This window comes from Heterodontus francisci, chromosome 12 (assembly GCF_036365525.1).
Source record: "Heterodontus francisci isolate sHetFra1 chromosome 12, sHetFra1.hap1, whole genome shotgun sequence".
Lineage (NCBI taxonomy): Eukaryota > Metazoa > Chordata > Chondrichthyes > Heterodontiformes > Heterodontidae > Heterodontus > Heterodontus francisci.
Genome location: NC_090382.1, coordinates 32,418,150 through 32,706,507, shown reverse-complemented (window position 1 = coordinate 32,706,507; position 288,358 = coordinate 32,418,150). Strand labels below are relative to the sequence as shown.

General features: G+C 43.4%; 2 protein-coding genes across 6 annotated transcripts; both read left to right on the top strand.

Annotated features, from left to right (window-relative positions):
* Positions 1-114,952: 114,952 nt before the first annotated feature.
* LOC137375802 (C-terminal-binding protein 1-like) lies at positions 114,953-223,555 on the top strand. 5 transcript variants are annotated; one of them, XM_068043272.1, is made up of 12 exons: positions 115,235-115,330; positions 115,495-115,575; positions 117,721-117,913; positions 133,244-133,430; positions 198,799-198,953; positions 206,750-206,894; positions 208,831-209,037; positions 209,828-210,042; positions 211,377-211,507; positions 217,167-217,294; positions 218,465-218,582; positions 221,923-223,555. In XM_068043272.1, the coding sequence occupies exons 4-12, from the start codon at positions 133,367-133,369 to the stop codon at positions 222,104-222,106; spliced, it is 1,347 nt and encodes a 448-aa protein (XP_067899373.1). In that variant the 5' UTR covers positions 115,235-115,330; positions 115,495-115,575; positions 117,721-117,913; positions 133,244-133,366; the 3' UTR covers positions 222,107-223,555. The 5 variants fall into 5 exon arrangements, with proteins under 5 accessions (XP_067899374.1, XP_067899373.1, XP_067899372.1 ...); XM_068043273.1 differs by lacking the exons at positions 115,235-115,330; positions 117,721-117,913 and adding an exon at positions 114,953-115,058; XM_068043271.1 differs by lacking the exon at positions 117,721-117,913.
* A 13,373-nt stretch (positions 223,556-236,928) lies between these two features.
* Positions 236,929-287,415, top strand: LOC137375689 (uncharacterized). Its single transcript, XM_068043077.1, has 11 exons — positions 236,929-237,163; positions 238,090-238,210; positions 242,040-242,289; positions 249,217-249,329; positions 250,650-250,771; positions 267,577-267,662; positions 273,976-274,264; positions 276,474-276,697; positions 277,541-277,732; positions 281,095-281,269; positions 287,234-287,415. Exons 1-11 carry the CDS (start codon positions 236,929-236,931, stop codon positions 287,413-287,415), a joined length of 1,989 nt encoding a protein of 662 aa, XP_067899178.1.
* Positions 287,416-288,358: the final 943 nt, after the last annotated feature.

Below are 288,358 nucleotides of genomic sequence, written 5' to 3'. Positions count from 1 at the left end.
ATGTCCTTTCGGATTCGGCCAGCTTGGTCAGTAGTGGTGCTACTGAGCCATTCTTGGTGATGGACAGTGAAGTACCCCACCCAGAGTACATTTTGTGCCCTTGCCACCTCAGTGCTTCCTCCAAGTGCTGTTCAACATGGTGGAGTACTGAGTCATCAGCTGAGGGAGGGCGGTAGGTGGTAATCAGTAGGAGGTTACCTTGCCCATGTTTGACCTGATGCCATGAGACTTCATAGGATCCGGAGTTGATGTTGAGGACTCCAAGGGCAACTCCCTCCCTACTGTATGCCACCTCTGCTAGTTCTGTCCTGCCGGTGGGACAGGACATACCCGGGGATGGTGATGGCATTGTCTGTAAGATATGATTCGTTGAGTATGACTATGTCAGGCTGTTGCGTGACTAGTCTGTGGGACAGCTCTCCCAACTTTGGCACAAGCCCCCAGATGTTAGTAAGGAGGACCTTGCAGGGTCGACAGGGCTGGGTTTGCCGTTGTCGTTTCCGGTCCCTAGGTCGATGCCGGGTGGTCCGTCTGGTTTCATTCTTTTTGATTGACGTCGTAGCGGTTAGGTACAACTGAGTGGCTTGCTAGGCCATTTCAGAGGGCATGGAAGAGTTAACCACATTGCTGTGGGTCTGGAGTCACATGTAGGCCAGACCAGGTAAGGACAGCAGATATCCTTCCCTAAAGGACATTAGTGAACCAGATGGGTTTTTACAACAATCGACAATGGTTTCATGGCCATCATTAGACTAGCTTTTAATTCCAGATTTATTAATTAAATTCAAATTCCACCTTCTGCTGTGGTGGGAGTCAAGCCCATGTCCCCAGAGAAATACCCTGGGTCTCTGGGTTACTAGTCCAGTGATAATATCACTACGCCACCGCCTACCCATGATATGGCTGTCATGGTTGAATAACTGGCAGTATGTGCAAGCTGTGAGATGTCAGTGTGAGGTTTGCAGCAGTGTGAAGTGTACGAGGGTGAAGTGTAGTTATACATGTTATGTATCAGTCTTGATTGATAGAGATTGTTGGTAGGTGAGTGATTTGGTGTGGTGCATTGAACAGTGTCTGAAGCTAATGGTGCAGTCGGTGAGATATGACAGTTTAAGATACTTACAGTAACCTTGACCAGTTGTGTGAGGTCATTGAACTTCTTGCGGCACTGCATCCAAGTCCTCAGGGCTTGACTCCTGGCATTGACCGCCACACCTATCTGGTCCCACTGCCTTCAGACCATTTGTCTGGAGTGCTTCCTGGTCTCCTGTGGATACAGCACTTCTCTGCTCCTTTGCATTTCCTCCATCAAGGCTTCCAGTGTAGTGTTCAAGAACCTTGGAGTATGCTCTCTCCCCTGTTGTGCCATTATTCAGTCTTTTTCCATGTCTTGAACAAGGACTTCCACCACCTGCTCCAGCCACAATGCACCTCCTCTTTAAGAGGTGTAGGCTGGCTTTAAGTAGAGCAGGCTAGCTTTAACATGTGCTAGCCTCCCAAAATTTTGGAACTCCTGTGGAGGTGTACAGCATGGTTCATGCTGGTTGCACGCTATGATTATGGTAATGAGCAAGGAGCACGAAGTTGGCATGCTGCATGTGTGACATTGAATGGATGCAGGATAATCGCGTATCATGAGCCCCATGCCCATTTTCAGGGACTGTCCAATTTAGCCCCCTATCAATCTCAGTTTTAAAATTTTCAATTGACAGATCCTCAGCAGCTTTTTAGGGGAGTGTTTTCTAGATTTCCATAACCCTTTGTGTGAAAAAGAGCTTCCTGACATCACCCCTGAACAGCTGACTCTAATTTTAAGTGTTTGCCCTCTTGTTCTGGATTCCCCTACCAGAGGAAATAGTTTCTCTCTATCTACCCTATCATATCCTTTAATCATCCTAAATAATCCATTTAGATCAACTCTTACTCTTCTATATGCAAATATGAGCCTGGTCTATGCAACCTGTCCTCATAATTTTAAAGTCTAAGTCCCAGGATCTTTTTGGTGAATGTGCATTGCACGTCTCCGAAGCCACTATATCCTTCCTGAGTTGCAGTGCCCAGAAGTGGAAGCAGTACTCCAGATGGGATCTAACCAGAGTTTTATACGACTGTGGTATAACTTCTACCCCTTTGTAGTCCAGCCATCTTTAGACAAAGGCTAACATTCCATTTGTCCTTTGAATTATTTTTTGCACTTGTCCACTAGCTTTTAGTGGTTTCTGTGCATGGACCCCTAAATTTCTCTGCTCCAAGGAAACTTGGATATACAGCTCTCTATTCCTTCATTTAAGTCATTGATATATAAAGTGAAAAGCTGAGGCCCCAGTACAGATCCCTGGGGGACACCATTCATCACATCCTGCCAATTGGAGTACATACCTATTACTCTTACTCTTTGTCTCCGACTATTAAATCAGTTTCCTAAGGTTACCTCAAATTCATATGTGCTTTCATTTATGCTGACAGTTTCTTGTGTTACTGACTGTATCTCTCTACGAATGTTAATCCAGCTCCTTCACACTGTCAGGCTCAGTGATTCTTCTTAACCAGCACCCTGTGTTACTAATTGTATATCCATTGATGTTAATTCAGGTTCCTCATAAAATCTTGCTCTGTTACTGCACCCAGCCAATGAAATTCACCAGAACTCCTCTTAAAAAACCCAGAAAAAGCAATAGAAATACAAAATAAGGTTGAAGTTTTCTTTTTGCAACAGTTTGATTTTTCAAAGTGGTCCCAATGGTAAGGTTAGCTGTAAGCTCTTTGAGTAGCACAGAGCTACGTTTGTCCTCCTATACTCATTATACTGCTGTAACTTTCCATCTTGCACCAGATTGTAGAGAAAGGCCGGCTGGAGGAGAGGTCAGACTGCACCGACTGTACATCATTGCTTTCTTTATTAATCTTTTGACAGTTGGCAAACATTGAAAAAAAAGTCTTGGAGTTTTTTTTTCTTTCCAAGCTGGAGAACTGGAGGAGGGTTTGAAATGCTGGAGACTCTTCCTGGAGATTGGCAAGTAGAGGCCATACCATTGAGCTGACTCTATCTGTACAGGCAGAATAACTTAGAAAGCAGCCGCACACTGTGGAAACTGTAGCATTAACCTTCTCCACACTGACCCAACCAACTATTCACAGAATCCTCACATACAACAACTTTATGGCTAATAGCAAATGACTGAAAGAAAGCTTAGATGTCATTTGTTTTGTTTTCAGTTTTCTCTCCTTCTCCATGACTGAAGCTGTTGGCTCTTGATCAGGGACAGTTCTATCTACCCTGACAGTCCATCAATACTTTGTCCAAATAGCCATTCCTTTTATGTGATCCTGAACAGTGAGCCTAGGTTATTCAATGATGGAGCTGGAGTTCAGACATTACAACTCAACCGGATAACATTGTCTGACACCCATCCCCTGCCCAGTTTCATCAGAGGTTACTGAATGCCAACCAGAAGCTGCCCCTAGGCTTCTTAGCATAGGAGTACCCAGGCTAATAGTTGCACCCTTACCATTGCCGGGGCAGAGAGGAGCTAATTCAAGGCAGTCTGTGGGTGAAACCTGGTAAATGTACATTAGACATAGACATAAGAAGCAAGATATGACAATGTAGCTTGATGCAGAACCACGAAGACATGGGTGGCTGATTAATCAATGTGTGGTGCAGTAAGCTGGCAACTCTGTGAATGGCGAGTTCTCCATCTTGGACATGTTTGGAGGACTAAAGCTGACTTCCATTTCATATCTTTCTAGCAGTCAAATAAAGAGAGACATTGACAGAAGCAGAACAGCAGGAGACTTGCCACCTTTGTACACAGGATGATCCAAATGTTTGGAGTGCGGGGTTATATACAAAGCAACTAAATTAAAGTTCAGACTCAAATCATAAATTTCAGAATTCCTAATTGCCACATTCAGATTTTATTTATTCTTTTCTACCTAGGATACTGTGAAGAACCATTTGTATACAATATTTAGCTGATGAATGCCCCCATATCCTCTCCATCACAAAGACCAAACTACTTCCACTTCTATAGCATCGTCCACCTATGTCCCAGCCTCAGTCTATTTGCCATCATCACCTCCAGCTTTGTGTATTCCCAGCAGCCTCCTATCCTTCACCCTCCACCAATCCCCTTCACTCATCACCCCTGTCCATGCTTACACCTACATTGGCTCCCAGACCCCAAATTTATAATTCACATCGTGTCTCAATCCATTCATGGCCTCACATCTCCATATCTCTGTGACCTCCTCTAGCCCTAGAATGCACCCCACCCCTTCCCACCGAAATCACCATTCCTCTGACTTTGGCCTCTTGTGTATCTCCTCTCCCTTTGCCCCGCCATTAGCAGCAGCACCTTCAGCTGTTTAAGCTCCACGTTCTGGAATTACCTCCATAAACCTCTCAGCCTCTTCACCTCCAACTCCTTCTTTAAGGCCCTCCTTAATGCCCAGCTCTTTGTTGAAGTTATTGGTCACCCTCCTAATTCTGGCTTCTTTCTCTCAGCATCCAGTTTTGTCCTATCATCTCTGTGAAGCAACTTTTTCAATGTTAAAGTTGTTATATAAATGAAAGTTGTTGTTGATTAAACAGGTACAGTACTCTGACAACTCTGTCAGATATTTCTTTACCATCACAGACTTCCTGCAATGTTATTTGTTTTTACCCTTTATATATTTCTTAATTTTCCAGGTATTTTTCCCTGTATGAGCACATGTGCAAAGACACTAGGAAAAACTTTGCTTTTTGATATCTTACTTTTGCTAATCTGTGTTTCTTTACTTTTTCAATGTGAATTTCTCATTTTCCATCTATGCTCATCCCCTCCCCACTGTTTTACCCTACTTCCTTACTCCTCTCAAGGTCTCACAGTCCTAGGCCCCAGGGTGAATGTAACACAACTGTATTTACCGTCAGAAGCCTTGAATAATTTCAGTGGGGCATGTTCTAGGTTTCCTGTACCCTGGAAAAATCTATAAGTTGTGCAGGCTCAGGAATTTCCAACCCTTGTCCTATTCCTATTGGGAATCCCATGAGTTGTGGAATCCTAATATAGGTACGAGTATCAACTGTATGGTGAACATAGGAACACAGGGACAGGAGTGGGATATTTAGCCTCTCGAACCTGTTCCGCTATTCAGTGAGATCATGACTGATCTGCAACCTAACTTCATATACCTGCCTTTTCCCCATATCCCTTAATACCTTTAGTTAACAAAATTCTATCAATCTCTGATTTAAAATTGACCATTGACCCAGCAACAGCTGTCGTTTGCCGAAGAGAGTTTCAAACATCTATCACTCTTTGTGAAGTGTTTCCTAACCAGCCCGGACAATAAGTTTTAATAGAGTAAAAACAGAAAGTGCTGGAAAAACTCAGCAGGTCTGGCAGCATCTTTGGAGAGTGAAGCAGAGTTAACGTTTCAGGTCAGTGACCCTTCTTCAGAACTGGCAGATATAAGAAATGTAAAAGATTTTAAACAAGTAAAGTGGGGCAAGAGATAACAAACGAGAAGGTGTTGATAGGACAAGGTCACAGAATAGCTGACCAGAAGGTCATGGAGCAAAGGCAAAACAATATGTTAATAGTGTGCTGAAAGACAAAGCGCTAGTACAGATAGAGTGTCAATGGATTGAAAACTGAACAGCCACAAGCACAAACATGGAAAAAAAACAGTGAGTAGGCACAGTAGAAACAAACTGAACAAAATAAAATAAAATTAACACAAAAAATAAAAGAAAAAATAACTAAAGATAAAAGTAAAATGGGGGGCCCGTCATGCTCTGAAATTATTGAACTCAATGTTCAGTCTGGCAGGCTGTAGCATGCCTAATTGGTAAATGAGATGCTGTTCCTCGAGCTTGCGTTGATGTTCACAGGAACACTGCAGCAATCCCAGGACAGAGATGTGAGCATGAAAGCAGGGGGGTGTGTTGAAATGGCCAGCAACCGGAAGCTCGGGGTCATGCTTGCAGACTGAGCAGAGGTGTTCCGCAAAGCGGTCACCCAGTCTCTGTTTGGTCTCCCCAATGTAGAGGAGACCACATTGTGAGCAGCGAATACAGTATACTACATTGAAAGAAGTACAAGTCACCTGAAAGGAGTGTTTGGGGCCTTGGATAGTGAGGAGAGAGGAGGTAAATGGGCAGGTATTACACCTCCTGCGCTTGCAGGGGAAGGTGCCGTGGGAAGGGGACGAGGTGGTGGGGGTAATGGAGGAGTGGACCAGGGTGTTGCGGAGGGAACGATCCCTTCGGAATGCTGACAGGGGAAGGGAGGGGAAGATGCCTTTGGTAGTGGCATCACGCTGGAGGTGGTGGAAATGGCGGAGGATAATCCTTTGGATATGGAGGCTGATGGGGTGGAAAGTGAGGACAAGGGGAACCCTATCACGGTTCTGGGAGGGAGGGGAAGGGGTGAGGGTAGAGGTGCAGAAAATGGGCCAGACATGGTTGAGGGGCCTGTCAACCACAGTGGGGGGGAATCCTCGGTTGAGGAAAAAGGAAGACATTTCAGAAGCACTGTCATGGAAGGTAGCATCATCAGAGCAGATGCGTCAGAGACGGAGAAACTGGGAGAATGGAATGGAGTCTTTACAGGAGGCAGGGTGTGAAGAAGTGTAGTCGAGGTAGCTGTTAACATATTGTTTGCCTTTGCTCCATGACCTTCTGGTCAGCTATTCTGTGACCTTGTCCTATCACTACCTTCTCTTTTGTTATCTCTTGCCCCATCCCCGCTTTACTTGCTTAAAATCTTTTCTTATATCTGCCAGTTCTGAAGAAGGGTCACTGACCTGAAACGTTAACTCTGCTTCTCTCTCCACTGATGCTGCCAGACCTGCTGAGTTTTCCAGCACTTTCTGTTTTTATTTCGGAATTCCAGCATCCGCAGTATTTTGCTTTTATTTATGTTTTACTGGAGGCTGGATATGCTTGTGTCTATGTCTTTCTTGCTTTATATTGTATTTATTTTTATTTTAACCACTTTTTTCCAACATCTGGTAGTTTACCCAAGTGACTACTAATGCGTTCCTTGATTTGTCCACTGACATTTGATGTTAGACGTTGTTCTGCTCCGTGTTTTGTAACTGACATTTGATATTGGGCATTGCTCCACTCCATGTTTTGTGGCTGCCATTTGATTTTGTGTATTGATCCACTCCGCGTTTTGTGACTGACATCAGCACAATTTGATCAAGGGCTCCAGTGGTAGGGCACTTACAGCAGGAGAGGGAAAGTTAATGTCAGAGATGAAGTGTCATTAAATCTACCAGACCAGCAAGAACTGTGCCAGCCAGGCTGTGAAGGTGGTTGGAACTGTTTTCAGACATGAATATAGGGAAACTAATAGTCCCTGGGAGTCAACTCAATCTAGCACATCACACAGAGCAGTCCTTCCCATGCAAACAAAATATCAGCTGCTCTGAGTCTCTATTCACTGCAATAACATTTCGTCATGTGTGAGCTGAGACAAAGAGTGTTAATGGGTCATTTGAATGTGGGCCATCTTTACCCAATATGTACATACACACAATTTCCAATAGGGGTCACTGGTAGTGATAAAGAGTAAGAAGCTTGGCTGATTTTCCCCTCCCTAGGCCAGGGATCTGCTAACTCAGCAGCTAGTCTATACTGTTTAACTGCTTAGTGCCTTTAATAACTGAACCATTGAGGAAGCAACAGTTTTCAGTACTTTTAAACTAAGTATTAGGTTTGCATCTGGTAGAATTTGTGATCCAGGAATGTGCTTCTCTGAATGTTATTTTGTTTGCATGGGAAGGATTTGTTCTGTGCGATGTGCTAGATTGGGTTGACTCACAGGGACTATTAGTTTCCCTGTCAGGTGCTTTATTTTATTCACACGCCCTTACACAGATTGGAACAATGCTGGCAATTGTCAGAGCCCACTGGTGTTAGCCAGAAAGCTGATTCACAATGTAAACACACAAGATACATTGCTGTTTTTACACAAATGGGTAATTTTTTTGCATTTCTTTTAAAAAGGGATGAACAGTGAGAGCTACCCATATTTCCATGCTATTTTGAATGAATTCATAAATGCCTTCGCTGGCAGCATTCGTAGCAGTTCATTAAAACTAACAGATGAGGGAAAGTTACATGTTTTTAATGCCTGACTTTCATGAGAAATCGATTTTGGGCAAATATGCCAAAAAGGATTGATGGGGGTGGTCGGGTGGGTGCAAGTTAAAGAGACCCTCCCTGTTGTTGCAAACCCCTCCAGTCATCAGCTGTCTCAGAATTCTGCGTTCCTCCAATACTAGCCTTTTGTACCAACCCCAGTCCCTTTTCCCCACCATTGGTGGCCATGTCTTCAGCTGCCTAGGTCCTGACCTCTGGAAATCCCTTCCTAAACCTTGCCGCCTCTCTATCTCCCTCTCCTCTTTTGAACACCTGTCCTAATGTCTCCTTCTGGGGATCAGTGGCGATTTTATTTGACTGACAATGCTCCTGTGAACCTCCTAGGGATATTTCACAATGTTTAGGTACTATATAAATGCCAATTGCTGTTGTTGTGAAACGTGAATTATAAAAGCAATAGCCCTCACTAGAATACCTCAGTGGGAAGAGGGAGGCGTATGGAGGACAGTTGAATGTGTTTTGCTACTTGTCAGGTTTGGACAGACCTGTCTGTAGAAGTCATACCTTCTTAGAGAATACAGGATGGCCATAGGTGCTACCTGCTACAACACCTGTCACCTACAGTAGCTCTGATACCCAGTGTTTGAATTTATTTGTACTGAGATGGAGGGAAGAGGAATCTCAATAGTTGAAGTCAAAAGCACTAAAAGCAGCTGATTCTTAACTGTGACCATTTATTTCAGGGGAGGGGGAAGGAAGCTGTTATTTTACAGGATGCCTCTATAAGGGACTGTGACTGCCTCTCGCTCTTTAGCGAAGAGTGGAAGGGCCACTAGTTAGCTGTCTGTGTCTGTCTACCTCATAGCTATAAGACTTAGACCAGTTCCATGAAGCTATTTGCTGCACAAGTTCCCTTTTTTTTTGTAAAACTGTTGTTAAACTTTGGCAAATTCATCCGCAGCATCAAGTATAAATGGAGGCCGCTACCAGAAAGGATTTTCCTAATCGGTCCCCTGGATACCTAGTGGTTAAAGACACAATCAAGTGATGCAGATCATAAATCACGCAGATCAGAGTTTGACCCTGGGATGCCCTGAGCCAGTTGGTCTATTAAATCTCATGATGCTCTTGGACTATACTGAATGCAAGTCCAAGAGCTCAAACAGTATGCCTGGTACCAGTGGGATAAAAATCCACAGCACTGGGTGATAATAAATGTTGATGCCTTGCGCTCTGAAACCCCTAGAACCTATATCACCCCAATATCAGCAGTGAAGATAGCAACTTTGCTCAGAGTGCAGCTTCAACTGTAGTATTTTAGCTTCTTTGGATGTGGACTGTCTATGGGCAGGAGTTGTCATAGAAATTGCCCCAACTCAGCATCCTGACTGAAGAATGACCTGCCTTGACATGTCAGGGGCATGATGCAGATTGCAAATGCTCAGAAAGCCAAAAGATGACATTTTGGTAAACCAACCTGAGTGGTAAAGCAGAGTGTTCATATCCAAGCAGATGAACAATGAGCACTGAATGGCTTGAATTATTTGTGGGGAAGCAGTCTTGGAAGGTTGTCTCCAGTGGCTGTTGTGGGCAGCAGGTGGTAAATATGCTTGGCATTTTAATGGAAAGTACACTAGATATTTGTGTGCAACAGGCCAATGGAGGAATCTCTAATGGACTCAGTAAACACACAGCAAGTCAAATGTGAGATTGATAATTTAATTGATTTCCCCTCCCTGTAACCTCCTGCAACCCTACAGCCTTCCCAGGACTCTGCTTCCCTCCATTTCTGATCTCCTGTGCATCCCCCACTTCTTTTATCCCACCATTGGCAGTCGTGCCTTCAGCTATCTAGGCCCCATATGTTGAAATTCCTTCCCTAAACCTCTCCACCTCTTCACTTCCTTAAAACCTACCTCTTTGATTAAGCTTTTGGTCACCTGGTCTAATGTCTCCTTATTTGACTTGGTAGCAATTTTTTGTCTCTGATTCCTCTCCTGTGAAGCGCCTTGGGATGTTTTACTATGACAAAGACACAACATAAATGCAAGTTATGTTGTTCGTTAAAATATTGGCAGCTTAGACTTCTGCTCTCTGTGCTCCCTGAGGCTTAATTTTTCTGTTGACTTCGATTTCCTCCCTCGTTGAAGCATCAACTCCTGACTGGGATACAGTTCAAGAGGCAGTGGGTGTCTATTATAGCGCAATTCAATTGTGAGTCTTCAGCCCATGACCTTGGGAATCCTTATAGCTGAGCCCAATCCTGTCCTCAACCGAGTATCCACAAGCACACAATTCTATCTTGGACCACTGGATGATGAGCAGGATTGGGAAAGCTGAGAGGTTTTCTCCTGATTAGAGCTGCTGAGGTCTGCTGTCATGACAGCTCTGTTGCCTTTGCTTAGATCAGATCGGGAATTGAGCTGAGGACTTTCCTGGCTCAGATATGCACTGGATAAACAGTGGGAGGAGCTCCAAGGAGACTTTGAATAAACATATCACTGTACCTGGCACAGTGAAGTGCCTGAATCCTGGACAGAGTTTCCAGTGTTCCCACTCAATTCCCAGTCACTCTTGTTTAATGTGTTTCAGAACTCAATGTGGAATGTATCATTTATGGGTTAAATAATCACCACCAATACATGGCAGTCTGTTCCCAGGCCCCTCGATGGTTATGAAAGGCAACAGTTTCACCCTTAGCATTCCCAACATGCTGATGGGATTGCATAGCAGCTAATACATTCCCTCTTTGCTTATTTTTTCTCTTAAAGCAGAAGAGACGTCCAGAAGGGACACACTGATTTCAAATGATTCCTATTCTTCAGTGAAAAAAGATATTTTCATAAAAGAACCTGCTAATGTTTTTAACAGGAGGTGTACCTGGTAAATACTTTCTCTTTTTTAAACATCAATCAGTATTATTGTTTACATGCTATTTCACAATATAAAATGGAAGAGTTGTTTGAGTATGGGCGCCACAGTGACGCAGTGGTTAGCACCGCAGCCTCACAGCTCCAGCGATCCGGGTTCAATTCTGGGTACTGCCTGTGTGGAGTTTGCAAGTTCTCCCTGTGTCTGCGTGGGTTTTCGCCAGGTGCTCCGGTTTCCTCCCACAGCCAAAGACTTGCAGGTTGATAGGTAAATTGGCCATTATAAATTGCCCCTAGTATAGGTAGGTGGTAGGGGAATATAGGGACAGGTGGGGATGTGGTAGGAATATGGGATTAGTATAAATGGGTGGTTGATGGTCGGCACAGACTCGGTGGGCCGAAGGGCCTGTTTCAGTGCTGTATCAATAAATAAAACATACCCCCACGGAGTGAGGGGCGCATGGAGTGGAGACGTAGTCAGAATGTGAAGGTGGGGATTTGGTTTACGTGATAAGTTCTGGTAAGTTTTTCTCATGGTCAATTTGAATTAAGAGTCAGGCTTTGATATAGAACTTTCAAACTTCAAGTTAGTTAAGTTGCCTTGTTAAACAGGGAGCTGCCTGGCAGTGGCAGTTACCTGTGAATCAGCTGAAAGTAGTTGGTTCAATGGGTGTTAATTACTGTAGCACGAAGCTTAGCAAGTGACTCATCAGAGGCTCTATAAAAGCAGACAGGATTTCAAACTGCACAATGTGGAGACTTTGCTGGAGTGAAATTTAGTCCATATGGGAATCTTGTGCAGAGGGGAAAAGAGGAAGTGATGTGTGATATTTCAGCATAGAAGGTAAGTGATTGGTTGGGGAACATTTCCTCTTTTCCTCTGGTCTAAACTAAAGAATTTTAATTGGGGTTGCATTAATTGGAATAGTAACATAAGAATCTTCTGAGACTCTAGTATTATTGTTGTTGTTTATCAGCAGTAGTAAAACTTACTAAAAGTGGGGCTTATTAATTATAAATTAAGAAAAATAAACTATTTAACACACTAAAGATGGCAGGGTGGTTGATGTGTTGCATCATGTGGGAGCTGGTGGATGCTAGTGTGATCCAGGGCAAATACGTCTGCAGTAAGTATTTATGACGGAGCTTTGGCTCAGTCAGTGAGCTGGAGGCTGAGCTACAGACCCTGCAATGGGAGGGGGAAGGTTACCTGGACACTTTGTTCCAGAAGGCAGTTATGCCTTTTAGAATAAAGCCATCTGATATGGTCAGTGGTTAGGGACAAGAGGGTGTGACTGTCAGTGAGGCAGGAAAGGAGATTGAGAAGGTGGGTGTGAAGGAGCCTTTGCAATTGAACAACAAGTTTGAGATCCTTGTAGTTTGTGGGTAAGAGCAAGGGCTATAGTGTGGATGAGCAGACAGTCCATGGCACCATGGTACAGGAAGCCATTCAAATGGAAGTTGAAAGGCATGTAGTGGGGACAGTATAGTCAGGGGGATAGACACTTCTCAGCTGACAGTGAGAATCCAGCTGTGTTGCCTGCCCTATGCCAGGATTTGGTACATCTGATCAGGACTGGAGAGGAACTTGCAGTGGGGGGTGGGGGGGGGAACTTTCCAGTTGTCATGTCCATGTAGGTACCAATAGCATAGTTAGGACTAGGAAAGAGGTTCTGCATTTTTTTTTTTAAATCATTCATGGGATGTGGATGTCACTGGCTAGGCCAGCATTTATAGCCCATCCCTAATTGCCCTTGAGAAGGTGTTGGTGAGCTGCCTTCTTGAACTGCTGCAGTCCATTTGGGGTAGATATCCTCAGTAGCATTAGGAAGGGAGTTCCAGGATTTTGATCCAGTGACAGTGAAGGAATGGTGATCTAGTTCCAAGTCAGGATGGTGTGTGACTTGGAGGGGAACTTGCAGGTGGTGGTGGGCCCATGCATTTGCTGCCCTTGTCCTTCTAGTTGGTAGAGGTCGTGGGTTTGGAAGGTGCTGTCTAAGGAGCCTTGGTGCGTTGCTGCAGTGCACCTTGTAGATAGTACACACTACTGCCACTGTGCATTGGTGGTGGAGGGAGTGAATGGCACACCATCCACAAACAATCAAGTGGGCTGCTTTGTCCTGGATGGTGTTGAGCTTCTTGAGTGTTGTTGGAGCTGCACCCATCCAGGCAAGTGGAGAGTATTCCATCACACTCCTGACTTGTGTCTTGGAGATGTTGGACAGGCTTTGGGGAGTCGGGAGGTGAGTTACTCGCTGCAGGATTCCTAGCCTCTGACCTGCTGTTATAGCCACGGTATTTATATGGCTACTCCAGTTCCATTTCTGGTCAATGGTAGCCCCTAGGATGTTGATAGTGGGGGATTCCCATTAGTGAGGGAGTATGATGAGCTATGTACTAAATTAAGAAGCAGAACCTCAAAGGAGGTAATCTCTAGATTATTACCTGAACCATGTGCAAATTGGCATAGGGTGAAGAAGATTAGAGATGAATGTGTGGCTCAAAGACTAGTGTGGGAGAAGTAGGTTCTAGTTTGTGGGACACTGGCCCCAGTACTGGGAAAAGTGGGGGCTGTACCAATAGGATGGACTTCATCTAAACTGTGATGGGACCAGTGTTCTAGAAAGTCATCTAACTAGAAGTAGAGGGTTTTAAACTAAATAGTGGGAAGGGGGTCATGTAGGGGAAGATTGAGTAAATTAAAAGGAAATGACAAGGCAGTAGATCAAGGTAAAAGTAATGAGTATGGCAGGAAGGGACAGTGATTGCGAACTTAAGAGTGTGCTAGCAGATGGGGCCAAAGTTTACAAAAAGTTTAAAAATGAAGCTGAATTAAGAACTCTGTAACTGAATGCGTATGTAGGACCTGAGCCATTAGAGATGTGGCTACAAGGAAACCAAAGCTGAGACCTGAATATCCAAGTGTGATATTCAGGAAGCTGGGAAAAGTTGGTGGGGTAGCTCTCTTAAATAAAGAGGGTATTAGTTCTAACGATCAAGATGTAGAATCAGTTTGGGTGGAACTAAAACAGCAAGGGGCAGAAAACATTGGGAATTGTTTATAGATCACCAAACAGTAGCAATGTAAGTCACAGTATAAATCTGGAAACTAGAGATGCATGTAACGAGGATAATGGAGTAATCATGTAGATTTCAATCTACATATAGATGGAGTAAACCTAATTAGTACTAATGTGGCAGATGAATTCTTGGAAAGTATGCAAGATAGTTTTCTAGAGCAATATGTTGTGGAACCAACTAGGGAACAGGCTATTTAGATCTAATATTGTGCAATGAAAAAGCTAATCTTGTATTGGAGCATTTAGGAAATAGTGACCATAGTGTGATAGAATTTTGCATTAAATTTGAAAGTGATCTAGTTCAATCAGAAACTAGGATCTTCAATCTAAGCAAAGGAAACTATAAAGGCATGAGTGGCAAATTGGCTATGGTGGGTTGGGAAACTACATTAAAAGGTAAGGCAGTAGACAGGCAATGGCTAACAGTTAAAGAACTCATGCATAGTTTACAACAAAAATGCATTCCTTTTATGAACAAACACCTAGCATAGCTAACAAAAGAAATCAAGGATTATTAGATCCGAGGAAGAGTGTTAAAGTAAACTAGCAAGAAATATAAAAATAGATTGTAAAAGCTATAGTTGTGTAAAAAGGAAAATATTAGCAAAAACAAATGAGTCCATTACAAGCGGAGTCAGGAGAAGTTATAATGGGAATAAGGAAATGACGGAAACTAAACAAATACCTTGTGTCTGTCTTCATGGAGCAAAATATTCACAAACTACCCAGAAATAATGGAGAATCAAGGGACTAATGTGAATGAGGAACTGCAAGATATTAATAGTTTTAAAAAGTAGTTTGAGAAATTAATGGGACTTAAAGCAGATAAATGCCCTGGACCTGATCTACGTCCCAGAGTGTTGAAAGAGTTGGCTGTAGAAATAATAGATGCATTGGTGGTCATCTTTGAAAATTCTATTGATTCTGGAATGGTTCCTGCAGATTGGAAGGTGGCAATTTTAACTCTACTATTTAGGAAAGGAGGGAGAGAGAAACTGGGGAACAGACCTGTTTGTCTAACATCTGTTGTAAGGAAAATGCTAGAATCTATAATAAAGGATGCGACACTTAGAAAATAATGGTAGGATTGAGCAGAGTCAAAATGGATTTATGAAAGGCCAAGCCTGTTGGAGTTTGAGGATGTAACTCTCAATAGATGAGGGGGTAACTGGTGGATGTAGTATTTAGATTTTCACAAAGCTTTTGATGAGGTCCCACACAAGGCAGTAAACAAAATTTTAAAGCACCTGGGATTGGGGGGGAATATACTGGCATGGATTGAGAACTGGTTAACGGACAGAAAACAGTAGGAATAAATCAGTCACTTTCAGGTTGGCAGGCTGTGACTAGTGGGGTACTGCAAGAATCGGTGCTTAGGCCCCAGTTGTTCACAATCTATCAATGATTTGGATGTGGGGATTAAATGTAATATTTCCAAGCTTGCAGGTGACACTAAACTGGGTGGAAGTATAAATTGTGAGGAGGATGCAAAGATGTTTCAAGGGGATTTGGAAAAGTTAAGCAAGTGGTCAAAAATTTGTAGATGGAATACAATATGGAGAAATTAGGTTATCCACTTTGGTAGGAAAAACAGAAATAGAGTATTTCTTAAATGGTGAAGCTGAGAAGTGTTGAATTTCAAAGGGACTTGGGTACCCTTGTTCATGAGTCACAAAGCTAACATGTAGGTACAGCAAGCAATTAAGAAGGCAAATGATATGTTGGCCTATATTGCAAGAGGATTTGAGTGTAGGAGTAAAGATGTCTTTCTGCAATTGTATAGAGCCTTGGTGAGACTGCACATGGAGTATTGTGTGCAGTTTTGGTCTCCTTACCTAAAGAAACATATACTTGTCATTGAGGGAGTGCAACGAAGGTTCACCAGACTAATTCCTGTGATGGAGGGATTGTCATGAGGGAAGATTAAACAGACTGGGCCTTTATTCTCTGGAGTTTAGAAGAATGAGAGGTGATCTCATTCTTGCAGGGCTTGACAGGATAAATGTGGGAAGGATAGTCCCCTGGCTGGGGAGTCTAGAATCAAGGGACACTGTCTCAGAATAAGGGCCAGGCCATCTAGGACTGAGATGAGCAGGAATTTCTTCACTCTGATGAATTTTTGGAATTCTCTGCCCCAGAGGGCTGTGGAGGCTCAGTCATTGATTATGTTCAAGACTGCGATTGATGGGTTTCTACATATTAAAAACATTAAGGGATATGGGGGTAGTGCAGGAAAATGGTGTTGAAGTAGATCAGCCATGATCTCGTTGAATGGTGGAGTGGGCTCGAAGGGCTGAATGGCCAACTCCTGCTCCTATTTCTTACGCTCTCTTACTTTCCATTTTTTATCTAAGTAGAGAACATGGAATATTTTGCCACAGGGAGTAGTTGAAGCAGAGATCATGAATTTTTTTTAAAAAGAAATTGAATAAATATTGAAGAGGGTGACAGCGGACTGTGGGGAGCTCCTTGCTGCCCCTATCCACAATTAGTTTCCAGCATTTTTTATTTCAGATTTCCTGCATCTGCAGTATTTTGCTTTTATTTTAGTGCTTAATTCACTGCCACTTCTATTCCAGGAATGCTTACCTTGAAGTTCTGCTCTTCTCTCTGACAGGATTTTCATTTCTCTTTTTTTTTTTTACCTTGTTCACCTTCATTGCTCTTGTTATCTCTTGCCCCAGCCCCTGCTTTACTTGCTTAAAACTTTACATTTCTAACATTTGTCACTGGCCTGAAATTTTAACTGTTTCTCTCTCCCAAGATGCTGCCAGACCTGAGTATTTCCAACATTTCTTGTTTTTATTTCAGATTTCCAGCACCTGCAGTATTGTTCCAGTTTCTTAATTTGGAAGATATTGTTTCCAGAGTCTCCTGTTTGGCTTATCTGTTGCTGAAGATCTGTTTGAGCAGCACATGGACAGAATTCTGGAAAACGTGCCTGGCTGTATATGCATTGCAGTAATGGGCAAAACCAAGGATGAGCATGACTGAAATCTTCATTCACTGGCAGTAGCTCGTCACAGAAGGCTTTTTTTTCCTAATGGCAAGAAGTGCCAGGTGAATGTAAATCATATCAATTTCTTTGGCTCCATCTATTCAAGTTGCAGAATCTGTCCTGACCCAGGTAAAATTGAAGATGTAAAGCAAATGCCTACTCCAAGACAAAGACCAGAGATGTCTTGGATTTTAAGTTCTTGGCACCATATATTCCAAATTTTTCTAACCAAGCATCACTGAGAGCTCTTTAAAGAAAGATATACCATTTGTATGGCAGGAAGACCATCAGCATGTGTTTGAGTCTCCAAGGAGCATTGTCAGCAGAAACCTGTACCCTGCAGTACTACGGTCCAAATAAGATGACAATCCTGGAAGTCAATGACTCAAGACTAGGAGCATGCATCCTGCAGGATGGCAAACCAATTTAATTTGGGCCCAAACATTTATCCTGAGCACAGTCCAATTACGCAAACATAGAGCATGAAACACTTGCTCTGGTGTTTGGATCACAAGATTCCACACCTACCTGTTTGGTAAGCAGTTCAGTGGAAACCAACCATAAACCACTGGATGATCTGGTGCAAACCATTGACAAGTGCACCACCTTGACTACAGCGACTCTTGGTGAAAGTGCCACCTGAATCTACAAGTAGACAGCATGGACATCAAAGTGGAAGATGTGCTCAAAATAAATTTCATTGCATTTTAGTCAGTACAAATGTGACCAACCACAATCAAACAGCCAATAACTCGCAGCTGAAGGCACTGTGGTGAATCATAGATGTTTGACCTGATGGTTTCTGGGACCTCTGACCCTCTCGGGTGCTTTTGGCCTTGGAGATGAACTCTTGTCTCGAGGCATCACCTTCAAAGGGAAACCAGTGATTGTGCCCAAAGCTCTCCAACAGGACATCTTGTCACAACCCCCAAGGCATATAGGCATAAAGTGAACAAGATGACACTGTTTATAGGCCAGGGATCGACCGTGACATTGAAAGGTTAGTGAGGATGTGTGAGGCATGCCAGAGCCACCAGCCACAATGCAAAGAACTTCGATTCTGAAGGTCCCTTGGTCCAAAATCGCCACTGACCTAGTTTCCATCAATGGAGACAACTTTCTCGGTCACTGATTATTTCTCCAAATTTCCAATTGTCAGACATGTAAAAGACACTTCAAGTGCAGTCATTGCAGATGCATTCAGTCTCTTCAGTGCACCTGAAGAAATCATTTGACAATGGGCCACAGTATATGGACAAACCTTTTCAGGATATGTGTGCCAAATGGGGTGTAAACCATGTAATGTCCTCACCACTTTACCCTAGATACAATGGTCTTGCTGAGCAAATGGTTCAGTCAAAGCACTTATCCTGAAGTGTAGGACAACAAAACAATTTTCATGTTGCCCTGCTACACCTATCAATGAGCTTACTGTCACCAATAGAGATCCTGTTTGGCAGACAAGTACAGATGACTCTGCCAAGTCATTATCTGTCCAAATTCTTAGTTTGAGCAGTGTCTCCTGTATCTGAGAATGAAGATTGTGCATGACTGACATGCAGGGGCAGAACTACTGTCAGCTAAACATTAGACAAAAGTCAGGGTCATACACCCCACAATGAGAACATCGTTACCCACAGAGGTATCCAAAGTATGCAGTGACCCTAGGTCCTACAAGATTACAACATCTCAGCATATTAAGAAACTGAAGCCAACTAAGTGCGCAATACTCCAATTTCGCACAGCAGACTCCAATGAGGGTGTGACAGAACAAGGCCAACAGCCAACATATTAACGACCTATCTGCAAACCTAAAACAGCCAAGGCTGAAATCCACATCCCCAGAAGGTTATGCTATAACCAGCTGTGAATGTGTTGTCAAACCACCAAAAATAGACTTTTAAGCCTCTGCATTTGTAAATTTCACAATCTCCAGATGCACAAAATTATCATCCATGTGTAAATTTTGATCCTTTTCATTCCAAAAGGAAAGTAAAAATGTGTGATTACCTGATGTCCCTTTAAGATCGTAGTGTGCTGTCATGTGACTCAAAGCCAGTCACGCTGCAACTGTAACAGCTGAAAGAAGGTTCTGTAAATAGCTTGCTCTGAACTGTATACAATAGTTTAGCTGTAATAAACCTGTTTGAGATCTTCAGCATAACTGGACTCCATGCATCTCAATGTTGCATCAGACAAACAACTCATTGCTGTATCTAGATTCTACTCATATTTCCCATTCATCATGCACACAGTATCACCCCAGCCCTGTGGTTAGCTCTGTGGGCACCTCTGGTGATGGCTGTCAATACAGTCTTTTGACTGGTTTTCAAGAAGTATGGGGTCTTCCTCTCCTGAAGACACTAATTCATTTTCCAAGCATCCCAGTGACACATGTCAGTAGAACATTAGACTGTGGAGGAGATCATAGCTTAGCCCAATCCTGACATCTAACACTGATGGACTCTCCAGTAAGGATTGCTGAATGGAAATCAGGAGCAGGAATCTCATGCATAGAGGCATTGGGGACAAATGTAGAACTTGAACTGCTGCTCCAGTTTGGATAGCAAATCCAACAAGACCAGGGATTACACTTATGACAATCTATGAAATGCTGCAGTCCATGCAATGTAGGTACACTGTCCCTGGGTCAATATCTTTGAACTTCCTCCCTAACAGCACTATGAAGGAGTAGTGATGTATTTCGAAGTCTGGATGGTGTGTGACTTGGTGGTGGTCTTTGCAGTAGAGGCCACAGGTTTGGAAGGGGCTGTCAAACATGCCTTGCCAGGTTGTTATAGTGCATCTTGTAGATGGTACACATTTCAGCCACTGACAGTTGTGGAGGAGTGAATGTTGAAGGTGATGAATGGTGTGCCAATCAAGTGGGCTGCTTTGTCCTGAATGCTGTTCAGCTTCTTGAGTGTTGTTGGAGCTGCACCCATCCAGGCAAGTGGAGAGTATTCCATCACATTCCTGACTTGTGCCTTGCAGATGGTGGAAAGGCTTTGAGATGTCAGGATGTGAGTTACTTGTTGCAGAATTCCCAGTCTCTGACCTACTCTTTTTTTTTTAATAATAGCCACAGTATTTATGTGGCTGCTCCAGTTAAGTTTCTGGTCAATGGTAACCCCTCAAGATATTGATAGTGAGATTCAGCAATGGAAATGCCATTTGAATGTCAAAGGGAGAGAGTTAGATTCTCTCCTGTTGGAGATGGTCACTTCCTGCTACTTGTGTGGCACGAATGTTACTTGCCACTTATCAGCTCGAGCCTTTAATGTTGTCCAGGTCTTGCTGCATATGGGTACGGACTGTTTCAGTACCTGAGGCATTCAGAATGGAACTGGGCACTGTACAGTCATCAGCAAACATCCCAATTTATGACTTTTTTTATGGGGGGAGATCATTGAAGCAGGTGAAGATGGTTGGGCTGAGGACACTACCCTGAGGAATTCCTGCCCTGGGGCTGAAATAATTGACTTCCAATAGCCATACCATTTTAATAAAAGCAAAATACTGCAGATGCTGGAAATCTGAAATAAAAACAGGAAATGCTGGAATCACTCAGCAAGTCTGGCAGCATCTGTGGAAAGAGAAGCAGAGTTAACGTTTCGGGTCAGTGACCCTTCTTCAGTTCCGAAGAAGGGTCACTGACCCGAAACGTTAACTCTGCTTCTCTTTCCAGATGCTGCCAGACTTGCTGAGTGATTCCAGCATTTCCTGTTTTTATTTAAGCCATACCATTTTTCCTTTTTTGTGCTAGCTATGACTAGTCAGTGACCTTTTTCCCCCCCCGATTCTCATTGATTTCAATTTTACTAGGGCTCCTTGATGCCACACTGTTAAATGTGGCCGTGATGTCCAGTGCAGTCACGCGCTCTTGCCCCTCTGGATTTCGGCTACTTTGTCCATGTTTGAACCAAGGCTGTAATATGCTGACATGTTTAGTACAACTCACTACTCCTGATACTGCAACAGACTGTGCCTACGTGTATCAAGATACGGACAACATTCAGGCTTGGGCTATTAAGTGCCAAGTTACATTTGTGCCACACAAGTGTCAGGCAATGACCACTCAAACAAGAGCAAATCTAACCATGTCCCCCTGACATTTAGCAGCATTACCATTACAGAATTCCCCACCAACATCCTGGGGGTCACCATTGACCAGAAACTTAACTGGACCAGCCATTTAAGTACTGTGCCTAGAAGAGCAGGTCAGAGGCTGGGAACTCTGGCAAATAAATCACCTAACTCCCCAAAGTCTGTCCTCCATCTACAAGGCAGAATTCAGGAGAGTAATGCAATGCTCCTCCACTTGACTGGATGAGTGCAGCTCCAACAATGCTCAGGAAGCTTGACACCATCCAGGCACTCCCTTCCTAAGTGTACAGTTGGTCTAACTACACCAGGTGGACTGTAGTGGTTCAAGAAGACAGCTCAGCACTGATTTTTCTCAAGGGCAATTTGAGATGGACAACAAATGCTGGTCTTGCCAGCAATGCTCATATCCCATGAAAGAATAAAAATAAATTGGAAGAGCTTGGCTTAGGATGCAGCTTGTTCTGGAACAGTGGTCTTAGTACTACAGCCAGGATGTTGTCGGGGCCCAAAGCCTTTGTGTATCCAGTACCTTCAGCCATTTCTTTATCACACGATGTGAGTCTAATTGGCTGAAGACTGGCATCTGTGATGATGGGGACCTCAGGCAAAGGTCAAATGGATCAACTACTTGGCATTGCTGGCTGAAGATGGTTGTGAACACTTTTACGCTAACATGCTGGGCTCTGCCATCAGTGAGGCAGGGCATATTCATGGTGCCTACTCTTCCATTAGTTGTTTAATTGTTCACCATTCATGACTTAATATAGCAGGACTGCAGAGCTTTGGTTATGGGATTACTTAGTTCTGCCTACCACATGCATGTAGCCTTGTGTTGTAGCTTCACCAGGTTGCACCTCATTTTAGGTAGGCCTGTTGCTACTCTTGACATGCTGTCCTATACTCATCATTGAATCAGGGTTGGTCCCCTGGCTTGATGGTAGTGTGAGGGATATGCTGGGCCTTGAGATTACAGATTGTGGTTGAGTACAATTCTGCTGATCATCCACAGTGCCTCATGGATGCCCAGTTTTGAGCTGCTAGACCTGTTTTTGAATTTATTCCATTTTGCACAGGGTATCCTCTGTGAAGACAGGACTTTGTTTTCACAAGAGTTGTGCAGTGGTCACTCCTACCAATACAGTCATGAACAGATGCATCTGTGACCAGTAGATTGGTAAGGACAAGGTCAAGTATGTTTTTTCCCTCTTGATTCTCTCACCACCTGCCACAGTCCCTGTCTCCTTCAGCACTCAGCAAGTTTAGTCAGCAGTGGTGCTGCTGAGCCACTTTTGGTGGGAGACATTGAAATCCCCAACCCAGAGTACGTCCTATGCCCTTGCTACCCTCAGTATTTTCAACCTGGAGAAGTGTTAATCATCAGCTGGCAGTGCGGGCGGGTGGTGGTGGGGGGGGGGTGGGTGCACACGGTAGGTGATAATCGGGGTTTCCTTGCCCATCTTTAACATAATGCAATGGGGTCTGGAGTCAATGTTAAAATCCCAGGGCCACTCCCTTCTGAACATATACCACTGTGCTGCCTCCTGGTGGGTCTGTCCTGCTTGTGGGACAGGACATACCCAGGGATGATGGAGGAGTCTGGGGCATTGGCTGTAAGGTATGATTCTGAGTATGATTACATCAGGCTGCTGCTGAATTGGGACAGCCCTCCCAATTTTGGCATAAGTCTCCAGATGTTAATGAAGAGGACTTTGCAAGGTCGACAGGAAGGGTGTGCCTTTGTCGTTTCTGGTGCATGGATCAATGCCGGGTGGTTTTAGTCTTGGACATTTTCATAGAGGTTTAATTCAACTGAATGAAATGGCCCAGCAAGCCAGAGGGCAGTTAAGAGTTAACCACATTGCTGTGGGTCTGGAGGCACATAAAGGACAGCAGGTTTCCTTCCATAAAGGAAACATTAGTAAACCAGATGGGTTTTTTTTTTTTACACCAGTCCAGCGATTACATGGTCACTAATGCTAGCTTTTTATTCCAGATTTAATTATTTAACTGAATTTAAATTCCCAGCTGCTGTGGTGGGATTTGAATTAATGTCTTTAGATCATTATTCCAGGCCTCTGGATTACTCCAGTAACATAACCACTATGCTACTGTTCCTGGAGCATTGATCACCTTGATGTCCCCCTGATTGGAATAAGCACTTTGGAGCAGTTAGACTTCAGAGCATCTCTTGAATTGTTTTGATTATTCTGATGAAAGATTCTAGAGGGTCTGGAAGTAGTAATACCATGTCAATACAAGTGTTTATTTGGATATAACAGTGACAATAAGCTTCAAAAGGGAGCTGGACTAGTTCTTGGTTGGAGTAGAGATCACATCATTACAAATGGTAAGTGGTTAACACATGCATAGTCAATATGATGGGCTGGATGGGTTTTAACTGCTTGTGGGGCATTGGAGAAGAATTTTCCTCTTTTTTTTTGGCTGTTTGTGTTCTGTCTTCTTTATCTCTCCTAGGAGATTATATAGTGGATGGGGGGAGGCGATGTCAGATGTGTAGGCAGGAAGTGTTATGGACATCATATGTGTGGGGTAGGCTTGATGAACCAGCAGACTGTCATTTTCATCTTTGTAAAGATAAAGGGCACTGCATTGTTAAAATGATTGAATATTGGGCATTTTTGTTACTCGGGTTGTGGACTAAACTTGACGCTAAATTTTCTCTATCATGTTAGTATTAGTTGAGAAAAATCAGAGTATTGAAGGTCGAGCTGGAATGAGTATGTAGAAGGACTTCATATTTATTTTAAGACAAGTGATCTTGCTAAAAAGAGAGCAGGTGTGCTGACTATCTGCAACCTGCAATATATACTTTGCTTCCTACTGATCACTCCTGCCCAGGCTAAAGCAAAAGTGTATGAAGAGTTGGTCAAAGAACTTCTGAGCCCGAAACCATTTGTTATTATGGAATGGTTTGTGGCGACAAAGGGATGATACAAATGTCTTGTGTTTAAAGTGGTTTCCTCATTTTATGCCATAAAGTACATGACTTTGGGTCTGTCAATGATGCAACAAAAAATGATCTCCATACCATCCTGTTCAGGTTTTACCACTGGCACAATTGGGCTTGCCCAGTAACTGAGGTCAATTTTCTCAATTATGCTATCGTTTTTTTTTATTCATTCATGGGTTGTGGGCGACGATAACCAGGCCAGCATTTATTGCCCATCCCTAATTGCCCTTTAGGAGGTGGTGGTGGTGAGCTGCCTTCTTGAACCACTGCAGTACATTTGGGGTAGGTATACCCACAGTGCTGTTAGGAAGGGAGTTCCAGAATTTTGACCCAGCGACAGTGAAGGAACGGCGATATAGTTCCAACTCAGGATGATGTGTGACTTGGAGGGGAACTTGCAGGTGATGGTGTTCCCATGTATTTGCTGCCCTTGTCCTTCTAGTTGGTAGAGGTTGCTGGTTTGGAAGGTGCTGTCTAAGGAGCCTTGGTGCATTGCTGCACTACATCTTGTAAATGGCACACATTGCTGCCACTGTGCGTCAGTGGTGGAGGGAGTGAATGTTTGTAGATGGGGTGCCAATCAAGCGGGCTGCTTTTGTCCTGGATGGTGTTGAGCTTCTTGAATGTTTTTGGAGCTGTACCCATCCAGGCAAGTGGAGAGTATTCCATCACACTCCTGACTTGTGCCTTGTAGATGGTGGACAGGCTTTGGGGAGTCAGGAGGTGAGTTACTCGTCTCAGGATTCCTAGCCTCTGACCTGCTCTTGTAGCCACAGTATTTATATGGCTACTCCAGTTCAGTTTCTGGTCAATGGTAGCCCCTAGGATGTTGATAGTGGAGGATTCAGCGATGGTAATGCTGTTGAATGTCAAGGAGTGATGGTTAGATTCTCTTGTTGGAGATGGTCATTGCCTGGCACTTGTGTGGCGTGAATGTTACTTGCCACTTACAAGCCCAAGCCTGAATATTGTCCAGATCTTGCAGCATTTTCTACATGGACTGCTTCAGTATCTGAGTAGTCACGAATGGTGCTGAACATTGTGCAATCATCAGCGAACATCCCCACTTCTGACCTTTTTATGATTGAAGGAAGGTCATTGATGAAGCAGCTGAAGATGGTTGGGCCTAGGACACTACCCTGAGGAACTCCTACAGTGATGTCCTGGAGCTCAGATGATTGACCTCCAACCACAACCATCTTCCTTTGCACTAGATATGACTCCACCCAGTGGAGGGTTTTCCCCCTGATTCCCATTGACCGTTTTGCTAGGGCTCCTTGATGCCATACTCGGTCAAATGCTGCCTTGATGTCAAGGGCAGTCACTCTCACTTCACCTCTGGAGTTCAGCTCTTTTGTCTACGTTTGGACCAAGGCTGTAATGAGGTCAGGAGCTGAGTGGCCCTGGCGGAACCCAAACTGAGCGTCACTGAGCAGGTTATTACTAAGCAGGTACCGCTTGATGGCACTATTGATGACCCCTTCCATCACTTTACTGATGATTTGAGAGTAGGCTGATGGGGCGGTAATTGGCCGGGTTGGACTTGTCCTGCTTTTTGTGTACAGGACATACCTGGGCAATTTTCCACATTGCAGGGTAGATGCCAGTGTTGTAGCTGTACTGGAACAGCTTGGCTAGGGGCGCGGCAAGTTCTGGAACATAGGTCTTCAGTACTATTGCTGGGATATTGTCAGGGCCCATAGCTTTTGCAGTATCCAGTCCCTTTAGTCATTTCTTGATATCATGCGGAGTGAATTAAATTGGCTGATGTCTGGCATCTGTGATGCTGGGGACTTCAGGAGGAGGCCGAGATGGCTCATCAACTCGGCACTTTTGGCTGAAGATTGTTGCAAATGCTTCAGCCTTATCTTTCGCACTGATGTGCTGGGCTCCCCCATCATTTGAGGATGGGGATATTTGTGGAGCCACCTCCTCCAGTTAGTTGTTTAATTGTCCACCACCATTTACGGCTGGATATGGCAGGACTGCAGAGCTTCGATCTGATCCGTTGGTTATGGGATCGCTTAGCTCTATTGCATGCTGCTTGCGCAGTTTGGCATGCAGATAGTATTGTGTTGTAGCTTCACCAGGTTGACATCTCATTTTGAGGTATGCCTGGTGCTGCTCCTGGTATGCCCTCCTGCTCTCTTCATTGAACAAGGGTTGGTCTCCTGGCTTGATGGTAATGGTAGAGTGGGGGATATGCTGGGCCATGAGGTTACAGATTGTGGTTGAGTACAATTCTGCTGCTGATGGCCCACAGCAACTCATGGATGCCCAATTTTGCATTGCTAGATCTGTTCGAAATCTATCCCATTTAGCACTGTGATAATGCCACACAACACGACTGACGGTATCCTCAATGTGAATGCTGATAGACATTCCAGGCCGAAAGGGTAGAAAGATCACAAAGGGCAGGATGCAAATACTGCGGAGCACATCACGCACAGAAAAAGAAGACATGTCCAATGTGGGGAAAGCAATGTTCTCGCTGCAAGAAGCTGAATCATTTTGCACACAAATGTTCGGCTAGAAGGAAGCACAACAAGCAGGTACAGATGGCCACTGGAGAGATATCAGACGAAGATTCTGACATCACTATGCACTATACAACAAGTTGGTTCAGACAGGTCAATTGGTGATAAATGGTTCGTGACTGTTGGAATGATGACTGCAGAAGGAGAACATCAAATCAACAAACTGCCAGAGACACCGGTGCATCATGCAACATCATGACCTTCACAGATCTGTGTGAAGTGGCTCAACATGGCGATCCAAAAATGAAGCCCTCGAAAGTAAGGTTGAGGCTGTATGATGGCACCATACTAGTGCCAAGAGGACAAGTTACTCCGAGAGACCATTGCAATGACCAGAACGAAGATCTGGAGTTCCAGATCATAGACGACCAGCAAAAGTCACTCATCTCAGCAGGAGCGAGTCTAAAGCTTGGACTGGTAACCCTCAATGTGCAAAAAGAGAAAATCCAGGAGATGGCATACAGGAGCAGGTGCCAGTACTGGAACGAGAACACCTTTGCCAGTCGCAAGGTGATGCGAGTCGTACAGGTGGCGAGGAAGATCTGGCAGTCTGCTCAGACACTCGGGAAGATCTGGTAGTCACCTGCTCAGGCGCCCGAAGTGGAGGCTGTGGGGAAGGAGCGCTCTGATTCCGCAGAGCAGGCAGACAAAATCAAGGTGAAATGGCAAAGTTAAATTTCGTTTTGATAAAACTGCCAAACCATTGCCAGAATTGAGCATTGGAGAGCCAGGACAAACCTTCAACACGCTCAATAGTCTGGCCAGGTGGCAACTTGGGACCTGCATATAGAGCATTTGTCACCTCTATTGTATGTGGTGGCAGTGCCAGAGATACTGTCACAACCGCAGGCGCACACGCACAATTGGAGAAGCTGGCTGTTCCGTCATAGCAGGCAATCAGGAAGATAAGAACTCGCCAACTGCACAGACCACAGAACAACCATCAGCCCCAGAGGTCCACAGCACCCCAACAACGGAAATGGAACAACACTTGCCAGAGAAGGAAAATCAACCAATGACTGTGCGCACGGGCATCATTAAGGGACCGGTAAGATTTATTGACTATGTATGCAGAGACTGACCAGAATGATGAACTACTAATGCATGAGAACAGCTGTGTGCCTAGAGGGTAACTTGGGCCATCCAGTGTCAATAAGGCATGCAAATAGTTTTTTTTTGTATGAAAAGGGTGATGTTTGGGATAGAAATGCAATACTGTACCAATGTGTCTCCTGGCTTGCTGCAGTCATGTGACCTCTACCATGAGGCACTCTGCCTGGGGCAACCAATACAGTCAGTTTCATTAAAGACTCCGTATACAGCAGACTGGTGTCCTTAACAATTATGGTGCTACCCTACAGCTGGGACAGGGGTGTTACTGGACCCCTCAGTAAGGACTGAACCAGCATCCTGCTGATGGACTAGATTTTGACTGTACTGTCTGCCAATATCCAAAAAATAAAAAGGCTGTTTATAAACAAAAAAAGCCCATTCTTTTCCACTTTGGTGTGGTATGATATGGGGGCGTGAATTATCAAGTTTATTAAAGTTTTTCCTCCAGCAAAGCAAACATCAGAAAGAACACATGATTCTATTGATATCTTCTCCAACCATCGCCCTCACCCTTATCCTCCCTCTCCTGCTGTGGATTTGGTTTTTGCTGTGCCAGAGAAACTCTGCTCTTCAGTTAACTGATTGAGGGGCGATTATGGAAGCAGACATATGGCAAGAGCATGTGTTGCCCTCTTGTGATCAAACATTGAGGATAACAAACTTGTGTGGGGTCCCTTGGAGGAGTGACCATAACATGATAGAATTCTTCATTAAGATGGAGAGTGAAGTAGTTGAATCCGAATCTAGGGTCCTGAATCTAAATCAAGGAAACCGTGAAGGTATGAGGCGCGAGTTGGCTATGGTAGATTGGGGAACTTTACTAAAAGGGTTGACGGTGGACAGGCAATGGATAATATTTAAAGAACGTGCATGAATTACAACAATTATTCATACCTGTCTGGCGCAAAAATAAAACCGGAAAGATGGCTCAATCGTGGCTTACAAAAAAAATTAGGGATAGTATTGGATCCAAAGAGGAGGCATATAAAATTGCCAGAAAAAGCAGCAAGTCTGAGGATTGGGAGCAGTTTAGAATTCAGCGAAGTAGGACAGAGGTTGATTTAAGCAGGGGAAAGTAGAGTATGAGAGTAAATTTGCGGGGAACATAAAAACTGACTATAAAAGCTTCTATAAATATGTGAAGAGAAACAGATTAGTGAAGACAAATGTAGGTCCCTTACGGTCAGAAACGGGGGAAATTATAATGGGGAAACAAAGAAATAGCAGACCAATTAAATACATACTTGGGTTCTGTCTTCACAAAGGAGGACACAAATAACCTCCCAGAAATGTTAGGGAACCAAGGGTCTAATGAGAGGGAGGAACTGAAGGAAATCTCTATTAGTATTAAAAAAAAAGTACTAGGGAAATTAATGGGGTTAAAGGCTGACAAATCCCCAGAACCTGATAATCTACACCCCAGAATACTAAAGGAAGTGGCCCTGGAAATAGTAGAGGCATTGGTGGTCATCTTCCAAAATTCTATAGACTCTGGAGCAATTCCTACAGATTGGAGGGTGGCAAATGTAACCCCACTATTTAAAAAAGGAGGGAGAGAAAAAACGGGAAACTACAGACTAGTTAGCCTTGCATCAGTAGTGGGGAAAATGCTGGAGTCTATTATAAAGGATGTCATAGCAGAACACCTGAAAAGCATGAATGGGATTGGGCAAAGTCAGCATGGGTTTATGAAAGGGAAATCATGCTTAACAAATCTACTGGAATTTTGAGGATGTAACTAGTAGAATAGTTAAAGGAGAACCAGTGGATGTGGTGTATTTGGATTTTCAAAGCTTTTGATAAGGTCCCACATTAGAGGTTAGTGTTCAAAATTAAAGCACATGGGGGTAACATATACTGGCATGGATTGAGAATTGGTTGACAGACAGGAAGTAGGAATAGACGGGTCTTTTTCTGGGTGGCAGGCTCTTGTGGGGTACTGCAGGGATCAGTGCTTGGGCCCCAGCTATTCACTATCTAGGCCACATCTGGAGTATTGTGTGCAGTTTTGGTCTCCTTATCTGGGGAAGGATGTTCTTGCCATGGAGGAAGTGCAAAGAAGATTTTACTAGGCTGATTCCTGGGATGACCGGATTGACGCATGAGGTGAGATTGGGTTGACTGGGTCTATATTCACTAGAGTTTAGAAGAATGAGAGGGGATCTCATAGAAACCTATAAAATTCTAACAGGACTAGACAGGCTAGATGCAGGGAGGATGTTCCCGATGGCTGGGGAGTTCAGAACCAGGGGTCACAGTCTCAGGATAACAGGATAAGCCATTTAGAACCGAGATGTGGAGAAATGTCTTCACTCAGAAGGCAGTGGCGGTCAAATCAATAAATATATTCAAGAAGGAGATGGATATATTAATGCCAAAGGGATCAAGGGATATGGGAGGAAAAAAGAGGAACAGGGTATGAATTAGACGATCAGCCATGATCTTTTTTGAATGGTGGAGTAGGCCCAAAGGGCCAAATGGCCTACTCCTGTTCCTATTTTCTGTTTTATGTGCTGGAATAAATGAGCACAAAGTCCAATAATTAGCAAGTCTCTTATTCCATTGTTCTTTTCACTCCTGTCCAAGCTGACCCCTGTTCGGATGGGATTTCTCATCGGTGCCAGGACCTGAAACCTCCCTCAGAGCCTCAGCCCCACAAGCTGAGCCATCTCTTGGAAATCCCTTCTGTGCCATTCTGTTCTGTGGGCAGGGGTTTCCTGTACAGGCTGCTCTTGCATATCCTCCACTTCCTCGCTTTCGCTAGCTGTCAGGACAGAGCGCCATGGCATGTCCGATCAGCCAAAGGAGGCGGAGACCCCAGAAGGAGGCACTCCATACATGAATCTTCCCATTGTCCATTGGGGAATTGGCATGGAGGGTGCTGTGTGCAGCAATCCTGTGCAATAGAGTGTTGAGTGGATTCACAGACTCCCAGGCCGCCTGTAATTTCTGTAGCCCAGAGGCGTCTCTGATTCACGTTTATACTGAATGTGTGAGGTTGCAGCCTGGTTTGACTTTGAGGGGGCTGCTCCTCTAGTTCTGGCTGAACTTCAGTCCCATGCTCCTAATTTTGATGACCCAGTGCAGAGGGGAGCAGGCAGATCGGGGGACCTCCTCGTGGTATTGCTCCTGGGCCTGACCAAGAAGGCCATCAACAGGTCCAGGCAGCGGGTGGTCAAGGGGGTTGTTTGGCCTGACTGCCTGCCTCTCTTCCGCGACTTTGTCTACACTCGGGTGTCCCTGGAGAAAGAGCACATGGTATCTGCCAGTGCGCTTGAGGCCTTTCCCAAATGATGGGTGGGGAGAGGGGAGAAATGGAGTACGTCACCCCTGGAAATGTTGTTTTAATTTGAATTGTTCAGTTTCCTTTTAAAGTTTTTGTTAACTGAAAATTAGTGATGCCTCTCCATTAGTGGCATTTAGCCTCTCCCTTCTAAGCCAATCAAAAAGTTGTTATTGTTTTAAAAAGAGGTTTCCAGTGTTACTTGTTGATGTAAATATTTAGATGATTTGGGATATTTATTTCAGGATATTGTTACGACCAGGTGAGAAATGTGTCTAGGGGTCTTTTGCTGTCTTTACCTAGTCTTATTGTAACAGTGTTTTATTTTTGAACACTGTTTTGAGCTCCCCCCTTTTTTGTCCATCCTTGTTCACAGCTTTCCAATTATAAGGCAAAGAAATGAGCACACCAGGTTTTCTGAAGTTTAAAGAAGAAAGATGAAATTTATTAAACCTTAAATTTAAACTCTAATACGGTTAATGAATACGGATATACTACGCGCCCACGCTAGCATGCACATGCAATATACACATGCAAATAGGAACAGAAAGGAGGAGAGGAAAATATAGTAGAGGGGTTTAAGGCAATATCAGAAGAGTTTCTTGTTTACCATACTTCGAGCTCACTTGATTGTAGGTAGTCTTGCTGTTCATCAGGGCCCAGTGTTCTTCTTAAACCTTGTTCACGTAGGAGACTTTTGTCTCTGAGGTTCAGGTGTTTTCACAAAATTTCTGATGCTGCTCATAGTCAGAGTTATACAGCACAGAAACGGGTCCTTCGGCCCACCCTGTCCGTGCTGGCCATCAAGCACCTATCTATTCTAATCCCATTTTCCAGCACTTGGCCCGTAGTCTTGTATGCTGTGGCATTTCAAGTGCTCATCTAAATACTTCTTGCATGTTGTGAGGGTTCTTGCCTCTACCACCCTTCAGGCAGTGTGTTCCACATTCCAAACACCCTCTGGGTGAATTTTTTTTCCCTCAAATCCCCTCTAAACCTCCTGTCCCTTGCCTTTAAATCTATGCCCCCAGTTATTGACACCCCTGCTAAGGGAAAAAGTTTCTTCCTATCTACCCTATCTATGACCTCATAATTTTGTATACCTGCCATTTTTTTTCTTGCATAAGTAGTCAATATCTGTCTGCACACTTCTTGAAGCAATTCCGGATAGATGTCATTCTGTCAGGAGTGATCTTGGTCTCTCTGTCTCTACCCACCCCCCACCCCCCTTCTCTCTCTACCCCTCTCTCTCTCTTTTTTTTTTTCTCTGGTATGAGTGAGATGAGAGCAGACAGGAGAGAGGTCTTCTCAAACCAGGAGCTGGGAACTTTCTGATTTCAAACACTCTGTTGGAAGTTCAAATTCCAACTGCCAGCTAGTCATTTAACTAAAATTGGTCTGATCGCTACTTCTGTGTTTTTGGATTCTGCTATCTTAGCAGTCAACCTGGAATGCTAGCTCCCCCACCTTCAATGTCTGGTAATCAAAAGTCCATTGTTGGTTGAATGGGTCAGGGCATGGTCCTTTGTCCCTTTGTTCCAACACTCTCTGTTACCATGCAAATGTCTTTCCAGTTGGGGGCTTGCAATTTTAAGTTTTGATGTTCACGTGGTGAAATAATGTGTGCCTCAGTCTTGGCAGGTGGGGGGCTTGCCTGACAATATTGTACAGTGATTTTTTTTTTCAATTGCACATCGTTCCAGGTGCTAGAGGCACTTTAATAGGTGTGATTAGTGTCTACCCAATAGCAAAGATTTCAATACAAAAAATGTTCTCAGTACTTTTATTATTTTTTTTTTCTCTCCTCTATTGAAGGCATTGCCTCATGTTGAGTACACACAACTGTTGACTGCCCTCTAGTACCTTGTCTAAATGTGTGAGCCTAGGCAGTGACTTTGACTTGAGGGAGCAGCTTTTCACTATAACGATAATGAAGGAATAAAGAGCCATATATCTGAATTTTCTAATGACACCAAGTTCGGTGGTTCAGTAAATGAGAGATGGAAGCAGAAAGTTGCATGGGGGCATTGATGGATTAAGTGAGTGGGCAAAACTGTAGCAGATGGAGTTCAATGTGGGAAAGTTTGAGGTCTCCATTTTGGGTGTAAGAAAGAATGATCAGAGTAATTTCTAAATTGCGAGAAGTAAGAACGGTGAATCAGCAGAGTTTGAGGTCCAACTATAGAAATAACTATAAAAGTTAGTGGACAGGTACAAAAATGAATTAAAAAGGCTCATGAAATGCTGGCCTTTATCACAGTCTAGAATACAAGGGGTGGATGTTAGGTTACAGCTGTACAGAGCTCTGGTTAGATGCCATCTGGAGTAGTGCGCTCAGTTCTGGGCATTGCATCTCAGGGACGATATATTGGCTTTGGAGGGGGTACAGCGCGGATTCACCAGAATGTTGCTGAAGCTAAGCGACTTGCATTATGAGGAAAGATTGCATAAAGTTTAGATTCAAGGGAATACAGAAGATTAAGGGGTGATCTAATTGAGGTATTCAAAGTAATTAAAGGATTTGATAGGGTAGGTGGAGAAAAATTATTTCCACAACAAAGTGGCATAAATCATAAAATTAGAACTGAGCCATTCAGGAGTGTATATCAGAAAGCACTTCTTCATACTTCCACATTTTCACTATCCTTTGTATCTCTCCAAAAAGCTGTTAAGACTAGGTCAATTGAAGGGTTCAAGACTAAGAGTAATATATTTTTGTTAGACAAAGGTATTAAGGATTTTAGAACCAAGGAGGGTAATTGGAATTATGATATAGATCAGTCATAATCTAATTGAATGGTGGAATGAAACAGGACGGACCATCCAGCATCAACCTAGGCTCCAGAAATGATAACGGCAAACCCGGCCCTGTCACCCCTGCAAAGTCTTCCTTGCTATCAGCATGCGGCTTGTGCCAAAGTTGGGAGAGCTGTCCCATAGATTAGTCAACAACAGCCTGACATAGTCATACTCACAGAATCACACCTTCCAAACAATGTCCCAGACACCACCATCGCCATCCCCAGGTATGTCCTGTCCCACTGGCAGGATAGACCCAGCAGAGGTGGCAGCACAGTGGTATACAGTCGGGAGGGAGTTGCCCTGGGAGTCCTCAACATCAACTCCAGAACCTATGAAGTCACATGGCATTAGGTCAAACATGAGCAAGGAAACCTCCTGCTGATTACACCTACCGCCCTCCCTCAGCTGATGAATCAATACTCCTGCATGTTGAACAGCACTTGGAGGAAGCATTGAGGGTGGCAACGGCGCAGAATGTACTCTGGGTGGGGGACTTCAATGTCCATCACCAAGAGTGGCTCGGTAGCACCACTACGGACAGAGCTGGCCGAGTCCTAAAGGACATAGCTGCTAGACCTAGTCTGCGGCAGGTGGTGAGGGAACCAAAAAGAGAGAAAAATATACTTGATCTCGTCTTCGCCAATCTGCCTGCTGCAGATGCATCTGTCCATGACAGTATTGGTAGGATTGACCACTGCACAGTCCTTGTGGAAACTAAGTCCTGTCTTCACATTGAGGATGCCCTCAATCGTGTTGTATGGCACTACTGTCCTGCTAAATGGGATAGATTTCAAACAGATCTAGCAATGCAAAACTGAGCATCCGTGAGATGATGTGGGCCATCAGCAGCAGCAGAATTGTACTCCACCACAATCGATAACCTCATGGTCCGGCATATCCCCCACTTTAACATAACCATCAAGCCGGGGGACCAACCCTGGTTCAATGAAGAGTGCAGGAGGTATGCCAGGAGCAGCACCAGGCATACCTCAAAAATGAGGTGTCAACGTGGTGAAGCAACAACCCAAGACTACTTGCGTGACAAACAGCGTAAGCAGCATGTGATAGACAGAGCTAAGTGATCCCATAACCAATGGATCAGATCTAAGCTCTGCAGTCCTGCCACATCCACTCATGAATGGTGGGGGACAATTAAGCAACTAACAGGAGGAGGTAGGCTCCACAAATATCCCCATCCTCACTGCAAAAAATAAGGCTGAAGCATTAGCAACAATCTTCAGCCAGAAGTGCTGAGTGGATGATCCACCTCTGCTTCCTCCTGAAGTCCCCAGCATCCCAAATGCCAGTCTTCAGGCAATTCGATTCACTGTGATATTGAAGAAATGACTGAAGGCACTGGATACTGCAAAGGCTATGGGCCCTGACAACACTCCGGCAATAATACCGAAGACCTGTGCTCTAGAACTAGCTGCGCCCCTAGCCAAGCTGTTCCAGTACAGCTACAACACTGGCATCTACCTGGCAATGTGGAAAATTGCCCAGGTATGTTCTGTACACAAAAAGCAGGACAAGTCCAACCTAGCCAATTACCGCCCCATCAGTCAACTCTCAATCATCAGTAAAGTGATGGAAGGTGTCATCGACTCTGCTATCAAGCAGCACTTGCTTTGCAATAACCTGCTCAGTGACACTCAGTTTGGGTTCCGTCCGGGCCACTCAGCTCCTGACCTCATTACAGCCTTGGTTCAAACATGGACAAAAGAGCTGAACTCCAGAGGTGAGGTCAGAGTGACTGCCCTTGAATTCGAGGCAGCATTTGCCCGAGTATGGCATCAAGGAGCCTGAGCGAAACTGGAGTCAATGGGAATTAGGGGGAAAATTCTCCGCTGGTTGGAGTCATACCTAGCGCAAAGGAAGATGGTTTGGTTGTTGGAGGTCAATCATCTGAGCTCCAGGACATCACTGCAGGAGTTCCTCAGGGTAGTGTCCTCGGCCCAACCATCTTCAGCTGCTTCAGCAATGACCTTCCTTCAAATCATAAAAGGTCAGAAGTGGGGATGTTCGCTGATGATTGCACAATGTTCAGCACCATTCGTGACTCCTCAGATACTGAAGCAGTTTCTTTGCAATAGGAATGCAGCAAGGCTTGGGCTGATAAGTGGCAAGTAACATTTGCACCAAACAAGTGCCAGGCAATGACCATGTCTAACCATCTCCCCTTGAAATTCAATGGCAACACGATAGTTGAATCCCCCACTATCAACATCCTGGGGGTTACCATTGACCAGAAACTGAACTGGAGTAGCCATATAAATACCATGGCTACAAGAGCAGGTCAGAGGCTAGGGATCTTGTGGCGAGTGACTCACCACCTGACTCCCCACTGCCTGTCCATCATCTGCAAGGCACAAGTTAGGAGTGTGATGGGATACTCTCCACTTGACTGGATGGGTGGAGCTCCAGCAACACTCAAGAAGCTTGACACCATCCAGGACAAAGCAGCCCGCTCGATTGGCACCCCATCCACAAACATTCACTCCCTCCATCACTAATGCACTGTGGTAGCAATGTGTACCATCTACACGATGTTCTGCAGCAACGCACCAAGGCTCCTTAGACAGCACCTTCCAAACCCACTACCTCTACCACCTAGAAGGACAAGGGCAAGAAATGCATGGGACCACCACCACCTGCAAGTTTCCCTCCAAGCCACACACCATCCTGACTTGGAACCATATCGCCGTTCCTTCACTGTCACTGGGTCAAAATCCTGGAACCCCCTTCCTAATAGCACTGTGGTATATCTACTCCACGTGGACTACAGCAGTTCAAGAAGGCAGCTCACCACCACCTTCTCAAGGGCAATTGGGGATGGGCAATAAATGCTGGCCTAGCCAGCGACATCCACATCCCATGAATGAATTAAAAAAAAATACACAAGGAGAGGAATGGCCTACTCCTGTTCCTTATTTCAAGGTTTACTATCAACGTTCCCTCTAAGCTGCGTGCGTGAGCGATCATGCAGCAATCAGGAATGTGTCAGACAGAGAACAAACAGGCTGCGCACACGCAACATTCCCTTTAAGATGTGCAGCCGAGCATCAATCTTAAAGGGACCGTGCAGTGCAACAAGCTGGCCGGGTGCGCACAAACAGATGTTACAGGGAACATTGTTTACAATAGTATAATTTTAAATCGGATTATTTTGTTACAGGGTTCCTGGTAAAGGGAGCTGGCAAGTGCCTGCAATTGGCAATCGTCTCTACATGTGGAAGCAGTCATCAGCAACCAAGGTCCTCAGTCACCATGGTTTCCTGGACCTTGTTTAATTACGTTTGAGGATGAAAGGACAACCTCCTGTTGTTTTTTTCCAAAATTGGTCTACGCTGTTTTGGAGATTGCGGGGCTGCATGAGGAAGGGAGGGTGCGGAATAGGGATCTTAGAAATTACATCTAGATTGGGGCAAGCTTCATGCACCAGCTGCTCCTTTCCTTTCCTATTTTGTAGGTGTGTATCTTTGAATGTCGTAGGTATGACGTACCCCACCCATCTGCCCCCACTTAGCTATCCATGCAGAAGATGGTTAGTGATTGAGATTTTCTAATTTTCCCTGATAGTTCATACCTTTAACACTTTGGATCAGTCTCCCTGCTGTGCCAGTACCCTCTCCAATGCCTAGGTATGTTTTTTAATGACATGGTGAAAAGCTGCAGTAAATTCCCTGTACATTTGTACACAGGTGACAGAAAGTGTCATAGACAGGAGTTTTAAAGAAGTGGTTACACCCAAGGTGCAGGCAGATAGATGGGTGACCGCTAGAAGGGGCAGGCAGTCAGTGCAGGAATCCCCTGTGGCTATCCTCCTCTCGAACAAGTATACCGTTTTGAATACTGTTGGGGATGGCCTATCAGGGGAAAACAGCAGCAGCCAGAGCAGTGGCAGCACAGTTGGCACTGTTGTTCAGCAGGGAGGGACAAAGCGCAGAAGAGCAATAGTTATAGGGGACTCGATAGTCAGGGGCACAGATAGGCGCTTCTGTGGACGTGAAAGAGACTCCAGGATGGTATGTTGCCTCCCTGGTGCCAGGGTCAAGGATGTCTCTGAACGGACAGGGGGCATTCTGAAGGGGGAGGGTGAACAGCCAGAGGTTGTGGTACACATCGGTACCAACGACATAGGCAGGAAGAGTGATGAGGTCCTGCAGGGGGAGTTTGGGGAGTTAGGTAGAAAGTTAAAAGACAGGACCTCTAGGGTTGTAATTTCGGGATTACTCCCTGTGCCACGTGCCAGTGAGGCTAGAAATAGGAAGATAGTGCAGCTAAATACATGGCTGAACAGCTGGTGTAGAAGAGAGGGTTTCAGATATCTGGACCATTGGGATCTCTTCAGGGACAGATGGGACCTGTACAAGAAGGACGGGTTGCATCTAAACTGGAGGGGCACAAATATCCTGGCTGCGAGGTTTGCTAGCGTCACTCGGGAGGGTTTAAACTGGTGTGGCAGGGGGGTGGGAACCAGAGCAGTAGGACAGCAAGTGAAATAAATGAGGGGGAACTAGTGAATAAGGCCAGTAAGACGAAGAGCAGGCAGGGAGATGTTGCGGAGCACAGCGGGATTGGTGGTCTAAAGTGCATTTGTTTCAATGCGAGAAGTATAACAGATAAGGCAGATGAACTTAGAGCTTGGATTAGTACTTGGAACTATGATGTTGCTATTACAGAGACTTGGTTGAGGGAAGGACAGGACTGGCAGCTAAATGTTCGAGGATTTAGAAGCTTCAGGCGGGATAGAGGGGGATGTAAAAGGGGTGGGGGAGTTGCATTACTTGTTAAGGAGAATATCACAGCTGTACTGCGGGAGGACACCTCGGAGGGGTCATGCAGCGAGGAAATATGGGTGGAGCTCAGGAATAGGAAGGGTGCAGTCACGATGTTGGGGGTTTACTACAGGCCTCCCAACAGCCAGCGGGAGGTGGAGGAGCAGATATGTAGACTGATTTTGGAAAGATGTAAAGGTAACAGGGTTGTAGTGGTGGGTGATTTTAACTTTCCCTATATTGACTGGGACTCACTTAGTGCTAGGGGCTTGGATGGGGCAGAATTTGTAAGGTGCATCCAGGAGGGCTTCTTGAAACAATATGTAGATAGTCCAACTAGGGATGGGGCCGTACTGGACCTGGTATTGGGGAATGAGCCCGGCCAGGTGGTCGAAGTTTCAGTAGGGGAGCATTTCGGGAACAGTGACCATAATTCCATAAGTTTTAAGGTACTTGTGGATAAGGATAAGAGTAGTCCTCGCGTGAAGGTGCTAAATTGGGGGAAGGCTAATTATAACCATATTAGGCATGAACTGAAGAATTTAGATTGGGGGCGGCTGTTTGAGGGTAAATCAACATCTGACATGTGGGAGTCTTTCAAATGTCAGTTGATTAGAATCCAGGACCAGCATGTTCCTGTGAGGAAGAAGGATAAGTTTGGCAAGTTTCAGGAACCTTGGATAACGCGGGATATTGTGAGCCTAGTCAAAAAGAAAAAGGAAGCATTCGTAAGGGCTGGAAGGCTAAGAACAGACGAAACCCTTGAGGAATATAAAGACAGTAGGAAGGAACTTAAGCAACGAGTCAGGAGGACCTAAAGGTCATGAGAATCATTGGCAAACAGGATTAAGGAAAATCCCAAGGCTTTTTATACATATATAAAGAGCAAGAGGGTAACCAGGGAAAGGATTGGCCCACTCAAGGACAGAGAAGGGAATCTATGTGTGGAGCCAGAGGAAATGGGCGAGGTACTAAATGAGTACTCTGCATCAGTATTCACCAAGGAGAAGGACTTGGTGGAAGATGAACCTAGGGAAGGGAGTGCAGATAGTCTCAGTCATCTCATTATCAAAAAGGAGGAGGTGTTGGGTGTCTTGCAAAGCATTAAGGTAGATAAGTCCCCAGGGCCTGATGGGATCTACCCCAGAATATTGAGGGAGGCAAGGGAAGAAATTGCTGGGGCCTTGACAGAAATCTTTGCATCCTCATTGGCTACAGGTGAGGTTCCAGAGAACTGGAGAATAGCCAATGTTGTTCCTTTGTTTAAGAAGGGTAGCAAGGATAATCCAGGAAATTATAGGCTGGTGAGCCTTACGTCAGTGGTAGGGAAATTATTAGAGAGGATTCTTCGGGACAGGATTTACTCCCATTTGGAAACAAATGGACTTATTAGCGAGAGGCAGCATGGTTTTGTGAAGGGGAGGTCGTGTCTCACTAATTTGATTGAGTTTTTTGAGGAAGTGACGAAGATGATTGATAAAGGAAGGGCAGGGGATGTTATCTATATGTACTTCAGTAAAGCCTTTGACAAGGTCCCTCATGGCAGACTGATGCAAAAGGTGAAGTCACATGGGATCAGAGGGGAGCTGGCAAGATGGATACAGAACTGGCTCTGTCATAGAAGACAGAGGGTCGCAGTGGAAGAGTGCTTTTTTGAATGGAGGGATGTGACTAGTGGTGTTCCGCAGGGATCAGTGCTGGGACCTTTGCTGTTTGTAGTATATATAAAGGATTTGGAGGAAAATGTAGCTGGTCTGATTAGTAAGTTTGCGGACGACACAAAGGTTGGTGGAGTTGCGGACAGTGATGAGGATTGTCAGAGGATACAGCAGGATATAGATCGGTTGGAGACTTGGGCGGAGAAATGGCAGATGGAGTTTAATCCGGACAAATGTGAGGTAATGCATTTTGGAAGGTCTAATGCACGTGGGAGGTATACAGTAAATGGCAGAACCCTTAGGCGTATTGACAGGCAGAGAGATCTGGGTGGACAGGTCCACAGGTCACTGAAAGTGGCTACGCAGGTGGATAAGGTAGTCAAGAAGGCATACGGCATGCTTGCCTTCGTCGGTCAGGGCATAGAGTATAAAAATTGGCAAGTCATGCTGCAGCTGTACAGAACTTCAGTTAGGCCACACTTAGAATATTGCGTGCAATTCTAGTCGCCACACTACCAGAAGGACATGGAGGCTTTGGAGAGGGGACAGAAGAGGTTTACCAGGATGTTGCCTGGTCTGGAGGGCATTAGCTATGAGGAGAGGTTGGATAAACTCGGATTGTTTTCACTGGAACGACGGAGGTGGAGGGGCGACATGATAGAGGTTTACAAAGTTATAAGCGGCATGAGCAGAGTGGATAGTCAGAAGCTTTTTCCCAGGGTGGAAGAGTCCGTTATTAGGGGACATAGCTTTAAGGTGAGAGGGGCAAAGTTTAGAGGGATGTGCGAGGCAAGTTCTTAACACAGAGGGTGGTGAGTGCCTGGAACTTGTTGCTGGGGGAGATGGTGGAAGCAGGTACGATAATGACGTTTAAGAGGCATCTTGACAAATACATGAATGGGATGGGAATAGAGGGATACTGACCCCGGAAGTGCAGAAGGTTTTAGTTTAGGCAGGCATCAAGATCGACGCAGGCTTGGAGGGCCGAATGGCCTGCTCCTGTGCTGTACTGTTCATTGTTCTTCTTTGTTCCTGCTCTGGTGATATATCCCAGTAATTGATTTTTTTTTAAAATTATTGATTTGCTACATTGTCTAGACATTGAAAGTGATGAATCTACTCCTGGGTCCATTCGTAAATTGCTGAGAAATTATACAGGTGGTCTTCCAGGTCTCCCTATGTTAATTGGGTTTCATTTCATTTTATACTTGCAATATGTTTTGACCAACCTACATTATTCTACATTTATATTGGTGTTAAACTTCATTTGCTCTTCATCTGCACAATGGCATAGCAAATGTAATTATTTGCTACATCATATGTCTCTACTGTTCTATGTTAGTGTCAACAGGAGTTTTTACAACATTAAGTTGGTTTCAAATGCACATTATTAATGTTTGTTAGAAACAACAGGAATCCAAGCATCGACTCTTTCAGCATCTAACAACACCAAGGTATATGTGAGTTAAGACATGGGCAACACATTTTGGGTGACCTCATGTTTATGGAGAGTAGAATGTGGGAGACCAGCCAGGAGTGCATTGGAATAGTCCAGTCTGGAGGTTATGAAGGCACGAAGGAGAGTTGCAGCAGCAGATGAGCTGAGATTGGGCCAAGTCAGGCGATGTTATGGAGGTGGAAATAGGCGGTCTTAGTGATGGTGCAAGTATGTGGTCAGAAGCTTATCTCTGGTCAAGCACCAAGATTGCGAACAGATTGGCTTAATCTCAGTTTGTTGCCAGTTAGAAGGATGGAGTAATAGCTAGGGAATGGAGTTTGGTGCGGGGACTGAAAACAATGACTTCAGCCTTCCCAATATTTATTTGGAGGAAATTTCTTCTCCTCCAGTACTCGATGTTGGATAAGTAGTCTGATAGTTTAACAGTGAAGGAGTCAAAAGAGGCAGTGGTGAGGTAGAACTGAGTATCATCAGTGTACATGTGAAAACTAACACTGTGCTTTCAGATGATGTCACCGAGAGGCAGCATATAGATGAGAAATAGGAGGGGGCCAAGGATCGATCCTTAGGTAATAGTGCAGGAGCAAGAAGAGAAGCCATTGCAAGTGACTCTGGATACAATTAGAGACATAAGAATGGAACCAGATGAGAGTCCCACCCAACTGGATGACAATGGAGAGGCATTGGAGGAGGATGGTGTGGTCAACCATGCCAAAGGCTGCAGACAGGTCAAGAAGGACGAGGAGGGAAAGTTTACCTTTGTCACAGTCACATAGGATGTCATTTGTGACTTTGATAAGAGCTGTTTCAGTAATGTGGTAGGGGTAGAAACCTGATTGGAGGGATTCATGATGGCGTTGCAGGAAAGTTGGGAATGGATTTCGGAGGCGACAACATGTTCAAGGATGTTGGAGAGGAAAGGGAGGTTGGAGATGGAATGGTAGTTTTCAAGAGTGGTGGGGTCAAGGGTTGGTTTTTTTGAGGAGAGAGGTGATAGCAGATTTAAAGGATAGAGGGACAACAGCTGAAGAGAGAACTGTTTATAATATCAGCTAACATGGGGACTAGGAGGGGAATAGGATTGAGGAAGCAGGAGGTGGGTCTCATGGACAAGAAAAGCTCAGAGGGCAAGAGGGGAGATAGAGGAGAAAGATGCGAGTTCAGGGCTAGGGTGGGGGTGGGGGGAGCTTTAGAGTAAGATTTTCCAGGCTGGCTAGTGGATTGGAGGGACATAGCACAGGCAATTGATTGGATGGTCTCGATCATCGTGACAGAGGTCCATGAGCTCTTTGCACTTATTGTTGAAGGTGAGGGTGGATGGGACAGGAGAGAGACTTTTAAAAAGACAGTTTGCAGTGGAGAAAAGATTATCTTTGCATTTCAGGATGATCCTGGAATAGTGAACAGTTTTAGCAGACGAGAGCAGGACCCGATAATGTTTTATGCTGTCCAGCCAGATGTGGCAGTTGATGGCTAAACCAGTTGTCCGCCATATCCTTTCAAGTCTGCAACCTATGGACTTGAGGCTTCAGAGAGGAGGGCCGTACTTGGTGGCGGGGGTGGGGGGCGGACAGTGAGGGTAAGAGAGTAATCGTTTTATTCACCGGTAGAGGTGAAGGTATGATTGAGTAAATCAGTAGCTGCAGAAATGTTGTGGTAAATGAAGGGCCAGAGGTGAGACATTTGGGATTCTGAAAGTGCAGTTGTGAGTGAATTGGCGGATAGTTTTTTTTCCAGGGACGGATACAGAATGAGGGAGGGTTGGGGCGTGGAAGGGGGATGTGGGTGGAGAGTGATTCAAGGACGTGATCAGAAATGGCCTTCTCTGTAATTGATACAATGGGACTAGCAAGACCATGTGAGATGGCAAGGTCCAGGGGGTGGCTGTGAATATGGGTTGGGGAGTTTACATGGAGGGAGAGATTTAGGGAGGATAAGAAAGCAGTGAGCTCAGAGGAGAGAGAGCATGATTAGTTGAGATGGAGGTTGAATGCCTAACAACATTACTCTCCCAGTCTAATATTACACACAAGTATTATATGTCCTATAATTTAACCAACTTCCTATTCTCACCCAGGTTTTATCCTAACTTCCTGTGCTTTTTAGTTCATTTTGAAGTTTTTCATAGACAGTTGGAAGTAGCAGTGAGGGAGAAGGACTGAGCAGTGATCATCAACTACTCCCTCAAAGTTTTAATGTGAGGAGGCCACAACCATGACAAACAAGGTCCTGCACTGCATTACAAAACTAGGACCATAATGAAAGAGACTTAAGTCTTTTGGTATGACATCCTTTGGATTATTATGTCTAGTTGTGATCACTCTATTTCAGGAAGGACATTGCAGCTGGGCAACAAGGATGACATGTAGCCTGAAATCATTGAGCTGTGAAGATAAATTTGATACCTTGCATTTCTACTCCTTGGAGAAACAGAAACCTAGAGGGGATATGATATACATAATTAAGATTATTAAAGGCATGGACATAAAAGGATAAAAAGAAAGACTTGCATTTATATGGTGCTTTTCACAAAAGGGTGATGATGACTTCAAGGCAGTATTTGACTGTGTGGCATCAAGGAGCCCTAGTAAAATTAAAGTCAATGGGAATTGGAAAAAACTCTCCACTGGTTGGTGTCATACCTAGCACAAAGGAAGGTGCTTGTAGTCATTGCAGGTGAATCATCTCAGCTTCAGGCCATTGCTGCAGGAGTTCTACAAGGCAGTATCCTAGGCCCAACCACCTTCAGCTGCTTCATCAATGACCTTCCCTCCAACATAAGGTCAGAAGTAACATTCGTGCCAGACAAGTGCTAGACAATGACCATCTCCAACAAGTGAAAATCTAACAACCCTCCCTTGACATTCAACGGCACTACCATTGCCAAATTCCCTGCCATCAATATTCTGGGGTCACCATGACCAGAAACTTAATTGGACCAGCCACATAAGTACTGTAGCTAGAAGAAAAGGTCAGAGGCTAGGAATTCTGTAGCAAGTAACTCACCTCCTGACTCTTCAAATTCTTTCCACCATCTACAGTCAGGAGTGCGATGGAATGCTGTCCTCTTGTCTGAAGAGTGCAGCTTCGACAATATTTAGGAAGCTCGACACCATCCAGGGCAAGCAGCCTGCTTGATCCGCACCCCATCCGCCACCTTAAATTTTTATTCCCTCCCTCACTGGCACACAGTGGCAGCAGTGTGTACCATGTACAAGATGCACTATGGAAATTCACCAAGGCTCCTTCGACAGCACCGTCCCAACCCGCAACCTCGTCCACCGAGAAGAATAAAGGTAGCAGGTGTATTGGAACACCACCACCTGCAAGTTCCCCTCCAAGTCACACACCATCCTGACTTGGAAATATGTCACTGTTCCTTCACTGTTTCTGGGTTAAATGCCAAGAACTCCCTCCCTAACAACACAGTAGGTGTCCCTGCAGCACACAGACTGTCGTGGCTCAAGAAGGCGGCTTACCACTATGTTCTCAAGGACAATAAATACTGGTCTTGTTAGCAATGCCCAATGAACAAACAAAAAAAGTAGGGAGGTTCGCTGATGATTGCACAGGGTTGAGTTCCATTCACAACTCCTCCAATATGAGGCAGTCCGTGCCGGCATACAGCAAGACCTGGACGACATTCAGGCTTGGGCTGATAAGTGGCAAGTAACATTCACACCACACAACTGCAAGGCAATGACAATCTCAACAAGTGAGAATCCACCATCTCCCCACCCCCCCCCTTGACATTCAATGGCATTACCATCACTAAATCCCCCACTATCAACATCCTAGCGGTTACCATTGATCAGATTCTTTACTGGAGCAGCCACATAAATACTGTGCCAACAAGAGCAGGTCAGAGGCTGCGAATTCTGCAGTGAGTAATGACAATGTTGGAAATGCTGGTCCCTTTAATTAACCAGGACTTACTTCAGAGTTAATAGAGAGCAGGTGATGCTCTTTGCAGCTTGTATATAAGGGCTGGGTTATTCCACTGTCGGAAGGTATTTTTGGATAGGAGTCAGTCCAGAAGGGAAGAGTAGAAACCGGTATTTGTACTGAACTGTGGTTGAGAATATAATGGTTGTGTTTCTGGTTTCCTGATTTTGGTGAATGGATATCTGCCAATTGAACAAGTAACTCACCTTCTGACTATTTAAAGCTTGTTCACCATTGACAAGGCACAAGTCAAAGTGTGATGGAATATTCTCCACTTGCCTGGATGAGAGTGGCTTCGCCAACTCCAGAAGTTTGACATCATCCAGGACAAAACAGCCTGCTTGATTGGCACTCCATTTGCCACCCTAAACATTAAATTCTTTTGCCGCTGGCGCACCATGAATGATGTGTGTACCAAATACAAGATGCACTGCAGCTACTCGCCAAGGCTTCCTCAACAGCACCTTCCAAACCCGCAACCTTGACCACCTAATAGGATGATGGTATCAGGCCCAAGGGAGCAATTCACATGCCATCCTGATTTGGAAATATATTGCCATTCATTCATGGTTGCTGCGTCAAATTCCTGGAACTCCTTTCCTGACAGCACCACATGATCTGCAGTGATTCCAAGTCCGCAGCTCATCGCCAGCTTCTCAAGGGCAATAGTGGATGGGAAATAAATGCTGTCCTTGTTAATGACACCCACATCCTGTGAATTAATCCCCAAAAAAAGCAGGGAATGAGGTGGAAGTCTAGAAAGTTTACTTTTGCTAAGGCAGATAGTTGTGGAACAGAATTCCAGAGAGGCAATAGACAGACTTCTGGAAGAATATATAATCTCAGCATATGGTAGGTAATACATTTTGGGCAATAATTCATGGGTTTGGGGTTTTGCCTGTGAACTCTCATGAGGGTTAGGAGAGGGCCTTTTGATGAGAAAATTCTGAATTGGTTCCAGATCTTTATTTTGCCTTTCCCAGGAAGGGTTGATGTATGGGGATGAAATCAGCCAGATATGGGAATCAGCATTTATGGTGCTCAAGGCCCTTTCTCAGCCTCGATGCATAAACATCATCAAAAGGTTTTTGAAAGTCTAAGTAAACTATTATCACAGGGAATAGCACCATCCTTCAGATGACACTATCCTATTCATTTTTGGCATATAGAATGTTTCCAGGTTTATAACTTCTGTCAACAAATCACTGTATGGATTAGTCCACTACCAGTCTATTAAAGGAATGAAATATTCTGAAACTTTAGTTCTGCCTCAATAACCAAAGCAGCAGGCCAGATCAAAAGGCCTTTTTATTTATTAACTGCTTGCTGTCCTTCTGTACCTTCTTTATTTTCCCAAGTGTTTTATATTTTTTGTTCTTTTAAACACATTGCTTTTGTGTAATTAAAGTAAATGTTTGTGTTTGGCTTGACAGCTGGTAATTATTAGTACTGACTGTCGTGGACTATGAATAAATCATGCATAATTAAACTGTGCAAAGGATTTTTAAAAAATTAGACACAATTGTTTATCCATAAGACACATACAGAAGTAGTTAATCTCAATACTCTTAACCTCTTACTAAAAGAGTACTTGTGAGGGCAGTAATGTCAGACTAAGGCAGGGGAAGGTGGGGTGGGGGTTGTTGAATTGAGTCCTGCAGGAATCAATGCTTGGATCTCTGCTGTTTCTTGTCTGTATTAATGACCTGGATATCAAAACCACATGTAAGGTGGTCAAATAATGGATAGCAGCAACAAAATAGGGGGACCGGTAGAAATAGGACAAATCAAAAGGTTCATAAAGAGGGAAAGGTCCCTGAATTCTTCCCTCCACCACAATGGCGGGGGAGTTTCAGCGGGATAGAACTCCCACCCGCCTGTTATTTGCACCCCAACACAGGTCAGGCCATTTCCATATTTTGCTACTTACATTGTGACTGGGCAGCCTTGTTGGCTGGGATGGTGGAAAATCGGGTAGCACCATCTCAATCAAGTTCTTGGAGGCTGCAAGCCCGGATCAAATAATTACCCATAATTCAGCAGCAAATTGACAATCTCACTTAGAGAAAGCATAAAGATGGCTTATCTGGAGAAATTCATAATGGTACATAAGGGGATACTGGACAGTGCAGAAGGAGCTTTGTTATACATCAAGCTCTTCCATAGCTAATCTGGGAGTTGCAGATGCTAAAATTGGTGATAAAAATGGAAAGTATTCCATTCAAGAAAGGACAGCTTCACCCAAATGACATGAAATTAAATATTAAAGATACAAATGAAAGCATAAGAGTGTGGGAAGACAGCAGAAATGGAAACAAAGCAGAGGAGGGTGAAACAAAATATCTTCTGCACTAATGGTCCTCCTGTGCTCAGAGTATGTTGGAGGATCTGCTACAGGAACATTATACACGTTACATAAAATGTGTCATTGTGCTGTCAGGTAGAGATATGTTTAACTGCCGGTTCTGTCCAGACCACAAACTATTCACTGCATATCATGTTGGAGTAGCAGTTAATTCTGTTGGGACATTTGTATATTGGTATATGCATGTAAATTACTGGCTCCAGGTCAAATTAAATTAACAGGAAATGTTTGTTTTAAAATTCTCACCTCCATGTTCAAATCCCTCCTTGGCGTAGCCCCTTCCCATCTCTGTTAGCTTCTCCAGCAAAACAACCCTGGGAGATCTGAAATAAAAACAGAAGGTGCTGGAAATACGCAACAGATCAGGCAGCATCTGTGGCGAGAGGAGCAGAGTTAACGTTTCAGGTCAGTGACCCTTCATCAGAACTGGCCCAGATTTCCAGCATCCACAGTATGCTGCTTTTATTTTATTATTTAACCTGGGAGATCTCTGTATTCCTCCAACTCAGATTTCTAGTGCGTTCCCCACATCCTCTACCATTGATAGCAGGGACAAAAGCCAGAAGAAGTTTTGGCATGTTGGAATGCCCGACTTCAACATGGATACCTAATTATCAGTTTACTTCCAGGCTTCGTGTCTTCAATGCACATCAGCAGGCATGGTGCACACCCGCAAGATGCGACCTCAACTCAACAATATAAGCAGTCAATTCAACTTGGAGGAGTTGGGAGGATTTGCAAAGAGATGGCAAATGTACAAGATAGACTTCGGACATCCAAAGGCTGCACCTATCTTTAATGACACCTCACATGATGTATTTCTGGGGATAGTAAGGAGTTGGAAGGAGATAATCTTCCTCAACAATGGGAAGAAGAAACCTGCTGCTGTCACCAAGAAAATGTGGCTCATGGTGGCTGAGGAGGTCAGCAGTAGGAGTATTGTGTCCTGAAGCTGGGTCCAGGAAACCCTTTAAAGACCAAGCAGGTCAGGAAAGCGGAGTCCAGTTGCAGATTCACTGACATGCGATAGCACATGAACCTTCTCACTCTGTCTTGTCAGGAGTATGCCATCACATCACTTCTTACATCCACAGGGTGAACACATGACTTACAGACACTCATAGGTCTGTCGTTTCCCCATTGCAGGAGAATGGAGCAGAAGACTGAGGGAGAGATCGGAGGTGGGTCACCACAAATAGTGCAGCTGACATCACCAGAGGAAGAAACTAGTGGAACAGTGTCATATCTGCATTCCTGAGCATTGGAGATAGAGACTGGGACTTCTCAACTACCTGGCGACAGAATTAAATTGACCCACATCTCATACAAGACTCAGTCATATTGACTTGACTTCAACAACGATGAAATGTGATCATCTTAATTATGCCCAGTAGCAACATTTTGGCATTCTCGGTGCTACTTCATATCTGTCTCTTCTCTCCTCCAGGGCTTTCATGCGTACAACTGCAGTCTGTGGACATTTCGGAATATGATTCCTCAGACAAGTTGATTCTTCTGAGGTTGCACCGTCAAAGGATATCGCTGCACTGGTACCTGATAAGCATATATGCACTACATTGAGTCCTGTTTGAGTTATATGGGATCTCACCTGGTGACTCACAGTTCACAAGTGAGAATAACCAGAGAGCGGTTGTAGGGATAGCTGTGTAAATTCCGCTTTGGAGGGCACAATCCTGTCCAAGCTCTGCTCGGCTAGATACAGATGCTGAACCCCGGGACCCATCGGTGAAAAGGATGATGATAATAGGGAAACAGCAGCAAATCTGCAAGGTACTGGCAGTCCTGCCATACACATTGTCCACAATAGCAGAGAGGATGGAGGAGTTCTTCTCCAGCATGAGTGGATTGATGTCACAGGTCATTGCAAGGATGTTTTCTTCAATGGATAAACGCCTCCTCGGTAGAACTTCAATCATGGCAATCGAATGAGTCCATTCAGGTCATGGCCGTGGCCATTGTTACGACCAGGTGAGAGAGGGGTCTAGGGGTTCCCTCTCAGCCTTTGACTGGTTTAACCGTAACAGGGTTTAATTTTAAAAACACTGTTTTTAGCTCCCCATCATCCCTCTCAGTGAATTCTTGTTCACTGCTTTCCAATTGCAAGGCAAAGAAATCAAATCAGACAGGTTTTCTTAGCTTTAAACAAGAAAGGTGGAAGTTTATTAATCTTACACTCTAATTCAGTTAATGACCACGAATATGCGACGCGACACCGCTAGCATGCATACATGATAAACACACACGCAGATAGAGACAGAAAGCAGAAAGAATAAAGGGGAAAAGTTTGAGGCAATATCTGGTAATTATTTAGAGTCCTTTAAGTTCAATGTAGAATCTTTGGTTGCCGGTAAGTCTTGCTGTTCGTTGGGGCCCAGTGCACGCTTCAACTTGTTTCAACGTAGGTGTCTTTTCTCTCTTGAGGTTTACGTGTCTTCAGTGCGTCCGGAAGCTTCTGAGAAAATGAGAGAGAACCAGCCAGGAGAGAGGCTGTCTTGTTCTAACTGGCCTGCAGTTGCTAGGACTGTCCTTACATTCTTTCTTGAATAAGGGTTTCACATTTGCTACTCTGCAACCTTCTGGCACTTCCCCGTATCCAAGGAGGATTATGGCAAACCCTTCCACTATCTCCATCCCCACTTCCTTTAGCAACCTGGGATACAAGCCATCTGGACCAGGTGACTTATCTACCCTAAGCATAGCCAGTCTTTTTAGTACCTTCCCCTTCTCAATTTTTTATCCTATCCATTGCCTCTACTTTCTCTGCTAGTTTTATCAGCCTCTATTTCCTTAGTGAACATGATACAAAGTACTCATTAAGTATATTAACCTTGCCCTGCACCTCTAAGCATATATTACTGTCTTTGTCTCTAATAGGCCCCAGTCCTCCTTTTACTACTTGCTTACTATTTACATGTGCTCTTGCAACAGTAATAATTGACCAGCAGTCAAGAATAGAAACCGTGATTTGTTTGCTCCCTTTTCTAGTTCAAGGTCACTGAGACATGTTATAGAACTCTTACTCTATCCTCTAGCTGAAAGCAGCTAACTCCGTCACTGGGATGTGCCCTGGGACCTCCCTGGTCTGTATGTCTTAGAACCAGTATCACGTGTTGCTATTGCCCACAAAACTATTGGCAGATCTACCAATGCCATGTTCCAGTAATATGCCCAATCAGTGGGTTTGCCTTTGTACAGTCGTAGCTCTTTTTGTGCACCATGTTACAATCTTTTCCTTACAGCATGTTATAAATCCATAAAGTCAAATTCAGGCAGTTCTTCAGTGTCACCAGAAAATGTTGGTGTGATAACAAAGACAATGCCAACAGGGAGGGATTAGTTAGAAACAATGCAAGTATAAAGCAAAGCATTCGAGATAGAACCATAGTAAAATTACGGCACAGAAGGAGGCCATTCAGCCCATCTTGTCTGTGCCAGCCGAAATGAATGATAATTGAGAAAAGAATGACTCATGCCCTATATTGTAACCTATAAAGAATTGGATAATGTCCAGTAGCTTAAGAACCTGAGGATATGCTTTGTTGTGAACTGTAAAGCCACAGTTAACAGAACTGTAATGGAGGCCGACTGTTCAACCTCTCTTTTTTCAGACCTCTCATTGAGGAGTACAGCTTATACAAATACCATGTGCTCCTCTGAATGTTACAATAGGCCTTGATGCTCATGAGTTAGTGGGGTGGACCTTTGATGAAAGTGAGCATGTTTGGGCATTGGGTAAGGGCTGGATCAGTTTCATATGTCATACCTCCCATGGTGGAATAAGCTGCCATTATTCATATCTAAGCTTTGACAGGCTACTTGAATCCAGCGGCTAGTTATATTCTCACATGCACATACCTAGCAGGAGATGGAAACGCTGGCTGATTTTCTGCTCCCTAAATTGGAGGGTGGGGTGGGGTGGTACTGGGGGGTGGAGTCGGTGGGTAAAGGTCAATTGTAGCAGTTCTACCATTGGGCCTGCGACATCATCAACCTAGGGCTTAGAGCCAAGGCCTTTCTGGTCTGTGTGGTTCAGCTACTCATTTCATAAACCAGCTCATCCAAAACACTCATATCCTAATTTGCACCAAGTTCCAGTCACCTATCAATCCTATATTCACTGATTTACATTGGTTCCTGGCCCCCAAATGCCTCCATTTTAAAATTCTCATACTTACATAAAATACCTCCATAGCCTTGCCCCTCACTATCTCTAACATCCTCGAGCTCTAAAACCCTCTGAGAACTCTGCGTTCCTCCAAATCTAGCCATTTGTCCATCCCATCACCCCCTCCCCCACCCACACCATCCTTCACAACACCATTGGTAACTGTGCCTTCAGTTGCCCAGGCCCTAAACCCTGGAATTTCTTCCCTAAACCTTTCCACCTATCTCGGCTCTTTTAAGATCCTCCTTAAAACCACCTCTTCTATCCATTTTTTGTCTCCTTCTTTGGCTCGGTTTCAATCTTGTCTGATTACTCTCCTGTGAAGTGCCTTGGGACATTTACTATGTTAAATGTGCTGTATGAATGCAAGTTGTTGTGCTATCAGGGAAAAAACACTGTTTATTTGAGGGAGTGGTGCACATGCAACTGAATGACTGTCATTCCTAATGAATGACATTTCACTACACTGGCCCAATCCTCTCACTTTCCATGACATGAGCATCTTTAATACCATGTTCTTGTGAGCAAAATATTTGCCAAACTATTTTTTTATGAAAACTGCCAATTTAAATGACAAAGTGAATTCTGACAGATATGTTATTTTACCCAATTGTACGATGGCAGGTGGGAGCTAGAATTTTGTGACAGCAAAACAATGGGCTTACCAAGCTGAGAGACCAAGCGAAGGCCCAACCAAATGAAAATACAGGCACAAGAAATACCAACCCACTTTATTTGAGCAACTCTTGCTTAAGAATCTGAAGTTGATGATCTACACTACACGCACCAGATACAGTTCTAATATTACTGAAGCTTAGAAATACTGATACAGCTTTCCAAAGGGACTGGTCAGTGTCACACAGTACAATACCACATAGACCAAGGTTGATCCCTGAATCATGCTGAATTCAGTTGGGGTTCTAAAGTTAGCCAAGTTTCTCCTGGGTCTGAGGTGAGAAAAAATAAGGAATTTCCCATTCCTGATTGCTATCCAGTACTTCTGCTGAAAAGTGTGTTTTGTGTGGATGTTGTGTGTGAAGTGAATCACTGTTAACTCTCACTATTTCATGATCGTGAAACACGACAGCCAATTTGCACAGAGCAAGGTCCCACAAACGGCAATGGGATAATAACCAGTTCATCTGTTTTAATGATATTTGTTGAGGGATAAGTATTGTCCAGGACACCGGGAGAACACACGGCTCTTCTTTTGAAATAGTGCCATGTGATCTTTCATGTCCACCTGAGAGGGCAAATAGGGCCTCAGTTTCATCCTAAAGATGGTACATCCAACAGTGCAGCATTTCCTCAGTACTGCACTGAAATGTCAAGTCCTTGGAGAGGGCTTGAATGCACAGCCTGACAGAATCGAGAGTGCTACCACTGAGCTATGGCGACTATCATTTGTCCCTGCTTTTTTACTGTTAACAAAGTGAGAATGTAGAAGTAATCTACATTTGAAATACACAGGACCTTAATGCTTTGAATATAAATTGATTACTAATGTGAGTGGTATCATTTAGCCAATAAGATATTGAGCAATATAGAAAAAGTAAACCTGGAACACTACTTCAAGGTAAACCTCACTGTTGATTTAAGTGAACATAGGCGTAAACTGTTGAAAGGCAAATTTGGGACCAATCATGGGGCGTTCTTAACTCAAAGAATGATGAACACTGGAATGATCTTACAGGTAGAGCAGAAAAGGCAAAGCCTTAGAATCATTTAAGGGACAGTTGGATTGAATCTTAGCAAGAGTTTCCAAGTGTGAATTTCTCAGCTGTATTCTTATATAAAAGCAAAATACTGCAGATGCTGGGAAGGTGAAAGTGCTGGAAAAATGCAGGTCTGGCGACATCTGTGGAGAGAGAAATAGAGTTAATGTTTCAAGTTGGATATGACTTCTTTAGAACTTTTTTTTATTTCAGCTGTATTCTTTGTGTTTTTCTCCATTTTAAATGAGACCTTGCAGGTTGTATGCCTTTAAGAATGATATCCATTTAATGAGCTAAGTGTCAGGACATAGTCATGTGATGCAAAGCCAGAGTCACTCTAACTATAACACCTATAGGCAAGCCTTGTAAATAGTTAGCTCTGTACTGTAAATAAACCTGTTTGAGATCTTCGACCAGCTGGACTCTACGCATCTCATTTATGTTGCATCAGACAACATAAAAATAACTCATTACATAGGTTACCTGTTAAACCATTGACCATGGTCAGAATAGGAAAGCCAGGGAAAAACCCATATCAAATGCTCTTCAAAGAGATGCTGAACCCCAAAACATTCTTGTACTTTCTGTTTAAGCTGTCCAATAAATTCTTAAACTTGTGAACTGGTCATGGCAGGCCCGCAGTCAGTTGATATACAAGAAGCCCTTCTATATACAAGAAGGCAATGAGTGTTAGAACTTGGAATGCATTTCCTGATTGGGTGGTGGGAACAGATTCAATAATAGCTTTCAAAAGGGAATTGGATAAATACATGAAGGAGAAAAAAAATTGCAAGCATTGGGGAAGGAGCAGGGGAGTGGGACTAACTGGATTGCTCTTCAAATGATCTCCTGTGCTACACTATTCTATGGATTCCAAGCCAACAGGTGAGACTTCAGAAACTAACTCCACTGTGCCATCCAGTGGCCAGATCCTGTAACTATATTGTGAAAACTGATCATTTAAAATTGAATGGGAAATGTTGACATAGTTGGCTTAAAAATGTTTAACAGGAATTAATATTTGTGGATAAGATGTTTGGCTGCTATACAAGATTTTTAATCATATACTTCATAACCATAATTTATAATAATCCACTGGTCAGAATATTTTGCTAATTTTCTGTTAGTAATAAATGGGGAACAGAGACCAGGAGCTGAAATGAAATACAATATAGTAACTTGGGGAAAAAAACATGTTTTCTCTTTTTATTTCCCCCAAGATTGACCCAAAATGGCATCCAAAGGAATCCTTTGATGACAAATGATCTATGTCACTGTCCAGGAATGTCGCCGATTTGAGTTAGTTGATCTGAGTTGTGGGAGTTGTATGGACTCCGTGATCAGCCTCACTGTTCCTGTGATAACAGTGAGAGGGCAGGGGGAAATTAAATAGGCTTCCCACTTCTGATCGCTACAGTTACTGTTGCTGGAAAACATGTCTGTGTAGATGTCCCAGCAATCTCATTCACCCATTGAGTCACTGAGGAGATTTATTTATTTATTTATTTAGAGATACAGCACTGAAACAGGCCCTTCAGCCCACCGAGTCTGTACCGACCGTCAACCACCCATTTATACTAATCCTACATTAATCCCATTACCCTCTCACATCCCTACCTTCCCTCAATTTCCCTACCACCTACCTATACTAGGGGCAATTTATAATGGCCAATTTACCTATCAACCTGCAAGTCTTTGTCTGTGGGAGGAAACCAGAGCACCCGGCGAAAACCCACACGGTCACAGGGAGAACTTGCAAACTCCGCACAGGCAGTACCCAGAATCGAACCCGGGTCGTTGGAGCTGTGAGGCGGCTATCCACTGCGCCACTGTACCTAATACGTTCCAATTAATCTACAATAAAGGTCTAAAGATACAATTCTTTTCAACGGAGTCCATTTCTTTTATCCCAACTTGTGATTTTCAGCTCGTACCTTTTTTTAATCTGTTCCTACTGGCTAGGCCAGCATTTACTGCCATTGAGAAGGTGGTGGTGAGCTGCCTTCTTGAACCGCTGCAGTTTGTGAGGTAGATACACCTACAGTGCTGTTAGGAAGGGAGTTCCAGGATTTTGACCCAGTGACAGTGAAGGAACGGCGATATAGTTCCAAGTTAGGATGGTGTGTGGCTTGGAGGGGAACTTGCAGGTGGTGGTGTTCCCATGCATCTGCTGCCCTTGTCCTTCTAGTTGGTAGAGGTCGCGGGTTTAGAAGCTGTTGTCTAAGGAGCCTTGGTGCATTGCCACAGTGCATCTTGTAGATGGCATACACGGCTGCCACTGTGCATCGGTGGCAGAGGGAGAGAATGTTTGTGGATCGGGTGCCAATCAAGTGGGCTGCTTTGTCCTGGATGGTGTCGAGCTTCTTGAGTGTTGTTGGAGCTGCACCCATCCAGGCAAGTGGAGAGTATTCCATCACACTCCTAACTTGTGCTTTGTAGATGGTGGACAGGCTTTGGGGAGACAGGAGGTGTTACTCACCGCAGGATTCCTAGCCTCTGACCTGCTCTAGTAGCCACGGTATTTATATAGCTCGTCCAGTTCAGTTTCTGGTCAATGGTAACCCCCAGAATGTTCGTAGGGGATTCCACAATCGTAATGCCATTGAATGTCAAGAGGAGATGGTTAGATTCTCTCTTGTTGGAGGTGGTCGTTGCCTGGCACATGTGTGGTGGAAATGTTACTTGCCACTTATCAGCCCAAGCCTGAATATTGTCCAGGTCTTGCTGCATTTCTACAAGGACTGCCTCAGTATCTGAGAAGTGGCGAATGGTACTGAACATAGTGCAATCATCAGTGAATATCTTCACTTCTGACCTTATGATTGGAGGAAGGTAACTGAAAGCAGCTGAAGATGGTTGGGCCTAGTACACTACCCTGAGGAACGCCTGCAGTGATATCCTGGAGCTGAGATGATTGACCTGCAACAACCACAACCATCTTCCTGTGCACTAGGTAAAACTCCAACCAGCGGAGAGCTTTCACCCTGATTCCCAGTGACTTCAGTTTTGTTAGGGCTCCTTGGTGCCATACTCAGTCAAATGCTGCCTTGATATCAAGGGGAGTCACTCCCACCTCACCTGTTGAGTTCAGCTGTTTTGTTCATGTTTGAACTAAGGCTGTAATGAGGTCAGGAGCTGAATGGCCCTGGCGGAACCCTAACAGAGTGTCACTAAGCAGGTTATTACTAGGCAGGTGCCGCTTGATCGCACTATCAACGACACCTTCCATCACCTTACTGATCAAGAGTAGACTAATGGGGCGGTAATTGGCCGGGTTGGACTTTTCCTGCTATTTGTGGACAGGACATACCTGGGCAATTTTCCACATTGCCAGGTAGATGCCAGTGTTGTAGCTGTACTGTAACAGCTTGGCTAGGGGCGTGGCAGGTTCCGGAGCACAGGTCTTCAGTACTATTGCTGGAATGTTGTCAGGGCCCATAGCCTTTGCAGTATACAGTGCCTTCAGTCATTTCTTGATAGCACACAGAGTGAATCGAATTGGCTGAAGACCGGCATCTATGATGCTGGGGACTTCAGGAGGATGCCGAGATGGATTATCGACCCGGCACATCTGGCTGAAGATTGTTGAAAATGTTTAAGCCTTATCTTTTTGCAGTGATGTGCTGGGCTCTCCCATCATTGAGGATGGGGATATTTGTGGAGCCAACACCTCCAGTTAGTTGTTTAATTGTCCACCACCATTCACGGCTGGATGTGGCAGGACTGCAGAGCTTTGATCTGATCTGTCGGTTATGGGATCACTTAGCTTTGTATATCGCATGCTGTTTGGCACGCAAGTAGTCCTAAGTTGTAGCTTCACCAGGTTGACACCTCATTTTGAGGTATGCCTGGTGCTGCTCCTGGCATGCCCTCCTGCACTCTTCGTTGAACCAGGGTCAGTCTCCTGGCTTGATGGTAATGGTAGAGTGGGGGATATGCTGGGCCATGAGGTTACAGATTGTGGTTGAGTACAATTCTGCTGCTGCTGATGGCCCACAGTGCCTCATGGATGCCCAGTTTTGCATTGCTAGATCTGTTCGAAATCTATCCCATGTGGCGCGGTGGTAGTGCCACACAAAACAATGGAGGGTATGCTCAATATGAAGAAGGGACTTTGTCTCCACAAGGACTGCGCGGTGGTCACTCTTACCAATACTGTTATGGACAGTTGCATGTGCGGCAGGTAGATTGGTGAGGACGAGGTCAAGTATGTTTTTCCCTCTTGTTGGTTCCCTCACCACCTGCAGCAGACCTAGTCTAGCAGCTATGTCCTTTAGGACTCAGCCAGCTTGGTCAGTAGTGGTGCTACCGAGCCACTTTTGGTGATGGACATTTGAAGTCCCCCAGCCAGAGTACATTCTGCACACTTGACACCCTCAGTGCTTCCTCCAAGTGGTGTTCAACATGGAGGAGTATTGATTCATCAGCTGTGGTGGGGGGGTGCGATAGGTGGTAATCAGCAGGAGATTTCTTTGCCCATGTTTGACCTGATTCCACGAGACTTTGTGGGGTCTGGAGTTGATGTTGCGGACTCCCAGGGCAACTCCCCCATGACTGTATACCACTGTGCCGCCACGTCTGTTGGGTCTGTCAACAAAGAACAAAGAACAGTACAGCACAGGGACAGGCCATTCGGCCCTTCAAGCCTGCGCCGATCTTGATGCCTGCCTAAACTAAAACCTTCTGCACTTCCCGGGACCGTATCCGTCTATTCCCATCCTATTCATGTATTTGTCAAGATGCCTTTTAAACGTCGCTATCGTACCTGCTTCCACCACCTCCCCCGGCAGCAAATTCCAGGCACTCACCACCCTCTGTGTAAAGAACTTGCCTCGCACATCCCCTCTAAACTTTGCCCCTCTCACCTTAAACCTATGTCCCCTAGTAACGGACTCTTCCACCCTGGGAAAAAGCTTCTGACTATCCACTCTGTCCATGCCACTCATAACTTTGTAAACCTCTCTCATGTCGCCCCTCCACCTCCGTCGTTCCAGTGAAAACAATCTGGGTTTATCCAACCTCTCCTCATAGCTAATGCCCTCCAGACCAGGCAACATCCTGGTAAACCTCTTCTGTACCCTCTCCAAAGCCTCCACGTCCTTCTGGTAGTGTGGTGACCAGAATTGCACGCAATATTCTAAGTGTGGCCTAACTAAGGTTCTGTACAGCTGCAGCATGACTTGCCAATTTTTATACTCTATGCCCCGACCAATGAAGGCAAGCATGCCGTATGCCTTCTTGACTACCTTATCCATCTGCGTTGCCACTTTCAGTGACTTGTGGACCTATACACCCAGATCTCTCTGCCTGTCAATACTCCTAAGGGTTCTGCCATTTACTGTATACCTCCCACCTGCATTAGACCTACCAAAATGCCATTGGGACAGGACATAGCTGGGGATGGTGATGGTGGTGTCCGGGACATTGTCTGTAAGGTATGATTCAGTGAATATGACTATTTCAGGCTGTTTCTTGACTAGTCTGTGGGACAGCTCTGCCAACTTTGGCACAAGCCCCCAGATGTTAGTAAGGAGGACTTTGCAGGGTCGACAGGGCTGGGTTTACTGTTGTCATTTCCGGTGCCTAGCTCATCATCCATTTATTACATGATCAGATCGCTTCAAAATTTTGCATTCTTTCACTAAAATAAAAGCAAAATACTGCGGATGCTGGAAATCTGAAACAAAAACAAGAAATGCTGGATTCACTCAGCAGGTCTGGCAGCATCTGTGGAAAGAGAAGCAGAGTTAACGTTTCGGGTCAGTGACCCTTCTTCGGAACTGACAAATATTAGAAAAGTCACAGATTATAAACAAGTGAGGTGGGGGTTGGGCTTGCGCCCGCTTGCTCACTGCCCCATTTTGCCACTCCCGATTGGTTGCCACTCCATACCGCCTTGCCGTTAGCACCCCGCTTGCCTTCCCCCAACCAACTACTCTGGGTGTCAAAGCAGGAGGCAACCAGTTGGGTGTGAGATAGAACAGCGGGATGGAGCAGCAAGCAGTTGTGGCGAGCAGTGTGAAGCAACAGGTGGGAGTGGCGAAAAGGAGGGAGCGGGAAACTGAATGCGGTGATTGAGGCAGGGAACAAAAGTGGTGATCACGAGAGGTTACTGTTGTGGAGGCGGGTGGAGACAGCGATCGCGGCCATTGAGGGGTGGGGGGGGCGGTGCGGGGTGGTTTGGGTTCAATTTTTTTTCTTAAATTGAGCAACGCCATCTTTATTGGCAACTGCCTGTGATGTCGCAGATAATGAAATTTCTGTCTGAGGTTGCATTTGCGCATGTGCCAGTACTGGGCCACCTAGTGGTTGCACTGTCAGCAGATGCAGCCTTTGTTTTAACAAAGTGATTATTGACAAAGCAGCTGGCAGCTGACATCATCAGACTGCGCCAACCTGTGCACATGCGCAGATTGGTTCCAATTATCTGCGCATGCGCTGCGTTCTGAATTGCCAGGACTGGTTGGCGTATGTGCAGATTACATCATCGAGTAATGTGTGCAGAGAGCCAGGGATGGGGCAAGCGGGGAGAGAACCGGTCTCTCCTACATCTACATTGCATATAGTTAGAGATGTACGACCTGAGTTGGTCCTTAAACATCCTCAAATTCCCTTAGCAGTGTTGCTTGGTCTTTTCTCAGATGGTCAAATATGTGCCGAAATTTTTCGATGGGCTGGGGGACCCTGTGCACTGGCCAAAAGGTCGGTGGCGAGCCTACCTCCGCCAGGCCTGGGTTTTACACTCCCCCGGCCCTTAATTGGTCTTGGGTGGGATTTCCGCCTCCTTGAGGCAGGAAGTCCCGCCTAATGGAGCTGCCAACCAATCAGCGAGTCTGCAGCTCTTGGTCTCAGGAGGGCCACCAGGAGTGGTGGATTGCACCCAGCCATCGGAAGCTGAAGGACGGCCCCAGGAAACATAGGTTTTTTAGGGTCTCGCTGGGTACAATCAGTCAGGCCCTGGCAAGGCAAGGGTATACCGTTAGGGGGCAGGGGAGTGTTGTGCATGGGGGGCGGTCCTCCATGAGACACAGGGTGCCCGATCAGGAGGGCGCCTGCCCAGCCTGCAAGAAGGCCTCCTGCTTTCATCAGGCGGGCTTTTTCAGGCCTTGGCTGCCCACCAGCCATGGGTAAAATACCCTTAAGTGCCAGCTAATTGGCCACTTAGGAGCCTTGATTGGCCTGGGGTGGGCAGGCCGTTTATCAACACCGCCCAGTGTAAATTGGCAACGGGGCGGAAGGGGGTCGGGAACAGCCCACCTCCCACTCAATTTTACATTTCCCCCCCCACTTCATTTGGGAGGGGTCGTAAAATTCAGGCCATGGTATCTAGTTTCCTTGAAATATCAGTGCTTTCCAATTTTACAGAAAGGGGTTCAATTTTTGAATTTTCTGGGTTCTCTTCCTCCTAGTTAGTCTTCACTAGTGTTGTCCTTGTACACTGTTCTCACTGTCAGACATAAACTTACTGGTCTATCTGGTTCCTGACTGGTACTTTTTCAGCATACTTATGTGGCACAATCTTTGCTTTTTCCTCTGGTCTGATGTTTTAATTAGGTTGTTCACTTCACTGACTTTTTTCCCTACACTGTTGGGGCCAGTGAATCTGGCTTTTAGGGGTTCACCCTGTGATGGTAGCTGTCCTAGAACCTGGTCCCTGGTTTAAATTCTCAGGCTGCAGCCTTTTTATCTGCCAACCTTTTCATGTTTTGCTGAGATGCTTTCAGGTGTTCTTTTGCTACAGCACAGGCTTTTAAAAAGTCTTTCCTGAAAAGTGGATACGAAATTTAGCAATGAGGTTTTCTCCCTTTGATCCTGGACTTTTTCCTTAATCAATTTCAGGGGGCTTCTCGCCTCATGTCCAAAGACCAATTCAAATAGGCCTGTTTGGTCATTTGGTGAATCTCTGGTAGAGAACAAAAAGCTGCACCATTATCCCAATCATAGTTATCACAGCAATAGGCCCTGATCATTGTTTTCATGGTTTGATGGTATTGTTCTAGAGCCAAGTGTGACTGGGTGATAAGCTGGTTAATGCCAAGGCTGTGTATGACTTCTTAGAACATTTGGGATATAAAATTAGTTCCTTGATTGGACTGAATTTCTTTGGGCAGTCCATATTGAGTGAAAAGCTGGGTCAGTCCCTCAAGCAAGGCTTTAGCTGTAAATTTTCCTCAAGGGTATGGCTTCTGGGAATCAGCTGGCCACATCCATGGCATTTAGGTTTTACGTTAGAGTCCGACGCAATTGACTAGAACTCTGCTGAAGGGTTCCTTGAAAGCAGGGGTGGGGATTAGTGGGGCAGGTTTGATTGTTGGTTCTGGTTTCCCAACAAACTGGCAGGTCCTGCAAAATTTAATCATCTGATGGATTTGAGGCCAGTAAAAAAAAGTGTCGGCTTATCTGAGCCTGGGTCTTTCTGATACATACATACCTAGCCATAGGGATTTCATGGGCAATCCTCAATATCTCCCTACTATATTTAGGGGGACTATAATTTGGTGGACCACTATCCACTCCTCCTCTGCAGAGGTCTCCATTTTCTCAATATTACTCAATTTTTAAAGTAATAACATTCAGGGATTTTCTCTGCTTCAGAACAGGCAGTTGGATCTATTCTTTTCAACTCCGGGTCTGCCTACTGGGCTTCAATTAAAGAGTATTTACTATACACCTTCTTCTCCCCTAAATCTCCAAAATAAATGCTTGTCAGTCAGACTTGGGGTCATCTGGCTGAATTACTGGCTCAGCTTGCTTAGTCATGGACCTAGCTACCACAGTCAGCGAATATTCCAGGGACTTCCTCCCATATTTGTTCTGTCTCCTTGGCCTTATTTGGCTGGTCTAAAACTACTGGGGCTGTTACCACCCTACCTCCAACCAGGAACAGGCAGACTAGGAACAATCGCTACTGTAACTGGTCCAGAGACTAGGTCACACTGCAGGTGTACAGACATGTACTCACCTTCAATGCCTTTAACCAGAAGCTTTGCCTTTAGTGAGCTCTCTGGTGGAAAGGATTATCCAGCATTAAAATTTGAGTGGCCCCTGTATCTGAGGGCAATAGATATGCCTGTCTGATGGTACTGGGGCACCTTTACATTTCAAAGGAAATCCTAGTAACCCTCAGGAATTTTTTCTGTTTCTGCCACATCATTGTTTTTTTTTGAGGGATCCATTATTATATGGCTCCAAGCCAAACAGTGAAGAATGAAACTAGATGCAGATCCTTTTCTTGTTGATCAGTTTATTCCAAGTGCAACATTACACATCACTACCTTATGTTCACCCACTCTCCTGTCCAGCAGGCTCTTTATATTCACTTAATATCCTTAATTGAACAATGCCCTTCAGCTGTTCACCTTCAACATGATGGTTAATTATGCTTAAAGGTAAATGGTTAATTAACAGATTCCCCTTTCTTTAAAGGGGTCTTAATTACAAAGCAAAAGAGAAAAGAGAAAGAGTTCCATATTTTGTACAACTCTTTTTATAAGGTGTCCCTCTTCTGGGACCTCCAACAATTTCTTGGAACAAGCATTCCTTTTAGTAAAACAGACTGATAATTGTGACTTGTGTCAACCCATTTAATCTTAAAAATTATGTTGGAGAGATAAATCTTTATATATTATATATATATATATATATATATATATATATATAATATATATATGAATGTTTTCCCAAAGTGAATGGGTATCCACACAGCATTCAATGGGCAAACTTTTCCCAGAATGCCCCTTAAATAGGATTTCTTTCAAAATAAAATCCCATATCCATTGCTTCTACTAATTCCAGTGTTTCTGCAGCTAGAATTCTCTTAACTGCTCTCTTTTTATGGCTTCCCAAGCCAATGGACAACACTTTTCATGTTTTCCCACCAAGAATATGATAAATCCAGCTGTACTCGAATATCCATCCGGAAGATTGCCGCGAGAAGGGTTACTAAAAAAAGTGCCTAATTTCATGTCTTTTGGATTACCCAATGCTGGAAACTTGAGTATGCATTTCTAAGTTTAATTTCTTTAATGTTTTATTTACCCTCAAAGCTTCCTCAATTGTAGTGTGTTCCATCATTGCACTAAGTTCCAATGCCATAACTGGTATCAGGGCTTGTCTGAGTACACAACAAGCTTAACTGTCCAATCAGGCTTCTTAGCTGCTCTGTGTCTTCTTTGGAAGTAGGATTATCTTCCTGTGATGACCTGGTCTGATTTATCATGATCCAATTAACACTTTCTAGATGTGATTATTGATTCAAGGTTATTCCTGACCTATTCTGATCAATATCTAACCTTATATATTTAAAGGCAACCGAAGCCCAACTTCCAATCTTAAATTCCCCTTTTAATTTATATATAACCAATTGCTCAAATTCCGCAGAACCTCCCCATAGAAAATCAATCAATATGCATCATAAAGATGTCTGCGAATTTCTCTTACGATGCCAGTAGAACAATGCCTGATCTGCTTTCAGCTGAATACAACCTACTTTCAGCAAGACCGACCTAACTGAGAAATACCACATTCACAAGGCATCATTCAATCCATAAACACATTTGTTTAATTTCCACAGCTTCCCTTCTACATCACCCGCTTCTTTAGGTGGTTTTAAAAACAGAAATTTTTCACCCTGCAGAAAATGTGGCTTTTATAATCGATCAACCAACATTCCCATGAGTATGTGGCTGAAAGAGCTAAGAAAACTTAAGATCACTTTTCCTGCCATGGGGGAGTCCACTCTCACATCTTGATCATAGTCTCTTGAAATGCCCTACATGCAGGGCGATTAGTCTCACTTTTGCCTTATGTCCCATTTGGGAGTACTTTTTCTGTACATATCCATCTGTGTGATAAGGCTGGTGACCCCCTATCTTGCACTTCAGAATAGACACCAAATTCCTTCCAACTCTTTGTTTTGCCTCTCATCAATTTTTCTTCTAATTTATTTGCAGTCACCGTAACTTCCCAATCATAAAGGGCTTCTACTTCTAGTAGTGATCCTAGATTTTTCTGCAGTTCTTGTTCTAGTCAAGTTACAGCCTCTACTTGCCCTCTTATGTCTTTCTGTACTACTATTAAAAGATCCCTCCCTCACATGATCAGAGCTTTGGTCACCAGTACGTGATCCTTTCCTAGTGCTCTAGTCACTTCCCAATCCACTATGGGGATTCGCACTGCATTTTGTTGCTTTCCACCATTTCACCTTCAATTGCCAGTCCATAGATCTTGCCTCTTGTCCATCATCTTGAACGTTTAGCCAATGTTTGAATTTGCTGGTAGCTTTCCCTACAACGGTTGCATCCCTTCAGTCAGTGGATCCCTTTGGTATGTGCATTACCCTAGCACTGATTTTAGACAGTTGTTCTTTGGGAAAAATAGCCCTATCTTGTGCACTGGTATCACTTTGTCCATTATCCAGCCCCTAACCTACTGTATTCTGTTCCTCATAACTGTCACATATGACTGAGGTACAGGGTGCCTCATCACCTTCCAATTGTTCAGATTCTGCAAGTTTATTAATCCATCCTGATTTAACCTAGATGAATGGACCCTAATAGTTTGATGACCGTGTTGGAGAATCACAGTCTGCCCATCACACCCTATCACTTTTACCTGGACCTTTCCACTCTTTCGGATGCTCTTTTATAGTATACTAAATCCTGAGGATTAAAGTTTATCTGATGGTCTTACGCGATGCCGTAAGGCTTGCTGAGTTTTCTGAGACTTCTGCCTTGATGAATGCCCTTCTCCTTGCATGTAGGGCATTCAAGTGCTCAGAAAAGGTGTGACTAAATGCAGTCCCTTCTAAGGTCAGGGGATAATCACAGCACAGAAGGTATTTTAGGATTCCGCCCAAATACCAACTGATATGGACTATAGCCCCCAACCGTTTGGAGTGAATTCTTTGTATGGACTGCCCATGCGAGGGCAGACATTAGCTGACCAACCAAATTGCAAGCTAAGATAATATGGAGCATCTCACTCACTGCATGATTTCTTTCATGAAGTCTGTTACTGAAAGGACTTTCAGCTGTGGTGTTCATCGCTACAATGTTCATATTTTCACACATGTCTCTAAACTAGTCATTGGCAAATTCCCCACCATTGTCAGTCAGAAATTTTGTTGGTGCAGTCCAGTCCAGTCCCTATCCATTTTTCCATGATTTTATCTACAATCACTCTTTTGTCTTTACCATGTATTAGAGTAAAAAGACATGGCAACAAGAAAATGTTTGTCCTTGTTCCATGCCTTGAAATGCATAGCTACTACTTCATTAAAGTCTCTCGCTAATGGAAAACTTACAATAGGCCATGATGGCATCCTCTGATACATTTTGCACATTTTTCACCTAATTACTTCAATATGCTTTGTTCTCATCAGCCACACCTGCATCCTTTAGTAGGATTTTTAAAATTGGTGACGAGGGATGAGCAAATTGTCAATGCAACTTCAAGACAATTTGCTTCTTGTCTCAAACTCCTATCACCTAATGCCAATAACACCTCTACCATTCTTAGAGATGCTAGTTTCTATTAACGGGGTACAATAATGTCCTGATTGGGTAAATTGCAAATCTAACTTTCCAATCAAAATTGCTTTATCATGTTCCATGTCCAATCTCATTGTGCGTTTTTCATAGAAGGCTTGCTCAGGAGCAAGGGTATCTCACTAGATACCACATCTGTACTAATAAAGTGGCTTACTCCAGCTAATCACCACCCTCTTCAGTGACTTTAATGTGTTGTCATCCCCAAACCTGAAGTAGAACTTTCATACTATGACCTTACTTCGATCCATACTACTTAGTGAATTTAAACAACATTTCAACCAATCCGTTCCACATACTGTGGATGTGCAACCACTGTCCAACACAGCACAATTAAATGAATCCACAACTAGTGCACTCATTGCTGGACTGAAGCTTGTGACCAGTACAATTCCCTCAGACTGATCAATATTATCATCCACTTCTGAACCTTTCACGTCATGCATCACTTTGAAAACCCTGTTTCATTTTGGACAATTTAGCACATAATGATATTTTGAATCACATCTGAAACACCTGTTAATTTCCTGGGGTTCATTCATCTATTGTTACTCCGTTCCTGCCGTCTGCCAGATCTACCAAAAATATCTCTATTCTCATTTCTCTTGTCCATGATTCTTCTGCCATATTGATGCCTGCACCCCATGTCCAAACAATCCCAAAATGCCACAGTCATCCTGTTACATTACCAAATGTCCCGCTTGTGCCATGAAGGCTGCAGGGAATGACTGCTTTCCCAGGAATTTTTTTTTTAAACCAGCCATCTGATCCAAAAGCATATCCCTTTCTGAGAATCTAACTTCACTTAAGACCAGGAGCCTACCTACATGCAACACTTTAGCACAATCCAACAGTTTGAAAGCAAGCACTGAACAAGAAATTTCCAAATAGAATTTCTGCAGTCTGTTATATAGTATGTTAAATTGCATAATATATTCCTCCATGGAATGATTAGCAGTGTTTCTAAATTTAATAAAAAGTCTGGTATGCATTTAATAGATCATCTTTCTTATCAATTTTATCCATAAAGCTTAATAGAAGCTCCAAACCTTTCTCAGGTGTCCAACTGACAGGCCTCCAGTTCACAAAATACTTTGCACCTGATATTGCTTTTGCTCGGAAGTGACAGCGTCAAGGCCATACCTTGTTTTTTTTCTTCAGTAAGGCCATAACCTATGTTCACATATCCACTTCATTTTCCATTAGTCATAAGGTTCAGACTCACCCTGACACTTTACACTTAATTTTAGAAATTCTTCTCCTAAGTAATTCAGGTTAAAAACTTCTGTCTGAAAAATAATTTCTTAGTTTCCAATGCTTTACCTTTAGGCAACAATCCTCTGCTACCATGTTATATGGTCCAAGCCAAACAGTGAAGAATGAAAACAGAAAGATCCTTTCCCTGTTGGTCAGTGTTACAAGTTCACAGGACACCAGTCTGGTGTGTACTGAGCCTTTAATGAAACTGACTGTAATGGTTGCCTGCAGAGTGCTCATGGTAGAGGTCACATGACTACAGCAAGCCAGGAGATACATTGGTACAATATTACATTTCTATCCCAAACATCCCCCTTTCATACAAAAAAACCAAATTTGCATGCATCATTTACATTGAGTTGCCCAAGTTACCCACGATGCATACAACTATTCTCATGCATTAGTATTTCGTCATTCCTGTTAGTCTCTGCATATGCATGGCACACAGTCATTAAATCATGCCAGTCTCAATGGTGCACGTGCGCATTGTCGTTGGTTGTTCATCTGGTTGATTTTCATTCTCCGGCGAGTGTCGTTCCCGTGTCACTTGTTGCTGCGGTAATTGTTGTTGTTTCATTTCCGTTGTTGGGGTGCTGTGGACCTCTGGGGTTGATCACTGTTCTATGCAGTTGGTGAGTTCTTTCTGATTGGCCACCTGCTGTGATGGAACAGCTTCTCCAGTTGTGTGTTTGTGTCTGCGGTTGCGACGGTATATCTGGTCATTCATTTCCACTGCATATGATCGAGGTGACAACTACTCTATGCAGGTCCCAAGTTGCTACTTGGGCTGACTCTTGTTGAGAGCGTTGAAGGTTTGTACCCTTACTGGCTCTCCAATGCTCAATTCTGTCAATGGTTCGGCAGTTTTGTCAAAGTGAATTTTGGCTTTCTGCCGTTTCACCTTGATTTTGTCACTGACGCCTGTTACTACTTCTGGCTTCAGTAGTTTTTTTTCTATTGGAAGAGTAGGTTGGGTACAGCGTGACATTAGTCTTTGTACTGGACTACTTTCCATGCCTTTGGCAGGTGTGTTTCTCCACAAGGATTGCCTTGTATACATCTGTGCCAGATTTGCTCGATTTCTTTATGATTCCTTTGGCGATTTTCACTGCTGCCTCTGCCTTTCCATTGGACTGGGGATAGTGCGGAGATTATGTATGGTGTTGAATTTCCCAATCCTTTATGGAGCAGCTGAATTCTTAGCTCTTAGTGAACTGTGGGCCATTGTTGGTTATCACAATGTCTGGAAAGCCATAACGACCGAAGTTTGCTTTCAGGCATTCTACAATCTCACTGGTAGTCGTTGAAGTCAGCTGGTCTACCTCCTAGTAGTCTACAGTGACTAGATAATCAGTTCCTGTGAGAGTGAAGAGGTCTACTTCCAGCTTCATCCAAGGTCTGTCTGGGATGTCATGTGTCATCAGTGGCTCTTTTGCTTGCTTAGCTTGGTACTCATCGCACACACTGCACTGGCTAATGTCGTCCTTGATGTCATTGCTCATGTTTGGCCGGTAGAGCACTTCTCTTGCCTTCCTCAGACCCGACTCAATTCCTTGATTGCTTGCATGGATGCGCTTTAGCATCTCTCCTTTCAACTCCTTAGGGATAATGACTATTTCCTCAGTACACGATGCCATCTTGGGCTGTCAATTCATCTCTGTAAGCCCAATACGCTCTTGTGACCACAGGAGTGTCCTTGATGTTGTCAGGCCATCCTTTCATCACTACTTCTTGCAACACTTGTAGAGTTGGATCTTGTTGGGTAGTTCACTTGATTTGAGCAAGGTGCTTGTCTGTCAAATTCAATGTCTCTGAGTTGATTATTTCCAGAGCATGTCGAGCTGCAACTTCACGTTGGATCTGGAAGATTTCACACTCTGTAGCATCCTCAATTTTCTTCGTAGGCAGTGCTGATCTCGACAGCATGTCAGCGATGTACACCTGTTTCCCTTGCTTGTATGTCACATATCTCTGTAACCGGAGTAACATTCTTTGCAGATGCTTTGGAGCAGATAGTAGCAGCTTGAGGAAAATGCTTTGGAGTGGCTTATGGTCAGACTTGACTGTCACTTTGTCTCTTCCAAGTAGGTAATGAAGAAAATGTTCATAAGCAAAGACAATGGCCAGGCACTCTTTCTCGATCTGAGTGTAGCGTTGTTCTGTTTGCATTAATGCCCTGGATGCAAATGCAACCGGTTGTTCTTGCTGCATTAGGTTTGCTCCAAGTCCTGTCTTGCTGGCGTCACACTGAAGGGTAACTTCATCATTTACATCATAGTATTTCAGCACTGGTGTTGCCGTCACTAGTTACTTGCATTTAGTTCACGTTGCTTCTTGTTCTGTGCCCCAATAACACTGCACGTCCTTGGCGGTGAATTTAATTAATGATTCACACTCAGATGACAAATTGGGCAAGAATTTTGCTAAATAGTTTACTAATCCAACAAATCGTTGCACTGCTTTTAAATCCTTTGGTTGCTGCTTCGCTGCTACTGCTCTCAACTTTTCGGGATCTGGACGAAGACCTTTTGCTGTCAGTACATGACCTATTTACTTGACTTCGGGCATCTTTAATTGCAATTTTTTCTTGTTCAGCTTCAGGTTCATCTGGCGAGCTCTGTCCAGCAGTTGCACCAGATTTTGATCGTGGTCAGCAATGGCTTCTTCCATTGTGTATCTACATCCATAAACTAACAGATCATCCACTATAGCTTCCACTCCGGGAAGATCACTAACTATCTTATGCTGTCTGCATTGATACTCTTCTGGAGCCCTGGAAATGCCAAACGGCATGCGCAACCATCTGTATCTCCTGAACGGCATCCAGAATGTGATTATAAAGCTGCTGCTTTTATCCAGCTTCACTTGCCAGTAACCATCCTTCGCTTCTAGGGTAGTGAAGATTTTTGCCTTTGCAAGTTGTGGCGAAATTCCTTCGATGGTTGTCATGGTGTATTGTGATCTCTTCAGAGCTTTATTTAGATCCTTTGGGTCAATGCATACTCTCAGCTTTCCAGGTTGTTTCACTGCTACCATGCTATTCTGTAGGGGTTATCACTTTCTTGATTAATCCCTTTTTCAGCTCTTCTATCTTGTCTTTCAGGCTGGCCTTGAGGGCAGCTGGAACTTTCCTCGGCAGATGCTGAATTGGTCTTACCCTCTCATCTACTTAGAGATGATATTCTCCAGGAAGACATCCTAAATTGTAAATGCATCTATGTACAACAGAGTGTTCCACAGTTAATCGTTTAGTGCGCTGCGATACACTGCAAATCTCTTTTTGCACATTGAGGATTACCAGTCCAAGCTTTAGACTTGCTTCGGCTGCGATGAATGAGTGGCTCTTGCTTGCTGTCTGTGATATGGAACTCCAGATCTTTGATCTTGTCGTTGCATTGGGCTCTCAGAGTAATTTGTCCTCTTGGCACTAGTATGGTGCCATCATATAGCCTCAGTCTTACTTTTGAGGGCTTCATTTTTGGTTCGCCATGTTGAGCCACTTTGCACAGGTCTGTGAAGGTCATGATGTTGCATGACACACCGGTGTCTATCTGACACTATGTTGACTTGATGTTCTCCTTCTGCAGTCATCATTCCAACAGTCACAACCCATTTATCACCTATCGACCTGACTGAACCAACCTGTTGTATGGTATATAGTGATTCGTCAGAATATTCAGCTGACATCTTTCCAGTGGCCATTCGTATTTGCTTGTGCTTCCTTCCAGCCAAATGCTTGTGTGCAAAATGATTCAGCTTCTTGCAGTGAGAACACTGCTTTCCCCACGCTGGACATGCTTTCTTCTCCTGTGCATGATGACCTCTGCAGTATTTGCATCCTGCCCTTTGTGATCTTTCTGCCCTTTCAGCCAGGAATGTCTATCAGCATAATGCAAGGCCTGGTCTGTTCTGCCATGAATATGTTGTAGCTGCTGACTTACAACCTCAGCACTTCTGCACATGTCAATCGCTTTCCTGAGTTTCTCCTGTCCCAGTAGACTTGTGCTCCCTGTGGGATGGATAATACAATCCTGTCTTTAATTAGATCATCTTTTAGTTGAGCAAATTCACAGGATTCTACGAGCTGTGTTAATGCAGTCACATATTGATCAATGGACTCTTTTTCAGCTTGGGCCCCAATATTGAACACATACCGTTCATAGGTTACATTCGCTTAGGATTCAAAGTGTGGCTTCAAGGTTTTCAAAATTTCTGCTGTCTGTTTTTTTTCTTCTTCAGAGAGATTTAGGGCGGAATACACTTTGTAACAGTCTCTCCCCAACAGTGTTAAAAGTGTAGCTACTCGTAGCTGCTCTGGTTTATTAAATAAATCTGTCACAATTTTGTAATTTTGACATTGCGACTAGAAAAACTGCCAGTTCTCTTTCATATCACCTTTCATTTCAATTGGCACAGGCAGAGGAAAATTTACAGCCACTGCCTTACCCTGTGCTTTCAACTGTTTTTGTTCCTGGGCTTCCTGGGGCTTTTAGCAGTTGTGACCATTCCTGTGGTCTTTGTTCCATAGCTGTGCTTCTTCACTCAATCTCAGCTCCACTCTGACACCATGTTAGGAGCTCACAGGACACCAGTCAGGTGTGTACGGAGTCTTTAATGAAACTGACAGTAATGGTTGCCTGCAGTCAGAGTGCCTCATGGTAGAGGTCACATGAGTACAGCAAGCCAGGAGGCACATTGGTACAGTATTGCATTTCTATCCCAAACAGTCAGTTTCTACAGAGTGTAGCATTACATATGTCGATATTCTGTTCACCCACTGTCACAAAAACTATGACAAAGGGGGAATTTTTTTAATTAATCGATTGGAAACATCAAACATTTAATGCAACAGAAAGAGCTGGAATTCTACAGTTAACCTTTTTTTTAAAAAGCTGGCAGTCAAGATGATCACCACAATCTGCATTTGAACACCTTACACATTCCAAGACCTCAAAGAGGAGACACATTTCTGATGAACCTGTACCCAAGGCCATGGATTACTCTATTGCATGAACTACAAGAGATTGCGTTCATTAGCAGGACATTCAAAGCCATTGTGGCACATTCACCTTGAAAGGGCCAACTCTTCCAGGTGTAAACATTAACATCCTGAGGCCTGAGGAACTGAAATTCCTAAACTTGAATCTCATTAGAAGGTTCCAGGCAATACACTGAGGCAGTCATGTGATTGTCTGCCATCTCTGAAAGCTGGGAGTTTTCTCTTGGACAAAAGACACAAGCCAGTAACTGTTTCTAGGCAGAAGCCAGAAGCTCTTTCTCTGTCCAGAAAACCTTGTGGAAAAACTGGCTGTTGGTTGCTGGATCCCTGACAAAGACACCAGGGGAAGAAAGCCACGTACAAATTCTGCCTATATGAAAAGCCTGAACCAGGTGGGCCAGCCACAAACTGCACATTTACCAGCCAAAGATTTCAGGAACACAACTTCAGTGAGAAGAGGACAGAATCATCCAACCTCCACAGACTGTTTATTAATTTTTTAATTTGTTCGGGTCTCTAATCCAACCACAAATCTACCCCTCATCACTCTAATCTATTTGCATGTGATTCTCACGTGAGTGTGTGCATAATTATGTAGCATAATTTTATTATTTTAGATTAAGTATAATAAACTCACCTCATTGTATAAACTCAAGAAAACCTGTCCAATTGGTTCCTTTACAATCACAACAAAGGTAAAAGGTAAAACACTCACTGAACATCTACTGTTTAAAAAAGGAATAAACCCTGCTACAGTCAAATAAGAGGAAGGCCAAGAGGGGAGCCTTGTGACCCCTCGTCACCTGATCATAACACCGCCCTCTTGCATTAGTTTTAATTTTCCTAGATTAGGGAATGTTCCGCTAGACTGGAAAATAGTGAATGTAACTCCTTCATTCAAAAAGGGAGGGAGACAGAAAGCCGGAAACTACAGGCCAGTTAGCTTAATGTTAGAAGCTATTATTAAAGATGTTATAGCAGGGCATTTAGAAAATTTTAAGGTAATCAGGCAGAGTCAACATGGTTTTGTTAATGAGAAATCATGTTTAACCAATTTATTGCCGTTCTTTGAGGGAGTTACATGTGCTGTGGATAAAGGGGAACCGGTGGATTCAACTGCTGCCTCCTTTTGTATTTGCATCTCCATCTCCTCTCTTTTCAACTGCATCTCTTTCCTCTTTCCTTTTGAAACTGCAATTCTCTTTCCTCTTTTTCTTTTAGTAATTCCAATTTTTGCATTTCAAATAGAACTTTAGATAGAACTATCTTTTTGGTTTCAGATTCCATGCTTGCTTCTTCTGGTTCTGGGGGTAAGATTAAAATGGATAGCTAGATTCTTAGTATTTCAGGTTTCTTTGTTTTTTTTTGCTTGAAAGTAACTCCCATCTATGTAGATATAGCTTTTAAATACTCAATAGTTAATTTATTTCATGTATTGTAGGATACTTCTCCCTGCTTTACAAACACTTTAGCATTGAATGTGTCTGTCTTTTGATTTTTAGCACCATAGAGGGAAAAAAAGCATGAAAACCTGCTTGTTTTATTTTTTCCAATTTTAGGAATCAATTTCCAAATTTCTTGTATAATCTGATGTTTCAAAAAATCCCCGCTTCGAGCCCCCAATCTGTTACGGACAGGCGAGAAGTGGTGTGGGTGACTTCTACATTTCACCTCTCAACTGACTGCAAATGGTGTTTTAGAAACAGTGTTTTAATCCTTGAGAGTTTTTAAGGGTCAAATAAAAAGACAAATGACAGGTTTTCTCATTGGTTTAAAAAATAAATGTTTATTTTTACACAGTAACCAAAAAATATTCGCAACCTCTCCCACTCACGTATTCACACACACACACACACCACACACAAGAAAAGATAGACAGTAGAGTGGTAGCATGCAGTTACAGTCCAATTGTGGTAAAAGAGTTTGTTGTTTTAAAAAACCTTTAGAAGCTTTTTGGGAGAATCTTTCATTGGTGCAGGCCTGAATGTTCATTGTCTTGAAAAGGATAAACTGTTGCAGGTGCCTTGTGGTTAAGCCTCGAACTGAAGGTGATAGGGAAATTCATGGTTCACTTTCACAGATGGGCAGTACCAAAATCTCCTAGCAAATTCTTTGCTGCAGTAGTGAGAAAATGTAGTCAGCAGGGCACCTGCTAAGCTGGAACAGTCTCACAGCTGTCCTGCTGGAAAGAGATCTTCTGTGGCTGTTCTGCTGTTCTGTTCTTCTATCTCTCTCCAGAGAAATTCTTTTTTAAGGTAGAAACTTGTCAGGTTGAGGTGTCGGTCAGATGACTAAGGGCTCTCTCTTCTGGGGTGATTCATACAATGTTCCAGGATATGGGAACCATTGTTCCATGATAACATCTGAATGTGGTCCATTCTGATAGATAGGTGGTACTTCACACCCATTGGACTCGATTTTGTTCTCCCCTAGGCATGGGGTTCTGTGCGGGGGTGGGGGGGAGGTTCTGTGGTGGGGGTGCCCTGAAGATGTCTTCAGATGATGCCCACCACGGACCTTGATGCGGGGAGGGCCCGGCCCAATCCTGCTGGTGGTGATGAGGCTCCATAGCAGCCCCCGTGCCACTGGGCAAAGAGACCACAATTTAAATATTCAAATTAATAAATTTACATAGGCCTACCTGTAATCTTGCGGGCCTGCCACGATCTTCAGCGCGGCAGCCAGCACTCCTGCACCTTCAGATCCCTGTCCAGGGAAACGTGGTGCTACACGAGGGGGGAGGAGGGAGGAGATAAGTTTGCCAGTGTGGGTGGACGGAACAGGGTCAAATAAACATAATGGGTGTAGGGGATGGTGGGAAGTGTTGAACCTTAAACTTTGTGCTGTTAGGGGGGGAAAGGTCAGATATAAAAGGTAAGTGTTTTGGGGGGGAAGGGCACATAGTTATTGTAATTGTTATTGGGTGGTGGGAAAGGGACATTAGAAATTTATTTATTTAATTTTGGGGATAGGACTTTAAAAATTAAAATTGGGCAGCAGTTTGGCTGTCCTTTAAAAATGGAGCCAGCGCCTGTGCACAGGCAGCTGATGCCATTGCCGGGAGTGGACAGCCCGTCCCCTCCACGAGATTGGGGGTGGAGGGTCAGGTGGAAGCGGCTATTTACATGAACCGCCATGCTTGAGATTGCGGTGGATCCTTGGTGTGCGGGCCGTGCGGATGTGCCGCCATTTCTTGAGCTCGCTGCCAAAATCAGCGGCGGGCTCCTAAAATCCAGCCCATTATTATAGTCTTGGCTGCAGAGGCACTCTGTTTACAACAGTCTTTGTTAACTCCATTCCTGAAGCTAGGAGTTGTTTGCATGGAATTGCATAGAATACATTTTCTATGCGTTTTCCCCAAAGCTAATACAGATGTGGAAAATGGGTTTTGTCTTCAACTGACAGATATGTTTTTTGACAGTACAGGAGGGGGGGGAGGGGTCACCTGATGTCTACTCTATTTTGTGGCATATATGTGTTCATCTGTAATTCAGTTCAACAGTTGACTTTTATTTCATAATTCTTCCAGTTCATTTCATATTTCATCACTGTTCCCTTCATGAGCGTGACATATATCAAGAAATGTGAATGATTTTGAACTAGGGTTAAAATTTAAATAGCTTTCCTCATTTGACCACGAGCTGAGAATGGGGGACAGTCTGTCCACAAGAAAGGAGACTAGATTCTTTGATCTGCTAATTAATTAAGTGGGGGAAAGATGATGTATTGTTTCCTCCTAGGTACATGAAGCCTGAATAAAGTATGAAAATATGCTATGCAACCGCCGCGATGCTGCTATTGTGTCTTTGAGTTACATTGAATGACAGTGCCTTGATATAGAACTGTCAGACTGAGGCAATAGTTTACTCAGGCCAACGGTATTTCCAGGTCTGCCAAGCAAGAAAGAATTTCATGAGAGTAAAGAAGCTCGCCTAAAAAATTCAAGTAAAGGACTCTTGAGAAAAGAACTGTAAGAAACTTGAAACACTTGTAGTGTGGACTTAGAAAACGGTTTAATGTACCAGTAAAAGTTATGCACAATTTTATTTGTTGATTTAATTTGGTTCTGTGCATGTTTCTTCGAATAGCAATTTATAGTTTAGTCTGAGATGTAAGCTCCAGATTATACAAAACTCCGCTTGTACAGCAGAACCTACTGGTGGTAGACGCAGCTCACTAGATCCAATGCTCAACCTCACAAATCCAAGGCATAGTATACCGAGTTTTTCCACATGCAATTTTTCTGGGCCAAAGGAGGCAATACTTTTAGTGGAACACTAGTTTTAATTGGACTTATCATTTAATTAAAGTACTACGCTGAATTTCATGCGCTTTGGCAAAGCTCTAGCTCCTTCCATTCTGATGCTGTTCTGATGCTGCCGGCTCACTCGAGGCGACCTGCTGGCAGCAGGCCAGGGGGCAATCGGGGCCGGAGGCCCTAGCCTCAGTGATGGGACCACAGGGATAGAAGGCCGCAGCCTCATCCATAAATAGACCTGTGGAGGGGTTTCTCCTCTAACCCAATGGCTGTACTGACTTTGAGCCTTTTAATTTATAACTTCGCAGGCAGCCGAGCTTCTGTTCACCTGCCTGCATCAGCAGCGCCCACCTCTCCTGGTGGGGTTGCCAGACTGACACTGCTGCAGACCCTCTGATTTGGCCTGCCAGTTCTCTTGTCTGCCTGTCATCCTAAATTGGACAGGGCTCCCAGAGGCTACTTTTTAATTGGTTGTCGCCAGGAAGATCGCAGCCAATGCCATCACAGCCACTTCCAGCTTCCCGAACTGGAATTGAGCCCGGCATAGGGGTCCCGCCAATCTCTGCAAAATTCAGCCCACTGATACCTCAGGGCAATGTGTTAGCATTTATCAGTACCTGAATAATTGTAATTATTGGCCATGGCAATGCTCCCTGGGTTTATCAAAGCAGGCCTTCCTTGCCATCTCTGCTTCATTATAGAGACAGTGACCAAGCTAGTCATCTGTTGTGGATTGAACATACGAATTAGGAGCAGGAGTAAGCCACTCGACCCCTCGAGCCTGTTCCGCCATTCAATAAGTTCATGGCTGAACTGATTACTCCACATTTCCACCATCCCCTTGCTTATCAAGAATCTATCTACCTCTGCCTTAAAAATATTCAAAGACACTGCTTCCGCCACCTTTTGAGGAAGAGAATTCCAAAGACTCATGACCCTCTAAGAGAAAAAGTTTCTCCTCATCTCTGTCTTAAATGGGTGACCCATTTTTACATGACCACAGTCAGTTTGGTATCTGCCATGTGGGTTCAGCCCCCCACCCCCCCAACTGTTAAATTCAACAGTGACAGACTGGTCTAACTGAATGCCCAAGGTCTTGGTGTTCACAGAATCACAGGATAATACAGTGCAGAAGAGGCCCTTCGGCCCATTGAGTCTGCACCAATGCATTAAAACACCTGACCTGTCAACCTAAGTCCATTTGCCAGCCTTGAATGTTATGACGTACCAAGTGCTCATCCAGGTACTTTTTAAAGGATGTGAGGCAACCTGCCTCTACCACCCTCCCAGGCAGGGCATTCCAGACCGTCACCACCCTCTGGGTAAAAAAGTTCTTCCTCAAATCCCCCTTAAACCTCCCGCCCCTCACCTTAAACTTGTTCATCAGAGAAAGTTGGTTTGTGTTGGTTGCTTCTGAGGTTTGGGCTTTCGCTGCAGATGGCTGTGAAGATGTCGCTTACTTGATGGTACCCTGCATTCTAGTAAATCTCTTACACACCTGACAGCAGTAACATTGGTGGTGAACTATAGACACATGGAAATAAATGATGGACAGGGAAAAGACCAGTTTGTCCATTGAGCATGTCCCATACAGCTATGGTGCAACTTAAGCCTTGCGCATTCAACGGAGAAAAAAAGCCTTTCAGCTTTTAACACACTCTGTCAAGTTATCTTGAGATCTCTGGCCTCTTGCCACCCACCCTTGGGAAGAGTGTTGATGAAGTGAGTGACAATGGAGGAAGGGGAGGTGAGGATACAGAGAGTAAGTGGATTGTTCAAAATATTTTTTTTGAGCCAGGAACATGTTCCTGTGCTAAGTACTGCAAACAGTGGAATGTATCTATGCAGTGGTTGGGATGAACATGTTTACATCAGAGCAACAGTGTATCAAAGTGATTATTGACAACGCAGCTGGCAGCTGACATCATCAGACTGCGCCAACCTGTGCACATGCGCAGATTGGTTCCAACTATCTGCGCATGCGCTGCGTTCCGAATTGCCAGGACTGGTTGGCGTATGTGCAGATTACGTCATCGAGTAATGTGTATTTGCACAATTTTAAGGCTTCAGCTGGTTTTCAGTCACTTTCCTCCTCCTCACATTCTTCCTCCTATGCAGTTTCTAATCATAAGATCATAAGAACTAGGAGCAGGAGTAGGCCGTCCGGCCCCTCGAGCCTGCTCCGTCATTCGATAAGATCATGGCTGATCTTTTCGTGGACTCAGATCCACTTACACGCGCTCTCACCGTATCCCTTAATTCCTTTATTGTTCAAAAAGATATCTACCTTAGCTTTAAAAACGTTTACTGAAGAAGCGTCAACTACTTCACTGGGCAAGGAATTCCATAGATTAACAACCCTCTGGGTGAAGAAGTTCCTTCTTAATTCAGTCCTAAATCTGCTCCCTCTAATCTTGAGGCTATGCCCTCTTGTCCTAGCTTCACTTGCCAGTGGAAACATCCTCTCTACTTGTATCTTATCTATTCCCTTCATAATTTTATATGTTTCTATAAGATCCCCCCTCATTCTTCTGAATTCCAATGAATATAATCCCAATCTACTCAGTTTCTCCTCATAAGCTAACCCCCTCAACTCCGGAATCAACCTAGTGAACCTCCTCTGCACCCTCTCCAGTGCCAGTACATCCTTTCTCAAGTAAGGAGACCAAACCTGCACACAGTACTCCAGGTGCGGCCTCACCAGTACCTTATACAGCTGCAACATAACCTCTCTGCTTTTAAACTCAATCCCTTTAGCAATGAAGGACAAAATTCCATTTGCCTTCCTAATTACTTGCTGTACCTGCAGACCAACCTTCTGCGATTCATGCACAAGGCCACCCAGGTCCCTTTGCATAGCAGCATGCTGCAACTTTTTACCATTCAAGTAATAATCCTTTTTACTGTTACTCCTACCGAAATGAATGACTTCACATTTATTAACATTGTATTCCATCTGCCAGACCTTTGCCCACTCACTCAATGTATCTATGTTCCTCTGCAAAGTTTCACAGTCATCTGCACACTTTGTTCTGCCACTCATCTTAGTGTCATCTGCAAACTTTGACACCCTACACGTGGTCCCCAACTCCAAATCATCTATATAAATTGTAAATAATTGCGGTCCCAACACCGATCCCTGAGGCACACCACTAGTGACTGATTGCCAACCAGAATAGCACTCATTTATCCCCACTCTCTGCTTCCTGTTAGTCAACCAATCCTCTATCCATGCTAATACTTTACCCCTAACGCCGTGCATCCTTATCTTATGCAGCAGCCTCTTGTGCGGCACCTTGTCGAAGGCCTTTTGGAAATCTAGGTACACCACATCCACTGGGTCCCCATTGTCCACCTTGCTCGTAATGTCATCATAGAATTCCAAAAGATTTGTCAAGCATGACCTGCCCTTCATGAACCCATGCTGCGTCTGCCCAACGGGACAATTTCTATCGAGATGCCCTGCTATTTCTTCCTTGATAATGGATGAAACATCAGAGTATTTTAAAACATAATACTTTTATTTATAAGGATTTATGGAGGTAACATCTGAAAATATTCGACATTACATATGATACAGTAATAAGGTCATTATGCCTCCCACTCACGAGCAGCTCAGTTAGCTCCAGCAGATTCTCCATCAGCTACTTCAGGTGGGCACAAAAATATGGTAATGGCCTTTTGCTGCAGCATGAACTGCAGTCTGAAGGGAGGCCCTATATCATAATGCATGAACTTGCATTTATTTCGCAGCTTTCATGGCAATCCAAAGTGCTTCACAATCAATAAATGAGGTTTGAAGTGGAGCCATGATTATTATGTGCACAAACATGGTGCATAGTAAAGTCCCACTGATAGCAATGAGATCAATGACTGGATCATTTATTTTGGTTGAGGCATTAATGTTGGCTAAGACACGAGGAGAACTCTTTTGCCTTCTTTCAAATAATACCATGTGACCTGTCTTATCAGGCCTCTGATTAATGTCAAATCTGAAAGTCAGCACCTTCAAGATTCCGCCAGTACTGCACTGAATTATCAGCCTAGATTAGGTGCTTAATATTTGAGTTGGACTTGAACATGCAATCTTCTGATTCAGAGAAAAGAATGCTACCACTGAGCTAAGCTAACACAACCAACACGGTCCTTTGTACATACAGCTGATATATATACATTGTCAACTTTGTCTGCCCTTTGGTGTTGTCTCCTACCAGCTCCACTTTCTCCCTTTCACTTGAGAGTTTGTAAATAATACTACTTCCATTAGTTCACTACCTACGTTCTCCATGGTAATAGGATTTGTGTTGATACTTAAAACGGTGAATTAATGCATGAGACTATGGAGATCATGCCCAGGGTCCCCCAGTAATACTCACCATAATGCAGAATAAATGTATATAACTGTTGGATCAAAAAATCAAACCATTAAAAATACTTTCAGAAGGGGGTGGGGGGGTGGTGCAAGGCAGAGTCAGCACAATATAAATGCTGACAGTTGTGTGTAAATGTCCTGCAGGCCTATTGCTTCATACATTTATGGTTTAATGGATGGAGGTGCTGTTGAGGGGGATGTTGGTGAGGTGGAAATTGTGTGTGGGATGCTGAGGGTCCCTGAATGTTTTTAGTGCCCAAGGTCCCAAGAATTCTCAATCTGTCACACGCACAAGAAGTGCGATGAACAAAAATTATGGACTAAAACTGAAGGGTTATAAAAATTGACTTCGTCTTTTTCAAATGGACCTTTCTTTTAAAAAGTGAACAATGTGCCCCAAAATGGCCACTGAAGCTAAAAGACTTGGCCTTTATATATTCAATCTGTCTGACAGGGACAAAGGAATACCTTCAAAGCTAAGAGATGGCAATTGCACCCATCCAACACCCATCCTGAAATATTCCCGAATTGAATGGGTTCTCCTGAAACAAAGAAGGTTGAAGTAGCTACATCCTAGGCCATTGTTGATCACTATAGGGAAGAAAATAGCTGTTGCCCAGAACAGGCAGGATGTAACACATTTTTACCTTTAAAAGGCAGCCCGAGAGAGAGAAAAAGAGAAACCTAGAAAGAAGCATCCAAGAAGCTTTTCCAGCTAAGGGGCTGGGAGAAATCCAGCAAGCCAGAAGGGACACACCCTGCTGTATAATTTTACATCTACACTTATACAGCAGTGAATTAGAAGGGATGCACTGTCTTCAACTGAGCTTTCAACCAAGAGAGAAACCTACAAACACATCAGGCCTGTAACCAACAAGAACTTGACTTCTGAGAGAATTCAACAGGTTTACTGTGATCCCCGAAACCTACCCCGCACTTACCATCACTTATCCCTTTTCCTCTCTATCTGTCACGTATGTGTGTGTGTGTGTGTGTGCGCGCGCGCGCGCGCGAATGGGTGAGTGGATGTGGTTGTGACAATTTTGGGTTAAGGCATATTGATCAATAAACAATTGATTTTCTATTTTAAACCTACAAGAACACCTGTCGCTGTCTGTATTTTGACAAATAAAACACAAAAGGGTTAAACCCTAATAACAAAATGCACTTGCTGCAGTCAGGTGGGAGTTGAACAGTGGGAACCACCCAAACCCCTCACCATGTGGCCACAACTGACTCTCAGTTTGGCTGTCTCAGCACAGAGGTTGGGCTGAATGACTCGGTGCCATTATTAAGCCAAGGCAACTGCTCACTGAACCATCAATGGAGCTTCTGTTTGCAGTTCATCAGAACTCCGTAAATGTATAAACTCCGTCAGTCTGCAAAGGTCATAAACTCACTGGGTTTGATTGATTTCAACAAAAAGAATTTTACCAGCAGCAGCGTGTTATCCAGTTTCTCACCAAATAGCATTCACTCAGTTTTTCTGAAGGAGTTCCAGGATGAATTTATGGATTGGTTAGGGTTTGTGTTCTGCTGAAGGGTATGTGGAAAAAGTACCTGGTATTTTCCAGTCCTGACACTGTCTGGAAAAAGCTGCAGCTTGACAAAATGTGCTTTTAATTGATGAATACATTTCACACACGTACATCATGATCGTATGCAGGGGCAACTGGTTGGATTTAACTAGCTTGTGATAATTGACAAATTAAATGCTTCTTGCAGTGACTCCTCAAGCATTTCATGCTAAAATACCTTTTATCAATAAAATCAGTGATTGGGAAGTAAAGCCAGAAAGCTTTTTAGCAGGACAAGTTGTGAAATATTTTCAAATCCAGCATAGATTGGTGAGAAGAAAGTCTTCTCTCCCGATGGCTGCAAGGGTCCGAAGTGAAATTAGTTTTGACTAGTCTTGAGTTAGTTCTTTGTACAAAATTGCTCATAATTTGGCACTGGATGCTCCTAAACAGTCAGGCTTATTCATAGGTCAAAAGTCTGTAGTCAGTCTTCATTCATAGGTCATAGCTCTGAAGTAGGGGAGTTCTTCAATTGTTGGGGTTTGACAAGGATTTTTGCCTGGCATCTAACCTGTGCTATACCTACCTCAGGAATGGTTCCTGCATCTAAGCCCTGCTGCATGTTACCTGAAACTGCCCAATACAGCAATGTAGAAGGAGCTTTAGTCTGTACTGTACCTGGCCTGGGAACATTTGATGAAACAGTAGGGGGAGCTTGATTCTACAACTATGTTGGAAATGAACTGAGTGCTTGGTGGTAATGATGAGGTTCAAAAGCGATAACGTGTATGATTTCCCAACATTGATATCTTTATACTTGAAAAAAGAAACTGAGGAAAATAGTTTAATTTAAATTCATCCAACTTTGCTCCAGCAAGTCATTCAATTGTATCAAACAATTGCAGAAAAGTTGAAAAAGAATAAAACCGGACAGATCATTTGGCATTGACCTGGGCACCGGAAACAACAAAAACACACCCTGCCCAGTCGACCCTGCAAAGTCCTCCTTACGATCATCGGGGAACTTGTGCCAAAATTGGGAAAGCTGTCCCACAGACTAGTTAAGCAACAGACTGGCATAGTCATACTCACTGAATCAATATCCCAGACTCCTCCATCACCATCCCTGGGTATATCCTGTCCCACCAGCAGAACAGAACCACCAGAGGTGGCAACACAGTTGGGAGGGAGTGACTCTGCTAGTCCTTTAACATTGAGTCCGAACACCATGATGTCTCATGGCATCAGATCAAACATGGGCAAGGAAACTTCCTGCTGATTACCACTTACTGCTCTCCCTCAGCTGATGAATAAGTGTTCCTCCATGTTGAGCACCACTTGGAGAATACACTGAAGGTAGCAAGGGCACAGAATGTATGTTGGGTGAGGGACTTCAATGTCCATCGCCGAGTGGCTTAGTAGCACCATTACTGACCGAGCTGGCAGTGTCCTGAAGGACATATCTGCCAGACAGGGCCTGTGGCAGGTGATAAGAGAACCAACAAGAGGGAAAAACCTACTTGATCTTGCCTTCACCAATCTACCTGTCACAGATGCATCTCTTCATTACAGTATTGATAGGAGTGACCACTACACAGTCCTTGTGGAGACAAAGTCCAATCCACACTGAGGATAACTTTTAACATCTGGTGTGGCACTGCCACTGTGCTAAATGGGATTGATTCAGTACAGATCTAGCACCTCAAAACTGGGCATCCATGAAGCAATGTGGGCCATCAGCAGCAGCAGAATTGTATTCAACCACAATCTGTAACCTCATGGCCCAGCATATCCCTCACTCTACCATTACCGTCAAGCCAAAGGAGCAAACCTGGTTCAATGAAGAGTGCATGAGAGCATGCCAGGAGCAGCTCTAGATATACCTAAAAAATGAGGTGCTAACCTGGTGAAGCTACAACACAGGACTACATGCTAAGCAACAGGTGATAAACACAGTAAGGTGATCCCACAACCAATGGATCAGATCAAAGCTCTGTAGTCCTGCAACATCTAGTTGTGAATGGCAATGGACAATTAAACAATTAACCAGAGGAGGAGTCTCCATAAATATCCCAATCCTCAATGATGGGGGAGGACAGTACGTCAGTGCAAAGGACAAGGCTGAAACGTTTGTAACCATATTCATCCAAAAGTGTTGAGTGGATGATCCATTTTGGTCTCCTCCTGAGGTCCCCAGCATCATCGATGCCAGTCTTCAGCCAATTTGATTCACTTCACATGAATCAAGAAATGGCTGAGAGATGATGCAGACATTGTAGTTTTTTTTTAGAGATACAGCACTGAAACAGGCCCTTCGGCCCACCAAGTCTGTGCCGACCATCAACCATTTATACTAATCCTACACTAATTCCATATTCCTACCACATCCCCACCTGTCCCTATATTTCCCTACCACCTACCTATACTAGGGGGAATTGTTAATGGCCAATTTACCTATCAACCTGCAAGTCTTTGGCATGTGGGAGGAAACTGGAGCACCCGGAGGAAACCCACGCAGACACAGGGAGTACTTGCAAACTCCACACTGGCAGTACCCAGAATTGAACCCGGGTCACTGGAGCTGAGAGGCTGTGGTGCTAACCACTGCGCCACTGTGCCGCCCCAAGGTTAAAGGGGAGGAGTGTGAAATATTAGATACGCTAAGCATAATGAGAGAGGAAGTACTAGGAGGGTCTGGCATCCTTGAAAGTGGATAAATTGCCAGGGCTGCATGGATTGCATCCCAGGTTGTTAAAGGAAGCCAGGGAGGAAATAGCAGATGCGCTGAGGATCATCTTCAAATCCTCACTGGAAATGGGTGAGATGCTAGAGGATTTGAGATCTGCGAACGTTATACCATTGTTTAAAAAGGGTGCGAGGGATAGGCAAAATAATTATAGGCCGGTCAGTGTGACCTCGATGGAGGGTAAATTATTAGAATCAATTCAGAGGGACAGGATAATCTGCCACTTAGAAATGCAAGGATTAATCATGGATAGTCAGCATGGATTTGTTAAGGGAAGGTCATGTCTTACTAACTTGATTGAGTTTTTTGAGGAAATAACAAGGAGCATTGATGAGAGGAGTGCAGAGGATGTGGTCTACATGGATTTTAGTAAGGCATGTGACAAGGTCTTGCATGGCAGACTTGTCAGAAAAATGAAAGCCCATGGGATACAGGGGAATGTGGCAGGTTGGATCCAAAATTGGCTCAGTGAAAGGAAGCAAAGGGTAGTAGTCAACAGATGTTTTTGCAAATGGAAAGCGGTTTCCACTGGTGTTCCACGGGGCTCAGTGTTGGGTCCCTTGCTGTTTGTGGTATATATTAATGATTTGGACTTCAATGTGGGAGGCATGATTGGGAAATTTGCTGATGACACAAAAATTGGCCGTGATAGTGAATAGGATAGCTGTAGACTCCAGAATGATATCAATGGTTTGGTTGAGTGGGCGGAAAAGTGGCAAATGGAATTCAATCCAGAGATGTGTGAGGTAATGCATTTGGGGAGGGCAAACAAAGCAAGGGACTACACAATAAACAGGAGGATATTGAGAGGGGTAGAAGAAGTGAGAGACCTTGGAATGCCTGTCCACAGGTCCCGAAGGTGGCACAACAGGTAGATAGAGTGGTGAAGAAGGCACTTTATTGGCCAAGGTATGGAATTCAAAAGCAGGGATATAATGCTGGAACTGTAAAAAAATGCTGGTTAGGCCACAGCTGGAGTATTGCGTACAGTTCTAGTCACCACATTACAGGAAGGATATAACTGCTCTGGAAAGAGTATAGAGGAGATTTACAAGAATGCTGCCAGCGCTTGAAAGTTGCAGCTATGAGGAAAGATTGGATCGGCTAGGGTTGTTTTCCTTAGAACAGAAGAGGCTGAGGGGTGACTTAATTGGGGGGCTTAGATAGAGTAGACAGGAAGGACCAGTTTCCCCTAGCGGAGAGGTCAATTAACAGGGGGCACAGATTTAAGATGATTGGTAGAAGGATTAGCGGGGACATGAGGAAAAACGTTTTCACCCAGAAGGTGGTGGGTGTCAGGAATTCACTGCCAGGAATGGTGGTGGAGGCAGAAACCCTCAATTCTTTTAAAATGTACCTGGACCTGCACCTGAAGTGCTGTAACCTGCAAGGCTACGGAAGGTGGGATCAGATAGGGTGGATAGATTTTACTGCTGGCGCAGACACAATGGGCTGTATGGCCTCCTTCTGTGCCGTAATTTTTCTCTGGTACTATGGTACAACATCTCGCCTGTAGGACTGAAGACTTGTGCACCAGAACTAGCTGCGCCTCTAGTCGAGCTGATCCAGTACAGCTATAACACTGGCATCTATCTACCTGACAATGTGGAAAATTGCCCAGGTGTGTCCTGTTTGCAAAAAGCAGGACAAGTCCAATCCAGAAAATTACCTTTCCGTCAATCTACTCTCAATCAGCAGAAAAGTGATGGGAGGTGTCATTGGCAGCGCTATCAAGCGGCATCTACTCAGCAATAACCTGCTCGCAGCTGCTCAGTTTGGGTTCCACCAGGGCCACTCAGCTACGGATCTCATTACAGTCTTGGTCCAAACGTGGACAAAAGAGCTGAATTTCAAAGCTGAGGTGAGAATGACTGCTCCTGACATCAAGGCAGTGTTTGACCCAGTGTGGCATCAAGGAGCCCTAGCAAAATTGAAGTCAATGGGAATCGGGGGGCAAACTCTCCACTGGTTGGAGTCATACCTAGCACAAAGAAAGATGGTTGTGGTTGTTGGAAGCTAATCATCTCAGCCCCTGGACATCACTGCAGGAGTTCCTCAGGGTAGTGTCCTAGACCAAACCATCTTCAGCTCCCTCATCAATGACATTCCCTCTATCATAAGGTCAGAAGTGGGGATGTTTGCTGATTGCTCAGTGTTCAGTACCATTCAAGTCTCCTCATACTGAAGCAGTCCATGCCTGCATGCAGCAAGACCTGGACAATATTGAGGCTTGGGCTGTTAAGTGCCAAGTAATATTTGTGCCGCACAAGTGCCAGGCAATGACCATCTCCAACAAGAGAGAATCTAACCAAATCCCCTTGATGTTCAACAGTACCATTACCATTGCTGAGGTTCCCCACCCCCCACCCCATCCACCGCCCTCAAAATTCACTCCCTCCACCACTGACACACAATGGCAGCAGTGTGTACCATCTTCAAGATGGACTGCAACAACTTGCCAAGCCGCCTTCAACAGCACCTTCCAAACCTGTTACCTCTACCACCTGGAAGGGCAAGGGCAACAGATGCATGGGAACACCACCACCTGCAGGTTCCTCTCCAAGCCACACACCATCCTGACTTGGAACTATATCTCTATTTCTTCACTGTCACTGGTTGAAAAACCTGGAACTTGCCCTGTAACAGTACTGTTGGTGTACCTAAACCACAAGGACTACAGCGATTCAAGAAGGCAGCTCACCACCACTTTTCTCAAGGGCAATTAGGGATGGACTTTCCAGCAAAGCTCACATCCCAGAAAATAATTTTTTTTAAATTGGCAGAGAATAGCCTTGGCCAAATAGTTCACCAAAAGTTAGCATTCAGTTGGGGCTAGGTGAATTGAAAATTTCAAAACTGAGATTGATAGATTATTGTTAAGCAAGGGCAATAATGGTTATGGAACAAAGGCAGGCAGATGGAGTTAAGATATCGATCCACCATGATCTAATTTAATGGTGGGACAGGCTTGAGGGGTTAGATGGCATGGCCTACTCCTGTTCCTATGCTTGATATCTGGATCTTCTGATATTTGAAATTATCCAATCAATTGACTCATTGAAGTTGATCAGCTGTGCAATTTTCAAAAGTTCATTTTATTTTTAAAATATCGGACAGTGGAGCATCATACAAACAAATTAAGTTGTTTGCACACTAACACTGTAAACACCAATTTCTAAGTTCTAAAGCATGAGGGGAAGATTTCATTTCTGTCTGGTTCTTGTACATCCAGTGTTAGATTTATTATGAAAGTAGATAGTGTTATGTGACTCATAACTCTATCCCACTCAGTATTACTCATAGTGATCACAGATATTCAAACGAGTTGTCACTTATTCAAGACAATTCCACCATTCATTGACTGGTACCCATTTTAAAAGTTTAATATATTCCTATTGATCTAGTGGATAAATGCATCACCTGGTGAAGCTCTAAGAAGTTATGAGGCCCACTGTTTCCAGTGGCAGAAGGGTTGGTAACCAAAGGATGTGGGTAGGAACTTGAATATGTGCAAGATTCAATGAGGGAAGACGAGGATGTGCCAGAGGAAAGGGAGCAAGAGCAATTAAGGTGGAAATTGAAATCACTGAGGATAAGAAGTCATTCACTGCAGAGGCTGAAGGAAGAAAGAAGGAAAGAGATCTCCGTAAGGAAAACACATTAGGCTTTGAAGTACAATAGATAACAAGGGCTTAAAAGGGGTAGTAGTAGAGATGGAAAACATTTTGATGCTTGACTGAGGAAATCTTGCCAGAGGAGTACAGGAAGAAGCTGATATGGGTCCTGGTAATGATCCATACCACCTTAGAAAGGAAAGAAGACATGCATTTATATAGCATCTTTCACAACAACTAGATGTTTCAAAGTGCTTTATAGCCAATTAAATACCTTTTGAAGTGTAATCACTGTTGTAATGTAGAAAATGTGATAGCCAGTTTGCACCCAGCAAACTCCCAAAAACAGCAATGTGACAATGACCAGAAAATCTGTTTCTGTGATGTTGATTGAGGGGTAAATATTGGGCAGGACACTGGGGATAATTACCCTGCTGTTCTTCGAAATAGTGCCATGGGATCTTTTACGTCCACCCGAGAGGGCAGATAGGACCTCGATTTAATGTCTCATCCAAAAGACAGCACTTCCAGCAGTGCAGCACTTGTTCTGTACTGCACTGGAGTGCCAGCCGAGATTTTTCATGCTCAGGCCCTGGAGTGGGAACTGGAATTCACAACCTTCTGACTCAGAGAGGTGAGAGTGCTACCAATTGAGTCACTTAGCCATGGCTTGTGTGGAGAATACACTGAAACATACAACCAGATGGGACATTTAATAAGAGAAAAGAGTCACTCCCCATAAGTCAGGTTTTTTTTCAAGCCCCGGATGACAATAGGCTCATCCAAAATGTTGAATGGGATAGAATCAGATGAAATAGAGAAGAATCTACCGGACTTCACTTAAAAACAAATATGGGCCCCTATATTAATTTTTCATTTATAGAAGATAAGATGGGACTCTTTCAATCAATTTCATAGTGCAAATAATATATTTACAGAACTGACTGTAATAACATGAATGATATTAGTAGCTTAATATAGATTCAGTGTTCTGAATTTTCAAATAGATGCTCTTCTTTCCTCCTTTATTTTAATGTACAATTTAATTTCTGATTGAAACATGCTCTTCTCATTTCAGTTTTGACATTCATTTGCTGACAAATTTCCTCCATGTAGAAAGGTCTACGTGTAGGTTCAAATATCAATACTGCCTTCAAAGGAATCCACTACAACATTTCCATGGATTGCAACCCTTCAAAAAGCATAGGAGTCATTCATAAAAAGTACAATTCATTGGATATTGTAATCATATGGTACAAAAAAACACCAACTACCAGTGTTCCCTTTTATCAAAATGCTACTTCAGAGCAGCCTGGATTTGGTTTCAATTAATATGATTCTGTTTCTGAAATGGTTGTTGAGAGCTAAAAGTAATGATTTAATAAAAGCAAAATACTGCGGATGCTGGAAATCTGAAATAAAACAAGAAATGCTGGAACCACTCAGCAGGTCTGGCAGCATCTGTGGAAAGAGAAGCAGAGTTAACGTTTCGGGTCAGTGACCCTTCTTCGGAAGTTTTGCTGAGTTACACAGATCAGGGAAAATTTGTGCTTTCTGTACTCTGTTAAAATTTGTTCTTGCCGGAAAGTAAAAGGTCTATGACTCTAGAATGCAAATCTAGAATCTATCCATTAATCACAAGAAATAGTTAGAAACATCTTGTGGCAAATGTGCATTTGGCTACCAGGATACAAGATTGTTCCTGATGTACACCTTCCACACAGTGTTCCATCTCATTCTATTAACTATTCTTCCAGACAACCAGGAATGATATCCAAGTGGATTAAATCTCTAAAAATGCACAATATTGGCAATGCCACAAGATCAGCTTGCAGATGCTTCCAAGTCAATTTAAACCTTTAATTTTATCAGAAAATTAGTGTCCCTTCTATGAAGTGTCATGTACCAATATCACTGTTGACAAATGTACTGCCACAAGTTACATTTATGTCCTGCAGTAATCTTATTGGAGTTTAATGGAATTTTCCAGCAATTGATCACGTTATAGGGAGAAAAGAGCAAGTTAATTTCTAATAAAACAGAAAATAATGTAGGTAATTATACCAACTTTACTGGTACTACTGGTGGAAAAGAGTTGTGATTAGTGCTGGTGATCATTACTTTTGGATCTACCAAAGCAGACTTTCCAGAAAATGAATTAACCTAGCAATAGGCCAAGCAATAACCAGCAGTATAGTGTAGTGGCAGATACATTTGTTGAGTACTTTTATATTAATTTTGTCTTCTTTTGCAAAAGTCATCTACAGACTGAAAGGTTTTTTTTGCAGCTGTCTTATGTCATGCTCGGCCCCCACCTGCCAAGAACAGGACACATTGATTTTGTCATGAACATTGATTTTAAATTGTCACTGGAGTGAAGAAAGGACTTGTAAAACAGATCAGCCATGGCTGGAAAAGACATTTGCATATTAACAGACAGAGTTTGGAAGGACAAAGCATCCATTCCCTGACATTCAACCCACAATGGACTTTTGATCACCAGATGTTGAAGGTGGGAGAGCTTGCATTTCAGGTTGCCCGCTAAGATGGCTGAATACACAAACTGACATGGTCAAACCAGCTAGTCACATGACTAACCTGCTGGGCAACCTGAGTTTTTTTTGAATTTATACAAACAGTTTGGGCAGAGTGTCTATTTGCTCCTGGACTGAGAAGATCTCTCTCCTGTCTGCTCCCATCTCTTTCTCACAAGCCTCTGAATCCACTGAAGCCACCTGAACCCCAAGAGAGAAAAGTCTCCTACAGCGAACAAGGTTTAAGAAGAATACTGGCTCCAACGAAAAGCAAGATCTACCTACCATCAAGGACTCTAGTGAACTCGAAGAACCGTAACAACAACTCTTCAGATATTGCCTCAAATCTTTCCACTTTATTTTTCTTCTGTTCTTTTGTCTCTATTTGCATGTGTGTATCGCGTATGCATGCTAGCGTGGGGTGCAGTGTGTATCCGTAAGTGTTAACTAAATTAGAGTTTAAGTTTAATAAATTTCAACTTTTCTTTAAACCTAAGAAAGCATGTTTGTGCTGGTTTCTTTGCCTTATAATTGGAAAGTGGTGAACAAGGATTCACCAAAGGAGGAGCTAAAAAAAAGTGTTTAAAAATAAAACCCTGTTACAGTAAGATCAGGTGAAGGCTGAAAGGGAAACCTAGACCTCTTTCTCACCTGGTCAAAGCACTTATAATAAAAAATTGCAAAGTACATTTAATACTCAAAAATTTGACTTGTCTTTTATTCGAATGGGGTTGGTGCTGGCATGGCCAGATTAGTTGCCAGTGCTTCGTTGTCCATTGCAGTGTGGAATATTTGCATACCGTTTTCATTGTAAATGCAGACATAGGAATTTACAGTGGATAATTTGGCAGGAAGTGCATGTAGACATGAGATTTATTTCTCCTACAAGAGAAATAAATTGAAATGGTAAGCAACTGGAACCTTGGGGTCATGCTTGTGGACCGAGCCGAGGTGTTCCGCGAAGCACTCACCCAAATCTGCATTCGGTCTCCCAAAGGTTTTATTAGGAATAAACAGCTGCTCAGTTCAAATATGGCTGCCAAAGGTTGTGAATTTGCAGTCTGCATCTCAGATCTGGGCCTTAAATCCCCACCACCCACCTTAAATGGCCACACGCAGGTGGCAGGTCTTATATGGATGCAAGACCCAGGGGCACATCATAACTGAAGTGTTATGTAGCCTGCCCTCACAATGAGAACCATAACAACACAGAAACTGCAGGGCTATATAAAACACAGCAAAATGATACAAACTGTGCACTTGTGTCTGCGAAAGCAGCGAGGAAAGTGGTAAAGCCAAGTGCATTAAAAACATCCGAATCTTTGAAGATCACCTATTTGAAAGAAATCCGAAACAACCAAACAAAATCTCATTTCAATCAGTGGACTGTGGAATGAGTACTAAAATGGACATCAAAATAGATTTATTCACAGCTGTCCTTTGAAGCGATTTCTGAGAAAAGTGAAAATTCTCAGCAGAATATATCAAATACAATCCATCATGTAGAGGAGGGGATCATTTTAATTGAAGACCATGAGTGACAGAGAGCCATGCACTTAGAGCTTCTGAAAATTTACTTGCAGAAACTCAACATCAGTAATGGTACATCTGGAAATATTGTGGGGACTCTAATTGGATGACTGATGCTGTGCTGTGCCGACAGTTTGCTTCCTGTGCAACAGATGGCCCTGGACTCCATGTACACCACCCTGTCCATTCAGTTATTATATGAAGGCGCTGATCTGGATCAGCAACAGGAGCAGCTAGCGGATCTGAATGCACTCAGAACAGTTAGACAACGATGGATGACGTTTCAGTCCTCTTGCAAACATGCTATCGTGGAGGAGTCGGTGGCATGGTTGTAATGTCACTAAATTAGTAATCCAGAGCCCAGGCTAATGCTCTGGGGACATGGGTTCAAATCCCACCACAGCAGATGGTGAAATTTGAATTCAACTAATCTGGAATTAAAAGAAAAGCTAGACTAATGGTGACCATGAAACCATTGTCGATTGTTGCAAAAACCCATATGGTTCACTAATATCCTTTAGGAAGGAAATCTGCTGTCCTTACCTGGTCTGGCCTACACGTGACTCCAGACCCACAGCAATGTGGTCGACTCTTAATTGCCCTCTGAAATGGTCTAGCAAGCCATTCAGTTCAAGGGCAATTAGGGATGGGCAATAAACGCTGGCCTAGCGAGTGACACCCACATCCCACAAACGAATAACAAAAAAACGCATTTCTATATAACACACAGATATAAATACATCTAGAATAATAATACTCTTTTTTTTCTGTCCAGATTATTTTGATTGGTCAGCTTAAGGGGGGTTTCTGGTGGTGGGTGGTGCCTATCACACACACAGGCACATTGGGCACGCAGAGGATTGGAGTGCGTGATGCACGTAGGATGTCAACTGTTGGTGGCTGCAGTGACAGGCTGGGGTTTGGGGAGAATAAAAACAGTGGAAGGTAAGGGGAGCACAACAACAAACGCTGGAGAGACTTTCTATATGGGATGGGATGGGATTGATGGGAGGGATGGCATGAGAGGGATGGAAGGAATGGAATGAAGTAGGAAGAGTGCTAAATTGGGGGAAGGCCAACTATACCAAAATTCGGCAGGAGCTGGGGAATGTAGATTGGGAGCAGCTGTTTGAAGGTAAATCCACATGTGATATGTGGGAGGCTTTTAAAGAGAGGTTGATTAGCGTGCAGGAGAGACATGTTCCTGCGAAAATGAGGGATAGAAATGGCAAGATTAGGGAACCATGGATGACAGGTGAAATTGTGAAACTAGCTAACAGGAAAAAGGAAGCATACATAAGGTCTAGGTGGCTGAAAAAAGACGAAGCTTTGAAAGTATATCGGGAATGTAGGACCAATCTGAAACAAGGAATTAAGAGGGCTAAAAGGGGTCATGAAATATCTTTAGCAAACAGGGTTAAGGAAAATCCCAAAGCCTTTTATTCATATATAAGGAGCAAGAGGGTAACTAGAGAAAGGATTGGCCCACTCAAGGACAAAGGAGGAAAGTTATGCGTGGAGACAGAGAAAATAGGTGAGATTCTAAACGAGTACTTTGCATCGGTATTCACCGAGGAGAGGGACATGAAGGATGTTGAGGTTAGGAACAGATGTTTGATTACTCTAGGTCAAGTCGGCATAAGGAGGGAGGAAGTGTTGGGTATTCTAAAAGGCATTAAGGTGGACAAGTCCCCAGGTCCGGATGGGATCTATCCCAGGTTACTGTGGGGAGCGAGAGAGGAAATAGCTGGGGCCTTAACAGATATCTCTGCAGCATCCTTAAACACGGGTGAGGTCCCGGAGGACTGGAGAATTGCTAATGTTGTCCCCTTGTTTAAGAAGGGTAGCAGGGATAATCCAGGTAATTATAGACCGGTGAGCCTGATGTCAGTGGTAGGGAAGCTGCTGGAGAAGTTACTGAGGGATAGGATCTATTCCCATTTGGAAGAAAATGGGCTTATCAGTGATAGACAACATGGTTTTGTGCAGGGAAGGTCATGTCTTACCAACTTAATAGAATTCTTTGAGGAAGTGACAAAGTTGATTGATGAGGGAAGGGCTGTAGATGTCATATACATGGACTTCAGTAAGGCGTTTGATAAGGTAGGCTGATGGAGAAAGTGAAGGCGCATGGGGTCCAAGGTGTACTAGCTAGATGGATAAAGAACTGGCTGGGCAACAGGAGACAGAGAGTAGCAGTGGAAGGGAGTTTCTCAAAATGGAGATGTGTGACCAGTGGTGTTCCACAGGGATCCGTGCTGGGACCACTGTTGTTTGTGATATACATAAATGATTTGGAGGAAAGTATAGGTGATCTGATTAGCAAATTTGCAGACGACACTAAGATTGATGGAGTAGCAGATAGTGAAGGGGACTGTCAGAGAATACAGCAGAATATAGATAGACTGGAGAGTTGGGCAGAGAAATGGCAGATGGAGTTCAATCAGGGCAAATGCGAGGTGATGCATTTTGGAAGATCCAATTCAAGAGTGAACTATACAGTAAATGGAAAAGTCCTGGGGAAAATTGATGTGCAGAGAGATTTGGGTGTTCAGGTCCATTGTTCCCTGAAGGTGGCAACGCAGGTCAATAGAGTGGTCAAGAAGGCATACGGCATGCTTTCCTTCATCGGATGGGGTATTGAGTTACAAGAGTTGGCAGGTCATGTTACAGCTGTATAGGACTTTGGTTCGGCCACATTTGGAATACTGCGTGCAGTTCTGGTCGCCACATTACCAAAAGGATGTGGATGCTTTGGAGAGGGTGCAGAGGAGGTTCACCAGGATGTTGCCTGGTATGGAGGGCGCTAGCTATGAAGAGAGGTTGAGTAGATTAGGATTATTTTCATTAGAAAGACGGAGGTTGAGGGGGGACCTGATTGAGGTGTACAAAATCATGAGAGGTATAGACGGGTTGGATAGCAAGAAGCTTTTTCCCAGAGTGGGGGATTCAATTACTAGGGGTCACGAGTTCAAAGTGAAAGGGGAAAAGTTTAGGGGGGATATGCGTGGAAAGTTCTTTATGCAGAGGGTGGTGGGTGCCTGGAACGCGTTGCCAGCGGAGGTGGTAGACGCGGGCACGATAGTGTCTTTTAAGATGTATCTAGACAGATACATGAATGGGCAGGAAGTAAAGAGATACAGACCCTTAAAAAATAGGCGTAATGTTTAGATAGAGGATCTGGATCAGCGCAGGCTTTGAGGGCCGAAGGGCCTGTTCCTGTGTTGTAATTTTCTTTGTTCTTTGTTCTTCTTTGTTCTTTGTTCTTTGAATGAGGGCGGTATGGGATGGGGATAGCATGGGAGGCATGGAAGGAGTGGGATGGGGATAGACATGGGAAGGATGAAATGGTATGGGATGGGGATGGCATGAGATGGAGGGAATGGCATGGGGGTGTGGCTGAGATGATGGAATTGGATAAGAATAGCAAAATGGAAAGGAATAATTATTATTCAAAAGCTTTTCTTTGTGCTAAAATTGAAGATTCACTCAATTTGAATGAAAAAGATTTGGAAAAGCTGTGATGATTTGGAAACCAAGTTGGATTATCCACTCAGCTCTTCTGGCTGAAGATGGTTGCAATTGCTTCAGTCATCTTCAGCCTTTTCTTTTGCACTCTTATGCTAGTCTGCCATCATTCAGGATGCGAATGTTCTCTGAGCCTCCATCTCCCGTTGTTTAATTGTCAACCACCATTCACGACTGAATTCATTGTGCGATCGCTTTGCTGTCTATAGCATGCTGCTCCCACTGTTCAGCACAGACGTAGTCCTGTGTTATAGCTTCACAAGTTACAATTCATTTTCAGGTACACCTGGTGCTACTCCTGGCATACTCTTCCACACTCCTCATTGAACCAGGTTCAGTTTCCTGGCTTGATGGTAAAGGTAGAGGGAGGGATATGCTGGGTCGTGAGGTTACAGATTGTGCTGTTGGCCCTTAGCACTTCATGGATGCCCAGTTTTATTCTGAATAGATCCCATTTAGCACATTGATAGTACTACATAACAATGGAGGCTGTCGTCAGTGAAAAGATGGGACTTCGATTCCACAAGGACTGTGTGCTGGTCACTCCTACCAATGCTGTTATGGACAGATGCAACTGTGACAGGTAGATTGATGAGGACAAAGTCAAGTAGGCTTTTGCCTCACAGTGTTTTCATCACCTGCCAAAAGCCGAGGTTTGCAGTTATATCCTTTAGAACTCAACCAGTAATGCTGCTAACAAGCCAATCTTTTGGCAATGGTACTTTTCCCTGATTAAGATTGGAGGATTCAGTTTCCTAAATAGATAGTGCTATGGGATATTTAACACTGACCCTTCTGTTCAATCTCTAAGATGCAAGTTGATGTTGTCATCAGCACCTGCTTTTAAAAATTAGGCCTGTTGCCCAGTGCTATTTGCCCACTTCTTTGCTGCTGTCTCCTCCCACTAAGGCCTACCTGAACTTTGGGCCTTGAAGTTCTCGGCTTTACAATCCAAGAAACTGCATTCACGGAAATCAGTTTAAGCACGCTTCAAGTGATTGTTCTGTATCTTCACACTTTTCATTTGCAAGTAGTGTGTGGTAGTATTACACTTTACAGACCAATTAATAAGGCTGCAACAGGAACATTTGTTCTACAGCCTTAACCATCTTTACACCAGTTGATAGGGTGGTTAGTCCTATATGGCAGGAGGGTTAGTCCTATATAGATGAAGGGGGAGATACAGGTGCTAGCCACACTCAGCTGACATGAGAAACCTTCTGAATAATCAACCCAGAGCCTGAGCTTTGATCTCCATTCATGGATACAGTCCACAGTGCTGAGGGGAGTGAGGGTGGAAATCGCAGAGGCACTGGCCACAATTTTTCAGTCTTCCTTAGACTCTGGGGTGGTGCCAGAGGCCTGGAGAATTGCAAACATTACACCCTTATTCATAAAAAGGTGTAAAGATAAGCCCAGCAACTACAGGCCAATCAGTTTAACTTCAGTGGTGGGGAAACTTCTAGAAAAAATTTGGGACGGAATTAATAGTCACGTGGGCAAATGTGGGTTAATTAAACCAGCATGGATTTCTTAAGGGAAAATTATGTTTAACTAACTTGCTGGAGTTTTTTCAGGCAGTAACAGAAAGGGTTCATGAGGGCAATGCAGTTGATGTGGTGTACATGGACTTTCAAATGGCGTTTGATACAGTGCCACACAACAGACTAGTAAGCAAAATTATAGCTCATGGAATAAAAGGGATGGTAGCAACATGGCTACGGAATTGGCTGAGTGACAGGAAACAAAGAGTTGTGGTTAATGGATGTTTTTCGTGCTGGAGGAAGGTTTGTAGTGGAGTTCCCCAGGTGTCAGTGTTGGGACTGTTGCTTTTCCTGATATATATTAATGACCTAGATCTTGGTGTACAGGGCACAATTTCAAATGGATGATACGAAACTTGGAAGCATTGTGTACTGTGAGCAGGATAATGTGGAACTCCAAAAGGACAAAGACCAGTTGGTAGAATGGACGGACAGGTGGCAGATGAAATTCAATGAAGAGAAATGTGAAGTAATTTGTTTTGGTAGGAAGAACATGGTGTTACGACCAGGTGAGGCAGGGATCTAGGGCCCCCCCTCTCAGCCTTTGCCTCGTTTGGCCATAACAGGGTTTAATTTTTAAAACACCCATGTTTTAAGCTTCCCCTCAGTGAATCCTTGTTCACCACTTTCTAATTGTAATGACAAAGAAATCAACCAGACAGGTTTTCTTCGATTTAAACAAGAAAGGTTCAAGTTTATTAACCTTAAAACTCTAATTCGGTTACAACTATTAGAAATACGCGCGATCACGCTAGCACGCATATGCGATAAACACAAATATAAATAGAGACAGAGGAGGAGAAAGAAGGGGAAAAGTTTTAAATAATAGCTGGAGTTCAGTTACTGGCTTTTGAGTTCGATGTAAAGCCTTTGATTGCAGTTGTCTTGCAGTTCCTGTTGGGGCCCAGTGCACGCTTTCAAACTTGTTTAGCTGCAGGATTCTTCTCTCGAGGTTTGAGTGGCTTCCGTGGATACTCCTGGAACGTCGTGAGAGGGAGAGACCTATCTTCTTTGTTGTCTTCAAATTGCAGTCTGTTTTCAAACTGTTCTATAAGCAAAATTCAAAACTCCAAGTTGGCCAGCAAATTAATCATGTGACCAACTTCCTATCTGGAACATCCTTTCCTGTGGTTTGTGGATTTCAAAACTCTCATTGGAGGGGGGGGAAGGAGGGGGGCTAGTGTGGTGTTGTCTCTTACACAGACAAGATGTGAATCACTGTTGCCCAGACCAATCTCTGTTAGTTGAATCAGTGAGCAGTTCCCATTGTCTTTTTTTTTCAACTGTCTTTTAGAATGCAAATATGTGCAGCCATGTTTTCCAGCCATTGCTGTGGTCTCTCTAAAGTTATTTTTTTAGTCCAATACCAGTTTAAAAATTAATGTTCCATATGACAAAATTAATATGTCTCATTTTGGCAGGTGTGGTTTTCATGACAATGGAGAGACAATATAAAATAAAGGGTACAATTCTAAAGTGGGTGCAGGAGCAGAGGGACCTGGGTGTATATCTGCATGTCATTGAAGGTGGAAGGACAGGTTGAGAGAGCGGTTAATAAAGCATACAGTATCCCGGGCTTTATTAAAAGGGCATAGAGTACAAGAGCAAGGAAGTAATGTCGAACTTATATAAAACACTAGTTCGGCCTCAGCTGGAGTATTGCATCCCGTTCTGTGCACCACACTTTTGGAAAGACGTGAGGGCATTGGAGAGAGTACAGGAAAGATTCACGAGAATGGTTCCAGGGATGAGGAACTTCAATTATGAAGATAAATTGGAGAGGTTCAGAGTGTTTTCCTTGGAGAAGAGAAGTCTGAGAGATTTGGCAGAGGTATTCAAAATCATGAGGAGTCTGGACAGAGTAGGTAGGCAGAAACTGTTCCCACTCATGAAAGGATCGAGAACGAAAGGAAACAGATTTAAAGCAATTGGGAAGAGAAGAAAAAGCAACATGAAAATCTTTTTCATGCAGCAAGCGGTTAAGGTCTGGAATGCACTGTCTGAGAGTGTGGTGGAGGCAGGTTCAATTGAAGCATTTAACAGGGAATTAGACTGTTATATGAAAAGGAAGAATGTGCAGGGTTACGGGGAAAAGGTGGGGGAATGGCACTAAGTGAACTGCTCTTTCGGAGAGCCGGTGCGGACACGATGGGCCAAATGGCCTCCTGCGCTGTAACAATTCTGTCCTGTCAAGGGTGGGCCTTATTCTTGAACTGCTGCAATCCTTCTGGTGATGGTGCTCCCATACTGGTGTTTGATAGGGAATTCCAAGACCTTGACACAGTGGAAATCAAAAAAAGACATTTTGGTCTCACCAATGCTCTGTACAGTTCTTGCAAAATTCCTGATTTTTATACTCTAACCCCTAGCAATAAAGGCGAACATGCCATTTGCCTTCCTAATTACTTGCTGTACCTGCTTGCTAACTTTTTGTGACTCATGTACAAGGACACCCAGATCCACCTGAACCACAACATGCAGTAGTCTCTCTCCATTTAAATAATATTCTGCTTTTCTATTCTTCCTACCAAAATACAGAACCTCACATTTTCCCACATTACACTCCATCTGCCAGATTTTTACCCACTCACTTAATCCATCTATATTCCTTTGCAGACTCTTTGTATCCTCTTCACAATGTGATTTCCTACCTATCTTTATATCATCAGCAAATTTTGCTACAATATAGTCTGTCCCTTCATTCAAGTCAATATAGATTGTAAATAGTTGAGGCCCCAGCACTGATCCCTGTGGCATCCCACTAGTTACAGATTGCCATCCTGAAAATGACCCATTTATCCTGACTTTCTGTTTCCTGTTAGTTATCCAATCCTCTATCAGTGTTAATATATTATAGAAAAACAAACTGAATTGTGGCATGTGATGTCGAACACACAAAAAATCCTGAAATCTAATTTAATAAAAAGGATTTGAATTTCACTAACCTAGTTGAAGCAAATGGCCTTGGTAATTTGCCTTTATTCAGTGTTGTTTTTCAATTGCACCATGTTATTCAAGCTGGGGGAGGGGGAAGAGGGATGGGTGGGAGCTGCATCAGCTTCTCCCAATTTTGCAAATGAGGGCTGTGAGAATAAATCTTTTGGGTTTACCTTGACTAGTAGCAAAATTTTATTTCAAGCATAACTAAGGGAAGGTATTATAACCCACTGAACTGTATCAGGCTGGGCCAGCTTTCAGTGAGTGTGTGTGATCACATTCTGTCAAAGGAGGGAATGAAGCAAAAAAGTGATTGTTTAAATCAGGCGTATCAAACTCATTTTCTATGGTCTTCCCTGATCCAATATCCTAGTACTAGGCTTGGGCCACATTCATCTAAAGATAGAAATAGATAAATATAAACTATATAGGTACTTACTTACATTTAGATCTTATTTACAGCCACTGTTGCTCCCTGATACCTGGGATGTCTTAGCTTGAATCATTACCTTAAAATTTGGAGTAAATGACTGGGCTGAGGCCTGTCTTGGATAAAAATATGAGAACCACTTGACACTATGGAACTTGTCCCCCAACCACTAACCCTGGAAGTGAATTCTACAGCCTGACAACTTTCTATGTAAAGAAGCTGCTCTTGATCACTGTTGTAAATCTCTTACACTTGGTCTTGTATCTATGGATCCATGTCTTGACCTCCTCAACCACTGGAAAGACCCTGCTTCTATCTATTCCTGCACATTTTTCATAATTTGAAATATTTTTATCATATCACTGTGGAATGTGTGTTAAATATGAGAAGGGTGGGTCCGAACAGAAAGGACTCAAAGAATGGGCCTAAGTCTGAGCCTACCTTTCTGGTCACAGGACTGTTTCACCTGTCTTGTTTCACTTCCTGTACTCCTGATCCATTACACAACTCTAACTGGCTGCCTTTGTGATTAATAGTATAAGCCATAAGCACAGACTATTTCTGCTATGCACACCTTGCAAGCATTATCTCTGAGTTCTTTACAATGGGAAAGAAAACTGCAAGACAGAAACATAAGATTGCCCTCCCATGGCAATCTGTGTGCTTCACTCTGTAATCTTGACTATTTAAATAAAGTAACTCTCTTCTGGCTTCATTTGAGTTTCTTTCAATGTCCTGGACTCCCTGCTTGGACTGACAAATGACTTGAATGATTCATGACATCACAATGATTATTAACACAATACGCCCCTTGTCGTGCTATTGACATGGCACGATTTAGCGTTAGTGGCCTTTAGTTAGGATTGAGGCCAATGTTTAGGGTGTTAGGCATATTGGCAATGGCATTGTCACTAACTGTATCCCTTTTCATTTCATGCTTTACCTCCTGCAGATGAGTCAAAAAACAGTTTTCTGATTTGATCATTCAAAGGAACCTTATGGCCAGAGCCTGATTTCCTCTCTTTTTTAACATTCCATATTTCTCACAGAAAAAGACATTACAATTTGGGACTTTGGAACAGGAACATGCGGGTACGGATGCCATGTTGGTAACTGATCATCAGGCTGCCTGCAGAGGGCTTCTAACAATAACATGTCACCAGGCTCCATCTGTTATCACCGATTCCACCATGAGGTCTTCATTCGTTTCCCACTTTTCACCTTCACTCCAGCTGGTTTCACAATCATGTTTATTGCTGTGTTGAGGCACAGATTCCCATTTTAAAGTCCCTGGACTTGGTCTCCGAGATGAAGGTCGCTCTCCCATTCTGGAAACCTGAGCACATATTCTAGACTGACACTCCACTGCAATGCTGAAGCAGGTGCCATCTTTTGTATGAGATGTTAAACGGAGGTCCCATCTGCCCCCTCAGGTAGATGCAAGAGATCTATTTTGAAGAGAAAGTGGAGTTCTTTGTTTCCCGGCCTAAAGCCAGGCTTGGGTATAAAATTAAAACCTGACCCGGGACCCGAACCCGACCCGAGCCCTTTAATTTTTTTTCACGCTCGACCCAATCCGACATGAATCTCCTTCATCTGTTCCAGCAGCAGGCTTTCATTGCAGCTGGAGTTGTGGGGAATCGTGGGTAAGCCTGATCCGTGACTTCTTGGAAGAAGTGTCCAGCCCAACCCAACCTGAGCCTGAATGCTGGACTCAGAATCTTGACCCGACCCAACCTGAACCCGACACATGTAGTCGGGTCTAGTCAGGTTCGGGTCAGGTAGCCAGGCTTTATCCTGGCCAATATTTATCATCAACCAAGATTCATAAAAAATGGTCTGGTCATTGCTATTTATGGAAGCATTGGTGGGGGGGGGGGGTAAGTAGACTGTGTCATGAATGTATGTGTGGGCTTGAATATTAGAAACTATACAGTACTTGGAAGTGAAACTGAAAGTAGCTTTGTGCTATGGGGAGAACACCTGCCCTGGGGGTTGTTATAAGGTCAGAAAGGCTTTGTAGCCACAGTGAGCAGCAGTAAGCAAGAACTCTACAGAAGTCTTTTTATTAAAGCTTGTTAAATCTTTGTTAAAGTTAAATCTGTGACCTTAAGTTTGATTCTTCAGCCTGAGATGTGACATTGGCATCTAGGTTATAAAGACAAACAATTGTTATGAAAACTCCACGTGCCAAATGGGAAATATTAATTTAATCAATTGGAAGTTTGCCTGAGACCTTTGCTGGAAATTTTTACAAATAACTTATTTTAAAAAGAGTAACCTGGCAGCCAAGATGGCCACGGAAATTTGCATTTGAAACACCAAAGGATTAGACGGGAGACAACATAACTGATTCAACCTAGCCAGAACAATGGGGTGCTCTCTGATTAAATTACCTGAAATGGCTTTGTCAACACATTTGTTAAGAGCAGTTGACACCCCCTGACTTTGAAAGAGCCAATCCCCTCCAGGTGTGACTGAACAGCTTAAGGTGTGGCGTCTGGAATCTCAAAAAAGATTCTAGAAGGACCTCATTTTGGGAATATCATGTGATGGCTGTGCAGCTTTGGAGAGGCTAAGTTTGGTCAGTCAGAAAGCAGAACAGTAACTGTAAGCCATCAAGGGTGGGGGGGGGGGGGGGTGTCGGAAGGCACTTCTCTCTCTCCCTCTCTCCAGTAAAGATCCAGAGGAGCCTCAGCTGCAGCTGGTAAAGCTAAGTCTACAGAACACCACAACCAACAACAGGGATATAAGGGTCAAAACCCCCTCTTCTGCCTTCCAGAGCCTGAGAAGCAAACCCGAACCGTTCACACGGCCCTGCAAGGACTTCAGGACTACAATTTCAACTAGAACTCTGGGCCTGCTGAACTGCATTTGAATTCCATTTATTTCAGGCTCTACTCCAACCACCGAACTCTGCTTCCCTCTGAAATCTATTTGTGTGCATGCGTGTGTCTCTCTTGTGTAAATGTGAGCGTGGATGTGTAGGATATTTTAGTAATATTAACCAGTTTAGAGTGTTAAGGATAATAAACTTGCATCTTTCTTGTTTAAATCCAAGAAAACATGTCTGGCTCTTTGGCAATTATAGCAGAGGAACAGGAGCAAGTGCTCACTGAAGAGGTAAGTTCAATCACTGTATTAAAAAGGGATAAACCCTCTTGCAGTCAGAGAAGGGACGAAAGCGGAACCTGAGACCCCCTCCTCATCTGGTTGTAACAGAAATTTGGGGGCTCTAGTCCGTGATTGTAACCCGCAGATAACCGAGAAATTGGAAGGGGGAAACCAAATTGATCCCTATCAAAAAAAAAATACTTCAATACAGGCTTTCTTGTGGTTTGCTGCTGGCATACTACATTGTCCACATCTGAGGCCAGTACCTTCCCAAGCCAGGTTCCGCTTTCGTCCCTTCTCTGACTGCAAGCCAGGGTGAAGTAACCTGGGATAAGTTGAAGGCCCTATCTGTAGAAGAGTTAAGAAATGTAGGTGGGCAGTGTGGGATTACGTTCCATACAAAAGCTAAAAAAATCTGAAATCCTAAGACTTGTGGCCAACCATTTTTCACTTGAACCTGAAGATTCGGAGACAGATTTGGAGTCAGACTCAGACAGGGTAATGTTAGCAAAAATAAAATTAGAACAGAGGAAACTTGAATTGGAAGACAGGGAAAGAGAGAAAGGAGAGGGAAAGAGAGAGAATTTTCCAGAAGGAGCAGGAGGAAAGGGAGCTCAGGCAGCTTGAATTAACTAGGGGGCAACATGGTAACCCCAGTGCAAAGCATGGCTAGTATGGAAGCTACTCTTAACTCAGGACTGTGTGCTGAGCTCTTAAGGTTCTCCCAATTGATCACAAAGTTCAATGAGGGAGATGGGGAAGCATTTTTTAAATCACTTCTAAAAAGCTTGCTAGGCAGTTAAAATGGCTGGCCGACAGCTGGACCCTACTGCTACAAAGCAAGCTAACAGGAAAAGTCATGAGGCTTAATTAACGTTGCCTGATGAAAGTTCATTAAATTATGAATTGACTAATAGTGCTATCCTTGGGGCATATGAGCTAGTACCGGAAGCATACCACTGTAAATTCCGAACCCTCCGGAAACAGCCTGATCAAACTTACCTTGAGTTTGAAAGAAGTGACCAGTGGATAAGGGCCCTTAAAGTTCAGCCCCCATATGAAAACCTCAGAGAGATGATTCTTCTCAAGGAATTTAAAAACTCTCTTCCCCTTTCTATAAAAACCCATGTGAAGGAACAGAAAGTTCAAAGGATGAGGCACGCCGTAGTTTTGGATGATGAGTTCGCTCTCATATACAGGTTCATAGCCCAAGGAAGACCCTTCCCATTGTCACCCCCACAAATCCGAAAAGGATAAAAGGTGGGAGGGCTATAGGGGCCCAACCAGTCTTGGAAGAGAGAGGAAAGCTGGACACACAGGGGGCCCTCCTCAAGCCAAAAAAGACAGTGTTGAGACCCAGAGATCTGTGTGTTTCCACTGTAACAACACAGGTAACTTCCGAGTTGACTACTGGAAACTACGGGGAATGCCTGTAGGGTTAATCAGGGAACACCCGACCAGTGCAGGAGAAGGGACCCTGATGGAAAGCACAGCAGAGCAGGTTGTAGCTTGAACTGCAACAGCAGTAAGACCCAGGAAACATACTGCTGTGGGTGCAGGAAAATTGAACAAGATCCCTGAAGGTTATCAGGATTTTGTGTCCAAAGGGAGAGTAACCCCATATCCCTAAAGTGGGGAAAGCAAGCTCATCGTCATACTCAGGGATACAGGGGCCACCAGATCCCTTTTGCTGAGAAAAGGCATGACCTTTCCCCAAGAGAGTGCAGTTAATACGAGAATGATAGTGAATGGTATTGGAGGGCGGTGTATGCCCGCACCTTTATATCAGGTGCACTTGGAGCGCAACCTAGTTTCGGGACCGGTGATTGTAGGGATTGTCTCTAGTTTGCCTGTGGACGGGGTCGACCTGCTCCTCGGTAACGACCTGGTGGAGTTGAAGGTGGTAGCTTCCCCAGTAGTGCTAGAGAGACCGAAGGAGGTCAGAGAGACAGAGCAGTTGCAGGACACAGTCCCCTGCAGTTCCCCTGCATGTATAGTGACTTCGGCCATGGCCAAACCAGCTCCCTCAGAGGAGACTGAATTGGCACTACAGATGGCTGACCATGCTGTCAGGTTGTCTCAGACTTTCTTTGGGAAATTAGAGGACCCAAGGAATGGGTTAAATGAATCTCCCCTATTTGATGCGCAACAAGCCGACCCAGTACTAAGGAAGTTAGCACAGGCTGCCCAAACTGAAGTAGAGGGAGTCCCTGATTGCTACTATGCAATAAGGTGCTAATGAGGAAGTGGAGCTCTCCTTACAGACCTGGGGACAAAGAGTGGACAGTGGTTCACCACTTAGTAGTGCCGCCGAGATACTGGAGAGAAATATTAAGAATGGCCCATGAGTTTACAATGGCTGCATATGTCGGTGTACGAAAAACCAAAGCCCGCATAAGATAGCAGTTTGACTGGCCAAAGTTCCACAAAAGATGCAGTGGAGTACTGTAAAACTTGCCATATGTGTCAGGTTGTGAGGAAGCTCCAACCTACAGTAAAATCTGCACCCCTAATTCCTGTACTGGCTTTTGGGGAACCCTCCAGCAGAGGGCTGGTGAATTGTGAGTGACCTCTGCCAAGGCGGATAGGCAAGCACAGGTCTGTCAGATAGAGAGGAAGGGGACGTAAAGGACAGTGAAGACAGGTTAAATGTGGGCTGGGAGGATTCCCAAATGGAACCCCCTACTGTCTGTCAGCCAACCTTGAAATGTTGGGAAAATTAGACCCCACACCCTTCTACACAAATGCAGGCCAAAGAAACACCTTACCAAGACTGCTAACAGCATTTACAGAAAACTGCAGGGACAAGAAAAGTTCCCAGAAAGGCTGATAAACCGAGAGGGTAATGCCTCACCCAGTTGAAGTGCCACAGGTGCGTGCAGTGGAAGCTGGACAGATGCCTGTGAGCAGGGATGTTCCAGAGGACATGGGGGAGATTAGCAAAGAGACCCTCCCGACAGTCATGAGAAAAGGGAAACAGAAATGTCCTAAAGTGTGCAGCACTTGTATGACTCACCAGAACACTCTAAGTGAGGACAGGATGCATCAATCCACTGCAGAATCCAATGAGCAGGGCTCGAGCCTAGAGCTAATCAAATCTCTCAATATTACTTCAAACTCCAGACAGAACAAGAGCCCAGAGGGAATCTCAGACACCTCACAGGGGTTTAAAACTGATTTATTACCCAATGCTACCACAGGGAGAGAAATTAGCAAGCTATTGGAACCTGAAGGATTAGAACTACATGTTGCAGAAACAGCAGCTGAGGGGTTGAAGCTTGTGCGTAAAGGAGAACTTGCCCTAGACAATCATAGAAATTTGCAGGCACCAAGCTTCCCCAACAACCACATGCTTATTAAGATGCTCATCCCCAGCTTATTACAAACAGATACGAAGGAAAATTTAAACACCTAACCATCCCAGACCAACCTCAAGGGCAAAGGGCAGTTAAATCAGCCTTGCTGCTGCAGAGGAAATAAGCAAGCTGCAACCATTGTAAAATTCCTGAGTGAATGAGAGTAATGAAAAATGGGTGTGTTTTCTTTTTAACTCCTTTAATGAAATGCTCCCATGGTCACATTTCATTCTGCGTGGTATGGAGGTGTTAGGAAAACCCCACATGCCAAATTGGAAATATTAATTTAATCGATTGGAACTTTGCCTGACACTTTTGCTGGAAATTCTTACAAATAACTTATTTTAAAAAGAGTAATCTCGCAGCCAAGATGGCCATGGAAATTTGCATTTGAAACACCAAAGGAAGTGTAGAAAGCACAGTGTCAGGCTATTCAATGCGGGTGTGTTGGTAAGGGAGACTTTCAAGATGTTGTCTGACACGGGAGAAAAGGTGGATTATGAACCTGCAGTGAAAGCTTCAAAGGACCATTATGTGGTGAGGACAAACGTCACATTCCAAAGGCCCCATGTTTTCCATCATGAGACAGAAAGAAGGGGAAACAGTAGCCCAATTTGTGACTCATTTGAGCTAGGTGTCAGATGGATGAAATTATGTTGTGATGGATCTGAATAACCAGATAATGGATGGAAGTGGTCCAACGTTGCAAGTCGGATAAGTTGAGATGTAGGCTGCTGGAAAGAGGAGGTGACTTAACGTTGGATGACACTTTGAAGATAGTGGCTGCATTAGAATCAGTGAATGGACAAGTTCTCAGCATGAAACTTCGTCCCATTTTTGCCATCAGCCCGACAAAATCTGAGGTTAATCGAGTGACACAATGGAATCGAGGTATGCGTAAATGTAAACAGCAAAAGTCTGAGAGTGTTTCAGATATGGCAGCTTGGGGCACTATGGAAGAGAAGGCTGCTGCACTGCCAAGGGACAGATATGCAGAAAATGTGGGGGCAGAGACCATTTTGCCAAGAAGTGCAGAAGCAAAGCTGAGCAGAGTGGCAAGCCTGGCAAACCATGTAAAGTAAGGTGTACAATTATGAGATGAGTTGAAGAAGATGCAGTGAGTGAGGGCACAAATAGCAATCGTGGATACATGTTTTCTGTCAATGGAAGCAACCATGAGAAAGTTCTAGTGATTGTTTGGGGTGTTGAAGTGAGCATCATTGTTGATTCAGACAGTGACAGTAATGTCATCAGCAGAGCACTGTGGAAGGAACTGAAGACAAAGGGATTCAAGTGCACACCTTGAAAACGTGTCAAAAACCTTTATCCTTGCACATCAAAAACCCCACTTCAAACTGTTGGACGTTTCACTGCAAGTGTAAGAGCTTGAGATTGGAGTGTGGAGACAGAATTTGCAGTGATTGATGAGGATGGTGAGCCTCTTCTGATTAGAGAAACTGGCCAAGCCTTGCGGGTGCTACACATAGGATTTCACAGAATTCACTTTCAATCCAATGCGGAGCTTTGAGAGGAGTTTGGACCAGTGTTTCAAGGAAATGGGAAGTTGCACAACCACCAAGTGAGATTAACAATTTACGAGAACGTGAAGCCTGTAGCTCAGTCTGTATGCAGAACACCTTTTGGTCTGAGAGGGAAAGTTGAGGCAAAGATTAATGAATTGGACATCACAGAGCCAGTTGAAGGACAAACACACAAATCTTCACTAGAGAAGGAAGCTCAATTATTCGTGCGGTTTGTGGCAGTTCATGCTACACACAGAGCAATGACAACTAGACAGATTGGAAGAGAGTCAGACAAAGATCCAGAATTGAATGACATCAGACAGAGAATCCAAGCAGGAAATTGGGAGAATTGTCCGTTCAAGACATATATCGTTATGTGAGATGAACTGTGCACAATTGTGAAGCATGTTCTCAGAGGTATCACTTATAGTGCCACAAAAGCTTAGGCCTAGACTGGTGATGCTAGCTCATGAGGGTCACTTGGGAGTGGTTGGTACTAGGCAAAACTTACAAACCAAAGTATGGTGGCCAGGGATGGAGAAAGATGTGGAGCAGTTTGTCAAAACATGTTATAAAAAAACAAAATGCCGGAAATACTCAGCAGGTCTGGCAGCATCTGTGGAGAGAGGAGCAGAGTTAAAGTTTCAGGTCTGTGACCTGCTGAGTATTTCCAGCACATTCTGTTTTTTATTTCAGATTTCCATCTGCAGTATTTTGCTTTTATTATCAAAACATGTCATGGATGTCAACCTGTAAGTAGATCCAATCCACCAAAACCAATACGCAGTACACTTACCGGCTAGACCAAGGGAGGATGTAGCAGTTGACTTCTTAGGTCCATTTCCATCAGGAGAGTCCATAATAGTGGTGATTGATTATTACAGCCATTATTATGAGTATGTGGTAATGAAGTCTACAACGGCAGAGAAAACTGTGTTTGCATTGATTGAAATATTTGCAAGGCACGGTCTACCAGTCACTTTGTATTCAGACAATGGGCCACAATTAATTTCACAGACCTTTGCAGATTACATGCAAGCCACAGGTATTCACCATCAAACAGTAACACCTAAATGGCCACAGGCAAATGGGGAAGTGGAAAGACAAAACCAATCCTTAGAGAAACGGATGAGGATTTCTCAGGCTGAGTGTAAAGATTGGAAGGGGGTGTTGTTGTCATATGGGGCCATGTATAGAGCAACTACATACACAATGGGAAAGAGCCCAGCTCAGTTGTTATTTGGATGCAAAATACACAAGATACCAGAGCTGAGGAACATTAGAGTTGATCAGGAGGTTCAAGATCATGATGCTGAGAAAAAGTGTGCTGCAAAGTTTTATGCAGACCACAGAAGGAAAGCTAGGCAGTCTGATGTGATGCCAGGTGATGAAGTACTGCTGAAATGGGAGAGTCCGTGTAAGATGGATAAACCATATTATCCCAAGTCGTACACTGTTTTTGCCAAGAAGGGATAAAGCGTGACTCTTCAGTTGCCAGAAGGAGTATTGTGTGACACAAATTCTTCATGCATTAAAAAGTATCATGATGACCAAGACAGCAGATGAACCAAATGTAGGAGCTGAGCCGAAGCCGACATTCTGCAATTCAGAAGTCCCAGTTAGTCATGCTGGTGGCAAGCAGACAGCTTGCTATCCAGAGGGAGAAACATCAGTACCAGAAGGGCTGAATTTCCTAATCCTGATGTGGTGACCAGAGTTCCTGAGACGACAGGAAGACCACAGATTTTGTGTTGTGATTATGTTTAAAACAAAAAGGGTGTACACTGAACACTGCCCTTGAAAGCAAATGTAATTGAAGAAATTCATTTCTTCAGTGAGTTAGGAAAACAATGACTTGATAAGTTTGTTTACAAAATTTGTTACAATATGTTTGGTAAGAGATGGGATTTAAATTACATAGAAACATAGAAAATAGGAGCAGGAGTAAGCCATTTGGCCCTTGGAGTCTGCTCTGCCATTCATTATGATCATGGCCGATCATCCAACTCAGTAACCTGTTCCAGCTTTTGCCCCATACCTTTTGATCCCTTTAGACCCAAGAGCTATATCGAACTCCTTTTTGAAAACATTCAATGTTTTCGCCTCAACTGCTTCCTATAGTAGCGAATTCCACAGGCTCACCACTCTCTGGGTGAAGAAATTTCTCCTCATCTCAGTCCTGAAAGGTTTACCCCGTATCCTTAGACTATGACCCCTGGTTCTGGACTCCCCCACCATCGGGCACATCCTTCCTGCATCTACCCTGTCAAGTCCTGTTAGAATTTTATAGCTTTCTATGAGATCCCCCCTCACTCTTCTGAACTCCAGCAAATATAATCCTAACCGACTCAATCTCTCCTCATATGTCAGTCCCGCCATCCCAGGAATCAGTATGGTAAACCTTCGCTGCACTCCCTCTATAGCAAGAACATCCTTCCTCAGATAAGGAGACCAAAACTGCATGTAATATTCCAAGTGTGGACTCACCAAGGCCCTGTATAATTGCAGCAAGACATCCCTGCTCCTATACTCGAATCCTCTCGCTATGAAGACCAACATACCATTTGCCTTTTTTACCGCCTGTTGCACCTGCATGCTTACCTACGGCGACTGGTGTACGAGAACACCCAGGTCCTGCTGCATAGTCCCCTCTCTCAATTTATAGCCATTCAGATAATAATCTGCCTTCCTATTTTTGGTACCAAAATGGATAACCTCACATTTATCCACATTATACTGCATCTGCCATGCATTAGCCCACTCACTCAAATTGTCCAAATCACCCTGAAGCCTCTCTGCATCCTCCTCACAACTTACCCTCCCACCCATTTTTGTCATCTGCAAATTTGGAGATATTACATTTAGTTCCCTCATCTAAATCATTAATATATATTGTGAATAGCTGGGGTCCTAGTACCGATACTTGCGGTACCCCAATAGTCACTGCCTGCCATTCGGAAAAAGACCCATTTATCTCTACTCTTTGTTTCCTGTCCGCCAACCAATTTTCTATCCATCGCAATACACTACCCCCAATCCCTTGCGCTTTAATTTTACATGCTAATCTCTTATGTGGGACTTTGTTGAAAGCCTTCTGAAAGTCCAAATAAACCACATCCACTGGCTCCCCCTCATCAACTCTACTAGTTACATCCTCGAAGAATTCTAGTAGATTTGTCAAGCATGATTTCCCTTTCGTAAACCCATGCTGACTCTGTCTGATTCTACCACTGTTCTCCAAGTGCTCTGCTATAAAATCTTTGATAATGGACTCAAGAATTTTCCCCACTACCGACGTCAGGCTGACTGGTCTATAATCCCCGGCTTTCTCTCTACCTCCCTTTTTAAATAGTGGGGTTATCTGTAGGAACTGTTCCAGAGTCTATAGAATCTTGGAAGATGACCACCAATGCATCCACTATTTCTAGGGCCACTTCCTTAAGTACTCTGGGATGCATACCATCAGGCCCTGGGGATTTATTGGCCTTCAATCCCATCAATTTCCCCAACACCATTTCTCTACTAATACTGATTTCTTTCAGTTCCTCTCTCTCACTAAGCCCTGTGTTCCCCAACATTTCTGGTATATTTATGTCCTCCTTTGTGAAGACAGAACCAAAGTATGCATTTAGTTGGTCAGCCATTTCTTTATTCCCCATAATAAATTCCCCTGTTTCTGACAGTAAGGGACCTAAATGTGTCTTCACCAATCTTTTTCTCTTCACATACCTATAGAAACCTTTATAGTCAGTTTTTGTGTTCCCCGCAAGCTTGCTCTTGTACTCTATTTTCCCCTTCTTAATCAATCCCTTGGTCCTCCCTTGTTGTTTTTCTTGGCAAATTTATATGTCTCTTCCTTGGATCTAATGCTATCTCTAATTTCCCTTGTAAGCCATGGTTTGGCTACCTTTCCCGTTTTACTTTTGCGCCAGACAGGGATAAACAATTGTTGCAGTTCATCCATGCGCTCTTTAACTGTTTTTGCCTATCCACCGTCATCCCTTTAAGTAACGTTTCCCAATCCGTCATGGCCAACTCGCGCCTCATACCTTCGTAGTTTCCTTGACTAAGATTCAGGACCCTTGTCTCAGACTCAGCTACGTCACTCTCCATCTTGATGAAGAATTCTATCATATTATGGTCGCTTGTCCCCATGGGGTCTCGCACCACTAGACTGTCAATTATTCCTCTCTCATTACACAATACCCAGTCTAGGATGGCCTGTTCTCTAGTTGGTTCCTCAACGTATTGGTCCAGAAAACCATCCCGTATACACTCCAAGAAATCCTCCTCTACAGTATTGTGACTAATTTGATTTGCCCTATGTATATGCAGATTAAAGTCACCCATAATTACAGATGTTACATACACCAAGCAGGAAAAATCATGGACATGTTTTAGTCTGATAGGGAAGAATGTCATGATGTGTGGGCTTGAGTATTAGAGACCATACAGTACTTGGAAGTGAAACTTAAAGTAGCTTTGTCCTTTGGGAAATCATCTGACCTGGGCGTTGTTGTAAGGTCAGATAGGCTTAATGGCCACATTCAGCAACAGTAAGCAAGAACGCTATAGAAATTTGTTTAATCTTTGTTAAAGCTAAATCTGTGACTTCAGCCTGAGCTTTGACAGCCTTTCCTACGTTACAACTGAGCTTGCACTGCAAAAATATTTGATAGGCTGTATAATTGGGATGTTCTGTAAGCTGCCATAGAAATCCAGGTTCTTCCTTTTCCTCATCCAAGTCAACTTGCTTTCCGTCCTTTTCCCAGTTTTTTTCTGCCTTCGTGTTTTGCTTTGTTTTGTAAACGCAGGGGCGGAACAGGCCCTTTCTCCTCATCGAACAACATCTCCGCTTTTCTACTTTCCTGCTCCGCTTTTTTTAATTATCAAGATATAGCTAAGTTAAAAGAGCATAAAAGGGCAGGGCAAAGAAGCAACCCAGTGTGAAAACGGCTACAGCATCGACGCCAATAACGCCCTCGCACCCAACGGCAGAAGCGCGTGCAGCTGGAGGTCAGGTGAGGTGGGAGGGGCTCGGAGGGAGAAAGTGAAGCTGTGATTGGAGGATCAGCCAGAGCGAGTGCGGGAGAGGTGTGTCCGGAACACAGAAGCACGTGGGTAGGCGAGGAGCTGGCAAAGTGCCTTCGTGTCCCGGGGAACACTGGCTTTAGAAAGTTCGAGAGATTTTGCTGCCAGCGTTTGAGCTGCTGCGGAGGGCGGGGGAGAGATATTCAGGAAAATTTCCACACAGCCATGCGGGACGGATCCGGTCAATGACCGGTATGTTTGACACCTCTAATTCAAACCGTTAGAAAAAAATGACGGCGGGAACATTCAAACAATATTTTGCCCGACCCCACGGGAAGCCGCGTGTGGCATCAAGAAGACGCAACGGAGGGCTGGCCTGATGTGCCGGCGGAGGGAGGCGGGGCATGACGTCAGGAGGTGGAGAGACGTCAACGCGCTCTGGTGCGTTGCCGTCACGCGCGGGGTTTCTTGGATGTGCGGAGCGGCAACATTGTAGGGAGAGAGTGGAGGGTGGTGTTTTTAATGTGAGTGTAAAGCGCACTGTGAAATTGATGGTGCTTGCGGCAAGCAGTGCGCAAACTTTGAATCTGTCTGAGTGCACGTTAATGAACTTAGTAGCTGCAAGCACACGTTTTTATTATTTATTTGTAATCCTTTTTTCCCCTTCCTCTCTTTGTATTTCCGGTAGGATCAGCCTCGCTGTGGGAACCAACAGGAAGCAGCATGGTTTAAGGAGCTAGAGCACTTTTGTGGAAGAGAAAGGATTAAGGTAACGAATAAATGTTGCATGAAAAGGGGATTTTCCTTATTTTAAGGGAGGAGGGATGAGCTCTAACGTCTCTTCAATCCATTTTCGCTTGTTGTAGTTACTCAGCGTTGTTGCGATTCTAAACTTTCCAAGGCCCACTTTCAGTAGGATCAAGGAAAAGTTATAACTACTTTGGATCTTGCAAGCTAGTTTTTAGTCTTAAATTCAGCATAAGTTACTTGACATCAATAAAACCAGCCAGCTTTTCCTGCTGTTCCTTTTCTAACACTCTAGGAATGTGAATTGAATTGAAAATACACATTTTCCTGTTTTTACTAATTAAATTGCTGCATTTAAAAAGAAACGACTTTTCACTTGCAAATTGATAAATTAGTACTTGCATAATGTTTTGTGTTGAAATCTGCACATGTTCCTCTTACAGGTCCATTTACCCTATTGTTTTAGTTGCTGCACTGGTTTTTGTCCTTTTACGCCAATTCAAAAGTTGTAGTATAAATCTTGAATTTGGTCTGATAGAATAATTACAGCACTGAAAGAGGCACTTTGGCCTGAAGTGTCCTTGCTGGCTCTCTGCAAGACCACCTCACCTGGTCCTGCTTCCCCATTCCCTGTAGCCATGCAAATGTTTTCTCTTTGGATTCTCCTCTAAAAGCCATGATGGAATCTGCCTCCATCACTATCAAGCAGTGTATTCCAGATCCTAACCACTCACTGTAAAAAAAAAAGTTTTTCCTCATGTCGCCTTTGGTTCTTTTGCCAATCACCTTGAATTGGTGTCTTGTTCTCGATCCTTCTGTCAATGGAAACAGTTTCTTTCTACTCTGTCCAGACCCCTCATGATTTTGAACACCTCTATCAAATCTCCTCTTAATCTTCTCCTCTCAGGAAATTAACCCCAGCTTCTCCAATCTATCCATGCAACTGAAGTTCCTCATTCCTGGAACCATTTTTGTGAATCTTTTCTGCACCCTCTCTAATGCCTTAGCGTCCTTCCTAAGATGTGGTGACCAGAATTGGACGCACTGCTCCAGTTGAGGCCAAACCAGCGTGTTATGCAAGTTCTTCATGGCTTCCTTGTGTTTGTACTCTATACTTCTATTAATAAAGCCCAAGATCCCATATGCCTTATTAACTGTTTCCTCAATTTGCCCTGCTGCTTTTACTGCTTTGTGAACATATTCCCCCAGGTCCCTCTGCTCCTGCACCCCCATTAGAATTGCCGCCTTGTTCTTCATACCAAAGTGAATCACTTCCCATTTCTCTGATTGAGTCTCATCTGCCACTTATTCATCCATTCCACCAGCCTGTCCATGTCATTTTGTAATTTATCATTATTCTCCTCTCATCACAATACTTCCAAGTTTGGTGTCATCTGCAAATTTTGAAATTGTGTCCTGTACATTCAAATCATTTAATATGTATCAAGAAAAGCTGTGGTCCTAACACCAACCCCTAGGGAACCCTACTATATACACCTTCCAGTCTGGAAGACTACCATTCAGCAAGATTATTTCCTGTCACTCAGCCAATTTTGTATCCATGCTGCTACTGTTCCTTTTATTCCATTGGATTTATTTATTTATTCATTCATTCATTCATTTTGACTCATGAACTGGTGTATGACTTCCTGGGTTGGTAGACTTGCATCTTGTTGGTTTGACAATGCTTGGAATGTAATTCCAGTGCGGTATCAACTGGTTTCAAAGCCTGTGACTCTCCTGAACAGTTTTTAACATTTTCCTACATTTAATTTAAGTACTTGGGTCTAGAAGGACAAGTTGCATGGAAATGTCATCAGCTCCAGATTCCTCTCCAAACTGTGCACCATTCTGACTTGGATGTATATCGCTGTCGTTCCTTCATCGCTGGGTAAAATTCCTGGAAATTCCTATCTAACAGCATTGTGGGATCAGTTCAATTTCTTGGACTGCAGTCCTTCAAGAAGGTGGTTTAGTATCGCCACCTTGAAGGTATCTTGGGATCAGGTAACAAATGCCAGCCTTGCCAGCAATGCCTACATCCCAAGAATCTATATATTTAAAACAAAAGAGGAGGGAGAAATGATCTGATTCAATGCCTACAGAGAGTGCAAAAATTGAGGGTAAGAGTTGCTGCATGATCATGCTAAAAGCCACTGATTTGTAGTTTTTCACAGAAAAATGGATGGAATCACTGAACAAGATCCCTTGAAGCACATACATCTGATTAAATTTGATCTGTTTAACCATCATCAACTAATCTTGAGCATGATTCTGCTGAACTCAAGCGATTCAATCATTCTCTCTTCTTCAGCCCACTGTTTGAGAAAGATTAATATCCCAGCTGTAGAGCGAGGAAAGTGAGTACCAACATCTTCCCAGTGTTCTCGAGAGCTGCGAGTGGGACAAGTGATTCATTATTACTGAGCTCTGTTTAAAAACAGGCATTTGCTCTACCCTGGGAACCTGAGCAGAACCCTGGTATTCTGTCAGCAAAGCACATGATGCAGAAGTGAAGAAAGTCAGAGGGTGTTTTGCTGCGTCAGATTGCTATCCCTGCTTGAATGTTTCATATTCAGGAAAAAATATATTGTTGAGGGCCAGTAACTGGTATGTCATTATGCGGAAGTATTAATGGTTGGCGTTGATGGTATTTGGGGTATGGGAATTTATCTTCCTCCTTCACCTTCCTCAGTATACAAGTATGCAGGCCTAGTACAGAACACTTTTTATTTCACTCAACTGTTAGAATTCTTCTGACAGTAGTGTCTGTTGATGGTTGTATTTCATATGTGTCTTTTAATAAATATCCCCTCAATCCCAAGTTTTTCCATTTCTCATGATGTTGGTGATCGTTTGGGTACAAGCATAGGCATCCTGTGGCCATTCTTTATATACGATTCTTGGTGCTATATGTTGGACCTGTATTCAACTGAGCCTGGTCCTCTCTTTGGCAGACAGAATAGCGAAGGAGGAGGGGTAGCACTGATGATCAAGGATGACAAGGGCATTCGTGAGAGGATCTGGCCTTAGAAGATCAAAAAGTAAAATCAGTATGGGTGGAAATAAGGAATGACCAGAATCAGAAAACACTGGTGGGAGTAGTTTATAGGTCCCCTAAGAGTAGTTATACAGTTGGACAGAGCATTAAACAAGAAATTATTGGAACTTGTAACAAAGGCAATGTAATAATTGTGGGGGACTTTAATCTTCATATAGACTGGGACAATGAAATTGGCAGGAGTGGTCTAGAAGATGAGTTTGTGGAATGTTTTCAGGACAGTTTCTTGGAGCAATATGTTGTGGAGTCAACTAGGGATAAAGCTATCTTAGATCTAGTATTGAAGCAGGGTTAATTAGCAATGTCATAGTAATGGATCCACTGGGAAATAGTGATCATAATACCAGTAAATTCCATGTTAAGTTTGAAAGTGACATGCTCCAATCACAAACAAGAATCTTAAACTTAAAAAGCCAATTACGTAGGTATGAGGGGAGAACTGGCTAAGGTAAATTGGGTAAATGGACTAAAAGATATGGTGGTAAATGAACAGTGGGAAACCTTTTAAAGAAACAATTCAAAATGTTCAACAAAAATATATTCCTTTGAAAAACAAAAATTCAACAAGAAAGTCTCATCTGTGGCTCACTCAGGAAGTTAAGGATAGTATTAGATTAAAAGAAAAGGCTTACAATGTTGCAAAAAAAGAGTAGCAAGTATGAGGATTGGGAGTGTTTTAGAAACCAGCAAAGGGCCACCAAAAAGTTGATGGGGAGGGAAAAAATAGTGTCAGAGTAAACTAGCCAGTAATATAAAAACAGATCGTAAGCAAGAGAGTAGCGAAACGCTGGTCCCTTGAACGCAGAGACAGGAGAAATTATCATGGGGAATGAGGAAATGGCAGAGGCATTGAACAAATATTTTGTCTGTTCACAAGTTCCATACCAGAATTAGACAGTAACTTAGGGGCTAAAAAGAGTGAGGAAATTAATATCAGCAGAGAGAAAATATTGGAGAATCTTAAGGGACTAAAATCTGACAAATCTCCCAGACCTGATGGCCTACATCCTAGGGTTCTAAAAGAGATAGCTGCAGATATATTGGATGCACTAGCTATGACTTTCCAAAATTCCTTAAATTCGGGAACGGTCCCAAGAGATTGGAAGTTGTCAAATGTTATACAGCTTTTCAAGAAAGGAGGGAGAGAGAAAATGGGAACTACAGGCCAGTTAGCCTGACATCAGTCGTTGGGAAAATGCTGGCATCTATTATTAAGGAAGTCTTAACAATGCACTTAAAAAAGCACAATATGATTAGAACAAGTCCACGTAGTTTTAATAAAGGGAAATCCTGTTTGACATATTTGTAGTATAATGTAGTATACCTGGATTTCCAAAAAGGCATTTGATAAGTTGGTTAATAGGCAAGATAAGGGCTCATGGAGTCGGGGGCAATATATTAGCATGGATAGATGATTGATTAACAGACTGGAAGCAGCGAGTGGGCATAAATAGTGCACTTTCAAGTTGGCAGGCAGTAAATAGTGGAGTGTCGCAAGGATCAGTGCTGGGGCCTCAGCTATTTACACTCTATATTAATGACTTAAATGACGAGACAGAGAGTAATGTATCTACGTTTGATACAAAGATAGATAGAAATGTAAGCTGTGGGAGGTCACAGAGGCTGCAAAGAGATGTATACAGGTTAAGTGAGTGGGCAACAAGATGGCAGGGTATAATGTAGGGAACTGTGAAGTTATGCACTTTGACCTTAAGAATAGAAATCAGAATTCTTTTGAAAAGGTGTGCAACTTGTAAGTGTCGATGTTCAAAGAGACTTGGGTGTGCTTTTACAAGGAATGCCGAAAGTTAGCATGTAGGTATAACAAGCAATTCGGAAGGCAAATGGCATGTTGGCCTTTTATTGCAAGGGGATTGGAGTACAGGAATAAGCAAGTATTGCTACAATTGCACAGGCTTTTGGTGAGACCACATCTGGAATACTATGTGCAGTTTTGGTCTCCACATTTAAGTGGATATACTTGTATTGGAGGCAGTGCACATAAGGTTCACTAGATTGGTCCCTGGAATGAGGGGGTTGTCCTATGATGAACTAAGTAAATTGGGCCTGTATTCTTTGGAGTTTAGAAGAATGAGAGGTGATCTCATTGAAACAAAAAAGCTTCTAAAGGGGCTTGATAGGGTAGACACAGATTATTTCTGCTGGTTGGGGAATCTAAAACACGGGGCAGTCTCAGGATTAGGGGCTGATCATTTGGAACTGAGATGAGAAGAAATTACACTCAAAGGGTTGTGAATCTTTGGAATTCTCTACCCCAGAATGTAGTGGATGCTCCATTGTTGAATACATTTAAGGCTGGGATAGACAGATTTTTGGTGTCTCAGGGAATCCAGGGGTATGGCGAGCGGGTGGGAAAGTGGAGTTGAATCCCAGAGCAGCCATGATCATTTTGAATGGCAGAGCAGGCTTGATGGGCCATATGGTCTGCTCCTGCTCCTGTTTCTTGTGTGCTGTACTTCTCTACATATTCTCTTTTCAACAAGAACCTTGGATGCTAAAGTGCAGGTACCCTGCCTAATCTTTTCCCCTTTGACTCCCTCTGTATGATTGGAGGCACTGAAGCCATTTGTAGTTCCTTTTATTGCTGATATTTTTACTTCATGAAACTATTAAAGGTTAATTTTAGTACTGGATCGCAAGTATTTTCAGTGCATGTGCTAACTCCTGATATTGCTGCTGTATTGGTTGCAAGACTGGTGATTTTGCATATAAAGGCATTGTGAAGTGTACTGAGTTGTTCGATGTGTAAAGCCATATACCTGGTCTATGCTAAATTGGCTGGTCTCAATCGAACTGGAAGCAGAAGAGGGAAAAAACAACTATGCAGTGATTCGCACTGGAAGCTGGGTGTGCGTGAACCTCTGGCAAGAGCAAGATCAACGTTTGTTTTCATCAGTTGTATTTGGTAATGAATTGTGTCTTGTTTCCGCAAATTGTCAGGTGCGTACACCATCTCTGTCACAGGTCAGGCAGTTCCATCTCCAATATAAATAAAAGCAAAATACTGCAGATGCTGGAAATCTGAAATAAAAACAAGGAATGCTGGAAATACTTAGCAGCTCTGGCAGCACCTGTAGAGCGAGAAGCAGAGTTAACGTTTCAGGCCATTTCCAGTGTGTGCTGAGTTAGATGATCTCAGATGGGGTGCAGTTGCTTCATCCTGTTAAGGGAGGGAAAATCAGTGGGTTCGAAATCTCTGTTCTTTGCCCTCCATCTGTAGTCTTAGAACATCAACTTGTATTTATATTGTGCAGCTAAAGTTTGTAGACTTTCCGTGGTGTTTCACTGACGTGTTACCAGACAGAAAACTGCATCAAAGAAAGATATTAGGAAGGTAAAGGTTTTAAGAAGGCTCTTAAAGGATGAGACTGTGGTAGAGAAATTGAGTCAGTTAGGGAGGGGATTCCAGACCATAGAGCTTGAACAGCTGAAGGCGCGGTTGCTAATCCCAAGACAAAATGAAGGGTGCAGGACAGACGAGAGTTAGGGGAGCGGCAATTAATAAGGGTGGTGGGGGTGGCAGGTGGTGGTTAGCTTGTTGGGCTGAAAGACTTGCCTCTCCCTATCTCTAGTCTCCATGAAGAGATTTAAACACGAGGATGTGAATTCTAAATTTAAGGCATTGGGGGAACTGGGAGCCAATATGGATCAGTGAGGAAAAGTTGATAGTGAATGGGACTTGGTGCTGGATAGGATACGGACATCAGGGATTTGGATAATTTGAGGTTTACGTAGGTTTGCATTTGAGGCTGCAAGGCGGTATAGACAGGTTAAGTGAGTGAACAACAAGATAGCCGTTGGAGTATAATGTAGGGAAGTGTTAAGTTATTCACTTTGGTCGTAAGAATAGAAAAATAGAATATTTTTAAAAGGTGTGAAACTTGTAAGTGTTGATTTTCAACAGAACTTGGGTGTGCTTGTACAAGGAATGCAAAAAGTTAGCATGCGGGTTTAACAAGCAATTAGGAAGGCAAATGGCATGTTGGCCTTTATTGCAAGGGGATTGGAGTACAGCCTTGCTACAATTGCACAAGGTTTTGGTGAGACCACATCTGGCGTACTATGTGCAGTTTTGGTCTCCACATTTGAGAGGATTCTGAAGAGGCTGGATAGCGTAGACACTGAGAGGTTATTTCCCATGGTCGAGGAATCTGAAGCGTGGAGGCAAAATCTCAGGATAAGGGGCTGATCATTTGCCTCACTCAAAGGGTTGTGAATCTTTGGAATTCTTTACCCCAGAGGGTTGCGAATGTTCCATTGTTTAATACATTTAAGGCTGGGTTAGGCAGATTTTTGGTCTCCGGGAATCACAGGATAGGCGAGCAGATGGTTAAGTGGAGTTGAAGCCCAAGATCAGCCATGATTGTATTGAATGGCGGAGGAGACTCGCTGGGCCATATGGTCTACTGCTGCTCCTATTTCTTGTGTTTTTGTGACACATTTAAGATTGGCAAAAAAAAAACAGCAGTGACTTGAAAAGGATTTTATCCAACAAGTTGTTGTGGTCTAGAATAAAGGCCTGCTCGGGTCTGCAAAAAAAAATCCCTAACCTGAGCCCGACAGAACCACATCCGACCCGGCCCGAGTCCTTCTATTTTTTTTCCCGCGCCCGACCCGACCATCAGTTAACTTACCTTCCGTTTTTCACTTTGTTGCTGATCTGCACAAGCTTAAAATAACTAACAAAACCCTTTCTAGTCCAAAAATTAAATTAACATTTGAGCCACATACCTGTGATGGAGCGTGTCTGACTCGGCCCGACCCGACCCCAAATGCCAGACCTGGAATTGCAACCCGACCCGAACCCGACATGTGTCGTCTGGTCCTGTTGGGTTCTGATCGGGTAGCAGGCCTTTAATCTCGACTGGACTGCCTGAAAGGGAGATTCTGTAACTTTTCAAATGGGAATTGGATAAATACTTCGAAGGAAAAAAATTAGAGCTATGGGGAAAGAGTAGGGATTAATTGGACAGTTCTACTGGAATTGACAGGTTTGATGGACTGTTGAGCAGGTTGGGCCTATACTCACTGGAGTTTGGAAGAATGGGAGCTGATCTTTTTGAAAGCATACAAGTTTCTGAGGAGTATTAAGGGGGTAGATGCTGAGAGGATGTTTCTCCTTGTGGAGGAATGTAGAACTACAGGGCACAGTTTAAAAATAAGGGGTGTCCCTTTTAAGACAGATGAGGAATTTCTTTTCTTGGAGGGTCATTAATCTTTGGAATTCTCTTCCCCAGAATGCAATGGAGGCTGGGGCATTGAATATATTAAAGGCTGAGCTAGACAAATTTTTAAGGGATCTATAAGGGAGTCGAGGGGTATCGGGCCGGCAGGAAAGTGTAGTTAAGGCCACAATCAGATCAGCCATGATCTTATTGCATGCAGAGCAGGCTTGAGCGGCCAAATAGTCTACTCCAGCTCCTGTTTCTTAAGATTTTATGAAATGGCCTACCAAGCTACTCGGTTGTATTTTAAACCCCTACAGAAAAGTTGAAAAAGAATAAAACTTGCATCGGCCTAAGCATCGTAAACGACAAAGGCGCATCTTGCCCAGTCAACCCTGCAAAGTCGTCGTCATAACATCTTGTCCCAGCCTCCATCAGTTTTCTTGGGTATGTCCTGTTAGGACAGACTCTGTCAGAGGTGGCGGCACAGTGGTATACAGTTGGGAGAGAGTGGCCCTGGGAGTCCTTAATGTTGAGTCTGGACCCCATGAAGTTTAATGGCATCAGGTCAAACATGGGCAAGGATTGTCACCTACCAACTCCCCTCAACTGAAGGATGAGTACGCCACAATGTTGAACACTGCTTGGAAGATGCACTGAGGGTAGCAAGGGCACAGAATATACTCTGAATGGGGGACTTCTGTGTTCATTGCAAAGAGTGGTTCAGAAGCACCTCTACTGACTGAGCTGGCTGAATCCATATCTGCCAGAAAGGGCCTGTAGCAGGTGGTAAGAGAATCAACAAGAGGCAAAAACCTGCTAGACCTCACCAATCTACCTGTCGCCGATGCAACTGTCCATGAGTGTATTGGTAGATGGACCACAGCACAGTCCTTGTGTAGACGAAGTCCTGTCTTCCCTCTGAGGATACCCTCCATCCTGTTGGACACTCAACGTGCTAAATGAGAAAGATTCAGAACAGATCTAGCAACTCAAAACTGGGCATCCATGAGGCACTATGGGCCATTAGCAGAATTGTATTCCACCACAATCTGTAATCTTGTGACCCGGCATATACCTCACTCTACCTTTTACCATCAAGCCAGGGGTTCAGCCCTGCTTCAATGAAGAGTGTAGCACCAAGCATACCTTAAAAAAAAATGAGGTGCCAAACTGGTGATGTTACAACACAGGACAACATGCATGCTAAGCAGCAGAGGCAGCATGTGGTAGACAGAGCTAAGTGATCCCACAACCAGTGGATCAGATCAAAGCTCTGCAGTCCTGCCACATCCAGTCGTGAATGGTGTCCTGGGCCCAACCATCTTCAGCTGCTTCATCAATGACCTTCCCTCCATCATAAGGTTAGAAGTGGGGATGTTTGCTGATGATTATACAGTGTTCAGTACTATTCGCAACTCCTCCAGATACTGAAGCAATCCATGCCCGTATGCACCAAAAACGCTACAACATTCAGGTTTGGGCTGTGGCAAGTCACATTTGTGCCAAACAAGTGTCAGGCAATGACCATCTCCAACAAGACAGAATTTAACCATCTTCCCTTGATGTTAAACAGTGACATTAGCTTTGCTGAATCCCCCACCATCAACATCCTGGGGGTTACCATTGACCAGAAACTTAACTGGACCAGCCATGTAAATACTGTGGCTACAAGAGCATGTCAGTGGCTGGGAATTCTGTGGTGAGTAATTTGCCTTGCCAAAGCCTGTCCACCATCTACAAGGCACAGGTAAAGGAGTATGATGAAATACTCTTAACTTGCCTGGATGTGTGCAGCTCCAAAAACACTCAAGAAGCTTGACACCATCCAGGATAAAGTAGCCCATTTGATCGGTACCCACTCCACCACCTTAAAGCATTCACTCCCTCCATCACCAGCAGACAATGGCAACAGTGTGTGCCATCTACAAGATGCACTGCAGCAATTCACCAAGCCTTCTTTGTCAGCACATTCCAAACCCACAACCTCTACCACCTAGAACAAGGGCAGTAAATGCATGGGCACGCCACCACTTTGACTTGGAACTACATTGGTGTTCCTTCATTGTAGCTCGGTCAAAAACCTGTAATTCCCTTTCTGACTGTAAGTGTACACACTGTACTCTGCATGGACTGCAGCGGTTCAAGAAGGTGGCTCACCATGACCACCTCCAGGGCAATTAAGGATGGGCAATAAATGCTGGCCTTGCCAGCGACACTCCCATTCCATGAATGAATAGAAGAAAATTGCCTGCTGACTGTGTTTGAATTGCACTTGGTAGACTATGCAGAAGGTTGCAGACTACAATCACAGTTTTTTGCACCCTAGGTTATACTTTGCGCGTGTTCTTCATGATTTGAAAACCTGTCATAAAGTACTTGCATTTCAGCTGTTGGTGTTGAACTGATTTGTTCACCCTGTGAAATAATACAAAGATGAAATGTCTCTCCTCTGTGTGCCCTACTGGGATTATTTCGGAAACAGGCCTGTTTTTTATAATTACCCTACACTTGCTCTGCCCCTGTGTAGAGTTGAGCTGCACTGCTGAAATCAGGTGTTGAGCTGATGTCAGACCCATGAGATGGAATGCTGTGTTCTTATGCACGTCAGAGCTGTGTTATTAGAAATATAATAAAAGTTACTGGCGCATTTTCTCTGCTTGATCCCTCTACAGACTTTGACATCATGAGCCGCACCATCCTCTTCCGTTGCCTTTTCTCAATTCCGTATTTCCCAGTACCTCAGCTGGTGTTGAGACCTTCTGCGTTTGATGCTAGTTTTTAGTCCGTTTGCTTCTTCTCTTTCTTACCAATCCCAACCACCCACCCTGCAAAAAGCAAGAGCCTACACATTTCACTTCATTTCCTGCATTGTTTTACCTGCCAGATCCTTTGCATCTGTGGTTCTATGCTGCTTCATACAGTTACTGACACATATCTTCGCATCTTATTCCCTACACATTTATATTGTTTGGAACCTGTTTTGAGCAGACCCTTGGTGCTTTGCTTATTAGGGACAGCAGGGAAGGGAACCTATAGGAGTGTAGGTTGTTTTTAGCCTGTCTTCAAGCAACTAGGTCAGAAACAGTACTGCTAAAAGCTGGTGAGTGAGTTACTGACCTTATCTTTTGGGGTGGGTTGGGGAGGGGCAGAAATTAAAAGGTAAAGAAAATTTAGTCTCTGCACTTCTAGTTCCTTTTGGGTTTGGCTTCTGCTGAGACACTAGCCCACTCCACTACTTCACCCAGCGGCCTTATTTCTTGTGTGAACCCGAATGGTGAGTGTTTGCAGGCAGTTTAACTACAACACTCACCCAACATTCACACATTTCACATTTTTCGGCGGGAATCACTGGATAGTGGTTGTATTGGGGTCTCTGGCTGTTTTATTTTAAGATTTCTTTTTTCTAGTGCAGGAATCCTACAACAGTCTGCTGCCATCAAGGGTGCGATCAGCTAACTCATCACAGATTGGGAATTGAACCTGGGACCTGCCTTGTTTCGTAGAATCATAGAATGGTTACAGCACAGAAGGAGGTCATTCAGCCCATCATGTCTGTAAAAGCATCTCAGCTAGCCCCACTACCCTGCCCTTTCCCCATGGCCCTGCAAATCTTTTCTCTTTTGAAAGCCACAATTGAATCTGCCTCCACCACACACTCAGGCAGTGCATTCCAGATCCTAACTGCTCACTGCATAAAAAGGTTTTTCCTTATGCCGCCTCTGGCTCTTTTGCCAATCGCTTCAAATCGAATCCTCTGGTTCTTAATCCACCAATGGGAACAGTTTCTCCTCATTTACTCTCTCTAGATTTTGAACACCTCTATCAAATTTCCTCTACCTTCTCTGAAGAGAACACCTCCAGCTTCTCTAATCTAGCCTTGTAACTGAAATCCCTCATCCCTGGAACCATTCTCATGAATCTTCTCTGCATCCTCTCTCATGTCTTAACATCCTCCTAAACAGCACCATCTGCTGTCAGCTTCCAGAATCGCCTCTTGGTGGCGCATCATGGAAATCTGCCACAGGTGCTGTGCCTGTGGCGATCATCGGGAGGTGTTATTTGTAGGGTGTGATGATGACTTTTTCCATCCCCTGCCCACCCTCCTAGTCAATCTGCTTGACCAAGTTACCTCTGCTACTAATGGAGTGGCAGATATTCTGTTTCTAGAGCATTACCAGTTTATGGATACAATTACCCTTAAGCTGGCTACCAAGTGGCATCAAGGGCAGTCAGGTTCTTGCATCCAATTCATCTATCTTCTTGGGGAAAGCCTGCTTGGTGCCTTGTCATTCAGCATGGCTGAAATCAGGAACTGAGCAAAGGAGGAATTGGAAGTGCATCGGATCTTTAATGATAGGTGCCATCATAGAACACACAGATTTTCTCTCCCACTTATGATGGCCCTTGATTTGAGGTCCACTGCCTCATTGCTGCTCTGACTGCAGTAAGTTATTTAATCACAGCCAGTTACCCAAACCTGGGACTTTTCCTGTCTGTTTTGCCTGTGTGCTAAAGGCTGCTCAGGTATGAATTTGAAACCCGACCTGGGCCCAACCAGACTACCGTAATAAAGCTAATTATATCAAACAGGTTATTGTGCTCTACCTTGTCCAAATGTTGTGATCCTCCATTCTGGCAGCATATTTCCCGCCGTGATGTCCTGGCTGAATATTCAAATTTTGAAGATTACTTCCCTCCCTGAGCAAGGCAGCACTGCGCCCACGCCCAGCCCGACCCGAGTCCGAATACCGGACCTGGAAGAGACTCGACCCAAACCCGGCACACCATCTGGTCTGGTTGGGTTGGGATCTTGTAGCCATGCTTTACTGTGTGCTACACTATGTTGCAAGCAGAACCATTGTGAAAGCAATTACTGTCCAGTGGTTCTTCAGGTTTAATTTGGAATCTCATTACTTCTAAGTCTGCAGAGGCAAGCAAGTTTCCCTGATGACTTGGAATAAAGGGAGCATCTTTGAGCCATACAGGTTTGGATGAGTTACTTGACTCCTGCCAGAGCAGCAGTAGGTATATGATAGTCGGTTTCAGGGAGAAGGGAAATCAGCCAGAATCCCAGCTGCTGATTCCTACATGGCACCCTTTCCTGGAAAGGCATGTGTGGATGTCAGATGAGGACAGGTTAGGGTGCAACTGTGATATCCTCCACAGTTGCAGAGCTCCCCACTGTTGAGGTCTACACGTGAAGAGCAACCACTCGGGCATGGTGCTAGATGATTGGGTTACATTTCCACAGGAGGCAATCAGCAGCTTTGGAAGGAGAAGGGATAAATTTATTGAGGATAAAAATGTGCAGTGGCCTGGGTGTTTTCTTGTCCAGGCCCAGACAAGTCAAAGATTCTTTCTAGTGGAGCCTTTTCTTCCTCTGAGGTTCCCTATTGAGGAAATGCATTTTTAAACTTTAGGCCAGTTGCCACATTCAAAAGGTTCAACAGGAAGTGCTGCCTACCTACTGAAGTTTGCAATGAACTACAGGTTATTGCTCTGATTTGCAGTGATGACATCAAGGTCATTAAATGTTTCACTTGTGCATGTTATGCATCACGCTTGGGGAGTTTCCTGATTAACTGTCCACCACTGGACCCACTGTGCTGCCAATTCCACAGGGTTCATTACAAAAATTCGTTGCTTCACTGTCGCTGGGTCAAAATTCTGGAACTCCCTAACAGCACTGTGGGTGTACCTACTCCTCATGGTTCAAGAAGGTGGCTCACCACCACATTCTCAAGGGCAATTAGGGCTGGGCAATAAATGCTGTCCTAGCCAGCGACGCCCACATGCAATGAACGAATTAAAAAAAAATCGAAAGGAATGCATTGGAGTCATTGTGAGGCAGTGACCTTGTGTCTAGATTCAAATCCTTCCATCTTCTTCCCTTCATAAACTTGACCTCATCCGATGCTCTGCTGCCTGTTTCCTAACCCTTACTAAGTCCCGTTCACCCATCACCCCTGTGCTTGCACCTTGTATGGGCTCATCAGTGCAGCAATACCTTGATTTTAAAATTCCCATTCTCCTGCTCAAATCAATCCATGGCCTTGCCGCTCAAGCTTTGCTCCTGTGTTTTATGCAGCAACAACTACTTGCATTTTTATAGTGTAGTAAGATATCCCAAAGTGCTTCAGGGGAGCATTATCAGACAGAATTTGACACGAGCCATGCAAGGAACTATTAGAAAAGTTGACCAGATGCTTGGACAAAGGTAGATTTTAAAGAGCATCTTGAGGTGGAGAGATTTAGGACCTAGATCTCGATTGTAGGACTGGAAGAGGTTACAGAGATGTGAGCAGCATGGCCATGGATTGATTTGAGCAAAAGGATGGGAATTTTAAAGTTGAGGCATTCTTGGACCAGAGAGCCAAGGTAGATCAGCAAGCACAGGGGTGATGGGTGAACAGGACTTGGTGTGAGCTAGGATACAAGCAGGAGAATTTTGGATATGTTCAGGTTGATGGAAAATGGAAGGACAGCTAGAAGAGAATATTATCTGAACCATTTCAGAATTACAACTGTCATGCCAGCTTTTATTGAAAATTTCTCTTTAATCCACTGACTGGAGTTCTGAATTTATATTTTTTAAAGAAATTTGAGAGAACAGATGAAGGATGACTTTGCTGGCAGCTTAGGATGGCCACCTAATTTGCAACACTATATCTTACATTGCAAGGCCTGTGAGGAGGGATATGAAATGTCTGCTCATCCCCAGCAAGAACGAAGACCCAGGAAGTTTAAGGGAACTATTCTTTTTTTTCTTTTAGCAAGAAGAAATACTGCTAACTACTATAATAAAAGCAAAATACTGCGGATGCTGGAAATCTGAAATAAAAACAAGAAATGCTGGAACCACTCAGCAGGTCTGGCAGCATCTGTGAAAAGAGATCTCTTTTCACAGATGCTGCCAGACCTGCTGAGTGGTTCCAGCATTTCTTGTTTTTATTACTGCTAACTACTATGCTTGAATGACAGTGTCATGTGACAAACCCCTCCCCATCTGTGGTTTTAAGCTTGTGTTTTTTTCTACAGCAGCAAGGGGAGGCTTCTGGACACTGGCATGTGCAGACCCAAGTGGGAGTCCTGCTCTCTCTTTCTTTCTCTCTCTCTCTCTCTCTCTCTCTCTCTCCATTTGAGCTTACAAACTTTGAACTCTGCTTGTTGACTGGTAGCCGAAGTATGCAAAGGTGGTCAATCAGAAACCCGTTGGTGAAAATCATCTGCACCACTGTCTCCAAGAGACCCACGGAACCAGTCATCTACCACTTCAAAGCCTCAGGACCACTGAATTCAGCTAGAAGCCAGCCGAATCACCAAACGCCACAGACTGTATACCCCTTTTTTGCTATGGACTCTAACTCAACCAATCTACCTTTCCCTACTCTAACCTATTTGTGTGTGTGTGCGCAAGTGAAAGATGGCGTGTAGTTTATTGTTTTCATGAGTTCGGTTTAGGTACAATAAAATTAACCTCTTTGTTAAACTCACGGAAGCCTGTCCAGTTGATTCTTGTTATGATCATAGCAAGTAAGTAATCAAGCACCTACTGATCTGGCCAGTACATTCACTTTAAAAAAGAATTAAATCTGTTGTGGTCAATCAAGGGGAGGGAAAAGAGGGAAGCCCTTCCACCCCTCCTCACTTGACTGTAACCCAACAGCGTAGCTTGGCAATATAATCTGTAGCTACTTCAGATTGCACTAAAATAAAAACAAGAAATGCTGGAAATACTCAGCAGGTCTGGCAGCATCTGTGGAGAGAGAAGCAGAGTCAACGTTTCAGGTCAGTGACCCTTCATCAGAACTGGCAAATGTTAGAAATGTAATAGGTTTTAAGCAAATAATGCGGGGGGTGGGGAAAGAGATAACAAAAGGCTAGGTGCTGATAGGACATGGCGAATAACTGACCAGAGGCAAACTGTAATATTAGTGGTGTGCTGAAAGACAAAGCGTTAGTGTAGAGAGGGTGTTAATTGACAGAAAAATGAACAGCCCTGGCCCAAAGCGCAAACATGAGAAAAACTGTGGGTAGGCACATGGTTAAAAAAAAAAATTGAATGACGAAACAAACTAAAATAAAAAGTGGGGCCCATCATGCTCTGAAATTATTGAACACAATGTTCAGTCCAGCAGGCTGTACTGTGCCTAATCAGTAAATGAGATGCTGTTCCTCGAGCTTGGGTTGATGTTCACTGGAACACTGCAGCAAGCCCAGGACAGATACGTGGGCATGAGAGCAGGTAGTGGAGGGGGGTGGTGTGTGTTGAAATGGCAAGCAACCGGAAGTTCCGAGTCAAGCTTTCGGACTGAGTGGAGATGTTCCGCGAAGCAGTCACCCAATTTCATTTTGGTCTCTCTGGTGTGGAGGAGACCACATGGTGAGCAGCGGTATAACAAGCAGTATACTAAATTGAAAAATACAAGTAAATTGCTGCTTCACCTGAAAGGAGTGTTTGGGGCCTGGGATGACTCCAAGCTTCTGGTTCCTTGCCATTTCAACACACCCCTCTGCTCTCATGCCCACATATCTGTCCTGGGCTTTCTACAGTGCTCCAGTGAACACCAATGCAAGCTCGTGGAACAGCATCTCATTTACTGACTAGGCATGCTACAGCCTGCCGGACTGAACATTGATATAATTTAAAACATAATTTCACAGCATTTTGGGGCCCTCCATTTTTAATTTTAATTTTTTGTTTTATTTGTTTTAGTTCGTTTCATTTTTTTTTACCATGTGCCTACACACTTTCATGTTTGTGCTTTGGGCTAGGGCTGTTCATTTTTCTGTCAATTAACACCCTCTCTGCACTAACGCTTTGTCTTTCAGCACACCATTAACATACCGTTTACCTTTGTTCGATGACCTTCAGGTCAGTTATTCTCCGTGACCCTCTGTCCTATCAACACCTTGCCTTTTGTTATCTCTTTCCCCACCCCCGCTTTTATTTGCTTAAAACGTATTACATTAATAGCATTTGCCAGTTCTGATGAAGGGTCACTGACCTGAAACGTTAACTCTGCTTCTCTCCACAGATGCTGCCAGACCTGCTGAGTATTTCTAGCATTTCTTGTTTTTATTTCAGATTTCCAGCATTTGCTTTTATTCCGATTGCACTACGTGCGCAAGTAGGTAACCAGGGATGTGGGTTGTACTTATGAAATTATGCTGTAAAAAGACGGACATTAAATTAACATTCAAATGTCACTTGCTATTGCATTTTGTGTGGGAGTCAAATGAACATACAACATTGATACAGGATAAGTGAGTGGTGCAGCATGATGGTGGGGAATTGCCATCTTTCTGCACTAACTTCTTCTCATCTGCAGTTTTGAAAATACTTTTTGGCTGAACATGTGGGAATTAATTAGGGGAAAAGGGAAATCCTACCTGTACCTAACTGGAGATTATTTAAATTTATCTTTTTCAAAAAACAGGCTAACAGGAGCTTTTGGAAATATTGAAACCTGTGAATTTTGATGTCTGTCTCCGGTTTTTGCTGTGGCTAAAAACTAATCCACCTTCGGTCATCATCGTGCCGATCTCTGACTGTAGCCCTCATGTCCGTGCCTGTCATGGACAAACACAAAGTAAAGCGAGCACGTCTCGATCGCATTTGCGAAGGTAAGAGGTTGAAGTTGAAAAGGATGTCATGTGAAGTTGTGCTTCGGTGTTATATTAAGTGATTTGAAGAAGAATATACTTGGCCATATTGCATATAATTATTTCCAAGCTTATTTTGTTTTGGGCTGGAGAATTACTGCGTCTCATCTGTTGGTGCATACCTTGTACTTAGCTACCATGTATAAGTTCTGAAACTTGCCATGTGGGAAGTCAATGACGTACATCCAGGCCTGAGGTAAAAAAGTGTTCACAAATTACTACCTATTGGGACGGCCATGAGGATGCTGTTATAAAATGCCATTGAAATTCATCGCGATGATTTTGAAAGAAGTCTGAACTCTGCATTGAAGGCTCCCATGTCATCCTGCATTCTTTTGAAGGGCTACCCCTTTCTGAAATCAAAGAGACAGCTCCGGTGTCCCAAATGCCCAGCGCTAATTGAAGTGTTGGAGTTTAAATATTAATCTTTTGAGTATAATTTTCCCTTGTGTATAGTTGTGGAACCCTGCCAACTGAGGCTGTTGAATTTTTGGATAAGAATATTTGTCTGATACATGCTCCTACTAGCACCTCACGCATTCAGACTGTTGAAAACTGTTAAATAATGGCACCGTGCATCCTTCTGCAAATGCTGTAGTGCAGCAGAGAAGGTTAGGAATGTCTAGTGTGCCAGTGCATGTGGCAATAGAGCGTCTCAGCATTCGTTCCAGGTAAAAATGCAAATCCGTGGCTTTGATACCGCAATAAAAATCGCTACAGAACATCATCCAAGGCGGAGTGCGCAGAGTCAGATCCTTTCCTGAGTTTGAGTGAAGATTGTCCACGTGGTTTATTGAGAGAAGGCCAGAAGGATTTGAGGATCTCTAACAGTAATTGGTGTTAAAGCGACACATCAGTAAAAGGAAGGGCATGCTTGTAGTTTTGGTTTGTTTTGTGTGAGGGAAATTGTTCTGATTTTTCTAGCTATCCTGTACTAAATGAGGGGACAGCTTGCAAAAATGACTTGAGGGTGCCTCCTGTAGTATTCCTTCAAAATAATGTTTTGATACTCCCTTTTGGGAAACTTTTGAGTTCTTCCAAATAATGTCCTTGGAATCTGTGTTGACCAGAAGCAAAAATAACAGATGACATTTTTGAGACAGCGTGCACTCTTTCAAGCAATAACACTTGTGCCATTCACCAAAGTCAATAAATACAAAATAGGGCTACCTGTGATTTGACTCTTGGAGTAATACCCTGTTGAGTGCTCTTGTTAACTGGATTTGTAAGTGTCTCATAGTCTCTTCATTGTTGCAGCCAGTAGGTTAAAGTGTCTGTTTTAAATGATGATTAATGGATTCCTGGGAGCAATAAATTTATTCAAGAAATAAAAGGCTGCAAATGTTGAACATTTGAAATAGAAGAAAAATCTATTCGTGGAGTTAATGCCTGTCATTTTGTAAAATTGTAGAATAAAATTTTTGACAAAAAGGTCGTTTGGCCACTTCATGCATGAATCAGTGGTGTAGCTCTACTTCAGCTATCAACCCTGATCCTATTTTTCTACTCTTTCAACATACTCTTTAATATTTTCCTTCTGAAGTGATTTATCTAAATCCCTTTAAATGTCTTGATCTTGCTCTAATAACCACTTACATAATTTATTTCATATTCTCTAACTCTTCAGGGAAAAAAAAAGTAACCTCGCCCTTTCAGTGTTTAATACTGATCCCAAATTTATGCTCTCTTGCTGGTTCACCAATCAGTGGAAATAATATCTCATTCTTTCAACCTCTCAAATTCTTTCAAAACTTCTAATAGTTTTTAGTTTGTCCTTAGCCTTCTCTGCTCGAATGAATACAGCCCTAGTTTTTAAACCCTCACATTAGATTGTAGTCTTATAATTAGTTGCTCTCTGGTATTTTGTTCTTTAATATTGTGCACTGCTTAGATAATGGAGGGGAGGTGGAGTTTGTCCAGTTTTGGATTAAAAGAAGGCTATCATGAGTGTTTGGTGAAGAAGCATAATGCTAAGTCACTGTCCAGCATATGAGGTTACTCACAATTGCATACCCCTAGTATTTCTTTTCTGTAGTTTACTTTGTCAGTTTATCTCTTCTGCTACCTCTGCAAGCGGACTTAGTCCCTGTCATGGCAGGGAGGTGGAGCTTGCCCATATTGCTCAGTAATACTGTTCTGTAACTTCTAGTGATTAGAGTCTCCTTTCTCTTGAGCAATATGGGTAATTTTGCCGCCATTTGAATAAAATGTTCTTCATCAATCCAATTGACAGTATCAGGATTATTGCAGAGTAGTTAAAGTATATCTGACATGATGTGCTTTGTTTGTGCCAGCAGCACCATTATTTTTCTTTGCCAATTTTTGCCACTTCTCATCTGCAGATATTGACTCCTGCTGGAGCATTGTTTCCAATGCTGGCTGCCCTCTAATACCTTAGCCAAGTAGTCATTATTAAATTAAGCCTTGATCGTGAGTGGCGGTAGGCTATTCAACCATGTAAGTAAGTGAGTGGGGACTGGCAGAGTGTGCTTACACTGTCTTGCTCAAACATCCACATTTGTGCATTTCTAGCAAGGAGTGCTAGGTAGCGATTGGGTTTGGGAACTCTCGCCATTTCTTTCTCTAATCCAGTGGGTGCTGAGACCAATTGAAGCACCCATGTCATGTCCCAGTTTAACACTGCACAGACCAGCGATACAACCTGGAACTTTCCTGGCCTGCATGACTTATTTGCCCTTGGATAATCCTGTTGAACCATCATGGAAGTTAGTAACAGCATCTGTAAGTACTGATGGGGTGTGGTATATGATAAAACCATAGGATTGATGAATGCCATCATTGCAATTGATTTGTAATTGACAAGATTTTTAAAGTTTTTTTTTATCCTTTGTATTACCAGGTTTCACTTGGAGTTTGCTTTCAGTTACTTTATATGCATAACTTGATGAGGTTACTTGATGTACTGAATAGCTTCTTTGATCTATTATCATGGGTATAAACAATGACTTGCCTGCCCATTTCAGATTTTTCATATAACCTCTTCCAGTTTTCCTTTGAATAACTAGTTAGCATTCAAATTCTGGGTCCATTAGTCCATCCAAGTTCTACACTGCATATTGTCACAGGATAAAGTTCACAAGCTCATTTCTTGCTATCTGGAAATGCAGCTACCAGTCCATTGACTTAGTATTCTGGGGTGTAACAAATTAACAAAAAGGGTGCAAGGAGGCTTAGTGCAGTAGGGAGTACACTGTGTCTTTTAGTCTTGGAGCATGGATTCAAATTCAATCCAGACTGACAGATTGAAAGACTCCTCGTTGCTTGGCTCCAAAATGAAATAACTTGGGCAGTCTCAACAATCTGGGGAGGTACAAGTCCACAGCACTTTTAAAATATTTGTTCATGGGATGTGGGCGTCGCTGGAATTTCAGCATTTATTGCCCTTCCCTCATTGCCCTTGAGAAGGTGTTGATGAGCTGCCTTCTTAAACAACTGCAGTCTCTGTGATGTAGTTATATCCACAGTGCTGTTTGGAAGGGAATTCTAGGATTTTAACCCTGTGACGTTAAAGGAGCAGTGATATAGTTCCACATCAACATAGTATGTGACTTGGGGAACTTTCAGGTGTTCCCATCTATCCTGCTGCCTTTGTCCTTCTAGGTGACAATGGTCCTGGGTTTGGAAGGTGCTGTTGAAGGAACTTTGAGGAGTTTCTGCATTGCATCTTGTAGATAGTGTACACTGCTGCCATTGTGTGCTGGTGGTAGATGGGGTGCTGTTCAAGCGGGTTGCATTATTTTGGATGGTGTCGAGCTTCTTGAGTGATGGAGCTGCAGTCATCCAAGCAAGTGGCGAGTATTCTACCACACTCCTGACTTGTGCCTCTTAGATGGTGAACAGACTTTCGGGAGTCAGGAGGTGAGTAACTTGCTGCAGAATTCCCAGCCTCACCTGCTTGCAGCCACAGTATTTTTAGGGCTGGTCCAGTTAAGTTTCTGATCAGTGGTAATCCCAGGATGTTGGTGGTGGATTCGGCAATGGTAATGCTATTGAACATCAAGAGGAGGTGGTTAGATTCTGTCTAGTTGGGATGATCATTGCATAGCACTTGTGTGGCTTCAATGTTACTTGCCACTTATCCCCAAGGCTGAATGTTTCCAGGTCTTGCTGCATGCAGGCATGGACTGACTCCTTCAGTATCTGAGGAGTTGTGAATGGTACTGGTACTGAACACTGAGCAATCATCAGCAAACATCCCTACTTCTGACTTTATGTTGGAGGGAAGGTCATTGATGAAGCAGCTGAAAATGGTTGGGCCTAGGTCACTACCCTAAAGAACTCCTGCAACAATGTCCTAAGGCTGAGAAGATAGACCTCCAACAACCAAAACCATCTTCCTTTGTGCTAGGTATGGCCCCAACCAATGGAAAGTTTTCCCCCTTATTCCCATTGACTCCAGTTTTATGTGAGATCCTTAATACCACACTGAAATCAAATGCTTCCTTGATGTCAAAGGCAGTCACTCTCCCCTCACTTCCAGAATTCAGTTCTTTGGTCCATGTTTGGACCAAGGCCATAATGAGGTCCGGAGCCGAGTGGTCCTGGTGGAGCTGTGAGCAGGTTATTACTGAGTAAGTGTTTCTTGAGAGGGTTGACAAGACCTTCCATCACTTCGCTGATGACTGAGAGTAAGGCTGATGAGGTGGTAACTGGCCACTTTTTGTGGAGATAGCATACCTGGGTAATTTTTCAGTGTTGTAGCCGTGCAGGAATGGATTGGCTACAGGGACAGCTAGTTCTGAAGTGTAAGCCATGGGAAAGTGTCTAGTTTTGAAGACTGATGCCCCTCACTGTTTTTTATTTAAATACATAGAAAAGAAAGGTAGTTTAAGAATTCCACAGATAAAGGCAGGAGAATCTGTATCTTGGGTTGGATGGACTATTCTTTGCCCTGAATTAGAGAATGGTGAGCTTAAATTTTTTTTAAGCACTGTGGGAATATGCTTGGCAACACTTGGGTGGAAGTGTTGCCAAGTGGGAAAATTAGTAATGCCACCAGCAACAGTCAAAAATTAATTTTTGGTGCCACAGTGCTGGATTCTTCTGGAGCCTGCAGTATTGGCTGATGTGTTAGTCAGAGCTGCGATGGGACAAATTGTCCCCCTCCCACTTGTCATGTCACTGAGGACTAGGTCCACAAAACCTGTCCAGTGATGCAAGTACCCTTAAAATGTATAACATTTGGATGTAAGAGAGTCTCAATGCACCAGAGGCCAGAGTGGTGAACTGGAGCACAAGTACGTAGTGTAATGGAATGGGTGAAACATGACCAGCCGTTCCATATCTAATATCCAGGTTTCCCTCTCCACAGGGACATTGTGGTACAATGATAAAATGCCACCTCCCAATTTCACAGTTTTGCAGTCAGATGGACATATTCTTCGTGGTTGTGTCATGGTATCTAACCTATTGTACATTTAAAATGCAGAAGTAGTTGTACTTGTGCATTCCCTGAACCTGGTCCAGATTTAAAAAAAAAAATAACAGGGCAGTCAAATTTGAAATCTCATTCAATTTTGATGAACTGGGCATATTTTTCACTGGGTTTGACCAACACATTCTCAACCACAAGCATGCTACAGCCATTGCTCACTATAGATGATAATCTTTAATCTTAAAGGGGGTGGGGGAGGCACGGGATGCGAAAACTCCCAAAAAGTTGTAAATGTCAGGTACTTGATGTCCAGGGTTAGATTATGTCTTGGTTAGAGTTGTAGCTTGTCCAGAGGGATGGGTCACTTTCAGAATTCTGTATTTGGTATAACTTTGTGAACAGAACATTTTAGCAACGTTCTTTGGGCCTTCTGGCTCAACAGGCCTGCCATTTTTGGTTGACCTCAGCCACATCTCATTGTATTTATCTTCTGCTCTGGGAAACACCTCTTGGATATAAATTTTAAGAAAAGATCCAGAAGTGTATCCTTAGTGAACTCAAAGGTGCACCACTAATTATATTGGGCATGATGTTTATCATTGTATGTAGGGTACTGTTTCATGTATTCCAAGTATATTGCATAACTTGAGTTTTCTAGTGAGGGGCAGTTGGTTATATTTGCAATGTATACTGTGCTCTGAGTCAGTGAACCATTCGAAGTCTTGCTCTGTCTGCACAGAATAGTGCATTGCATTGACTGAACATAACATTTCTCTTACTCTGGATTACAGGTGGTGAGGTGAATCCAATTTGTATTTTTGTGTTTGTTTTATGAATTACGTACAAAAATTGCTAATCAACTACAATGCAGTTTGTAATAATATGATGAAAGTTCTCTATTAAAACAGCATATGCAAAATAGCTTAAGCTTTTCTGACAGTACAATGTAATCTTCATTAATCGCCAAAATATAGGAAATAACAAAAATTGGCAGATAGTTGAGAATCCCTAGATTTGATTTTTACACGTGGTACAGCATACCTAGAGATGAGAATGAATCTAAACACTTAGCAAAGAAACTGGTACTTAATCTTTCAGAGCCACTCACAATTGGGAGTGGGTAAAAGGAAAAAAAAAATTAAAGGACTCTCATTGATGTAATGTCTTTCATGACATTCATTCATTCCAAAACACTATCGCCAATGAAGGATTTTTGAAGTGTAGTCACTGTTGCAGCATGAAGCAGCTAATTTGTGCACAGCAAGCTCCCACCAATAACAGATACAGTGCAAGGTAATGTGGATTAATGAAGAATAAATAATGGTTTTATTGAGTAATATTCTAAGACCTTCTCTCTTCATCAAAGAAGACAGACAGGATCTCGGTTTAACGTTTCACCTGATAGACGCCACTTCTGACGGGGTACTGCTTTCTCTGTACTGCAGTGTCAGCCTGGAGAATGTGCTTAAGTCTCTGTAGTGGGGCGTGGTCCCCTTAACCTGCCTTGTGCTACTGCTTCCACCTAAATTGGACGTGACAGTGCTGTATCAGTAGAAGTAGATATTCTGGAATGATTGTGTTGTATGGGTGGCAGCGGATAGAACATTGTCTCAACAATCTATCAATGAGAGTGGATAGAAAATATGAACACTAACAGACAGGAAAGACGTTCTGGTCCATCCAGTTTGTCCTACACAATTGTGAGACCTTGTGCATCACTATACATAAACTCCCCACCGTATGTGAAACCATATTTGAGGAGAGGCGCAAAAGCATAGTTTAAAAACCCAGGCCAATTTGGGAGGGAAAAAACTGGAAAATTCCTCTACCACTCCCTTCAGTGATCAAAACTGAATAATTCTGGCCCTGATAATACTATGTAGTACTGACCCTTTGAACGAGGTGTTCTCGGGTCCAGCTCTTGCTTGAAGGAATTAAAGGAAACGGTATCCGCTGCAGGAGCCGACAGGCTGCTCTTGAAGTCTGCTGTTCTCTGTGAAAAGAACTACCTGCTGACATATAACCTGGATGTGGGCCTTGTAACCACCCCAGACCCCAAGCTTGGTCCTCCCTTACCTATTCGTTGAAAGGATGTTTCCCCATGTGGGAGACACGAAAACTAGGGGGCACAGTTTAAGAATAAGGGGTCTCCCATTTAAGACCGAGAGGAGAAATTTTTTTCTGCGGGTCGTGAGTCTTTGGAACTCTGTTCCCCGGGGAGTGGTGGAGGCAGAGTCATTGTATGTTTTTAAGGCAGAGGTAGATGGATGCTTGACAAACAAGAGAGTCCAAGAGTATCGGGGGGTAGGCAGGAAAGTGGCGTTGAGTCCACAAACCGATCAGCCATGATCTTATAGAATGGTGGAGCAGGCTCGAGGGGCCGAATGGCAGCCTCCTAGTTGATTTTTTATATTCGTTCAGGGGATGTGCGCATCACTGGCTAGGCCAGCACTTATTGCTCCTCCCGAATTGCTCTTGAGAAGGTGGTGGCGAGCTGCTGCCTTGGGGTGTAGGTACACCAACAGTTCTGTTATGGAGTTCCAGGATCTTGACCCAGCAACACTGAAGGAATGGCGCTATAGTTCCAAGTTAGGATGATGTGTGGCTTGGAGAGGAACTTGCAGCTGGCGGTGTTCCCATGCATCTGCTGCCCTTGTCCTTCGAGGTGGAAGAGGTCGCGGGTTTGGAAGGTACTGTCTAAGTAGCCTTGGTGAGTTGCTGCAGTGCATCTTGCAAATGGTACACAATGCTGCCACTGTGCATCAGTGGTGGAGGGAGTGAATGTTGAAGGTGGTGGATGGGGAGCCAATCAAGTGGGCTGCTTTGTCCTGGATGATGGTGGAGCTGTGCCATTCAGGCAAGTGTATTCCATCACAATCCTGACTTGTGCCTTGTAGAGGTGAACTGGCCTAGGGAAGACAGGAGGTGAGTTAGTTGCTGTAGAATTCTGAGCCTCTGACCTGTCCTTGTAGCCACAGCATTTATGTGGCTGGTCCAGTTCAGTTTCTGGTCAATGGTGACCCCCAGGATGTTGGTGCGGGATTCAGCGATGGCAATGCCATTGAATGTCAAGGGGAGATGGTTAGATTGTCTCCTGTTTGAGATGATTGTTGCCCGGCACTTGTGTGGCATGAATGTTACTTGCCACTTATCAGCCCAAGCCTGGCTATTGTCCAGGTCTTGCTGCATTTGACACAGGCTGCTTCAGTATCTGAGGAGTCGCGAATGGTGCTGAACATCGTGCAATCGTCAGTAAACATCCCCACTTCTGACCTTGTGATGGAGGGAAGGTCATTGATGAAGCAGCTGAAGATGGTTGGGCTGAGGACACTACCCTGAGGAACTCCTGCAGTGATGTCCTCGGACTGGGATGATTGACCTCCAACAACCACAACCATCTTCCTTTGTGCTAGGTATGATTCCAACCAGCGGAGAGTTTTCCCCTTGATTCCAGTTTTGCTAGGGCTCCTTGATGCCATAATCGGTCAAATGCTGCCTTGATGTCAAGGGCAGTCACTCTCGCCTCACCTCTTGAGTTGTTTGAACCAAGGCTGTAATGAGGGCAGGAGCTGAGTGGCCCTGGTGGAACCCAAACTGAGCTTCAGTGAGCAGATTATTGCTGAGCAAGTGCTGCTTGACAGCACTGTTGACAACCCCTTCCATTGCTTTGCTGATGATCGGGGAGTAGGCTGATAGGGTGGTAATTGGCCAGGTTGGAGTTGTCTTGCTTTTTGTGCACCAGACGTACCTGGCCAATTTTCCATATTGCTACAATATTGCAAGATTGATGCAAATGCTTCAGCCTTGACTTTTGCACTGATGTGCTGAGCTTCCCCATCATAGAGGATGGGAATGTTTATGGAGCCAGCGCCTCCTGTCAGTTGTTCAATTGTCCTCCACCACTCATGACTGGATCTGGCAGGACTGCAGAGTTTAGATCTGATCTGTTGGATGTGGGATTGCTTAGCCCTGTCCATTGAATGCTGCTTCTGCTGTTTGGCATGCAAGTCGTCCTGTGTTGTAGTTTTCACCAGGCTGACATCTCATTTTGAGGTATGCCTGGTGCTGCTCTTGGCATGTCCTCCTGCACTCTTCTTTGAACCAGGGTTGATCTCCTGGCTTAATGGTAGTGGGGGTATGTCAGGCCATGAGGTTACAGATTGTGGTTGGCCACAGCACCTCATGGATGCCCAGTTTTGAGTTGCTAGATTTGTTCAAAATATATCCCATTTAGCACAGCGGTTGTGCCGCACAACACAATGGTGGGAACCCCCAGTGTGAAGACGGGACTCCGTCTCCACAAGGACTGTGCAGTGGTCACTCCTACCAATATGGTCATGGACAGATGCTTCTGCGACAGCCTGACCTAGTCATACTTACGGAATCATGCATTGCAGACTGTCTTATGTTCGTATTTAATTAGAGCAAAGTGTCTACTCTGTTCCCTCTGTTGTCTTATAAATCACCCCAAACTCTCCACTTCTCTAAAATGTACAGTCCCAGCTCTTTTAATCTATTTTGATTTTGATTTTAATTTTTTTTTTTATTTATTTAGAGATACAGCACTGAAACAGGCCCTTTGGCCCACCAAGTCTGTGCCGAACATCAACCACCCATTTATACTAATCCTACATTAATCCCATATTCCTACCCCATCCCCACCTTCCCTCAATTCCCCTACCACCTACCTATACAAGGGGCAATTTATAATGGCCAATTTACCCATTAACCTGCAAGTCTTTGGCTGTGGGCAGAAACCCACAGGGAGAACTTGCAAACTCCGCACAGGCAGTACCCAGAATTGAACCCTGGTCGCTGGAGCTGTGAGGCTGCGGTGCTAACCACTGCACCACTGTGTCACCCAAACTAAGATGCTTCAAACTGAATTAATCTTGTGGCCCTCCTCTGCACCCTTTACAATATCTTCCACCATGGAAGAAGACTAAATTAGCTCTTATTGAGTCCTAAGCATGGTCTTGTGCAAGGACAAAATAGTAACCTTTGCCTTGTAGTCAATTGTCTTATTAAAAACATGCCAACTCCCTCTTCGCTCCAGCTATTGCTTTATGGTGTTGCTCATGAACCTTAAAGATCCTTGCATTAAAATGCCAAGATTTCCTTTTACATGTGATTTAATGCTTTTACCTGATCGATGTATGTTCAGCATTCATCCTGCCCATATGCTTAACACTGTATTCTTCGATGTTAAGCAGCATTTGCCAATCATGAGCCAAATCCCCCGACACATCAAGATCTATCTAAAGCGGCCGCTCATCTGCAGTACTGGCACTGTCATAAATCATAGTTTCATCTTAAAATTTGCAGATAGTGTCCCCAGTGCCTGCATCTAGATCAGGAATAAGAATATTTAAGAGTAATGGTCTGAAAGCTGATCCATGTGGAACATCATTGGCCACTAGTCCCCAAGATGAACCAAATCCATCTACTTCCATCTTCCAGCTAGTTCTCAATCCAGCTCAATATATTAACCCCAATACTGAAGGCTTTAATCTTGTAAAGAAACCTCTTGTGCTGTACCTTGTCAAAAGCTTTGTGGCAGTTTAAGTAGATAACGTCGACTGGGCTTCCCTCATCCTTCATTTTGGTGATTTAAAAAAAAAAATTGAATTTATAATGCATGACCTTTTTTGGAAGCCATGTTACTTGTCCCTAATATGTTCTACTTTTAAGCAGTCGTGTATTGCATCCCTAATGGTTCTCTCAAGCATCTTCCCTATTGTCAATAAAGGAGCTTATAGTTACCTACAGCTATAAGGTTTAGCTTATCTTTTTTTTAAAGATGGGGACTACGTTGGCTTCCTTCCAGTTGAAGAGAACCATCCCGAAGTGCAATGAGCTACTAAAGTTGAGAGGAAGGGACTTGCATAGCAACTTACTGAGGACCTTCCGAGCGACTGGAGTTGTCAGGTTCTATCAGTGGGCTTGGATAGATTGGGATGACTGGTGTATTAGTTGGAGTGGGTAGAATGGAATGGGAGCAGATAGGCCATGTGAAGATGCTGTATCAGCAAACATAGACTGGGGTTGCAGTGCTGCATTAATTAAGACACTTCAAAGTTTCTTTCTGCTATTTCAATATTTCTAACCTCAAATATTCATCATAGGGAATTTACTTCCTAAACATTAGCTGTTTCCTTTTGAGTAATGGTCCAGATGGTGCCCACGTACCACAAGGAATATCATGCATCAATTTGTTTTGATAAACTATTTTTATTTTTCAGTTCCTTAGAGAAAGTCTGGAAGGAATGCTGCATCCTTTGAGTCTTGTTGCTCAGGGGAGCAACCCAATTGGGCTCCGATGTATTCCTGTATGTGTTAATAACTTGCTTTACTAACGGGTACCAGCTACTTTTATCTAAAGGTGTCATGAGGACTCCTATTTGGACAGTTTAAAAAAAAAAAGTTAGTAATAGTGGAGAACCTGATGTGTACTGCTGGTGCTCAATAATTTAGTTTCCATTTGCATGTAGCTCAGCCCTCTCTATTTTCCCAGACTGCCTTTTATTTGTTTTTAGGATGACAACTGCTTATCCATAGTTGTTCGGAGGAAGTGATGAGCCTTGAACTGTTGCAGCCAATGTGCTGATGGTGCTCCTACAATGGTATTCCAGGATTGTGATGGTTTATATCTAAGTCTGGATATTGTATGGCTTGGAGAAGGTTTTGGAGATAGTAATGTTCACCATCTTGCTGTTTTTATAGAGGTTGTGGGGCTGGGAGGTGTGAGGTGTATCTGTAGATAGTACGTATTACTGTCACAGCATGATGGAGAAGATGGATATTGAGTTCCGTGGCAGTGGTAACATTCATGTGAACTGCTCTGTGCTTAATGATGCCTGTCTTAAGACTATTAAATGGTGGAAAAGGATTTGAGGAGACAGGAGGTAAGCTGTTTATTGCAGTGTACCCAACCTTTTCCCTGCTCTTTGTAGCCACGTTGATAAGCATGGTCCAGTTAAGCTTCTGGTCAGTGGTAACACCCAAGATGTTGATGCTGGTGACATAGGTCATTTTTCTTTTGGGGTCTTGTTGAAAATGGTGGCAGAAAGAGAAGAATGAATAAGCTTGCCTTTATACCACATCTTTCATGTCCATGGGACACTCCAGAACCTTTCAGTTAAATAAATACTTTGGAATGTTGTCATTTTTGTAATGTAGGGAAAAATTGGAGCCAGTCTGTGCACAGTGAGGTCCCATTAACCAAATGACTAAATAATTTGTCTTGGTGATTTTGGTTGAGGGGCAAGTATTGACCAGGACACCAGGAGAACTTCCCTGTTCCTCTTTACGTAGAGTTGAGATCTTTTACATCCACCTGAGCAGACAGATTCAATCTCTGTTTGATGTATCATCTGAAAGAAGATACTTCTGACCAGTGCATCACTCACTCATTGCATTGGAATCTCAGCCTACATTGTGTGCTCAATTCTCTGCAGTAGAATTTGAAATTGCTACTTTCTAGCTCAGAGGCGAGAATGTGACAACCAAACCAAAGCTGATGCTCTTTAGGTGAAGTGAATGTTAGTTGCCACTGGCAGCCCAAGCCTGGATGATATTCAGGTCCTGCTGTAGGCTGGCATGGGCTGCTTCATTATTGATAAAGTAATAAAGTTGTGAATAGATCTGATCTCTAGATTTTGTCATCATGCTCCATTTGTGACCTTATGACTGATGGAAGGTTATTGAATGCAACTGAAGATGGTTGATCCCGGGATGCTGCCCAGAGGAACTCCTACAGTGCAGGCCTGGAATTGCAACATATGGCCTCTTCACAACCATAATCATACTGTCCAAAATATGACTTCATCCATTGGAAGGCTTTCCTTGACTCCTTTTGACCTCAGTTTTGTTGAGACGTCTTTGGTGCCATACTCTGTTGCATGCTGTCTTGACATCAAAGGCATCTCACCACCTCCTGTACTTGTCTGGATGAAGGCTGTAATAAGATCCAGGAGCCAGTGGTTTTGGTGGAGCTGACTTTTGGCAAGTAGATAATTTGTTGATGTGTTGCTTGATGGCTCTTTCCATCACTTTATTGATGATTGGAAAGGTATGGTTATTTGCCCTTTTTATTTGTAAATGGGAAAAACTTGGGCAAGTTTTCACATCAGGCAGTTGCCAGTGTCATAACCTTACAGAAGGCTTTAACCTTTTTTGAAAAAAAAAATGTGAAATACTGAATGGGGAAATATTTGAAATATTCGGGGTACGCGGAGCAGGCCTGAAAAAGGAGTTGAGGCCTGGGACAGATCAGCCGTGATCTTATTGAATGGCGGGGCAGGCTTGAGGGGCTGAATGGCCTACTCCTGTTCCTATTTCTTCTATGTTCTTGGTGAACTCCCCTTTATTTTGCTGCAGCAAAGTTTAAAAATGTCATTGAGTGAGTGCATTGATTTATCGTTGGTCATTTGCCTCAGAGACCCAATATTTTAGATTAACTATGTGAAGTGACACTTACTTAGCCAAAGGCAGGGAGGGCACTGAACACCAGCACGGAAAATGGAAGGTCAGTATTCTCTCATCCTGGTGCATTTCAGATGTTGTGTAAGATTTTTTATTTAAAAAATAAGCATGCCAAAGCATTAGAAGTATTTTTTCTTGCAGGTCCTAAATGAGATCAAAATGCCAAATAATGCTGCAGTTCTCATTTGTAGAATTGGGGAGGGCACAAGTTCAAGATTATGAAGGGCAAGGTTTAGGACAAATGCCAGAGGTATTTCTTTACACGAAGAGTGACCAACAGCTGGAATAGGCTGCCAGGAGGGGTGGCTAAAGCGAGGGCACTCAGCCTAATTTAAGAAACACTTGATGTTGTAATGGGGATACAGTAGGATTGGTATTTTGGAAATACAAGATCAAATGGACCGAGGACTGACTTCTAAAATCGAGTGTACTGCTGTGCTTCACTTGAATAGAGTACAGTTGAGCATAATGTTGTGCTTTGCGTCATGGAGTATTCTGAGTAAAACAGCCTGTGAAGTCTGGTTGCTGATTTTGGTTGGACGTGATCCCGAAGGATTCATCATATGCCCTCCTGCCCCATACCCCCACCATTGGCCACCCCGCATACCTGTCCTCACAGGGCACCTCCTGTGCCAGTTGAAAAGCAAACCGACTTTATTACTTGATTGTATAATTTTTGACCACAAGTCAAACAGCTTTTTTTTTTTTACCTATCCCAATATTTTTATAATCAATAAACAAGTATTCAAAGAAAATGGAGGAGAAAACATTTTTGTGAAGCTTGATTTTTGTTTTTTCTTCTGGGTTACTTGCAGCAGTGTCCTGGAGATTAATCTTTCGTATATGGAGACTCCAGGACAATCTTGGAGGGTTGATGAGCCTAATGTGACAAGTTTGTAAAAATTTAATTTGGTTCCTGTGAATATGATATTATGCACATTATCCCTCCTCTCCCTTGAGGCATTTTCCTGGGATGCCTTGTGAAAATGGATGTGTGGGGTGATCAATGCCCAGGGCATGGAGTGGGAGGTCGGGTGTTGAAACCTCTAGGAATATGTCCAATCTGAATTTCATTTTATTTTAATTCAATTATTTTACTAAAATGGTACCAGGGATGAGGGAACGATTGGAGAAGCAAGGATTATGTTTGTTAGAACAGAGAAAGTTTAAGAGAAAACTTGATAGAGGTATTCAAAATCGTGAATGATTTTGATAGCAATAAGGAGAGGCTGTTTCCAGTAGCAGAAGGGTCGGTAACAAGAGGACACAGATTTAAGGTGGTTATCAAAAGAACCAGAGGTGATACAAGACTCTTTTTAACACAGCAAATTGTGATATGGAATGTACTGGCTGAAAGGGTGGTGGAAGCAGATCCAGTAGTAGAATTCAAAAGAGAATTTAATACTTGAAGGGCAGAAAACTAGTGTTATGGGGAAAGAGCAGGGGTGTGGTATTAATTGGATAGCTCTACCAAAATGCTGGCACAAATACAATGTGTCGAATGGCCTCATTCTGTGTTGTAGTACTGCATCATTCTAAGATTTTATGTGCTATTTCAAAAAAGTGCTTTGAACCTGATTAGGTCTAGATCTTTTGCCCTTGGCAGACAACATTGCATTCAGTTACTCAGCGTAAAACATATGACAGGTTCAAAAGCATAAAGCTAATCAGTTAGTTTAAGCTCATTCTTGCAAAATACTTACCCTACTAGCTTCCCACTATGGCTTTAATGTTTCCTTTAACAGACAAACAGCCTTAGATGTGGCATGGAACGAAAGGATGGTACTTTTGCCACTGTAGTTGTGCTGGAGTACCAGCCCAGATTGTACACGAGTCCTGGGTGGGGCACAAACCCATAATCATCTGACCAACTAGACAATGGTGTTCTAACTGCACCAATATAGTTGCACAGTGTGACTTCATAAGGCCATAGAATAATGCAGCTCAGAAGGAGGCCAATTGGCTCGTGCTGGCTCTTTGAAAGAGCTATCCAATTAGCCCCACTGCCCCGCTCTTTGCCCATAACTGTGCAGCTTTTCCCACTGCGACTATATAGCCAATTCCCTTTTGAAAGTTATTGAATCTGTTTCCGCAAACCTTTCAGGCAGTGCATTCCATATAATAACCACTCACTGTTTTCTTAAAAAAAAAAATTATTTTGCCACCTCTGGTTCTTTTGCCAATCACCTTAAATCTGTGTCCACTGTTTACAGCTCCTTCTACCACTGGAAATTGTTTCTCATTTACTCTATCTAAACACTATTTTTGCACACCTTATCTCCCCTTAATCTCCTCTGCTGTAAAGAGAACAACCTCAGTTCTGCTATTCTTTCCACACAACTGAAGTCTTTCATTCCAGGTACCATTTTTGTTTGTTGGTTCCCTTGTTGACTACTTTCTAAGTTTGTGGTATATCTGTTTGAAATGTTTTACTTGGATACATTCCCATAATAACCAGGTGTAGTGTTGTACCTGGTATTTGACATACTTGTGGACACCATTGTATTTGTCATAGTCACTTAGCAGCATTGCCCTCCCTTTATGTCTCACTAGCAAAACCTTTCACCCTTGTGCTCTGTCCTTCTCATGCTTTACATTCCACATTTATTTATAGAAAGGGTTAGAGGGCAGTCACTGTACAAACTGCCACCATCAATAAGTACGTACTGTTGGCTCTGCAGACTACGATTAGCAATATCTTCTATTTGATTCTAACATTTCGTGAATTACTGCCAGCTTGGCTATAGGTTAAAGCATAGTACAGATCCTGTCTAAAAATTCAGTTGGATACGTTGTGGGATTAACACTGGATAAACTGGATGCTGTTGTATTCTAAAACCATTCTGATGCAATAAACTTGTTCTACTGATGCTCCATTTAGTGGCCAATCAGAGAATGGAGAGCTTTCCTTGGATCTAGATTTGTAATGTTCCAACTTCATGTTGAACTCTTCTGGTTTTTTTGCATTGGCAGGATTCTCACCTGGTCTGCTGTCTACACTGCAACGCTACTCTTATCCAGTGTCCTTCATTTGGGCTAATTGCTACTCATCATTCTGTGCCTGAATGAGCAACTGGGGTGACTCATTTCCAAGTCTGTGTCAGTTGCTCTTGAACTGACTCAATACAGGCATGTTGGAGTGTAATGATGTGCTGTCTGATTTTAATTGTCCCTTTTCCCTATCGAGAACCATCCTCTCCTTGACATCTATGCGCCAAAGTTCAGGAAATCATGAATGCTAAATGCTGCTGCTTCACCTTGCCACTTTATAGCAATAATGTTCCAAGAAAACAACTGCTTGTGGAAGTAAAGATCAGGACAAAGCAGCTTCAACTAATGTTGAATTAAAAATTACTCAAGTTAACTCCAGTTGAAAACATCGATGAAAGATCCTGCTGGAGCACTGAGTTGCTGTCCTTTCACCTGAATTTCAATCCAACCAAGACTGACAGTGAAATTCTTTTCTGTTGGCTCTCAGGGCCTTAACTGGACTAATGAAAAATGACAAAGATAAAATGAAAGTTGAGAGATCAAGCGAGTTATGGTATGGGAGATTAAGTTGAATATGAAGTTTCGAACGAACCTATTAGATAAAAATGGTCCCTTGCAATCTTGTAAACTTGAGGACTTTGAGTGGGTGTGTAGGTTATTTATCAGGTGACCAGTCATGGGCCACCATTATCTCCGGGAGCTTGTTTGATTGCTTCAGGGAATTGGGGAGGAATTTTTCAAAGTTCCTTCCTGGAATTGCCCAAAGATTTTTATTTGCCCCTCCAGGCATTAACATTGCTAGTGATTGGGGAAATATGGTGCACAAGATGTCAGCCTCTAATGAGTAAAGTGAGTAGTGGTGAGCGAGTTCCGAAGAAGGGTCACTGACCCAAAACGTTAACTCTGCTTCTCTTTCCACAGATGCTGCCAGACCTGCTGAGTGGTTCCAGCATTTCTTGTTTTTATTTCAGATTTCCAACATCTGCAGTATTTTGCTTTTATTATTGTGGTGGGCGTGATTGATCTTTTCTTGCCTTGTTATCTGTAAGTTTTTGTAATGAGTGCGGGGCAGTCTTAACCACACCACAGCACAAAATTGCTTGCGTTTTGGTAGAAACTGGCAATATCACTTTGGCTGTAAGAATAAACCGTGTTAGAAGTAGAAATGGTAGTACAGGTAGAAGGTGCTCTTTTGGTTTTGGGGAAGCATTGTGATTCATCTGATATTGAAGGATGAGGAAATATTACATTTCTCAGCCTTGTTGAGTGCAAACAAAAATCTGCTGCTAGTGATGAAAATTAGTTTCTCAATTCTGACAACCTGATTTCTAATGGAGATGCTTATCAGGTGTCAAGGAAGTTTGTGAAATATGCTGTTAATGTGTCTATACTTTTTTTCTTCTTGAATTGATTTAGTACGCAGGCTACAAGTGAGTTTAGACACTCTTGAAGAGAAGCCTTGCATTTATATAACCCCTTAGTCTGTCACAAGTTCTGAAGTGTAATAGTTGTTCGTAGACAATTGTGCAGCTATTCTGTGCCAGCGAAGCCCCACAAACAGCAGTTAAGGTGAATGGCCAATCTTATTGTAGTGAAGTTTTGGGGAGAACGTAGTGTTCCTCTTTGGTGCTGTGGGATCTTACTGTTCACTGAACAGGCAAACAGAGCCTTATTATAATGTCTCAACTGAAAAATTGGCACCTCTTGACAAATGCAGAACTCCCTCCCCACTAAATTGGAGTGTCTACCTAGGTTATGTGCTCAAATCTTGGAGTAGAGTTTGAATCTGCAAGCAACCAGTAATAAAAGCCATTCCCAACTGAAAATGTTTTTTCAAAACTGTTCAGTTATATTTTTTGATTTTTAAAAAAGATGAGCTTCACCGCTGGAGCTAGCAAAACAATAACTTGGAAGTTTGTTTAGTGGTGCAAAACCACTTGAGCTGTTGGCTGGAAATTCTGAATCTGGTTTAATTTGGATACTGCTAACAGGTTAAACTAAAATAGGAAAGTTGTCTGTTGTGAATCATACAGATTGGAGATTCTGAGGTTGAGATCCAGTTTGTGCTGATGTAATTAATCACAGCCAGGCTGGGGATGCTACAATTGGTCCCAGAGTTCCCAAGCTCTCCAGTGATCCACTGTGGAAAAGTACATATACGTGGAAGTCTGGCAGTGATGGGGGTCAGGCTCATTTGTGATGCACCCCTTAGTTGAGTAGCTAAGCACTGACTTGGCAAGCACATGAAAAAAGTGCTAAAGGCTACCAGGTCTTGTGGGATCTAACCTCCATGAGTTGCAGCTTTCAGAGAAGTAAGAACAAATTTGCATTTGTACGGGCAGGAGAGAGGAATACTGAATTCAGGAAAAGAAATCTCATCAATTTGAGGTGAGATTTTGCCTTTAACATTTGAAGCTATGTCATAGAATTTAGTAATAAAACAACTTGATTCTTTGCTAATATTGTACAGTACAGTTTCAGAGAACTTACATTTTCTTGCAAACTCTGGAGCCCAGTAGTAACATTTTTGATCATCTGTACTATTACATAATGCTAAAATGGACTCTAGACTCTCTCAATTTGTATCCATTCTATGCTGAAGGTGGAAGGCATTTTTTCCATAAGTTGCTTCTCCTGGCTGTGTGCCAAGCGTTTTGATTAGTTTTTGGTTCTTTAAATTTTCCGGCAGTCTAACCAGAGTTAATCATTATCTGACGTGAGGGATTTAATCGAAGGCATCAAATGTACTTGTGGTGACACTTGCTTTCAGTGTTGATTGTTGATCCCATTTGGATAAGCCTACAAGACAAAAATGTTTCAGGAGCAAAGTAACTAGTATAAAGCTAGCAAAATAGAACTATGTAAAGGAAACTTGATGTGCAGTTGTGATGGGAAGTACTAGTTAAAAACTTCAAAGAAGATGAATGTTTATGAATCTGATAGCTAAACGTAGAAGGCATGTGGTGTTTAGTTGTATTTCTAGCCTAGCAATACCCTTAAGGCTCAAGCAATGTGAACGGCCTCGACAGCTTGCTCACTAGACCCTATTCCTTCTAAACCGCTGACCACCTAACTTACCTTCCTGGCTCCTATGTTATCTGATATTAATGGTTCTCTTTCCTCAGGTACTGTTGCTGCTCTGCTTCAAATCTGTCATCATTACCCCTCGGGGGGGGGGGGGGGAAAGAAAAAGCAATCCTTGACCCCTCCGTCCTTGCAAACGCCCGCCACATCTCCAACCTCCCTTTCCTGTCAAGTCCGTGAATGTATTGTCAACTCTCAAATCTGTGACCATCTTTCCTGGATCTTCATGTTTGAATTCTTTCCAAACAGGTTTTCACACCCACCATATTGCTGAAATGGCTTATGGCAAAGTCACAAATGACACCCTAATTAACTGACAAAGGTAAACGATCCCTCCTCTTCATGGTTTGTTTGCAGCCTTTGGCACAGTTGACTCCAAAATTCTGGTCTATTGCTTCTCTATCATTGTCTGGCTTGGTGGGACTACACTTACCTGCAATGGCTTCTCTTCCTGCTCTTGCACGGTTACCTTTGGCGTCCCCAACGATTTATCCTTGGACCTCTCCTGTTCTCATCTACATGTTGCCCCTAGACAACATAGTAATCAGTTTCTACATGTATGCAGATGTAACCCAGCTCTACCTCACCTCCACCTTTTTCGACACCTCCACTGTCCCTAAACTGTAAGATTGCTTGTTCAACATCCTGTGCTGCATGAGCAGAAATTTCTGCCAATTAAATATTGGGATCGCAGAGCTGATTGCTTTTGTCCTCTGTCATAAACTCTGCTCCCTTGTCACTGACTCCATCCCTCTCCTTGGCAACTGTATAGGCTGAAACAAAATGTTCACAGCCTTGGTGTTATGTTTGACCTGAGATGAGCTTTCTCTGCTAAGACTGCCTATTCCTAGCTCTAAAATTGCCTGACCGCTCTTGCCTTAGCTTTATTTGCGCTGAAACCCTGATCCATGCCTCTAAACCTGACCCACCCCGCCCCCCCCACCACCCATGCATTCCCCACATTTGCATTCCCCCCCCCCCCCCCCCCCCACCTTGGCCACATCCCTGCATCGCGCTTAACCTGGCCAAATTTAGTGAATAAGCTTCACTAGAATATTTTCATACATTCTAGCCACCACACCTTGGGGAGAATCTCAAGGCCTTGATGAGGATACAGAGGAGACTTACCAGAATGGTACCAGGGATGAGGAATTTTAGTAATGTGGAGAGACTAGAGAAACTAGAATTGCTCTGCTTAGAGCAGAGAAGTTAAAGGGGAGATTTCGTAGAGGGGTTGAAAATTATGAAGCGTTTTGAAAGGATAGATGAGAAACTATTTCCACTGGCTGGTGGATTGGTAACCAGAGGACACAGATTGCAGATAATTAGCAAAAGAACCAGAGGGGATATGAGAATTTTTTTTTAATGCAGCAAGTTGTGATGATCTGGAATGCACTGTTTGAAAGGATGATGGATATAGATTCAGTGATAACTTTCAAAAGGGAATTGGAGATGTACTCGAAAGGGAAAAAATTGCAGCAGAGTGGGACTAATTTGATAACTCCATCAAAGGGTTGGCATGGACATAATGGGCTGAATAGCCTCCTGTGCTGTAGGATTCTATGATATTTTGGTTAGCTGTAACCATTTACTGACAAGTAAAATAGTAAGAAAGCTTCTGACATTCTCAATTGATAGATGATCGGAATTGAATTTTATTTACCAGCATTCCAAATCTGTTAATTTTCGCCGGTGGTTCTGGAGGGCAGTCTGCTCTCAACCCTGGAATTTTGGAGGCAAGTTCTGTCCTTGGAATATGATGTTTGCATCTGATGAGGCTTTGAATTACATATTAATGTAGTCACATGTGGAGTCCTGTTTATCAGGCCTTCATTTTTAACTGAAAAATTTGACTTCTATTGTTCCACCCCTGTCTGGTAGTGATAGTTTTGTATCAATCCCCTTCTAGAAGCACCTAAAGGTAGTCATGGCTCTTGGTATCTTCCGTAGATACAATTAACTCTTCTCCTTTGGGAAGCTACTCCTGAGGGCTAATATTGCAATGTGGGCAGGTATGGACTGTGAAACATATCTGCTGCAGTTCCTCGGAAGGCTCCCAATATCTGGTGATCCAGATTAGTTAACATACTGTGTGTGCTTGTAATACCAGCTCCTCCATGCAGACTTCAGTACAATTTTGTGTTTCATGCTGAACCTTCTCAGATTAACTGGGAATTGATTCGAGTTTACAGGGGATGGCAACAAGCTCCTGAATTGTGCTCTCGTCGAATGCACAAAGTTGGGTAGATAGTCCTGGCCATTGCTTTCCAGCTAGTGTTTTTTTTTGCAGGAACAGGTCCTCTCTGCCAGGAGTAAGTGGTTGTTTAATTTAAGAAATTATTCCCATGCCCTAATTTCCCCATGGCAAATGTCAAAACACTGAGATTTTCCTTCCGGATAATAGGCCTGGGAAATTTTTCAGGAAGTCACTCTACTCTTCCCCACCTTCTGCTAAAATCTGATTTTCGCTGGTGACTTGAAGCTTCTCCATTGTTTAACAGTGAGCTTCTTGTCCTTACCGAATACTTGCATCCAACAAATCAGTGACTACTACATTGGCCAGTGGGGAGAGTCAGGGGAGTATAGTGGCCGTTGTCTGTGGAGGTCGTCCGGTTCTTCAGGAGAGGTATACAAAAGTGACAAACAAAAAACTGATGTTCATTATCAAACTAGTGCATTGTTAAACCCTGGGCATCTTTCAGAGAGGGAGCTTTACACAGAATTTAACTTGTGCTGCACCTAACCGAGTATAAACTCTGGAAGTTTTGCCTGTGACTTGCAATAAGGCTGATGCGTGATGCACCACTCCGCAGTGTAGGCATCTCTCTCCTGGATGAAAATTGAAATATGTAACAGGATGCAAACAGTTTTGAGCATACTGTTTTGCTATACAGTGGGCCAAAAGTATCTTTCACAGTTTATTTGCCTTCAAATCTATTTCTGATTTAAAGTTGGGAATTTCTGGAACACTCTAGTTTTCTGGTTCTCTTTAATATTCAGGAACCTGATGGCTATTCTTGATGTGACCTACAAATTCCTTGTTGAGTAATTACAGGTATTTTACAGTAATTATTCCTGTAGGTTCTGTAGGCTGTATGGCCAAGACCGATTTTGCAAGACGGCAGGCTGAGGGGCCAGCTGAATTATCTCAAATTCACTGTGCTGTTCCCGACATCTTATCCATAGCCTCTCCCAAGGGAGGCTGACTGACGCTTTGTTCGGGTTTTTCCCGGTGGGAATTAATGGCTTAAAAAAGTCCCACTGAATAAAATCCACTGTTAGTGGTTCAGGCTCTTTAACCAAAAGAGCAAGATGTATAGCTAATGAGCTTTGTCATGGTTGGCTGGCACTGAATAATGTCTGCGTCTGATTGGTTTGTGTTGAAGCAGTATGTGTGTGTGGGGAAAGTGAGTAAATCCACTCACTGCACATTCTCCATTGCTTCCCTGGACTGGCCTAGTCTGTGGAGAAAGCTGTAAAGACAGGAATGCAAGGTTAGTTCCTCCCTTCTCTCTCGCTGTCGCTCGTCTCTTTCGCATGCTCTTGCTCTCTCTCCCTGCCCTTTCCTGCCCTTTAGATGCAGGCCTTCAAATATTTCTAGTGTTCTTTTATGCCATACTGATGTTGCAAGGGTTTGGGCTGTAGGAGGAGGGGATTGATTTTTTTTTCCCTTAGTAAGGTCAGGGTGGGGTTGCAGCAGCTGGCTTGCTACTGTTCCTGCTGCTCTTTGAACACAAGCTTGAACAGAGGTTTCTGTGTACTCCTCTGAGCTATTGGCAGGGAGGTTACTGCTTTATTGTTGCAGAATCTAGAACATCGAGCACATTGTTGTTGCTGAGATGGAGACAGCCAGTTCGAGTAGTTAAAATAAAATCTGCAGTTGAAGGCCCAGAAGCCAAATAATAAAAGCAGTTTTATCATTCTGTAAAACTCAACTGTTTTCCCCCCCAATGGCTACCATAAGATAGTGTGGAAATGTGCCAAACATTTGCACAGGAATTTTAAGAAAACTGTTCTGAGAACAGTTTGATAAACTAAGCATTATCTGTCAAGGCAGTGTGGAGTGATTTAAGTGTCCTGCAGAGCACACAAGTTACTGCATAAAACTAGAGGTAGAGATCTTGTGCACTGAGAGAAAATGGGGGAAAATATTTAATAGCATTGCCGATCAGTCAGCCAGGCGAAGAGTAGTAGAGCCAGTAACTAGAGGGCCGAGCTTGTGTCGGGGGAACTGATGCAATGAATGGATGTTTCTGTGTGATTAACCCTTTTCAGTAGTTGCCTGTGCTTTCTGGTTTGCTGTTCTCTGCCTTCTGTACCAACTGATTGGGTTCACACTTTTTGCAGCCGTCTAAAGTTGTAATTCTGGCAGATCTCCTGCAGTTCAGTTCAGCTTGTGCAGTTAGTTGCCGGAGGGCAGTAAACTGACTGGTTCTATTAAGCAACTCTGCTCCAAGCGCTCCTGCTGAATATGCAGTGGACAGGAAGAAGTGTGTTAAGGAATTTAAAAAAATATTTTTTTTTATTCGTTCATTGGATGTGGGCAGCGCTGGCTAGGCCAGCGTTAATTGCCCATCCCTAATTGCCTTGCGAAGGTGGTGGTGAGCTGCCTTCTTGAACTGCTGAAGTCCATGTGTGGGGTAGGTACACCCACAGTGCTGGTAGGAAGGGAGTTCCAGGATTTTGACTCGGCGGCAATGAAGGAACGGCGATATAGTTCCAAGTCAGGATGGTGTGTGGCTTGGATGAGAACTTACAGGTGGTGGTGGTCCCATGCATTTGCCGCCCTTGTCCTTCTAGGTGGTCGAGGTCGCGGGTTTGGAAGGTGCTGTCTAAGGAGCCTTGGTGCATTGCTGCAGTGCATCTTGTAGATGGTACACACTGCTGCCACTGTGCGTTGGTGGAGGGAGTGAATGTTGAAGGTGGTGGATGGGATGGCAAACAAGCGGGCTGCTTTGTCCTGGATGGTGTCGAGCTTCATGAGTGTTGTTGGAGCTGCACCCATCCAGGCAAGTGGAGAGTATTCCATCACACTCCTGACTTGTGCCTTGTAGATGGTGGACAGGTTTAGGGGAGTCGGGAGGTGAGTTACTCGCTGCAGGATTCCTCGTTTCTGACCTGCTCTCGTAGCCACGGTATTTATATGGCTACTCCATTTCAGTTTCTAGTCATTGGTAACCTCCAGGCTGTTAGTGGGGGATTCAGCGTTTGTAATGCCATTGAATGTCAAGGGAAGATGATTAGATTCTCTTGTTGGAGATGGTCATTGACTGGCAGTTGTGTGGCACGAATGTTACTTGCCACTTGTCAGCCCAAGCCTGGATATTGTCCAGGTCTTTCTGCATTTCTACACAGACTGCTTCAGTATTTGAGGAATTGCGTATGGTGCTGAATATTGTGCAATCGGCAGCAAACATCTCCACTTCTGACCTTATGATCGAAGGAAGGTTGTTGATGAAGTCGCTGAAAATGGTTGGACCTAGGACACTACCCTGAGGAACTCCTGCAGTGATGTCCTGGAGCTGAGATTGACCTCCAACAACCCCGCCATCATCTTTTGCGCTAGGTACGACTCCAACCAGTGGAGAGTTTTTCCCGATTCCCATTGACACCAGATTTGCCAGGGCTCCTTGATGCCATACTCGGTTAAATGCTGCATTGATGTCAAGGGCAGTGACTCACCTCATCTCACCTCCTTGAGTTCAGCTCTTCGGTCCATGTTTGAATCAAGGCTGTACTGAGGTCAGGAGCTGAGTGGTCCTGGCAGAACTCAAACCGAACCTCAATGAGCAGGTTATTGCTAAGCAAGTGCTGCTTGATGGCACTGTCACTGACACTTTTCATCACTTTACTGATCGGGGAGTAGGCTGATGGGGCGGTAATTGGCTGGGTTGGATTTGTCCTTTGTGTACAGGACATACCTGGACAATTTTCTACCTTACCGGGTAGATGCCAGTGTTGTAGCTGTACTGGAACAGCGGCAAGTTTTGGAGCACAGGTCTTCAGTACTATTGCCGGAATATTGATCTATTAATTCTTAAAGAAATGCAACTCGAGTGTTTTACCCCCAGTACTGTTCAGTGTATTTTAAGATATGGAGTGTTAGAATACAGTGTTATTGTATTATAACATGTTACAATAACCCAGTAATGTATAATGTATTACCAATAATATGCAGTGTGTTCATGCCCCTTCCAAGCTCAACTTGTCCAAGACCTGTATCATGCTCTCGCGACCCTTTCACCATGAATCTGCTGACCACCCAGCTTCCCCAACTGGCTCCCTTGTTAACTGATATTAACGATTCTCTCTCCTTAGGTACTGTCCCTCTCCTTCAAATCTGCCATTGTCACCTTCTCAAAAAAAAAATCAACCAGTGATTCTGTCCTTGCACACTACCGCCCCATCTCCAGTCTCCCTTTCCTCTCCAAAGTCATTGAACATGTTGCCTCCTAATTTGGTGCCCATCTTTCCTTGAACTCCATGTTTGAACCCTTCCAATCAGGTTTCTGCCCAGCCATGGTACTGAAACGGCTCTTATCAAAGTCGCAAATAACATCCTAGTTGACTGTGTTAACCTCCTTGTCCTTCTCGACCTGTTTGTAGCCGTGTCACCATCTTCCTCCACACCTCTCCATCATCGTCTGGCTGAATGAGACTGCATTCGCCTGGTTCCATTCTTGCCTATACAGTCATTGCTAGAGAATTACCTGTGATGGCTTTTCTCGTTCCTGTACCATTATCTCTGATGTCCCCAGTTGTCTATACTTAGCTCCATCATATTTCTTAACTACCTGCTGCCTCTGAGCAGAATCATCCAAAAACACAGTATCATTTTCCATATGTATGCTGACAACACCCAGGTCCGCTTCACCACTACCTCTCTTGACCCCTTCACTTACTCACTCTCAATTGTCAGACTACTTGTCAGATATGGTGTCTGACTGAGCAAAAATTTCCTCCAACTAAATATTGCAAAGATTGAAGCCATTGTTGGGCCCTTCCACAAACTGCATTAGGGATAGTATTAGATTAAAAGAAAAGGCTTACAATGTTGCAAAAAAGAGTAGCAGGTGTGAGGATTGGGAGTGTTTTAGAAACCAGCAAAGGGCCACCAAAAAGTTGATAAGGGGAAAAAATAGAATGAGAGCAAACTAGCTAGTAATATAAAAACAGATTGTAAGAGCTTTTGTCAAAAGGAGAGTAGCTAAATAAAAGTTGGTCCCTTGGAAGCAGAGACAGGAGAAATTATCATGGAATGAGGAAATGGCAGCGGCATTGAACATATATTTTGTGTCTGTCTTCACAGTAGAAGGCACAAGTTCCATACCAGAATTAGACAATAACCTAGGGGCTAAAAAGAGTGAGGAAATTAAGGAAATTCATATCCGAGAAGTATTGGAGAAACTTAAGGGACTAAAATCTGACAAATCTCCAGGACCTGATAGCCTACACCCTAGGGTTCTAAAAGAGATAGCTGCGCATATAGTGGATGCGCTAGCTATGATTTTCCAAAATGCCTTAGATTTGGGGGTGGTCCCATCAGATTGGAAGTTGGCAAATGTTGCACTGCTTTTCAAGAAAGGAGGAAGAGAGAAAACAGGGAACAGTTAGCCTAACATCAGTCGTTGGGAAAATGCTGGAATCTGCTATTAAGCAAGTCTTAACAATATACTTAGAAAAGAATAGTGTGATGTGAACAAGTCAGCATGGTTTTTTTTGAGGATGTAATTAGTAGGGTAGATAAAGGGGAACCAGAAGATGGTGTACACCTGGATTTCCTAAAGGCATTTGATAAGGTGCCAAACAAAAGGTTAATAAGCAAGATAAAGGCTCATGGAGTTGGGGGTAATATATTAGCATGGATAGATGATTGGTTAACTGATAGGAAGCAACCATTTTCAAGTTGGCAGGCAGTAAATAGTGGAGTGCAGCAAGGATCAGTGCTGGGCTCAGCTATTTACACTCTGTATTAATGACTTGGGTGAAGGGACAGAGTACTGTATCTAAGTTTGCTGATACAAAGGTAGGTGGAAATGTAAGCTGTGGGGAGGGCACAGGCTGCAAAGATATAGACAGGTTAAGCGAGTGGACAACAAGATGGCAGATGGAGTATAGTGTAGGGAAGTGTGATATGCACTTCACTTGTAAGATTAGAAAAGCAGAATCTTTTAAAGGTGTGAAACTTGTAAGTGTTCAACGAGACGGGTGTGCTTGTTCAAAGAATGCAGAAAGTTAACATGCAGGTATGACGAGCAATCAGGACGGCGCAGTGGTTAGCACCGCAACCTCACAGCTGCAGCGACCCGGGTTTGGTTCTGGGAACTGCCTGTGTGGAGTTTGCAAGTTCTCCCTGTGACCGTGTGGGTTTCCGCTGGGTGCTCCGGTTTCCTCCCACAGCCAAAGACTTGCAGGTTGATTGGCCATTGTAAATTGCCCCGAGTGTAGGTAGGTGGTAGGAGAATTATGGGGATGTGGTAGGGAATATGGGATTAATGTAGGATTAGTATAAATGGGTGGTTGATGGTTGGCACAGACTCGGTGGGCCGAAGGGCCTGTTTCAGTGCTGTATCTCTCTATGACTCTAATTAGGATGGCAAATGGCATCTTGGTTTTTATTGCAAGGGGATTGGAGCACAAGAATAAAAGTTTTGGTGAGATCGCATCTGGAATACTGTGTGCAGTTTTGGCCTCCATATTTAAGAAAGGAAATACTTGCATTGGAGGCAGTGCAGCGAAGGTTCACTAGATTGGTCCCTGGGATGAGGGGGTGGCTCAAGATGAGAGGCTAAGTAAATGGGCCTGTATTCTCTGGAGTTTAGAAGAATGAGAGGTGCTCTCATTGAAACATATGATTCTAATGGGGCTGGGTAGGTAGACACTGAGATTATTCCTGCTAGTCGGGGAATCTAAAATGTGGGGGCACAGTCTCTGGAGAAGGAGCTAATCATTTAGGACTGAGATGAGAAATTACTTCACTCAAAGGGTTGTGAATCTTTGGAATTATCTACCCTGGAGGGTTGTGGATGCTGCATTGTTATGTTTACAGCTGGAATAGACAGCTTCTTGGTCCCGGAATCGAGGGATATGGTGAGTTGTCGGGAAAGTGGAGTTGAATCCTAAGATCAGCCGTGATTGTTTTTGAATGGTGGAGCAGGCTTGATGGGCCATATGGTCTACCCCTGCTCCTATTTCTTGTGTTCTGTATTCCCTGGCCACTGACTCCATTCTTCTCCCTGGGTCTGATGCTGAATGAGACTGTTCACGACCTTGGTGCCATATTTGACCCCAAAATGAGCATTCAATCACATATCCAGGCCATCACTAAGATTGCCTATTTCCATCTCTGTAACATCACCCAACTCTGCCACTCTCAGCTCATCTGCTGCTGAAGCACTCATCCATGCCTTTGTTTCTTTTTGACATGACTATTCCAATGCACTCTTGGCCAGCCTTCCATCCCCTACCCTCCAAAACTCTGCTGCCTGTTTCCTAACTTGCACCAAGTTCCATTCATAGTCACTCCTGTGCATGCTGACTTACATCGCCCTGATTTTAACATTTTCCTTCTTGTTTTCAATTCCCTCCATGACGCCATTCCTCCCTATCTTAGCATTCTCCTCCAGCTTTACAACCCTCCGAGATACCTGTGCTCCTCCAGTTCTGGCCTCTTGAGCATCCTCAGTCTTTGCATGGCCGCCAATGGAGTGATAATCTGCTGTGAAGGCCCTAAACTCCCTTAGATCTTTAGCCCTCTTTCTTCTTTGGCACTCCTTAAAACCTACCTTCCATCTGCTCTAATATCTACTTATATGGTTTGTCAAACTTTGATAAAGCTCCAGTGGAGCTCTTTGGGATGCATTACTACATTCAAGGCACTATGTAAATGCAAGTTGTTCTAATATCTGATATACTCAGGAATATGCAGTGAATTCTAAAGAATATCTATTTACAGGTAGGTCATTGGCAGTTGGAGCAATTTAAAAGTGGTAAAATGATCAGTAAAGGAAAATTTTTATATTGTACCATTTACAACCTCAGGATATACCTAAACATTTTACAGTCAATTAAGAATCTTACAGCAAAAAAGGTCATTTAGCACGTTGTACCTGTGGCTCTTAAAAGAGCTGTTCAATTTAGTCACTCAACCCAGCCTTTCCTTTAATGTGCAAATTAGTCCTCTTTAAGTACCTGTCCATGTAAGAGACAATGAATTGAATGTGAAAAGAACAGATTACAGCTCCCAGTACTTCACAGGTTCGGTTTAAGAGTGCTCAATATTGCCACATAAGGGGTAAGGTTGCGATCGCTTTTGATTAAGTCTATATTTGAAGTCCAGTTGCATGGTTTATCTGATTCCACCATCTTGTGCAGAAAAAAAATTCTCCTCATTCCCCTCTAGATTTTTTGCCAGTTATTTTAAATGTATGATCTCAGTTTACCGACCCAGTTTCCAGTGGAAACAGCTTCTCCCTACTTAGTCAAAACTCCTCAATTTTGAAGTCACTGTTGTAACATAGGAAATGCGGCAGCCAATTTGTGCACAACAAGGTCCAGTAAACAGCAATGTAATAAATGCCAAGATGTCTTATAGCTGTTGGTTGAAAGATAAATGTTGGCCAGAACATTGAGGGAACGTGCCTGCTCTTCGAATAGTAGCATAGGATCTCCTACATATACCGAGAGGAGCCTTGGAGGTACCATCTTTTGCATGAAACATTAAACCAACAGTACAGTGGAGCTCCCTCAGTACTGCACTGTAGTGTCACTGGAGTGGACTTGAACCCATGACCTTTTAATCTGAGGCAAAAGTGCTGCTACTGAGCTAAGACTGACACCTAGTAAAGCACTTAATGCAATGTCAGTGCGCATCTTGCTAATTATGTATTGAGTGATATGATGCTGAATTCCAACTGTCTGGTTTTCTATAGCCACTTTTATATTGATACCAGTTCCTTGTATGCAGGTCATGTGTAGCTTGTGGCAGCACTCAAATGTACTTGGCCACATTCATGTAAGCATGCTTTTGGCAAACCCTTTTTTTATAAAATAAAAATGCTCTTTCTGGCCACTGGCCTTAGTGAATCCGACAAGTTTACTTTGGTATTGCCAATGGTGCTAAGACAGTGTAACTCTGCATTCGGTCCTCTGTCATGTCTCCAGATGAAAAGTGTTTGCTACAGAGTATGGGCCTTCAGTAGCATTTTATGAAGAAGTAAATTTGTGAAGAAAATGGCTGTGTATGATTTCTTCGCACTTAATCAACATAGCAATTTAGAACATACCTATGTTGAAGGCATTAAGAATCAAGAATACCAGTTACATCAGATGTCTAATTTATCAGCAATTGTTCTGAGGGATTCTGCCCATTAAAGTTCTGTGTTGGAGTGAATGAGAAGGGATCGTGTTGATCCGAAGCTGAAATTCACAGATTAAGTATGCATTGATCGAGTTTATTGCAGTGCAGTAAAAATGTTTCTGTGGACAGCACTATTCTGCAAATGAGACATGTTCACTGATACTTAAGAGTAATCCAGCAAGTTGTAAGTTTAGGGTATGCATCTTGTTGAGAGAATTCCTGTAATGAATGAGGTGACTCTTGGAATCCCTTGTTTTGTGTACACGCACCCTCCTTTGCCGATACTTGAAGGATATGTGCAAGTAATGGGCAGCAGGTGTGAGGAAAAGTCACCCTGACTTGGGCCTATATCTGCTGTGCCTTCATTGTAGCTGGGTCAAAATCCTGGAACTCTATCTATTAGCCTTTTGGGGGCACCTTCACATGGGCTGCAACAACTCAAAGAATGCCTATCGCCACCTTTTCTCGGGCAGCTAGGGATAGGAAACTGGCCTGGCCAGTGATTTTCTCCTCTTTTTCCCCCCCCCCCCCCCATATCTAGAGAATTAATTTTTTTTTAAAAATGCTACAGTCTACCGTTCTACCATTTTGCAGCTGGAGCTTGTAGACAGTTGTCAGAGATTTGTGAGACTGCATGCATGACCTTATTGTGACAGATATTGAACCCAGAAATACATGATTGTTCAGGGTACTGAAAATTGATAGTGCAATTGATACATTGGTATTCGCAACCATTTGAAAGCAAAATCTTTTGGTGGTACCTCAAGTGATGCAGCAAGCCTTAAGCTCATCAGGCAATGCATTGAAAAGTACGACACGGTGTGCTTCTGTCACAGCATATTGAATATTCATAGATGAATAATTTGAAGCAATTTATTCAACCCCATTAGTGGCTTGACCTACTTTGATGTCTTTCCACAAGTGAGCATGATGGGGATTTTTTTTAAAATTCGTTTTGTGGGATGTAGGCATCACTGGCTAGGCCAGCATTTATTAGCCTATTCCTAATTGCCCTTGAACTGAGTGGCTTGCTAGGCCATTTCAGAGGGCATTTTTTAAAGAGTCAACCACATTGCTGTGGGTCTGGAGTCACATGTAGGCTAGCCCAGGTAAGGATGGAAGATGTCCTTCCCTAAAGGACATTAGTGAACCAGATGGGTTTTAACAACAAACAATGGTTTCATGGTCACCATTAGACTAGCTTTTAATTCCAGATTTATTAATTGAATTCAGGTTTCACTATCTGCCATGGTGGGATTCAAACCCATGTCCGAGCATTAGCCTGGGCTCTGGATTGCTAGTTCAGTGACATTACCACTACGCCACAGCCTCCCTATACCTGCACCTATGTGTATCCATACACATTAACTGTAATTGTACTGTAAATACTGGGCAGGAATTGGTGGACGCTAGTTACCAAAAAGAGCATGGTAGTTTCTAAATTCTTGACGTAGGGTTTATTTTATTTCTAAATTTGATTATTTTAAAGCAATGTGCACCACTACAAATGAGTGATGTAGCAGGTGGACACAAGCTTCAAAAGGCAGTTTAATAGCCAATGGAAGCTTAGGCACATCTGAGGAAGCCACAAGCAGTTATGCACACACAAGTTACTACCTCTCATGTGAAAGGGGGTTAAGCAGCATAATTTATTGCAGCGATATTAGTTGATATTCTTTCCACTTTTCAAATATAAAACCTACAACATTTTTATCTAGTCTGGTTTCTGGGGGCTAGGGAAGGGAAACCTGCCGACTGCCATTGCCTTTGTTGACCATATTAAGCACTCTTTGGTTATATATACCAACCACCCCATCGAGAACTGTTAGCTTAGGTTTGAGATTGCTTGCAAGCAGAGTAAAGCTCCCACTACATTGCCCCAGAAAAGTGCTCACAGTAATGGATGTTGAGTAAAGTCCCTTCACTTCTCATCAAGCAGTTGCAGGTTAGGTAAAGCCAATAATCAGAGTGAACCTCCCTGTCGACCCAGCCCCATAAAGTACTTCCAGGTTGGTTATAATGAGCGGAATTATTAAGCCTGACAAGGTACTCTGCTGAGTGGCATTGAGACAAGGAACTGGATGCTATTAGGAGGGGTGCAGGCTGGACAGAACTACTAAGCTTGGTGAACAGACTGAATGGACACCACTAGAGATGCAGTTGTAATCAAATGCTGCTCAGCTCCCTTGCACAATGAGGGTCGTAACTCTAACCCATTGGTTAATTTTTCTTAAATGTTCTGCTTATGAGTGTAGAGGATGCCAAGTCATTTGTATTCTGCCCTACTTAAATTGCCCAATAATATATTCTGAAGTATGCTGTAAATGTCACGGAATACAGCTAATGCCCTCTAACTTGTTTGTCATGATCCTGTTCTGTTCACCAACTGTAGTCACCCTTCAAGCAAAGTAGTGTAGGAAAATAGAACTTGGTTTTGTTTCAAGCTTTTTGGTGTCTGCATCCAAAAGGAAGTGGTGTTCTGAACTGGAGGATGTTGGGCTTAGCTTGTTTAAACTGGCATGGCAAACTTCCCCTATGCCCCAGGGTCTTGAGTATGAGATGCTTTGGTGGAAAATGTGAGAGTGTGATGAGGGTGAATGGCAGAATCCCTCTCCCATTCACCATTTCATGGGGTTTGAAATATCTGCATCACTGTTGTTTGCCTTGTGGGGTGGCTGGGGGATAGTGGGGAGGCAGCGAAGAAGACAAACCACTTCATTTCTAATGTGCTGACCTTGGTGGTTGGCTTGTTTCTAGCATCCATGGAATTTTCTGCTCAGTCGGATGTTTGTAGGATGAATATTGAATTCTGATGAGTCTTGCTGTCTTATTAATGATGAAATGTTAAGGATGGCATGGGTGCATTTTATAAATCATTCTACCCTACAAGATTTAAATTTTACACTTCATTTTGGTAAATAGGGTATTGTCGTGCTAGGCCCCCACCTGCCAAGCAAGAGGCACGATAATTTTGTCATGAACATTGATTTTAAACTCTTGCTGGAGCGAGAAAATGACTTGTTAAACAGATCATCTGAGGCTGGAAAAGACATTTGCATATTAACAGACAGTGCTTGGAAGGACAAAGCACCATTCCCTGACGCGTTCAACCCACAATGGACCTTGATCACCAGGTATTATGTAAGTGGAGCATTCCAGAGACTGCTCAGGTGATACAATTCAGGGCTGGTTAAACCAGCTGGTCACATGACTAACTGGCTGTTCTGGGGTCTTTTGAACTAGCCACAGTGTGTTTGAACTCAAAAGACTGTTTGCTCCTGGACTGAAGATCTCTTCTGTCTGGTCCCCGCCCCCCATCTCTCTTTCGTATTTACGAATGCTAGGCCCCAACGAAAATCAAGATCTACCTACAATCATGGACTGTACCGTGATCGTGAAGAACCGTAACAAAAACTCTTCACATATTTCCTCAAACTTCCACTTTATTTCTCTTTTCTCTGTCTCTATTTGCGTGGGTGTGCCGTGTATCCGTACGTGTCAACCGAATTAAAGTTTTAGTTTTAATAAATTTCAACTTTTCTTCTTTAAACCTAAGAAAGCCCGTTTGTGCTGGTTTCTTTTCCTTCTAATTGGAAAGCGGTGAACAAGGATTCACCAAGGAGGATCTTAAAGCACGGTGTGTTTAAAATTAAACCCCGTTACGCGAAGACCAGATGAAGGCTGAGAGGGACCCCACGACACCTTTCTCACTGGGTCTTAACAGTATGATGACTAAGTGCTGTAATAATTAACATGTTCCATTTACATTTTGCAGCTTATGCTTTAGCAGCTGCTATTGTTGATGGATTAAACATTATCCAGGGACCATTTTGCTTATTTACTTTCAAGTCATTAATTCTGTAATGCTTCTGTCTATTTAACTGTCTTTCATAACTGTTTGGGGTGTGGTCTCAGAACAGGTTTCTTTAGTGAAATTCTAGAGCCCCTTCCCCCAGCTTAAAGCAGAAATTCCTATATCAGGATTCCTTTTTTAAAAAAAAAACTTTTTAAATTATCAACACTGGCATCCTTTTTTTCGCCCATTTCATTTCCGTTGATTTTTGTGAATGTCTACATAATGCTGCGTTGTAGGAGTCACTGAACTTGGTGTGATGAAGTTGGGTTAGCAGAGCTGCAGTCTGTATTGGAGGGTGCTGCCTGGGAGGGGGTTACAGAACTGGATGGTGTGATAATGCAGGAGTAACATCAGTCTTGTGGAGTACTGCTTAGGAGGAGTTACTGAATTGAATGGTGAGAACTGGATCAACACTCACTGCACAACTGAGGATCGAGTGAGCTCAACAATCTGCATCATGTGTGGGCGTTGTTCGTCATAGTTTTACAGCACAGAAACAGGCCCTTCTGCCCAACGCGCCTGCGCCGACGATCAAGCACCCGTCCTAACTAATCACATTTCCCCGCATTTGGCCCATAGCCTTGTATGTTATGTCGTTTCAAGTGCTCATCTAAATATTTCTTGTATGTTGTGAGTGTTCCTGCCTCTACCACCCCTTCAGGCAGTGTTCCAGATTCCAACCACCCTCTGGGTGAAAAAATTCCTCCTCAACTTCCCTCTAAACCTCCTGCCCCTTACCTTAAATCTATGCCCCCTAGTTATTGACCTCTCCACTAAGGGAAAAGTTTCTTCCTATCTATCCTATCAATGTCCCTCGTAATTTTTTATACCTCAATTAGGTCCCACCTCAGCCTTCTCCGCTCCAAGGAAAACAACCCTAGCCTATCCAGTCTCTCTTCATAATTGAAATGCTCCAGCCCAGGCAACATCCTGGTGAATCTCCTCTGCAGCCTCTCCACTGCAATCACATCCTTCCTATAGTGTGGCGACCAGAACTGTACACAGTACTCCAACTGTGGCCTAACCAGCGTTTTATACAGCGTCATCATAACCTCCCTGCTCTTATATTCTATACCTCGGCTAATAAAGGCAAGTATCCCCTATGCCTTCCTAACCACCTTATCTACCTGTGCTGCTGCCTTCAGTGATCTATGGACAAGCACCCCAAGGTCCCTCTGTACTCCCTAGGGTCCTACCATCCATTTTATGTTCCATTGCCTAGTTAGTCCTGCCAACGTGCATCATCTAAGAATTAAATTCCACTTGCCACTACTCTGTTCATCTTACCAGCCCATCTATATCGTCCTGTAATCTAAGGCTTTCCTCCTCACTATTTACGACACCACCAATTTTCGTGCCGTCTGCGAACTTGCTGATCATACCTCCTATATTCACGTCTAAATCATTAATGTACACTACAGACAGCAAGGGTCCCGGCACCCTGCGGTACACCACTGGTCACAGGCTTCCACTCGCAGAAACAACCCTCTACCATCACCCTCTGCCTCCTGCCACTAAGCCAATGTTGGACCCAATTTGCCAAATTACCCTGGATCCCATGGGTCTTTATTTTCTTAACCAATCCCCAAGCGGGATCTTATCAAAAGCCTTACTGAAGTCCATGTAGACTACATCGACTGCTTTACCCTCATCTACACCTCTAGTCGCCTCCTCGAAAAATTCAATCAAGTTAGTTAGACACAATCTCCCCCTGGCAAAGCCATGCTGACTATCCCTGATTAATCCCTGCCCCTCCAAGTGGAGATTAACCTTGTCCCTCAGAATTTTTTCCAATATTTTCCCAACCACTGATGTTAGACTCACCGGCCTGTAATTACCTGGTTTATCCCTGCTACCCTTGAATAATGGTACTACATTTGCTGTCCTCCAGTCTTCTGGTACCTCTCCTGTGGCCAGAGAGGATCTGAAAATTTGTGTCAAAGCCCCTGCTATCTCCTCCCTTGCTTCACATAACAGCCTGGGATACATCTCATCTGGGCCTGGGGATTTATCCACTTTCAAGCCTGCTAGTACATCTAATACTTCCTCCTTTTCAATGCTAATTTGATCAAGTATATCACAATCCCCCTCCCTGATCACTACACCTACACCGTTCTTCTCCATAGTGGACAGAGATGAAAAGTAATCGTTCAAAAACTTCACCTATGTCCTCTGGCTCCTGGCTCCACACACACATTGCCTGTTTGATCCCTAATGGGCCTCATTTTTTCCCTGGTTATCCTCTTGCTCCTAACATACTTATGAAATGCCTTAGGATTTTCCTTTTATCTTGTCTGCCAGTGATTTTTCATGCCCCCTCTTCGCTCTCCTAATTACTTTAAGTACTCCCCTACACTTTCTATACTCCTCTAGGGCCTCTGCTGTTTTCAGCACTGCCATACGCCTCCTTTTTTTCCTTCTCCAATCCTCTATATCCCTTGACATCCAGGGTTCCCTGGACCCGTTGCTTCTACCCTTCACCTTTTACAGGAACTTGCTGCACCTGAACCCTCACAATTTCTCTTCTAAATGACTCCCACTGGTCTGATGTAGACTTTCCTATAAGAAGCTGCTCCCAGTTCACTTTGGCCGGATCCTGTTTTATCATATTGAAATCTGCCTTCCCTCAGTACTCTTATTTCCTGACCCTCTTTGTCCTTTTCCATAACAACATTAAATCTTAGAGTTATGGTCACTATCCCCGAAATGCTCCCCCATTGATACTTCTGCCACTTGTCCGGCTTCATTCCCTAGGATTGATCCAGTACCTCTCCTCCTCTTGTAGGACACTCTATGTACTGGCTCAAAAAGCTCTCCTGAATGCACTTGAAGAATTCAGTCCCCTTTAAGCTTTTTGCGCTAATGCTATCCCCTCTAACATAGGGGAAGTTAAAATCCCCTAATATTATTACCCTACTATTATTGCACATCTGAGATTTGCCTATATATCTGTTCTGTGTTTCATGACTTTGCAATAAGTAGGACAAGTTATAGGTCATTTATTTTAAAGGAAATTTACCACTGGATATAATTCCACTTGTTTACTGGTTGGGAAAGGAGATGAAAATAAAAGTTAGAAATAATCAGTTCGTAGCCAACTTGGTTTCTCCTCCCCTGGTCGATGGAAATAAGTAAACACAGAACAGCAGTCAGTCCTGTGGCAACATTCAGATCTATGAAGCAAGGGCTGGCAAAGTCAAATTGAGGTATTGCAGATTTCCAATTTCAAGAAGTGTTTTGATGGGAACAAGTTCAGCTGTCTGCCAGTGGGTATATGCCAAACTGCCTCAGAGGGGTGGAGGTGTCTGGCAGTTTGCCTTTGGGAATGTGTGTATGTATGTATATGCAAAAACATCGCCCAAGGAAGTACAGATCTGTGGCTTGTTGGTGTGTTCCTTAAGTAATGGTTTGCCGTGCACGTGGTCTTTAGGTGCAGCTGAAAGGTGCATTATCAGTGGAGATCTTGGGAAAGGAGCTAACTCTAAGACTGGTTAACTTTCTTGATGGAAAGGATCCCTTGTACAGATCATGCAAGGACTTGTCCTAATTACAGTTGAACTGTTTTAAACTTGGTTTTGAAATGTTTGTCCTCTCCTATGATGGTTGACTCGTGCTGAGGTGGAGTTCTCAAGATCTTTGATATACTGTGGTACGTCACCCAGTTGGCCATTCGTCATGGATGAACCTGGACAGTGAGTGCCTGCCAACTACATAGGGCGTTGTTAGACAAGTTGGCTCCTGTCCTTGCCTGATGTCTGCATAGACATTTCCACTTGTGTTACTGGATTGTGATCACGAATCAAATGTCTCCTGTCATTCAATTTCCTCTTCCTCAGCACCCCTCCCAACTCTCTCAGCCTGGTGACACCAAGGTTAACTATAACTGTAAAACTCAGATTGCAGTTATGTTGGTATTGTTTAATGCCACACCATGTGTTTAGTTTCTTAGTTGTGTTTTTCTTGCCATAAACCTATATAACTCCAGCTGAGTTAGGGTTTACTGCGCAACCTGGCATTCTGTTCCATACGATTATCAAGTTATCAAATGACAGGTTGTTACTGACTTGTAATTATTTTCCCCCTCGGATTAAAAACAGTGCGTGTGCCTTGAAGACTCTGTTTAAAAACAGTGCACCTTTAAGGGAGAGAAGGTTCTGGAGAGACTGTGCCACAGCTGTATTTTTGTTAACCTGGGCAACAGCAGGAGAGAGAGGTCACATGGTAATGTTTCCATTTGGCTGTGTGGGGAACTGGCTGAAACCAGTTAGTTTTGAGAGAATTTCCAGCGAAGCATACTGAAGAGAAGAAAGCTATTTCCTCTCTGTCGAAATTCTGCAACGTGCTACAGGCCAAGTTAATTCCCTGAGTAAAGAAGAAAGGCTTTTTTTTTTCTTCAAGAACCCGTTTGAACGATGAGCACAGCAATACAAAGAACTGTTTAATGCTTGCTACAGCTGAAGAGTTGAAAGCCTATCTTCAGCCTATTTTCATCAAATCTGCATGAAAACTTCGAGTGGCCTTTGACTATTTCCGCATTAGAAGACCTCATCCACCAGGAACGTAACCTACAAAGACTTATTTTATTTATTCTTGGGGCAGCTAATTTTAAAAACTCCATTTTAAAAAAAAATATATACTGTTACTTTTGAATGTGTGTGTGTGAATGGGGAGTTGGATTAAAGTAAGTTACAAGGTCTTTAGACTTGGGTTTGTCTTCATAGTGTTTAAGATTTAGTTTTTTAATAAATAGTTAAGTTGTTGTCTAAAGATTCCTGGTTTGGTCTGTTTCATTCTGGGGTCACTAGAGTGTTTAATTTGGCTGATTTCTGATTGGGTGTGAAAGCTTAATGTGCTGTGTTCTATGGAGTGACAGTGCATTGCTCCCGCCATGGTCATAACAGGTATCTAACTAATTTCGGATAGTTAGATATTGGCAATGCCATGCTCCTTCCTTCTGTTCAGTTTATGAGCATGTGAAAAAGGTGTTCTGGGAAAAACCAGCTGATTCATTGAGGCTGTTTCATTAATTTGTGCACAGCATCACCACCTAACCATACAGCCAAACAATCTCCTGGGAGCGGCAGGAAAAAAAATCTTAGGCCAATTAAGAAAAAAAAAATTGTAATATTCCTCTCTGAACCCCCATTCCTAAAAGCAATCTAGTGACTCCAGGAAGCCATGTGACCCACCTGCCTTGCGCTTTGGTTCGGGACTGAATGCTAATCATAAATCAGTGTTTCCTCCAGTAGACACTATGCAGTGACATGCCAAACCCCTCAGTAGTATGCTTCTGGAATAAAAGCTGGGTTGGTAACCAGAGTGTGCAAGAGTACAGTGTAGAATGTCAAACTTGAGTGTGATGTGCAAATTTCACACTAGCACAGCAACAGCAGCACCTTTTACATTTGAGGTACATGGTTGCAGCAGATAATCGTAGCAAAGTGAAGACTGCTTGATGAGGCAGAGTATAAAAAAGGGCCTTTACTCTGGATCTAAGATGATGCAGCATCTGCCTCTGGGAGTTCTAGCAGACCTTCACCAGTCAAGGCACACTGATCTTGTGTGCTCATCATAGAATGATGCAGCATAAAAAGAGGCCATTGGGCCCATCCTGCCTGTGCTGGCTCTTTGGTAGATGCAACTACAACTCAAACCTTCCCTGTGCTGCTTCCTTTTTCTAACACCTCACTGCTCCCCCCACCCCCAACAGCCCACCAGATAAGTCACTGCATTATGCAATCTACCTGAAAACTAGAACGACAGGGAAGTGAGCTTGAATAGCTACCATTTCCAGAACTCGAACTGTCCTCACTATTGACCTTCAACTGTTAAAATTGCAAGGTTTCACGGCAGGACAATTGCATCAAAATTCAGTTTGATGGTCTAGCATCCAGCTTATATTACTTTTGTTTAGCTTCAGTCAGCCTGTAGTTTGCTGTAAATTGTATTTTGTTAAGTGCAATTGCAGTTCAAATGTGAAATATCCAGAGAGCAGCAAAAAATATGTTGTATTTAAACTCTGAATCACTGCACATTGGTTAATCTGGCAGTATTTAAGAAATTGAGTTAAAGTTAGTAGTTTTCTATTTTCTGTCCTTTTTTTAAAATTCCCTTCTCTCAAAGTGCTAACCATGATAGTGCAGGCAGCTTGTTCAGTTTTGGAGGGCATCGCAGCTACCGCCTGTCATGTGCTGATCAGGCATTCAAAAGCACTTTCCAGGACAGTTTAGGAGAGGGGAATCATTGCTTTTGCCCCCCTGCCTCCAACCGAAGGATACTTCAGGTCACTTGCATCACTTCACAGCTGTCCTGGCTGAGATCTGTTGTGCGCACAGTGGAGATTGAATAAGGGACTGTCAAGCCTATATGTTATAGTTCTACACCAGGCAATTCATTGACTCATGAATCGGCGCAGTGGTTAGCACCGCAGCCTCACAGCTCCAGCGACCCGGGTTCAGTTCTGGGTCCTGCCTGTGTGGAGTTTGCACGTTCTCTCTGTGACCGCGTGGGTTTCTGCTGGGTGCTCCGGTTTCCTCCCACAGCCATTGTAAATTGCCCCTAGTGTAGGTAGGTGGTAGGAGAATGGTGGGGTTGTGGTAGGGAATATGGGATTAATGTAGGATTAGTATAAATGGGTGGTTGTTGGTCGGCACAGATTCGGTGGGCCGAAGGGCCTGTTTCAGTGCTGTATCAATAAATAGAAAAAAAAAATAAGCTTCCACAGGAGTTGTGTTTTTAAGTAGTAGTAATTCAAGTGAAATACTAACATAAAAGGCAAGTTCAACGCTCAAATCAGCTTCTTCCTCAAAGGTTGATTAGAATCTGTCGTTTTAGCAGGGTAATGGAGGCAAAAAACATTGTTTTTGTTGGGAAGTTGTAGGCATGTATAGAAGGATGACCTACTGGGCTGAATGGTCACCCTTATCTGTTCTGATCTTTTGAAGTAGTATTGTGCCTGCCTATATTATGAAAGTGAGAGACATCTTCAACGTGGAAAATGAGAGCAAACCAGAGATTTAATTGGAGCAACTTTGTATTTTCAGAATAACAGGTTGTTGTTTCCTCCAGTGGCAAACAACTGCTGTCAACATTCCTTTGTCCTTGTGGTATCTCCGTGTGCCGATGTGAAGCATGTGGAGTGCATGGCACCTGTTGGCAGCCACCAAGGTCTAGTTTCACATGCATTTAATGCTTTTATTTTCACTTATTAAATGTCTGTGGTAGGAATGATGTAAGTGCATATGTACTTGCATGTGTTCTTTGCTCGTACTTGCTCCAGATTAAATTCTGGGAAGCTTGTACATTGAGATGTGTCACAATTTTATTCAGTGAGGTTGTTGGCTAATCTCTGCAGTGTTCTTCCAGTCCAGTCTGACACCAAGCATCAAGGAGGAGGAAGAAGGTATGAATCAAAATAAAACTGTCTCCACCTATTCGAAACTATTATAAGAAAATAGACGTGCATGCAGATAATCTCATTTTGTGATTTGTGAAGGCTTCTGAGCTCTTGATGACTTAACTGTAATCACTCACAGGTATGTTATTTTCTGTTGCTTTGTTAATTTTAATTTTGTATAGTAAACACTGGAAGGATTTCTTGGAAGTGGCCTAGTAGCTGAAGTAAGAAGGGTTTGGTGGTTTGAACCTTGGGGTTGCTGGGCACTGAAGCAGTTCTGTGTGCCCCGAGTAGCTGTTTCACTTTGCCGGTTGGGCACTGTAGGCAACAGTGCATGTAGTCAGCTTGCACATGTTTTGGATTGTGCTGTCAACCAGCCAGCCACAGAACAATTATAAGGAAAACTGCAAACCTAGATCCCAGTCTTGAGACAAAAACTAGAGAGTTGCCTTGGAAATTTTTTTAAAATTCATTAATGGGATGTGGGCTTCACTGGCTAGGACAGCATTTGTTGCCCATCTTTAATTTTCCTTGAGAAGGTGTTTGTGAGCCGCCTTGAACTGCTATCGACTTTTGTAGCAGTTTGATACAACTGAGTGACTTGCTAGGCCATTTCAGAGGGCATTTAAGAGTCAACCACATTGCTGTGGGTCTGGAGTCACGTGTAAACCAGACCAGGTAAAGTCAGCAGATTTCCTTCCCTAAAAGACATTAGTGAATCAGATGGGTTTTTACGATAATCGACTGGTTTCGTGGCCATCATTAGACTAGCTTTTAATTCCACATTTATTAACTGAATTCAAATTCCACCTTCTGCCGTGGTGGGATTTGAACCCATGTCCCCAGAGCAATACGCTGGGTTATTAGTCCAATGATATCACGACGCCACTGCTTTGGAAAGTGCTTACTGGGTAGCGCACAGAAAGAAGTTTCCCAGTCAACTGGGGCAGAGGTAGGGGGACACTAGAAATGACAGTGTCTCCAGGTCAAAGTTTCTGCTGTTAACCCTTATCCAGTGACCCCTGTTGGAAAATGTGTGTATTGTGGGCATTTGGTGCAAGGAAGACTTTGTTCTGGCTCAGCTGTAATGATCTCCACAATTGAATAGCCTGCTAATGCTATCTAGGTTCACATGTTAGGAATGGTACCCTGGCATGGGACTGTACCCCAACAGAAGTTGGTGCCTTGAGAGGAGTAAGGAGAGAATTAGGAGAGAGATTGAACACTAAAACTGTGGGAAATTCTTGTTTGTTTTATTGCTAATTTCTCGAACCTTCTTGCACCCCTCCTTGCATCTTTGTACAAATGTTAATGGACAGTTTGTCCATTGGCAGAAGGTATAAGAGCCCCATCGCTCCTTCATTTGGTGCACTCAGACACACTCCTAGCAGCAATCGGGAGCAAAAGTGCTGGTTGAGATCAGCGTGCACTGCCAAGGCTGGAGATCAGACCTCAAGACTTGTCAGTGACTTAATGTGTAAACTTGCTTATCAGTTTGGGAAGCCGTGAAAACTTTGCTTCTGAGATTGGCTAACCACAGTCTGGAGTGACAGGCCCACCAATGCAGTAGTGTATTAAGTATCCAAAGTTCATGTGGGAATTGCTTTTGAAAATACATATCTTTTAAAGTGAAGACCTTCCATCAAGGAATTGAGAGCTTGAAAGGATTTGTTAAATAGCTTTTTTTTTTGTAAAGCAGCTGCTAATGGAATTGCCCAGTAAATGTCACCTTTGTGAAGTTCTAGTTACTAGACTTGCCGTGTGGCTTTTGGGATCAGCTTGGTGAAGCTGATCCCTGAGGATCCTGGAATGAGAGCTGTTGTAGCTCGTGGGGAGGGAAGGCTATTATTTGTTGTCAGTGCAATACTTAATGATCCCAAGTCTTTGAATAAATCTAACAAGTGGAGTCCAGAGGTTGATTCAAGTCTGATGCAAATATCCCATTGTTGGTTGTGAGTCTTTAGTTACACTGTCTGCAAATTACAAACGTACACTGTACTTATGATCCTTGTGGAACAAAGCTTTTAATTAATTTTTATTAGAGTTTACATGTTTCCGTACAAACCAAATCTTTAATGCAGCAGTACATAGCATCGTACCACACTGAAGGAGGTCATTTGGCCTATCGTTCACGTGCTGACTGTTTTGAAAGAGCTATCCAATTAGTTCCACTCCTCTATTTTTTCCCCGGAGCCCTGCAAATGTGGCTGTAATTTCTGTTGTACTGGCTGGTGCTCATGTTGAAAGCTATCAATTTTCAGGATGCATATTTTTACCAGCAATCTGAAGAGATTGTGATTTGAAACTTTGGGAAAATGAAAGAGCTGTGTCATGAAGTCATACAGCATGGAAACAGTCCCTTCGGCCCATCATGTCTGTGCCGGCCATCAAGCACCTGCCTATTCTAATCCCATTTTCCAGCACTTAGTCTGTAGCCTTGTATGCGATGGCATTTCAAGTGCTCATCTAAATACTTCTTAAATGTTGTGAGGGTTCCTGTCTCTACCACTCCTTCAAGGCAGTGTATTCCAGATTCCAACCACCCTCTGGGTGGAAAAGTTTTTTTCCTCAAATCCCCTCAAAATCTCGTGCCCCCTTACCTTAAGTCTGTGCCTCCTGGTTATTGACACATCCACTAAGGGAAAAAGTTTCTTCCTATCTACCCTATCTATGCCCCTCAATTTTGTTTACCTCAATCAGGTCCCCCCTCAGCCTTCTCTGCTCTAAGGAAAACAACCCTAGCCTTTTCAGTCCCTCTTCATAGCTGAAATGCACCAGCCCAGGCAACATCCTGGTGAATCTCTTCTGCACCCTCTCCAGTGCAATCACATCCTTCCTATAGTGTGGTGCCCAGAACTGTACACAGTACTCCAGCTGCGGCCTAACTAGCATGTTATACAGTCCCATCATAACATTCTGCTCTTCTATTCTGTGCCTCGGCTAATAAAGGCAGGTGTCCCATATGCCCTCCTAACCACCTTTTATCTACCTGTGCTGCTGTCTCAATGATCTATGGACAAGTACACCAAGGTCCCTCTGACCTTCTGTACTTCCTAGGGTCCTACCATCCTTTGTATATTCCCTTGCCTTGTTAGACCTCCCAAAATGCATCACCTCATACTTCTCAGGATTTAATTCCATTTGCCACTACTCTGCCCATCTTACCAGCCCATCCATATCTTCCTGTAAACTAAGGCTTTCTTCCTCACTATTTACGACACTACCAATTTTCATGTCATCTGCGAAGTTACTGATCATACCACCTCTATTCACATCAAAATCATTAATGTACACTAAATACAGCAAGGGTCCCAGCACCATTTGGTCACAGGCTTCCACTCGCAGAAACAACTCTCCATCCATCACCACTCAGCGAATTTTGGATCCAATTTGCCAAATTGCCCTGGAACCCATGGGCTCTTATCATCTTAACCAATCTCCCATGCAGGACCTTATCAACGCCTTACTGAAGTCCATGTAGACAACATCAACTGCTTTACCCTCATCTACACATCTAGTCACCTCTTCGTAAAATTCAATCAAGTTAGTTAGACATGATCTCCCCCTGACAAAGCCATGCTGACTATCCCTGATTAATCCCTGCCTCTCCAAATGTAGATTAATCCTGTCCTTCAGAGTTTTTTTCCAATAGTTTCCCAACCACTGATGTTAGACTGTAATTACCTGGTTTATCCTTGCTACCCTTCTTGAATAATGGTACCACATTTGCTGTCCTCCAGTCCTCTGGTACCTCTCCTGTGGCCAGAGAGGATTTGAAAATTTGTGTCAGAGCCCCTGCTATCTCCTCCCTTGCCTCACAGAACAGCCTGGGATACATCTCATTTGTGCCTGTGGGTTTATCCACCTCTCTCTCCTTTGGCCTCCTTGTCTCAAGAGACCATGGGTAAGCGCCTAGAGGTGGTCAGTGGTTTGTGAAGCAGCGCCTGGAGTGGCTATAAAGGCCAATTCTAGAGTGACAGACTCTTCCACAGGCACTGCAGATAAAATAGGTTGTCGGGGCTGCTACACAGTTGGCTCTCTGCTTGTGCTTCTGTCATTTTTCTTGCCAACGGCTAAGTCTCTTTGACTCGCCACTCTTTAGCCCCGCCTTTATGGCTGTCCGTCAGCTCTGGTGATCACTGGCAACTGACTCCCACGACTTGTGGTCAGTGTCGCAGGACTTCATGTCGTGTTTGCAGACGTCTTTAAAGTGGAGCATGAGCGGCAGGTGGGTCTGATACCAGTGACGAGCTCGCTGTACAATGCGTCCTTGGGGATCCTGCCATCTTCCATGAGGCTCTCATGGCCAAGCCATCTCAAGCGCCGCTCAGTATGGTGTATATGCTGGGGATGTTGGCCACATCGAGGACTTCTGTGTTGGAGATATGGTCCTGCCACCTGATGCCAAGTATCCTCCGGAGGCAGCGCAGATGGAATGAGTTGAGATGTCGCTCTTAGCTGACATACAATGTCCAGACCTCGCTGCCGTCGAGCAAGGTACTGAGGACACAGGTTTGTCCGTGTCAGTGCGCCATTTTCCTACACCCTCTTGGCCAGTCTGGACATAGCAGCGAACGCCTTTCCCTTGCGCTTGTTGATTTCTGCATCGAGAGACAGGTTACTGGTGATAGTTGAGTCTAAGTTGGTGAACTGTTGAACCACTTCCAGAGCATGGTCATTGATATTGATGGATGGAGCATTTCTGACGTCACGTCCCATGATGTTTGTTTTCTTGAGGCTGATGGTTAGGCCAAATTTGTTGCAGGCAGCCACAATCCTGTCAATAAGTCTCTGTAGACACTCTTCTGTGTGGGATGTTAATGCAGCATAGTCAACAAAGAGGAGTTCCCTGATGAGGACCTTCCATACTTTGGTCTTCGCTTGAAGACTGGCAAGGTTGAACAACCTGCCATCTGATCTTGTGTGGAGGAAAATTCCTTCTTAAGACTTGAACGCATGTGAGCGCAGCAGTGAGAAGAAGGTCCCAAACAGTGTAGGTGTGAGAAGACAACCCTGTTTCACACCACTCAGGATAGGAAAGGGGTCTGATGAGGCACAGCTATGCTGAATTGTGCCTTTTATATGGTCATGGAATGAGGTGATATTTTGTAGCTGTGGCGGACGTCCAATCTTTGCTAGTAGTCTGAAGAGACCAGGTCTGCCTACGAGGTCAAAGTCTTTGAGATCTGTGAAAGCAACGTAGAGGGGCATCTGTTCGTGGCATTTCTCCTGTAGATGGCAAAGGGAGAACAGCATGTCACTGGTGGATCTCTCTGCTTGAAAGCCGCACTGTGCCTCAGGGCAGACACGCTCAGCCAGCTTCTGGAGTCTGTTTAAAACTACTCCAGTGAAGACTTTCCCCACTATGCTGAGCAGGGTCCCCGCGGGCTCGCAACCCCCCCCTGCTCCCCCTTCGTACCCCTTCTTCCCGCGCGCCCCCTTCCCCCCACTGATGAAATCGCAGTTTACTTGTTAGGGTCCCTGCTCAGGGATAGGAGCTAACAAGTAAACTGCCTTGTAGGCTTCTCGAGAGAGACCAAGGCCATGGGAGTAAACCCTAACAGCATGTCCGGAGCTGAACCATTAAGGCACCTTTGGTATGTTTCCGGCAGGTCCTGCAGCCATACTTCATGATCTGCACTCCTTTGGACCCCACTAGGAAGGCCGAGAGGCGGGTTTTGACGCTTGGGGAACTCACGACCTCCATACATCTGCCCAGGCATGCGCCATGGAGAGGTCACTCCATAGTCGCCTCACAGCAACCAAAACAACATTGAAGGCAGCAGTTACGGGTTGTAAGTCCAGCTCAATTGGCTTAGAGATTGGGCGCCACGGATTGTCTTTGGATTGGGAGAGGTTATCGCATCTCACTAGACAGCTACAGCCTGCCTCAAACCGGGCAGCTTCCAGTCAGTAAGGTTCTATTCCGCCACAGTCCACCTGCTTCAATGAGTGCTTGGAGCTCAGTGTCATTGCCCAACAAGTGGACTGTATCACTGCATCAAACAGCGCGACAAAAAAATGAAAGAAGGCACCAGCCCTTCGTTTTGCAAGCTGGAACGTCAGAACTCTGTGTCCTGGCCTGTCGGAAGACCTTGCACAAATCAACAACTCCTGGAAGACCGCCATCATTAACAATGAGCTCAGACTCAATGTGGACATTGCAGCACTTCAGGAGACACGCCTCCCTGCAAGCAGATCTCTAAGATAGCAAGACTACACCTTCTACTGGCAGGGTAGGGATCCTGAAGAACCAAGACAGCATGGAGTGGGCTTCGCCATCAGAAACTCTTTGCTCAGGATGATGGAGCCACCTTCAAATGGCTCGGAATGCATATTGTCCATCCGACTGCTCACCGCCACTGGTCCAGTGCACCTACTCAGCATCTATGCTCCAACACTCTGCTCTTCACCTGAAGTTAAAGACCAGTTTTACGAGGAACTCCATAATATCATTAGTAGCATTCCTAATACCGAACATTTGTTCCTGCTGGGGGACTTTAACGCCAGTGTTGGGGCCGACCATGACTCATAACCCTCCTGCCTTGGGCGCTATTGCATTGGAAGGATGAATGAGAATAGACAGAGACTGCTTGAGTTGTGTACCTATCACGACCTCTGCATCACCAACTCGTTCTTTCATACTAAACCCTGTCATCAGGTTTCATGGAGGCACGTCGGCACCAGCCGAACCTCATCGTCACAAGGAGAGCCTCTATAAACTGTGCCCAAATCACACGCAGCTTCCACAGTACTGACTGACACCGACCACTTCCTGGTGTGCAGCAAGGTTAGACTCAAACCAAAGCAGCTACATCACTCCAAGCAGAAGGGCAGCCCGTGAATTCCTTATCCACAGCTGTAACATAAGTTTCTTAATTCATTTGAAAAAGCCCTTCAAAACACTCCTGCAGGGGATGCAGAGACCAAGTTGGGCCCACATCAGCGATGCCATCTATGACTCAGCAATGACCACCTTTGGCAAGCGTGAGAGGCAGAATGCAGACTGGTTTCAATCTCGCTCTGAAGAGCTGGAACCTGTCATCGCCGCTAAGCGCACTGTGCTTCTGAACTACAAGAAAGCCCCCAGCGAGTTAACATCCATAGCACTTAAAATAGCCAGACACGCTGCACAAAGAACAGCCAGACACTGTTCAAATGACTAATGGCAACACCTATGCAGTCGTATTCAGCTGGCCTCCGGCACCGGAAACATCAGAGGAATGTATGGTGGCATTAAGAGAGCTTTTGGGCCAACCATCAAGAAGATCACCCCCCTTAAGTCTAAATCAGGGAACACGATCACTGACCAACAGAAGCAAATGGACCGCTGGGTGGAGCACTACTTAGAACTGTACTCCAGGGAAAATGATGTCACTGATACAGCCCTCAATGCAGCCCATTCTCTGCCAGTCATGGATGAGCTGGACGAACAGCCAACAAAATCAGAACTCAGTGATGCCATTGATTCTCTAGCCAGTGTAAAAGCCCCTGGAAAGGACGGCATTACCCCTGAAATAATCAGGAGTGCCGAGCCTGCTATACGCTCAGCACTCCATGAACTGCTTTGACTGTGCTGGGATGAGGGAGCAGTACCACAGGACATGCGCGATGCCAATATCATCACCCTCTAAGTACAAGGGTGGCTGCGGTGATTGCAACAACTACCATGGAATCTCCATGTTCATATCCACTTTTAAGCCTGCTGAAACAGCTAATACTTCCTCCCTTTCAATACTAATATGTTCAAGTATATCACAATCCCCCTCCCTGATCTTTACATCTACATCGTCCTTCATAGTGAACACAGATGAAACGTAATCATTTAAAACCTCACCTATATCCTCCGGCTCCACACACAGATTGCCACTTTGGGCCCTACTCTTTCCCTGCTTATCCTCCTGCCCTTAATATATTATAAAATGCCTTAGGATTTTCCTTTATCTTGCCCGCCAGCGTTTTTTCATGTCCCCTCTTCGCTCTCCTAATTACATTTTTAAGTACTCCCCTACACTTTCTATACTCCTCTAGGGCCTCCGCTGCTTTCAGTGTTCTGAATCTGCTATAGCCTCCTTTTTTTTTTTCCTGATGCAATCCTCTATATCCATTGACATCCAGGGTTCCCTGGACTTGTTGGTCCTACCCTTCACCTTAACGGGTACATGTTGGCTCTGAACTCTCACTATTTCCTCTTCTAAATGACTCCCACTGGTATGTTGTAGACTTTCCTACAAGTAGCTGCTCCCGGTCCACTTTGACCAGATCCTGTTTTATCATACTGAAATCGGCCTTCCCCCAATTCAGTCCCTTTTATTTCTGGTTCATCTCTGTCCTTTTCCATAACTACCTTAAATCTTAGAGTTATGGTTACTATCCCCGAAATGCTCCCCGATTGACATTTCTACCATTTGTCCAGCTTCATTCCCTAGGATTCGGTCCAGTACTGCCTCTTCTCTTGTAGGACTTTCTACGTTCTGGCTCAAAAAGCTCTTCTGTATGCATTTTAAGAATTCCGCCCCCTTTAAGCCTTTTGCATTAAGACTATCCCAGTTCATATGAGGGAAGTTGAAGTCCCTTACTATTATTACCCTATTATTTTTACACCTGTCTGAGATTTGCCTACATGTCTGCTCCTCTCTCTCTCCCTGACTATTTGGAGGCCTGCAGTACACTCCCAGCCAAGCGATTGCCCTCTTTTTGTTTTTAAGTTCTACCTATATGGCCTCATTTAAGGAACCTTCTAAGATATCATCCCTCCTTGCAGCAGTAATTGACTCCTTGATCAACAGTGCAATACCACCTCTTTTATCCCCTCCCCTGTTACGCCTGAAGGTTCTATACCCTAGAATATTGAGCTGCCAGTCCTGCCCCTCCCTCAGGCATGTCTCTGTGATAGCAATAATATCATAATCCCATGTGCTAATCAATGCCCTCAATTCATCTACCTGACTAGTAAGACTCCTTGTATTAAAATAGATGCAATCCAGCCTTTTGCAAAATTTTGCCCCCAACAGTTAAATTGTATTTATGAGCAGTAAGATTGACAGAGGGGAATGAGTTGCAGGTATCTCAGCGGTTAATAGACAGGGGGCTGCGAGTAATGAATGATAGTGGGGGCAGGGGATTTCAAACGATGCATAGGGTAACAGACAAGGTGAGAAAGGATTGCAAAGGGTGGTTTAAGAATTCGAGAATGACAGACAGGGGTCCCCAAGAATTATATAGAGGATAATGGGGAGGGAGCTGTTTGCTGAACTAGCTAATTCAATTGGTTTCGATAGAACGTGAAAGGTGTGTGGTTAATTGCTGCCTGTAAATTGTTAGGCATTTATTATCCTTAACATTCTACAGTGGTTTTTTTTGCTTCAAGTACATATATTTTTAACCTTGGCAATTAAGCTGTTTGGCCCAATGGCTTTTTGATGTGCCTAATGCTTCTGATGGTGTAATGAGTGGCGAAAGTGAAAGGTTAATAAAGGTGGCATTGCTGTGGGGCCTGAAGGTTTTCATTGTTGCAGCATTGGACTATTGGAGGGGATGCTGAAATAGGGTGTGTGTTGTATCAAATACAAAATGTTTTTGAACCTGTATTAAACTGCTTATAAATGGCTTTTACCTATAATCCAGATCCAGCAGGGGATTCACCTATTTGCCAACCTACCTGGTCACCTCCAGTCATTAGCAGTGCCCTGGTATGCATATGACTGTTGCCTGTAGGATAAAGTTCATTTCTTGGCGATGCTTTTAATGCTACTGATCAATAATAATGCTAAGGCGTGTCTAGCCTTCTGACAGGGAAGTGTGACAGATGTGATGCAATGATCTTTTGGGGATAGGCACTTGGGTGTGGAGTTTAGTCATTCCATCAAGTTGCACATTCTCCAGAATTACTCTAAGACCTTCCTCACTGCTGCTGGGTCACTTGCATCTCTTCCCAAGCTGCCTGCCATTATTTGCTACTTGCCCATCTTGACCTGCTTAAAGCAAGAAAAAAAAACTTGCATTTATATAGCACCTTTTCATGACCTAAAGTCGTCCCAAAGTGCCTTACAGCCAGTGAAGAACTTTTGAAGTGTCGTCACTGTTGTAATGTTGAAAGCAGGCAGTCGATAGCCAAAATAGGCTTAGTATTAGCAGATGATTATTATGCTTTCCTACATCTCTTGGCAATATTTCTAACACAATTTTTATTCCTGACCATTCCGTTCCTGTTCTGAGCCTAATCTTCCTTGTTTGCAAGTGAATCAGTTTGCACAAGTACCAGAGGGGTAGTATGTGTAGTCTCCTCAGGAACTGAGTTGTAATTACTAGATTGCCAATTACATTTTTCAGTGTAGGGTACCTGTTTGAGTGATTGAGTGGGATTACGTTCCAGAGGTATTAACGTATGCTGATGCATCTAAACTCTTGCAGAGAAAATATTCAGTACTCCTTACAGAAATCAAACAGGGTGGTAAAATTGGCCTCCGCACCTCTAAGTTAGAGATGGGAACTATCGGTTTGGGTTCTCACTCATGACAGCCATTCTAAGTCCCCTATTGGAAGAGCTTGTGAGGATCAGATTGGGCTCACCTGTGATTTTGGTTTTGAGTAATTTGCTTATGCTAACTTGAGGTTAACTATTAATGGCTAGCGGTTTCTTTACTTCATGACTACATTTTTCAATGATATAATGAAAGGCAAAACATGATACACAAAATAGCAATATGCCCTCCCTCGCAATGTCTGGCTCAGTAATTCCTTCCAGTCAGCAACCTGTATTATTGATTCAGTTTCCTGACACTGGGCGCTTGCCCCTCCCAATCAACACCCGATGTTATTGACTATCTCCTGTTCCATTGTGCTGAGATTTGGTTTCATAGGAGTTTTGAGTTCTCTGTACTGTGCTAAAGTGGTTATTCCCCTGTGTGCTGGCAGACTATTCAACAGTGGGAAATGCAACCAGTTTCTGCTCCTGTATTAAAGCTACAACGTGTTGGATAACAATTGGGAAAACTGTTCCTTGTTTTTGCTTTCTGTCCTTTCCCTCCATACTTTCCCCAAATGTCACTAATGCCAGTTCTAGTGTCCCAACTACTGTCTGCACAGAGTAAGCATAGATTGAGAATCAAAACTGGGCCCTTCAGCTCTGTATGACTTAACTACACCATGTGATGAATCATTTACCCACCAGGAGAGGCCTCCCTGTGTGCTCACTGATACTTTTTCATCCTGTTTCTGCTTAAAATCGACATTAAATTGCCTTGAAGGCTAACTGTGGTACAAAGCGTTTTAGACCAGCAGGACCCACATTCAATTTGGTATGTGCTCCGTCAGCTTGCCCCTGCTTGGGTAATGCAACTGGCCTTAGTGTCCTGGACTCTGATGTAGTATCTGGCGCTCCCTGTTGGAAAGTCCATATGTGGATATTGGCTGAGGACCTGTTCAGCTGTTGCACTCTCTGCAATTGTTTAGGAGATTGATTTGGCCTAGCCACACACAGAAGGACTCCTTGGATGAGGCACCGGGGCTGCTGACACCCATGGACCATACCCCAGAAAGCATTGGTTGAGAGAGAAAAAGATGATGGGAAGGAAGATGTTATAACTAGTTCCTTTTATCTGCTATCTTTTCTTGCCGTGGTGTTGGAACTTTTCTGTGTTGGAAATGTGGGCATTTGGGGTGGACATCATTTCTGTGGAATGATCTGAGTAAAACTATTTCCCTTCATGTCACTTTTTAAAAAATATTTCTAATCTCACAATGGAAAATTGTGATTTTTGTAGGTATTTTTGTTCTTCAGATACCCAAACACAAGTATCGAGGAAGCTGTCTGGAGAAAGCAAAAACAAGGAACAGTTTTCCCAATTGTTATCCAACATGTTGTAGCTTTAATACAGGAGCAGGAACTGGTTGTATTTCCCACTGTTGAATAGTCTGCCAGCACACAGGGGAATAACCACTTTAGCACAGTACAGAGAACTCAAAACACCTATGAAACCAAATCTCAGCACAATGGAACAGGAGATAGTCAATAACATCGGGTGTTGATTGGGAGGGGCAAGCGCCCAGTGTCAGGAAACTGAATCAATAATACAGGTTGCTGACTGGAAGGAGTTACTGAGCCAGACATTGCGAGGGAGGGCATATTGCTATCTTGTGGATATTTAGCCGAGCAAGAGAATTTGCTGTCAAGCCTGGTTAGAAGATCTATCACTGGATTATTTCTGAACATAGCTGCAAAATCTTTTCTGTTCTGTTCCGGCTTTGACGCAAGCTAATGATCGGAACTGCATTCCTAAAGGTAGAATCAGAGAATTATACAAGTTTATTCTCTGAAAATCAGAAGATGACTAGTGTTGTATCAATAACAAACTTCCATTTATGTTGTGCCTTTTAAAGTAGGGAAATGTCCCAGGGCACGTTGCAGGAGCATAATCAGACAAAATTTGAAACTAAAGGAGACATTAGGACAGGTCGGCAAAAGCTTGATCAAAGAGGTAATTTTAAGGAGGGCCTTAAAAGAGGGAGGCAGAGAGGTGTAAGGAAATTCCAGAGCTTGCAGCCTAGGCAGCTGAATGCATAGCTGCCAATGGTGGAATGAAGGAAGCTAAAAATGGACACAAGGCCAGAGTTGGAAGATTGCAGAGGTCTTGGATGGTTACAAGGCTTGCGGAGGTTAAAGATGTGGAGGGACAAGGCCATGGATGGATTTGAGGCCAATGTGAATTTTAAAATCAAAATGTTGGGATAGAAACCAAAGCAAACACTGGAAATTCTAATTATTCCCCAGAATAATTTCCCCGCAAAGGGTGGGGAAGGTAAATGTTGTCTCCGAACAGTCAGCAGTTTGATTTCCTCAAGATAGATGATCTTAACTGGAGTCGCTTCAAGGATGGCCTTGGTATACCTGGGTTGGAAGGTAAGGGGGAAACTGGTTGGTGTTCCACCTCCTGATATCTGTCCACCGACAACCTGCTGCGTAGTGAGTGCATCTATGTTGACATGAGATGAGGGACGTTACAGCATTGACTTTCACAGTCAAATAGCTTGTTCACTTGCATGTGGGAGAGTTGGCTGTTTAATAGGAGTTATTGCAGGATGATTTCATGTGGATCTGTGTCACATCAATGAATTGGGGTAGAAGTTCATTAATTGAGACTACACAGAATAGTGTTTATTTGATCTAAAGGTTTGCGCCTGTCTCTTGCATTTGGTTTCATAATAAGTAAATGTTAACTAATTTGAAGAATACTCCTTAGGTTTTTCAAACCATTTCTTGGTACCCTTTTGGTTTCATGGGTTAATGAATATGCCAAAAAGACTGTTTTGTAGCCTGTCCCCTTTCTGGCTTATTCTGTTCAATAGCACTGAAAACCCCTCAAATTTATTTATTTTTTCCCTCTTGAAAGTGCAGCTTTGAATTGCAGATTTTCTCCTGAACTGCATTTAAGTAGTGTTGTACATAAATGTACTGTTTGACTGCAAGAATCACATTCTCCCTAAAAAATTGTGTAAACCACCAGCAAAGTTTTTTTTTTAAAAAGTGCCTTAAAATCTTGAATTGAAAAGGACGTAGGGTTTGCTTCCCTTTGGCTTGTTATCTCGCTGAAATTAATCCTTGGAAAGTTGAAACGCTGATCATTTTATGCAGAGAAAGGCATTAGAAATTTTTCATAGGGTAGGCACATTGTTTTTGCTGCAGCTTTTGAAAACTATGAAAGGGGTAGCCAGTTAAATTAACAATGCTTGCAGGACAGATTCCTTGACTTCCCCCATCATCCCCACCCCCCTTCCCTTTCCTATGCTGATCTGTTGGAGTGGCAGGGTTTCTGAATGAGTGGCTTGTTCATTATCACAACTTTTGAATACTGTCTGTGGTGAAGGAGGGGGAAGGGGAGTGGGAAAAAAAGTAAGAATCTGTGCTGCTTGGGTTAGTCTGGGAGAGGTCTGTTTACTTAACAATGCAGAGGCCTGTTTGAATGTTGTGTGAGCTCCTGATTACATTTGTGGTTTCCTGTCTGCAGTAGGATTTCAGTTCAGGTTAACCCCTTTGGAACAGGAATCTCAAGTGTGTAAGTGAAAACAAGGACAGGCCTATGCCTGAGCAGCATATACCCCTGGCAACTCTCCCAGTTTGCTTAACCATGTAGAGGTTTCCGGAATACCAAGATGTCTGCACCGATGTCTGTTGTTGCTTTGACGTGTGGGACAGATGGGCTAGTGGGAGAGGAGGCTAATGTTCTGCCAGCACAGCTTTGTTTTACACTGCAGGCTGTGCATTTGAAGAGTAGGCAGTATTTGTCGTGCACTGGCTGCTAGAGCTGCTATTTGTGCACTGCTGAATCTTTGGCAAGTCGGAGATAAACTTGTACCTCAACAGTGCAGGCTGACGCACACTTTGGTTTTTGAGGATGTGTGCAGTGTTTCCTCCCCTAGTTGCCCTGAGTAGGTGGCTGCCCTGAACTGCATTTATAACTGCACAACTTGGCCAGAGAACATTAGGAGTCAACATGTAAAATAGACATAGGAGCGGACGTAGACCGTTCAGCCTTTCAGGCCTGTTCCAGCATTCAGTCACATTGTGGTTGATCTGTAATACAGTTCCTTTTTAACTGTCTTTTTTCCCTTATGCCTTGATACGCTTACCTAACAAATCTATCGATCGTAATCTTGAAATTTTCAATTGACTGTATCCACAGCATTCTGAGTGTGGGAGAGTTTCACATTTCCACTGCTCTTTGTGTTGAAAAAGTGCTTTTTGGTTTCACTCTTAAATGGCCTGGCTTGAACTTTTAAGATTGTGTCCCCTTTCTGGATTTCCCCACCAGAGAAAATAGTTTATCTGTATCTATCCAATCGAATCCCTTAATCATTTTAAACACCTTGATTAGATCACCCCTTAATCTTTGAAACTCAAGGGAATACAAGCCAAGTTTATGAAATTTGTCTCATAATTTAATCTCTCCAGCTCTGCTGTGATTCTTGTGAAACTGAGCTACATACCCTCTAAGGCCAATATATCTTCCTGAGTTTTAGTGCCCATAACTTAGTGGAGTTGTCCAGGTGGAGTGTGACCAAGGCTTTACAAAATAAAGCACCACTTGCTCACTTTTGAATTCTAGCCCCCTTGAAATGGAGGACAGCATTCCATTAACCTTACTATACCTTAGCTTTTAGTGATATGTGCACATGGACACCTTAATCTCTTGTTCCTATGCAGCTCCTAGTCTTGCACCATTAAGAAAAGATTCAAATTTTTCTTTGAGATCCAATGTGAATGAGCTCACACTTCCCCATATTGAACTCCCATCTTCTGTAGTTTTACCTACTCACTTGAGTCTATGCCTCTCTGTACCACCTTCCTTTCATCTACATAACATACTTAGTGTCATCTAGGGGTGACAGTCATGAGTGAACTAATTGACAATCTGGCAGATTTTTTTTATGGTGCAAGACCACAAATTACCAGATTTATTCAATCCAGTAAATTCCAGAGCACTGCAGCTTCAGCTGATCATGTAACCATGGCAGGAAAAACCACCGTTCTACCGTATGATTTTTTTTAAAAATTCAATCGTGGGATGTGGCCAGCATTTATTGCCCATCCCTAATTGCCCTTGAGAAGGTGATCGTGAGCTGCCTTCTTGAACCGCTGTAGTCCTTGTTGGGGTATGTACACCCACAGTGCTGTTAGGAGTGGAATTCCAGGATTTTGACCCAGCGACAGTGAAGAAACGGCGATATAGTTCCAAGTCAGGATGGTGTGTGGCTTGGAGGGGAACTTGCAGGTGGTGGTGTTCCCATGCATTTGCTGCCCTTGTCCTTCTAGTTGGTAGAGGTCACGGGTTTGGAAGGTGCTAAGGAGCTTTGGTGCGTTGCTGCAGTGCATCTTGTAGATGGTACATGCTGCTGCCACTGTGCGTCGGTGGTGGAGGGAGTGAATGTTTGTAGATGGGGTGCCGATCAAGCAGGCTGCTTTGTCCTGGATGGTGTCCAGCTTCTTGAGTGTTGGAGCTGCATCCATCCAGGCAAGTGGAGAGTATTCCATCACACTGCTGACTTGTGCCTTGTAGATGGTGAACAGGCTTTGGGGAGTCAGGAGATGAGTTACTCGCCACAAGACTCCTAGTCTCTGACCTGCTCTTGTAGCCACGGTATTTATGTGGCTACTCCAGTTTAGTTTCTGGTCAATGGTAGCCCCTAGGATGTTGATAGTGGGGGATTCAGCGATGGTAATGCCATTGAATGTCAAGGGGCGATGGTTCGATTCTCGTTGGAGATGGTCATTGCCCGGCACTTGTGTGGCGCGAATGTTACTTGTCACTTATCAGCCCTGGTATCGGGTATCCTGAAAACACATTCAATTCACAAAAAGCAATTCAATAAAACTGCAAAACATCCAAGATTGTTGTGTAGTATGTACCATTGTCCTGAACTTAGTCCATATTAATATTATCATTAATATGATGGTGTAATGTGTGCTGCTACCAGGAGTGATGCTGAATGAACTATTGTTGCTGTCACGGTGTCCCCCAGCACATCGAAGATCCCCGAGTTGAAATTCTGGCCAAATATGATTTTTTTTTTTTTTAAAACCTTTTTAGCTTTCTTTTTCTCTGTTATCCCTGATATATCTGAAGCTCTGAACTGAATCAGCCTTGGCATGTACCTTGTTTAAGTGACACTTAGTGACCTCTCTGTGTTTCACTGATCTCTCAATTGCTGCCAAAGGGTTAAAAAAGAAATGACCTGCTCTATTACAGCAGTACTCCAGTAAGAATTGTTATCTTCAGGAGAAAATGCAACATATTTAGTGAAGTAAAATCGTCCTAATATGGAAAATGAGAAAATTGCCCTTTTTTGATGGGGGTAGAAGAGAAATTTGAGTTAATTTTCTGTTTTAAGAAACCACACAACTCTTTGAGTGAGAGAGAGAGCGCGTGTGTAGAGATTTTCAAACTTAGCATTGATTCCATGTGTTTCCATCAATCACACCAATATCCTTTTTTTTTAAAACTAGGAGCAAATGACACAGCTGGTAATGATTCATTTGTGAACCTGTTTTCCTCGGGTGAAATATGGCTCAGCCCTGTCTGCAAACCAGTTTTTCGTTAGCACTACAGTATGCCATAGTGAGGAAGAATCTTCATTCAGTCTGTATCGGAGGTCGCTCCACTGATGGTCCAGAGAGAGAAACTATTTTTTCCGTTTTCCCTTTTTTCCCATACCCACAGTTCAACAGCAGATATACTCAGAGCAGCTGGAGGAGAGAGAGCCACATTGCATCTCGCAATCCATGCAAACTTTATATTTTAAATATATACTGCTGAACAGAATGATGAATTTAATACCATTTTGGCTTTTATCAATTTACTTTTTTATTGATTTTATTTAAACAACAATACTGGTAACATGGTCCTGATTTGAAGGAGTTAATGAATCATTGTGAAAAATTAATGAACATATGGGTCTGTATAAATAAGTGTGTGTGTATCCTTCTCCTAGCCTTTGGCTTAAGAACCTGCCCTCAAGGCAGAGGGGTTATTTGTCCACAGCTGGGTTTCCAGCCGTTAGTTCCCTTGCGCTTGAGCCAACGCCCTTAAAATGTGTAAAGTCACCTTTCTGTATTGCTTTCATGATCGTTGAACTCTATCAAATCTCCTGTCTGGTTCACCGAAACAGCCTGAGTGCTGACCTCTAGCTGCTAGCCGATGGAGTAAAGTGCAGGCTCTTCTGAGTTTTGGCTGGGGGGGCATGGGGACCTGCGAAGAATCTGCCATCATATGTATGTATACATACTGATTTTATAAATATATATTACGCAGGCAGGCACGCATGGGAAGAGGGGGGCATGCACAGGCAGAGACACAAACTATTGAGGTGTGTGTGTATAAAAACGAATCTAGCTCCCTCATACTTCCAGGCTCAGTAACTTTCTGATATCAGCCAGTGTTACTGACTTTCTCTGCTGATTCACGGTCGCATGCTATCCATCTAGGTCAGTATTTTCATTCCAAATTGCTTCAGTCTGACACTTACATTCCTCACTTTTACTGTCTCCATCAAACTGCAGCTATTGCCACATGATGGGAACCGTTGGTAGGAAACTTGGCAGTAGTTGTGATTGTCTGTTGTGGAGAGACAGACGTGCTCAACATCACTGTGCTTTTGGCAGCGGCCATGAGTAAACACTCTGCTATTGCAGTGGACCCTGGCCTTGTGCCTCTGCTCACCCAACTGCAAGCAGCTGAGTTGTAGTGGTGGAGCCTGCTGCAGAAACTGGTCACCTAGCTCCTTCAGTATATCTACAAACAAAATATCCTTGTGTTTGCTTGCTCGCTTTTGCTTGCCCAATTTTGTTTTTGCAGACCTTGCGCACGCACTCTCTTGTGCGCTCCTGTCTCAAACCTACCCCCCCCCCCCCCCCCCCCCCCACCAATGCCAGTTTTCCCATCCAGCCTGGTGCTTTGATTTCACTTTGTTTATCCTGCTACTTTGGTCATCTACCCTAAGATTTGCTGATATTATTTTTCTATATCCTGGAGCTCTGTATATTCTAAAATGATAAAATTGATGTACAAGACTCTGCGTGATTCCAAAGCAGAGCTTGGAGCAGCTTCACATCTTTGAAGGTGTTAGGAGAGGTCGATATCGTTAAAAAGAGTATACAGGGTCCTTGACTTTATAACTAGAGACATAGAGTACAACTGCAAATTTGTGATGAACCTTCATAAATCACTGATTTGGCCGCAGCTAGAGTGTTGTCCACTCCTGGCATCGCACTTTAAGAAGGATGTCAAGGCCTTGGAGAGGGTGCAGAAGCAATTTACCAGAATGGTACCAGGCAAGAAGGGCTCGAGTTATGTGGAGGGATTAGAGAAGCTGGGATTGTTCTCTGAGCTCCCCTATTGGTGGCTGTACCTTCAGTTGCTAAGGCTAAGCCTTGAATCCTCCTACTAAATCTCTCCACCTTTCAAGATGCTCCTAAAACCTACCTGCATTTGTCCTACTATCCTCTTGAGCGGCTCAGTGTCAAATTCTGTTTAGCACTCCTGTGAAGCGTCTTGGGACATTTTACTAAATTAAAGATGCTATATAAGTGCAAGTTCTTATTGTATAGACGTCATATTTCCTTTCCATAATTTGGAGAAATTTCTGTTTTTGGTTTTCATGGTGAGAATAAGTTTTGAGCTAGATGATAACATTTAATGCTTAATTGGTTAAGCATCCACCATTCAGTCCCAGTGATTCTGTTTCCCTGGTCTGTCTTGTTGCCATGGGCATTGTATTGAACCTTATTGTCTGCTGTCAGAATGCTAAACATCTATTTTTACACTGTAGGAACTTTCAGGGTTGGAATGCAGCTAAACTGTCAGCCCTGATCATGATTTGCAATGACCTGGACCATAACCTAATTGAGTTCCCACCCACTTAGGGGCACAAGATTTTTGTGACTTCTAAGTTTTTTATACTTGCTATTGTCTTTTTTTACGCACAAAAATGATCATTTAAAAAAAACTCTAGTTTGGTAAAGCTATTCTATTTTAGGCACATGCACTTGGGGTAAGCACATGGCACGTGGCTGGGTGGCAGCATATATGGGATGCCTAGGCGGAATCCATGATTTATAGTGGTGCTAAATATGATAAAAGTTAATTTTATCGCTGCCAGAATAAAGATCATCTTTACTGGAAACCATTAGGATTAAGTCAGTGGAATAGTCTATATTGAGCATGTTTTCTATATAAAGTGCCCCACCTATCTATGTACCATTTTCAAATATGAAGTAATGATCTCTGGCTTATTGTGCGATACTGGCATATTACTCTTTTCCAAGGAAGAAGATGCAACCTTAACAATGATGAAAGAGGAGGTAATTCAAACGTCAGAAGGGTTTAAAATTGTTAAGGAGGTGGTATTGGATAGGTAGCAGGACTGGCTGGGATGCATCCAAGGATGCGGAGGAAAGTGAGAGTGGAAATTGCAGAGGCACTGGCCACTATTTATCAGTCTTAGACTTGGGGTTAGTGCCAGAGGACTGGAGAATTGCAAACGTTAAACCTTTGTTCGAGAAAGGGTGTAAAGATGAGCACAGCAACTACAGGCCAGTCAGTTTAACTTCGGTGGTAGAAAAACTTCCAGAAAAAATAATTCAGGATAAAATTAATAGTCACATGAACAAATGCAGGTTAATTAAAGAAATCCAGCAAATCATATTTAACTAACTTGCTGGAGTTTTTTGAAGAGATAACAAAGAGGGTTGATGTGTTCGATATAGTTGATGTGGTGTACGTGAACTTCCAAAAGGCGTTTGATGTAGTGCCACACAACAGACGTGAACAAAGTTATAGCTCCTGGAATAAAAGGGACAATAGCAACATGGATACGGAATTGGCTGAGTGACAGGAAACGAACAGTAATGTTTATTGGATATTTTTCAGGCTGGCGGAAGACTTGTAATGGAGTTCTCCAGGGGTCGGTGTTGAGAACCCTTGCTGTTCCTGATATATATTAATGACCTAGACCTTGGTGAATAGGGCACAGTTTCAAAGTTTGCGGATGATATGAAACTTGGAAGCACTGAACTGTGAGGAGGGTAGTGTAGAACTTCAAAAAGACGAACAAGTTGGTGGAATGAGCAGTCAGGTGGCAGATGAAGTTCAATGAAGAGAAATATGAAGTGATTCATTTTGGTAGGAAGAACATGGAGAGACAATATAAAATAAGGGGCACAATTCTAAAGTGGGTGCAGGAGCAGAGAGACCTGGGTGTATATGTTCATAAGTCAGTGAAGGTGGCAGGACAGGTTGAGAGAGCAGTTAATAAAGCATACAGTATCCTGGGCTTTATTAATAGGGACATAGAGTGCAAGAGCAAGGAGGTTATGTTGAACTTGTATAAGACATTTGTTTGGCCTCACCTCGAGTATTACATCTCCTTCTGGGCGCTGCACTTTAGGAAGGATGTGAAAGCATTGGAGAGAGTGCAGAAAAGATTCATGTGAATGGTTCCAGGGATGAGAAACTTCAGTTATGTATGCAGATTGAGGAAGTTAGGACTGTTTTCCTTGGAGTAAAGAAGGCTGAGAGGTGATTTGATAGAGGTATTCAAAATCATGAGGGGTCTGGACAGAGTGCTTGGGGAGAAACTGTTTCCACTTGTGAAATGTTCGAGAATGAGAGGGCACAGATTTAAAGTAATTGGTAAAAGGTGCAAAAGCAACACGAGGAAAATTTTTCACGCAGCGAATGGTTAAAGTCTGAAATGCACTGCCTGGGAGTGTGGTGGAGGCAAGTTCAGTTGAAACATTCAAAAGGGAATTAGACAGTTATCTGAAAAAGAATGTGCAGAGTTATGGGGAGAAGGCAGGGGAATGGCGCTAAGTGAATTGCTCGTTTGGAGAGCTGGTGCAGACACGATGGGCTGAATGTCCTCCTGCATTGTAACAATTCTGTGATTCTCAATGCATTTGACTTTTGTGAAACTCTGCCAATTACAGATGCCCCCTCGCTATATCCATTATTTGAGATAACAAGTGACTTAGGAGAAAACCTTTGCTAATTGAGTTTGAGTCTGCTCACTTGTGTTGAAACATAGTTGGGATGTAAAACACCCAATTAGTTATAGATGGTAACACTTCTAGTAGGATAGTGGATGTTCCTGGGGTCAATCTGGACCCTTCCCAGTATTTGCAATGTTAATGATGTTGACTACTGCTACTAGAAAGTCTTCTGTTTCAGGAAGATGCCAGGTTGCAAAGGAAGAGAGGATGTGTGTTCTGAGGCAAAAGCTATGGTTCAGCAACCCACAGCTGCTTTAACATCTGGGCAGATAAATGGCAGATCGAAATTACCTAAAGTCATGTATCCAGCTTTGGGCGTAGTGCTTTTAGGAACAACAGACTAGCACTGTCGCTGAGACTTGTATTAAAATATTATGTGGGGTAAACGAAGATTTTGAAGTGTTCACTTGATCTGAAAATGCTATGCTGTTTGTTCTAAGGCCTTACAAACTTTGGTCGTGTCTGGGAAGAGTATTTTAAGCTATATAAAACTGGGGTAGCATTCTAGTGGTTATTGGTTTGTAACTAGTGTTAGTTGGTAGGATCAATTTGAGGAAATAGATTATCACACCAGAACCATAATATGCAGCATTAAATTAAAAGAATGACTTGCATTTATATGTATATTAGTTGTACCTTCACCATCTTGGGACTTCCCAGAAGCTCTTTGCAGCCAATTAAGTTCTTCGGAATTGTAGTCACTGTTGTAATGCAGGAAGCCCAGCAGTCACTTTGCACACAGAAAACTCCCACTAACAGGAATCAGAATGATCAAGTCATTTGTTTAAGTAAAGCTGTTTGAGGGATAAATATTGGCCAGGACATAAGGGAGAACGGCCCTGCTTTTCGAAGAGTGTTTAAGGATCTTTTATGCCCACCTGAGAGGGAAGAGAGGACCTTGATTTAATGTCTCATCCAGAAGTTGACACCTCCGTCAGTGCAGCACTCCTTTGGCACTGCACTGGAGTGTTAGCCTAGATTGTGTACCAAAGTTCCTGGTATGGGGTTTGAACCCATGGCCATTTGACTCTGACTCATGAATGCTATTACTGAGTCAAGTTGGCACTTGAAAGCCTATTTTCAAAAGTGAAAGAAGCATTGAGAATGGTTCAGACAAGGGAAGCAAGAATGCTGCTGGATTCGCAGTAAATCAACTACAAAGAAACTGACTATTCTTGTGGGTTGGTGGAATCATTGATCCATGTTCCATCTGTTTCCAGGCATTCGTCCTCCTATTTTAAATGGCCCAATGCACCCGCGCCCCTTAGTGGCGCTGTTGGATGGCCGGGATTGCACTGTGGAGATGCCAGTCCTGAAAGACGTTGCAACAGTGGCATTCTGTGATGCACAGTCTACTCAGGAGATACACGAGAAGGTAAGGACATTCTGATAGTCACTGGGTTTGCCCTGGACGTTTTCCTTTCCTGTTCATCTACAGTCGAACCTACCTGGCTGTTTGAAGAGAATGAAATGTTTAATTCAGTGTCACCAGTGTAGTGAATAAATGTTACATAGCTAAGTAGCATAGGTACAGATGTTCACTGGTAATTATATTAGAGATTTTGAGGGGAAGGCAACTCTGGATTTGGTGTTACAACATGCTTTTGCTCTTGGGTGTTTTTCTGGAATTTAATTTTTTTTTAATAAGGGTGTGGTGGTATATTTAAGTGCAGAAAGATAAACACAATTACAATACTGCTGAATATTTATTTTTCATGCTACTGCTTTGGAAGTTGTAGATAACCTCCTTCCGAGAGTGGGAAAATTTCCTTTTGAGTCACATCTCAGTATGTTGTCGATGTTGCCAAAGAGCCGTCTCAAAAGTTATTTTGGTGAAAGCTTGGGAGCAAGATCCCCATCGTCTTGCCTGTGGATGCTACATGACTCAATAGACCGATGTGAAAGAATAAAATGGAATTGTATTCTCTGGTCTATTGTGTTAGTTGGTCCTAATGAGAATTTAGAGGGAGAGGGACTTTTGTGCTTTTGACTTGTGGTTAGTAATGCCTGCTACTAAGCATGCTGTGTGGATGTCAGATGAGGGCAGGAGTGGTTTGGCTGTGATGCCTCCTTTGGTTGCATATCTGCTGATCTTTGTTTGGACTGTGTTGGGATTTGTTCTCATGAGCAATGAGTTGGTACCTTCAGGAGCTGACGAATGAAAGATAATTGGGTTATTTGCATATCATTTTTTCCAAGAAAGAATTTTGTGTCGAAGGGTGAGATGGAGCACAGTAACTGCAAGCCCAGCAGTTGCTTTGAGGAATTAGCAGAGGCACAGATGGTGACAGCAGCAGCTATATTTTGCAGTTGTCTGTTAAAACCTTTACACAAAATATGACTTGAAGAACTGTCTCTAACTATTATCGAATCTGGTCTATACACTGGAATGTCTATAAGCACTTGGCTAATAAGGCAAAATTGTATTGAGGAATTCTACAACCTGCTCGCCAGGTTATGCAGTAATTATGCCATAGACTGGTTTTGAATGCCATTGCTGCTGCTTTTGGGGAGCATGGCACAAGTTTCTTGCTGGGAAATGCATCTTGCTGAAAGAATGCCGTGGATATGGAGAATCCTTGTGCCTGTCTGTGCTGTCAGAGGTGCAAGTAGTAAGTTTTGGTGATGGCAAAGATATGGGGCCGGAAGCAAATAGGATAATGTGATTGCCAACAGTCTGGTTCGGCTTCAGCCAGAAACTGTGGAGGGGGAGGGAGTTGGTGGCTAGGGAATGGGGAGGTGGTGGCGTAGTGGTAATGTCACTAGACTAGTAACCCAGAGCCCCAGGCTAATGCTCCGGGGGTACGGGTTTGAAACCCACCACGGCAGATGGTAGAATTTGAAATCTGTGAATAAATCTTGAACTAAAAGTTAGTCTAATGGTAACCATGAAACCATTGTCGATTGTTGTAAAAATCTATCTGGTTCACTAATGTCCTTTAGGGAGGGAAATCTGCTGTCCATACCTGGTCTGGCCTACATATGACTCCAGACCCACAGCAATGTGGTTTACTCTTAAATGCCCGAGCAAGCTACGAAGTTGCATCAAACCGCTACAAAGTCTAAGAAAAGGAATGAAACCAGACAGACCACCTGGCATTGACGTAGGCCCCACTAATGACAACGGCAAACTCAGCCCTGTTGAACCTGCAAAGTCCTCCTTACCAACATCTGGGGGCTTGTGCCAGAATTGAGGGAGTTGTCCCACAGACTAGCCAAGCAACAGCCTGAGATAGTCATATTTATGGAATCATAACCTTACAAACAATATCCCAGACAGCACCACCATCCCTGGGTATGTCCTGTCCCACCAGCAGGACAGACCCAGCAGAGGTGGCGGCACAGTGATATATAGTCGGGAGTGAGTTGCCTTGGGAGTCCTCAGCATTGACTCCGAACCCCATGAAGTCGCATGGCATCGGGTCAAACATGGGCAAGGAAACTTCCTGCTGATTACCACCTACCACCCTCCCTCGGCTAATGAATCAGTGTTTCTCTGTGTTAACCACTAATTGGAAGAAGCACTGAAGGTAGCAAGGGCACATAATGTACATGGGTGGGGCACTTCAATGTCCATCACCAACTCAAAACTGGGCATCTATGAGGCGCTGTGGGCCATTAGTAGCAGCAGAATTGTATTCAACCACAATTTGTAATGTCATAGCCCAGCATATCCCGCACTCTACCATTGCTATCAAGCCGGGGAGCCAACCCTAGTTCAATAGAGAGTGTAGGAGGGCATGCCAGGAGCAGCACCAAGCATACCTCAAATGAGGTGTCAGCCTGGTGAAGCTACAGAACAGGACTACGTGCATGCCAAACAGCGGAAGCAGCATGTAATAGAAAGGGCTAAGCGATCTGTTACAGCCAGGTGCGGAGGGGGTTGCAGGCTCCCCTCGCGTCTTTCCTCCTCTTTGACCACAACAGGGTTTAATCCTTTTATGCAGTGGTTGTGCTGACCACCTCTGAGTGTTTTACCTTTTACCTTTATTGTGATTGTGAAAGAACCAATTGGACAGGTTTTCTTGAGTTTAAACAAGAGGTAAGTTTATCATAACACTCTAACCCGATTTAAAAATATGCTACACATTCATATGAGAATCTCACACAAATAGATTGCAGAAGGAAAAATAGATTTGGTGGTTGGATTAAAGTCCAGAATAAATGGATCTTAAATACACAGTCTGTAAAGCAGATGATCCGGTAGTCATTGGCTGAAGCTGTATTCTTGAAGTCCTCACTGGTCAAAGAGCAAAGCTTTGCTCAGGGTTTGCTTGAAGGCAGAATTGCAGTTGGCTCTCTTCCCCTTGTCGCTGGCTGTAGCAGTTTGTAGGCTTAGAGGGTCCCCCAGTCGCAGATGGTTTTCAAACTTTGTTTTCTGGGGAAAGAAAGAAAGAGAAAGGGAAGCATGCAGCTTTCTGCCGCTGCACACTTTGTTACTGCTTGCCTCTTTTTCCGTGTAACAACTCCCAGTTTCTTCCGAGATGGACAGATAATCACATGGTTCTCTCAATCCCCTTTGTTTTTAATGAGGTCTTTTGGAACCTTCCAATGAAATTCAAGGTTCCACACACCCCGGGATGCCAGTTCACACTTGGAAGGGGTTGGCTCTTTCAAAGTCAATGTGTGAGGATTGATTGCTGTGCTAATGAAGCCCTTTTAGATAATTCAATCAATTAGAACAAACAATTGTCCTGGCTGCGCTTCTTGTTAGACTTTTTGTCTCCAGTTCAATCACCTGGTGTTTCAGGTGTAAGTTGCAGTGGCCATCTTGGCTGCTAGTTTTTAAAAAGTTACTGTCGGATTTTTTTCTATGAAAAGTGTAAGTTTCCAACCAATGAAATTGATATTTCTAATTTATATAGGGTTTTTTTGACAGATCCCACAACCAGTGGATTAGATCTAAGCTCTGCAGTCCTGCCACATCCAGTCATGAATGGTGGTGGACAATTAACCAACTGAAAGGAGGAGGAGGCTCCACAAATATCCCCATCCTTCGTGCATCAGACAAGGCTGAAGCATTTACATCCATTTTCAGCCAGAAGTGCTGAGTAGATGATCCATCTCGGCCTCCTCCTGAGGTCCCCAACATCACAGATCTTTAGCCAATCCAATTCACTCCCTGTGATATCAAGAAATGGCTTAAGACACTGGATACCTCAAAGGCTATGGGCCCTGACAACATTTTGGTAATAGTGCTCCCCTGGCCAAACTGTTCAGGTACAGCAACAACACTGGCAACTACCCGGCAATGTGGAAAATTGCTTAGGTATGTCCGGTGCACAAAAAGCAGGACAAGTCAAAGCAGGACAAGTCCAACCCGGCCAATTATGACTCCATCAGTCTCCTCTCGAACATCAGGAAAGTGATGGAAGGGGTCTTTGAAAGTGCTATCAAGAAGCATTTGCTCAGCAATAACCTGCATATCGATGCTCAGTTTGGATTCTGCCAGGGCCATTCAGCTCCTGCCCTCATTACAACCTTGGCCCAAACATATATAGAAAAGCTGAACTCAAAAGGCGAGGCGTGAGTGGCGACCCTTGACATCAAGGCAGCATTTGACCGAGTATGGCATCAAGGAGCCCTAGCAAAACTGGAGTCGATGGGATTCAGGGGAAAAGCTCTCCACTGATTGGAGTCATACCTAGCACAGAGGAATGTAGTTGTGGTTGTTGGAGGTCCCCCAGGACATCATTGTTAGGAGTTCCTTAGGGTAGTGACCTCGGCCCAACCATCTTCAGCTGCTTCGTCAATGCCCTTCCCTCCATCGTAAGGTCAGAAGTGGGGATGGTTGCTGATGATTGCATAATGTTCACCATTCGTGACTCCTCGATACTGAAGCAGCCCATGTTTGTATGCAGCAAGACCTGGACAACATCCAGGCTTGGGCTGATAAGTGGCAAGTAACATTCGTACCACACAAGTGCCAGGCAATGACCACCTCCCCTTGACGTTCAGTGGCATTACCATTGCTGAATCCCCCACTATCAACATCCTGGGGGTCACCAGTAACCAGAAACTGAACAAGACCAGCCGCATAAGTGCTGCATCTACAAGAGCAGGTCAGAGACTGGGAATTCTGCAGGAGTAACTCGCCTCCTCTCTCCCCAATGCCTGTCCACCATCTACAAGTCAGGAGTGTGATGGAATACTCCAACAACACTCAAGAAGCTCAACACCATCCAGGACCAAGCAGCCTGTTTGGCACCCCATTCACCACCTTCAGCATTCACTTCCTCCACCATCGACACAGTGGCAGCAGCATGTACCATCTACAAGATGCACTGCAGCAACTCACCAAGGCTCCTTCGACAGCACCTTCCAAACCCACGGCCTCTACCACCTAGAAGGTCAAGGGGAGCAGATGCATGGGAACACCACCACCTACAAGTCACACACCATCCTGACATGGAACTATAATCGCCATTCCTTCACCGAGGCTGGGTGAAACTCTTGGAACTCCCTTCCTAACAGCACTTTTGGTGTACCTACACCCCAAGTACTCCAGCCGTTCAAGAAGGCAGCTCACCACCACCTTTTCAAGGGCAATTAGGGATGAGCAATTACTGCTGGCCTAGCCAGCAACATCCACAAACGAAAAAAAAATGGAATTTGTGGTGGGAACCGAAGGCAATGGCATTGGTCTTCCTAATATTTAATTGAAGAAAATTTCTGCTCATCCAGTATTGGATGTCAGACAAGCAGCATGCCATCAGAGACAGTGGAGGAGTCGAGAGAGGTGGTGGTAAGGTTGAGCTGGGTGTCATCAGCGTACATGTTGGATCTGAGATGTATTCTGATGCTGCTGAGGGTGCAGGTAGATTAGAAATAGGGGACCAAGGATCGATCCTTAAGGGACACCAGAGGTAACGATGCTGGAACAGGAAGCAAAGCTGTTACAGGTGTTGCTCTCTCTACAACTGGATAGACAAGAATGGAACCAGGTGAGGGCAATCCCACCCAACTGATCAACAGTGGAGAGGCATTTGTGGAGGATGGTGTGGTAAGTGTGTCAGAGGTTGCAGGCACGTTAAGAAGGATAAGGAGGGATAGTGCACCATGGGCATCGTAACACAGGATGTTATTTGTGCTATTTCAGTGCTGCAACAGAGGTGGAAAACTGAGTTGGAGACATTCAGACATGGTGTTGGAGGAAAGATTGGCACAGATTTGAGGGGAAACAGAGGCTGGAGATGGGGTGCTATTTTGCAAGGGCAATGGGGTCAAGGGTGTGATTTTTGAGGTGTGGGGTGATGGTAGATTTGAAAGGAGAGCGGACAGTATCAGGCTGTCGACAGTATCAGACAACATGGGGACCGGAAAAGAAAAGTTGGGTGGTCAGTAGTGTGGTGGGAATAGACTTGAGAATAGGAGGTGGATCTTATGGACAATCAACTCTGAGGGCTTGAGGTTCACACCAGTTTGAGTTAAAAAGAAAAAAAGACTTGCAGTCATGCCAATTATGTCTCTGAGGAACAGCTCGAACTGCTTCCACCTCCAATTTTAAAATGTATTGTCCATCAAGCGGACAAATACAGCAGCCATATTGCACACCAAGATCACATAGGGTTATAGTTCAAGCCAGTGACCCAGAATCAGTGCTGATGATGGGTCATTAGCATGAAATGTTAACTGTTTCTTCCTGCAGATGCTGCTGACCTGCATGTTCCCTCATTTTCTGTTATTTATATGGTAACATCCTGTGTTATGATGCCCATGGTGCACTATCCCTCCTTATCCTTCTCAACGTGCCTGCAACCTCTGACACACTTACCACACCATCCTCCACAAATGCCTCTCCACTGTTGATCAGTTGGGTGGGATTGCCCTCACCTGGTTCCATTCTTGTCTATCCAGTTGTCGATAGAGCAACACCTGTAACAGCTTCGCTTCCTGCTCCAGTATCATTACCTCTGGTGTCCCTTAAGGATTGATCCTTGGCCCCCTATTTCTCATCTACCTGCACCCTCAGCAGCATCATTTGCAGTATTTTGCATTTGTACTATATAAAAGCAATTTAATTTATTCTTTGAGACATTTGTGCTGCCAATGGAGTGAAACTGATAGTATTGGTTACAGTAAAATTCCAGTCTTATGTTTTCTCTTCTGCCACTTTTGCAATGACCATTGTAAACTGTCTACTCAAAACAAAAAATCAGCACATCTTCCACACATGCAGAAAGTGTTAAGTCAGACTGTTTCCTATTTGGTACCACTAACCTGTGGGTAAGAAATGTATTCCTGTTGGCCTTGAGAACCTAGCAAAGTTAGCATAATTTTGAACCTAATCTTGTGTAGCCCCGCTGAAGGGGATGAATTTCCTTTGTTGTGATTAACTGGAATTAATGTGCAAGGGACGAATTATTGGATGTGACTGTCATATTTGTGTTGCCAGCCAGAGCTCTGGGACTGAAATTAGCACAGAATGTTTGATAAAACTGCCAGTGGTATTTTATTCTCTTTTTATGAGGTCATTGTTTGCCATCATATGGCCTGTAAGAAAATAAATTGCATCATAGCTAACTTTATTTTTGTGCTGCGTTGTCATTGGCATTTCAGTGAAGTATAATGTATGAAATTTTCATGCAGCTTGATAAGCTGTGTGTGCTTATGTTTTCACAGTAGTGGCTTGGGTCGTTTTTATATTGGCTCAGTTCGAAGACTTCTAGGTTCTGTCAAATGTAAATTGCTTGGAGAGTGTGAAATGATGGTGGATAGAGATTGTCGCAAGTCTCTACTGGTGACAGATGTTGAAAGAGATGAATTAAGAATATTGCGCTCCTTTAGGCAAATTGCTAGAGGGTGACTTGAGCCTGTAGAACTGCACCCAGCAAGAGCCAGTGCTTTTCTGGATGCAGGTGCACAGGTCAACTCTGAGCTGTGTATAGGGGAGCGAAAGTGGAAACAGTTTTCAATTTGAAATTACTTATTTTGAATGATCTTAATTCAAATTGTGCAACAGCAAACCTATCTCCTGACTCTATTTTATTAAAATTGCTTAATTTGTATTGTATTGGATAATTCAGGAGTTTTTTTCCAGTAAAAGTGACTGAATTAACAAGAGTAGACTGTAGAGACAGAGTTGTGAGCTCTGCACCTGTACCTTTGCTGTGCCCACTTAGGTGTACATGGGGAAAACAATTTCAAACTGATTGTGGACTCTCATTGCAGGTACTGAATGAAGCAGTGGGTGCCCTGATGTACCACACCATTACATTAACAAGAGAGGACCTCGAGAAATTCAAAGCACTTCGAATTATTGTCAGGATCGGCAGTGGCTACGACAACGTCGACATCAAATCGGCTGCAGATTTGGGTAAGGGGTTGGTCTGCAGTCCACTTAGAGTTGCAAGGTGGAGGAGAATTGAGGCGACTCCCAACAAAACGGTGATCACCAGACTATTGTGCTGCCCTAGTGATTAGTCATATGGTGGCTGATGGACGCCTTGTTAATGCACAGTGCAGTCAATATGGCAGATGCGTGTCCTGTTCGATGTATCTGAGGGTTGCTCAGTGTACCAAATTTGTATTATCTGTTGATTTTCATGACTAACATTGATTTAATTGTGACTGTTATTCCCCTGTTGCTGCATTCAGTGTTTTCCCCTATAGCACTGACTTTTTCTTCATCTTGGGGTGGCATACTGGAGCTCTGTGTTATACCTTCGAATGGTGAGAGACGACCTTTCGTCCTCCGTTTGGCCTGACGGGTGAGTTCCAGATCTTGCCCCACTATTGGGAGAGGGGATGAGTGCACAATGAGGGAATTCCCAGTAGGAAAGGTAAGATTTAAACAGACTTTTGCCCAGGTACCATTGACACAATTCTGTTTAGCACCTTGGAGCAAGTCCACTGCAAGCCCTCCTGGCTAGTGTAGATTTTGAACAGATTGTCTGGAAATCTCAGCGCTATCCAGCTAAACTTGCCACTACTAGCACTGTCCGCTCTTTGTAGTCCAACCACTTAGGGTATCGTATGAAAATGTCCATGCTGGCCAAAACTGAATCTGTACTCCAGCAGTACACTGCTCCTTAGTGAGCAGTAATATCGCACACAGCAATTATCGTAAAATTCAACGAGCAGTGATTAAGGCACAGCATCTGACACGAGAGTGTGGAGCAGTCACTTTGTTTAATCATGGAACCTAATGGCTATATAGAAAAGAAAATTGTAGAATGCCACCAACAAAAACCTATTTGAAATGGCCTAGAGTTTATTAACTTTTTCATGTTCTCTTGATGCTTTAACACTTTGCTCTTTGCCTTTCCTCTCCCCAGCCAGTTCAAGGTGACATTCATACTTGCTGCAACAAGGTTCAATAGGGTATAGCACAGATTCACGAGGATGCTGCCTGTTATGAGGAAATATAAATACAAAGAAATTGGTTTTATTTTCATTTCATTGCCCCATAATCTCTGTTTTAATCATGTTTCAAATTATGAAAAGATGAGGCACAGTAGTAGCAGACTTTTAATTTGAGGGATCAAAAAAAGAGTAGCCATTGACGCAAGATTACATGCAAGAAATTTAGAGCAGTAGACAGGAGAAACTTTGTCCACGGAAAGTTGATGCTATAGAATTCACTTCCAGGATTGCTGGTTGATACAGAAGCTATGTCAACATTCAAGATTAGCTAGATGGGTGGATGAAGGAAAAGGGGTTGAAGAGATCCGAGAGCAGGGCAAGTAAATGTGACCAGAACTATTTGCTGGACTGTGTTTTTCTGAGTAGCCTAATTTTGTGTTGTAACTGGAATGTATTTGGAGTGGCAGCAAATGGTAGGGACTGGCAGCAACATTGTGGGGAGCGAGGAGTTTACATCCAGGTTTTGTCTTTGTAGGCTGAATAGCCAAATTTCCTGTCTGGAGGCTGTAGATTGAACACCCCTAGCCTGTTCGGGGCAACATGGTGGGGAGCACTACATTGTGGGTAACCTGTGCAACACATTACTTAGCAGTGCCTGATATTGTGCAGATGGAGCTCAGTTCTGTGCCTAACCCGCTCTGTTTGCTTGTATGTGGTTGGTGCAATACAGTATGAAAAGGGGTCCATTCCCCAGCACTGACGTCCCCTGGCTTAAATTAAAAGATTTGTTAACTCCAACTGAGAAGTTTTCCCATCCCAATTAGTAATGCTAGTGAAGTTGACTTGATTGATAACATTGATAGGGAATATGGTAATCTGATAACTGGCAAGATTACGGGCATTTAGTGGTAATGTTTAATTTACGACTCCTTTCTTCCATGCTACAGGGATTGCGGTGTGTAACATTCCCTCATCATCGGTAGAGGAGACGGCAGACTCGACACTGTGTCACATATTGAACCTTTACAGACGATCAACGTGGCTCCACCAGGCTTTGCGAGAGGGGACAAGGGTGTCGAGTGTTGAACAAATCCGAGAAGTAGCGGCAGGAGCAGCTCGAATCCGTGGAGAGACTCTGGGCATCATTGGCCTGGGTATGTTAGAGGGATGTTGCATAACTATTACTCCCTCCCTCTCCCCACCCGCTTCTCTCCCTTTTCTGCAGGTCATCTTATAACTCTGTGGGCGTTGGTGCTAACGTGTGGAAAAGAAATTGCAGAAGTGCTTTGCAGGTCAGACAGCATCTGTGGAGAGAACAGATGATTTGATGTTTTGAGTGTGGACTCTGTCAAAACTGAAAGATATTACTAACAGCTTTTAAAATGGAGCAGAATAAGGGGAAAAGACTCCCACCCACACCCCATCTCCCCCACCCCAGCTGAATAGCTTGAGCCTGCAAAGTGCTTAAGTGGAAAGGGGTTGATTTAATGGCTTATGTAATAGCATGAGATAATAGGTATAAAATGAGAAATCAATGACACATCCACACGCAGAATATGTGAATAGTTCAAAGGGGTGGAGGATAGGCAGGTAGAAACAAGCATTCAAAAGTGGCTAAGCAAAAGCAGCTTCTTGCAGCCAAGGACCCTAGTGGAAAAAACGACAGTTAAACAGAAGGATGCAGACCACCTCGCCAGCATAGTGTTCTGATCGGTCATGCCCTTTGCTGCATACTTGGTCTCCTGTGGTTACTAGATGGTGGTCAGTGACCAATCCTACCCCAACTTCTACCCCAGCTGAGCTCGGCTAACTCCACACAGGCCTGCAATTGTCGCTGGGACTTCTTGTTCTGTGCATTTTCCCAACTTGGCCATCAAGGTGGAGTGGTATTTCTTTTTAATAGACGAGGGTGAAAATGTCTCATGTGACCCTTTTCTGTTGCAGGCCGTGTTGGGCAGGCAGTGGCTTTGCGGGCGAAAACTTTTGGATTTAATGTGATTTTCTATGATCCGTACCTGCCAGATGGAGTGGAAAAGTCACTTGGCCTCCAGAGAATAAGCACCTTACAGGACCTGCTGGTTCACAGTGACTGTGTGACCCTGCACTGCAGTCTAAATGAGCACAATCACCATCTCATCAATGACTTCACCATCAAACAGGTAGAGGGCAGGGTCTTGTGCATTACTATGTTTGTATGTCATGCAAAAAAAACACTTAATTCATGTGTGATACCCTTGGAGATACTTGTATTGTTTAAATGCAAGTGTGATATTGGTACATTTTCTGAATTTTTTTTTTTAAAACACAAAATCCCTAAATTTCTGTCAAATGAGAATAAACATTAGGTGATTTAGCTTCAGGGAAGGTTTTTATATTCATTCTCGAAATGTGGACATCACTGTAAAGGCAGGCATTTATTGGCATTTCCTAAAGTCCTCCTTGAACTGCTGAAAGAATGGTTTTATTTTTTTGTAGCAGTTCGGTACAAATGATCTTGCTAGGCCTCTTCAGACTGTTAAGAATCAACTATGTTGATGTGTGACTAGAGTCAGACCAGGTAAGGCCATCAGGTTTCCTATCCTAATGGACGTTAGTGAACCAATTGAGCTTTTACAACAATCTAACAGCTTTGTGATCACTTTGATTTTTATTTCCAGAATTTTTGTTAAACTGAATTCAAATACTTGAACTGCCATAGTGGGGTTTAAACTCTCATTTTCTGGATTATTCCAGCAATGTACCCATACTAAGCTGAGACTTCTACCCACAGCATAATCACCTGATGATCTCCTGTAGCTCAATTACTAATTGAACCATACAGACTGTGGAAATCGCAAGTTTGGTCCCTTATCTGTACTGAGTTAACTAACCTCATGTGCAAGTTGACAGTTTGGAAAGAGGGCGCTGCACTTAGTCTTCATGCCCATAATGCATCATTGACCACTAATGCCATATCTGTCAGAATTATCTGTTACCACTGTGTCCATTACTATTTTTGTAATTTAATAGATTGTTGAAATCAGTTAATTGAATACTCAATGAATTGCCAAATCGCTAATTGAAAATTAGGTAGTTTGTGAAATCAGTTAATTGAATAGAGATTATATGATGTCTAAATCACTCCCTCTTGTTGGCAATTAATTCTTTATAGGCGCAGTCTGAGTTTTGAATAGCATTAATTCTGTTTGGGTCTCTCCTGCTGACACTAGCTGTCAGTTCAGATGGTAACTATTTAGTGTCATTGAATGCATAAGGACTTTCATAGAAGTTGATTGTGTCATCTGGTTTATTGAGCAGTAATCTGTACATCTATCTCCATTATATATTCCAGTGCGTTATTGTGTTTCAGTTGGCTGATTTGGCTGTACAGTTAGTTGCTTCATTTTATGTTAAATTAATTCATAGATTAGATGCAAACTAGTTCTATCAGTGTCACTCTTCAGGTGTAATGTTGTATTGCTTCTGTTACTGATATTGTGAATCTGACCCATAGATGCGTCAGGGGGCATTCCTGGTGAACACAGCACGAGGGGGGCTGGTGGACGAGAAAGCACTGGCCCAGGCGCTGAAGGATGGACGAATACGAGGGGCTGCTTTAGACGTTCACGAATCAGAACCTTTCAGGTGAGGTAACGCACGTAGGATGACATTTTAAAAGGGAGGGGAGGTGGGTTGGTCAAGACCGGGTAGCATGCATGATTGGCTTCCTTGAATTATATTGGTTGTCTGTTGGGGAAGAGAGAGTGATTAGGAAGAAGTGGAACAAGAATATTTTTCTCCCCCAACACCTGTCTTCCTCCCCACCAGTGCCTGTGAGTATTTAAGCTCGGCAGATTAGGATGATCCCAGGATTCGGTCCCCTTCTGTACTGAGTTAACTAAACTCGTCTGGAGTAGCACTTAGAATTGGCCTTGGGACCCCAGGAATAAAGAGGGTGGAAAGCTGAATAGTCATGATCACTATCCAGCAGTTGCTGCTGGGATTGCATATGTAAATTTTAGTATGAACAGGTTTGGGTTCTTGTAATGCCCTACATGGTCAAATAGCCTGATGCTACTCACTGCCCAAGCTTACAAATGAGTAATAACCACTTAAGTAAGATACTGGGATGCATTTAGGACTTGTGGAGTAATACCCCAGCAGGGAGTCTGCACCTTCAGGAGAGATAGGGAGCAGAAATGTAGTAAGATCAGATGTATGACTGCAAAGTACCAGACTTGGCCCTCAAAGAAGCTATAATCCATTCAAGTAGCTCCTCTGGAGGGAGACAGTTATGAACTGGTCCACTACATGTGCTGTGCAGTTGCTGTACCAGTTACCAGAAAAATGGTGTGTAATAGTGTAAACCCAATGTAATAGTGTAAACCCAAGTGGCCTGCAAGAATAATGTGTTGCAGTGTAGACCCAGACAGATCCAAATGATTGTGTAGCATTGTATAAAGCAATAGTCTGTGAGAATGATGTCGTGTTGAGGGTAAACGTGCAGTTTTATGTTCTCGAGTAAGTTAAATGCAGTCTGTAAAAATGCCTGTTTATAACAAGATATGTTTCCTCGTTAAAACCAAGATTCTGTTTGTAATTTCCATTAAACATCTTGTGGGAATTTTTATTTATATAATGTGCTTTGATATATAAATAAAATATAAACATTATTTCTTCTTTATTATGAAAGAGCTATACTAGACTTGATACAGTAGCGATGGTATCTAGGTCTGGGCCTGAAGTTCCCTTTTATATCAAACTCTCAATTTCGGCCAACCTTTTGAGTGCTGAGCAAAACTCATGGTAAATTACAATTAAGGACAAATCCATGCACTCCACAGTTGAATAGTGTACTGACACGATCAGTGTAATGAGCAAAGAATTTCTAGTTGATGTATGAGAGGGAAGACTGCACGTATGGAACATTACTTCATGTGTTCCTGCCTTCAGGAGTCAACAGTACAAAGACATGGGTAGAAAGAGGGATGAAGTCCTGCAGGAACTATTTTGGGAGCTGGGGAAGAGACCAGCAAGCTGGACCTCAAAGATAGTAATCTCTAGATTATTCCCACTACCATGCGCTAGTGAGTGTAGAAATAGGACGATAGAACAAATGAATATGTGGTTGGAAAGATGGTGCAGGAGGGAGAGCTATGGATTCTTGGAACATTTGGACCAGTTCTGGGGGAGGTGGGACTTGTACAGACAGTGCAGGTTGCACCTGAACAGAGCCGGGGCCAATGTCCTTGCAGGGCTTTGCTAGTGCTATTGGAGAGGGTTTAAACTAACTTGGCAGGTGGATGAGAACTAGGATGTAACACTAGAAAGGAGAAACAAGGTGCACAAAAGATTGGGAGAGACAGCACTAGAGTAAGAAATAGTAAGGCATTAGGTGTGGGCAGTAAGGTCTAAATTAGGTTTACAGTGCATGTATGTCAACACACGGAGGTTGGCTGTATGTGCAGATAGACACGAGGCAATATGTCATTGTGGTAACGGAGTTCCAGCTCAGGGCAGAACTAGGTACCAAATATTGCTGGATACAGTGTGTTGAGAAAAGATGGGGAAAGAAAGGAGGAGTGGTGGCAGCATCGATTTAAGAAAAACATTACAGTACAGGAGAGAGAAGATGCCCTAGAGTGGTCAAGGACAGAAACTATTTGGTTAAAACTAAGAAACAATAAGATATTGTTACGACCGACCACTCAAGTCAAAGCCCCCAATCAAATATACGATTCTGATTGTGGTGGGAGAAAAACACTGTTAATTCAGTCCCGTCCCTCCACAGATTGCCTAACATGTCATTTAGCTTTCCAAATTAAAGAAGGACCCAGCCAAATTGTACCCTCAATTAATCCCCGAATGAGGCTAACCAAACCAGGTGTCTTTAAATCAACAAATTAACTGTTTAATTAGAAAAACTAAATTCGTAAACACTACTAAGATATAAACAGCATTTAAAATAGAAAGAATTAGTGTCCTTGCAGATTTACGCTCCTGCCGGATGTGGAACAGTCCAAGGTTGCTTGAAGTCCTCACTGCCGTCCAATGGGGAAAATAAAAAGGTTCTTCAACAGTAGAACAGTCCATAGTGAGAAGTTGAAATTGATGCCTTCCTTCTCCAGCGATGAATTTCAACAATTAACAGCTTGTAAACACTTTTTAATCAATTTGGCTTTAGAATTTTTGAGGGAGAAAAGATTGTCTCAGTCTAACTTCCCTTCCTTCAGTTTAAGTTATCAGATCTCTGTTTTGGCTTGACTTTGAGTTTTGAAAGAGAATAATAAAGACTAAATTCTCTTCCTTCAGTTTAAATGGCCTTTCAAGTGCTAACACACAGCTATCTCTGTTTCTGCGTTGGAACAATCTGTTTCCACTATAAGTCAGTTCAAAATTAAATTGTAACAATGTGTATCTCGTTCTCTGGTCCTGAATGGCTGTATCCCGGGCAACGAGAATGCACTCTTTGAATCGGTCTCTGAATGGCTGTATCTGGGCAACAAGAATGCATTCTTTGACTCAGTTTTTGGAGCTTGTTGCCTTAAAGCAGTATGGCTCCCTTTCCAGCCATAAAGGCACACCGCATTCTTCCCGGAAAAAATGCTACAGGATCAGGACAGTATCATTACACTACCGGGTGTATCTTATAGCCCACCAACTAGTGGGAATGAGATAGAGGAACAAATTTGCAAGGAAATTAGAGAGGTGCGAAATGGAGTTGTTATAATGGACTTCAATTATCTTAATATAGACTGGGATAGTAATAGTGTAAAGGGCAGAGATGGAGAAGAGTTTCTGAAATGTGTTCAGGAGAATTTTCTTGATCAGTATGTTTCCAGTCCAACGAGGAAGAAGGCATTGCTGAATCTGGTTCTGAGGGATGAGGTAGGTCAAGTGTCACATGGGCAACATTTAGGGGACAGTGATCATATTTATTATGAGGTTTACATTAACTATGGGAAAGGACAAGGAGTAGTCCAGAGTAAACATAATTAATTGGGGGGCGAGCCAATTTCAGAGGAGTGAGAACCGATCTGGCCCAGGGAAACTGGAATCAAAGGTTGGCAACAAAGAGAAGATGGTTCAGGTACTGTCGAGGTTAATTCCCACAAGGGGGGAAGGTATGACAAACAAAGCCATGAATGATAGACAAGAGAAAAAACAAGTAGAAAAAGGGGACAGATGTCAGGTTGATAATACAAGTGAGAATCAGGGTGAATATAGAAAGTTTCAGAGTGGAAGTAAAAAAAGCGAATAAGAGAAGCAAAGCAAGAGTATAAGAGACTGGCACCTAACATAAAACAGAATCCAAAAGTCGTCTTCAGGCATATAAATAGTAAAATGGATGGGGCCATCAAGGGGAATTATGCATGGATGCAGAGGGCATGGCAGAGGTGCTAAATGAGCATATGTCTTTACCAAGGAAGAAAATGCTGCCAAAGTCTCAATCAGTCACAGTGACAGAGGAGGTAGGTAAGACACTGGATGGGCTAAAAATTGATAAAGGAGGTGTTAGGCTATGTATGCAGAATTGCATCCTGGTTCAAAAACGTGTATAAGGATAAGCCTAGCAACTACAGTTTAACCTGGTGGTAGGAAAGATTTTAGAATCGATAATCCAGGACAACATTAACAGTCACTTGGACTGATGTGGATAAATTAAGGAAAGCTAGCATGGATTTGTTAAGGGCAAATTGTATTTAACTAACGTAACGGAGTTTTTTGATGAGGGTAATGTGGTTGATGTGATGTTCGTGGACTTCCAAAAGGTGTTCGATAAAGTGCCACATAACAGGCTTGTCCGCAAAGTTAAAACCCACAGAATAAAAAGGACAGGGCAGCATCGATGCAAAGTTTGCTGAGTAGTGGTGAATGGTTGTTTTTCAGTCTGGAGGAAAGTATACAGTGCTATTCCCCAGGGGTTGGCACTAACACCACTGTTTTTATTCTATATTAATGACCTTGACTCAGTTGTGCAGGGCACCATTTCAAAATTTGCGGATGACACCAAACTTGCAAGTATTGTGAACAATGAGGACGATAGTGATGGACTTCAAGAGGATATAGACAGGCATGTAGCAGATTAAATTTAATGCAGAGAACTGTTAAGCAATACATTTTGGTAGGAAGAACTAGGAGACACAATATAAAATAAAGGGTGCAATTCTAAAAAGAGTGCAGCAGCAGAGAGACCTGGGGGTAAATGTGCACAAATCGTTGAAGGAGGCAGGGCAGGTTGAGGAAGTGATTAATGAAGCATATGGGATCCTTGGCTTTGTAAATAGAGGCATGAAGTACTAAAGCAAGGATGTTATGGTGAACCTTTGTAAAACACTGGTTCAGCCTCAACTGGACTTTTTTGTGTCCAGTTCTGGGCATCACACTTTAGAAAGAATTTAAAGGCATTGGAGAGGGTGCAGAAAAGATTTACGAGAATGGTTTCAAGGGTAAAGAACTTCAGTTACGTGGGTAGATTGGCAAAGTTGGGGCTGCTCTCCTTAGAGAAGGGAAGGTCGAGAAGAGATTTGATAGATGCTCAAAATCATGAGGGTTCTGGGCAGGGTAGATAGAGCGAAACTGTACCCGTTGGCGGAACGGTCGAGAACTAGAAGACACAGATTTGAGATGAATGGCAAAGAACCAAAGGCAATATGAGGAAAACTTTTTTTTAAACAGAACAAGTGGTTAGGACTTGGAATGCACTGCCTGAGAGTGTGATGGAGGCAGATTCAATCGTGGCTTTCAAAAGAGAATTGAATAATGTTTTGAAGAGAAAACTTATGCAGGGCTATGGGGAAAAAGTCAAGGAGTGCGACTGGCTGAGTTGCTCTGAGCTGGCACAGACAGGAAGGGCTGAATGGCCTCTTGTGCTGTAACCATTCTGTGATTTTATGATTCTAGGAGTGAGGAAGAAAACTCTGGGTTTTGAACTTTGGAACAGTTCTAAGCACTTGGCAGGATCAGAAATTTTAATTTGAAATTTAGGAATGAATGTTAACCACAGTGACGGGCAGGTCTGGGTGAGAGCAGGTAACAGACTTCAGTTTCCATGAAGCATCCCCTCCAGCTCTCTTACCATATGCATGTCTGTATTGTGAAATTGTGATTGTATTACTGGAGTTGAAGGAGAACATTTTGGAAATACAAAGCAAGTCCGTTCACAGGTGGAAAAAAAATGACTCATTGCTGTCTACCTCCAAAATATTGCCTGCTTTTTCTCTCCGATTTTTATTTGTTTCCCAGAATTTTTGTTTTTTTTATTTCCAGATTTCTATTTGTTTAATTTATTCTTGTCTTCCAGCTTTAGTCAGGGACCCCTGAAGGAAGCACCAAATCTTATCTGCACCCCACATACTGCATGGTACAGTGAGCAGGCTTCAATTGAAGTGCGAGAGGAGGCGGCTCGAGAGATTCGCAGAGCTATCACAGGTACTGTATTGCTGCATCTTGTGCAAGGGCATTAATGCCTTCAGGAGCAGGAAAGAAAAGTTGGGCGGGACAATGGAGGTCCAGAGCTAGTGCTGTTGTGTGTTACTGATAATGTACTACCTGAATTATCAAATCTGTTTACAATATATTTGTGAGCAATGTTACAAAACTCTACCTCAAGTAATCGATTGCATCAATCACTCGTGTTGAGCTAGTCAAGTACTTATTCTGCCATAAGAGGGCAGTAGTGTGCTTTTGCTGACAGCTTGCAAAGTGTTCTTCTGCCATCCTGTGGTAGTAAAGGAGTGCGGCACAAGCTTCGCCAAAAGTTTGTATCTTCTCTCACCTTGTAGCATTTCATGCCAGTTGGAAATTTTGAAACAACAATAGTAGGTTTTGAAACCGGTTTTCAAATCAAAACTTGCTAAATTTATTTAACAGTTTTGTGTGAAATTCCTCTGCCTATTTTAGTAAAGGTGTAAAACTGCAGATCAGGGAAGTTCATCTAATGTTCATCTTCTGTTACCAATGTCGCATGATTTCAATTCGTAAACCTGCATATGTGTGAAGTATACTGTAGAGTCTTGCAGGATCTGATATGTGCAATTCGATAACGTTCTTGTAACAAAACACAACTTTCTGCGATCACAAGACTGCAGTTTAATTGTAATACTATAAAATTATTATATGCTGCAGTGTATTTTTCTGATCATTTTTATTTAGACTAAATGAGATTCTGGGTGAATGCTACAGTTTAGAACAGGAAACAAGAATTTCAAATGGGTGAGAAAGTTATTTGGGATGTTAAATTAAATAGAAGTAGCTAGTCTGCCTTTCCTTTTCTCTTTCTTCCGTCCCCAAAGCCCCCTCCTAAATAAGAACTGTCTGTTAAACCTTATCTGAGAGGGAGCAGGTGAACATGGTTCTGCCATTGCTAGATTTGTGTCTTTCAGAGAGGTGTATAAGAGTAACCTTGGGTGAATTCCTCATGGAAAGTAGAGGGGTGGAAGACGAGGGGAGTACGGGGACCGTGGGGGCGAACCTGCATCCTATTGACAGTGCCTCAGACTACTGACCTGTGGTTCTGCCTTGCCGCACAAGGTGGATCCTGCATTTGACCAAATACTGACTTTACTGCTGTAGTATTTGCTGTTGTTTGCTTCTCCACAGGCCGCATTCCGGATACCTTGAAAAACTGTGTGAACAAAGAGTATTTGGCAGCAGCTGCTCAGTGGACTGGCATCGACCCCGTGGCCGTACATCCTGAGCTGAATGGAGCAGCTTACAGGTAGGAAAGAGACCTCGTCGCTTATTAGTAATGAGACATTTGGCTGCAAGTACTCACTGCTTTGAAGCCTGGGTAATGCCTGCTGAACCGCCCTACTCATACTATCTATCTTCATCTGAGTGAACAACAATCACAACCTGCAGGTATGTGGTGCTTTTAATGTAGAAAAGTATTGATGAGGTCCCAGGGGTCAGACAAAATGTATGCCAAGCCAAAGGACAGGATATTGTAAAGTGGTGACCAAAAACTTAGTCAGAGTTTAGTGAGAGCATTTTATGCAATTAAAGATTATGTTACATAACTACATTTCTCCAACTTGGGTACAATGAGCTTGGGGCTGTGTACATCCTAGGCTGATTATGCTAATTATTGTGAATGCTGAAATATAAAACCTGTAACATATGAACTCTGTTCAGGTTTTCTTTACAATCTTCTTTTACTGACAACATTAAAGATTTATTTCTGCATTAATTTGCACTCTACACCACAGCAGTGGGTTGCATAGGAACAGGAATCGGCCACTAAGCTCCTTGAACCTGTTCTGCCATTCAGTGAGCTGATTGCTGACCCTTGCCCCATATTCCCTAATACATTTGAATAACAAAAATCTATCAATCTCAGATTTAAAATTAACAATTAATCTACCATCAGTTCTGTTGGTGAAAGAGAGTTCTAAACTTCTGCCGTACCTTGTGCATAGAAGTGCTTCCTAATTTCACTCTTGAAAGGTCTGCCTCTAATTTTTAGACTGCCCCCTATTCCTAAACTCCCCAACCAACCGAAATGATTTCTCTCTGTCTACCCTATCTGTTCCCCTTAACATCTTCAATCAAATCACCCTTTAATCTTCTGAATTTCAGGGAATACACCCTAGTTTGTGTAATCGCTCCTTGTAATTTAACCCTTAGAGTCTGGGTATCATTCTGGTAAATCTACACTGCACTCCCTCCATAGCCAATATAGCCTTCCTAAGGTGTGGTGCCCTGAACTGCTGTCAGTACTCTCAGGTGTGGTCTAGCCAGGGCTTTGTTTAGCTAAAGCATGTCTTCTACCCCTTGTATTTTGGTCCTCTAGATATAAAGGCCACATCCCCCTGTCCACCCCTTTAGTCACCTCTTCAAAAAATGCAGTCAGTTTTGTCAGGCATGACCTACCCTTTACAGATCCATGCTGGCACTCTCTGATCAGCTGAAAATTTTGAGTCATCTATCCTTAGTTATAGATTCTAGTAATTCCCTGATAATAGATGTCAGCTAACTAATCTATAATTTCCCTCTCCCCTTTCTTAAATAGCGAGTGACCTGCACAATTTTCCAATCGAAAGTAATCGTTTCCAAATTGAGAGAACTTTGGGAGATTATAATTAGGGCATCTGCAATGTCCTCACCTGCTTTAAAGCCCTGAAATGGAAACCATCTGGTGCTGGGGATTTGTCACTCTTTATTGCCATTATTTTCTTCATTACTGTTATTTCGCTTACATTAATTTTGGTGAGTCCCTGTCTCTGATTCAATTAGCATGAGCAGTAAACCAATTTTGTTTGTTTTACCATGCTTCATTCCTATAACCCCGAGACCTGCATTGTGTCCTTTTTGTACAAGAGAGATCCTGAAGGCATTCCATTTCTCTTCAGTGTTACTATTATTCCAATCAATCATCCTCTAGCCATTTTGATATCTTTACAAAGTTAACCCTCTTTAAAATCTGGTTCTAACATAAAATTTTCAGCAGCCTTCATTTGGCTGATCAAGTTAAATTTAACACTATGGTTACTTGTCCAGCTTTTCCCTACTTGGAGGTCTGATACTATATTTGGATGCCTAAAAATTAAGTCAGTACCCAATTACCCTTTGTTTCCTTACTAACTTGTTATGTAAAGAACTAATCATATTTACAAATTTTCCAGCTGTTCTAACCTCCATGCTAGATTATTGTTGGACCATTGAATGGCTGGGAAGTTAAAATTTCCCATTTCTCAGATATTTCCGAATTTAATTGCCCTTGTAATTTGTGCCCAGGGTACCTCATCTTGGGTACATCTGATGGCAGTTGGGTTTAAGCTTCACACTAAACACTGGTCTTTTAGCACAAGTTCACAGCATTGTCTGGGCGTTATGCAACACAGGAAATAATGCATTCTATCAGACAGAGACGAGAGTGTCTAATACTGACACTGGATGCAGATGGTTGTGATTGTTGGAGGTCAATCCTCTCAGCTCCAGGACATCACTACAGGAGTTCCTCAGGGTAGTGTCCTAGGCCCAATCATCAGCTGCTTCATCAATGACCTTTCTTGAATCATAAGGTCAGAAGTGGGATGTTCGCTGATTGCACAATGTTCACCATTTGCGACTCCTCAGATATGAAGCAGTCCGTGTAGAAATGCAGCAAAACCTGGACAATATCCAGGCTTGGGCTGATGTGTGGTGCAGATGTTACCTGGCACTTAAGTGCCAGGCGGTGACCATCTCCAACAAGAGAGAATCATAACTGTCTCCCCTTGACATTCAATGGCATTACGATCGCTGAATCCCCCACTGTCAACAACTTGGGGTTACCATTGACCAGAAACTGAACTGGAGTAGCCATATAAATACTGTGGCTATAAGAGCAGGTCAGAGGCTAGGAATCCTGCGGTGAGTAACTCACCACCTGACTCCCCAATTCCTGTCTACCATCTACAAGGCACAAATCAGGAGTGTGATGGAATACTCTTCATTTGCCTGGATGGGTGCAGCTCCAACAACACTCAAAGCTGGACACCATCCAGGACAAAGCAGCCAGCTTGATTGGCACCCCATCCACAAACATTCACTCCCTCCACTACCGATGCACAGTGGCAGCAGTGTGTACCATCTACAGGGTGCACTGCAGAAATGCACCAAGGCTCGTTAGATGCCACTTTCCAAACCTGTGACCTCTACCACCTAGAAGGACAAGGGCAGCAAATGCATGGGAACACCACCACCTGCAAGTTCCCCTCCAAGCCATACACCAGCCTAACTTGGAACTATATCACCATTCCTTCACTGTCACTGGGTCAAAATCCTGGAATTCCCAAAAGCACTGTTGTACCTACAGCACATGGACTGTAGCAGTTCAAGAGGCAGCTCACCACTAGCCAGTGACACCCACATCCCATGAACGAATTTTTTAAAAAAAAAAGTCCCTTTGCACATGTGAACTTGTTGGTGCGTATTGCTTAGTCCCACACTGCAGTCATTGAGCAAGCTATCCAGGGTGAAGCTTATGACTGTTTCTTTGTATAATGCAGTTTTGTTGCTGAGCTTAGTTCTCCTGTACTTGGATGGTTTGTTAATGGTTCTTTCATTCATTGCAGATTCCCAAGTGGAGTGGTCGGGGTAACGGCAGCAGGCATCCCAGCGGCTGCAGTCGAAGGAATTGTAGCAGGTGCCATCCCCATGCAACATGGGATGCCTTCAGTAGCCCACCCTTCGCACACGCCATCCCCAGGCCAGACAGCCAAATCAGAACCTGACAGAGAGATCCCAGCTGACCAATAGCAGCTCTCGAGAAGAAAAGAAATGGCATTCCTCACCTTTTGACCTTTAACCTTCCACTAGGAAGTAGCCCTGAAGTTCACAGCAAAAAAAAACTGGGACTACAAAGTGTAGTTTATGCAGTAAAACAGAAGCAAAGTGTGGAGTCTTACTGCATTTCCAATTGACGTCTGTAATTCTGTGACCTTGTATGAAAAGGAAAAAAAAAACCTTGTAGTACCTCAAGTCAGCCATGAATGTACTCTGTCTGTGTACAGTTTTGTAGAAGCCACAGATTTGTTTAGCTGTGAATATACTTTTTAAAAAGAAAAAGTGAAAATATACAATACTTCCTACTTTTGCATATGGAGATGCTTTGTCAGTGCACAAGATTCTCAGGCGAAAAAAAATAACTTCATGATTTTATTGTCTTCATTTACTTGGTGACTTGCGCCAAGTCCCTTCAGAGTCTTTGTTAACAGCAGCTATAGAGGTACGGGGAGCCCCCCTCGGGTAGCTGCTGTTCTCCCAGTTACAGTATCTGGTGGAAGATGCATTGTATCTGAGGACAGAAACTAGACTCTGCTTTCTGACCTCACCTAACCCCTCCCCTGAAAAGAAAGTGTATAATGCTTCTGGTATGTTCATAGTTCAACCTGACTCAATTTAAAGTATGGTTGACATCCACCTACTATTTCTCCAATTAAAAAGAGGACCTGGGGCAGTCTTTTTCTGACACGTTTTTGCCCCCCCCCCCCCCCCCCCCACCACCATCCATCATCAGCCCACCCCATTATCTGTTCTATCTTTCCTTCTGCCAACTTATTCACACCTTTTCCTGCCACCACCCCTCACTTCCCACCCTCAATAAATGCAATCACTCGACTAGAAATGGGTTTCATTAAATAAGCAGCACTGAGCTTCTTTTGGCTTCTTGCATGGAGCGTCAGTAATGTGTGTGGATTAAGTGACTCCTCCGGAAATGGGAGGTTGGCCTTTCTGCTTTATCTCAATTTGAAAATATTTATTTAAACCCCATTATTAGAGTCTGATTCTGTAAGCATTAAATCTGTTGGCACACTCTAACATAGCAATAGAACTTTGCATCAGGTGCGCCTGAAGGGACTTGAAGCAACTGTATTATCTTTGCACCATGAATTTTCACAAAATACCTTTTTAACATTAAAGGGGAAAGAACCCAAGGTTTTTTTTCTTCTGTTTAGAATGAGAATTTATAATGTCAAGTTGTAATGTGAAGTAGAATCCAGATTAGGAACTCAACCTAAATCATTTTGTTGTGCTGTTACAGCCATTGATACTGTGAGTCCCAGCGTCCAATTGCTGAATATGTTTTTAATCTCTTTCTCATACACCTTGCTCCTTGATTTTTTTTTCGTTAGAAACAATCATGTTTGTGGCTGTAATCATTGGTATGAAATATTTTAATAAAACCAACAACAAAAAGAAAAAGAACTTGACGACCTTCCAGGCAGTTACTGTATTGGTTATGTGAAGCAAGCAGTAATTTTCATTGTAATCTGGAAAAGAGAAAGTTGCTAATCATGAGATGTGTATATAAAATTGTCCTTTTATCTTCCAAACTCAGTTACGTGTCCTAGAACATGCATCCTAGAATGCATTGCTGAAAGGGTGGTGGAAGTATATTCAATAGTAACTTTCAAAAGGGAATTGATATACTCTAAAAAGGAACAATTGGCAGGGCTGTGGGGTAAAAGAGGAGTGGGACTAATTGGATAGTTCTTGCAAAAAGCCAGTACCAGCACAATGGGTTGCTTGACCTCTTTCCATGCTGTATGATTCTAACAAGTATTTTTAGGGATGGGAAAAAGTTACTAGGTTCATAAAAGCTGTGCTCTTTTAATCTCAAATCCACTCAGATTCATTTTTAACTTATACCAGCATCTATGTTTTCTGTGTCCCCTTCTTTCCATGTCTGTGTGTTTGTCCCTCTCTCCCTGGAGCCACTTTTTTGGATAGGGATGTGTTGACTTCATCTCAGCGCTGTTTTGTTCTCTTTACCATAGCCCTAAAGTTGGAATTACGAACACATGATTGGTGTAACTTGTCAACTCTCTGGAGATCTGTAAGTAAAATGTTCACCTGGTGGGAGAAGGGAGGTTTGGGGATTTTTGCCCCATAACACCAGCCCTCTTTGTGGAGTGTAAATTATGTGTAATGGAGTTCAGGCCCCTGCCTGAAATGTCCATTTACACTGAGTTTGGGAGCATGAGCTGAAAAGCAGCAGAATAGACTGGGAGTGACCTTGGAGTACGTATCTTAGGTGGTTCTCCGTGTGTGCATATAACCCAGACCTGGGTAATTGATTTAAACCTGCTTCCAAAATATATAGAGGTTTTTTTCAGGGTCTCCAATCACTCAGCTCCTGAAGGTGCTGACTTGTGCATATAGCTGGCTGAATGTCATTAGCCACAGTATCTCACCAAAGTGGCTGATCTTCATACTTAGTGAGTGTTTGCTGGTTGACTTGGTGGGAGGGTAAGATTCAGAACTAATCCTGATCCTGTCTTCACCCAACTGATTCCACCACGCCCACCCCATCCCCTGCCAAGCTGTAATCAACTAACTCAGCAGAGGGCAAATGAAGCCCAGTCACTGACATTGGATGGAATATTTACCTTATGACTTGAGAGCCTCCAGAGACATCAGTTACAAGAGACAGGGTGACAATATCCAGAGTGAAGATACATTAATGAATATATGCCAGTTATTTCAGTACCTTCAATTTTCTCATGCTAAGGTTAAGATACGCATCACAGAACAACTATTATATGTCAATATTGTGATGTTTCCTATGATCCCACTATTGGTGGGAGTCTCCCAAAAGTGGCAATTTGTCGTCTCAGTGCAGTCTCCAGCACAAGCAAACATACTCCAGTACGTGACCACCTCTATAAGGTAAATGTAATTACATTCGTAAAAGGTGTGATCAAATGTCAGTGATAAGGTGTCACATGGTCAGAGCATCATGTGATCAAGCTCCAGAAAAAGGAGTTCAAATCCCACCAAGGCAGTAGGAAGTTAAATTCCATTATTAATAAATCTGGAACAAAAAGCTAGTATCAGTAATGGTGATCATTACTGGATTGTAAAAACCCATCTGGTTCACTAATATTCAAGTTACAAAATCTGCCATCCTTACCCAGTCTGGCCTACATGCGACTGCAGGCCCACAGCAATGTGGTTGACTTGGAACTGCCCTTTGAAATGGCCTAGTAAGGTACTCCATTGTATCAAACTGCTACAGAAATGTCGAATAGGAATTAAACCGGACAGACCACCCAGCATTGACCTAGGCACCAGAAATGATAACAGCACACCCTACCCAGTTAACTCAGTCTGGTGAAGCTACATTACAGGACTACATGCATGCTAAACAGGAAGCAAGCATGCTAGAGACAGCTAAGCGATCCCACAACCAATGGATCCCATCAAAGCTCTGCAGTCCTGCCACCAGTCATGAATGGTGGTGGGCAGTTAAACAACTAAAAAGAGTGGGCTCCACGACCATCCCCATTCTCATTGATGATGGAGCTCAGCACGCAAGTGCAAAAGACAAGGCTGAAACATTTGTAACCATCTTCAGCCAGAACTGCTGAATGGATGATCCATCTCGACTTCCGGTCAGGAGCCAGCCTTCAGCCAATTTGATTCACTCCCTGTGATATCAAGAAACAGCTGAAGGCACCAGATAGAGCAAATGCTATGGGCCGTGACACCATCTTGGCTACAGCACTGAAGACGTGCTTCAGAACTAGCACGTCTAGCCAAGTTGTTCCAGTACAGTTACTACACCGGCAATTACTTAATGTGGAAAATTGTGCAGATTATGTCCTATCAACAAACAGGACAAACCATATTTGGCCAATTACTGCTCCATCAGTCTCCATCATCAGCAAAGTGATGGAAGATGTTGTCAACAGTGCTATCAAGTGCCACTTACTCGGCAATAAACTGCTCGCTGATGCTCAGTTTGGGTTCCTCCAGGGCACTCGGTTCCAGACCTCATTATAGCCTTGGTCCAAATGTGGACAAAAGAGCTAAATTCCGGAAGTGTGATGAGAGTGACTATCCTTGACATCAAGGCAGCATTTGACCGAGTGTGACATCAAAGAAAAGAAAGGCAAGGGAAAAAAGGGAGGTGGGATAGCAGTACTGATTAGGGAAGACAGTGTAGTGTTGGAAAGAGAGGATGTCCTCGAGGGGGCAAAGACAGAATCCATTTGGTTCGTGTTGAGAAGCAAAAAGGGGATGATCACATTGGGGGTGTTCTATTGGCCTCCAAATAATGAAAGAGAGAGGTGGAGGAGCAAATCTGCAGGGAAATGAGAGATGTGCAACAACTGTACAATGGTGATATTGGGGACTTTAATTATCCAAATATCGATTGGGATAATGTTAGAGTAAAGGGAAAGGAGGGGGAGGAATTTCTGAAATGTATTCAGGAGAACTTCCTTGACCAGAATGTTCTCGGTCCAACTAGGAAGGTGGCATTGCTGGATCTGGTGCTGGGGAATGAGACGGGTGAAGTAGACCAAGTGTTTGTGGAGAAAAACTTGGGTAAAAGGGATCATCGTATCTTAAGGTTTAGATTAGCAATGGAGAAGAGCAAGGAAAAAGCTACAGTAGAACTTCTAAATTGGAAGAGGGATAATTTCAATTTGGTGAGAGGGGATCTAGTCAGGATAAAATGGAACCAATGATTGACAAGGAAAACTGTAACGGAGCAATGGGTTATCTTTGAGGAGATGGTACAGGTACAGGCTAGGTACATTTCAACAAGGGTGAAAGGTAAGGGAACCGAAGCTAGGGCACCTTGGATGACGAGAGGGATAGAGAATATGATGAAACAAAAAAAGAGGGTGTGTGATGCTTGTCAAGTGAATTCTTCAAGCGAGAACCAGGACAAATACAATGTGAGGAGAAGTGAAGAAGAAAATACCAACTGGCAAAGAGAATATGAGAATAGAATGGCAGTTAACACAAAAGGGAACACAAAAGTCTTCTATCGACGTGTAGATAGTAAGTGGGTAGTAAGAAGTGGAGTGTGGCCTATTAGGGACAAAGAGGGTGATATGTGCTTAGAGGTGCAAGGCACAATTAGAATACTTAATGAGTATTTTGTATTGGTGTTTACCAAGGAAGAGGAATCTGGCAAAATATCAGTAGAAGCGAAGATGGTAAAGGTAATGGCTGAGGTGAAAATTGATGAGCAGGATGTGCTGGAAAGGCTTAGGGTGGATAAGTGGCCTGGTCCGGATGGCTTGCATCCAGGTTGCTAAAAGGAAGTGGAAGTAGTGGAGATCGTGGAAGGGCTTGCCATAATCTTCTAATTTTCCCTAGATACAGGGGAGGTGCCAGAAGATTGGAGAGTGGCAAATGTGACACCCTTATTCAAGAAAGGGTGTAAGGACATTCCAATTAACTACAGGCCAGTTAGTTTAACATCAGTGGTGGGTAAGATCTTAGAAACAATAATCAGCAAAAAACAACAACAGGCACTTGGAAAGATCTGAGTTAATTAGGGAGAGCCAGCACAAATTTGTAAAAGGCAGATTGCTCTTGAATAATTTATTTTTTTGATGAAGTAACAGCAGGTTAATGAAGAGAAAGCAATGGATGTTGTCTATATGGATTTTAAGGAAGCCTCTGACAAAGCACCCACATAAAGGCTAGTTACCAAAATTGAGGCTCATGGAATAGGAGGGTCAGTGTCCAAGTGGATAAAAAAATAGTTTAAGGACGGAAAACAGCAAGTTGTAAAGAGTTGATTTTCAGACTGGAGGATGGTAGAAAGCAGTGTTCCCCAAGGTTCAGTGCTAGGACTACAGCTTTTTTGATATACATAAATGACTTGGATATTGGAATACAAAGTAAAATTTCAAAATTTGCCAATGATACCAAACCTGGAAGTGTAAATGCCAATCAACTGCAACAGGACATAGCCTAGCAGAATGGGCAGACAAGCGGCAGAAGGAATTTAATACAGAGAAATGTGAGGTGATACATTTTGGCAAAAGGGATAGGGAGAGGAAATATAGACTAAATAGTACAGATCTAAAGAGTGTACAGGGACAGAAGGGCCTGGGGGTTAATGTGCACAAATCTTTAAAGATGACAGGACATATAGAGAGAGTAGTTGGCAAAGCATATGGGATCTTAGGCTTCATAAATAGAGGTATTGAGTACAAAAGCAGGGAGGTTATGCTGAACCTTTACAAAGCTCTGGTTAGGCCACAACTAGAGTGTTGTGTCCCGTTTTGGTCACCGCACTTTCCGAAGATGTGAAGGTGCAGAGGAGATTTACCAAAATGGTTCCAGGGTTGGGGGAGTTTAGCTGCAAGGTTAGCTTGGAGAAACTGGAGTTGTTCCTCTTGGAGCAAAGGAGATGGAGGGGAGATTTGATAGAGGTGTACAAGATTCTGACAGGTTTGGATAGAGTAGACAAAGAAAAGTTGTTCCCATTAGCTGATGGTACAAGGACTAGGGGACACAGATTTAAGGTTTTGGGCACAATACTCGGGGGATGTGAGGAAGAACTTTTTTACGCAACGAGTGGCAATAACTTGGAACTTGCTGCCTAGGAGGGTGGTGCAAGTGGAAGCAATTAATGATTTCAAAAGGAAATTCAATGGGCACTTGAGAGAAATACATTTACAGGGCAACGGGAATAGAGCTGGGGATTGGAACTGATTGGATTGCTCTGCAGAGAGCTGGCATGGACTCTTTGGGCCAAATGACCTCTATGCAGTTATGATTCTATTGACACAAGGTTCCTAAGCAAAATTGAAGTCAATGGGAATCGGGGAAAAGTCTCCACTGGATGGAGTCCTACTTAGAACAAAGGAAGATGGTTGATGTTATTGGAGTCCAATCATCTCAGCCCCAGGACATCGCTGCAGGAGTTCCTCAGGGTAGTGTCCTGGGCCATCTTCAGCTGCTTCATCAATGACCTTCCCTTCAGTATAAGGTCAGGAGTGAGGAAGTTTACTGATGATTGCATAGTGTTTAGTACCATTCGCAACTCCTCAGATACTGAAGCAGTCCATGCCTACATGCAGCAAGACCTGGACAACATTCAGGTTTGGGCTGATGAATGGCATGTAACATTTGCATCACACAAGTGCCAGGCAATGACCATCTCCAACAAGAAAGAATCTAGCCATCTCCCCTTGACGTTCAAGAGCATTACCGTCACCAAATCCCCGACCATCAACATCCTGGGGTTACTATTGACCAGAAAATTAACTGCACCAGCCTGTGACTACAAAAGCAGGTAAGAGGCGAGGAATTCTGCAGCGAGTAACTCACTACCTGACTCCCCAAAGCCTATCCACCATCTACAAGTAACAAGTCAGGAGTGTGATGGAATACTCTCCACCTGCCTGGATGGGTGCAGTTGCAACAACAATCAAGAAGCTCAACGCCATCCAGGACAAAGCAACCCGCTTGATTGGCACCCCATCCACCACCTTCAACATTCACTCCCTCCACCGGCACACTGGCAGCAGTGTGTACCATCTACGAGAAGCATTGCAGCAACTTGGCAAAGCTCCTTTAACAGCACCTTCCAAACCTGCAACCTCTACCACCTAGAAGGACAAGGGCAGTAAATGAATGGGAACACCACCACCTATAAGTTCCCCTCCAAGTCACACACAATCCTGACTTGGAACTATATCGCTGTTCCTTCATCACTTGATCAAAATCCTGGAGCTCCTTCCCTAACAGCACTGTGGGTGTATCTACACCACATGGACCACACCTTCTCAAGAGCAATTAGGAATAGGCAATAAATGCTGGCTAATGATGTCCACATCCCATAAACGAATATAAAAAAAGCCTCAAGGAGTGCTTCCAACCAGAGTTGCCAACCCTAATCTATTTCTTAGTTTCTTGAGCATATCGTGCCTTGTTCTTCATCCATAAACATCATAAAGTATCTTTTACTGTTAATTTCAATATAATGAAAAGGACCTGTGTATTATAAGTACAGGCAGACAGCTCCTATAATGTGCATCAATGGTCTTGGCCCTGATCCTGGCTGTGTACCCCAATCTTCTGACCTCTTGCTTATCAAGTCCATCTGAAATACAGTTCCACTGGTGCCAACGGTGCTGTTAGCACATATATCAAATTTAAGAGATGCTGGGTTGCACTGAGCCTCTGGTCAGTTTCCTCAGCTTTATGCTGATCACCAAATTGATTGTCCTCCCCTTCCCTCTCCAGCTGAAGCTTGGTTGAAGGAGTGAGACAGGCGCTCAGAACATCAAGGCTCTTAAAAGGCCTGGACAACAAATGAAGACCACTTTGTGAGAAGTGGTGTGTTATCATCCCATACAGCCTTGTAACAGGTGGCTGCTGCTGATTCTACTTATAAATTTGAACAGCACATTTGGAACCTTCCCTTTGAATTCAGGCTGCACCCACTTAAGGCATTCTTGAAAACAAAATTGGAAAAAAATTGTAAGAGGAAACTATACCGGTGCGTACAATGCTGTTTTGGTTGTGACTCATTTCGATCCCTCGGGAAGCCATGTGGCACGCTCACAGATCTCTGTTTAATGCCATGAAACTAATTATAAGAGGGCAATAATTCATTAATGTTGTAAAGGCAGAGCCAGAACACTTCTGAAACTAAGTGAAATCTGAAATGGTAAAACCACTTTTCCCTATTGTGGAGAGCAGAGCATTTAGAAATTCTCGCATTTGGTGCATTTATCGCTCCCTTCTTACTAATGAATGTCACACTTGTGCAATTGATACACTAAAACTATAACTGAACTTTTTACATTGAATCAGCACATTAAAGTTACTTAATACTGCTGTTGAAGTGATTTAGTTATATTGACATTTTTACAAAATATATGCAAAATTAAGTTGTTGGCACTGCTATATTTAGATTTTGTGAAGCAGCACAAGTACCAGCTATTCCCTTTGTATAACTAATTCCATGCAAGTTCAGGACCTGTTTTTTATTTATATTCCTGCCCATTGTGATTTGCTGAGAAAGCACCTTAAAGAAAGCCTTAGCTGTCTTAAAGAAGCAGTTCTTCCACCCTGTCAAATTACTATGACCAGTTTTGGGATTTGAGCATGACTTGTGTACTGACGTTTTTAAAAAACGGTGAATAAATACTTGGGTTCATCTATTGATGCTCTAATCCACTAGATGGTGTAACTGCCAGAAATGCTAATCGCTGGGGGAAAGCCAACAAAAACACAACAACCGACCCATGGCCAACTTTAGGGGAACTCTGGAAAATTCTTCCCTGACTCCAGAGGGCAATCAAGCAAGCTGTGGGAGACCTGCAAACTTAACTGACCCATGTAGCCCTGCTGTGTGCTCCTTTACAAATGTATGAAGTGCCTTCTTAAAGGGCTCCACTGTACCCTCACTTACCATTGTATCAGTAACTTGTTACAGAGGGCAGCCACCCTCTGAGGGTTGGCATTTATGATTTTAGCATCTAACCTGACTCTTTGTCTATATTTTTAAGACATGCAATCTAGTTCTACTATTACTATCCCCCTCAAATATCATCCAATTTTACACCTGTTCCTTTCATAATTAAAAAAAAGTCATACCCCCACTCCCAGTGCTTACATTCTACAAAGTGAATAACCCTAACTCCCTAAACCAATCCTACTATTGATCCAAGTTTAGGTATGAGGTTAGATGTTTGCCAGAATTCTCATCACATGATATAAAGACAGAAAATGTTGGAAATACTCAGCAGGTCTGGCAGCATCTGTGGAGAGAGAAACAGAGTTAACGTTTCAGGTCGATGACCTTTCATCAGAACAAGAAGGTCATCGACCTGAAAAGTTAACTCTGTTTTTCTCTCCACAGATGCTGCCAGACCTGCTGAGTATTTCCAGCATTTTCTGTCTTTGTTTCAGATTTCCAGCATCTGCAGTATTTTCCTCTCATCACATGATGTTGGGTTGATTCCTGATGTGTGATGCAATGTCCAGGTGCCCAAAGGAGCAAGTTCTGCAGATGGTTACTACTTTTAATGCTGCCTTTTTAAAAGTTATTGCAAAGAATTCAGGCTGGTTTTAGTACATTGCCAAATTATTGCCATCTGTGGTTGTTTTATGACCTTGTTCTGTTGCTGTAAACAAAAATTCTAATTAAACACTTTTAAGCTTTTGGCAACGGAGAGGTCAGCAATTTAAGGCTGTCATAAAGAGGAACATAGAAAAGGCTATTGTTATTCCCTGCTGCTCCTGGTAAATTTTAGTATGACAATTATTGTTCCTTTCACACAGGATTTGGAACATTTTAAGCCTGTTGAGTGGTTTATATTGGGACCCATGTTCCATAACCCTGGCTTAAATCTGTATTGGTTATTTTACCATATTTATCCTGTTGACTAGCACTCAAGGAGCCCCAAAAAAGAACCATTATGGGTTTCCTTTCTCTGATATGAGAAAGATACCCCTTGGCTTCTGCAACTCCATGCAGGGAGAATGGCCTCTATTGCTTTGGCTTTGCATGAGATATATTTAAAAAGAGCCAGTCAAGATAACGGTCATGAATTTCCAGGGAGCTGCTCCAGTTCCACTGCCCTGACTTGTACAGCAACAACTTGCATTTATATAGTGCCTTAAACATAGGACAACATCCCAAGAAACTTCACAGGAGCATAATTAGACAATTCTGTGATTTTGTGAAAAACTGGCACTGAGCCAAAGAAGGATAGGTAACCAAAAGCTTGTCAAAATAGTAGGTTTTAATCAGCATCTTAATGGAAGAAAGAGAAGCAGCGAGGTGGGAATGTTAGGGGAGGGAATTCCAAAGCTTAACACCTAGACAGAGATGAGGACTTACAATTATGAAAGAAGACTTGAGAATCAGAAGTTGAGAAATTTACTACAGTTGAGCAGGTCTTTAAGATGAAGGATTATGATCAGGTAAGCAGTGAAAATTATCTTAACTGGTCATCTTGAAAAGCTCTTTAACTTTGCACAATTAAGCAAGCAGTAACAAAAGGGGACAAATTTAAGATAATCTAACAATAATTATAGGGTATGTTTGAAAACTTATCTCTGCAGAGGGTGGTCTGCAGGTGGAATTCTCTGCCACCGTTCACTTGCCTGGATGGGTGCAGCTCCAACAACACTCAAGAAACTTGACACCAGACCATGGCATCAATGGGCAAGGGACTGTACAGGAGTGAGCAGCAAAGTGTAGAAATGCTGTTGTTATAGGAGATTCCATAGTCAGGGAGACAGACAGGCATTTCTGTAACCATCATTGTGAGTCCAGCATGGTGTATTGCCTCCCTGGTGGCAGGGTAAAAGACATCCATGGAGACAGGGGGAGGGGACTGAGCCAGAAGTTATAGTGCATGTTGGTACCAATGACATAGGTATTGAGGTCCAAAGGTCAGATTTTCAGGAGCCAGGGAGGAAGTTAAAGAGGAGGACCTTGAAGGTAACAATCTCTGGATTACTCCCAGTGCCAGGCACTAGCGAAAGTAGAAATAGGAAGATAAGGAGGATCAATGCATGGCGTGAAGCATGGTTCAGGAGGGAGGGCTTAAGAATCTTGGGGCATTGGGACCAGTTCTGGGGTAGAAGGCACCTATTCAAAAGGGCCGGGTTGCACCTCAACAGGACTGGGACCAATGTCCTTGTGGGAGATTCACTAGTGTGGTTGGGGAGGGTTTAAACTAAAGCAGCAGGGGCACCAGCATATAGAAATAGAAAAGACGAATAAGGTGCATAATGTGAGAGTGTTCGAAAGTACTAGAGAAGGGTATAGCTCCATCTTAGATAGGAGCTGACTGAGATGAGGAATGCAAAGACAGGATTACAATGCGTGTACTTACATGCACAACGTGTGATGAATAAGATTGATAAGCTACAAGCACAAATAACAATATGGGAATATGATGTAGTTTTTTTATTCATCCGTGTGAGGTGGGCATCGCTGGCTAGGCCAGCATTTATTGTCCATCCCCAATTGCCCTTGAGAAGGTAGTGGTGAGCTGCCTTCTTGATCCGCTGCAGTCCTTGGAGTGTAGGTACACCAACAGTGCAGTTAGGAAGGGAGTTCCAGGATTTTGACTGAGTGACAGTGAAGGACAGCGATATAGTTCCAAGTCAGGATGGTGTGTGGGAACTTGCAGGTGATGGTGTTCCCATGCATTTGCTGCCTTTGTCCTTCTAGGTGGTAGAGATCGCGGGTTTGGAAGGTGCTGTCGAAGGAACCTTGGTGAATTGCTGCAGTGCATCTTGTAGATGGTACACACTGCTGCTACTGTGCGTTGGTGAAGGAATTGAATGTTGAAGGTGGTGGATGGGGTGAATATTTGTGAATGGGGTGTCAATCAAGTGGGCTGCTTTTTCCTGGATGGTGTTGAGTTTCTTGAGTGTTGTTGGAGCTGCACTCATCCAGGCAAGTGGAGAGTATTCCATCCCACTCCTGACTTGTGCCTTGTAGATGGTGGACAGGTATTGGGGAGACAGGAGGTGAGTAACTTGCAGCAGATTTCCTAGCCTCTGACCTGCTCTTGCAGTCACAGCATTTATGTGGCTGCTCCAGTTCATTTTCTGGTCAATGGCAACCCCCAGGATGTTGATAGTGGGGATTCAATGATAGCTGCAATAATGGAAATGTGGCTTAGAAATGGTGAGGACTGGGCGCTTAATATACAAGGATATAAAGTGTTCAGAAAAGATAGAGAAGGAAAAAAGGGAAGCGGCGTGGCTGTACTAATTAGAGAAGACATTGTAGTGTTGGAAAAAGTGGATGTCCTTGAGGGGGTGAGGATAGAATCCATTTGGTGAGAGTTGAGAAGCAAAAAGGATATGGTCACACTACTATGGGTGTAGAAGCAAAAAGGGTATGATCATACAGCTAGGAGTATTGTATAGGCCTCCAATAGTAGAGAGAGAGATAGAAGAGTAAATCTGCAGGGAAATGACAGAGATGTGCAAGAACTATAGAGTGGTGTGTGATGAAAATCCCACATGCCAAATGAAAACTATTAATTTTCTCGTGTGGAACTTTGCCTGAGACTTTTACTGGAAATTGTTAAAAATAACTTTTAAAACAGAACAGCCAGTAGCCACGATGGCCACAAACATTTGCATATGAAAGAACCAAAGGATTAGACAGGAGACAGAGATGATTGACACAGCCTAGCCCGAACAATGGGGTGCTGTCTGATTCATTTATCTGAGATGGCCTTGTCAATGTTGGTCGTCAAAAGCCATCAACACCCATTGACACCCGCAGATCCACAAAAAACAAAAGTGATAAGGGAATTCCCAGAGCCTAAAAACATCACAGAGCTTCAAAGATTTATGGGAATGGTTAATAAAGTAGGGAAATTTCTACCCAATTTAGCCATGATCAATGAGCCATTACGACAGCTGTTGAAAAACGACAATGTTTGGTGTTGGAAAGAAGCCCAAGAAGAATCCTTTGTGAAAATCAAGAACGTGCTAGTATTATCAGAAGTTTTAGCTCATTATGATCCAAAGCTATTCACCATCAAAGCTGTGGATGTGCCATCTACTGGACTAGGAGCAGTCCTATTTCAAGTGCAGAGAGATGGGAGACATAGACCTGTATATTTTGCTTCTCGTTCATTAACAGAAACCCAGCAGAGATACGCAGTCATAGAAAGGGAAGTAAAAACAAGAAATGCTGGAAATACTCAGCAGGTCTGGCAGCATCTGTGGAGAGAGAAGCAGAGTTAACGTTTCAGGTCAGTGACCTTTCATCAGAACTGAATTAGAAAGAGAAGCTTTGGCAGCAACTTGGACTTGTGAAAAATTTTCAGATTACATCCTAGGTCTTCAATTCAAAATTGAAACAGATCATAAACCATTGGTTATGCTATTAAACTCAAAGCTTATGAAATTACCTCCAAGAGAACAGGGTTTTAGATTAAGATTGATGAGATTTGATGCGAAAACTGAATAAGTTCCAGGAAAACAGCAGATGCTTCATCATGTATTTTAGCAGCAGGACCTGAAGAAGGAGATATATTGTTTCTCGTAAAAGTAGAAGTTTTGCTTTGGCGGCGACAACAACTTTACCTGCTACAGCTCAGAAACTAAGTGAGATCAGGAATGTGCAGAAAACAGAACACGTATGTACGGCAATCAGGGAATATTGCTTGAATGGATGTCCAGTATACATGCCACATAATCCTGTTCCAAGGCAGTATTATGAATAGAGTTTTAGATTAGTTATCCCTAGAGTATTGAGATTAGATATCTTGGAGAGATTACACCAAGGACATTTGGGAATTACAAAGTATAGAGCCAGGGCAAGACATACAGTATAAAAACAGAAAGTGCTAGAAATACTCAGAGCAGGGCAGGCAGCATCTGTGGAAAGAGAAGCAGAGTTAACGTATCAGATCTGTGACCTTTCATCAGAAAGATATTCAGTATGGTGGCCCGGTATATCGAAAGACATTGAAGAGACGATAGCGAGATGTATCACGTGTGCTATCAATCGTCACAAGCTGAAGGAACCACTTCAGAATGGTTTAGCCCCATGCGAATTGTTAATGGGAAGAAGGTTGAAGACCCAACTTCCTATACTCCCAAGAGCACTCAAACCACAAGTACGTGCAAAAGATTTGAAAAAAGTGAGAGAGAGAGAGGATAGAGCGTGGTCGAATCAATCAGAAAATTATGACAGACGTCACAGAAACAGAAACTTGTCAGACATCCAACCTAAGGAATCAGTTTAGTTTAGAGCGAAAAATCGATATAGAGAAGTGATAGAACAATCACCATATCCACGATCATACATTGTCTAAACTGACTGAAGGATGATAAGAAGAAACAGGTCACTGGTGGTGAAACCAAAGAAGCAGCAAATACAAGAGAACCAATCATCTCAAAGGTTTGATGAACCAGTGATGCTGCAATCAGCCATCAATTCAGAGGACAACCAGAATGAAGAACCTAACTCATCCAATAGTTCGACTCTAGTACAGCAGTGTCAGGAGGACCTAGAAGACTCAAAACCTCAAACCCCTTTGAAAGAAAGAAGAACGCGTTATGGTAGTCTTGTAAAAACGCCACAGCATTCATCAATCTGAAAAGCGAAGTCAGAGACTTTGGGGGAGATGTAGTATAATGTAATATAGGGTTGTTATTGAGCAGAATATGTAAATAGTGATGTAATATAATCTGTACAGAGTGGAGAGTGGAAGTGGAAACCTTAGATGCAAGATGTGTATAAATAAACTCCTGTTACGCTGTCAGACTCTTATATATTCTGTACTGAGCTTTAATAGTTATCAGAATATGACAAGAACAAGGCCAAATATAATAAGTTGTGAGGGGAGGTGAAGAGGAAAGTAAGTCTGGCAAAGAGAGAATATGAAAATAAAATGGCAGTTAACATAAAAGGGAACCCAAAAATCTTCTACTAGCATGTAAATAGTAGGTGGGTAGTAAGAGGTGGAGTGGGGTCTATTAGGGACAAAGAGATATGCTTAGAGGCACAGGGCAAGGCTAGAATACTTAATGAGTACTTTGTATCGGTCTTTATTAGGGGAAGAGGAATCTGAAAAAATACTGGGAGAAGTGGAGAGAATAGAGGCAAAAGAGTAAAAATTGAGAGGGAGGAGGTAATGGAAAGACTGGCTATGCTTAGGGTAAATATGTCACCTGGTCCGGATGGCTTGCATCCCAGGTTGCTAAAGGAAGTGGAGGTGGAGATAGTGGAAGGGCTTGCCATAATCTTCCAATATTCCCTGGATATGGGGGAGGTGCCAGACGATTGAAGAATGACAAATGTGACACCCTTATTCAAGAAAGAGTGTAAGGACAGTCCTAGCAACTACAGGCCAGTTAGTTTAACATCAGTGTTGGGTAAAGTTTTAGAAACAATAATGAGGGAAAAAAATCAATAGGCACGGAGATAGCTAGCTCAGATTTGTAAAAGGCAGATCATGCTTGGCTAATCAAATTTTTTGATGAAGTAACAGAGAAGGTTGATGAAGGGAATGCAGTGGATGTAGTCTATATGGACTTTAAGAAAGCGTTTGATAAAGTACCACATAAAAGGCTGGTAAACAAAGTTGTGACTCATGGATTAGGAGGGTTAGTGTCCAATTGGATAAAAAATTGGCCTAAGGACAGAAAACAGTGAGTCATGGTAAATTATTGTTTTTCAGACTGGAGGATAGTAGACAGTGATGTTCCCCCAAGGGTCAGTGCTGTGGCCATTGCTTTTTGCAATATATAAATGACTTGGATCTTGGAATACAGAGCAGAATTTCAAAATTTGCTGACATTACCAAACTTGGAGGAGTGGCAAACAATGATGATGATATGAACCAACTGCAACAGGACATAGTCTAGCAGAATGGGCAGACATGTGGCAGATGGAATTTAATACATACAAGAGTGAGGTGGTGCAAGATGAGGCAGAAGAGATAGGCTGAGGCAATATAGACTTAATGGTGTAGTTCCAAAGAGTGTGCAGGAACAGAGGGACCTGGGGGTGCATGTGCATTGATCTTTGAAGGTAGCAGGACATGTTGTGAGAGTGATAAGCAAAGCATCTTCTTCTTCTTTGGCCTCCTTGTCTCAGGCGACAATGGGTTAACGCCTGCAGGTGGTCAGTGGTTTGTGGAGCAGCGCCTGGAGTGGCTCTAAAGGCCAATACTAGAGTGACAGACTCTTCCACAGGTGCTACAGAAAAAATTGGTTGTCAGGGCTGTTTCACAGTTGGCTCTCCCCTTGCGCTTCTGTCTTTTTTCCTGCCAACTGCTAAGTCTCGTCGACTCGCCACACTTTAGCCCCGCCTTTATGGCTGCCCGCCAGCTTTGGCGATCGCTGGCAACTGACTCCCACGACTTGTGATCAATGTCACAGGACTTCATGCCGCGTTTGCAGACGTCTTTAAAGCGGTGGGTCTGATACCAGTGGCGAGCTCACTGTACAATGTGTCCTTGGGGATCCTGCCATCTTCCATGCAGCTCACATGGCCAAGCCATCTCATGCGCCGCTGGCTCAGTAGGGTGTGTAAGCTGGGGATGTTGGCCGCCTCGAGGACTTCTGTGTTGGAGATACAGTCCTGCCACCTGATGCCAAGGATTCTCCGGAGGCAGTGAAGATGGAATGAATTGAGACATCGTCCTTGGCTGACATTCGTTGTCCAGGCCTCGCTGCCGTAGAGCAAGGTACTGAGGACACAGGCTTGATACACTCAGACTTTTGTGTTCCGTGTCAGTGAGCCATTTTCCCACACTCTCTTCGCTAGTCTGGACATAGCAGTGGAAGCCTTTCCCATGCGCTTGTTGATTTCTGCAAAGAGAGACAGGTTACTGGTGATAGTTGAGCCTAGGTAGGTGAACTCTTGAACCACTTCCAGAGCGTGGTCGCTGATATTGATGGATGGAGCATTACTGACGTCCTGTCCCATGATGTTCGTTTTCTTGAGGCTGATGGTTAGGCCAAATTCGTTGCAGGCAGCCGCAAACCTGTCGATGAGATTCTGCAGACACTCTTCAGTGTGAGATGTTAATGCAGCATCGTCAGCAAAGAGAAGTTCCCTGATGAGGACTTTTCGTACTTTGGTCTTCGCTCTTAGACGGGCAAGGTTGAACAACCTGCCACCTGATCTTGCGTGGAGGAAAATTCCTTCTTCTGAAGACTTGAATGCATGTGAGAGCAGCAGGGAGAAGAAGATCCCAAACAGTGTAGGTGCGAGAACACAGCCCTGTTTCACGCCACTCAGGATAGGAAAGGGGTCTGATGAGGCGCCACTATGTTGAATTGTGCCTTTCATATTGTCATGGAATGAGGTGATGATACTTAGTAGCTTTGGTGGACATCCGATCTTTTCTGCTGACGAGGTCAAAGGCTTTGGTGAGATCAATAAAAGCAATGTAGAGGGGCATCTGTTGTCCGCAGCATTTCTCCTGTAGCTGACGAAGGGAGAACAGCATGTCAATGGTCGATCTCTCTGCTCAAAAGCCACACTGTGCCTCAGGGTAGACGCGCTCGGCCAGCTTCTGGAGCCTGTTTAAAGTGACTCGAGCAAAGACTTTCCCCACTATGCTGAGCAGGGAGATTCCACGGTAGTTGTTGCAGTCACCGCGGTCACCCTTGTTCTTATAGAGGGTGATGATATTGGCATTGCGTATGTCCTGTGGTACTGCTCCCTCGTCCCAGCACAGGCAAAGCAGTTCGTACAGTGATGAAAGTATAGCAGGCTTGGCACTCTTGATTATTTCAGGGGTAATGCCGTCCTTCCCAGGGGCTTTTCCGCTGGCTAGAGAATCAATGGCATCACTGAGTTCCGATTTTGTTGGCTGTACGTCCAGCTCCCATGACTGGCAGAGACTGGGCTGCATTGAGGGCGGTCTCAGTGACAACATTTTCCCTGGAGTACAGTTCTAGGTAGTGCTCCACCCAGCGGTCCATTTGCTTGCATTGGTCAGTGATTGTGTCCCCTGATTTAGATTTGAGGGGAGCGATCTTCTTGATGGTTGGCCCAAAAGCTCTCTTAATGCCATCATACATTCCTCTGATGCTTTTGGTGTCAGAGGCCAGCTGAATATGACTGCATAGGTGTTGCCATTAGTCATTTGCTCAGCGCCTGGCTGTTCATTGTGCAGCGCTTCTGGCTGCTTTAAGTGCTATGGATGTTATCTCTCTGGGGGCTTTCTTGTAGTTCAACAGTGCAATGCGCTTAGCGGCTATGACAGGTTCCAGAGATTGAAACCAGTCTGCACTCTGCTTCACACATTTGCCATAGGTGGTCATTGCTGAGTCATAGATGGCGTCTCTGATGTGGGTGCACTTGGTCTCTGCATTCCCTGTAGGAGTGTTTTGAAGGGCTTTTTCAAGTGAATTTAGAAACTTATGTAACAGCTGTGGATAAGAAATTCTGCGAGTGTTGATGCGCGTGCAGCCCTTCTGCTTGGAGTGATGCAGCTTCTTTGGTTTGAGTCTAACTTTGCTGCACACCAGGGAGTGGTCGGTGTCGCAGTCCGCACTGTAGAAGCTGCGTGTGATTTTAACGCTGTTTAAAGAGGCTCGCCTTGTGACGATGAGGTCCAGCTGGTGCCAACGACGTGATCTTGGGTGTCTCCAAGAAACCTGGTGACAGGGTTTAGTATGAAAGAACGAGTTGGTGATGCAGAGGTTGTGATAGGTACACAACTCCAGCAGTCTATGTCCATTCTCATTCATCCTTCCAATGCCATAGCGCCCAAGGCAGGAGGGCCATGAGTCATGGTCGGCCCCAACCCTGGCATTTAAATACCCCAGCAGGAATAGGTGTTCGGTATTGGGGATGCTACTAATGATATTATGGAATTCCTCGTCGAACTGATCTTTAGCTTCAGGTGGGGAGCAGAGTGTTGAAGCATAAATGCTGAGTAGGTGTACTGGACCAGAGGCAGTGAACAGTCGGATGGACAGTATGCGTTCCGAGCCATTTGAAGGTGATTCTATCATGCTGAGCAAAGAGTTTCTGATGGCGAAGCCCACTCCATGCTGTCTTGGTTCTTCAGGATCCCTACCCTACCAGAAGGAGGTGTAGTCTTGCTCTCTTAGAGATCCTCTCGCAGGGAGGCGTGTTTCCTGAAGTGCTGCAATGTCCACATTGAGTCTACTGAGCTCGTTGTTAATGATGGCGGTCTTCCTAGAATCGTTGAATTGTGCAAGGGGAAGATGGTGCGAGGGGGGAGCTGTGAAGGGGGTGCGAGGGGATGAGCTGGGAGGGGGGCGCAAGGGGGGAGCCGGGAAGAGGGAGCGGGGAGTAGGGGAGGGCGGGAGTAGGGGAGGAAGGGGTTGCAGGTAATAAAACATTTCATCAGCTCCCACCATTGTCCTCCAGTGATCTGATTGCTGGTGGGGCACCCCCACCAATTGAAAAGGCTTGCTTGATAAAACTCTCATTCATGTACTGTTCCAGGTCGCCCATCCATCGAGTGGCCATGCCCCCGCCCGGCTGTCCCGAAGCCTCCCGAATCCGGCCACTGCTCCACAGCTTGTCGTCCCTGTACTGGTTGATGAAGGTGGCCGTTCCGGTGGAGTTACAAGCCACCATGTGGAAGCCAGCCTCGGACGCTGATATCGACAAGGCCGTGCAGGCTGTGGGCTGGCCTGCTCGCCAGGGTCGCGATCCACTTGTTGACGAAGACGATGCAGATGGAAGCGAACAGGTTCGCTGAGATAGGGTCCCATTGTTCAAGTGATTAGGTCTGAGTGGTTTATCTCTACCAATTGAATATTCAGGTAATGGCAAGGTAGTTTTGCACTTTTCTGCTGCTGATGACAATATTAAGGCTCTTTGTAGTGTTGCACTGTGTTCCTAAGTCTTCAGTAAATAACAACCACAAGCCTTATATTCAGATTCAACACTAACACTATTTACTTATATACATTGCATGTTTTCAGGTACCAGTCTTTTCCTTGCTTGTATACATTTGTTCTTTGTAAAGCCATGTGCTGAATAAATGTCTCAAAATGGTGTCTCCTTCTTTTAAATTTAAGTTTTCCTCCTTTTCTTTAAAAATTAACAATTATTCTCTAGCTACATAATTATGCAAAATTATTGTGAACAGAACTTGGTTGGACTGAAGTTTGAAATTTGGAGGGGAGAGGTTTCAGGCACACTACCCTCATTACCAGACTTTGTCTCCTGTTTAACATTCGTGGGAACACCTGCATTCAGGATTGCCTTCACCTTAGAATCTAGAGGTAGACCTTTCTTGTTAAATATGTGCCTGTAGAACTTCACTTTGGTAGCTGAAAAAAATGTACTTGTCTTTATTTAATCGCAAATTGTGCACTTGGAGTCGATCCAAGACTGCTTGTAAGTGCTTGTCAATTTTTGCTTGTGGTCTTCCATATACAATAATGTTGTATGAGACAATCTTCACCCCAGTCAGGCCTGTGAGTATTTCTGCTACTGCCCATTGAAAAACTTTGGAGGTTGTGTTTACTCCAAATATTAAGCACTTGTACCTTCTTAAACCAACATGGGTACTGAAGGTAGTTATATATCTACTGGATTTGTCTAACTCAAATTGGTGATATCCAGTGGTCAAATCTAGAGTACTGAAGATTGTTGACCCATTCATGTCTTCAGAAATCTCATCTAATGTTAACATTGACTACCTTTTATCGCTTTGTTGGCCTGTCTCATGTCCACGCAAATTCATACTTGTCCTGTGGGTTGGGGACTACAACAGTTGGGCTGATCCATGGTATTGGTCATTCTGTCATTTCAATGATGTCCAACTTCTCCAGCCTGTCCAATTCTTTCTTTACATCTTTTCTGGTATGGAATGGAATCCTCCTGTGTTTCTGTTTTGTGGGTTGGATTGACTCATCTATGTGGAGCTTGATTTTGTTGTTTTTCACTTTGCCTGCGAATAATTGTGGATATTTTGTCACGCTCATGCAAGGAGAAATTATGAACTATAAAATGAACTGATGAATTGAACTCAGAAACAGACACCTTTTGCTGCAAAACAAGATGGAGTAAGAGGTCAGGTGACCTCTCCTTTACTGCTGGAACCCTGAACAAATTGTCATTTCTGGTCAAGTGTTGCAGAAAGCATTAGAAATGCAAATGGACCATTCAATGTTAATGGCTACCTCTCTTCAACAAGTTGGGCTACAATAACTTTGCAGCCATGGAGACTTCACACTCTAACTCAGGATAATGGGTGTGAAAAGACACTACTTTGTCAAGATGACATAGAGATGAGCAACACCCAAAATCATTGTCTAACAAAGAACACACCATCTATGAAGACTCAGTGGGAGAGATACATCGCTCAACTGACAGAAACTAAGTCTCTGATAAGGAGATTTTAGTAAGAGACATTTTATGTGCAGAAAGCCAGAAGGGAGACCCAACCCAGCAAGAAGAAGGATCCTGCCATAATACCACCTTTAAACTGAACTGTGACTGAGATTTAACCAAAGAAGTCTGCAGCGAAGCATCTGTCCACCTGACACTTTTCAAAGTGTCAAAGTTCCGAAGAAGGGTCACTGACCCGAAACGTTAACTCTGCTTCTCTTTCCACAGATGCTGCCAGACCTGCTGAGTGATTCCAGCATTTCTTGTTTTTGTTTCAGATTTCCAGCATCCGCAGTATTTTGCTTTTGTGACACTTTTCAAAGTTTGACATCAGTGAACCAGAAAAAAAAAACATGTCTGCACCATTTTTAAATACTCCTCCCAGGGAAGCAAACAAGGTTTCACAATGAGCTCTTTGTTAACACCATCAGACCTAAATACATGCTATCTTGTAATCTCTATCTTTTCTTTGTGTGTGTGTGTGTGTGTGTGTGTGTGTGTGTGTGTGTGTGTGTGTGTGTGTGTGTGTGTTTATTGACCATTAAAATGCTCAAGGGTTAAAACACATTTCTAATAAAAATGCTGCCTTTGGTCAGTTGAGAGGCTAAAAAGGGAAACCATCCCTACCATTTCCCACCTGTCTGTAACAATTTCTTCAGGATGTATCCTTCTTCCGTCGGGGAGCTCTGTCCTCTGATGGTGTTGATCATGATCAATGATTCGCTAGCAGTTCTGAAACTTAGCAGATTTCCCTTGCTTGAGTCTATAACATGGAACTCAGTCTGATATATGGACCCAAGGGAGGATTTGAGAGTAACGTGGATGATCCCTAACACGGATAACTGATCCATCGGAGAAGATTTTAGATATCGGCTTGTTCAGTTGTAGTTTCTGTTTTCTCCGTAACTCATGGAATGTTGGGGCATCCATTATGTTGACTGTTGCTCCTGAATCAATTACTGCAGAGATTGTTGAATTGCATATGAACACATCACACGTGGGCAGGTGCTACGACCAAGTGAGAAAGAGGCCTAGGGTTCGCTTTCAGCCTTCACCTGGTCTTACTGTAATAGGGTTTAATTTTAAACACACCGTGTTTTTAACTCCCCACTTGGTGAATCCTTGTTCACCGCTTTCCAATTATAAGACAAAGAAACCAGCACAAACAGGCTTTCTTAGGTTTAAAGAAGAAAAGTTTGAAATTTATTAAACTTAAACTCTAATTCGGTTAACGCTGTCATGGTCCTGTAGTTTTGTTTTCAGAATATGTGGTTTGCCTTTAAGGCTTGCAAGGGATCAGTATTGCTTTAAGAAACAGCAAGCCTCAGGAGTTATAGGAAGGTGCATTTTCGTTGCCTTAGAAACAGCCATTTGGAGACCAAAGTGATTATTGACAATGCAGCTGGCAGCTGACGTCATTGGACTGTGCCAATCTGCGCACATGTGCAGATTGGCTCCTTCTCTCTGCGCATGTGCTGCGTTCCGCATTGCCTGGATTGCGCATGTGCAGACGACGTCATTGCGTAATGCGGACAGAGAGTGGGGGTGGGGGAAGCAGGAAGAGAGCAGAGGTGGGGGAAGTGGGGAGAGCATGGACGAAGACCTTGGTGGTCGCGGGTGCGCTCTCCTCCTCCCCCCCACCCCCCCGCTCGCTCCCCCCACACCCCGCTCGCTCAATTCACCCCCCGCCCCCGGCCTGCTCGCTCACTCCACCCCCAGGCCTGCTTGCTCTCTCCCTCTGGCCATTGTATGCTGTCATGTGTTTAGGTTGCCTTCGTGTGAGTATTTGAACAGTGCCATCTTTAGTCCTGGCAGCTGCCTGATGTTGCAGACTGTGATGTTTTAGTGGCACAGGCTGCATTTGTGCATGTGCTACTGCAGCGCCACCTAGTGGTTGCGTTGTCAGCAAATGCAGCCTTTGGAGACTGCGAATCAAAGGGTGTGTTCTCTTTACCATAGAAACAGCCACTGGGAATGAGTCTCATGTGATACATTTGTTACAATTCAGTTTTGAACTGGCTTTTAGTTGAAGACAGTTTGTTCTAACAGAACACACAGAAATATGACATGCCCACACTCACATGCACGTGCGATACACACATGCAGATAGAGACAGAACAGAGCAGAAGAAATAAAGTGGAAAAGTTTGAGGCAATATCTGATGAGTTTTTGTTATGGTTCTTCGAGCTCACTGTAGAGTCCTTGATTGTAGGTAGATCTTGCTTTTCGTTGGAGTCCAGTATTCTTCTTAAACCTTGTTTGCTGTAGGAGACTTTTCTCTCTTGCGGTTCATATATCTTCAGTGGATTCAGAGGCTTGTAAGAGAGAGATGGGAGCAGACAGGAGAGATCTTCTCAATCCAAGAGCAAACAGTCTTTGAGTTCAAATTGTTATACAATTCAGAAAACCGCAGATTGCCAAGCAGGTTAGTCATGTGATGAACTAGTCTGACCACGTCTTGGATTGTATCACCTTAGCAGTCTCTAGAATGCTCCTGTTACACACAATACCTGATGATCAAGGTCCATTGTGGGTTAAATGTGTCAAGGAATGGTCATTTGTCCTTCCAATCACTGTCTGTTAATAGGCAAATGTCTTTTCCAGCCACAGCTGATCTGTTTAACAAGTCCTTTCTTCACTCCAGTAACAGTTGAAAATCAATGTTCATGACAAAATTAATGTGCCTCATTCTTGGCAGGTGGGGGCTTAGCATGACAGCAGGCATCAGTACTTATGGTTGTGAGGAACAAAAATCTTCTCTTGTCCTGCAAAGGTGTAATCTTCCTTCTGGCATTTAGCTCTATTAATGTCTTCTGCAGGCTTCAATCAGCCTACTCTTGTGAAATGTCCCATTTTTCCACAGGCTTGACACTTCCTTCCACTCGCAGGACAAGTTTTGTAGTGAGGATGTGCACCACTGCAATGATTGCATTTGAACGTGAGATTATTGTGATCTCTGTCTTGGTCTTCCTTAATGTGCCTTGGGCCTTTCTCTGGGTTTCCTCTGTGCCCTTGTGTTTGGATTTTTTCTCCGGTGAAACCTTCCTCTAGTGGTATTGATGGATTCTGTCCATGATCTTGACCTGGCCTCAGGGAATTCTTGTCTTATGTTATGTGCCTCTTTCCCTTCTAAGGCTTTGGCTTGTCTTTCACTTGCTTCCAGCGTTCTGCCAATATTGAGTAGCCTTTGCAAGTTTAATGATTCGCCCTCTCTAAGAGCTTGCCTACTTAGTCTTGGTGATTGGCAGGTCATAATGATCTGGGAGATGATTTCTTTGTCCACATCTGTGAAGTTGTAATTCTGGTTCAGACTTCAGAGTCTCATCACGTAGTGGTCAAGGGTCTTGCACTTATCTTGTTTTGTTTGCCTTAAGACATAAATTTCACAGTAAGGATTTGCTCTCAGTTGAAAATATCTTGATAGAGTATTCTTCGCTGTGTCATAATCATCGTTGGTTCCGGTATCGGATATTGTACACTTTTGGTCCAGCATAGGTAGGAGTAATGCTCTGTTTCTTTGAGATATATTGATATCGAGTGCCACCATTAGGTGTTCAAATCTTGCTAGCTATTTGCTCTAGTGTAACCCTGGGTTGCTGTCCACATCTGGAAAGACTGGCAATTATTGCGCATGCATGATGATTACTTTTTTTTGAATCTGGAATTATCAATGAAAGTCTTCTGTATGTTCCTGGGCTGTCTGCGTGGTTTGCCTGATCATAAGTCCTTTTTTTCCTTAAAATGGCTAGTGTGTTTAGGTTTGCACCCCTTTTAATAATTAATTTATGGTTACATCATGTTTATTTTCCTTATTTCTGCATACCTGCAAAATGTTTTTTTTTCCTGCTCCAGCCCAGGTTTTCTCTCTATTCCAGTCCATATTTTCTCTCTGGTTTTCTCTTGACTTTTTTTCTGTGTTTGCTTTCTTAACCTTAGAACCTTCTGTGCTTCGTCTTTTCTTTTTAAATTTTTTTTTCTCCTCATCGCTAGAAATTGTAGTGTTGTGCTGTGTTCTTAAATCGTCACTAAAGAACAACCACAGGCTTTATATTCGGATTCAACACAAACACTATTTATTGTCTTACTTATATACATTGCATGATTTCAGGTACAGGCCCTTTCATTGCTGGTGTATGTCTGTTCTCTATAAAGCGATGTACTGAGTGAATGTCTCAAAATGGTGTCTCCTCCTTATCGTTGTCATCATTATCGGCTGTCCCTCAATTCGAGGATGACATCTACACAAGGAAACTCTTTACATATACCTCATAATGCCATCAGTTGCATCAGTGGCCTGATGATCCCTTAAAGATATGGTTTCTTAAAAGTGAAATCACCACTGCACTACATTACATCCTTGAAGCCTTATACTTAATTACAGCATTGTGAAGTCAGGAAAACCGCACCATAGCTGAGGAACTTACACTACCTGTGGCTGCAAACATGGTAAGCTCTATGCTTGAAGAGAAGGTCCAAAATTTAATTCCATTAATGCTATCATCAAAGAGCACAGTGTCACATCAAATTAATGACATGGTCAAGGATATCCTAACTCAGTTAGTGAACTGTGTCATTAGCAGCCAGTGCTTTGCTCTACAGCTTGTTTCACTCACCATGTGGTGTACATGAGGTATGTTTATGAAGGTGCAAATAGGAGGACATTTTGTTTTGTCAGTTGCTGCCTACCAGAACAACAGGAGATTTTCTGGTTGCTTGACAGCTTTACAGATCGTCTGGTCACTAGTTATTGGCATCTGCACAAATGGAGTAAAGCCAATAACTAGTAGGAGCAATGGAATAGTGACATGTAACAGATCAGCTCTCCATACGATGTGGATTCATCACAGTACACATAGGGATGTATTTGCTGCAAAAAGCATGCCTAATAACTTGGAGGAGATGCTGGACAATTCTGTGAAATTATAAACTTTATAAAAGCTTGACCCTAGAATTCCAGAATAATTCCCGCACTATGTAATGGAATGGGAAGCGAGCACATCAATCTATTGTTGCACACGGAGGTTCGATGGCTGTCATGTGGCAGAGTCTTGGAACATTTCTTTGAACTCCACTCTGAGGTCAAGCTATTCTTTACAGACCACCCATTCCCACTGCCTGCGTGACATGTTCTGGCTGTCACAACTGGGCTACTTGTCAGATATATTCTGCCTGATTGAACTACATCTAGGACTTGAAGGGTTGAGTACAACCACCTTCAATCTGGAACAAAATTGAGTCAATGATAAAAATTTGAGAATTCTGGGCTTGCTTTGTGCAGAAAAACAACACTGAAATTTTCCCAAACATGCATGAATTCCTGACAATGAATGAACTGCAGTTGCAGGACAGTGTGAAAGGTGACATCAAGCAACATCTCACTGAACTGGTGAGGTAATTACATGATTACTTTCCCTCAATGGGAACCGCAAATAACTGGGTCCACTACCCTTTCACAGATATTTCTGCAGTACCCAAGTCAATAAAAGAACAAGAGAACCTCCTGGACATCTCAACAGATAATGGACTCAAGATTGATTTTACGGACAGAGATGAGAGAGAACTGAAACCCCAGTTCTCTTTCCACTACTGTCCGTAATCAGTGTGGTTTTTAGAAAAGGAAGATGGGTGTGTTTCTTAACCCCAAGTGTATAGCTGATTTGAATAACTAGCAGCACACTTTTCGTGGGTTGAAATAAAGAGGATTATTTTATTCACACGTTCACCCTGAAAATCTGACTCTATGGCAGTCATGCACCACACACACATACTCGAGAAAGAAAGCCGTTGAGAATAGTGCACGTTTAAAATTATCAACAAAAGAACAGTCTGTAAGTCATGTGATTTTGCTCATCTTGGGGAAGAGGCATGCGTTGCAGTCCCGGCGGAGAAGGTGTTTTCACTCCTGTGGTGTAGTTAGGTAGATTTGATAGCCGGAGTCGTATATTAAAGCCGTTGCAGGATTCTCTCGAAGAGGTGAATTTTCAGCAGGTCATGACGTTAGTTGCTTGTGGTTTCATTGCTCAGAGGCCAGTTTTCTATACTGGTGGACTTGAAAAGGAACAGGCTTAGAGGCTTTAAGATGTAGTCGTTTCTAGTTTTAAGGCATAGGTGTTTTGCCTATGCTGCTGTCTCTGCAGCTGTGGTTTGCAGATAGCCTAGTCTCTCCTTGGTACTTGGAGTAATAAGAATCGATATCTGTGATTAGTTTTTGGTCGGGTGACCATCTGATCAATACTTCTATTGTCCACCCAGAACAATTCGAAGTTCAAAGCCATTGCTACACAATGGGGGATCGATGGTGGCCATTTGCACCTACCTGTGATTTAACTATTTCCTTACAGCTCTCTTTGTTAAGTTTCGAGCCAGGAGACTGTGCGTCTAGGAGTCCATAGATAGCAGTTGGCTGAGTTTTGGGTCCAAATTTCCCCAAATTGTCAGACAGGGCAGTCAAGGTTTTAATACCGTTTGCTACAACTTACCTGTGTGAAAGTGGATTTTCATCACTCACTGAAACAAAATCAAAGTAGCATCAACGCCTTTGAGTCGAAAACAATTTATGTTTCAATCTATCAGCCATCACTCCAAACATTATGCACCTATGCGTGAACAAACAACCTCATCTGTCACATCAATGACAAGTGGTACTATTAAGTGATGGTTGAAGTAACGTATATGTGTACTATAATCTGTACATTTTGTGTAATGCTAAAGCATTAAAGGATTGAAAATATTAAAACTGCTGGTACGGGTACACGGACAGCTGGTAGATCTGGAAGGAGGAATGCAAGAAATGAAGTTTGGGAACCTCTGCTCTGTAAGGTCTGGAAATAAAAGTAATGAGTCATTACCAAGCAATTAGAGTGCTTCTTTGCACATTATAGCATATCGCAAAATCCCCCCTCCAGCAGAAACCCACTACCTGGGTTCCATACTACAAGGCTGCACAACTGAATTTTTGCTGTTGACGATAAGATGTCGTATTACATTACATGATTGAAGGGGTGCTATAATTGCATTGTAATAAGATGTTGTATTACATTACATCAGCATTACATGATTGAAGGGGTGCTATAATTGTGTTGTAATAAGATGTTGTATTACATTACATCAGCATTACATGATTGAAGGGGTGCTATAATTGCATTGTAATAAGATGCTGTATTACATTACATCAGCACTACATGATTGAAGGGGTGCTATAATTGCGTTGTAATAAGATGTTGTATTACATTACATCAGCATTACATGATTGAAGGGGTGCTATAATTGCGTTGTAATAAGATGTTGTATTACATTACATCAGCATTACATGATTGAAGGGGTGCTATAATTGCGTTGTAATAAGATGTTGTATTACATTACATCAGCACTACATGATTGAAGGGGTGCTATAATTGTGTTGTAATAAGATGCTGTATTACATTACATCAGCATTACATGATTGAAGGGGTGCTATAATTGCATTGTAATAAGATGCTGTATTACATTACATCAGCACTACATGATTGAAGGGGTGCTATAATTGCGTTGTAATAAGATGTTGTATTACATTACATCAGCATTACATGATTGAAGGGGTGCTATAATTGCGTTGTAATAAGATGTTGTATTACATTACATCAGCATTACATGATTGAAGGGGTGCTATAATTGTGTTCCTAGGCTAGGAGGAAAACACAAACTCTTGATCAATGTCCTGTTGGAATTTTATGTGTGTAAGTGTCAAGTGAGGACAGGATTGAGCTCAGCTTTGCTGTCCTTCAAGCTCAAATAGCTTGCTGGCACTCAATGTTTAGGTGCATACCTGGAGGACCGCCACTTTGAGGAGATATCAGAGGCCTGATGACATGTGGCAAGAGTCAGTAGCTTCAGAAAAATGGCGAAGAAAAGAATCCAAACAAGAGCACTGCCCCACAGTTGAATTCTTCAAGATGCAACACTGTGACTCTGCCAAGTGGAAATACAGTTCCAGGGATGGACCGTCTGTCCCCTCCACGTCATCAGGGTGGGCGGTCCGCCCCAGCTATTTAAATGAGCCGCCGCATTCAATATCGCAATGGCTCCGTGACCTGTGGCTAGCCCAGTATAAATTTCAGCCCTAAGGTGAAGCCCTAAGTATGGGGTTGAAGGTGATTTAGAGCTTTGGATCAGAAATTGGCTAGCTGAAAGAAGACAGAGGGTGGTGGTTGATGGCAAATGTTCATCCTGGAGTTTAGTTATTAGTGGTGTACCGCAAGGATCTGTTTTGGGGCCACTGCTGTTTGTCATTTTTATAAATGACCTGGAAGAGGGTGTAGAAGGGTGGGTTAGTAAATTTGCAGATGACACTAAGGTCGGTGGAGTTGTGGATAGTGCCGAAGGATGTTGTAGGGTACAGAGAGACATAGATAGGCTGCAGAGCTGGGCTGAGAGATGGCAAATGGAGTTTAATGCGGAAAAGTGTGAGGTGATTCACTTTGGAAGGAGTAACAGGAATGCAGAGTACTGGGCTAATGGGAAGATTCTTGGTAGTGTAGATGAACAGAGAGATCTTGGTGTCCAGGTGCATAAATCCCTGAAGGTTGCTAACCAGGTTAATAGGGCTGTTAAGAAGGCATATGGTGTGTTAGCTTTTATTAGTAGGGGGGTCGAGTTTCGGAGCCACGAGGTCATGCTGCAGCTGTACAAAACTCTGGTGAGACCGCACCTGGAGTATTGCGTGCAGTTCTGGTCACCGCATTATAGGAAGGATGTGGAAGCTATGTGGAAGGATGTGGGTGCAGAGGAGATTTACTAGGATGTTGCCTGGTATGGAGGGAAGGTCTTACGAGGAAAGGCTGAGGGACTTGAGGTTGTTTTCGTTGGAGAGAAGGAGGAGGAGAGGTGACTTAATAGAGACATATAAGATAATCAGAGGGTTAGATAGGGTGGATAGTGAACGTCTTTTTCCTCGGATGGTGATGGCAAACACGAGGGGACATAGCTTCAAGTTGAGGGGTGATAGATATAGGACAGATGTGAGAGGTAGTTTCTTTACTCAGAGAGTAGTAAGGGCGTGGAACGCCCTGCCTGCAGCAGTAGTAGATTCGCCAACTTTAAGGGCATTTAAGTGGACATTGGATAGACACATGGATGAAAATGGAATAGTGTAGGTCAGATGGTTTCACAGGTCGGCGCAACATCGAGGGCCGAAGGGCCTGTACTGCGCTGTAATGTTCTAAATTTCTAAAAGATAGGGTAAATAGAGGAAACTATTTCTACTTATTGGGGAGTCCAGATGGCATAGTCTAAAAATTAGAGCCGGACCTTTCAGGAGTGAAATTAGGAAACACTGCTACATGCAAATTGATGCTAGATTAATGGTAAATGTTAAATCTGACATTTATATATTTTGTTAACCAAAGTATTAAGGGATATGGAGCAAAGGTGGGCATATGGATTTAGGTCACAGATCAGCCATACTCTCATTGAATGTTGTAACAAGCTGTTACTCTGTTGAGCTTAAGTTTTAAGAGACTGTAGATTGTAGGGGGAAGTGAAAGCTCAGGTTGATGAGGAATTGTATATGTTTGAGGACCTGAGATAAAATCAGCTAAAGCAGGAGACAGCATTGTATCTATATAGCAGTCCTCACATGGAAGGGCATCTCAAATACTTTACAAAGGAGAAGACTGTGAACATCAAGCAGGGAATAAGTAATTAGAGAGGAAGGCTGAAGCCCACTACCTGGTAGTGATAAAATAGACAGTTTTTGTTAGGGGACTTTTAAATGCATGGAGACAAGCAGATGGGTAAATATATTTAAAAAGAGTTCCAGTGGACAGAGGACATGCAAAAGTGTTTCACAGTCAGTGAATTACTTTAGAAATGCACTAACTAGATGCAAGTTCTTTCTTCAGTTAAACCAGGAACAGTTGTAGGACCTGCAGAAACTTCAGTTATTGATAGAAACAGCTTATAGAGTTACAGAAAGATTGGGGCAGGGTGGGGGAGGTAGGGGTGAAAATTGACATTTAGCAAAAATGACAGTCAATATCTTTGTACCATTTTTTTCTCAGTAGGCAATGGGAGGATATTTCGAACAATATGCACAGGCTCTATTTTACACCTTCCTTCCTCTTTAAAGAGTTTACATCTGAACACCAAGGTTGGATTGCAGCTTTGAAATCAGTCATATTGTGCACTAGTTCAGTTTTACATGGAGCATTTGCTATGGGTTGGGAGGATTACACAAGAGCTATAATGATAGGGGGCAGAGATGTGAGTGCCAATTTTTCTTTTAGAGGAATGAGCTGAGATATGTTGAAATTCCTTCTTCATCTGCACCCGTCTTGTCACCTTATGATGGGAGGCCTGTCGTAGACTCTGAGGCACTGATTTTAAATGACAATGACACCAGCAGTGCAGATAACATTGAAGAGCTGTGATCGGTTGATTACCAGGCAACTCTGGCATTGCTGCATTCAAAGGGGAAAAAGTAAAAATACAAAATGAAAAACACCATTAGCCATTTTTCCTCTCGTTGCCAGGTGAAAGCCTCCAGCAGATGGATTTATTGTGTCAAAGTCATGCAACTAAGGAAAGATTGGTCCAAAATTCCAAGGTGAAAGGAGTTACACAACACGAAACCAGGGAATCAGCTACACTTACACCTTGAACAGAGAGAGTCCCCATTTATTTTCCATATAAAAACTAATATGTTACCATTTATTTTGAAGTCCCAGTAAAATCAAATGATTTACAACAACAGAAATTGCCTACTGGAACTAGGCGTGTCATCTTGTGAACAAGCCAACTGGCTAACTACACAGAGAAGGAGTAATAAAATTTACTTTAGTACAAAATGATCCCAGAATGAAATAATTGAACGCAGCATTTAAAAAATAGGCATTTTTTTCATCTCTAATGTGAGGTTTATCACTCTCTGTTAGAAGAAATACACCTGGATCCAATTTCAGAAACATGCCAGAACCAAGTTTGACACAGCCAATTTATTGCAACAATTGTATCAGGTATAACACAGACTATACCCTCCCAGGTCACAAGTGCTCCCCAAACATGACAATGTAGAATTCTAGCAAAAGCTGGCCAACAGTTTTAAAAGAACTGACTCAGCACAAAAAAATCTGAGAACTCAGAAAGAGCCAACAACTGAAACACAGTCCTGAATAGACTCACTAGTTTGCATTAGCGAGATTCAGTTTTTATTACATGGGTTTCCAAAATTTTTGTCTGTCTCCAGCAACTGTCCAAGGCTGAACCAAACTGCTTACAGTCTCAGTGTCCTATTTGATCTCATATCCGCTCCTTCATTAAGATTGCCTACCTTCACCCCACCCCTACCTCAGTCCTTCTGCCACTGAAACCCTCCTCAATGCTTTTGTTACCTCCATACACAATTATTCCAGTGCTCTCCTAGCCATCCTCGCACCTTCCACCCTACATAAACTTGAGCTCATCTAAAACCATGATGCCTGTATCCTAACTCACATTTCCATTTACCCATCACTTCTGTGCTCACTGACCTACATTGGCTGTCCTCACTGTCTGAAGAGTGCTTGCAGAGTCTCATCGGCAGGTTTGCGGCTGCCTGCAATGAATTTGGCCTAACCATCAGCCTCAAGAAAACGAACATCATGGGGCAGGACGTCAGAAATGCTCCATCCATCAATATTGGCGACCACGCTCTGGAAGTGGTTCAAGAGTTCACCTACCTAGGCTCAACTATCACCAGTAACCTGTCTCTAGATGCAGAAATCAACAAGCGCATGGGAAAGGCTTCCACTGCTATATCCAGACTGGCCAAGAGAGTGTGGGAAAATGGCGCACTGACGCGGAACACAAAAGTCCGAGTGTATCAAGCCTGAGTCCTCAGTACCTTGCTCTATGGCAGCGAGGCCTGGACAACGTATGTCAGCCAAGAGCGACGTCTCAATTCATTCCATCTTCGCTGCCTCCGGAGAATACTTGGCATCAGGTGGCAGGACCGTATCTCCAACACAGAAGTCATCGAGGCGGCCAACATCCCCAGCTTATACACACTGTGGCGGCACAGTGGCGCAGTGGTTAGCACCGCAGCCTCACAGCTCCAGCGACCCGGGTTCAATTCTGGGTACTGCCTGTGTGGAGTTTGCAAGTTCTCCCTGTGTCTGCGTGGGTTTCCTCCGGGTGCTCCGGTTTCCTCCCACATGCCAAAGACTTGCAGGTTGATAGGTAAATTGGCCATTATAAATTGCCCCTAGTATAGGTAGGTGGTAGGGAAATATAGGGACAGGTGGGGATGTGGTAGGAATATGGAATTAGTGTAGAATTAGTATAAATTGATGGTCGGTACAGACTCGGTGAGCCGAAGTGCCTGTTTCAGTGCTGTATCTCTAAAAAAAAACTACAGAGTCAGCGGCGCTTGAGATGGCTTGGCCATGTGAGCCGCATGGAAGATGGCGGAATCCCCAAAGACATATTGTGCAGCGAGCTCGCCACTGGTATCAGACCCACCGGCCGTCCATGTCTCCGCTTTAAAGACGTCTGCAAATGTGACATGAAGTCATGTGACATTGATCACAAGTCATGGGAGTCAGTTGCCGGCGTTCGCCAGAGCTGGCGGGCAGCCATAAAGGCAGGGCTAAAGTGTGGCGAGTCGAAGAGACTTAGCAGTTGGCAGGAAAAAAGACAGAGGCGCAAGGGGAGAGCCAACTGTGTAACAGCCCCGACAAACAAATTTTTCTGCAGCACCTGCGGAAGAGCCTGTCTCTCTAGAATTGGCCTTTATAGCCACTCCAGGCGCTGCTCCACACACCACTGACCACCTCCAGGCGTTTACCCATTGTCTCTCGAGATAAGGAGACCAAAGAGACTGTCTGACAATACCTCGAATTTAAAATTTTCATCCTTGCATTCAAATACATCCATAGCCTTGATCCTCCATATCTTCTCCTGCCCTATAATCCTCAAAAAACATTGTGTTCCTTCAATTTTGGCCTCTTGTATCTCCCTGATTTCCATCACCCCACAAATGGCAGCTGTGTCTTCAGCTGCTTAAGATCTAAGCTCTGGAGTTCCCTCCCTAAACTTCTCTGTTTCTCCATCTCTCTCTCCTCCTTTAAGATGTTCCTTAAAACCTTCCTATGTGACTAAGTTTTTGATCACCTGTCCTAATATCTCTTTATCTGAATCGGTGACAAATATTGTCTGATAATGCTCCTGTCGAGCGTTTTGAATCGTTTTGCTTTTATAGATGCTCTATAAATGCAAGTTGTTGTTGTTTCTCAGTTATAGCACTCTGGTGGAAGATTTACTCTGTCCAGTAGGTTTAGTGAAATTGTAAAGAGATTTACGAAGTAGAGCTTCAATTGGCAGGAATTTGCTCACATGGTTTCTCTCAGGAATGCAGAATTGACATTAGATTGATGGAGGAGGCTTGATGGAGTAATGAGTTAGGCAAAACTCTCACCAGACTGATCTATAAAGTTTCTGTTGTAAATTCAATGATCAGTCTATATTTAAGTAAAATTTGCAGTGAGAAACAGTTCCTGTGTACATTAAACACAAGCTCAAACTCCAATCAGGTTTCTGTCCCTGCCATAGCACTGAAATGGCCCTTATCAGAGTCACAACTGACATCCTATGTGACTGTGACCATGGTGTATTATCCCTCCTCATCTTCTTGACCTGTCTGCAGCCTTTGACATAGTTGACTACACCGCCCTTCTGCATTGTTTCTCCATTGCCCAGCTGAGTGGGACTGTCCATTCTTATCTATACAGTCTCAGCCAAAGGATCTCCTGCAATGACCTCTCCTTCTGACATAAGAACATCCGAATTAGGAGCAAGAGTAGGCCACTCGGCCCCTTGAGACTGCTTCACCATTCAATGAGATCATGGCTGATCTGATTGTAATCTCTAGTTTTTTTGGTTGGCACGGACATTCTTGCCCACCCCTGATAACCTTTCACCCTCTTGCTTATCAAGAATCTATCTGGCTCTGCCTTAAGATATTTAAAGACTGTGGGCTGGATTTTACAGCCCCCTGACATTGGGGGTTGTGGCAGGGGGAGCTGTAAAATGCCTCCAGCAGAGGCCCACCAGGAGCTTCGATGCTGCGAAGGCCCGGCCTGATATTGCCAACGGCGACGAGGCCTTGTGGCCCCGACCGCCGCTCGGCGACGGGACCAAAATTTAAATATGTTAATTTAGTAGAATAAATGAAATAATTACTTACCCGCTCCCGCCGTCTGTTCTGGTGCAGGATTGGTGCTGGTGGCCAGCGCTCTCACGCCTTCGGATCTGTGTCCAGTGATCTAAAACAGAACACTGGTGGGGAGCGGGGGAGCAGGTAAGTTTCTCAGTGCGGTGGGGGAGCGGGGTAAAACTAATTTCATTGGTCTAGGGAGAGGTGGGAAAGGAAAAAGATTAAAGTTGATGAATTTGGGGGAGAGAGGTCGGGAGCACAAGATAAGTGTTTTGGGGGGAGAGGGAAGGTTATTATTTCATCTTTTAAAAGCACTGTATCTTTAACAATTTAAATTGTAAGGTAGGGCTCAAAGTCCTTTAAAAATGGTGTTGGCGCCTGCGCAGTGTCATTTTCATTGCAGGGGTGTGGGGTGGGGGGAGTGGTCCACCCCGGCCATTTAAATGAGTCGCTTCTCTGAATATCGTGGCAGCTCTGCAATGTGCGGTCTGCGTGGGCGGACTGCCATTCTTGAAGCTTGCTGCCAATCTCGCTGGCAAGCTTATAAAATCCAGCCCTCTACTTGCACTGCCTTTTAAGGGAGAGAGTTCCAAAGACTCACGACCCTCTGAGAGAAAAAACTTCTCCTCATCTCTATCTTAAATGGGCAACCCCTTATTTTTAAACAGTGACCCCTAGTTCTAGATTCTCCCACAAGGGGAAACATCCTTTCCATATCCACCCTGTCAAGACCCCTCAGGATCTTATATGTTTCAAACTAATGACCTCGCATGGTTACCTCTGAAGTCCTACAAGGATCTATCCATGGCCCCCTCCTATTTCTCATGTGTATGTTGTCCCTCAGTGACATGATCCAAAGAGCTGATGCCAGGTTTCACATGACACTTAAGTTGGGAGGTACAGTAAGTAATGCAGGAAACAGGAAATTACGTAGACAGGTTTAGGTGAGTGAGCAAGGCTTTGACAAACGGTGTTCAATGTGGGGAATTGTGAGGAGATCCACTTTGGATCCAAAAAAGATGAATTAGAGTATCTTTTAAATAGTAAGGAAACTGGATACTGTGGAGGAACAATGGGATTTAGGTGTTCATATACAAAAGTCATTAAAAGTAGGCAGACAGGTGCAAAAGGAGAATGGAATATTGGTCATTATCTCAAGGGAGTTGGATTACAAAGGGATAGAATTGTTCATCAGTTGTAGAGAGCCTTAGTCAATCCCATCTAAAGTACTGTGTTTAGTTTTGGGCACTGCACCTCAGGAAATATATAATGGCTTAAGTGGGTGTGCAGTGTGGATATACATGAATGACACACATATTATATACAGAATAATAGTAAAATCAGGAAGCATAACTACACACATAGGTCAGTAGAAATCTGGAATTCTCTCCCTCAAAAGGCTGTGGTCGCTGGGTCAAATGAAGCTTTAAAGACTAGGATGGATAGATTTTTGTCAGGTAAAGGTATCAAGGGAGCAAAGGCAGGTAAATGGGTTTGAAGTACAGATCAGTCATAATCTATCTGAATGGCAGAACACACTCGAGGGGCCTGAATGGCCTACCTGTTCCTATGTAGGCTGATAGCACCCAGCTCTACCATAGAGCCATAGAAACATTACAGTGCAGATGAAGGCCATTCAGCCCGTCGTGTCCGTGCCAACCAAAAAAATTAGCCGCCCTATCTAATCCCACCTTCCTACACTTGGTCCATAGCCTTGCCGGTTACAGCACTTCAAGTGCTTGTCCAAGTACCTTTTAAAAGAATTGAGGGTTTCTGCCTCTACCATCATTCCTGGCAGTGAATTCCAGACACCCACCACCCTCTGGGTGAAAACGTTTTTCCTCAGGTCCCCTCTAATCCTTCTATCAATCACCTTAAATCTGTTCCCCCTGGTAATTGGCCTCTCTGCTAGGGGAAACATGTCCTCCCTTTCTACTCTATCTAGGCCCCTCATAATTTTGTTCACCTCTAGTAAGTCACCCCTCAGCCTCCTCTGTTCTAAGGAAAACAACCCGAGCCTATCCAATCTTTCTTCATAGCTGCAAACTTCGTGGCCTGGCAACATTCTTGTAAATCTCCTCTGTACTCTCTCCAGACCAATTATGTCCTTTCTGTATTGTGGTGACCAGAACTGTATGCAATACTCCAACTGTGGCCTAACCAGAGTTTTATACAGTTCCAGCATTACATCCCTGCTTTTGTATTCTATACCTCGGCCAATAAAGGAAAGCATTCCATATACCTTCTTCACCACTCTAACTACCTGTCCTGCCAACTTCAGGGACCTGTAGACATACACTCCAAGGTCCCTCACTTCTTCTACCCCTCTCAATATCCTCCTGTTTATTGTGTATTCCTTCGCTTTATTTGCCCTCCCCAAATGCATTACCTCACACTTTTCCGGATTGAATTCCATTTGCCACTTTTCTGTGCACTCAACCAAACCATTGATCTCATTCTTCATGATCAACTACACGGCCAATTTTTGTGTTATCAGCAAATTTCCTAATCATGCCTCCCACATTTAAGCCCAAATCATTAATATATACCACAAACAGCAAGCGACCCAACACTGAGCCCTGTGGAATGCCACTGGAAACAGCTTTCCATTCACAAAAACATCTGTAGACTACTACCCTTTGTTTCCTGTCCCTGAGCCATTCTGGATCCAACCTGCCACATTCCCCTGTATCCCATGGGCTTTCATTTTACTGACCAGTCTGCAATGTGGGACCTTGTCAAATGCCTTACTAAAGTCTATGTAGACCACATGCACTGCACTATCTTCATCAATCCTTCTTGTTACTTCCTCAAAAAACTCAATCAAATTAGTAAGACATGATCTTTCCTTAACAAATCCATGTTGACTATCCCTGATTAATCTGTGCCTTTCTAAGTGGCAGTTTATCTTGTCCCTCAGAATTGATTTTAACAATTTACCCACCACCGAGGTCAGACTGACTGGCCTATAATTATTTGGCCTATCCCTCGTACCCTTTTTAAACAATGGTACAACGTTCTCAGACCTCCAATCGTCGGGTACCTCACCTGTAGCTAGTGAGGATTTGAAGATGATCCTCAGAGCATCTGCTTTTTCCTCCCTGGCTTCCTATAACAACCTGTGATGCAATCCATCCGGCCCTGGCGATTTATCCACTTTTAAGGATGTCAGACCCTCTAGTACTTCCTCTCTCATTATGCTTAGCGTGTCTAATATTTCAAACTCCTCCTCTTTAACTACAATGACTACATCAACCCTCTGCTTTGTGAAGACAGCAACAAAAAACTCATTAAGAACCCTGCCCACATCTTCTGCATCCACGCATCGGTTCCCTTGTACATCTCAGATAGGCCCTACCCTTTCCTTAGTTATCCTCTTGCTCTTACTGTACTAATAAAACATCTTCAGGTTTTCCTTGATTTTACCTGCCAATAATTTGTCATGTCTTCTCTCTGCTTTTCTAATTTCCTTTTTTACTTCACCCCTTGCACTTTCTATACTCCTCTAGGCTTTCTAAAGTATTAAGATTTTTGTGATTGTCATAAGGTTTATTTTTCTACTTTAACTTACCCTGTAAGCATCTAGATAACCAGGGGGCTCTAGATTTGGCAGTACCACCCTTTATCTTAGTGAGGACATGCCTACACTGTACCTGTAGCATCTTGCTTTTGAATGCCTCCCATTGGTTTGCCACTGATTTTCCTTCAAGTAGCTGTATCCAGTCCTCTTTCGCCAGATCACCTCTCAGTTTCTTAAAATTTGCCTCCCCCAATTTAGAACTTTTACTCCTGTTTTATCTTTGTCCTTTTCCATGATTATGCTAAAACTAACTGTATTATGGTCACTATCTCCAAAATGGTCACCCACTGCTACTTCATCCACTTGACAAACTTCATTACTGAAGACTAAATCTAGAATTGCGCCCCGTCTCGTTGGGCTTGTTATGTGCTGGCTAAAAAAGTTCTCTTGAGTGCAGTTCAAGAATTTTGTCCCCTCTGTGCCCTTCACACTGTTTGTATCTCAGTTAATATTGGAGCAGTTGAAATCCCCAACTATTATTGCCCTATAGTTCTTGCAGTCAGAAATGTGCCTACATATTTGTTCTTCTACCTCTCTCTCACAATTTGGGGGTCTACAGTACACTCCAAGTAGTGTGGCTGCCCCTTTTTTTTATTTCTGAGCTCCAACCATATGGCCTCATGTCATGATTCACTTAGCATATCATCCCTCCTCAAAGCTGTTATTGATTCCTTAACTAATAATGCTACACCCCCTCCCTTTTTATCTCCCTCTCTATCACGCCTGAAAATGCTATCTCCAAGGATGTCGAGTTGCCATTCTTGCCCCTCTTTAAGCCAAGTTTCCGTTATAGTAACGATATTGTGTTGCCATGTATCCATCTGTGCCCTCAGCTCATTGGCTTTATTTACTATACTCCTTGCATTTGAATAAATATCCTTTAACACTGCCAAATTCCTGTGCTGCACACTTTTTAACTTTTGCTTCTTCTGTCTTTCGGAGTCACTCGCTAATTTTCTGCTTCCTGTTCCCTGCCTTGAAATTGTCCTTTCTAAGACTGCATTCAGGTTCCCATCCCCCTGCCAAACTAGTTTAAACCATCCCCAACAGCACTAGCAAACCTTCCTGCAAGGATATTTGCTAATCTCATTCCTAACTCCCTAAACTCAGCCTGCAGGACCTCATCCCTCTTTCTTCCTATATCGTTGGTATCAATGTGGACCACGACTTCTGGCTATGCACCCTTGCCCTCCAGAATGCCCTGTAGCCACTTGGTGATATCCGTGACCCTTGCACCAGGGAGGCAATATACCATCCTGGAATCACATATGCGACCACAGAAACGCCTATCTGTTCCCTTAGTTGTAGAATCCCCTATCACTATTGCTCTCTTGTCCTTTCTCCTCCCTCCCTGAACAGCTGAGCCACCATGGTGTTCTGGTCATGACTCTCACTGCAGTCTCCAGAGGAACCCTCTCTCTCAGAACTGAATACCGATTGGAAAGTAGGATGCCCTCTGGGGACTCCTGCACTACCTGCCTTGACCTTCTTGTCTGTCTGGCAACCACCCAGTGCCTCTCCGCCTGTGCTCTCTTAAGCTCCAGGGTGACTACCTCCTGAAATGTGCTATCCACGTAGTTCTCTGCCTCGCGGATGTGCCACAGTGACTCCAGCTGCCGCTCGAGTTCAGAAACCCGGAGCTAAAGATTCTGCAGACAGTGACACTTGTTGCAGATGTGTTTGTCAAGGACACATGGTGAGTCCACGACTTCCCACATGCCTCATGAGGCACATTCCATTTGGCCAAGCTGCCCTGCCATTATTTAGCTTGACAAACTAAATATTGCTAATGTGATAAGTGGAATAACTTATCAGTTACTTGCCAATCAGCTTCATCCCCTGTACCATGGAAGCTGAAAAAGCAGAAAAGAAAAGGAAGACTGCAAAGAGCAGCTCTTTCCCCTTGGCAGTAAAATCCCTCACATGCAACTCATAGCCTGACTCTGTCCAAACAGCACTATTCTAATTAGTAATTATTAATACATTACACTAATTAAAAAACCTTATCAGAACTAACCTTATCACTTACAAGGTAGCTATTTGAGGGTTTAAAAAAAAACTTTTCCCCCCTAATTTTTTAAGCTATTTACAGGCAATAACAGCTGATACTTACCCAACCAATCAGCTTACAGATTTTCTGTGATGTCACTGTAAGTTTTTTTTCCTCTTTTGGAACCCAGCGCATGCCGACACGGACGGAGATCCTGCCGACTGCTGATGCTCCGGTCTAAGGTAGGCGAGGGCCTTGAGCCCCGCTCTTTATTTCCACAGGTCCAGCTCCGGATCCGCCTCCTCCCAGGTCCGCCTGCCGACTGCCGATGCTCCGGTCTAAGGTAGGCGAGGGCCTTGAGCCCCGCTCTTTATTTCCACAGGTCCAGCTCCGGATCCGCCTCCTCCCAGGTCCGCCTGCCGACTGCCGATGCTCCGGTCTAAGGTAGGTGAGGGCCTTGAGCCCCGCTCTTTATTTCCACAGGTCCCGCTCCGGATCCGCCTCCTCCCAGGTCCGCCTGCCGACTGCTGCTGCTCTGGTCTAAGGTCTACCTCACCACCATCTCTCTCGACCTCTCCACTGTTCCTAGTTGTCAACTTCTTGTTCGCCATCCACTCCTAGCTGGGCTGAAATTTCCTCCAATTAAATAGTAGGAAGATTAAAGACATTGCTTTCCTCCCTAGTCATAAACTCTATTCCCTAGTCACCAATGGTCTGCCTCTTCTTGGACACTGTCTCAGGCTAAATGAGATTGTTAGCAGCCTCAGCATCTTACATTACTCTGAGCTGAGCTTCCGATTCATATCCCTCCAAAGATCACATACTTCTGCTGCCATAACATCGCCTGTCTCTGCACGCTTCAGTCCATCTGCTGCTGAGAACCTCATCCATGGCTTTTGTTACCTCCAGACTTGACTATTCCAATGCATTCCTGACTGGCCTCCCACCTTCCACTCTCAATAAACTTAAGCTTATCCAAAATTCTTCTGCCCATATCCTAACCCACATCAAGTCCCATTCACCCATCGCCCCTATGCCTCACTGATCCACATTGGCTGCCAGTTCGAAAACACTTGGATTTTAAAATTCTCAACCTCATGTTCAAATCCCTCCATGTCCTCACCTCTCCCTATCTCTGCAACCTCCTTGCACTACACAATGGGGAGGGAGACTTTGGGGTGTATCAAACCTGCACAATCCTATACATAATGTATTAAAGCTGAATTATTTACTGTAATCAATCATACACTTTTACTTCTAATGTCTCAGCATTGGAGTTGGACTTACCTTGGCAAGAAGGGAAAGGGCAACTTGGAATTAAATTGTTTCTGTTCTGAGGAGGTTGTTTGCATGCCAGAAGGCAATTTAGTTAGTCCTCTTATTGCTGCTTCGATCTCTCTCACCAAGCCTATTTCTCTCTTCTGGGACTGGATTTCTTAAATGGAACAATGGGTCAGGTTGTCATCAAATGTGTAGCTGCCTGGTTTCAATTTCCATAAATACCTCCAGGTTGCGCCCCATGGCTTCTGTCCCACTCCCCTGCTGAGACCTATTCAAGTAGCTTAGAGCGGTCTTTTAATTAGGGAGAACGAACAAATAACCTCCATTAAAGGCAAGTTTAAAAAATTATTTAAACCAGTCGTTAGCTCTGTTCTGCTTACAGGGCAATTTTTTTTTACCTAGAGCTGAATTGCTTGATTTGGAATGGACTAGTAACTGTACCTTGGCAAGACCTTGTAAATAAATGTTAATTAAAAACAAGTTGGGAACATAGGAAAGTACAGGACACAAAAAGACCAGGCAGCCAATCCAGCCAGTCCCAAAAAATGAATACTTACTTAAATTTAGGGGATTGACAAGGCAGAAGTGGAGGAGCCCTTACATTTGTCCAAAAGGTTTGAGGTTCTTTCAGCTTGCATGGATGAGAGTGAGGGCTGCAGGGTGGATGAGCAAACTGACCATGGCACCATGCTACAGGAAGCCATTCAAGAGGGGGGAGTAAATAGGAATGTATTGGTAGTAGAGGACAGTATAGTCAGGGGGATAAACACTGTTCTCTGCAGCCAAGAGCGAGAGTCCAGAGGCTGTGTTGCCTGCCCTGTGCCAGGGTTTGGGACATCTACTCAGGGATGGAGAGGAACTTGCAGTGGGAGGGGGTGGATCCAGTTGTTGTGGTCCACATGGGTACCAATGACATAGATAGGACCAGGAAAGAGGTTCTGCATACAGAGTATGAGCAGCTAGGGGCTAAATTAAAAAGCAGAACTTCAAACATAATAATCTCTGGATTATTACCTGAGCCACCAGCAAATTGGAGGGTAAATAAGATTAGAGAGTTAAATGCATGGCTCAAAGATTGATGTGGGAAAAATAGGTTTCGATTCATGGGGCACTGGCACCAGTACTGTAGAAAGTGGGAGCTGTACCATTGGGACGGTCTTTACCTGAAACGTGCTGGGACCAGTGTTCTGATGATTCGTATAACCAGGGCGGTAGAGAGGGCTTTAAACTAAATAGTGGGGATGAGGGATCTAATGAGAGAAGATATGTTAAATTAAAGACAGAGGACAAGGCAAGAGAACAAAGTAACAATAAGGTAAATAATAATCCGAGCATGGCAGGAAGGGACAGAATGTACAAAATTAAAAGTTTGCAAGTAGCTAAGGCTAAAGGTTGTGTAAATAGTAAAAAGACAGAACTAAAGGCTCTGTGTTTGAATGCACATAGCCTTTGTAACAAAACAAATGAATTGATAGCTCAAATAGAAATAAACATGTATGATCTGACAGCCATTACAGAGACAGGGCTGCAAGGTGACAAAGGCTGGAACCTTCATATTCAAGCTACATGACATTTTGGAAGGACAGGAAACTAGGAAAAGGTGGAGGGATAGCTCTGTTAATTAAGGATGACGTTAGTACCATAGAGAGAGGTGACCTTAATTCTAAAAATCAAATGTAGAATCAGTTTGGGTAGAGATAAGAAATAGTAAAGGTAGGAAGTCACTTGTGAGAGTAGTTTATAGGCCCCCTAACAGTAACCACACTGCAGGACGGGGTATACAGGAGGAAATAATGGGGGCTTGTGAGAAAGGTATGGCAATAATCATGGGTGATTTTAATCTACAGATAGATTGGATGAATCAGATTGGCAAAGGTAGCCTGGAAGATGAGGTCATGGAGTGTTTTCAGGACAGTTTCTTAGAGCAGCGTGTTCTCGAGCCGACCAGAGAGCAGACTGCTCTAGATCTGGTAATATGTAATGATACAGGATTAATTAATGACCTCATAGTAAAGGCACCCCTAGGTAGCAGTGATCACAACATGATTGAATTTCACAATCAGTTTGAGGGTGAGAAGAGTGTATCTAAGACTAGTGTTTTAAACTTAAATAAGGGTAATTATGAGGGTTTGAGGACAGAATTGGCTAAATTAAACCGGGACAATAAGTTAATGGTTAGGTCAATAGAGATGCAGTGACAGACATTTAAGGATATATTTCATAACAGCCCGCAAGAATATATTTGAGTGAGAAAGAAAGACTCTAGGGGAAAGACGCACCATCCGTGGCTAACGAAGGAAGTCAAAGGTAATATCAAATTGAAAGAAAAGGTGTACAATTCAGCAAAGAGTAGTGGCAGGTCAGAAGGTTGGACAGGACAGAATATAAAAAATGGCAAAGAATGACTAAGAGAATGATAAGGAGAAAGAAGTTAGAGTATGAGAGAAAGCTAGCTAGAAATATAAAAATGAATAGTAAGAGTTTCTACAGGTATTTAAAAAGGAAAAGGGTAAGTAAAGTGAGTGTTAGTCTTCCAGAGCATGAGTCTGGGGAATTAATAATGGAAATAAGGAAATAGCAGCAGAATTGAACTGATTTTTTGTATCTGTCTTCACTGTAGAGGATACAAATAATATCCCAGAAATAATTGTGAATCAAGAGTTGAAAGGGAGGGTGGAACTTACAATTACCAACACCAGTGAAAAGGTACTGAGAACATTATTAGAACTAAAAGCTAAAGTCCCCAGATCCTGATGGACTTCATCCTTGGGTCTTAAAAGAAGTGGCTGCTGAGATAGTGGATGCATTGGTTTTAATTTTCCAAAATTCACTAGATTCTGGAAAGGTCCCATCAGATTGGAAGATAGCAAATGTAACTCCGCTATTCAAGAAAGGAGGAAGACAGAAAGCAGGAAACTACAGGCCAGTTAGTTTAACATCTGTCATAGGGAAAATGCTTGAATCTATTATTAAGGAGGTTATAGCAGGTAATTTAGAAAAACTCAATGCAATCAGGCAGTGTCAACATGGTTTTATGAAAGGGAAATTGTGTTTGACTAATTTATTAGAGTTCTTTGAGGAAATAACAAGCAATGTGGAAAAACTGTAACCTGTGGATGTGGTGTACTTGGATTTCCAGAAGGCATTTGACAAGGTGCCATATCAGAGGTTACTAAACAAAGTAAGAGCCCATGGTATAGGGGTTAACATATTAGCACAGATAGAGGATTGGTTAGGTAACAGGAAGCAGGAAGTAGGCATAAATGGGTTATTTTCAGGTTGGCAAGCTGTAACTAGTGGGGTGCCACAAGGATCAATGCTGGGGCCTCAACTATTTACAATCTAGATCAATGACTTGGATGAAGGGACAGAATGTATGGTTGCTGAATTTGCTGATAACACAAAGATAGGGAGGAGAGTAAGCTGTGAAGAAGACATAAGGAGAAGACATATCCTGAAAAAGGATATAGATAGGCTAAGTTAGTAGGCAAAGATTTGGCAGATGGTGTATAATGTGGGAAGTGTGAACTTGTCCACTTTGGCCAGAAAAATAGAAAAGCAACAGATTATTTAAATGGAGAGAGATTGCAGAACTCTGAGATTCAGAGAGATCTGGGTGTTCTAGTACACGAAACACAAAACGTTAGCATGCCGGTACGGCAAGTGATTAAGAAGGCAAATGCAACGTTGTCATTTATTGGCGAATGGAATATAAAAGTAGAGATGTTTTGCTACAGTTGTACAAGGCATTGGTGAGACCACATCTAGAGTATTGTGTACAGTTTTGGTCTCCTTACTTAAGGAAAGTATATAATTGTATTGGAAGCAGTTCAGAGAAGGTTCACTTGACTGATTCCTGGAATGAGAGCGTTATCTTATAAGGAAAGGCAGGTTGGATCTGTATTCATTGGAGTTCAGAAGGTTGAGAGGTGATTTTATTGAAACATATAACTGAGGGGACTTGACAGGGTGGATTTTGAAAGGATGTTTCCCCTTGTGGGAGAGACTAAAACTAGGGGGCACAGTTTAAAATAAGGATTCTCCCATTTAAGAGTGAGAGGAGGAGAAATATTTCTCCCGGAAGATCATGAGTCTGAGGAACTCTCTTCCCCAGAAAACGGTGGAGGCAGGGTTATTGAATGTTTTTAAGGCAGTGGTAAACAGATTCTTGACGAACAAGGGAGTCAAAGGATATTGGGGATAGGCAGAAAAATGGAGTTGTGTCCACAAATAGATCAGCCATGATCTTACAGAATGGTGGAATAGGGTCGAGGGGCTGAGTAGCATACTCCTGCTCCTAGTTCATGTGTATGTTTGTATATTCGTATTTCGATCCAATCCTGTCTTATATTTTTCCCACTGTCTGCCGCCATTATTTCCCTGGCCCGTTCATGACACAAATTCACCACCCTCTGTAGTTAAGTTTTAATGTCCATGAATTTTCTCTCTGCTAAGTGCAGTGTCATAAAACCCCAGTACAAACTACACTACAGTCCAATCCACCCTTAACGGAAATAGAAGATTTAAGATTATAGTGTGAATTTTGTATAGGCCCCCTGGTAACAGCTGTGAATGTATAAATGCAGAGATTAAACAAGCATGTAGTAAAGGCAGAGTGGTTTTAATGGGGGATTTTAACTTTCCTACAGATTGAACCATCAAGGGGGCAGACCAGATTAGATTTAGTAATGAATAATGAGCCAGATGTAGTTAACAGACTAACGGTGTGTATATTTATCTAATAGTGACGATAATATGATTGAGTTCAACATAGTGTTTGAAAGAGAGAAATGCACAAGAACTACTGCGATTTTAGATTTAGGTATGGCTGACTTCATTGAGATGAGACAAAGACAGATAACAGTAAACTAGGCAAATCTGTTAATGGGCAAAATGACAGGCAATCAGTGGGAGGTGTTCAGAAAAGAATTTAATGTGATACAGACACAATTCATACTCCTAACGGGCAAGAGCCCTAATAGCCAGAAAAAAAAAGCCAAGGATGACAAAAGATAAAGGACAACATAAAACTAAAAGAAAAAGCATCCAAGAATGCAAAAAATAACACAGATCCTGGTGAGTGGGATAACAGCAAAATGTGAGAAGGGTGGAGGGAGGGAGGGAGAGTAGGGATAATGGGCAGGTACACTAATTGGCAGGATGTGTCTAGTGGTATCCCCACAAGGATCTGTGTTGGGGTCTCAACTATTCACCATATTTATGAACAACTTAGATGATGAAATAGAAAGCCACATTTCCAAATTTACTACCAACATAAGGTGCTATAGAAATGCAACTTCTTTAATTGCATTTATTTGAAGTTATGGTAACTCAAATCGATTGTGTGCAGTTTACTTGTGTGGCAAAAGAAATTTCAGTGTTCAAAGAGAAAAAAAATGATGTGCATTTTTCCCTGAGCCAAGCTCAACATGTGTGAGACTGCGGTAATGAGTTAACGTAAGTGAACTGCATATGTACAGTATAAAATGAGAAAGCAGAGAGAGAGAGGAAGAGGAGACAGAGATGAGAAAGTGAGGGAAGGAAAGACAGGAAAAAGGAGTGAGAAGGGGAAGAGAAAAAAGTAGGGAGTAGAGGAGAGAGACAGATTGGAGAGAGAACAGATAGGGAGGCAAGGAAGAGAGACAGGAGAAAGGTACACAGAAAAGGAAGAGGATAAAGAAACCTGGGGGAGACGATAGAGGGAGACAAAAAACATCCAGACAAAAGCTGCAGAGAGAAGAACCTGAGACACATTTAACTGTCTCCTCCAGCTCTGTAAGTCTTTTCATTTATAATTTGAAATGTTATAGTCATTTTGTTGTTTCATATTGCTGTAATACAAAGTTCTCTTAAAATGGATTATTACTGTTCACTTTTAAATCTCCCATCAAAGCTCTCTCTGCTATCTCCCTTCCTCACTTTTCTTTACTCATTCCTCTTTCTGTCTAGCTTTCACCTGCCTCTCCCAACTTGATTTACCATAATGTGAGAATCCATAGCAAAAACAAGTATAAGTTTGATTTCTACTCTCTTTTTCCCTTGAGAACGATTCATATTGTGATTTCACTTCACACACATTAGGAAAACTCTGCATTTTACAGGATCATTCCCACAAAGGGGAAAGTCCTTGATTTTTTCCTGAAGGGAGAACAACAGTTGAGATTTTTCCTTTGTCAGTCTAAAAAATGTTTGCAAATTCGGCAGCATTTGTAAAAACATCAGAAAAACCTGCTGAAATTAAAGTGTGGCCCTCACCCTGGTGAACGTAGCAGGAGCTCTGTACAGGGTACACAGGAAAAATGCTGATGCTGATAAACAGGAACACCATTAGATCACAAAATAAATACAAAGATACATAATTAAAGACAGAAAAAGAACATCAACACATCAATCTGCCTTTATCCAGACATGCTGCAGCCAAAAAAATCATTAACCTACCTTCCATGCTTGCAAAATCCTAGGAGAGACAATAGAAAAAATACCAATGACAGAGCTCAAGTGTGGATGAACATCTAGAAAAGATCATTAAAGATGCTTTTTGCTGATTTCCACCAAATTCATTATTTATTTGTTGAATCGATTAGCAACTGAATTTCTCCTATTTTTTGTGGGGAAAGCCCCAAATTCTCCCTGTAATTCCAATGTTCATTGTCCTGAAAATCAGATCCTCAGATGCTGTGCCTCACATCCATTGTGTCAGTTTTGGCTTACTCGCACCCTTGAGTTAGAAGGTTGTGAATTCAATCCCCACTCTCGAGACTTCAGTATATAATCAAGGCTGAATCTTCTATGCAGTTCTCAGGGAGGTGTCTTTGGGATGAGCTGATAAATCGTGGCCTTGTTTGCCTTCTCAGGTGGTGCTATTTTGATGAAGACAAAGGGAGTTTTCCTGGCTAACTTTGATCCATCAAGCAGCATCACTAAAACAGATTACTTGGTCATTTTCATATTGCTGTTTGTGGGACCTTGCTGCGTCATGCAAATTGCCTGCCACGTTTCCTACATTACAACAGTGACTACACTTCAAAAGTACATAATTGGCTCTAAAGCACTTTGGGGAGTCCTGGAGTTTTAAACGGCACTATAGAAGTGCAAGTCTTTATTTATGCCATTGTGCACGTTGTAAACTGTACATGCCATGTGTCACGCCTAGCAGATACAGCCCACAACATACATGATGATATCACAAACGCCTCTTATGCTTGGCAGAAAAGAAATGGGAATAGCAAATGATCTGCCTGGAAAGCAAATTGTAAATACCTGGTGAAATACAAACTGGGAAAGGGCAGTTTCAATACTGCCAGGTCCCCAAGTAAACATGGATAAATCCCTGATGAAAGGCAAGTAGGATCCAGAAGTAGTCCCATATAAGGTGCTAGCAGCCAACATAGGGTGTTTTGTATCCTCTACCAATTCGAGATTATTAGGGCCCCACTAACAGGTAATTAATCGTATTATCTGTAACAAAAGATGCCCCCCAACCATGTCACTGATAGTGAACAGTGTGACTGATCCCATTTTCCTTCATTTGACTTACGTTTGCATCTTCTTTTGTTAATATTTATCTTGTAATCTAGTGGTGGTCCTGCTTATTCAGCAGGATCAGGATTTCTCCTTGTGTGCCTGTACAGAGTGGCTGTGCAACATGCATACAGTATAACTGTGATGTAACATTTCGACGAGGTTTAGCCTTTTCACTGTGAATTGTGCCAGTGGCAATGCTCATTATGGTAACTTTGCAGAGGTCTTTTTTCTGTCTTCACAGTTGGATATGAGTTAAATAGTCCCAATTCCTTATGTTAAGCTCAAATGGTGGGAAGTTAGAGATGATATTGCCTGTAGAAATAGCTCTGTGTTTGGACATTAAGTCCTTCAGTGCTTTTGGATGGGCACAAGGTTGTGAAGAGGGGATTCCCTTGCTTTAAAGTAAAGCCACTGCACCCATTGCTCAGTGGGTTACAGGGCTGGTGGTCCACAATGTGTACTATCATGATTTGCGGCATCTTAACCATCCTGGGTATTAAGCAGCACTGTGGGCAGAGCCTAGTGAAGAAGATTGAGAAGGGATGCTGGTATAAGAACCTATTGTTGAAATGAGTAGAAGGGTAATCCATCAGGTTCTATTAGGTGCATGCCAGATTTTCCTTTCTCCACTCTACCCAGGCTATGCTTAACACCAAAGGGTTAAAGACAAGTATCTACACCAGCATGTCTTAGCAAGATCTGATCGAATCGGCAGATGCTAACAACTCTGAGTCTTAAAATTTCTCATGTCTTCAACATGCAGAGGAAATGCTTTTTAAATGGTTCCAGTTTCTGTGTTTCACTTCAGTTAAATGTGCTTGCAGTTATTAGTCCTGACATTTTTTTCTTAACTTTTAATGATAATCCTAATAAATACTGATTTTCTGCAAATTTACCTAGGTTTTTGTGGTCCAAATTTTTTCTCTCCTTTAATTTTCACTAGGTTTTGGTGCTAAAAATAGAGTCTGGAAAACACCTGAAAAAAGCTCCTGAGATTTAATATAGATAATAAAAACTGACTTTAATCATCTTTATCATCTGGGAATGATCTTGATGCCCATTACCCATACACGAACTGAGTGACTGAATCCACCGCCAATGTCAAATAAACACCTCTCCAGCCCAAAGCATTAGGGACATTGGAGGTGAGGGGGAGGGAAGCTGGTAGGACACTGGGCAGTGACCAAAATTACTCCAAGAAACAAGGCGATTAATTTTAAACTTTACATTGGAGACAAACCTCCCCCCCTGCAGAACTTTGAAAATGTTATTTTTTGTAAATAAATAGTTTCTTAGTTCATCTCAATCTTGATTTGATATCAGGAAATGTTAGTTTCAAAAAGTAAAACAAAAATTCTACTGCTTATCCATTGCATCATTACTTCTTGTACTTTCTCCATATCCTGTGCACCGCTCTTGCCCTCTTTCCAAGGCCTCTTCTCTCTCTTCTACATATTAGTGCATCTAATTAATAACAGATTATGTTTTCTCACAGGGGCCGGTTAATGAATGGAAACAGTGTAATACAATGTGGTATCATTTTGCCTCTTCTCCTCTCACACACATAGGTAATCCAATGGAGCCTCTCATCTGTCTGTGGCTTTGGAATGTTCTGGAGCTGTTGTTGTTCCTCACAGCATTCACTGATGGCCTCCCTGTTCTGCCCTGTACATCTCATGGTGCTGCCTCATATTCACTGATGTTTAAAGGCAAATGGAGTCCCAGTGCCTTCCCTAAACAGTACCCACTGCACAGACCCCCTGCACAGTGGTCACCTCTCATAGGTAAGAGGAGAAATGCCATGCTGGACAATAATGGAAGAGTAGGGTGTAAATGGACAGGGAGTTGTCGAGGGGAGTATGTAGCTGGGAAAATAACTATCCGTCCACATACAGGAAGATGCTTGCTTTTATTTAGAGGTATCTTCTTCTTCGGCCTCCTTGTCTCGAGAGACAATGGGTAAGCGCCTTGAGGTGGTCAGTGGTTTGTGGAGCAGTGCCTGGAGTGGCTATAAAGTTCAATTCTAGTGTAGAGCATAAGTGTAGAATAAACTTCCTTTATTGTACAAACATACAGTGCACTTGGAATTAATGAATCCTGTCTGCACTATTTTAGTGGAGGCACTAACCATTTCATTTATAAGCAGGTTAAGTCCTCTGTTGAAATAGAAGAGAAGAGGCTGGTATGAGTGCATTAATTGTTCTTTGATGACATCACTGACAGTAATTTTCCTCAGTACAGGCCAGGGGAAAGCTCACTTCCCTGAAAAGGAAGATGGAGCGCAGACCCATTACCTCAGGTCTCCCCCTGTTGGGCTGCCCTGGGATTTCCTGGAACTCCTTAAGGTTACACCATTGGGCCAGTGCTATGTGCAAGCCCAATGAAACAACGTAAATGAGGTGGAAAGGAATAATCCCAGCTCCAGCCTCACTTTGGTCCTTGTTGGAGTAGAGGGGATGCTTGAAGAAATCAGGTGTTGGGGATCCTCATGGGTCTATGAGTGGACAATGCAATGATTTAACAGTAAGTGGTTTCTTCATACTTAAACGTCACGTGGATGAGTTCAAGGCCTCAGGGTGTTTTATCTGCTGCTCTCAAAAGGAACTGATATCAGCCAGCAGCACCTCTTAAGCCTGCAGCTTCTGTTGAACCCCCCCACCCCACCCCCGCCTCTGCTTTCAATCTCAAGGCCCCTGAGCAAACCCAGGGCCTGTAAATGGCGCAGGACAAGAAACTTGAATGGGCCTCATTCCTCACAGTTGCAGCCCACCTCAAGTATGCTGTGGTTGTCAGGTATCCAGCAGGTATCCCTATCATGTTTCCCCGGTTTACCAAATATGAACCTTCCACTAATGGCAGTTGGTACGCAAATACTGACAGTTAAATGATTCTAAAAAGGTAGATGCTGTTAACATAGACAGAGAGGGGTAGAATCTTGACTTTGCGTAATAGTGTTAAACAATTGATAGTGAGTCAGCAGCCTGTTTCGACTCTCTCCTGATTTTAGTCGATGGAAATAAAAAGCAGGAGAGATGTAAAATGGACTCCTGATACACACTCATTTGTCTTACCATGTCGCACAAAGTCAAGATCTACCCCAGAGTAATTATTTAGGGCTGAATTTTATCGGCGTGCTGCGCTCTGCGGTGGCACGCTGTGAAGTCAGCGGTCTTCCGACACGGAGGTGCCACCGCAGAGCCCCCGCGATATTATGCGCAGGCGCTCATTTAAATGGAGGAGTGGAGTGGCTACTTCTGATGACATAGTCCCCGGCAATGGCATCTGGCGCCATCTTTAAAGGACTTCAAGCTTTTCAGGATATATTAACATATTTAAAGGTGAGTAACAAATTTAATAAATTTTTAATTTAACATTGAATCCCCTTTTCCACCCCCACCCGCACTGAGTCCTAAACACATAAATTGACCTATCTCCCCAAAAATACACTTTATGAAATTCTGAACATGCCCCCCGCCCGAACTTCAGTATCTTTGACCCTCAACCCCTTCCCACTATCCCCACAACCAATAGGAATAGTTTTCCCCTTCCACCCCGTCCTTATAATTTTATTCCTCCCCCCCTCCCTACCAGTGTCTCGCCTCGGAACTCCAATGGAGTTCCAAAGGCATGTGAGTTGCGGCCGGTTGGCTGTAAAATCGGTGTGGGACAGCCAGCAGCGTCAGGTAGGTTAATTTGCATTTTAATTTAACTAATTTCAATATTTTAATGAAGGGGCCACATCAAGGCCTTGCTGCAGCATCCAGTGGGGCCTTCTCGGCATTGTGGGTCAAGGCGGGCTGCTCCCGCTGGCATTTTACATGCCTCCCTGCCACGATCCACGGCGTTGAGTGGCTGATTAAATTCAGCCCTTAATCTTTCCTGGTCAAAGTGATTTAGCTGCTCACCATCATAATCAGCTTACCCATCGAGTTACTCAGTCAATGATTTAATGAATATTTTCAGCTGGGTTAACAATTTAATTTTCCAATGCAGCTGTCACTCACAATGACAAGTACCAGTTATGGCAGTTGGATTCCCTGGCCAGTCCTGGAGTACAGGAATACGCAGAGAGAGGAACTAATGCTACACTAACGCAGGAGACAGAAAAAGCAAAAAACAAGAGGCACAGCATCGCTGGGTTCTTCAAGGCACCAGCCATTTCGAGTGGGATAGGACAGAGATCAATTAAACTTACCGTCTACCCAACACACCCACTGGTAAGGAATTGGTGAAGCAATATTTCTTGTACATCAGGTGGACAGCTGGCTCACTAATTTGAACCTGGTGTTGGTGGAAGCATGGAAACCCATCGAGAAATTGTACTATGGGAGTGGCACACAGCCCAGTTCAGATCTGCCGATCTTTTAGATGCAAAGTTTGGAACTACATATGAGAGTTAATCGATGTTACAATTAACGTTCAGATGTCTCAAGCTACTCATACTAACAGATCTTGGTGTATTGATTTAGGAGCTATCCACCAAAGAGGCAATGACCCTAAAAAAGCAACTCTTTCCAAACCTGCAGGCCCACTAAAGTTCAAACGGGACAGACCGGTGAATGAGAAACAGACATGAATAGGATTGAATTGCTTGGGCTTTGTGGGCTGGGTTTGGGGGAATGTAGCCCATGGGTTGTAGTTTGGAAACCTCTGGCTTCTTTAAAAGGACTGTACAAATTTCAACCTGATACTTGAATTTAACTAAATTAAGGAATTGGTAAATTAACGCAAATTGATCTCATTCTGATCACCTTGTGTTCAAAATTGGCTTGATTCCCATAACTCTGTCTCAGCAAGTGATGGTCAGCTTCAGGGCTGACATTTACCTGTGAGCAATGTAGATACCACCCCACTAAGCGCATTCCAACACACTGTGTAATTTCTCTCTCAAGCACAATTGGAATGTATGTTTTCCTTATTTTTTTGTGGCCTTTTATGGGAATCAAATAAAAGAAATTGGGGGTTCAGGGGGGAGACCTATTCTGAGGTGATGTACTCATGAGTGGTCATATGGAAAGCTGCATCCTCTCACTTTGGCTTACTTGTTCGTTATTCTTCAGCTGTCCTTCATGGTCCGGATAGTCCCCAGTCCTGACTGGTTTGTTGGCAGCGATAGCCTTATTCTGTGTGAGCGGAATCACTGGAAGGAGGAACTGACACTTGACCTTTACCCTTATGATGCTGGCACAGATAGCGGCTTCACTTTCTCCTCGCCCAATTTTGCAACAGTTCCACAGGACAAAATAACAAAGGTAATTAATGCGACATCTAACCGCAAGTTTGTCATTAGATTTTGGTGTGCAAAACAGATGGAAATACATGACAGAAAAGGCTTAACTGCCTCACATTTTCCACAAAGAAATGCACTATAAATAGCTGGTGGCCTCTGTAATTCCACTTTATTAAGCGATCACTCTCAGCCACTGTGAGCTGTACCATGTGACTGCTCTCATCACTCTCCGCTATAGTCAACATTTTGGCTAAGAGAAAGGGTGAAAAAATGATCAATGAAACTGCAACCTTTCCAGCATACAAACACTTCGATAAAATTTAAACACATACCTAGAAACTTGGTGCCAATGAAACCTTCCTACATTACAAGGACCTGTTTGGAACTGTTGGCATCATGATCCCCCAATGATGCCAACACAACAGCAGCTGTGTAATCACCTGGCAGAGGTAGATAAACAAATTTAAAAGTCTCTGACTCCCAAGGCAATCAAACACAAGTTCCAGGAGACCACAGTGACCATGAGGTACATCACCCAACATCCCCTAGATGAAAAGCAACATTAGTAACACTGCAGAGAATTCTGGATTGCAAAATTTCACCTCATTTTCCATTGCTCAGGATGAGACGTGCTCGCGTTACTTCTTCCAAAAGGTACACAGAGAGAGCTCTGTTATCAGCAGCCTGAAGGAAGAAGATGGCTCGGTAACGTCTTCGCAGTCCGACATACTAAGGATCAGCAAATCCTTTTATGCTGGGCTGGATGACGCGAAGCCCACAGACAGCAGAGCCTCCCAGTCCTTCCTGTCATCTATCACAAAGGTCTTAGATGACAGCAGGAGGGAGAGACTGGACAAGCCGCTAATTCTGGACGAGCTGACACAGGCCGTCGAGTCTTTCGAGACGAGTAAAACCCCCGGGAGCGACGGCTTACCGGTCGAGTTGTACTCGGCCCTGTGGGACTGGGTCGGCCCGGACCTGCTGGAAGTATACAAGAGTATGCTCCTGGCCGGCAGCATGTCAGAATCCATGAGAAAAGGCATCATCACCCTCATTTACAAGCAGAAGGGGGAGAGGGCAGAAATCAGAAATTGGCGGCCCATCTCACTGCTTAATGTTGATTACAAGATTCTGTCCAAAGTCATAGCCAGTCGAGTCAAGTCTGCTCTGGAGTTGGTGATTCACCCCGAGCAGACCTGTACTGTACCCGGCAGGAAGATCTCTGATAGTCTCGCGCTACTCAGGGATACGATCGCCTACGTACGGGACAGGAGGGTGGACACCTGCCTCATCAGTCTGGACCAGGAGAAGGCTTTTGACAGGATATCGCACACCTACATGATGGACGTGCTTTCCAAAATGGGGTTTGGGGAGGGAATCTGCAATTGGATCCAACTGCTCTACACAAACATCAGTAGCGCAGTGTCAATCAACGGGTGGGAATCTGAAAGTTTCCCGATCAAATCTGGAGTCAGACAGGGCTGTCCTCTGTCCCCGGTCTTGTTTGTTTGCTGTATTGAACCCTTTGCTGAGTCTATTAGGAAGGATGCGAGCATAAGAGGGGTGACAATCCCAGGCAGCGGAGGCACTCAGGTCAAAACCTCCCTGTACATGGATGACGTCGCCGTCTTCTGCTCGGATCCGCTGTCCGTGCGCAGACTGATGAGCATCTGCGACCAGTTCGAACTGGCCTCGGGAGCCAAAGTTAACCACGGCAAGAGCGAGGCCATGTTCTTTGGGAACTGGGCTGACCGATCCTTTGTCCCCTTCACCGTCAGGTCAGATTACCTGAAGGTGCTGGGGACATGGTTCGGAAGTGCCGGGGCGTGCACCAAAACATGGGAGGAGCGAGTAGCCAAGGTACGACAAAAGTTGGGCATGTGGGGGCAGCGATCTCTCTCCATTGTGGGTAAGAACCTGGTCATCAGGTGCGAGGCGCTCACGTTGTTGCTCTACGTGGCGCAGGTCTGGCCCATACCCCACTCCTGTGCCGTGGCAGTCACCCGAGCCATTTTCCGCTTCGTCTGGGGATCTAAAATGGACCGGGTCCGGAGGGACACGATGTTCAAATCTCTGGACATGGGCGGGAAAAATGTACCCAACGTGGCCCTCATCCTGATGACCACCTTCGTGTGCGGCTGCATCAAGCTATGTGTAGATCCCCAGTACGCAAACTCCAAGTGTCACTACGTGCTGAGGTTCTATCTGTCCCCGGTGTTGCGAAGGATGGGCCTGGTCACATTGCCGCGGAACGCACCATGCAGTTGGGCGGCGCCGTACCACCTATCCTTCGTGGAGCAGTTTCTGCGAAAACACACCTTTGACCACCGGTCCATCAGGCAGTGGTCTGCACGGAATGTCCTCAAGGCCCTACGGGAAAAGGAAACGGTGGATCCTGTCGGATGGTTCCCCGAGCAGACCGTCAAAGTCATTTGGCGGAATGCCTCATCACCAGAACTTTCAAACAAGCACCAAGACGTAGCTTGGCTGGTGGTGAGAAGGGCCCTCCCCGTCAGATCCTTCATGCACACCCGAAGTCTCGCCCCCTCCGCACAGTGCCCCCGCGTTGGCTGTGGTGGGGAAGAGACGGTCGCCCACCTCCTCCTGGAATGTGCCTTTGCAAAGCAGGTGTGGAAAGAGATGCAGTGGTTTTTGTCAAGGTTCATCCCAAGCAGCTCTGTAACACAGGAGTCTGTGCTCTACGGGCTGTTCCCAGGGACGCACACCGAGACAAACATCAACTGCTGCTGGAGGACTATCAATTCGGTGAAAGACGCCCTTTGGTCTGCCCGAAACTTGCTGGTCTTCCAGCGCAAAGAGTTGTCCACCACCGAATGTTGCAGACTGGCACATTCCAAGGTCCAGGACTACGTGCTGAGGGACGCACTAAAGCTTGGGGCAGCCGCAGCAAAGGCTCAATGGGGAAAGACCACAGTGTAAGGTTCCCCCACCAAGCTGGACTGAGGGGCTGGAACCATGGGAAGCCCCTCGAACTGTATCGTTAATATTCTCAATTGCTGTAAATGTAAAACTGTCATTGACATGACAATTGTGAAACGGAAGGGTTGGGAGGAAACTCATGACATTATTGAAAGAAACTGATCTCTTTTGCAATGTTTGTATTTTTTCGTGCTGTTTGGAAACTGTTTGGCAATGTAATTTTTACAGATTTTTATGAATAAAGTATATTTTGGAAAAAAAAAAAAAAATTTTCCATTGCTCCAAATTTATTTGACAAAAATTCATATAAAATAATTACTGGTGTTATATGATAAAATGTATATGTTTTGAAAAGTGCAGTGGTCTCTCTCTCTCTCTGAAAAAATGGTTTCATTCTCGGATGAACCTAGTAACACCAGGCTTTTAAATGTTTGCTTCTTCCAGATAACATCAGCTTTTCCCAATCATGGTGCTAATTCATTCTACTACCCCAGACTCAGACATCTCCCACCAATGGCACGAGTCACACTCTGGAAGCTAAAGAGTTGGCAGTCAGTAAAAACACCTGCTATCAAGTTAAACTTCATGCCTCATGGCAGGGAAACGGAAAGGTTTTCAGGTAAGACAGTCCCCTGTCTTGAGCTGCTTTTACCTTGGTGACAGTGGGGTGATTGTATGACAGGTTGTCAAAAAGTTTTTTTTTATTTCCAAAATATACATAATTCATAAAAATCTGTAAAAAATACATTACCAAACAGTTTCAAACAGCACCAAGTCAAAAATTACAAACAGTGCAAAGGAGGTCCGTTTGCTTCAATACAATCATGAGTTGCCTCACAACCCTTCCATTTCACATTTGTCGTGCCAGATACATTTTTACATTTTACAGGAGACAAAATTTTCTCGATACAGTTCGAGGGGTTTCCCATGGATCCAGCCCCTCAGTTCAGCTTGGTGGGGGGACCATCAAAAAGTGCCCAGCTGGCAGCAGCCCCAATATAAACCTGTGAGATTTGCTGGTGCCAATGCTGAGGAAGACCCATTTAGAGTCACTTTATACAATTATTTTTTACATATTTGGATAGTCTCAGCTCAGTTACTACTGGGTGTGAGCTTGGAGCACAAAATGACCCATAAATCACCTCAGTCGGGTGCTCACTCAAAGATTAATTTAAACTATTTGGGTCTTCAAAGCATACATGGATAACAAAGAATTACTAAGTAAATGGCTTCCTCCAAAAATGTAATCGGAATATCTAATCCCGAAGTTTAATTATGTTTCAACTCCCATTCAATATAAGCAAAAATGCAACATTCCATTCAAGTGCTACCTCCATTCTCCATTTTACTTTTTCTGAATAACTTCTTATACTGAGAATGATATTTTAAGTCAGCTGCAGCATGCCAGCTGTGGCTCAGTTGGTAGCATTCTTACATCTGAGTCAGTAGATTATGGGTTCCTTTTCCACTGCAAAGGCTTGAGGACAAAAATCTAGGCTGACACTTCAATGCAGTGCTGAGGGAGTGCTGCACTGTTGGAGCTGCTGTATGTTTCTCAGATGAGATTTTAAACCAAGGCCCTGTCTGCCCTCTGAGGTGGACTTGAAAAAATCCCATGGCACTATTTCAAGAAAGGATGGGGGTGGGGGGAAGGGTTCTCCCCGTGTCCTGGCCAACATTTATCCTTCAGCCAACATCACTAAAACAGATTATTGGGTCATTATCACATCATTGTTGTTGGACCTTGCTATGCACAAATCAGCTATCGTGTTTCCTGCATTAAACCAGTGATTAACATTTGAAAGCATTTCATAGCTGTAAAACGTTCTGGAACATCCTGAAGTTGTGAAGGGTGCTGTATAAATGAAGGTCTTTCTTTATTCTATTTGCTCAAAAATTCAGTGACTGGAAATGTATTTATCTAAAAGTTCAATGGTCCTCCTACACACAGCAGCAATGTACATCAGCAAGTGGGGGGGAACAGTAGAACAGGATCTGTATAAAGTAGACAGCACATCTTACATAAGCTTTGGTGCTGCAGCTGGTTTATAATTACTGTACTATGTCCCACAACATTCTGCAGTCAGTAACCATATTCATGGAGCATGTGGTGCTACTACAGGAACTAACGGAGACCATTTCTGGTCAGTATGGAGTTGGCTGATTTCAGCTAAGGAAAGAATATAGGTGGTATAATTGGCCTCATTGCCTCTGAGCTATCGGTATGAAGTGGGAGAAGGGGAGTGAGAAATCAAACAATGTGGCCCTCCCCCACACCCCAGCCCACAAAGGGCCTGTGCACATCAGACAGGAACTGGGGCTCAATTGTGATGCCCTTCTAGGTTCACTAATGAAGAATGACCAAAGTATGGGTTGGCTGCTAGCATGTACTTTCTTTCTCTTTATAGTTATATCCGAGCTTCATTGTAATTACTCAGGCAAAAGATAGGAAGTGTGAGAAAGAAAAATATCTTCTAACCATCTAACTCACCCTATTAATAGATCCAAAGAGGCGAAGCTCATTTGCCCCCTGTGTTGGCATCAAATTGGTATCCCTTCGCATTCTGTCGAATCAGGAATTTGTCCCGTTCTAATCAACTAATAACATCAGCGTCTAATCACATGTTAATGTCATCCGCAAATTTACCAACGTGGAGAAAAATATCACAGGACCATCAGATAAATGGAGTATTCGCTGCTTATGCCATTTTTGTGCAGTTTCCTCAATTCTAATCCACTCCAAATTGACAGCAGGTGAATGGGAGTACCCTTGTGAAAATTCAACCCCTCGTATATGGTGTTCGTCTGTCATGCTTTAGCCAGCACAATTCAAAGTGTCAAAACTATGACTAAAAGAGAAAGGAAGGCAATTGTTTTCATGGTGGTTTCTTCTGACTTGGAGCCAAAAAAGTTACAATCTGTGAAGTTCTCTGACCAGCAACAAATAATCCATAATTGACCTACAGAAGTATCTATTTACATTTATTGACCATAAAGGAACCGGCCAAAGTAAATACCCTGTTACATGGTCAGAAGTGTGATGGATGATGCACCTAGAAGGACAAGGACAGCAGCACTTGAGAACACTACAAGTTCCACTTTAAGACACACACCATTGTGACTTGGACATATATTGCCATTCCTTCATCATAGCTGGGTCAAAATCCTGGAACTTCCAAGCTTCCATAACAGCATCATGAGTGTACTTTCATCACACAAACTGCAGCAGTTCAAGAAGGAGGTCCATCACTACTGTCTCAAGGACAATTAGATGTGGGCAATAGATGATGGCTTTGACAGCAATGCCCATATCCCAAGAGTGATTTTTTTTTTTAAAGATGGAATGCTGCTGTTTTTATAGTGCATCAGTCCAAGCTGAGCCACGAGAGTGGCTATTTGCTGTCAATTGTATAAAGAGATGAGGATCCAGACCAGAGCCCAGTGGAAGTTGATGAGAGACTAAGTCTTTTTAATTTATTAAGAGGCAGATTAATTCAATTATATCCTCTAGTTTTAGTATTGTTTCTAAAACTACTCTTTTGGCCTCTGTACTCTTTTTATGCCCACTGATAATGTTCTCTACGGTACTCAGATTAGCCGATCCACAGCTCAATCCATTTTCCAGTCCTCTAAGTATGGAAATGCTGAAAATATTGGCCCGAGCCTCATGTCTCCTCACTTATTTCCTTCATAGTTTTTTGACTGTATTCCATCTGGTCCGGGTGACCTGTGGTTGTTAAATACTTCATAACACATGTTTTAGGGATCTCTACTTACATTATAAATTCTGAGCCAGAATCACTGGACCTGGACCATGCCCAGAACTCTATTTGTGATTAATTTGACACAGCTGTAACTGCATGGCCTCCGATAATACTTGTACCTAACTTATCCCTTTAATGAATTCATCTGGGCTTGAAACACTTTGCAACATTACAAAATGTGCTGGGCAATTCCTTGCGGCTGTCAGTGAACTACTTCTCTATCGCTGTTTGCCACTACTGTAGTATTTTGTCTCCCCCTCCTCCTTGTTGGAGTGCACTTCCACACTCCTCCTCTGATACTGCCTCCAAGTGGCTGTTCTTCATGCCGAGACAATGACTGATACAGGCTGCCTTAGCACCAAAAGCATCACAGACCAGTTAACAACTTGCATTGATATAGCACCTTTAACATAGTAAAATGTCTGAGGGTGCTACACAGGAATGTTATCACACAAATTTAACAATGAGGCGCATAAGGTGATATTAAGACAAGTGAACAAAAGCTTGGTCAAAGAGGTAGGTTTTAAGGAATTGTCATGAAGATGTGATATGCTGAATGAGGATTTTTAATTCATCGATTGGAAACCTACATTAAACTTAAAAAAAGAAAGCTGGAATATTACATTCAACTTTTACAAAGACTTTGCCGCAGCTAAAAATGTCCGCCACCATTTGCATTTGAACACCTTTCACATTCCAAAGCATCAAAGTGGAGACGCATGTCTGATTAGCCTTTACCCAATACAATGGCTTGTCCAATTGATTAAACTACCTGAGATTGCTTTCATTAGCAAGACATTCAAAGCCATCCTGGGACATTAACATTGAAAGGGCGAACTCCTCCAGGGGTAAACATTGACACCATGAGGCGAGAGAGGGATTAAGATTCCGAAACTTGAATCTCATTAGAAGGCACCAGAGAATACACTGAGAGAGTCCTGTGACCGTCTGTCCATCTCTGTGAAAGCTGGGAGTTTCCCTTGGACAAGACAGACAAGTTCCAGAGAGACTCAATCTGTGCAGAAGCCAGAAGGGGTCGGTCTCTCTCTCTCTCTCCAGAAGACCTTGTGCAGGGTGTGTGAAGCCTGGCTATCGGCTGCAAGATCCAAGACAAAGACCCTGGGAAGGAAATCCTCTGCTCAGCTGTCTCTAAGAACAACTATCAACCTGGAACTTCAGGACCGTAAATTCAACTGGAAGACCACTAAAGTTACTAGACACCACAGACTGTATATTCCTTTTTATTGATCCAACTCTATCCCAACTACAATTTTTCTCCATACTGTAATCTATTGGTGTGTGTGATTCTTGGTGAGTGAGTGAGTAAAAGTGTAACATAATTTTATTATTTATTTAGATTGGGTTTTTGGTAAAATACAATAAACTCACTTCTTTCTTGTTTAAACTCAAGAAAATCTGTGCGATTGTTTTTTTTTACGATCACAACAAAGGTCAAAGGTCACTCACTGAAGTGGTAAGCACATCCACTGTTTAAAAAAAATAAAACCTGTTGTGGTCAAACAAAAGGAAGGACATGAAGGGAGCCTTGTGACCCCTCCTCACCTGATAATACAGAATTCAGTCCTGTCCTCACCTTTCATCAGAGCCCGACCTGAAATGTTAACTCTGTTTCTCTCTCCACAGATGCTGCCTCCCCTGCTATTTCCAGCATTTTCTGTTTTTATTTCAGATTTCCAGCACCTGTAGTATTTTGCTTTTGTACTACATGAATGGGATCAGCTAACCCAATGGTGGCCAGGAATTAAACCTGATTATGTATTATATGGAATTGATAAATTGTCAATATATTGAGAGATGTATTGCTGTACAATAGTTTGACAATAATCTGTTTGCTTTAACAAGCAAACAGATTTAGATACAGTCAGATTCATATCCCCATTTATATGTGGAACTATTTGCAGTGTAAACTGTTCTGTGGTAGCTTGCAGATGCCTGAATTCCAAATCCATTTTGTTTCTACTATGGGATGGATTTGCACATGCTCAGTTGCTCCAAAGTCGCATTGGTTGCTTTACCATTTATGCTGCTCACCTTCCTTGAAGTTGTAGAATGTCGGCACAGGCCAGCAATGCTAATATTTGGTCCGTAACTAAGGCAAAATCATGGTATTATTAATACCCATCACGGCTGGTGGTGTTTTTCCTCTGGAGAGAACAGTGCTGTAATATAGAGTGTAATAAAATAAGCACAACAGTATAGTGACCTTCTCTCACAGATAGTGTGATGGGGGTAATGCATGGCCCTGCAGGTGTATGATACATGTTACAGATGGCCAAGCACGAGGTGTTACACCACAGATGAGTCATAGAATCAAAGAATTATACAGCATAGAGGTAGGATATTTGGCCCATCATGTCTGTTCTGGCTATTTGAAATGGCGATCCAATTAGTCGCACTCTCCTGCTGTTTCCCCGTAGCTCTGCAAATTTTTACTTTTCAATTACATATCCAATTCCCTTTTGAAAATTACTATTGAATCTCCTTCCATCACCTTTTGAGGCAATGCATTCCAGATAATAACATCTCGCTGAGTTTAAAAAATTGCCTTAAATCTGTGTCTTCTGCTCATCCACTCTATCACAACACTTTATAATGTTGAAGACCTTGATTAAATCACCCATAATTTTCTCTGCTCTAAGGAAAACAATCAATTTCACTGCATACTTGTGGTCATATTGATTGTGTCGCTGCCCTTTTGTTAGTGGGTTGCTGTGCTGGTAGAGGTGACAGTTTGTGGTGAATGAGCCTCCAAGAACAGCCTCACACTGATTTCTATTTGGTCTTGCTTTTACTTACAGAAACACCTCTGGATTGTGAGGTTTCTACCTGGTCTTCTTGGGGCCTGTGCAATGGAGAATGCAGTCAGTTTGGTACCAGGAGTAGGACACGTTTTATCCACACAAAGCCTTCCAGCAGCGGAGCTCCATGCCCAGTACTGGAGCAGGAGCAGAAGTGCATTCCCAGGAACTGTTTCTGGTGATGTCTTTCAATGTGTGACTGAGGTGTTGCTGTTGAGTGACAACATTTTCAGTCCAGTAGGTTACAGTTAAGAGTTTCGACCAATGAATGCTGAGTGCTTAAGAAAATAAAAATTATTAGGAACAGAAGGCCACTGGAGCCAACAAGTCCATCCCTTTGTGATTGTTCGCAATGCTTTCCCACCCATCGTCTCATCATATCCCTCAAACCTTTCTCTCTCCAGATGCACAATTAAATGTCTTTTAAACCCAGGTATATTGTCTACTTCAATGGCTTTCTCTGATAATTTATTCCACAAGTCTGTTGAAAGGTTATGTCTGACAGCTCTTTTTACTCCGAGCCCCCTACATGTTAACTTGTGTCCCTTGGTTCTTGAACTCTTTGTAATTGTGAACAATTTGCCTGAAATGATATGTAAATTAACTCGTTGAAACTTCAATATATCAGCTCAAAGCCTCCTCTTCACCATCCAAATGAAAACATGTTTGTCTGAGTAGAACCATAAAACATCATTAGTCAGACTATCTGATGAATTAAGTCAGGAAAAATTAGTAAAGAGCAAACCAGAGAGTTGGATAGATTACTTGAGAAAGAAAAAATTGCAGGATTATGGGGAAAGTGCAGGGGAGTGGGACTAATTGGATACTCTTTTAAAGAGCCAGCTCATGCACAATTGGTCGTTTTCTGTGTTGTATCATTCTCTGCTATTATCAAAAGTCTTTTAGAAAAAAAAGATAAGGCGGTGACCAAGTATCCCAGAACACTCCCAATGTTAACTAATCAGCAGACAACAGGTTTGGAACCAATTAATGTCCTGGTTTTGGTTATTATATGGGCCAATGTTGCCCCCACTCCACCCAACACCTGTTATGTAGCCATTAACTAGCTTCTCCAATGATCCAGTGAACAAAGACACTGCTCAGTAGTTGTTTTAGCCATACAGG

Bases quoted from the DNA above. Each gene is read 5' to 3' on its own strand.
- LOC137375689 (XM_068043077.1), top strand. From the start codon at position 236,929: ATGATAAGAAGAAACAGGTCACTGGTGGTGAAACCAAAGAAGCAGCAA. The intron at 249,330-250,649 runs GTAATTACATGA...GTAATGCTAAAG, and splicing joins CATCTCACTGAACTGGTGAG to CATTAAAGGATTGAAAATAT. The intron at 276,698-277,540 runs GTAAGGAATTGG...GTTATTCTTCAG, and splicing joins TCTACCCAACACACCCACTG to CTGTCCTTCATGGTCCGGAT.
- LOC137375802 (XM_068043273.1), top strand. From the start codon at position 133,367: ATGTCCGTGCCTGTCATGGACAAACACAAAGTAAAGCGAGCACGTCTC. The intron at 209,038-209,827 runs GTATGTTAGAGG...TTTCTGTTGCAG, and splicing joins TCTGGGCATCATTGGCCTGG to GCCGTGTTGGGCAGGCAGTG. The intron at 218,583-221,922 runs GTAGGAAAGAGA...CATTCATTGCAG, and splicing joins CTGAATGGAGCAGCTTACAG to ATTCCCAAGTGGAGTGGTCG.